This window comes from Acartia tonsa, chromosome 11, assembly GCF_053477335.1.
Source record: "Acartia tonsa isolate MP-2025a chromosome 11, ASM5347733v1, whole genome shotgun sequence".
Lineage (NCBI taxonomy): Eukaryota > Metazoa > Arthropoda > Copepoda > Calanoida > Acartiidae > Acartia > Acartia tonsa.
Window position 1 is genome coordinate 26,999,081 of NC_137270.1, and position 232,366 is coordinate 27,231,446.

Sequence of the window (232,366 nt, forward strand, 5' to 3'; positions counted from 1 at the left end):
TATATCATCATGCCCTTTCCTTAGAGTGTGCCCCAACCATCTCCATTTTCTCTGTTTTATTGTCAGCTTAATGTCTGACATATCACTGCGCTCTAGAAGCTCAGCATTTGTGATAATTTATGAGCTATGTGGTAGAATGTCCCAACTGACTTAAAACTCAAAAAAAAATTTCCACTTTTTTCACATTTATCAATACAGCTTCTAAACTAAAAATAGCACAAAAATCGTACTCATATTTTCAAAAAATAGAGCTTATGTCGGTTCTAACGATATAATTATACATAGCATTTTTCTACTATTCACACAAGCCAAGCAGTTTGAATATTTTTAATGTCAGCATTTTTGCACACCCTTTTTTATCTTTAATGATTTAATGCACATCCATAATGATGACGCACTAAATAACCCCTTCTGTAGATTAAAATTAGTGGTTCAAACGTTTATAAACACAATTTAATCAACCAATCAAAGCCAACGAATAAGAAAACGTTATTGTAAAACTTTGTGTACTATTGTAATAATCAGTCAATTGTCTCCTCCCTCTCTGGAAACAAATACTAACTAAGAAAGAATAAAATGCGATGGTACTCTACAATTCAGTTTTCTGCCTGTCCGTCATTCTGTCCATGATTTTTTATGATTTTCCAGTATGTCTACGAAACCAATTAATATTCGCTGGATCAGACCCGTCTAATCCATACTTGAAACCAAGTATTGTATTATATTATAGACATTTTTCTACAAATAGTAAAGTAAAAAGTAGTAATATGAACACCAGTTTTGTTAGACTGTGACTTTGCCCCTTCGGGACTAACAAAACTGGAAAACAGATGCAACTAACAATTAATCTTGTCTGTTTAGTTTTGACAATGCCAGTTTTCATCAACCAATTAAGATTAAATAAAAGTAAACAAATTTAAAAATTCAACAAATGTTTATAAAACTTTGGGTGCTACTGAAATTTAAACCCTCTCTTATTTGCTGAGAGTGAACATATTAAAAAGACATAGTTATAGAAACCTGCAAACCATAAGAGTGATTTTTTTAGACATACAGACTTCTACCAACCCTTTTGTAGAAAACGTCACTTAGAAGCAATAACATTTTGTATGTATCTTATCAATTTATATTGTTATAACTCTTAATATAAAAAACTTTGTAAAATGTTTTAAATGGACATTCAGGACTTTCTGATAAGGATTACAGGGTGCTACTGTCCTTCTCATTCTGTCTTATCATGTTATTATAGACAGAATTTATTTAATTTTTCGTCCATTTTTCCCTCCCTGTAGACAACTTTTATTGTACCCAGGGAGGTAGGGAACAATGGACTGAAATTACCTTCTTAGCTGGTCCAAAACCTCTAGGTTCTTTAATTCACGTTTATCGCCACCAGGGATTTAAAGGGATAAGACAATAGCCGATAAATGGATGTACATTCCCAAAAATACCCCTACTATAATTTGCCATCAGTGGTTGAAACGTTTCGCCACTATACTAAATAAACAAACCAATTAAAATTCAGTTAAAGTACCCAAAGATGTTAAGCAAACAAAAATGAAAACGTTATTATAAAACTTTGGGAACTAGCAGAAAGAGAGGTGGACAATGGACTGTTTATTACACTAGTCCCCAAAGTTTTCTTATTGGCTGGCTTAACAACTTTGGGGACTTTTATTTGATTTTGAATGGTTAGGTTTTTAAGTACTAGCGGCTTCGCCCCTAGCCTCTAGATTTAAAAAAAATCTGGTGCTGCGACCATAATTTATGGGCATCACCAGAATTTTTTTTGGGGGGGTGAGGAATTTTCATTTTTTTTTTGGGGGGGGGGGATTGTCCCACCCCCCAAGAAAATAGCTTAAAACCACAACAGGACCAATAGGTGGTATATACCCTGAAGAGTAGTATCCGTTCGGTTCAGTTGTTACCGAGATCTTAAGCAACACACGGATGGACAGATAGACAGACAGACATGGTTCTACTTTGTATTATAGATAGTAGTGGTTAACCAACCAATCAAAATTCAGTAAAAGTCCCCAAAGTTGTTAAGCCAACGAATAAGAAAATTTATGTTTTGAGATTTCTAATATAAAATTTACTTTAAGATAAACATTTTCTTAAAAAAATTGTTCTAGCTTCAAAAAAAGGAAATTACATCCATTTAACATTTTAATTAACCTTAAAAAATAAAGTTGTTAAATGAAAGGGTAAAGTAAGCGAAAAATGAATTTGTCTCACTTAAAGTCGGAAATTTAATATTAAACAGGGAACAGGCACAATTTTTTTTTGCCATCTAACTCTAATAGGAGCAGAGATGATATGTGGGGGGGGGGGGGAGCGTTGAACGATTAAGGTCCGGAAATGGGCCTGATTGTTAAGTGTTAGCAACCTTTATTTTTAGGTTTTTCTTAAAAACTTCAAACTAATAAAAATATAAAAAAAAAAATAACTAATATGTACCATTTCTACTATGTCGATTCAAAGATATGATATGTTATCTTGAATGTATTATTCCAGTTTTGGCTCTATTGAAAGTAGAATGATACATTACTATTATGTCGATATAAATAAGGAAATCAATGTTTATGAATACGCTGATATGTAAACATAAATGTATGATTTCAGTTTCGCCCCTATTGAAAGTGGAATCTTATATTTCAAAAATCGTATCAGCGTTGAAGATATCTTCACCAAGAGAGGGGAAAGTGGAAGGGTAGATTATAGTTTTAGAGGGTCCAAACCATAATCATAGATTATAGTTCTGCTTCTATAAAAATGGATTCAACTCCCTAACTGTATAATAATAAGTAAAAGAGGTTTAGACACGGTAAAAAAAAACAGATTACTATACAATGATGATTTCTGTAGGGATCTATAGAGATAAGACAATGACCGTTAAATTGATGTACATCCCCAATGATGGTACACAAAATTTGCATAGATTACAGCTATTGATTTAAACGTTTGGACACTTAACTTAATGAACCAACCAATCAAAGTTCAAGAAAAGTCCTTAAAGTTGTAAACGTAATTATAAAACTTTGGAGACTAGTGTAATAAACAGCACAATGTCTCCTACCTCCCTGTTAAACCTGCCGTAATAAATTGTTTGTGTATTGAAGAATCCATCTGCAAAATGTATAAATAAAAGGGCGTTTCCCTCAAAGTACCTTGTTAAGCATAGAACCCCCTCTCTTTACTTATGAAATAAATTGAAAATAAGATGGTGAGGGGAGTAGTTTTTCGTTTGTTTGTTTATTACTTTTGGTAAGGTTAGTTTAGGTTAGTAACCCGTGACCGTGGCACAACACGTAGCGCATCTGTCGTCGTCGGGAAGGTGATAGATTCGAATCTCGGTCCGACACCGCGTCATAACTAAAGACGTTAAAAATTCTTCCCACTGCTACTATGTCAGATGCGCGACGTAAATAGTTAGAGTGGGGGGAATGCCTTGGCCCAAAACAGGCGCAACTCGCTACCATGCACAGTTGGGACTTCTCAGACAAAGGTCGTGCATCTCAGAGAGTTGGTTGTCTGATGGGCGATTGGACGCTTTACACCGCATTCATAAGCGGAGTATGTTTCAAGGTGCGTGGAGAGAGGTCTAGTTAGTTAGTTTAGGTTATATCAGGTACTGGGTTGTCCCAATGGGTTAGGGCACCGCATAAATAAGCCCTGCAGTAATGGGGACCCCCGCTTTGGTAAGGCATAGGCATAAGAAAATAATATTAATTTGTACATAAAAAAGAAGAATTCTTAATAATTCTTGGAACTAAAGATTCTATTAATTAATAATTTTAGTATGTGTATTTCTACTCTCCCACTCCTTCCAAAAAAAATCCATTAAAGTGGAGCTCATAAATCAGATGGGCAAACAAAAATTAAGAAATTGAAAAAAAAATTTATGCAAAATTAGTCGTTAAGAATGAAAATATTTTTAACAGTGCATTTAATATGTATATGATGTACAGTTTTTTTTTCAGGTTTAAATATATTTCTTTAAATATTTTATACCTTTTTATTGATAAACAAAAGTGCTCTAAGTCAAAAATTAATAATATAGTAAAAATATTTTATTTCTTAATTATATATTAAATTTTTTTTATATTTTATTAGTTGCATTAAATAATTCGAATATGTAGGTTATAATAGTATCTTAGTAGATATTTTTTGCTTTCATATTTTTCTCTGTCAACAATAAGAAGCACTTTATGGTGCATGTAAAACATGACGTCATACTGGCCTACCAGTGGTATATATACTGGCCTGCCTTTGGTAATTTAGTGGCCTATCGTTAGTCATTTGTATTTGTCTTTTATAGGCACAATAAACAGCTTTCATTAATAACTATGTGTCGAAACCACGTCATAACTAAAGACGTTAAAAGTTCTACTTGCTGCTATGTCATAAGCGGAACATTATGGGTAGAAGGAATGCTTTGGTCCAAAACAGGCCCTACAAACCAAGCATACTTGTGTAAAAATGTTGTACAATCAAAGTGTTGGTTGTTTGCATTAGTTGGGATGTGAATGCCTTCTGGCCTACGAAGGTTAGGACTTTACTGGATCATCAAAGTAACGTTGATAGATTCTAAAAGAAAAAAAACTATTTAAAATGTATGTAACACACAGTGGGATCTTTTGCCAAAAAACGGGACATTAAGAGTAGACAAAAGTAAACTTCAATAAATAAGCTTGTATTTAAAGAAATGATGTAATTTTTTTTTGGTTTAGCTAGGAAATAACTTAAATTTTGCCTCTGTTAACTTCTAATGTGCATTTGGTAAGTACGTCTGGCGGTTTTGGAGGAGCGAAGCTACCCTATTTTTAGATTTTAACGATTTGAATATTTTAACAAAATCAACGTCTATGTAAATATTTCTTCAATGCAAACAATGTTTGTGAACATGAATATAGCGTCAGGTGCACCCAGTTCGAGTCCCGGCATTTTTAGGTAGGTCCAGTATAAGTAAAATAGGACACTTATAAGGCATGTTTTCAAATGTTTTTTTTACAGATATAAACAACAATAACATAATTTTCAAAACACTTTTGATTTTGTGTTAATACCTTTATTCTAAGTCTAGCTATCTTCATTCAAAGTGTGTTTAAGAATATTAACATAATTACTTATATTATATTCTCTCTCAAGCATATATTTCTCTCTCTCTCTCTCTCTGAAGCATATATAATGTTTTTGCAATATTATAATTAATCCCCAAATTTGAATTTCTGCTGGACCAAAACCAGTTAGAAATACAATTTTTTTTAGAACACATGAAATTTAGCAAATTTAAATGCTAAAATAAAAGTATTTATAAGTCATCTTTATTTAACGACTCCATTATCCCTTAAATGTCCATTAAAACCACGAGATCGGCAAAATTCGTTAAAAATCATGCCAACGGCGGCAAATAACGGCGAAACGGTTCGCCAGAGGCAAATGATGCATAAGTCAAGAAAGATCTGCCTTAAAAAGTTTGAAAATATTGCAGAGATGACTTTGGGCTCTAAAATGACTCCTTCCCCCTCTAACGAAGGAAAATTTGAAATTAACAAGAACGATGCAATGTAAAATGCTCAATTACTCAAAAACAGCCGGGAGGCCCTAGGTTGTGAAAACTGTTTTATACACAATACATGTTGCATATTAATATTATTATTGCAAAACCTGGGGCCTCCTGGCCGTTTTTGGGTAAAATGGAGAAAACTGATTTTTTGGGGTTAAAAATCTTAATATTTTTGGTGAAATTTTCTCACAAAATGTCAATGTACACCACCAAAAAAATATTTTTTTTTTAATTTTTTCTTTAATTAGACATTGGTACAGGTATCTGAAAAGTACCTCAATCAAAAATTATTTGCATAAGCTGAAAATAAATGTATTTTTTGTTGCTTTGAAAAAATTGTGTAAAAAAATCTGGAAAATCATCAAAACTGAAAAGAAACTTTTCACTACCTTTTCTAAAAATGGCATAAATCCGCCAAAAATTAATATTTAAAAAAAATTTCTTTTCTAGCTGTCTACTTACAGCCATTATTAATTCCTATGATAGATAAAAGTCGATTTTAAATTTTTTGGATGCCCCGATTTTTTTCAAAAGATCCCACTGTGTAACATTTTGACTGTATAAAAGCATTTAATAATCGTATAATAAGCGTAGCGACTCTATCATAGTTATCAGATAGTCCGTACGTCCCTTTAAAATATGTTTTTTGTTTTTTTTTTGACAACAAATGTTTGGTAGATATAAAAATCCTATTCATATTAACTTTTAGATACTGATTCCTATTACAAAAGGTACAATGTTATATCAAAGAATTTCTATAATCAAGTCCTAAAAATATTAGTATGTCCTTAAACAATATTCTAATTTACCTACAAATTTGCAAATTTTGTTTAGAATTATACATTTATATTCTGCTTATTCAGTTCTGAAACTCTACAAGTGTTAATAGTCGTTTGTCCTCCTGTTTCAAATCTTTGCTTTTATAGATGTTGTCATCCTTGTTACATTTCTTTTCAGATGCTAAATGTAACCTGATTTGAAAATCAGATTTAGGTAAAACATGTATAAGATATAACAATAATTCTTAGTTTAGCAATAATGAAATTTAAACTAATTTTAAAATTAAAACTTTGATTGATATTTAAAGATTAGAATGTCGTCTGTTTTTAACATATTTATGAAAATAATTAATAATATGAATTTTAACTTTATGTGAGTTTTGTTTTAAACAAATATAAACTGATTTGTTGAGATTCGCTTTTATGAATGTTGTCATCTTTTTTTAATATTTATCTAGAGTTTAGCTTTTTATAAACTAGTGGAAGCGCCCCTTGGATTAGGGCTCTGAATTCGAAGATTTAAAAAATGGCCTAAAACAATTATAATACTTTATAGTGCCTGTATAAAAATTTATCCCCTTTTATACAGGCACTATAAAGAGCTTCAAGTTAAAACAAAAATCTTTACTTGTGTTTAATAATTAGTTGTTAGAAATGGGTTGTGGAGTTATAAGCAAAGAGTTTTGTCTCTCAGGAAGACGGCTGGCTTTGACAAGGTATCTATCCATATATCTATCTATCTATATGTCTGTCTATCTATCTATCTATCTATCTATCTATCTATCTATCTATCTATCTATCTATCTATCTATCTATCTATCTATCTATCTATCTATCTATCTATCTATCTATCTATCTATCTATCTATCTATCTATCTATCTATCTATCTATCTATCTATCTATCTATCTATCTATCTATCTATCTATCTATCTATCTATCTATCTATCTATCTATCTATCTATCTATCTATCTATCTATCTATCTATCTATCTATCTATCTATCTATCTATATGTCTGTCTATCTATCTATCTATCTATCTATCTATCTATCTATCTATCTATCTATCTATCTATCTATCTATCTATATGTCTGTCTATCTATCTATCTATCTATCTATCTATCTATCTATCTATCTATCTATCTATCTATCTATCTATCTATCTATCTATCTATTTATCTATCTATCTATCTATCTATCTATCTATCTATCTATCTATCTATCTATCTATCTATCTATCTATCTTATCTATATATCTATCTATCTATCTATCTATCTATCTATATATCTATCTATCTATCTATCTATCTATCTATCTATCTATCTATCTATCTATCTATCTATCTATCTATCTATCTATCTATCTATCTATCTATCTATCTATCTATCTATCTATCTATCTATCTATCCATCTATCTATCTATCTATATATCTATCTATCTATCTATCTATCTATCTATCTATCTATCTATCTATCTATCTATCTATCTATCTATCTATCTATCTATCTATCTATCTATCTATCTATCTTATCTATCTTATCTATCTATCTATCTATCTATATATCTATCTATCTATCTATCTATCTATCTATCTATCTATCTATCTATCTATCTATCTATCTATCTATCTATCTATCTATCTATATATCTATCTATCTATCTATCTATCTATCTATCTATCTATCTATTTATCTATATGTCTGTCTATCTATCTATCTATCTATCTATCTATCTATCTATCTATCTATCTTTCTATCTATCTATCTATCTATCTATCTATCTATCTATCTATCTATCTATCTATCTATCTATCTATCTATCTATCTATCTATCTATCTATCTATCTATCTATCTATCTATCTATCTATCTATCTATCTATCTATCTATCTATCTATCTATCTATCTATCTATCTATCTATCTATCTATCTATCTATCAATCTATCTATCTATCTATCTATCTATCTATCTATCTATCTATCTATCTATCTATCTATCTATCTATCTATCTATCTATCCTATCTATTTATCTATCTATCTATCTATCTATCTATCTATCTATCTATCTATCTATCTATCTATCTATCTATCTATCTATCTATCTATCTATCTATCTATTTATCTATCTATCTATCTATCTATCTATCTATCTATCTATCTATCTACATTTCAATTTATAGAGTAGCTTCGCTGAAAATAACGAATTAATAGGTGTGAGTGGTAAAACAAGGATGACAACATCCATAAAAGCGAAGCTCTGAAACTGCATGAAAGACAAACATTAACTCCTGTGAGTGTCAGAACTGAATATAAAAAATGAGAATATGTAAGTTTTGACAAAATTATACGTAAACTTGTTGCAAAATTTCTTGAATGCAGAATTCTGTTTAAGGACATACTGACATTGTTAGGACTTGATTATAGAGATGCTGCGCTCATAATATTGTACCTTATTAAGTTATTGTGATTGGAATCAGTAATCCAAAAATCAGATCAATCGGATGATTTTATCACATAAAAAATTGTTGTTAAAAAAGTAAAAAAACAACATATTTAAAATTGACGTACGGACATTCTGGCAACGATTATAGAGTTGCTTCGCTTTCTAACTCGCACCTATCTACTACAGTAATCATCATGCAAAGTTTGAAATCGATAGAAAAATTCTAACATGCCTAAATTAACGAAAAAGCTATCGGTTACGGACTGACTGACGGACGGACTTACCGACCCTAATTATAGAAAAGCTTCGCTTTTAAAAATCAAAGGGAGTATGATTGAACAATGAGTGGGTAGGGTTATATCCTAATTTTGTATGAAATGTCCATAAAGTCCTTATTTGAAAGGGCTTTGAAAAAGGGGCCCAAAGGAACAATTTATGTTGGGTTTTATTGATTTGGGAGGAGTATTACCCCTACCGCTTGGATGTTTGTGATTAAAAAAATACAAATTTTCCGAAATTAAGGAAACAAACTTTATAAACTGACCAAAATAAAAGACTTTTTTTATTTTGTTTTATTGAATTATGTTGCAAGTTTTGCACAATTATTAAAATTAAATTATTTAACAATGGGCAAAATTCTATAAAAATTTCTATATAGTCTTACAATATAGATATAATCCTCATATATAAGTAACAGAATGTCAATCCGTCTAAGTGTGTGTTTTTTTCCGAAGGATCTTGCTAACCACTGGACCGATATCGCTTTCCTTTGCAATGTAGCTTCTCTTGGATACTAGGAAGGTTTATAACTATTTTAGGGGAAGGTACTACCAACCTCTGTATGTGTATGTATGTAGCCTTGATTCTCTGAAGTTAGGATTCAGATGTACGAGGAGATTGGAGGTGAGAATCCTTTGACCAATCCTAGATTGGTAAGCTTCGCGCACAGCTGAGTGTATGCTATGTTACATTACAAGCTGACCCGCAATTCTCGTGGAAGCTTCTCAATTATTACATCACCCTGGCCTAGAGTTTTGGCAGGTATTCCATATTAAGCCACCCTAATTAATGGCACTCTCATATGAATGTGGAGCATAGACGAGGGAAAGCACGATTACAGTTGCTTGATAGGTAGGATCCTAACTTTCTACAGATTTTCCTCCTTACAACCTAAGGGCATCACAGGGAAGGTTGCGTGATTATTTTCTGACAAATTGTAACAGCATTTGTCATCCAAGTGCAATATCTATGAGGGGCCTTGAACTCGGATTTTCCCAACCACAGCGTAGTGCGCTAACCATTACTTTATGGGACACCCTTACTACTACCAACCTAGAAAATCGCCCATGAAAATGAATTACATCCCACAAATTTTTATATGTTAAGACTTAAGAAATATAATTTCCTATGGCAGCCCTCCTACTAGATGAACGAACTGACCAATAAAGTTTAAAATCTATCTTAGTGGCCATGATGACGGGGACAGGAGAATTGGAAAAGATGGTATTTCTACAAGGGCTAATTAATTAACCTCAACTTTATCTTCAGTTTTTTTAACAAAACATAAAATGATCCATAGTCTCGAATACCTTATCATACTTAGGTGGCACTGTTGGTTTGCCAGAGCTTAGAAGGGTGCCCCCCTCTTTATTTTGAAAAAAAATTGGGAGGTAGTTTTTGTTTTACTTAGGTCAGGTTAAGTTAGGTTGGGTCAGGGTATCAGGCCACGCAGGATAATAAATATTTAGTTGAAACTCCCCACCCTCCTGTTTTTCTTTCTATTTTTAAAGAGCCCTGGGGGAGGGGGTGGGTTTCTGTGCTAGATAGGTACTTTGAGGGAAACATTGTTAAAAAAGAAAAAACTTGCCAAAACTCTGAGAAGAAATTGCACAAAATGTTGTTACGGCCAGACATAGATAATATTATATGGTTAATTGTTCAATCCTCTTGTTCAGCACGAATGATGATGGAGAGAAGATTATTGATAAAATTGGACTTACAAAACGACAAATGTAAGTATTCTATAATACAAATTAGCTTGATGTCTGTCCGTCTGTCCCTTAAGATCTCGGTAACCACTGAACCGATCGGATTCTACTCTTCAGTGTATATACCTACTGGTCCTGTGGAGGGTTTAAGCTATTTTCTTGGGGGATGGGACACCCCGACCCCCCAAAAAAAACAAAAAAATCCCCCAACCATTTTTTAAAAAGAATTTGCTAAAGATTTCCTTGGCCCTTTTACGAATTTCGCCTTAATTTTTTTTTAAAATGTCCTCTTGGGGCAAAGTCCCTAGAGGCTAGGGGCGAAGCCGCTAGTAGTTATTTATAGCATCAAATTATAGACAGCTTTCCGCGAATATTAAAATGAAAAACTAAGATTAAGACCAATTTTGTTAGCCCCGAAAGGTTAAAGGCTAACAAAACATTTTATTCTAATATTCATTGAAAACTGTATGTAATAAGATTCTACACATGATTTTGCAGTATGGCTGTAAACTGGTTCTAATCAAGTGGATATTTATAGGGTTAAAGCTGGAAATACTTTTCAATGTGTTTAGTAGCAAAAGCTACACTATAATCCACTGTGTTTGCCTGTTCTTTGTCTGTGTGTTAGTCCATAACACTATATGCTGAAACATTTATCGCATCCGCTTTTTGTTAAAGACAAGAAGTTAAAAATGCTTCCTACTGATGCTATGTCAGGAACATAGTAATAGTGTCTAACTTTTTATCTTTGTGACGTAACAAAAATCGAAGGATGAGAGGAAAGGTGGGAAAGGAAACCCCTAAAAAAGAGATAGATTTTTGTTACGTCAAAAAGATAAAAAGTTAGACACTATTACTAGGTGCCTTATGTCAGGTTTGCGACAGGAATGCCACGCAACCAGTGAAACTCAATACCATGCACTTCAAGACAAAGGTTGTGCAATGAAAGACATAAAGGTCATCTAGAGGATATCCATGATTCTATATATCTTTTTCAGGTTCCTACTTAGAGCATCTAGAGGATATCCATGATTCTATATATCTTTTTCAGGTTTCTACTTAGAACATCTAGAGGATATCCATGATTCTATATATATATCTTTTTCAGGTTCCTACTTGAGCATCTAGAGGATATCCATGATTCTATATATCTTTTTCAGGTTCCTACTTAGAGCATCTAGAGGATATCCATGATTCTGTATATTTTTTTTAAGTTCCTACTTAGAACATCTAGAGGATATCCATGATTCTATATATCTTTTTCAGGTTTCTACTTAGAGCATCTAGAGGATATCCATGATTCTATATATCTTTTTTAAGTTCCTACTTAGAGCATCTAGAGGATATCCATCATTCTATATATCTTTTTCAGGTTTCTACTTAGAACATCGTGGAGAACAATTAGTAATGAGATGACAATCCATGGTCTAACAATCTTTGTTGAGTAAGTATACATTTTCCCAGTAAGGCTTTGAATCCGCTGCATTAGAACCGGTTCTCGGTCATACTCAAAAATCGTATTACAGACAATATTCCACGGAAATTTTTAAAAAGTCAAGAGATTAATACTAGTTTTATTAGCCATTGCCTTCAGCCCATAGGGGCTAACAAAAGTGGTATTTATCCTAAAATTTTTCATTTGACATCCGCAGAAAGCTTTCGACAATACGATGCAATAAATAATTATTTTGGTAGATGTTGAATTTCTTATTATATTTGTAGTATGTTTAAGTCCCATCGGGAGGTGCATGATGTATTTCCAAGACTGAATCCTGTACTGGCAAGTCATTACACAGGTGGTATGTTTTATGCTAAATTTATACAATTCTATATTTTAAATTTATATTGTAAAAAAAAGTTTTTATCTTAATCATAACATTGTATCTATGTATAATAATCCTAATTATCAATTTATTGTTGCCTCCATTAAGATGATCAATCTACTAATTCACCAAAAACTAATTTCTATAATTCCTCTATTAATCAATCAATCAATCCATCAAGTAACTGAATTATGACCCAAATAGAAATGCACTTCTCAATCCAAAATTGATCAATCCATTGATTTATAAATTGATACATCCATTCTTCCATTAATATGATTGTTTATTTAGCAATTCATCTAGCAAACATTTAATGATCCATTGATCCATCCAAAACATTATTGGCAATTCATCTAGCATCCAAATTATGGATTATTCAATATTCATTCATATAACGTTTGTAAATATATTTGTAAATTATAGAATTTAGATAAGACAATAAATCTTTAAATATAGATGAATAACCAGACAACTACCTGGTTATCCTTGTTGGGGACCTTTTTTGTCTGCTACAAATTGCTTTCTGCTCTTTTGTAATGACTTGGCTGTAATATTCCTGATGCTTTTGATTGATTTTCAAAGACCCAAATAGAAGACGGCACAGGGACACAATACAATCTGTCCCGATTTTGTATTACTTTTGCGGAACATGATTGCAGTTACGTCATATTTTTCTTTCCCGAAAAAGGGAAGGGGGAAAGAAAAAAAGGGAAGGGGGGAAGAAAAAAGAGATGGGAGAAAATGGGGTTTTCCCCATCTCTTTTGAAGAGATTTTCTTCCCCCCTTCCCTTTTTCGGGAAAGAAAAATATGACGTAACTGCAATCATGTTCCGCAAAAGTAATACAAAATCGGGACAGATTGTATTGTGTCGGCACGGGGTCCTCAGGTTGGGGACATACAGTTATTTAAACCCATCCCCCTCTATTGTTTTACTCTAATGATAAGACTGACGTTCTGCATATGATCTAGGTATAAAGTGTCCATCAGATAAGATTGTCAATGATGCCTTCAGGATACATGGAGCTAAGGTGATCATCTTTTTAATTCATTAACTTAAATAGAATATCTATGACCATCAAGGAAACAAGGGCAATTGACTGTTTATAAAACTAGTCCCCAAAGTTTTATAATAACGTTTACTTATTCGTTTGCTTAACAACTTTTTGAACCTTAGTGAATTTTGATTGGTTTAATCATTAATTTAAGCGTTCAAAAGTTTCATTCACTTAGTTTTATCTACAGAAAGTGTAATTTTGTGTATCATCATTGGGGATTTACATCAATTTATCGACCATCGTCTTATCCCTTTAAATCCCTGAAATGTATATAGGTAATGAACAGAGTGGATGAAGCCCTAAGAAATTTTGACCAACTTGAGTTGGTAATTTCCCTGCTAAAACAAACAGGGGCATATCACAGAAGATTCACTGGATTCAAACCTCATTTTTTCAAGGTAGTATATTCTTTCCATTATAGCTTCGAAACCGATTAATATCCGATGGATTAGAACCATTTTATAGCTATGCTGAAATATTATATACTAGCGGCTTCGCCCCTAGCCTCTATTTTCATTTCTTGGGGGGGGGGGGGTTTGGGGTGTCCCACCCCCCAAGAAAATAGTTATAAACCTTCCCGGGACCTATGAGAAGCTACCCTGTAAAGGAGAACCCGATCGGTTCAGCGGTTAGCGAGATCCTTCGTTACAAACAAACAGACAAACAAACACACAAACAGACAGACATCGTTCTACTTTGTATTATAGATAGCATCCAATTACAGACAATTCTCCACGAATATGATAATCAAAATCATAAAATTAATAGCAGTTTTGTTAGACCAGGCCTTCGGACACGCGGAGCTAGGAAAACTGGTTTTGATCTTTTAATTTTTCATTTTGATATCCGCGGAAAGCTGTCTATAATACGATGTGATAAATAACTACTTTGAAATCATTGAAATCCATGAATATAAAAAATGGTTAATTTTATCTTTATATAAAAGTAATAGAATGTCTATCTGTCTGTTGGTACTGAAGGATATTGGTATGGTTCACCTTTACAAAGTAAATTCTCATAGGTTCTAAGAACTATTTTTAGGGAGGGTACCACCAACCTTCCAAGAGAAAAATTTAAATTTGCTTTATATAAGAATAAATCAATCATCAACTTTGAAGGATAAATACTAAACCTTTTTTAAAACAAATCTTTTATTATATTTTGTTTTCTGAAATATTTTTTTTTTGATATTTTCAGCATTTTGAGCAGCCTTTTCTTCATCTGATCAGATCTCTACTTGGTAAGTCACATTTTATTTCATGTGTCAAAACTAAAGGATCTAAAGGGATAAGAAAATAGCTGATAAATTTATGTACATTACAAAATATGTGTATTACAATAAGTGGTTGAAACTTTCAACACTTAACTTAATAAACCAACCAATCAAAAGTCCCCAAAATGTCTCATCTCTGGTCAAATCTCCTGATGCCAGTAAAATTCAGGCTCTTTTTTCGTACAATACATATTCTGAACATATGAATATATAAAAAGAATTTTATAAACATTTTTAAAGGTTTATTTACTTAGTTAAATGTAAAGATTTTTTATTTTTCCTTGTTTAAAGACTACTGGGTATCTTTCACATAATCTAAAATAAAATTCCTGCAAAAATATTTTTATTTTTCTACCAAATTTATTAAATTTAATTGCAATCTGTTATTAAATTTATTTAGTTTTCAAAATATGTTTTTAATTTGATTTATAATTGAATCGATTGATAAAAATTGTATTGTAATGAAAACTTTGTTTTCCTTTACATTTAATTGAAAAATATTATCTTTTGTGGTCTTATCGTAGTACGCTAGCTTACTTTATAAGCTAAATATTGTACCTATTGTAAGACAAACATTTGTCTTATTTTAAAAGCGAAGCTTTTCTATAATTGGGTCAGTCTGTCCGTCTGTATCGGATAGCTGTTATTGTTGATTTACTTTGCATAATAATTATTGTAACAATTAAATAGGTAAGATTTAAAGCGTAGTAACTCTGTTGCCAGAAATTCAGTACGTAATTCTGATTTTTAATTTTTACAATTTTTTGTATGATATAATTATCCTATCTGTTTGATTTTTGGAATAATGATTCCTTGGATAATAAAGTACAATATTATCTAACTCATCTCTGTAATAAAGTCCTCTTAATGTAAGTAATAAGTATGTCATGAAATTATGAAATTTTGCCTTATGATATATTTATTATTTACATTCAGTTTTGTTTAGAATTTATATTCTGCTTAATTATTTTGTCTAATTTAGTCATCCTTGTTTTATCTTTTAAAATATTTTTGACTTCATGTCTATGAATAATAATATACCAATCTATCTATCTAGGTACCAAGTATACCGACCAGGTGCATGAAGTTTACGTGGCAACAGCAAGGAGAAATATTTTCTAAAAATATCTAAAATTTAACGAAAATAACTGTTTAGACTTTTAAGTTTATATTCTGCTTAATCAGCTCTGACACTCTACAAATATTGATGTTCGTTTGTCCTACCGTTTCGGGGCTTCGTTTTCATGGATGTTTGTTGTCATCCTTGTTTCTTTATGTGTGATATTAAAGAAAATATTTTTAATAATTACAGAATGTTAATTCAAGCTCTTCAAGGTGATTTTTATTTTAAGATTCAGATCTTGTTAGAATTTTTAATAAATCAAGTTTATACTGCTTGACTTTACTTCAGTGTTTGATTCAAAATAGATATTCTATGTAAATCAGGAATCTAAAGTGATAAGAAAATGGCTGATAAATTGATGTACATCCCCACCAATGATATACAAAAGAAAACCTTCTATAGATTAAAATAAGTGGTTGAAACGTTTGGACACTCTTCTTCTTGAACCAACCAATCAAAATGCGATATTATTCCCCAAAGTTTTTTTAGCCAACGAATAAAAAACCAATATCCTAAAAGTTTTGGTCCACATCAACAAAATTACCCCTTCTGTAGATAACAATTTGTGGTGAAATCTAACTGGCATGCAAAGTTATCAAATATCAAGTTGCTAAAAAAATGGATCTAGTGCAGTTCACGATAAAATGTTCCTGGTAACGTTTTTCATCAAAAATCTATGAACTCTAAAAGTTGTTAGCTGCCAAACGGCTGAACGTGTGTGTTGTGCCTGCACACTGTTTTAACAAGCATAAGAAGGCCTATAATTCACAGAAGAAACAAGGATGACAACATCCATAAAAGCGAAGCACTGAAATGGTAGGACAAATGAACATTAACACTTGTATAGTGTCAGAACTTAATAATCAGAATATAAATGTATAAGAGTGAAAGCAAAATTGTAAGTAAATTTGTTGAAAAACTGCTTGATACATTATAATATTATAAACATATTACATTTTTAGGACTTATTTATAGAGTTGCTTCGCTTATAACATTATACTTTGTTGTCCCAGGAATCAATATACCAAAATTCAGATCAATCGGATGATTAGATCACATAAAAATTTGTTGTTAAAAAAGTAAAAAAATCCACATGTTTAAAATGGACGTACGGACATTTTGGTAATGATTATAGAGTTGCTACGCTAAATGAATCACCATGCAAAGTTTGAAATCGATAGGACAATTCTAACATGCCTAAATTAACGAAAAAAGCTATTCGTTACGGACGGACGGACCGACCCGAATTATAGAAAAGCTTCACTTTTAAAAATGCGAGTAATGACTATTCCAGATTATTAGTAGGCCTTCCTTTGTCGGTTAAAATTTTGTGCGGACATAAACTATTCGTTCTTCCGTTTAGTCGTTATAGTTCATAGTTCTGAAGATAATCGTTACCAGGAACATTTTTCCGTAAACTTCACTAGATCCAAAATAAAGTTGAAGTCATCTTGCCAATCATAAGCATTCTTATTAAAGATGAAACTTATTTTATTGGTAAAGAGGCTAATTTATAATTCATTTTGTGTGTACGTCAGTCCGTCCGTAACGATATGGGAAAAATTCGAATTTCTCGGCTGCTTTTGAAGATAGATAGCTGAAATTTTCTCTGTATCAATGAGCATCAAGTGTATAATTTACTTTGTCTGTCAGTTTGTCGGTCATGTATAAAAGAAAGGTTAAGAATTATTACTTATTTATCAACTGAATATCCTCTCTATAATTCATTTTGTCTGTTTGTAAATTAATTTCTAGTGCTTCGTTTCTTATTGATGTTACCATCCTTGTTTTATTTAGATGGATATAATGGAGAAAGCAGAGTTGCTTATATCATGCTGAAGGAGAATAAAGGTATTCATCTTTTTTTTAGTAGATAATCTTTTCTTTTATTAGGGTTGGTCCGTACGCCCTTAACGGTTAGGTAACGATTTAGGAAGCGTAGCAACTCTATAATCGTTACAAGAATGTTCGTACGTTCATATAAAAATGCTGATTTTAAATTTTTGGAAAACATTTTTTTATATGATATGATTATCCAATTCATCTGATTTTTGGAATAATGATTCCTAAAAAACAAGGTACAATAATATAAGCGATGAATATCTATAAGCAAAACTCCAATTTACGTTTAAGTTTTATAAAAGCTACCTTTAAAATGCTTTACTGGAAGACACAAACTTACAACATGTTAAATTATATACTTTACTTTATTCGTCTGTCTGTCTGTAACGCTACCAGGTAAATTTTATAAATCTGATTAACACTTAAGAAAGAAGGTTAAATTGCTTTAAAAAGATTAAAATCTACTCTTCAATTGGAGCGTTTTCTCTTCGGAGGGTGGTTAAACTCTCCCCAAAATAGTTATAAACCTTGCAAGGACACTTGGAAAAGGAGAACCATATTGGTTCAGTGGCTAGGAAGTTCCTTTGACACAAACACACTTACAGACATACATAGATCCTCTTACTTTTATATTCGGATTTAAAACTGCTTTTTTATAATTGCATTACAAAAGTACTTTTTATACCTATGCAATTTATTGTTATTTTATACTTTTCGTGCATTTTTTTTATAATTTTAGATTTTTGATGAATAGAAGATTGAAAAAAAATTATGATTGTTATATTTTTTAATATCTTCATATTTATTGTTAACAGAGATTTGATTAGTTGTCATTGTTGTAATGTCGGTAATAGTTTTTTACGCATCGTATTATTATAGACAGCTTTCCGCGGATAATGGAAAAATAAATCATAAGATTGATTCCAGTTTTATCGTCACCGAGGGGCCTAAGGCCCGGACTTTAAAAAATGGTATTAATGTTATGATTTTATTATAATATTTCTGCAAAATTGTCTGAATTACGATGCTATACATAATTTTTCAGTATGGCTGAGAACCGGTTCTTATCTACCGGATATGAATCGGTTTATAAGCCATACTGGAAAGAAAATTGGTTATGTTTTCTACTTATGATAAATGCATAAGTTTAGAGTAACATAAAATTTAACTTTTTAAAAATCTTGAATAAATGTTGTAAATATTTATCCAGTATGCCTTGAAAACCGATTGATATTCACTGGATTAGAACCGGTTCTCAGTCATACTGAAAAATCATGTATATTTAGCATCGCATTTCAGACAATTTTCCACAAATACTAAAGTAAAAATCCTAATAATAATCAGTTTTGTTAGCCCAGGCCTTCGTGGCCTTTCGTGGCTAACAAAACTTGTTTTAATCTTATAATTTTCTATTTTAATGTCCGCGGAAAGCTGTCTATAATACGATGCGATAAATAATTTGTATCAGAGATTTGATTGATAAATAAAGTTTTTATAAATATGTATTTATTTTATCTTACATATCATTTAGATGTAGTTGTGATAAAAACTTTGAATATCTACAATTAAGTTCATAATATATGCTTTAAATGGACAGATAAGAAATTTTGATACTGTACTTGCGTACTAGCTATTTTATTCATTTGCCTAAAAACTTTGAACATTGGTTTCTACGTCTAGGTAAGGTATTGCCGTCAGTGAGTAATAATTAATCTTGGTATGATGATTTCTGTAACATTTAGATATAATTATATAAATAACTATTCTATTTTCTATTAGATAAATATAGCGAAACATCTCTATCTATAATACAAAGTAGAACGATGTCTGTCTGTCCGTCCGTCCGTCTGTCTGTTCGTTCGTCCGTCCCTTAAGATATCGGTAACCATAGAACCGATCGGATTCTACTCTTCAGGGTATATACCTACTGGTCCTGTGGTGGTTTTAGGCTATTTTCTTGGAAGTGGGACACCCACAACCCCCCCAAAAACCAAAAATTATAAATCCCCCCCATTTTTTTAAATAGAAAGTAGTGGGGTCACCTTAGTGGGGGTACTTAATTTTTTTTTAACAGAAAGTAGTGGGGGTACTTAATTTTTTTAAATTACCTCTAGAGGCTAGGGGCGAAGCCGCTAGTAATACAATAATGTATCATGAATTTAGGGAATTTTTGAACGCATTCGAACGGAATTTTGTATGGCTTTGCTTTGATGGATGATGTCATTTACATTTGATGTGCCTTACGTAGCAGCAGCAGCAAAAAAGTGTATTTATAAAAGTCGGACATACTAACTTAGAGTTTCAGCAATTGAATACGCATAATATTAAAACTTGACTTAAGAGTTGCTTTGCTTATAACATAGTACTTTATTGTCCTAGGTATCACAACTTTTAAATTAAGATTAAGGTTAATATAAATTTTTAAAAAAATATTTTATATTATTATAATACGATTTATTAAGTGTACCTTAATGCTACAAGAATCATAAAGTAAAGTTTGAAAACAATAGGACAATTCTAACATACAAATCTTTGTCAAACGCGTTGTTAAAGTCAAATTGATTAAAATTACGTACGTTTCGTTTTATATAAATAGTGTTATGCATTGTTTAAATATCAAAAAAGTCTTTCATTTTGTCATATTTATGTCTATTGTCTGGTATCATATTTCTAATCCAGCGGATATTAATCGGTTTCAAAGCCAGACTGGAAATATTTTTACTAGCTATGTATTTACAATTGAGGAAACGAACGTTGAATTTCATCTAAATAAAGTTAGCAAGGTATTTAAAGGCGAAGCTTTTCTATTTCTATTTAGAATAGGTCCTTGCACAACTGATAGATCTTATCTATAATTTTATTTTTAACTTAGCATGGAGATTCCTGTGGTAGTTAGGTATGATTTTTATTAGAAAGTGTAGCATCTCTATTATAATTTCCATAAATTCCGTACGTCCATTTTCAACAAGCAGATCTTTAACTTTCTTGACAACATATTTTTTTGGTATGATATAAATGACCCTATTCGTCTGACTTGGAATAATGATTCCTGGGACAACAAGGTAAATGTTTTTAGTTAAATCATCTCCATAAAAAAAGACCTAAAAATATAAGTTTGCCCGTAATAGTATCCTGTATTTATGTTCAGTTTTGTTTAAACTCTACAACTGTTACAGTTCGTTTGCCATATCGTTGATTTTAGAACTTTGCTTTTATAGATGCTAACACCAGTTTCATTATTGGATTGCGGTTAATTGGAATTAATGTACATCCAATTTACTTGTATTCTAGTTATAAATAGCATACAGATACTTTTTTGTAATTTTCATATTTTTTTTGTACAAAATGAACAATAAAAAAATATATTTAGTTCATTTTTATTTGACTATTGTTAAATAATTTTTTAATAATAGTATTGTTCAGGTAAATTTTATTTAAATAAAAACAAGGATGACAACATCCATAAAAGCGAAGCACTGAAACGGTAGGACAAACGGACATTAACACTTGTATGGTATCTGAACTGAATAATCAGAATTTAAAAGTATTGTTGTTAAAAAAGTAGAAAAATCAACATTTTTAAAATTGACGTACGGACATTCTGGTAATGATTATAGAGTTGCTACGCTTTCTAAATCGTGCCCAACTACTACAGGAATCATCATGCAAAGTTTGAAATCGATAGGACAATTCTAACATGCCTAAATTAACGAATAAAAGCTATCTATCTCGGACGGACGGACGGACGGACGTACGGACTGACCTTAATTATAGAAAAGCTTCGCTTTAAAAAACCTAATATATTAATAGTATAACAATATAACCTAATTTACCTAAAGTGATTAACAAATAAACTAAAATTACATCCCCCTTACTTTTGATTATTTCAGGAAAAATTAAAAATCGATCATTTAATACCCTGGGATTTAAATATCCATTTATGCTAAATTTTGTTTGCTTAAATAACTCATTCAAAAAATAAATTGGGGATTTCAGTGATCTACGGGCAATTTCCAGGAAAGCCCCAAATATTATTTTAATGAATATCAACCGTAAAAAATGATATTTTTATACACATTCTAGGCCATATTTAAATATTTGATATTTTGATAAGAAAAATAATGTATACCGCATGTCTAACTGATGCCCACACAATGGCACACTGCTGCTGCACAGTTTCTCTATAACAAATCAAGGATATAAAATTAGTGGTTGAACCGTTTGGACATTCGACTTATCAAACCAACCAGAATTATATAAAAGTATCCAAAGTTGTTGAGCCAACGAATAATAAATCGTTATTATAAAACTTTGGGGACTAGTGTAAATCACAGCCCTCCCTCCCCTCTAATAACCAATACCAAACCAGCATAATAATCCATAATTTAAAATAAATAATCCATGTTTTACAGAGAGGAGGGGGACATTGAACTATTTAAAAACACTAGTCCTCAAAGTTTTATAATAACGTTTTCTTATTTGTTGGCGTAACAACTTTAGGGACGTTTATCGAATTTTGATTGGTTGGTTTATAAGGTTGAGTTACCAAACGTTTCATCCACTATTTTTAATTTAGAAAAAGGATAATTGTGTGTACCATCGTTGGGGTTGGACATTGTTTTATCCCTTGAGATCATTAATATTCAGTATCATAATAATCCTTTTTATCTATAATACAAAGTAGAACGATGTCTGTCTGTTTGTTTGTCTGTGTGTCTGTTTGTTTGTTTGTTGTTGTTGTTGTAGCCATGATTCTCTGAAGTTAGGACTCAGATGCACACGGAGACTGGAAGTGAGAATCCTTTGGTCAATCTTAGATTGGTAAGCTTTGCGCACAGCTGATTGTATTCTATGTTACATTACAAGCTGACCCGCAATTCTCGTGGAAGCTACTCAATTATTACATCACCCTGGCCTAGAGTTTTGGCAGGTGTTCCATATTAAGCCACCCTAATTAATGACACTCTCATACGAGGAGCATGGATGAGGGAAAGCATAGTTAGAGCTGCTTGATTTGTAGAATCCTAACTTCCTACAAATCTCCCCCCTTACAACCCTAGGGCATCTTAGGAAAGGTTGCGTGATCATAATCTGACAAATTGCGACAGCATTTGTCAATCAAGTGCAAAGTCTATGTGGGGACTTGAACTCGGTTTCTCCCAACCACAGCGTAGTGCACTAACCACTACACTATGGGACACCCTTTTTGTTTGTTTGTAGCAAGGGATCTCGCTAACTACTGGACCGATCAGGTTCTCCTTTACACGGTAGCTTCTCATAAATCCCAAGAAGGTTTATAACTATTTTCTAGGGGGGTGGAACACCCCCAACCCCCTCAAAAAAATTTTAAAAAAACCACAAAAGAAATAGTGTGGTCGACTAACCTCCCATAAAAAAAAAAAAATTTCCCCCCCCCCCAAAAAGAATTTTTTTTTTTTAAATGGGGCATTTAAAGACCTTTCTAAAGACACCTTAACAACGTTTCTAACTCTCAATCCTAGATGATTTGGCATTAATAAGAAATAAAAAAAATAACTACTAAAATTTTTACATTATAATCGCCATTCATGGACATAATAAATCCTGTTCAATCTAATGTATACTAAAAAAGCCACCTAAACATATATAAAAATTCTAAAACAAAAAGAACTCCCACAAATGCTGGAGATATTATTATTATATTTGTAGAAGCCATATCTAAAATTAAATATGTATAATATGATATAAAAATACATGAGTTTCATTGTATCACAGAATAGGAATGTTATAATTACAAACAGAGTATTTTAAGCAATAGTCGGTTTGGTCACATCGCCCTCTATCACCCCCTTACTTTACATCGCTAATCGAAGAGTCGATATTATGGCAAAGCCCCTGTTATAATAAGAGGCGATTATTTAAAGGGGGGCCACACCAAACCGACAATAGCGGAGTATTTTAACAAAGAAGGCATTTAGTAGAACAGGACGGAAAAAGCACACACAAAAGTAAAGCAATTAAACTGTAGATATTTGTTTTTAATAATAAGATAATACTTTAATATTGCCATAAATCTTTTTTTATTCAGAAAAAAAATATGATGATAGACAACATAATTTTTAGTGAATAAAGAAAATAAAAAAATTGTAAAATAATGAGATAATGAAATTTGTAAAATCTTACATAAAAAATAATCAAAATAAATTAGGTATAATAACTAAATATGGCAAGTAGATTGTTTGATTAGATAAATCTGGATTTTAAAATTATCAATAAAATAAAGCAAAAATCACTCTCAACCCTCAGGCATCTTTCAGGAAACTAATCACCCCCTCACCCTGATATCTCAGCTCTGATAGAACAAGAGGTTTCAAGGGTTTCAGGACAAACGCAGAAGGGACGAACGTGGGAGTGTCTTTCATATTACCTAGCTAATTAAGTTTTGTATACAGGTTAGGTTAGGTTGCCACCCGCAGGGGTTAGCATTTAAAAAACCTGTAATAAAAGTTTTAAAAAATTAGTTGCCCACTTCGACGTTTGTCACTCCTGCGTTTGTCATAGGACCGTTTCAAGGAGTTTTGATTGACCAAACATTGGCTTCTTCTGCTTGACATAATACAGTTGTCACTCTATTTTCCTAAACATAATATTAAGTTAAAATAAAACAATAGAGGGGGAAGGGGCTAAATAACTGTATGTTCTTACAACGTGGACCCTGGACTTTCATTTGGGTATTTCAATATCAGACAATAGCATCGTCAATATTAACTTCAAAATAAAAAAAAGAACAGAAAGCAATTTGCTCGCAGACAAAAAAGGTTCCCGGAACCGGGGCCAGGTAGTTGTCTGGGTTATACATCTATACTTATCAAATTTATTATATAGGGTGTGCAAAAAAAGGCAGAGCTTTTTAAAATTCGAATTGCGCAGCTTGTGTTAATAATAGAAAAGTGCTCTTCATATCGTTAAAACCGCCATAACCTCTATTTTTTTTTTTAAATCGATAGGACATTTCATATGTATGAATTAAGGAAAAAAACTTACGGACGGATCTACCCTAATCATAGAAAAGCTTGCTTTTAATAGTAAAATACATTAAAACCAGCTAAAGTTAACTTTAAAATCTCTAAATTGAAAGTAAATATTGGGACAAACTAATTTAAAATCTATCAAAAAATTTCTTATTTAAGAAGGTAATTCTCTTATTTAATTTATAATAAAATTAGAATTAATTTGATACAGAAATATGATACTAGAATATCATTTAAACTTGATACAATATGAAAATAAGGCTAAAAATATAAAACTATTAATCATCAAAACATAATAACTTTTTCATTTACATAATTGAATGACGTCCGTATTATAATAGTTCTGACTCATATTTGTGGGGGAGGGAGGGGACATAGGGTTGTTATTACACTGGTCCCCAAAGTTTTATAATACGTTTCTTATTCGTTGGCTTAACAACTTTTGAGACTTTTTGATTGGCTGTTTTGTTAGTTGAGTGTCCAAATGTTTCAACAACTAATTGTAAGACACATAAGGGATAAATTTATGTATCATCATTGGGGATGTACATTAATTTATCAGCCATAGTCTTATCCCTTTAGATTCTTGCTATCTTACCTTTACTCCTAGACAAAGGCCCAGAGCTGAGTTATAAATTTTAGAAGATTCTTCACTATTCCTAAAAAATATATTAATTTTAGAAAATCACAAAACCTCGATCTATCAAAATGAATTTTTATATTCGAAAAAATCACAAAACCTCGTTCAATCAAAATGATATTTAATCTACCAATCTATAATGTAAAGTATAATGTTTCTTGTTTGAAGCTTAAGATCTTCAGGTAAGCTATATAATGTGGTTTTATGTTATTATCTTACCTCCCCCGCCCATCCCTAGAGGCTAGGGACGAAGCAATTGGTAAACTATAAACTTGTTTTACCTTTCTGAGGGTAGATTCCAATTTTGAGGACCATCCAATTCTGTACATTTCTGTAACCTAAAATAAAGCAGTATGTTTGTATGTGTGTAGTTTTATATCTAAAATTGCATTAATTCCATGTCAGAGAGAAGGGACAATGGGCTGTTTATTACACTAGTCCCTAAAGTTTTATAATAATTCGTTTTCTTATTAGTTGGCTAAACAACTTTGGGGTGTTCTAACGATGTACATCAATTTATCGGTCATTGTCTTATCCCTTTAGATCCCTGATATTTAGACTTAAATATACAGAAGCTCCGCTTATTACATAGTGCATAATCTATCAAGGAATCACCAATCCCAAAATCAAGATAATATGACAATTACACCAATTAAAAGATACCTAAAGAGTCAAAATGTTTGAAATTAACGTACTACGGTACTGGTATTGGTTAAAATTATCTATTCTTTCTAAATTATACCTTTTTGTAACAGGAATCATCTTGTAAAGTTTTGAATAGTTTAGTTATTTATCGCATCGTATAAGCTTTCCGCGGATATAAAAATGTACAATTATAAGATAAAAGCAGTTTTGTTAGCCCCGAGATGCCGAAGTCACGGACTAGCTAAACTGGTTTTAAGGTAAAGATTGTAAATTTCAATATTCGTAGAAAATTGGATATAATACTACACGATACATGATTTTTCAGTATGGCTTAGAACCGGTTTTAATCCAGCGAATATTAATCGGTTTTTGAAGCCATACTGGATTAACCCTACCTGACAGATTTATTAGCATCCATGCACAGGTACCCTCCAGGCAACAACTGAAATAATTCAACAATTAATAAATGAACAGGAATCTAAAGGGATAAGACAGTGGCCGATAAATTGATGTACATCCCCAATAATGATAAACAAAATTACCCCTTCTGCAGATTACAATTAGCGGTTGAAACCTTAGAACAATTAACTTTAATAAACCAACCAATCATAATCAAATAAAGTCAATGGTTGTTACGCCAACAAATAAGAAACGTTATTATAAAACTTTAGGAACTAGTGTAATAAACAGCCCAATGTCCCCTTCCTCCCTGAGAGACAACTGTCATAATCTGTACAGTGTACAGTTACATTATATTTCAAGCAATTTTTAGAAAAGCTTTCATAAGTTATCAAAATACATTTGATTAAAAGTGTAAACTGAAGCCTTTTATCTAACATGTTTAAATTAAGGAATAGGGCTAAACGTTACCAGGGAGTAAGGGAGGGGACAATGGATCGAATATTCAATTTTTAGGAGTCTCAGATTTTGGGGACTGGCTTAAAGGGAATGTGCAAGAATTTAGCAGTTTCTGACTGAGTTTGGGGACTTGCGCATAGAATGCCGCTTTAATTGCTCATTGTCCCCTCCCTTACTCCCTGAAACGTTACAGACGGAAGAAACCTAAACATAGAAAATATTCGCTTCAAAATATATATATTACAGGATCGTTAGATATTTTTAGCAGTCGAAAAAGGCTAAAACCAGCTGTTTCATTATTTTTGTTTGTATTTATTTTTTCGGATGAAACAACTTTAAAGGTAATTTTGACGGTTTTTTGGAAGAAAAACTTTGTCTTTGAATAAGACATTATTATTTTTCTGAAGATCATTCTTGCAGGGTGGCCACAGACTTTTTTTCAAAATAGCATAAAATAGTATGCAGAAAAAAAGTGAATAGTATGCAATAGTATGTACAAATTCCATAAAATAGTATGAAATAGCATGCATTTAAAACAAAATAGTATAAAATAGCATGCATTTTAAACACAATAATGAGCATTTAAATCAACTTAATGACTTAAAATGCAGGCAGGGGAGGAAGGGGAGGGGGGGTCTTCAGCTGTTGATTCTTGCATAAACTATAGCTCATGCCTCTGACAGCTTTAGTCCAAAAAAACTGTTCTGATGATCGAATGGTTAAAGAGATACCTAACTAGGGTTAGGTTAATCTTAGGTCTTTTTGAGCCACGGAGGGCTAGGGGGGAGGGGGCATCAAATTGACTTCTAGACTAAAAGGTGATTGATAAAGTTGGTAAATTAAGGGATTCCAGGTCATTTTTAGGGTTTTATAAAGCCCTAAAAGGCTAGAGCATGGGGGGTGGGGGCAGGGGAATGACTTCTAAACTTAAAAGTTATTTTATACACATTGTTTAAGTTAAAAATATCTGCACGGTTCAAATGTGATCCAAGAGAAAACTAAGGTTTGGTCAATTTTTAGGGTTTCATAAAGTCCCAGAGTGCTAGGGGGATTGGGGCTAAGGTGTTGCTTCCTGCTAAAATTATAACACATGCCTCTGATAACTTGTATTGAAAAAAATATGCTTTTATGATTAAATGTTTAGGGATAATTAAGGTCAGGTTCATTTTAGGGTTTTATTGAGCCCCGGAGGGCTAGGGGGGAGAATGACTTTTAAACTAAAAGTTGGTCTGCACTAATAAAAGCTTAAGTCTAAAATATCTGCACGGTTTATATAGTGGAAAACTGAGGTTGCTTGAGTTGCTTCTTGCTTAAACTATACCTCTGATAGCTTAAGTCCAAAAAAATCTGCTCTCATGATCAAATCAAATGGTTTATAAGATAGGTTAGGTTCATTTAAAGGCTTTTTTTAACCCCCGCAGGGCTAGGTAGAGTGGAAGTGGGGTGACATCTAACTAAATGTTAATTTACCCATAAAAGCTTAAGTCCAAAAAATCTGCAAGGTTCATAATTTTGGTTCCTGAGAACCCCCCCCCCCTTGATCTAATAGGCACCTAGTGACTTAAATAATGGGTTTGGGTATGACACTTAAGTGAGAGTAAGAATTTTATGAATATCTCATTCCTAGCGGGCACAGGATGCCAGCAAACCTGGCAGGATCATTTAGGTAAAGAGTAAAAACATTTGAGTTTAAGAAAGCATTTATGTTACCAAAATACTAAAATTTCATATATATGTATATAGGCAACAATTTAAGGTTCCAGGTTTGATCCTGCACGTCCTGATCCTCCAGGTTTCCAGAAATGTTTAAAAGGATCCTTTGACCGAAATTTTTGACTTTAAATTTTAAACTTAAGCTTTTCCAACATGTCCACATGAGGTATTAAAATTTCATAAATATCCACCGTCGTTTTCCTGCCGAGCCCCGGCTGGCAGCTGCTAAGTACAGCTTCCGCTGCTGAAATTTATGTTTTGAGATTCCTAACATAAAATTTACACACACAAAAACATTTTCTGAAAAAATTGGTCTTCTAGCTTCAAAATTACAGCCGTTTAAAATTGTTATGTGAAAAAGGACCTTAAAACAGAGGATTTATATTAGTTAAGAGATCATAAACCTCAGTTACCTATAGGATCATTTAATAATAAAAGTACTCCTCAATGCTATTAAAATTCATAAGAAGATATCTTTACATTGAATGTGGAAATACCAATAACTTTCAAAAAAGGTACAACAATCTGAACTGAAGAACTACTTTCTTCTGGAAACATTTCTAAAAAAATTGAAAACAAAGTAGCGAGTTTGCCGTATTTTCACAGTAGCATTTGATAAGTGGTATTATCCTCTTAAAATTTTTTAAAACAGCGAACTATGAACTCTGGCCGCAGCGCACGGCTCCCTAGCCTAAAACCTAACCTGACCTAACCTAAAATAGTTGTTCGTCGATGTCAGGGGGGGGGGGGGAAACTCAAATTTTCAAAATTGAAAAAAAAAAATCCTAAGAGGATAATGCCTGATAAGTTATTTTAGGTTAGATAAGTGGTAATGATTGCCCCGCAGTGTTAGAGCCAGTGTTCTGGAGCCGGAGCCGGGAGCCGGGAGCAGCAACATTTTTGGTGGAGCCGGAGCCGTATTTTTCGTTAAAAACGGCTCCGGCTCCGGACTAGCTAAAAATGATTTTTTAAAGTAATATTATAATTTGGCAACGGTCTATTTTATATTATTTATTTTATTTTATCAAATTCAATAATGAAAAAAAATTGATATATTAATTTTAAGGTAGAAGCCGGAGCCGGAGCTGGAGCCGGAGCCGGGAGCCGTATTTCCAAATACGGCTCCGCGGAGCCGGAGCCGCATCAAAATTATACGGCTCCGGTACCCTGGTTAGAGCCCCCTACAAATAGGATAAAAGATACTGTGAAAATGTGATAAAACCTAATACTTCGTTTACTTTTCATGATCTAAAAAAGTCAGTTCATTTTAATCATCTAAAAATTGAAGATTTTTCTGACATACAAATAAATTGTGGCAAATAGTAGGTATGCAGTTTTTGGAAAATAGTGGAAATAGTATGCAGTTTTGGACAATAGTGGAAATAGCATAATTTTTTGGAATAGTATGCATAGCATGCAAAAATAGTGGAAATAGCGGAAATAGTGGAAATAGCATGTTTGTGGCCAGCCTGTTCTTGTTCTAATTCTAAAAATCCCACGCAAAGATATGACACAGTGCGTATGAAGGTGCTTTGACTTTTGAGTCAGAACCTAAATTGGGACATAGTGCATTTCATTACCCTAGGTTAGGTAACTTCATTTCACTTTTCAACAAAATCTAAAATGCAGTCGTTTTTGAGAAAATTAGATTTGAAAATTTCAAGTTCAATTTTCATCCACTAGTAGTTACCCCATAATCATGACAAGAAAAGCAAATATTATTTATTTAAAATTTTGAACAACTTTGCTTTTATAAAGTCTGTCATAAAACCTCTCTATATATGATTTATTTAAGGCTGAATTTCCGTGACCTTAGCAAAGAAACTGATAACAAGGATGACAACATCCATAAAAGCGAAGCACTGAAACGGTAGGACAAACGGACATTAACACTTGAATAGTGTCAGAACTGAATAATCATAATATAAATTCATAAGGGTCAAAGCAAAATTGTAAGTAAATATTTTAAAAAACTGCTTGATACAGGATAATGTTTATGGACATACTTACGTTTTAAGGACTTAATTATAGAGTTGCTTCGCTTATTACATTATACTTTGTTGTCCCAGGAATTAATATACCAAAAATCAGATCAATCAGATGATTAGTTCACATAAAAATTTGTTGTTAAAAAAGTAAAAAAAACAACATGTTTAAAATGGACGTACGGACATTTTGGTAATGATTATAGAGTTGCTACGCTTTCTAAATCGTACCTAACTACTAAAGGAATCACCATGCAAAATTTGAAATCGATAGGACAATTCTAACATGCCTAAATTAATGGAAAAAAGCTATCCGTTACGGACGGACGGACGTACGGACGGACCGACCCTAATTATAGAAAAGCTTCGCTTTTAAAAATAGCCATGAATCAACTCACTTAAGAAGTGGTTTTATGAAAAACTTTATAAAAGCAAACTTGTTCAAATTCTTGTCATGATTATGCGGTAACTCCTAGTGGATGAAAATTATACTTGAAATTTTATATTTTATTGAAAAGTGAAATGAAGTTACCTAACCTAGGGTAATGAAATGCACTATGTCCCAATTTAGGTTCTGACACAAAAGTCAAAGCACCTTAAAACGCACTGTAATGATACATGCTGGTTTTTTAAAGGCACTATAAAGAGCTTCTTTTAATTTAGCAAAAGTATTGTACAATTTAACCCACTTGCACTTGACAGAAATTAGTCATCAATATATCTAATTTTCTTTTTTGTCTCGGGGAGTTTACTATAAAAAAAAACTAGCAGCTGTGCAACTAGCATCTTGAGGCTGTTCAAACATTTCAACCACTAATTTTAGCCTACAGAAGTGGTAATTTTGTTTATAATCATTGAGGATGTACATCAATTTATCGGTCATAGTCTTATCCCTTTATATTCCTGTTGAAAGTTCCATAAAAATGAGAATAGTTAATTATTTAAAACTTGATTAAATAGAATTGTAATTGTAAGACTCTCTTCTGTCACCAGTAAGTGGGTTAAAATAGACAAAACTTTTGCCCCATCAAATACAAACACCCTGTACAATGTATAACAGGTTTTTTTGCAACCTTTTAGCTATAAATTTGCATTTTTATTACGAACATAACATCTGGATTATATACGTGATATTTTATAATTTTAAATAAATTCTACGATTTATATTTAAAATACAGGGAATCCATATAGGTGAACTTTTTAAAAGCCAAGCTTTTCTATAATTAGGGTCGGTCCGTCCGTCCGTAACGGATAGCTTTTTTCGCTAATTTAGGCATGTTAGAATTGTCCTATTGATTTCAAACTTTGCATGGTGATTCCTGTAGTAGTTAGGTACGATTTAGAAAGCGTAGCAACTCTATAATCATTACCAGAATGTCCGTACGTCCATTTTAAACTTGTTGATTTTTTTACTTTTTTAACAATTTTACTTACAATTTAGCTTCGACATTTTTACATTTATATTCTGATTATTCAGTTCTGACACTATACAAGTGTAAGTGTCCGTTTGTCCTACCGTTTCAGTGCTTCGCTTTTATGGATGTTGTCATCCTTGTTTATATTTATTTTGTTGTCAAAGCGTTGAATCTCTTCCAAATTTTAAGTGTGTCCTTCCAAGATAATTTATGCATGGTCCTGAAACACAGGGATAAGCCAATGGTCGACAAATTGATGTACAACCCCAATGTTAATACACAAAATTACCCCTTCTGTAGATTAAAATTTCGTGGTTGAAACTTCATGAAAAGTCCCAATAATTGTTAAAGCAACGAATAAGAAAACGTTATGATAAAAATTTGTCCCTTCTCTCTCTGCAATAATCAATATTCTTTGCATCGTTGGAACCCATAACCAGAAAGTCCACGGTGCCATTTAAACTTGTTTGAACTACATTTTTGAAATGTCTTATTTATGAGCCTCGCTTTAATGAATGCTATTTATCTTTGTTTATTTTATTTATAATTTTTTTTATTTGACGCTGTATATAAAATACAACCCTCTAACATAAAATGTTTAAAAAAGAAACTAATAATTTTTTTGTGGGTTTTCTATGTTAAAAATACTAAATAAAACTAGTCTTGAGTAAACTTGTATTCATACCTTTACTATTTTAAGTTACAAACAATATTGATTTTTCAAATAAACTTGAGTGACGTCATGGGAATGGGAGTAAAAGTATTTCCAGTCTATGGCTTCGAAATTGATTATTATCCAATGGATAAAAACGGGTTCTTAGCCATACTAAAAAATCATGAATAGTATAGTATTACAGACAGTTTTCTAAGAATATAAAAAATTTACAATCACAAGATTAAAACTAGTTTTGTTATTCCGGAATTTCGGCCCCTCGAGGCTAACAAAAACTGGCTTTAATTTCTAATTCAAATATCCAAGGAAAACCGTCTATAAATAACTATTCAAACTACTACCATACCAAAAAAATATATTTCTCACCTGGTTTTTATCTGTTCTGAAAATAGTTTGTTCTTTAATTCTCATACAACCCTGAAGATTCAACTCACCACCTAACATAGAAGACAATAATCAGAAAGGAAATGTATATTAAACTGTAAATAACACTGGTACCCAATGATTTATAACCAGGTTACCTATCCTGTCAGTGGCTTAAAAACTTTGGGTACTTTATTGAATTTTTTTGGGCGGTTTCAAACAAGTAGTGACAAAACTTTTCAACTGATAATTTTGTTTATTATTATTGAGGATTTAATTTTAAGTTATAGTTCATTGTCTTATTCATTTAGATCACTGGAGATAATAAAGTAGACTCGAATTATGTTGAGAGGTTTTGGGACACTTTAAAATCATTATATTAAAGTAATAGGATCTTTATTTGTCTGTCTGTCCTGAAGAATCTCGCTAATTGCTGAACCGATATGATTTCATTTTACAGTGTAGCTTCTCGTAGGGGGGTTATAAACCTTCACAGGACCATTGAGACAATACATTGTAAAGAAGAACCATAAAACACACTGAGATCCGTTAAATTTACATAAGGAATAGGTTAGAACTTTTGTTTATTTCATATTTTTGAGATGTACAAAATAAAATTAACAAATCATTAACAAATAACAACACGCAGTTAATAATCTGACCAAAAGTTGCAACAAATATTTTCTTGATAACATATTGCACACAGAATTTAATACCTTCAATTTATTTCATCTTTTTAAGAAAAAACAATTTCGTCAACAAATATTTTTCATCTAATATCAATCTTAAAGATAGAGAGGATTAAAACAACAGTTTCCAGTACGACTCAGCTTGGATATACTTTAGCTAGATTGAATCCGATTCTGATATAACACTACAGTAATCTCAATACAATGCAATTTATACTGAGTTTAAAAAAATATGATTTTGACTATGAAAATGGGTGTTTCATAATAAAAATGTATTCAGTTAGAGGAAACTTAACTTTCGGCTGAAAATAAGCTTTTAATTTGCCTTCTAGGCGACGTAATTTAATTTCTAAATTTCTTTTATTGTACGTGGAAAACTTTCATATACCTAAAAAGTCATTTAAAATGCTTATTCTCTTTTATCATTGAAGCCGGAGGATTCACATTTCAGATATTAAGTCTACTTGTGGCAGTTTTTCAGCATTTAGAGAGGTGTATTTCTTGCAGGCTTCCTTTAAGTGCATTGTTACTCTACAATTGTTAATATTCGTATGTCTGTCCGTCTGGTTTGTTGAGCTTCGGTATTATGGATGTTGCCACTCATTGTTTTTTAATTAAACCTTATTTGTTAAAATATCAACAATACCCTAGTTTTTAACAACTCAAAATATTATTTACTTTTAATTACAATTTCAATCTGGAATCACTCAAAACAAATCAACAATATTTTGATTGTCTTTATCACAATAATTTTATTTTGAAAGCAATTTTTGATTGTCCTTATCACAATAATTTTATTTTGAAAGCAATTTTTGATTGTCCTTATCACATTAATCTTATTTTGAAAGCAATTTTTCGTTGACAAAATAAAAATAAAATGAAGAAAACAAGAAGGTACAATACGTACCTGATATTGTTAAAAACAATAAAAATTACAAAGTACAATACAAACATTTTATCAGATGGACGAATAATCCCAATTTTTAGTTAATATTCTTACTATCAAGGATTTTTTAAGACAATTGTTTTTGAGGTCCTTAAGACCATACAAATGACGAAAAAAGCATCAAAAATTTTATTTGGAAAAAGTTAAAAATATACCACTTTTGTTAAAAGTATTAAAATATTATTAGTTGGTTGGTTGTAAAATTTTATTTTAATTAGATAATTTTTTCTATAAATTGCCCTTGCCAAATTGTTGTAATTACTTGGATAAATATGGAACCCTCGACCATTAGATGCCCAACATTAATTTACATAGTAGGGGGAATGCCTTTGCCAAAAACAGGCGCAACTCATTACATTGCAAAATTAGAACTTTCAGACAAAGGTCATGCAATCAGAGATGGTTGTCTGTTGGGTGTTACTTTACCTAATACCTCGGGTGTTTGGATAGAAAAGGATAGATTTGGCTCCCCTTAGATTTCCTAGGTAGTTAGACCTGACGTTAAAGTGTCGTGGACAGCAGCCTCGCACGTATAAGGTATTTGTTAGGTAGATAAAAATGTGTTTCCAAACTATTTAGTAAGTAATCGAAACATTTTTGGCTCTCCAATGTCCTATACCTTGTCAAAATCAGTACTTCATTATTTCAAAAATAATAATATTCAAAGATTAATTAAATTTTGTAAATTAAATAATCCAAGAATAATATAATACTAATCCTAAGCAAAATATGATTATATCATCATTAATAAGAAGGAAAGTATATATGTACTCCTTTTAAATGTGTTCTTTCTTTCTCTTTATAGAAATTTTTTTAAAAGCAAAGCTTTTTTGTAATTAGGGTCGTCCGTTCGTCCGTAACAGATAGTTTTTTTCGTTAAATTAGGCATGTTAGAATTGTTCTATCGATTTTAAACTTTGCATGATGATTTCTGTAGTAGTTAGGTTACGATTTAGAAAGCGTAGCAACTCTATAATAGTTACCAGAATGTCCGTACGTCCAATTTAAACATGTTAAAATTTAACTTTTTTAACAACAATTTTTATGTGATATAATCATCCGATTAGTCTGATTTTTGGAGTACTGATTCCTATTACAATAAGGTACAATACTATAAGCGAAGCATCTCTATAATCAAGTCCTAAGAAATGTCAGTATATCCCTAAAAAGTATTCTGTATGTAAGAAGTTTTGCAACAAATTTACGTATAATTTTGTCAAAACTTATATATTTATTATATTTTGTATATTCAGTTCAGATCGTTTATCCTACCGTTTCAGAGCTTCGCTTTAAAGTATGTTGTCATCCTTGTTAAATTTGTATTTTAAACAAGAATAGTTTTCATTAAAACTGATGCCTTTTTGAAAAGTTTTTGGGTATAGTCCCTCTCGTAACATCGCTCCTTATGGGGCGATTCTTCATATTTTTCACAGTAGCTTCTCTCCTATTTCTAGCCCCTGCGGGGGGCTCTAACCCTGCGGGGCCAATTACCTAACCCTGTAGGGCAATCACCTAACCCAATATAACCTAACCTAACCTAAAATAACCTATAAAAAGCCATTTTAAAAATACGACGAATCGCCCCTTATGGGGCGATGTTACGAAAGGGACTAATTCCAAGTTTTTTGCTAACATACTTAGACGGAAGGACAGACATACAAATTACAGAGCGGACTCCGTAGTATTCTAGATTGATTAGGATTGGTTACAGCTAAAGGAGTAATTCCCTACCTACCCCGCCCCCCCCCCCCAAAAAAAAAGTAAAAAATACTAGTATCTATCCACCTTGTACAAAATTAGTCATTTTCTAAATTATCAGTTGCACAGCTAACCTACAATTATTGCCAGAGAGCGAGGGTATAATGGGCTGTTTCTTACACAAGTCCCAAAACTTTTATAATAATGTTTTCTCGTATTCATTCGAATCCGGTGGATAGGAACCGGTTCTCATCCATACGAAAAAACTATGTCTAGCATCGTATTATACCCGGCTTTTTACGAATATAAAAACGGGTTTTAATCTTATAATTGTACATTCTATATCCGCAGATAGCTGTTTATAATACGATGCGATAAATAAATATTCTTATTCTTTGAACTAACTATATCGGGGACTTTAGATGAATTTCTATTGGTTAGTTCATTAAGTTGGATGCTCAATCTGTTAAACCACTAATTATTGGGGATGTACATCAATTTATCGGCCATTGTCTAATCTCTTTAGATCCCTGACCATTATTACCTTTATCCTTGACACTATGTTTAGTTTGTAGACAAAGTCCTGTTGGATTGTGAACTAGTTGAACACTTTCTACAAAGTTTCTCCTCTTTTCATCCCAACGTTGGAATTTCACCTTAAAATAGATCATTAACTTAGTAAGATAAAAAGATAAATAATGAAAAAAATTTATAAATAATTTATTTATCGCATAATATTATAAACAGCTTTCTGCATACAAAAATGAACAATTTTAAAATTCAAACCAGTTTTTGTTAGCCTTTAGTGGTTGAAGGACCGGGCTTACAAAACTTTATGATTTCCATTTTAAAATTCGTGGAATATTGTCTGTAATACAATGCTATACATGACTTTTTCAGAATCCCTGGACGTATAAAAGCTTTGCTGTAAATTAGAACCATATCGGTTCAGCGGTTAGCGAGATCTTAAGATATATACGAGACATGCATTCTGTTACTCTTCTACAAATTGAATAACTTGTCTAAATATTCTTTTATTCATCTTAGCTTTAACCCTGAGTAAATTTCAAAAATAAATAATTATCACATATTGATCTAAAAAATTACATAATTAGGTATTTTTTTCTCAATAAATTTTTCTTTATATTTAAAGTACCTACTCTTTCAAAATAATAAATAAATTCTTTTAATTTTCAAGAAGATGATCAAAATTTGACTGTGTGGATACTATCGAGGTCATAGGTAAAGTTGTTAAGTATCCTAGAAAATAAAAAATAAACCTTTTTAAAGTACAACACAATTTTGATTCGAATCAAGTCGAAGTTACAAAAAATATATTTTCAATAACTTTAAAGATTGTATTCTTAAGAACGGACAAAACCTAACATTCAGATTATGTTTGTAATCATGCAAAGGTAGATAACACCGTGCATTAATGCGCGTTTTATCTGTACGAGTACTTTTGTAAGCTTTTGGAATTTTTCGATTATTATTAGGTCTAAGTTATGCGAGCGTAAGCTGTGTGCCGGTTTGACGCTTGCAGCCTATGAAGTTGATAAAATTACACCTTTTATGCAGGGATCTAAAGGGATAAGACAATGACCGATAAAATTAAGAACATCCCGAATGATGGTGCAAAAAAATACCCCTTCCGCAGATTACAATCAGTGGATGAAATCCAAAGTCCTCATAGTTGTTAATCCAACGAATAAGAAAACGTTATTGTAAAACATTGGGGACTAGTGTAATAAACAGCCCATTGTCCCCTCTCTTTGGATAAAAGTACGCCATTTGTCAATCTAACATGATCTTATTATTTTCATTCATGAATAGTTCATAATTCCTTAATTCAAAGATTTAATTTTGAAAATAAATAGAAAATTTTACGCAAAACATATTAATTAGGCCATTCAAATCAAATGCAACTGAGTAAAACCAAGGAAGGGAGTGGGCATTGGGCTGTTTTGTTTCACTAGTCCACAAAGTTTTATAATAACTAGGTATGGCAATCCGTCAAATTTTTGGACCGGATTCGGCTTCTTACAAGAATCCGTCCAAAAAATGGCGGATTCTCGCGGATTCCGGATTCTTATTTTTGGCGGATTCGGGATTCTAGCAATATTTTAAAAGGCTTTTATTAAAAATTAAAAAATTTAAGTGCTACATATGTCCTAAAAATTAATGTTCTTGGTGTTCTCTATAATTCACTTCCGAGAATCGAACCAGATTTTAAAAGATATTAGGTATATATAATGATGATAATCTTTGCTTCAAAAAGGGGGAGTTTAAAGAAAAAACCCAAGACGCTTATTTTAGCATACCAATTAAGAATCCGAATCCGCTATTAAAAAACGGATTCCGGATTTGGATTGCCAACCCTAATAATAACGTTTAATTTTTCGTTAGCTTAACAACTTTAGGAACTTTTATTGCATTTGATTGGTTGGTTGATTAAGTTGAGTGTCCAAACGTTTTAACCATTTGTAATCTACAGAAAGCATAATATTGTGTATTATCATTGGGGATGTACATCAATTTATCGGCCATTGTCTTATCCCTTTATATCCCTACCTTTTGTGGGTTTCACAACTTGATCTTATTATTCTCATTCATAAATAGTTAAAAATAATTAGAAACTCTTGCAAAATATATTAATTAGGCCATTCAAATTAAATGTAATGAGTAAAATCCAGGGAGGGAGGGGATGTTAGGCTGTTTATTATTTACACTAGTTCGAAAAGTTTAGTAATAAAGTTTGATTTTCTGTTGGCTTGACAACTTTGGGAACACTAATTGATTTTTGAGTGGTTGGTTCAATAAGTTGAGTGTCGAAAAGTTTTAACCACCAATTGTCATCTACAGAGGGGGTAATTTTGTGTATTATCATTGAGGATGTATATCAATTTATCGTTCATTGTCTTATCCCTGGTTAGATCCCTGGTAAAAACTTAAAATTAGCTAAAAATAACATTTCTTGTATTAGAAGAAAAAGCATCGTAATCTGAATAGTTCCAATTAAATACTAAAGTGTTCTTCAGTATGGGGATACAATACTTATATAAAAGCAGGCCTAGCTATTCTAACAATTAATTCTATAAAAAAGCACGAAACCTTTGAAAGTAAGGTGGGGGTATATCTTGTTTTTTATGTAACTGAAGAGTGGTGGGTAAGAAGGGAAGGAAAAGGGGAAGGGGGTTGTGGGGAAATTTTCCTTAAGAGTTACTTTCTCTTTTCCCTGTATAAAAGTAACAGGATGTATCTTGCTTTGTCTGTCTGTGTGTACCGAAGGATTTCGCTAATCACTGTACCGATATGGTTTTCCTTTATAGTAAAACTTCTCATAGGCCCTGGGAAGGTTTGTAACCATTAAAAGGAAGGGTCCTACCTCCTCCAAACATAATTCGCCTTTGGAAAAAATAACCTTCACCCCAAAATTTTTCTTCTTCATTTTATCATAAAAGTCAAAAATATAAAATAACCTGAGACTCTGGCTTCGGTTCTTGACCAGGTAGTACAAGTTCTGGATAAATATTCTTGTGGAACCAAGAGAAATCTTTACATCCAAGCCTGCAAATATGGATTTAATATTACTTGGATCTTACACCAGATTTCCATATTCAACAGTAAAGTGAAACATGTAGCGGGCCAAAGTAACGATTTTCTCCATCACCACCCTTTACACTCATCTCCAGACTTACTACTGGATGAATGGCTCGACCAATAATCGACAGGGGAAATAGAAAGCTAAACTTACGATAAATTTTCCACTGTCATAATATACACGTATATTTTATATCCCTTCCTGCAAAAATATATGCACAAGTAAAAATGAGAAGATTTTTAAAATATATAAAAAATCACACAATCTCTCACAATCAATGTAATTACAAACTTTCCTAAAAAGTGAAATTAATCCGGACCAGCATTTTCCGAGATCTTTAGCTTACCCAAGTTTTAGAGGGAAATAACATCCCCTTTGACGTCCTTGATTATGTCTTATGAATAAATAAAATTTTATATGAAAAAGAGGTAAATTTTTTCGCCTATTTCCCGTAAAGTTGGGTGTAACTTTTAGTCAAATACTCTTATTAAGTCAAACTGTTCTTAATTATAACCATTTCATATATACATTATACATATGGTTATAATTAATAACAGTTTGACTTAATGAGAGCAGTTGGCTAAAGTTTCACCCGATTTTAAGGGGAAAAAATGACCCCTTTTTTCATAATTTTAGAGAATGACAGACAGAACACACAACGTACATCTTTCAATGCCAAAAATCAGTAATTTTTGTACGTGAAAAAAATCAAAGATTTGAAAAGTAATAATCTAGGTAATCTAACTTTTTACTTTAGAATTTTTTGAATTTTTAATCAGCGTGGCCACTCTATTATTTACAATCTTTGACTGTCCATTTGCCAGAAAATATTTGAGGAAACCTGATTTTTTCTAATGCTAATAAAGAAGGAAGAAAAAAGTCTTGTTACAATTTCCTTTATTTTGTATTTTCTTTTAACACCCACCATACCAAAAGAAAATTTAAAATTGTTTTTTTTTTCTAAGCCAGTCAAAAACTGCTAATGAATATTCTCACTAAAGAAAAGCATTAACTACAATTTTCAATTTATCAACCAGCATATAGTCTAAACACAATTTATCAACCAGCATATAGTCTAAAACACAATTTCGTTAGAGATTTAAAAAATAATCTTCTTTATTTCTCTGAAAGTTGACATTCTTGTACGTTTAATATTTGTAAATAAAAAAAGGAAATAAAACTTTACAGAATCTCATTCCAAGTTTTAGATAAAATAATTCAACTTTAATAAATAATACTTTTCTAATTTCAATGACTATTAAAACTACACCTACAGGGAAAAGCTAAATATTACCCTTACATAATCTTTAGAAAAATCTTTTATTTTGTGTTCAATAAAATCTCAAAACTATTTTTATTTAGTGGAAGTGAAGTATAACACAAATAGAGATATTAGCTCAAAGAAAAAAATAACTTCGCCAATTGTCCAATTTATACAGAGAAAAATGCTTGGGCATTCCCACTAAATGCCTCGCGAGCACAGAAACCGCCCTTTTCTAATTATTGCCTTTATGCCTAACTCTTGTGGGTTACCTTGTACCCATTGCATCTAACCAAATGTAAAGCGCTAACACACGAAAACTACTCTCTTTTATTTTCAATTTAATTCAAAATAAGTGTGGAGGTTTTCTGTGCTAAATTAGGCTTCGCCCCTCCCCCCCAAGACATTCCAGAAAAGCTTCCCTCAAAAAATTTCTAGCAATAGATAGCTTTCCGTGGATATTAAATGAAAATTATAAGATTAAAACCAGTAAAGGCTAAGCTATCAAAACAGGTATTACTTTTATGATTTTTAATTTTATATTCGTGGAAAATTGTCTGTATTACGATGCTATACATGATTCTTCAGTATGGCTGAGAACCGGTTCTAATCCAGTGGATATTGATCGTTTTTGAAGCCGCAAAGGAAAAAATCTTACTTTTGTTTTAGTTCCATCCTCTGAGAAATATCTCCAGAGCTGACTAACTTGGCATCTGGTAGAGCCTCGTAGAAATACTTCTCATAATCATCTAAGAAAATAAGAAGAAATTAGTAATCGAAAACATGATTTTTGAAGATTTTCTAAATGTTCAATTTAATCTACAGGGTGTCCCACGTAAACTGTTTTTTTTTAAACGCTTATTACTTAGTAAAATAAAAAGTATTTGGCAGCCTACTACTGACCATTTTATAGGATAATGATGAAAAATCAACAAAATAAACAGGAAAAAATATACGAGGTATTACATAAGAGGTTCATTTTATTGAATTTAGACTAACCCACAAGAAAATATTTGCTTTGTGAACTTTAAGATTAGTTTGGGTCCAAACTACTGGTCGCTCAGACTTTCTAAGCACAAAAATAGAACAATCTTGACATTGCAATTATCAATATTCAAGAATCTGAAGTGTAATATAAGTAAACAATATGTAAAAATAGGCATAATATTGATCTTCTTTGTTAATTTTTCATGTGAGCTCGCTTTCAATACACACAAGAACCTGAAATATACAAGATTTTATAATTAGACTACAATGCCAGTTCTTATAATGTCAGAGTAAGTCTTTGTGATCCACCGTTTGACCACTAGCTGCTTTAAAAGTTAACTAAGGCATATTTTTCTTGTGGATTAGTCTTATATTCACTATAATCAGCCTGTTATGTATTACCTTGTAGATTTTTTTCTGTTAACTTTGCGGATTTTTCATCACTATATCATTAAATGGTCAGTAGTTTGCTGACAAATACTTTTTATTTTACGAAGATAGCTCAAATATTAAGGGAGTAATAAGCGTTTAAAAAAAAACAGTTTACGTGGGACACCCTGTATATCCTACATTCATTTAATCATTATTTTCATAATAATGTTGCTAACAGTGGGGGGGGGGGGATATTGAGTGTTTACCACTAACCCTCCTCCCCCCACAAAAAAAACGTGAAAGTACAAACATTAGGTTACACAACCTCCCCTTTAAAACCTCCATTTTACCTCCCACATAATAAAAAGCTTGGACGTCCTTGTTTGCGTCCCTTGCATCTAGAAATGTGAGTGCAGTGAAATTGCCTAAAACTAACCATCACAAATTATAATAAAAAAAACTAAATAGACTAAAAATATCTTCAAAACTATGGGAAGTCAATCAATCGGTTCAGTGGTTAGCGAGATCTTAACGTACAAACCAGAGAATTTTTTTTTATGTAATAGGATTATTTTTTGTACAAAACGTATCTTTCAATGATGCAATGCAGTTCATATTTATAATAATAGAGTTCACAAAAATTAAGAAATAAAAAGTTTATAAGAAACACAATTGATGCGTCATTATGAGTCTTTTCCAAGGTTAACAATATCTATCAAGTCAAAAAAGGGATAATTTTGTGTATCATCATTGGCGAGGTACATCAATTTTTCGGCCATTGTCTTATCCCTATAGATCCCGTGTTCAAACGTTTCACCCACTAATTGTAATCTACAGAAGGGGTAATTTTAATCATTATGGACCGTAATACAATAGGGGTAATTTCGTGTATCATCATTGGGGATTACCATCAATTTATCGGCCATTGTCTTATCCCTTTAGATCCCTGAATCCATATGAAGCTTACCTAACCAAACCCTGGCGACTCTGGCAACATTTGTAATCTGAGTATCTTCTCCAGCTGAGTTCGTTGACGTGTATGGCCGCCTTTTCCTAAAAAACAAGAATGACGACATCCATAAAAGCGAAGAACATTGACGAATATTAATACTAATAGTGCCAGAACTAAATAAGCAGAATTTATCTAAACAAAGTTGTAAGTAAATTGGTTGTCAAAGTGCTGAAATACAGGATACTGTTTAGTGTTTATAGACCAACTTACTATTTTAGATTTTGATAATGGATATGATTCGCTTATATCATTGTAACTTGTTCTTATAGGAATCAGTATTCAAATGAGATGAATAGTATAATTATAACATACAAAAATGCGTTGTCCAGAAAGTAAAAAATCAGCACGTTTAAATGGATTATAGAGTTGACTAGCTTACTAAAGCGTACCTTATTGTTATAGGAATCACCAGGCAAAATTTTAAAAAAAAGTGTCATTGTATTGTACTTTCATTTTATTTTTCTTCTAAATTACTCAACAATGTAAATAACTTCTTTTATTTATTGCTTTAAAAGATTCATAACAAGTTATTTTTGCAAACCTTAATTAGTGTTATTAACCTACATGCGAAGATTTCAGAGAATGTTAGTTGATGTACGTAATGATATTTAACAGTGCAGGGATGGCACAAATAGCTTATGTTAAGAAAAAATAAAAGAAGGGGAGGAACACATTTATGTAATAAGTATAGATGTATAACCCAGACAAATACCTTGCCCCGTCTTTGGGACCTTTTTAATCTGCTAGCAAATTGCTTTCTTCTCCTTTGTTGGGGCTTGACTGTATTAAATTAATATTTACGTTGCTATTGGCTGATATTTAAAGACCCAATTGCAACACGGGGTGGGGACATACAGTGATTTAACCCCTTTACACTCTATTGTTATACTCTAGTGAACAACAAGAAAAATCACAATAAACATCACATGCCAGGGATCTAAAGGGATAAGACAATGGCCCCCTTTGTATATTACAATTAGTGGTTAAAACGTTTGAACACTCAACTTAATTAACAAACCAATCAAAATTCATTAAAAAAAAAACAAAGTAGTTAAGCCAACAAATAAGAAAACGATAATTTGAAACTAAGGGGACTAGTGTAATAAACAGCCCAATGTCCCCTCCCTCCCTGTAAAAACGGATCTTATCTGAGCAATATGTACAAATTAATCACTTCTACTACGTCAATATCAATACTAATATTCTTATAAAAATATATAATATATTCATACAATTGTTTACACTGGTTATAAGAAATATACTTATACCTAAATGAATAATAGAATGAATAACAAAAGGTTATATATAAAAATTTTTGGTAGGTATGAGGTAATTTTTTAGGGGCGATTTCTCTTAGGAGAGTGGTGGTACCCTTCCCCAAAATAGTTATAAACCTTCCCAGGACCTATGAGAAGCTACTTTATTGAGAAGAACCAGATTTGGATCATTGAAAGAAAACGAAGTAGCGGGTTACGTCGTATTTTCAGTAGCTTTGCTCGAATTTCTAACTCCCGTGTGGCCAATTTCCTAACCCTGAGGGGCAATCATTGACATTTACCTAACCTAACCTAAAGTAAAATAACATATCAACAGCTACTGTAAAAACACGACAAAATCCGATAGGTACAATTTTTTCTCTCCATGATTCAATATTTTTTTAAAATTTATATATCGGCATTATCATAATTTTTTTTATTGATTATAGCTAAATTTCTGACGTATATAACTTATATAAAATATGCTTATTTTTTTAACATCCTTTTAAAATTTCTTAAATTTTTATGATAGTAAGAATCTGACTAATTTTGTAGGTTGAAATAATGAGATAAAACTTGAAAATCAGAAATTTATATTCCATTATTCCATTCGTATTATATACAGCTTTCTGCCAAAGGCCCGTGCTAACCAAAATGAAATAAAGAGAGGGGTAGGTTTCTGGTAAAATCCATAAAGTTGTGTGTTTTAAGCTTTAAAAATAGTAGTAGAACGATGGTATTCACTATATATGTGTATTTCTTATTGACAAGAACTATAGACAAAAATTTTTTTTAAAGTTAACACAAACAGAAGGGTAGGTTTTTTGGTAGAATCCGTAAAGGTGTGTGTTTTAAGTCTTAAAAATAGTAGTAGAACGATAATATTCACTAAATATGTGTGTGTATTCCTTATTGAAAAGAACTATAGACAATTTTTTTTTAAGTTAACACAAATTTTTATCGTTCTACTACTGTCTTTAACTTATAACACATAACCTTTACGGATTCTACCAGAAACCTACCCCTCTCTTTTTATCGTTCTACTACTGTTTTTAACTTATAGCACATAACCTTTACGGATTTTACCAGAAACCTACCCCTCTCTTTTATGATTTATATTTTATTATTTGCAGTGATTTGTATTAAATACGATGCGATACATGATTTTTAGTATGGCTGAGAACCGGTTCTAATCCTGCGGAAATTAAGCGGTTTCGAAGCCATAATGGAAATAAAATTTTACCTGAAAATATGTCCAACTCTGGAGCAGGGAATTATTTCTAATCTTCCCCCACATAGCCAAATTCTAAACAAATTTTAATAGTTATTTATTGCATCGTATTAGAGACAACTATCCGCGGATATTAAAATAATAAATATAAAATTAAAACCAGGCCGGGGATATCAAAACTGGTATAAATACTATGATTTTTATTTAAATATTTGTGGAAAATTGTCTCTAATACGATGCTTTACATGTTTTTTCATTATGGCTTAGAACCAGCGGATATCAATCGGTTTTGAAGCAGTGCTGGAAATATAATTATAAAATTTTAAACTTGAAAAATTTATACCTCTTTAAATATAACAAGTTTAGAATCTAGACGAACAATAATTTAATTTGACAAATAGAAACACCGGAATATACATAACTAAGAACAGATTGACTTAATAAGCGCATTTGACTAGACGCTAACACACAACTTTATGGAGAATTCGCGAAAAATTTGACGCTCTTATTGGTGAAAAAAAGTAGGTACCTAAATATTTTTTTATTTCATTCATATAAAAAGTAAGCTATGAAGAGCTTAATTTAGGATGATAACGCTTTATATTACATAAAAAACGCGTGTATTGTAGGATTGAATACTCAACCATTTTTTAGGTTATTAGGTTTATTTTGTCTGATTGATCATATAATAAATGTATTCTCTAAATTATACTTTCTCTAACTTTAAATTTGTGTAATTAAACAAGTCATCTTTTGCAAATTATTATAATTCTATATTTTACCTTAAAGATATTTCAATATTTTCAGCGCCCCAAATTTGAAGACCGCTATCATATTCACCTAAAATATTCAAAATAGTTATATCATATTTACAAACGCCCCCAGAGACCTCTAAGGTTACTTCAGGAATGGGGGTGGGGGGGGGGGGGGGGGGGTAAAATTCAACAATCCGATTTTAGATTACACAATATTTTTTCCCCTTTAATTCAAAAGGAGCAAATGTGCCATTGCTAGTTACTGAATTAAATTAGGTGCCAGGATTCATATGAAGAGTACAACCTACCTATAAAACTAAGATATTTTCTACAAATTGCAAAGATGAAAGCTACCTTTGAAAATAAAACCATTTTCTTTAAATTGCGAAGACATTATTATACAAAGAGTATAACTTAACTATAAAACTAAAATATTTAATAAAATTGCAAAGAGTACAACCTTCCTATAAAACTAAATCCTTTTTCTGCAAATTGCAAAGAGTCCAACCGCAATTCTTGATGACGAAATTCATAAAAAAAATACAACTTACTTATGTAATCAATACAATATCCCTGAAATTAAAAAAGTGAGCCTACCACTATTTGTGGTTTAAAAATACAGGATCTTTCAAGAGAAAGGGATTTTTTAAAACTTTAATTTTGCACATTTTATATGGTTGAAAAATAAAATGTTATGTGGTTGTGAACATTTTAGCGAATTTTTAAAATAGTGTAAGTGGATTTTTGCATCCATTTATGTTTTTTTTAATTTCTCTTGAAAGACCTGTACAAAGAGTAAATATTACCTATATAAATAAAAATATTTTCTACTAATTACAATGAGTCCACCCGCCATTGTTGGTGACTGAATTAATATAAAGAGTACAACCTATCTATGAAACATACAAAGAGTAAATATTACCTAAGTAATTAAAATATTTTCTACTAATTGCAAAGAGTCCACCCGCCATTGTTGGGGACTGAATGGGCTCACTAAACTTTGATTCAGAATCTAAAACATAGATATAATTATAGTTCTTAAAACTTTGAAGGATAATAATTAAATAAGGACAATTTTAGTTTGTACAACCCAATCAAGATTTCAAAATGAAATCACAAAGTTTCGAAAATCAACAGAACAAGTAACATTTAATGTTTGTATAATTACGATGACCCACATCTCAGTACCTGGTAATTAGTAAAATGTAAATAAACAAGGATGACAACATTCATAAAAGCGAAGCTCCAGAATCAGAAGGAAGGACAAACGAACAGTAACTCTTTTAAGTGGCAGAACTTTAATTTGGAAGCCTGAATAAATGTGTAGCAAAATTTCGTAAAAAGAAGATACAGTTAAAAGGACATACTTTCATTTTTAGGGTTTGATTATAGAGGCGCCTCGCTTATAATATTGTACCTTGCTCATTTAGGAATCATTGTTTTAAAATCCGATGAATAGGATACTTATATCATATCAAAAATTGTACTTAAAATCAGCATGTTTTAAATGGACGTACGGATGATTAAAGAGTTGCTATGCTTCCTAAATCGTACCTGTTTTTAAAAATCAGTTTGAAATTGATAGAACAATTCTAATTGTTACGGACGGACGGGCCGACCCCAATTATAGAAAAGCTTCACTTTCAAAAATACATTGTTGATAAAAAAATTGAAATAGTTTACCAAAATATCCTTGAGGCACATTATCCCATTTATAGTTTAAAGCCCAAGTCATTCCACCGCGAACTAAACAAAAGATTATCTTTCTAAAGATTTTTCTCATTTTATTTGGAAGATTTTTTACCAAATAGGAAAATTTTCTAACTTTTAGAACTTATGTTGATTAATATACACATTTTTTGCACATATCTGTAAAGGGAAAAAGCCGTGGAGAAGTGAGAGGCTAACAAGTACTGTGAAATATTAAATATTTTGTTTAAGCCTAACTACAAGGAATAAATATCACGTACAAATTGAGAATTTCTTAGTTAAGATTTTCTCTAATTGGAGATTTTTTATAATACTGAGGTGAATTCTTTAAAAAAACCTTTGCCTCACTAAAATTTTAGTGAGGCATAATTATCCCCTCTAAATTTTTAGTGAGTCTCACTGATTTATGTGAGGCAATTTTTTAAAAAAGAATTCACCTCTGGTTATAGGTTAATTCATAGATTTTTTTCTGAGCTGCGTGCTTATAAAACGTATTACCATGACACTTTAACGTCAAGTCTAACAACCCAAGATAACTAAGAGTACCTAAATCTCTCTTTTTCCGTGCAAACACCCTGGGTATCAGGTTAAGAAACACCCATCAGACAACCAAATTGTACTTTTTAAACTTTCAAACATTCTTGGTCTACTGTGTCTCTATAATGAAAATAGTTACCTAATGGAGAAGCTTTATATTTAAAAGTATCTGGATCTATTGTATCAATAATAGGCACAGCAACATTACTTGCTGATTCTCTGTAAACATAAATAATCAGTTAGTGCCAGGGATCTAAAGGGATATGAACAATGGTCGATAAATTTATGTACATCCCCAATGATGATACACAAAATTAATCCTTCTGTACATTACAATTAGCGGTTGAAACGTTTGGCCCAAACCCCCCAAAAAATTTGTTTGTACTTTTTCTTTTCAAAACAAAAAAATAATGAAAATTGGAAGGAATGAAATTTTTTGTGCCCCCTGATGCCCCTTGGGGCGTAGGCGTTAGTATCGGATAAATATTTACTTACTTGATTCTTTGAAGCAAAGGTTCCACCCAGTTTATATTACACTCAATATGACTGTCCAGGAATACCAACACATCTCCTTAAAAATTGTCAGATAAGAATTAATACAAAGTTAATAGCTCAGAATTCTAGAAAATATGTGGATATTACGACAGGGGAATAATTGTCGTAATAAAATTTAGGTTGCTAACATGGAACTCAATCAGTAGGAAGGAAGATGGAAAGAGGAAGTCGTTGTTTTAGCCCGCTGCGAGTTGTACTATTAGAGAAAATGAAAATCTGGTGTAAATTACAAGTAATAATAAATCCATTAGGAGGTTTCTAATCCTTATATAAAAGTAAAAGGATGTCTGTCTGTACGAAGCTTAAGATCGGTTCCACGCCAAACGTAGGAGTCCCAAACGTAGGAGTGGAAAAACATCGGAGTGGACAAACGCAGGAGTCCCAAACGTGGACAAACGCAGGATTTTTGGGACAAACGTCGGAGTGTACAAACACTGGAGTCCAAATTTTTTTTTTTCAATTTTAACTTTTTTTATACAACCTAGCCCCCCCCCCCCCTCCCCTCGTTCCCGTTATTTTTCTTAGTTAGGTTAGGTTATAGGCCAGGGGGCCTATAACTGCGGCCAGGCAAGCTAGGAAGCCGAGCGCTGCGGCCATAGTCATTATTTTGTAGACAGGGGTATAAAAAAATTTCAAAATTGTCATATTATTAAAATAGCGGACACTCCTATGTTTTACTTAAGCAATGTCCACTCCGACGTTTGTCCCACTCCTACGTTTGTCCACTCCGACGTTTGGGACTCCTGCGTTTGTCCACTCCGACGTTTGGGACTCCTGCGTTTGTCCACTCCGACGTTTGGGACTCCTACGTTTGGGGTAGGACCATAAGATCACGCTAACTGATGGACTATTTCCACCACCTTCTCTCAAGAGCTATAGATGCCTCTAGGGGCGTAGCCACTTGTATTTCAAAGGGGGAAGGCGGATGTGCCACTTTTTGAAACCAAAAGTAAAACGCACAGCAGTTGCTTTTGTGAAGAACAATATGAAACTGTGAAGAAACGGCGGCGGAACCGCCGCTCCCGCCGAAAATCTCCGTTGCCTGCCGAATTTTTTTTTGCCTTTTTTCACCAAATTAGACAGTTCTCCATCCTCTGAAATAAACTTTTTTTCTCATAAAAATTTACCTTATATTTTCACGTGACACTATTATTTCAAACATGTCAATATTCAAAAAAATTACAAGTTCAAAATCTTACAAGTGTCAAGTGAAATATAAAGAAAATTTTTATGAAAAAAAGTTTATCTCAGATGATTGAAAATTATCTATTAAGGCGAGAAAAGGCAAAAAAAATTCGGCAGGAAACGGGGGCTTTGTCGGGAGCGGCGGTTTCGCCGCCGTTTCTTCGCAGTTTCATATTGATCTCCATAAAAGCAACTGATATGCCGAATTTTAGAGCTGTAACTCTTTTATGGAATGAGATCATGCGCATTTTACTTTTGGTTTCAAAAAGTGGCACATCCGCCTTCCCCCTACGTGATTTTTGACATTTAATTTCAGTACTTTTACCGAGTCTAGACAGTATTTCTACAAAATATATTTAATTTTAAATCATTATAATCTAAAATTTGAAGCGCAATTAAAATATGGTTTGAAATTTCATTAAAATAAGGTAAAATTTTAAGAGAGGTCGGAAAATTGACACTAAATGTTCCAACGCCTGTTTATGTTTATTTGTATTTTAACATTTAACCCATAACAAAAAGTCGGGCCCCTTTTCACACCTTAATCGGTCGGGGAGGGGCACCGGCACCCCCCACTATCAACTCAGCTCATATTAATTAGGATTGGGTTTTCAAAGCTAGAAGGCTAAAACAATTGGCATTTTCCCTGTTGGATAAAGAATTTAAGATGTAAGTCAGTCAAATTCATATTTTGCTTCATTCGCCCCTTTAACCTTTGTTTTTTAAGTTTTTTTTAAAGCTGTAATTTTTGTTTAAAACTAGATGAGATAATATTTTTTTCTCGAAAATTGTTTATTTCTTGTAAATTTTTTATTAGAATTCTCAAAATATAAATGTCAGCAGCGGCAGTACTTTGCATCAATCAGAGGGAAAAATTTTAAATAAGAAATATCCTAAATGTAAAAAATAAATTAAAATGTGGTGCAAGAATAACAGAGCATCCATTCGTTGTTGGGGAGGCGAAAGGTTCGAATCTCATACCGACGCCGCGTCATAACTAAAAACGTTAAAACTGGTTCCTACAGTTATTATGCCAGGTGCTTTTTATAGCTAAACCCCGAACCACTTCATTATGCAATCTATATTTTCCTGGATATTTTGTATATGGTAGTCCATAAGTATACAGTTTTACAGTACATTGTTTCTATTTGTTAAAGCAACACGTATGATAAAAGAAAAAGATTCTTTTTAAAGTAAAATGCTTATATATCAATTGAAATCTATATTTTTTGATTTTCTACTGATCCACTTCATTATGCAAATCAAAATAAAATCAATGGGAAAACGTTTGTTTTGCACTTTTCTCCACTTTTCAAAATTGATTATGATAAAATAACAATTTTTTAAGGGATTTATGCATTAATTATAATGAAAAACAGTTTAAGGTAGATTTTAATGATTTTTCTAACTAATAAATAATTTAAAAAATGAAATTCAATCCCTATCACTTTAGAGGACAGCTGGTGACCCCCAGTCTTATGGATGAAGCTAAATACATGTTAAAGATAAAAATAACCCTCAAATGTACACAAAAATGTTTTTTGATGTGTTAAAAAAATCCATTTTAAAATCTTTATATTGAGGATGATGGCCTTTAAGATGTTCTTACTGGTGGTGATGGTGAGCCAAATGTTATCTAAGTACATGACCATTACAACAACTTGTCTATTAACCTATGTACCAATTTTTGTAGTCATAGCAGCCTCCAATAGAGCCTCACGACATGAAACATAACCATTATCAAAAAACTACATTATTTACTTTATGAATTTTAGTAATTAAAATTGTATTTTTTTTCTTTTTTAATATTGCTTGGCTGGAGGCTGCTATGACTACAAAAATTGGACCATAGTTCAATATATAAGTATTCATTATGGGCATGCACTTTGATAACATTTAGCTCACCATCCCCACCAGTAAGAGCATCTTAAAGGCCATCGTCCTCAAAATCAATATTTTAAAATGAATTTTTTTAACACATCAAAAAACATTTTTGTATATTTTTGAGGGTTATTTTTATTTTTAACATGTATTTAGCTTCATCCATAAGACTGGGGGTCAGCAGCTGTCCTCTAAAGTGATAGGAATAGAATTTCTTTTTTTAAATTATTTATTAGTTAGAAAAATCATTAAAATCTACCTTAAACTGTTTTTCATTATAATTAATGCATAAATCCCTTAAAAAATTGTTATTTTATCATAATCAATTTTGAAAAGTGGAGAAAAGTGCAAAACAAACGTTTTCCCATTGATTTTATTTTGATTTGCATAATGAAGTGGATCAGTAAAAAATAAAAAAATATAGATTTCAATTGAAATATAAGCATTTTACTTTAAAAAGAATATTTTTCTTTTATCATACGTGTTGCTTTAACAAATAGAAACAATGTACTGTAAAGCTGTACACTTATGGACTACCATAGACAAAATATCCAGCAAAATATAGATTGCATAATGAAGTGGTTCGGGGTTTATATTTCTCTATAAACAAACTAGGGATTTGTCAAATGTAAATGCTAGAATAGCACAACATTTATAATGGCACAATCCATTAAAATTCTCATTCCCTATAAAAGTACCTTATGAAATTGCATTACATGTTATTTGATAAGTAAGTCGTAGGAGTTTTAATTAAAGTTCTTAACTTAAAAATCTGCAACTGTATACAATATGTATAACTAAATTTAAATACAGTTAATTTTTAAGATGCATAGCAACTCTATTTTAATCCGCTTCCCTCACTGAGTAAAAAGATGTTGTATACCACTATATAGTGTGGCCACAACCAAAAAATACTGATACTGAAGAAAAAAAAGGAAATACTGAAAATACTGAATCCTAAAATAAGAAAAAATACTGAAATACTGAACAAAAAAATACAAATACTGAATAAGTATTTTTTTTTATATGATTCCTCATTTCAAAATTTCATATCATCATAGCTTTGTTATTAGTGGGATATTTTAAAGATCTTTTAATTTTGCCTCTTACATTTTCTTGCACCAATTAAGCAGAAAATGACTGATAAATATTTTAAATGATTACAAAACTTAAATACTTTTTAGTTGAGTAAAGAGCATAGACGTCCAACCTTTTTTTTGGGGGGGGGGAAATTTTTTTAAGGGGGGGTTAATTCGCTTTTGGAGGGGGTAAAAAGGCGCACGAAGCGTGCCGCAAATTTTTTTTTACCCCCCCCAAAATTTTTACCCCGGGGGTAAAATTTGTTTGGGGGGGGGGGGTAATTACCCCCTATGAAATCTGTTGGCAGTGGTAAATTTTGTTTACCCCCCCACCCAAAATTTACCCCCGGGGTAAAATTTTTGGAGGGGTAATTTAAATTTTATTAAATATTTAGTATTAAAAATGCGCGCGAAGTGCGCAAAAATTTTCTTTGTTAAGAGATTTTTTATTTTTGGGGGGGGTATTTACCCCCCCAAAATTGTTTAGGGGGATGTAAATACCCCCCTCCTAAATGGTTGGGGGTGCCGTGGGCACCCCTCAGGGTAGGGGTAAATTATGAATGGGGGGGTTAAAATGAAAAAAATTTTGGGGGTGCAAAGTACTCACCTTAGATTATTCATTCTATTAATAGACAAAAAAAATACTGTATAAAAGCATCTCAAATATCTAAAAAATTTATATTTGAGATGAAATTGAAAACAAAATCTATATTACCATAAAAAAAAAAAATTAATGTACAAAGTCATAGGGTAATTCAAAGAAAAGTAAAGTGAGGCGCGAAGCGCCGAAAAAAATCTGACATCAACTACTTAAATAAACATCTTATTTAAGCAAATTTTTTTGGAATTTAAGAAATAATGAAAATACTGAATCATGAAAATTTCAAAAAACTGAAAAATACTGAATAAAATTTTCAAATACTGAATATTCAGTATTTACTGAAAATACTGAAGCCCCAATTTCCAAATACTGAAGATTTTCAGTATACTGAAGAATATGGCCACGCTGACTATACTATCTAAGTAAATGCTATTAGAGTGCCCTGCCCATGGGCCGTAGAGTAAAGGCTATTAGAGTATATTAATGCATAGGATAGATAACAATCCTTTTGATTTTTAATTCTATTTGTGATCGTGAGAAAATGTTATGGGGGGGGGGGGTTCTGGGCTCTCTAGATACTTTGAGGGAAAGCATAAAAATTTGTGTTTACTTCGCCTATTACATGGAGCCAAGTAGATCTAACAGCACAAGACAATATTGTGATCTTGTTTTACTTGTAGCATTCCTGGCATCTAGGATTCTGGATCAGTGACCTTATTTTACCTGTAGCGTTCCTGGCACCCAGGATTCTGGACCGAATTAAACCAAATCTTCCACCAGTCATCAGCTGACGAACCTGCATAAGATAGATACATTTATTGAATAGCTGGAACCACGAAATATAGATTTATATAAAATATACTTATGATTGTTCATTGTATATTATTAGTGGCTTCGCCAAAAGACTTAATGGAAAGCACCCCCCCCCCTCTTCCCAATTGATGTTCTATGCGTTTCAATATGCGTAGTTTTTATTTAATATCTACATTTGCTACAACTTTTGCATAACAGAAGATGTAAATTCAAGGGGTGCATTTTTTCCATTGAAAAAAGCTTTTTCCCCCTAGTAAAATAGCTTTAAACCATTGCAATACCAGTAGCTATATTCGCTGAAGAGTAGAGCCAAATAGGTTCAGCTGTTCTTAGGATCTTAAGCTTCAGACGGACTGACATCGTTCTACTTTGTATTATAGATATACCTTTTCCTGATATATTAAAATACTAGCAACTACTCCCCTAGAGGCCTCTAGTGGCGCTTTATATGTTTGTTTTTTTATTTCAAAAATCTAAATTAAAAAAAAAGGGGGGGGGGAAGGGCGGTGAACGGCGGGAGCGGCGGTTCCGCCGCCGTTTTTTTTTTTAAAGATACCAAAACTTGGGGTAATTAGTGACCCAGTCCAAAAGATTTTACCCAATTATCTCTAAAACTAAGGGAGTAGCACCCAAAATAAAATTGCTGGTATGTCGTGACACGAGTCACCACATTCCCCCCCTTTTTATATGTTGCGTTCAAGCCTCTACGCAAAGGCGAGACTATTTAAAAAATTTCTCTTGGGAAAGTGGTGGTAACCCCCCCCCCCAAAAAAAAAAATAGTTATAAAACTTTCCAGGTCCTATGAGAAGCTACCATATTAAGGAGAACCCGATCGGTTCAGCGGTTAGCGAGATCCTTCGGTACAAACATACAAACAAACCTGTTACTTTATTATAAGGATAAAATTAAATGGTTTTAAAATAACATAAGGAAAGTTTTGATTAGATAAACTTTATCAATGTGTGCAATTACTTGCAAAGAAAATACTATAATTTTATCAGGGATCTAAAGGGATAGGACAATTGCCGAAAAAATTATACAACTCCCCCAATAATAATATATAAAAGTACCACTTCGATAGATAAAAATTAATGGTTGAAAAGTTTAGACACTAACTTAAATAACTAACCCATCGAAATTCAATAAGTTTTTAAAAGTTGTTAGGCCAACGAATCAGTAAACGTTGTTATAAAACTCTGAGGACTAGTGTAAAAAACAGCCCTATGTCCCCTCCTTCCCTGAAATAAAATATACTGGAAAGTATCTTCTTTTTAAAGTACGTACTATTAAATAATATTACACACACAAAAAAATTATTTAGAAATAAATATTACCTATCATAAACATGAAAAAAGTAGATGCTCAAATGAGGTCCAAAGAACAGTAAATGTATAAATCTTTTTCTAATTGTAGTTAAGGGGCTACGTTGAAAAATGTGAGAAAGGTTGAAAAGTTTTTAGTCAGTTGGAACATATTACCACGTAGCTCCTATACTATTCGCATCGCAGCATAAAATTGGTTTACATATTACCAAAAACCAGAGTTTATGATGATTCTAACGGTATACATATGATCTAATTTTTTCTACTTTTAACACAAGCCGTGCAGTTTGAATTTTAAAAATATACGCATGAATGACTTGATATGATATTTCTTCCAAACTATGTGTTATATGTCCATTTTGTTACCAATGTGAAATATAAAACATTATTCCATTGTGGTATACTAATGCTATTTCATCAAAATAAGTGTTTTTTCCCATTTTTTATGTGTCCCGTTAATTACCATTGTGAAATATAAAAAAAAGTCCAACCTTATTCCATTGTGGAGTACTAACTTGTTGGGCTATTTTATCCAGACTATGGGTACTTCCATCATTTGTATATGTCCAGTTTATTACCATTGTGAAATATACAAAAAATGTCCAACCTTATTCCATTGTGGTCTACTAACTTGATAAGCTATTTTATCCAAACTATACCTAAGTACTTCCATCATTTGTAAATGTCCAGTTTATTACCATTGTGAAGTATAAAAAAAATGTTTAACCTTATTCCATTGTGGTCTACTAACTTGATAAGCTATTTTATCTAGACTATGGGTACTTCCATCATTTGTATATGTCCAGTTTATTACCATTGTGAAGTATAAAAAAAATGTCCAACCTTATTCCATTATGGTCTGCTAACTTGATAAGCTATTTTATCCAAACTATAAGTACTTCCATCATTTGTATATGTCCAGTTTATTATCATTGTGAAGTATAAAAAAAATGTCCAACCTTATTCCATTGTGGTCTACTAACTTGATAGGCTATTTCATCCAGACTATGGGTACTTCCATCATTAACTAAACAAGGATCACATTATTTACAGGGATCTAAAGGGATAAAACAATGGCCAATAAATTTATGTACATCCCGAATGATGATAAACAAAATTACCCCTTCTGTAGATTACAATTAGTAGTTGAAACGTTTGGACACTCAACTTAATTAACCAACCAATCAAAATTTACTGAAGTCCTTAAAGTTGTTAGGCCAATGAATAAGAAAACGTTATCATAAAACTTTGGGGACTAATGTAAACAGTCCATTGTCCCCTCTCTCTCTGTCAAATTATCTACATGCCCAAAGAAATCTAAAATTTAAAAATGAATCATATGCACTGTAAAAGAAAAAAATCTTTTTTTTCTGCATTTTTAGTAGTGAAGTTACTCTATAGTTTAAAATGTATGTCCTATATGCCCAAAGAAATCTAAAATTTAAAAATGAATCATATGCACTGTAAAAGAAAAAAATCTTTTTTTTCTGCATTTTTAGTAGTGAAGTTACTCTATAGTTTAAAATATATGTCTGTCAGTCTGTCCGTAACGCTATGGGGCAATTGTGATATAAATTTTCTTGGTCTGCCGTCATGTCGGATATTGATACATAATCACGTTACTCCCATACTGTTTCTTACTAACAGACGGACAATACAGTAGCTTTGCTACTAAAAAGAATTACCTAATATTATTTCATGGAGTAAATGCTCTGGCGTTCTTTTTAGTACACTCTCCACACTTCTAAACAGATAATCAAGGATGATAACATTCATAATAGCGAAGCCCTAAAACAAAAGGACAAACGATCATTAACACTTGTAGAGTGGGAGAACTGATTCCTGAATAAGCAGAATAAAAATATATAAGCTTTAAGAAAATTTTAAGTAAATTTGTTGCACTCAACTTAATAAACATACTATTCAATATTTAATAAAGTTATCAAAGTTGTTAGTCCAACAAATAAGAAAATGTTATCATAAAACTTTGGGGGCTAGTGTAATAATAAGCTTAATGTCCCCACCCTCACAAAAGATCTTAACCATAAAATGTACTAGGTTTAATTATTTTTCTGTAAAACTTTCTATTATTTTTTTCGCTTTAATGATTCAATAAAAACATTTAACAAAAGAACCGTCTCAAACTATTTTATAGCATTGGACTTTGGACTGTTTATTACACTAGTCCCCAAAGTTTTTAATAACGTTTTCTTATTCGTGTTGGCTTAACGACTTTGGGGACTTTTTAAAATTTTGATTGGTTGGTTAATTAAGTTAAGAGTCCAAACGTTTCAACAACTTATTTTGATCCATAGAATTTTGTATATAAATATTGGGGATGTACATTAATTTATCGGTAATTGTCTTATCCCTTTAAAAAGATCCCTGATTTTATAATGTTATATTCTAACGGAATTTATTCTATTTCTTTAAAAAGGAAAATTTGTATCTTCTGATTTTAAAAAATTAAGTTATATAAATTCCAGCCAATAAAACTGGAATTAATCCTATAATTATTCATTTTACTAACCGCGGAAAGCTGTCTATAATACGATGAGTTAAATAATTTTTCTAAGATTTGTAACGATTGCTATTATCTAAGAAAACAATTAGATTAAAACAATGCTAAATTCTTTAATAAAACACGTTAAGAAAAATTACTTCGTGTTAAACTAAAATTCTAGTTTCATCTAGGTAATTTTCAGGGATCGGAAGCCTCACGTAAGCCGCGTGTAAGCCTCAGTGAAATCGTGATTATATCACTATAAAATTCAGCTGGATGTATAAAACGGCTCTTTAGCAGACAATCCTTCTTTCTTAATTTTTTTTTTCTGCTCACAAGCAGGTTTAAAACTGAGGCTTATGCGCGGCTTACGTGAGGCTTCCGATCCCTGGTAATTTTTTTAAAGAAGATAAGTAGAATTTGATTCTTAAGTTAAAACAGAGGCGTGCATAGCAATTCACCAGTGCAGGGAGTAAAACTGTTAGGAAGTTAAAAAAGGGGAAAACAGGCATTTCCAATTTTAAATTTATGGAGGGTGTCGACTGTTGACACCCACTACCCCAAGTCACTGAAAAAAAACTTTGTATTATTAGATATCCTAGTTAGTAATTGTATTATAACATGATCATTTTTTTCTTTAAATATTAGAACCTACTATTATCCCTCTTACACTTACAAGTCTTATGAACTAGAGCATTTAGTTTTGTATGTGTGTGTGTGTGTGTTTGTCAAGTAAGATCTCGGAAACATTAGAACTAAACAGTCCAAAATTTTAGGACAAAGTTTTGTTAGTTCTGGGTCAGGTATATATTACATTTTACCCCCCTCATAAGAATTTAAACCCAAAAAAAATACCATTCTTTTTTTTAAAAAAAAGCTTAGACGTCCATGTAGCTAGGAGAGTTGGGTCTGGAGGGAGGGGCGTGGGTGAGAAGGTTACCACTCTCCAGTCATAAAACTATAAAGTCTTATCATTACTGTATGTACAGTACAATTGGTAAATAAATTACCTACTTCTCTGACATCAGAAGTTGTATGGGTTTCTTTTGTTGTGGCAAAATATTCCAATTTTATTCCAATAAATAAAATGTACAGAAATACAGGGAGGGAGGGGATATTGGGCTGATTATTACACCAGTCCCCAAAGTCTTAAAATAACGTATTCTTATTTGTTGGCTTAACAACCTGAAGAACTCTTATTAAATTGGTTGGTTCATTAAGTTGAGTGTCCAAACGCTTCAACCACAATTTGTAATCTACAAAATGGATAATTTTGTGTATCATCAAGGAGATGTACAAGTACATAAATGTATCGGTCATTGTCTTATCCCTTTAGATCCCTGACAGAAATACCATTTCAATCCATATTTTACGTAAAAAAAGATTATTCTTGATTGAAGCAAGGGATCGGCATTAGTGTAAATGATAGCGTGCCTTCTTGCTGTCGCGGAGGTTCTGGTTCTGGTTTGGCCCATACCGCGTTATAAAAGTGGCGTTAGAATCGCACAGTCTGCTGCTATGGTTGGTAGGTGACACTATAAGTGAGAGCGGAAGGAATGCCTGGGCCTTATAAACAGTCGCAACTCATTACCTTGCACAGTTAGGCCTTCCAGACAAAAGGTCTTACAATCAAAGGTTTGGTTGTCTGTTGGATGTTACTTAACATGTCCCATGAGCGTTACAAACATGATAATCTGGCTTCTCTAGATGATCACTTGAAATCGAAGGAAAATCCCGCCCCTAGGGGCGCAGCCAAATGTAAAATTAATATTCCAATTAAGTTTGGTCTAAATTGATGTTTATTTAATATTCTACATATAGAATTAAAGAAATCTCTATTTATAAGATAAAAATGTACATTTATACTAATAAAAAAATACAATCTTATGAATAATAAGGAAAAGCTTAGTATTTAATTACCAATAAAAACACCTAATTATTTTTTTTCTTGGAAAAATATGAAAAGATTTATTATATTGGCACATTTAAATTATGTTTTTATCTCAATAATATATTTTATACTAGCGGCGGCGTCCCTAACATCCAGTTTTGAATATCAAAATGTAGGGATGGCAATCGGTCAAATTTTTGGACCGGATTCGGATTCTTACAAGAATCCGTCCAAAAAAAGGCGGATTCCCGCGGATTTCGGATTGGATTAGGATTCCGGATTCTAGCAATATTTTAAATCCGAATCCGCTATTAAAAACGGATTCCGGATTCGGATTCCAAAATGGCTAAAAATTGGGCGGATTCCGGATTCGGATTGCCAACCCTATCCAAATGAATCATCATCCAAAGTTTGAAATCGGTGGTACAATTAGAACAATAAAAATTCTTACCTTACTAGAGTGTGAAAATGTTCATTATAAAAACACATTATCACAGAAACAGTTGGAAGATTTTCGGAATACGTTTTATTCAGGCAAGTCTAAATAAAAAAATAATAAACAAATAAATACAGGATACAGTAAAAAGACACACTTTCCCTTTAGGGATTAACTTATAGAGATGCCTCGCTTAAATAATACCTTATTGTCCTAGGAATTATTATTAAAAATCTGAGGAATATGATAATTATATCATACAAATATGTTAAAAATCACATTTTAATTGGATGTACAGACTATCTGGTAACAATTATAGAGTTAGTACGATTCCTTAATCGTACCAAATTGTCATAGGAATTATCATACAAAGTTTTTAATCGATAGGACAATTCTAACATGTCAAAATTAACGAAAAGAGCTAACTATTACGGACGGACATACCCTAATTATAGAAAAGCTTCCCTTTGGACAAATACCAACAGAGAGGACAATATCTATCAAAGCGAAACTGAACACACCTTGTGTCTTGTGTCAGGTATCTCTCTAGTTCTTCCCAATCTTCTACTCACAAGAACATTGAATGCATGGTCCTAAAATAAGGGTTGAAACGTTTGAACACTCATCTAAAACCAATAAATAAACCAACCAATCAAATTCAATTAAAGTCCACAAAGTAGTTGAGCCAAGTAATAAGAAAACGTTATCATAAAACTTTGGGGACTAACTAGAACATTGAATGCGTTGTCCTAAATATTTAAACTAATTCATAATTGTTTTAAAGCGTTTATTACTTTGTTGAATCTAAAAGGATAAGACAATGGCCGACAAATTAATGATAATCTCCAATGATGATGCACAAAATTACCTTTATTGTATAGGTATAACAATTAAACAAAACGTCCAAAATTCAATAGAAGTCCCAAAAGTTGTTAGGCCAGCGAATAAGAAAACGTTATTTGGGGACTAGAGTAATAAACAGCCCCATGTCCCCTTCCTCTCTGAAAGAATAGCCACAAACATTCCAGAAATTTAAATTTGCTAAATTGAAAAATAAATAAATGAATTGACATACCATTACTGTCATCATTCATTTATATTATTTTTAAAAATTTTATATAACATCAATTATAAACAAATTTAGCTCTAAAATGTTCCAGAAATATTTAATATAATTTTGTATGGCTGCTATTGTATTCCAACTATGAATCATGTATTTGCTCTATTTGTTGGTAAATTAAACTGTATGATATGTTATAGCGTAGTTACTCTATGACCACGACCAGGTTAAATATTCTGTCCATTATTATAATAATTTTTCATTTTCTTTTCATTTATTCATCAAACTTCTTTTAAATAAAGGGAGGGAGAGGACATTGGGCTGTTTGATAAACTAGTCCCCAAAGTTTTATAATAAAGTTTTCTTATTCGTTGGCCTAAATACCTTGGGTATTTTTATTAATGTCATTTGGTTCCATTGGTTGGTTCACAAAGTTGAGTGTCCTAACGTTTCAACCACAAAGTGTAATTTTAAGGTTAATTTTGTGTATCATCATTGTGGATGTATATCAATTTATCGACTATTGTCTTATCCATTTAATCCCTGGTCCAAAAAGTTTTACAAACATGTTCTCTCATTCGTTGGCCTAATTCTTGGTAGAAAGCAGTAGTGTTCAAACGTTTTCTCCAATGAATTTAATCTGCAGTAAGGGTAATTTTGTTTATAAGAATTTGTGGTGTTAAGACCAAAAAATTAAAGAGGTTAGATACTCCCCCCCCCCCTGAAACAATCAAGGGGGGTAGGGGGGTCGGAGTTGTAAAGTTGACAACCCTCCCCCCTTTAAATGTTAGGTTGGAGGGGTGTAAAAAAAAACTGACATTAATTTGCCAATGGAATGAATGTGGTTTTACTTTTGAGTTAATTATATATGGGTGAACACAGGGGGGGGAGACCCTGTGCCCGCCACTTCTAAAGACCCTTGGTTACTTGAAGTGCTACATATGTAAATAACTGTCCTTGTACTTATATTATTTGTGGGTAGATGTGTGTACGTCAATGGTTTTTATACAAGGATCCATGCAGAGAGAGAGAGAAAGACAGAAGGGACAATGGGCTGTTTATAACACTAGTCCCCAAAGTTTTATAATAACTTTGGGAACTTTAGTAAAATTTGATTGGTTGATTCATTAAGTTGAGTGTTCGATTGTTGCAACCATAACTTGAAATCTTCAGAATGGGTAATTTTGTGTATAATAATTGGGGATATACATCAATTAATTGGCCATTCCTTATTATTATTCCTTTAGATCCCTGAAATCCATGAGTAAAAACAACCATGATACGATAATTTGAGGGATCTTAAGCTAAAGGACAATGGATGATAAATTGATGCAAAATTACGCTTCCTTCATCCTATAAGGGTGACAGAGTGGTTTAATATGAAACACGACCTGCCATACTCAAAAAGGCCAATGCAATGAAATAATTAAGTAGCTTCTTCAACAAGAATTGCTGGTCGGCTTGTAATATTGTTCATTTATTGCTTCGTATTATAGACAATTTCCGAAAAATTATTAAAATATTAAAACCAGTTATGTTAGCTCCGAAGGCCCAGACCAGCAAAACTGGTACTAATTTTATGATTTTGTTTTAATATTCGTGGAAAATTGTCTGTAATACGTTGCTTTGCGTGATTTTTCAGAATTGGTGAGAACCTGTTCTAATCCAGTGGATATTAATCAGTTTCGAAGCCTTACTAGAAAATTAGTTTATTAATTTTATGTTTACCTTAAAGCCATTGTCTACTTCTGCCTGTTCCTACAATAAAATAAATATTAAGATAAGGGATCTAAACGGATAAGACAATAGCCCATAACTTGGCCCAGTGATGATATTTAAAATTACCCCCTCTGTAGATTACAAATAATGGTTGCAACGTTTGGACACTTAATTTAATAATTCAAACAATCAAATTTCAATAAAAGTCCCCAAAGTTGTTAAGTCAACGAATAAGAAACGTTTTTATAAAACATTGTGGTCTACTGAATAAACAGTCCATAGTTCCATCTCACTCTCTGTTTAAAAATAGACGAAATTTAATGATATTGGTAAACACTATAAAGTAATCGAAAAGATAAAATATTAACCAAATTTCAAGCCACATTGGAATATGTTTTACAACATCTTTAATTTAATAAGTAGCAGAAAATGCATTGTGTCTCTTAAAATCCATCTTAATACAGTCAGAAAAGTTGGAGGTGAAACAGTTTTTCTTCGAGAATAGTGATTTATCGCATTGAATTATAGACAGCTTTCTGCGGATATTGAAATAAAAAATTATTTTATGGTAGGAAATTTCTTTAATATTCGTGGAAAGTTGTCTGTAATACGACGTTATACAAGATTTTTCAGTATAGTATAGCTGAAAATCAGTTCTAATCCAACGGATATCAATCGGTTTGGAAGCCGTACTGGATGTAAATGTTACCTGTACGCTTTTTATTAATCCAATTTCTGAGGCATTAATTTTCTCGTTTGTTCCTCTAAAATATTAAAAGTTAATTTATATAGGGATATGTACAATATACCAGGAATCTTAAGGGATAAGACAATGGAAGATTTGAACCTACAATTTTGATAAAAAAAATTACCCCTTCTGTAGACTGAAAATGTTGGTTGAAAAGTTTGGGCAATAATAGTTTGGAACCAGCCAATTACAACTCAAGAAAAGTTTTTAAGTCATTCAACATAAAAATAAAATAAAAATATTGTGTACTGGGTTTAATTGACATTCAAATAAAATCCTCAAAATAAACAAGAATAAAAGTTCGGCTTTAAATAAAACTCCCCCAAAAATTGAAAAAGGGAAAAGTAACTCCCCCAAAAATTGAAAAAGGGAAAAGTAGGTTGCGGGTAAAATCCGTAAAGGTTGTGAGTTTTAAGTTAAAAACAGTAGTAAAACGATAAAAATTTATGTTAACTTCAAGAAAAAAAATTGTCTACAGTTCTTTTCAATAATAAATACACATAGTTAGTGAATGTTATCGTTCTACTACTATTTTTAAGCCTTAAAACACACACCTTTACGGATTTTACCCACAACCTACTTTTCTCTTATTATTTTCGAGGTTATAATACCATTGTCCTTTCCTTTTGAAAGTGACTTTTTCTTTTTATAAAGAGACTTAATTCTATACCTGTAAACTAGATTGGGTTTCAGATCCGGTCTTTTACGGTCTTGCTGAAACATAGACAAAAAACATGGATGACATCTATAAGTAGCAAAGCACAAAAAAATTATTGATAATAATACGGACAAGATATGGGTAAAAAATAGCCTAAAACCTGCGAAAAAAGCAGTCTGAACGCCATGGATGTTTTATAGTTAATAATGATGCTCCTTAATGATGGGAATGATGACAAGAAATTTCACCAGTCTTCCTTTTTTTGGAGCCGTGAAAATCACATTTCCTCAAAAACATTTCATACGGACATACTCAAATTATAGCGCAGCTCCGCTACTAAAAACATGGATGACAACATCTATAAGAAAACAAAGCACAAAAAAATCATGGGATGGACAAACGGAGTTAAGGAGTTATATATGTTCGGTTGTAATAATAAATAATAAAAAGACAAAATATAAAAACTCAAGCATGTCCGACAGACGGACGGACAAACTAATGTAAAGAGTAGATGCGCATATGCTGAAGGAATCTTCAAGGAAATTTTTTGGCTGTCTATCTTTTAAATCAGCCGAGGAAATCGCATTATTAATCTGGTTACCTGTACTCGATAGTTATTTGAGTTCTTATAAAAAGCAGCATAATCATGTTTACTCTAAAGAAATTAACATTCCTCTTCAATTAAACTTTGATAAAATAACAAGGATGACAACATTCAACATCTAAAATTAGCGAAGCACTAAAAATTCATGAAAGGACAAACAGAAAAAATGAATTATAAGATGTTTAGTTGATAAATGTGCAATAATTCATAGAAATCACAAAACCTTTCTGGAAGAAAAAAAATATTTTTGATGTCTTTTAATGCAAGACGGAAAGATTCATTGATATAAGTAATCTTCACCAAAAATTTCAGCCATCTATCTTCAACAGCAGCTGAGAAAAACTGCATTTCCCGCAGAGCGTAATGGACGGAATAAAACAGTGTATTATAGAGTAGCTTCGCTATTAAAAATGATAGGGAAAATTAATTAAAGATGCGCTTTGCTTTAACTAATGATAATAAAGAGGAATGTTTCCTTATATTTTGGTCTTCTCTGAAAGTACGAACTGTAAAACTGATAACAAACAATAAATAAACCTTAATTGGATTGAAGAAAAGTTAAATCTTCTATTTACATGTATTTTGAACACTAGGTAGTTTCTTCGGGTGTTTTTTTTTTTGGGGGGGGGGGTGAAAATATTTAAATATTGAGTAGAAAAAATGAACACACACATCTAATTGCTTCATTTGCAAATGCTTTGAGGGAGGTGATATTGAAATATCTATTAAACTTAATCCCCAAAGGTTTATAACGTTTTCTTATTCGTTTGGGGACTTTAATGAATTTTGATTTGTTGGTTAATTAAGTTGAGTGTCCATGCGTTTCAAATCAGTGGCGTGCGAAGCACTTTGTCTAGGGGGGGGCATTTTGAAGATTTTGTAAAATTTTGCCCCCCCCTAAATCAAAGTGCCCCGGGGGGGCACTTTGCTTTAGGGGGGGGCATTTTGATTATATATACTAATTTTAAATAAGGGCGTTTTAAGGGGTGGGATTATTTGATTATGGGCCTTCTAGTTCTTATCCCTTCTTCCCCATCCCTTCCCCCATCCCTTTTTCTATTTATATCCCACATATTTCCCCCCCCCATCTCTTCTTCCCCATCCCTTCTCCCCATCCCTTCTCCCCACCCTGCAATGACCGAAGGGAAGGGAGCTAGAAAGCTTCTTTGAAAAAAAAGTACAGAAGATAATTTAACCTCCCCCCCCCCCCCCCCACCACAAAACATTTATATGGGTGGAAGGGGATGTTATAAAATCTCAGCAGGAAGGATGAATAACCTCATTAAAAAAATTTTGGGGGAGGGGAAGATAAAAACACTCATTTTGGATAATTTACCAAAAATTAACCTAATATGTAAAACTGATTTTAAATATTTATTTATTGTATGACAACAAGGATGACAACATCTTTAAGTAGCAAAGCACAAAAAATCATGAATAAGAATACAGACAAGTAAATTTAAAGAGCATCTGTTGAAATAAATATATATTTTAGGTAGAAAAAGTCACAAATCCTTTTTCCTGTATGTTGTGTGATGACAGTCAAAGTGAATTACATACTGGATGCTCGAATCAGCGAGAAATTTTATTTTTTTAAATATTATAATCCACAAAAAAAATTACTTGTCCTTTCATCTACAGATATAAAAATCTCTTAAGGGGCATTTCGTCGTATTTTCATAGTAGCTTTTAAAAGGTTATTCTAGGTTAAGTTAGGTCAGGTGATTTCCCTGCAGGGTTAGGCAATTGGCCCCGCAGGAGCTATACATAGGTGAAAAGCTACTGTGAAAATACGACGAAATGCACCTTAAGAGGCAATGTCACAAAAGGGACTATACCCGAAATTTAAAAGATACAAAAATAGCCAAAAACGTCCTGAAAAGCAGTCCAACCTCCATTAATTTTTAATAGTTAATTATACTCCATAATGATGGGAATGTTAACATTAAGTTTTAGCCTTCTATCTTTAATTGCAGTTGAAAAAATCACATTTCCCCCTTAGCATTATGTACTGACAGCCATAGTGAATTATAGAGAAGCTAAAAAGTTATATCAACATATCCTACCCTCTTTAAATGGCACTTTAAAACTCTGTTAATTTTTGATTAAGTGGTGTTTCCAAGGATTTATAAGGGCGGTGCGTGAAGCGCACCTAAAATATTTACTCCCCCTTTGAACTAAAATCAATTAAAGACAACAAGAGTGGCGTATTTGATCAGGTTAGGAATATAGAGTGTAGTTAGTTTTAATGGTTTTTAATGAAAATTGCCATAAAAAAACATGTCTTTTTGTAAGGGTATGTACACAAAAAATGATAAACTTATCCTGAAAATAAAATGACATCATATACCTATAGTTATTCATTTAGACAGACATACAGTGTTGAGAAAAAGGCTTAGATAAATATCAACGCTGTTTCTTTTTTATATAAAATAACTTTTTGATTAAATATTTGTTGTTTACACATGTTTTTAAAGAAATAAAAACACAATATACATTATACAATGCAATGTGATAAAAAGCAGAAACCGTTTGGAAGGGCGCGAAGCGCAAATTTTTTTCTTCAAATATGCAGGGAGGGAGGGGTTTTTGGGCTATTTATTACACTAGTCCCCAATATTTCATATAAAATTTTCTTATTCGTTGGCTCAACAACTTTGCGGACTTTAATGGAATTTTGATTGGTTGGTTAATTAAGTCGAGTTTCTATACATTTCATCCACTAATTGTAATCTAAATAAGGGTTTGTGATTTTGTGTATCATCATTGGGGATGTACAAAATTTCTTTGGTAAAAAGTTTATATTATACAAAATAAAATACTTCCTATTACCTGGTTTGTTATGTTCAGTGAAAAAAGATTATAACCTAATTTCTACACTAATTAAAAAATTTGGTAAGGTTAAATGAATAGTAACTGTATGTTTTTTTGGAGTATTTCTTGATCTTTTTTTTTGAAACTGAGATAGTTTTGCTTTTTTTAGGGTAGGGGGCAAAAAGGGGCATTTTTATTGACCAGGGGGGGGCAAAATGGGGCATTTTTCAACATTTAGGGGGGGGACAGGGGGGGGCGGTGGCTAGGGGGGGGCAGGGGGGGGGGCGTTTTGGTCGCTAGGGGGGGGCGATTGCCCCAAATGCCCCCTTCGGTTCGCACGCCACTGTTTCAAATACTTATTTTTATCTACAGAAGGGGTGTATCTTTATTGGGGATGTATTTATTGGCTAACGTCTCATCCCTTTAGATCCTTGGTTGTAATTTTATCTAATACTACATATATACACGAGTTGAAGAAAATTTTGTACTTTTAGTCTTAATTTTTATACAAAAGAATTTGCTGTAATTTCATACGTACCTACCTAATTATCAAAAGAAGAAAATTAATTTAAGCGAGACTTTTCTACATCATGACTTACCAATATTTAAGCACTCATCGTGTAATAGAAAGAAAATAAGAACAAGAAACCAAAAATTTTGACCCTTATGATTTTGACACCTTCCTGAAACCAATAATATTGAAGTGGGGGGGGGGAGTGAATACACCCCCCTAGATATCAACCCACTTACATAAAAAAAAGTGTTCCTGTTAAATTGAAGCGCCCGCAAATTTTTGTTTAATACCCCACTTAAGTTTGAGGGATATGTAGCTGAATTAAGTAAGTGTAGACCCTTGTTAAGCAGTTATATCCACCCTATTAATTTTGCCTACTGCACGCCTGTTTTCCTTGTTTATTTTTTATCAATATTCAAAGCGAGAATGATTACATGGTAAATTCCTTGACAAAAAAATGACGTATATTTGAATATTCAGCTTAATTAAAATACGTATAGAAAGAAAATTTGAGTTTCGTTTAATCTGTATTGCAAGGATCTAAAGGATAAGACAATGGCCAAAAAAATTAGTGTACAACCCCAATTAAGAAATACAAAATTGCCCCTTTTAAAGATTTAAATTAGTAGAAGTCAGGGGTGTGTATATTCTGCACAAGATTTTTTTTCCCCGGCTACAAATTTTTTTATTTTTTCTCACCAAGTAGGGGGGAAAATGGAAAAATATTCAAAGAACTCTATATTTTATTTATTTTATTTTCTACCACACATTTTTTTAGTTTTTTTCACCAAGGAGGGGGGGAAATGGAAAAAATGTTTTTAGTTTTTTTAATTTATACATTTTTTTCCCCTCCAACCACTTATTTTTTATCCCCCCCCCCCCCCTGAGCAGGGGATCCCATGTAGAATATACACCCCTGGTAGAAGTTTAAACGTTTGGTGGACACTCAACTTAATCAATTTAAAAGTTAAATGAAAGTCCACTAAGATGTAAAGCCAACGAATAAAGGAACGTTGAAATAAAACTTTGGTCTAGTGTGGAAAATAACCCAATATCCCCACTCTTCCTGATAATAACCTCATTTCATTATTCCAAAGAAATTCGGAGAGAGATATCCTTAAATATCAGGGATCTAAAGTGATAAGACAAAAAACGACAAGTTTATATACAATCCCACGGATGATAAACAAAATCACCACTTCTATCATTCTGTGGATAAAAATGTTGATTGAAAAGTTTGGACACCGAGTACTTTAAAAATTGAGTAAAACTGTCTAAAAGGGTATGAATGCACGAACGAGAGCAAGAATAATAGTGGTACTAATACTATGATGTTGCATCAAATTTACATCTACTCTAAAAAAAAAAAGCGAAACTCGCAGATGGATAAAATAACACCACATTTCCTCCTACTGGACTGACCAATAAAGGAGATCTAAGTTAACGACCTAAATTAAAATTAAAGACTTATCTTCCCTCTGTCAATTTATGCACGTATATTCTTTTCCATTTGTGCAAGAAATGTTAAACACCTTCCAGCAAAAATATAGAACAGTTTTGGGGAGATAATAGTAGATTAATGGGTAAAAAATATTTTAACTTTTCTTTCCTATTAGGACAACAGCCCGTTTAAATAAAACAGCAAAGCTCGGCATTTTTCATACTTTACAATCTGAAATCATTACAAAGTGAACAAAAATTAACTTCATTTCAACAATTTATTTTCATATAAATACAACATGATGGTAGATAATGAAAATATATTGATGTTGATACAGCCAATGTTGAAATCTTGTATAGCAGGTTTTTAGTTCTTAATTTCCTTAACCTGAAAATAAATAAGTATTTAGCAAAATCAAAGGAATAAACAATATTTATGCTTTAAATTATTTCAGATATTATATTAAAACTTTAACCCCCGCCCCACTTAAAATTTTATTCCAAAGTTTGGGGTGATATACACACCCAGAAGTTTAAAAATAGTTGTCTTAATGCATTATCCTGTCTAGAATAGTTATTAATCACATAGTATTATAAATAGCTTTCCGCGGATATATAAATTTAATTTTTAAGATTGAAACGGTTTAGTAAGCTCCCGAGATGCAGAAGTTACGGCCTAACAAAACTGAATTTAATATTATGATTGATTTATATTAATAGAAAACTTGATATATTACGAGGATTTTTCAGTGTGGCTGAAAACCAACTCTTGTCTACTGGATATTGAACTGTTTCCAAGCCATACTGTAATATTTATTACCTGGAGGCCAGGGGGAAGGGACTGCTTCAGCTTGTCAGCCTTCTCTGTGTCGGTGATCTTCAGGGTGTACAAGAACCTGGAGCAACGAACCTAAAAAAAAGACCATGACAAAATTTATCTCATATATAAAATTATCATATTGTTAATCTTAATAAACTTAGTTTAAGAAAGGCAATAAAAAATACTTAATTTTCTCCATATCTAAGTATCCTTCAGGCTATCGATCATGTACTTATAATACTAGCAGCTGGCTAAAATTTCAACACAACCTATCCAATGCACCACCTTTACACCATCCCCTCCCCTACTACTAGATGAACGAACTGTCCTATAAAGAAGCTAATATTAAATCCACGTATATCCTATATCTCCTACTGGATGAACATACTGACCTTGAACTTGACATTCTCCTTGTTCTTCTTTATCCTGACACCCTTGGCGTCCTTCCTGCGGGCCAGCAGCAGAAACTGCTTGATCTCCTTGATTTCACGCGGCATTTGGCTTCTGGAATGCAAGATAGGTTTCAAAAGTTAATGTAAATAATATACGAAAGTAGGAAACAGTTTATACGTTGCGATAAATAAATATTAATGATAACTAATGAAAGCCTACAAAAAAAGGTTAATTTGAAGAAATTCTAGACGTAAAGAAAAAACAAAAAAGGCTAAACTTTTTTTATATCAATCAAAACACCTATTTTCCACAATATCTTGCATTAATTTTAAGATTTTATGAGGTATACAAGAATACGATAACAAAACAGCAAGTAACAAAATAAGTTATACAAAGATAAATAAAAGATTATATATTACAAAATTCAGGTACAAAACATGGTTTCACTGTACAATAGATCATGATGCTATAGAAGTTTCAATGGAGGATTTTAAGGCTTAATTAGAAAACTTCTGTAATTATTAAAGATATAAATCATTTTAATGAAAAGAAATATAACTTTTTTTTTATTAAAATGCAATGTTTCTTATAAAATTAAATACCGAGTAAAATATACTAATAATCGAATTTATTGAAGTCTTTTTAAATATTAATATAAGCATAATGTTTGCCTTTCCTAAAAATTGTTTTATGACATACCTAAATCAAAGGAAAATTAGAAGATTTTTTTACAATTTGAGGAATTTTGCCTTTTGTTAATTTCTTTAAAATATATAGAGGTTGTTATTACGTCTAAACAAAGTTCGCAAGAAAACCCGCAATTATAAAGATCAATAAAGTTTAATATTAGAAATAGGTTAATTAGATGGTGAGCTCAATATTAAAGAATTAATTTATTTATACTATACTTCCTATTAAGTGATCAATCTAAGAGATCTAAAGAGATAAGACAATGACAAGATTAATTGATGTACGTCCCCAGTGATAAACAAAATTACTCAGCTAAATTGACAAACCTATCAAAATGCATAAAGTCCTCAAAGTGGTTGAGCCAACGTGTCAGAAATAGTTCCTATACAGTATACAACTTTGGGAGACTAGTGTAATAAATAGCCCGATGTCCCCCCCTCCCTACATCCAAATACTCGCAAGCAACCTTCCATGATAAAATGTACTAATGTGTTCTCACAAATCCACGTAATATCTTCACATCATCAATAGGTCGGTCGTTGCTATCAGTTTCAACCTGAATAAAAAAAAAGTTTACTGAAAATTTGTGAAAATCACGAAAGATATTGAGAAATATTTATATAATCAGCAAAAAGCTACTTTTCTTCTCATTTACCTAACGACACAAAATTCTCTGAACAAAGGAGAATATTTTTTTTACAGCAGGGAAAAACTATTTCTTGTGCAGAATATACAATACAACCCAGCATAATTTAAAAAATCATTGTGTTAAAATCCGTCGTTTTATTGGTTAAAGATTTGCGTAAACGGTGTTAATTAACTTTGTTCTTGAAATTGGAAGATAGGTTATGAGCGATAAAAGTTTACTTTCCCAAGCTAAGGTAATTTAATAGAAGTCCTCAAAGTTGTTGGCTAATGCATATGGAAATGTCATTAATAACTTTTAGGAATAATGCAATAAAAAGCCCAATGTCCCCTCCCTTCCTTCCCATTGCTGTTACAAAAAGTGTAATTTAGTTAAGAAGCAACTATACTCCTAAAAGCTTAACATACGTATATGTTAATTCTATTTACGTAAATTAGAAAAATAAATTGTATAGATTAAACATTAATATAATAAGATATTAAATATGCTTATTGGAAATTTATCTTTTATACAAAGAATTTAATAGTCTAATCAAATAGAGTAATAACTTTCAGGGATCTAAAGAGATAAGACATTGGCCGATAAATTAAGGATACACAAAAATACCCCTTTCTGTAGATTACATTTAGTGTGGACATTCAACTTCATGAACCAACCAATTTAATTTTACTAAAAGTCAATAAAGTAGATAAACCAACGAATAAAATTATTTTGAAACTTTGGGGACTAGTGTAACAAACAGCCCAATTTCCTATCCCTCTTTGGTAAACTTACCATATAAATATGAAAAACATTAAGTTTAAATTAATATATTGAACACAAAAGTTAAAAATTTAGGTTAGTTATCGCTTTGTCCGTATTCTTATCCATGATTTATATGAAATTTGTGCTACTTATAGATGTTGTGAACCTTGTTACTATATATAAATTAGATATGGAAAAAAAGAACTTTAATCGATAACTGATTTCATAAATACATAAAAGCAGTCACATGTCCTAATTGTATGCATGTCACTATTAATTCTACCAAATGGAAACGAGTTTGCCAGAAGCTACCCTGTAAAGGAGAACCCATATCGGTTCAGTGGTTAGCGAGATCCTTCGTTACACGCACAGAGATCCTATTACTTCATTATCAGGAAAGATCTTATTTGCTTACCTGTCCTAATTGTTTAACTGTATGCATGCCACTATTGATCCTGCCAAAGACAGCGTGTTTCCCATCCAGCCACGAGGTTGGGGCCAGGGTGATAAAGAACTGGGAACCATTAGTGTCTGGTCCGGAGTTAGCCATACTGTAAAATTAAATACTACGTAAAGTACTAGGATTACGAAGGTAGGGTTTATTAAATTACAGGGGTGTATATTCTGCACAAGATTTATTTTTTTCCCCGGCTACAAAATTTTTATTTTTTCCCCCCCCTAGTTTTTTCTCACCAAGTAGGGGAGAAAATGGAAAAATATTTAAAGAACTCTATATTTTATTTATTTTATCCCTCCTACCACACATTTTTTTAGTTTTTTTCCCGGGTAAATGGAAAAAATGTTTTCAGTTCTTAATTTTTACATTTTTTTCCCCCCCCCCCCCTTAGCCGGGGATCCCATGTAGAATATAAACCCCTGTTAAATTATTATACTAGTCTCCAAAGTTTTCTTATTTATTGACTCAACAACTTTAGGGACTAGAGGCCATACAGCCAGGAGTTAGCCATGCTGAAAAATTAAATATTATGGGAAATCGAGGAATGAAGGAACAAAGGGCTATGAATTGCACTAACAGCCTTCTATCCTTTATGACAGCCGACAAAAGGACATTAATCAAATAACGTTACATACTAACATATAAATCTTAAACTTCGCTACGAACAAAGTAATTTCATCAAATGTTCGTCATAGTAAGGTCATTTCCAGCAAGGCTTCAAAAACTCAATATTCGCTGGATTACAACAGATTCTCAGCCATACTGTAAAATCATGTATAGCATCATATTACAGACAATTATCCAAGAAAATTAAAATAAAAACCATAAATAGATGCCATTTTTGTTAGCACAGGCCTTCGAACTCTCGAGGCAAAAAAGACTGGTTTTAATTTTCTATTTTTTAATTTCAATATCCGCGGAAAGCAGTATCTAATACGACGCAAACATTAATGTAATATTTACCTTAAAATTCCAGCACCAGTATGTTTGAGATCAGGATGAATTTCATCATCAAAAGTTTTTCCATAAATACTTGTCCCACCTCTCCCTGTCCCTGTAGGGTCTCCTCCTTGGATCATAAAGTCCTAAAACAAAATAAAGCTTAAAACCTGCCCTAATAAATACTTGTCCCGCCTCTCCCTGTCCCTGTGAGGTCTCCTCCTTGGATCATAGTCCTAAATCAAAATAAAGCTTAAAACCTGCCCTAATAAATACTTGTCCCACATCTCCCTGTCCCTGTGGGGTCTCTTCCTTGGATCATAGTCCTAAATCAAAATAAAGCTTAAAACCTGCCCTAATAAATACTTGTCCCGCCTCTCCCTGTCCCTGTGGGGTCTCCTCCTTAGATCTTAAAGTCCTAAATTATAACATAGCTTAAAACCTGACTTAACAACAGAGGCAAACAATATCAGTGATCAGGGCATGCGTTTATTAACAAAAAAAATGAACTTAACTTTTTGACCATAACACCTTTCTTAGCAGCCAAGATACTCTATAATCAGTCGTTTAAAATCTTAAGTAAAAACTATTTAATATAAAATTTGAGAAGCTTAACAAAGATGGACTGCCAAAATTCTCAGTAAAAATTAATAAAACTCTACTGTTTTTGCTCAATTACTATATAACTCACTAGGTCAGTATTTATAGTAAAATCTTTTTATAGAAGATGGAAATTTTTACGAGAATAGTTCTTTTAATCGTTGGAGGAAACTAAACATAAAAACTTAAGGATAAAAAGGCAATAATGCATAATCAAATCCTTTATTATTCTGCTAAACTGCAATTTAAGAAGATTTATAAAGGATAAGCCAGCTTTAAAAAAAGAACGATTAATTTTGTAAGTAGGAGAGAAAATGTAACATTAATTTTCATTAAAAAAATTATACTACTAGATTCGCATGTTAATTTAACTGATGAACGAACAGCTGGACCTAGTTAAAATAGATTCACTACTAATTATGAACAATTTATACAAAGATATTTTTATCCATTAACGATAAGAGTAAAAACTAGATTATCTGACAAAATGAACAGAGATTTTCCTTTAATGAATCAAACACACTTATATCTTACATTTTCTTAGTCTTACCATACCAATGGACTGGCAGACAAACCAAGTTGTATACAGCATACTCAATTAAATATTTGAGAAAAATAATCAATGTCAAGTACCGAAAAACGTTCAGCAACAATGAAATTGACAGTCCATTTCACCCTCCCTAGGTTGTCTTATTTCAAGAGGTTGTTCAAAATATCTTGATCGCACTAAGGCACGGTGGTACACAAATGCGTTAATATTTATTTACAGATATCAAAGAAGTGGATAATCCCCCAAATTGACAGAGTAATATTAGATTTTAAGAAAAAATATTTTCTATTTAACTGCGAGTGCATCTTTATTTATAGAGGCTTCTATAAATAGACATCAAATACATAAAATTCCAATCATATAATGATTTTTAATTGAACAAATGTATCTTAGGGTCAACGATAGAATTATACAATGGTATATAAATTCCCAATTATAAACAAAATTATATCTTCTGTAGATTAAGATTAGTGGTTGAAACGTTCAACTTAAAAACCAACCAATCAAAATTCAATTGAAGTCTCCAAAGATTTTAAGCCAACAATAAAGAAAAAGTTTATTAAAAAACTTAGGGGACTAGTATAATAACCAGCTCTTTGTCCCTTCCCCCACTGGCTTTACACATTCAACTGACTAACCTATTTCAATAAAAAATCTAGGAGTCTTACCGTGATTATTCTGTGGAACTTTGTGCCATTATAATATCCCCTTCTTGTAAGTTCAGCAAAATTTCTGCAGGTTTGTGGCGCGTGTTTCCAGTATAGTTCAATCTAAACAAAACAAAAAAAGATAAAATAATTGAACACCTAACCCATCGATAATTTCAGACAGATAGTTAAAAATCTTTAATCTGGAGAACACAAGAAAGACCTTTATCTAGAAGTTCTAACTGCATTTTAATAAGTTGCGTCAATTTAGGGGACAAGGCATTCCCAATACTATCACTATGTATTAAGAGCAAAAGGTATTATGTTTAACGTCTCTATTATAACGTGTTGTGGGTCAAACTCGAACCAGACACCTTACAGACAGCAAGCGAGCACGCTATCTTTTACGCGAATGCCAAAGGTAAGGAGATGGAAATTGTAAAATTCTGTCTAATAAATCAATACAATATTTGATACAAATCATCCAATAAAAAAAGGTACAAAAGGAGTCTTTAAAAAATTTGCACAATTTTTAAGAAATGAATTTTACCTGAATTTCTCCCATGGTGGTGTCAAAGTTGACATACGCCGGCTGCCAGTTTTTGTCTGGTATAGACATTTTGAACCTGAAATTTTATATTCCAGTATGGCTTTCAAACAGATTATAATCCGCTCTGTATTAGAACCGGTTCTAAGTCATACTAAACAATCATGCATCGTATCGTATTATCAGGGTTTCGGATCCGCATTGATTTTATGCGGATCCGGATCCGGATCCTCAAAATTTGGTCAGTGCGGATCCGGATCCGGATCCTACTGGATCCGGATCCGGATCTTTGACAATAAAAATAAAATCACCAAATTTTTCAAAAAAATTAATTCTTCAATTCGAAGTCAAAAATACTTTTAATTTTCAAGTCTGAACCTAAACCTTAAAGATTGGCTCTCATCAAGAGAATGTGTGAGATTTTATATAAATTTAGGTAGATTTTTCCATTTTTTCCGCATTTTTTGGAGTCTAAGGATCCGGATCCGGATCCGCATTTTTTTTGCGGATCTGGATCCGGATCCTTGGACTCAAAATATGCGGATCCTTGCGGATCCGAAACCCTGCGTATTATACCCAGTTTTCTAAGAATATAAATGTGTACAATAAAAAATACAGTTTTGATAACTCATGCCTTCGGCATCTCAAGGATAACAAAACAGGTTTTAATCTTATTATTGTTATTTTATATTCGCGGATAGCTGTTTATAATACGATGCGATAAATAAGAATTTCATATACATATATAATTTTTGTTATAAATATAATAAATTAAAGGTTATATATAATAATGGTTAAGCGTAATAGATAGTTTAAAGGTCTCAAATTTTAAAATACATTGGGAATAAATGAGATACAAGAATTCAATTTAGACAGTGAGTTAATACTACAAATCATAGACAGGTCAATAAGTGATGAATAGTTACTTATCCCCTAATTTAAAAAAATCCAGTTAGGCTCCGAAACCAATTAATGTCCGCTGGATTAGAACTGGTTCTCAGCCATACTAATAATATCGTACATAGCAGCGTAATAAGACAATTTCCCACGAATATTAATATACAGATCATAAAATTAATTCCAGTTATAACATCAGCCCCCGGGGGCTAAAAAACTGGTTTTGGTATTTAATTTTAATATTCGCATAAAGCAGTCTATATTACGATGTAATAAATAAGATTAAATTTTTGATTAAAAAAATACAAATCTTTCAAACGGGAAAGGCTCATTCCCTATTGGCCTGATCTTAACTAATAAACTAATACATATGATATATAAATTGTCAAATAATATAAATATTTTAAGCGTAATAGGTACATTTGGTTAGGTATTTAAAGTTACAATAAATAAATAGGTTTCTTGGGGGTTAGGACACCCCCCCACCCCCCCAAAAAAAGTAGGTTTCAACTTGAGTTTTACAATATAACAAATATTCAAAAAAGCGTAATTTTCTTTTTCAAAGTTTCTCATAGTACCAAAATATTTTCTCAAAAAGCTAGGCAAGAAAAGAGTTACCACAGTTGGCGTAAAACTTGTTTTGTTCTGTCACTAAAGGGAAGTGGGTAAAAAGGAAGTTTGTTGTATGAAATTGTTCGTCAGAATCCCAGTCCCTAGTCCTTGAGAAGAACTAAATCAGTATTTACAATAATATTAATTACCTACAAAAATAATTGGAGCGAAGCTGCTCTATAAGCCTAATTGCTTTTCGACACCAACTTTACTTGTTCTTCAACTAATGACAATCTTTTCTCCATATAAACAACGGTTTCCGTTAGTTTGTCCATCCGTCGTGACATATCCATCATGGTTTTACTAATTTTCCGCAGCTCTGACAAAACACCCGCATTTTCAGCAGGAACATTTTCTGAGGATTTTAGGATACCATCAGCTGACTTGTCTAGCTTGGTAGCGGATAACCTATCTGCTAGTTCGTCGTAGTTTTCTTTGGACATCTGATCGGCTAGATTTAATACTGGCGTTTCGTTCATCGTTGATTCCTAGACGAAAAATTAACAAAAACAATTAAAAAGAAAAGTTATTTTCGTATCATACTATAACAGCTTTCGAAAATATCAAAGGAAAAACAAGATTAAAACCAGTTTTGTAAGGCCCGAAAGCCCGGGCTAACTAAACTGCTGTTAGTTAAAACTTTTTCATTTCAATATTCGTAGAAAGTTGTATTTAATACGAAACTATACAAGATTTTTCAGTAAAGCTGAGAACCGGTTATATTTCTGCAGATACTAATCTGTTTCAAAGCCAAAACTTATTATGTATCTTCGAATGGCTTAGAAGTTAGAATGCGATCATTTACTGCTGAATTAATCCCGGTTCTGAGCCACTGAAAAATCATAAATCATCTTATTAAATAGAATTTTCCACTAACGATTATTCTAAAAATCTTAGGAAATTAACGTGAATCCTTAATCCTAACTATTAACAACAATAATTCAATAGGTAATTATAATATTCACTTAGATGGAATTACTGAAATGGGAAACAGAATTGATTGTGTAATTTTTATTAAACGTATATTAAAATTTTGGCAGTTTCCCTGAAAGTACATTGTTAAGCACAGAAAACCCCTACCAAAGTTTTAAAAAATTAAAAATAATAGAAGGAAGTAGATAGTTTTTTTAGTTTGTTTAATAATAAGATTTGGATATATATTGAGCAAAGGGAAGCCCCGCAGGATTACGACAACGCAGGAATAGAACACCCGCATGGTTACGCATATACCCCTTAAATTCAAAAAAATTAAATTTGGGGGTTTATGCTCGCTTGACACATTGTAGAAATTTTTTATATATAAATTGTGAAATGTACATAATGATATAGGGTTTAATAAAGCGTATGAAAATAATCAATATTTGTTGAGGATCTAAAAAGCATAGCTTTTCTTTAATTACGTCATTTTCCGTCCGTACTTCTGAATTTTATGACTCTTTCTATCTTATAAATCAAAAAGATGATTATTTGAACTATAGAGAACCATTGACCATACAAGTAAAATAAGATATTTGTTTTGTAAGACCAGACCTTCGGCACCTCGGGGCTAACAAGACTGGTTTTAATCTTAAAATTTTTCATTTAATAAAATATCCGCGAAAAGCTGTCTAAACGAACTAGACTAACATACATTCTTACCTTGGTCTTATTAGTCTGTTTGGAACCGGATCCCGAGGCCACCCAATCTTCAGTATCATCCAGGTTACTTTTCCATACGAATATTCGTCCATCCGCTCCACCAGAGGCGAAATATTCGCCATGGGGCGAGAATATTGCGCTGTTCACAGGCTAAAATAAAAATAATTCTTTAAATTCAAACTAGCTTGACTGAAGATAAAAATTATTGGGTGTAGTTTAAACTAGAGAACTAAAGTAATGAGACAATACGTGTCATGGATCTAAAGGGATAAAAAAAATCGCCGATAGATTAATTTATATCCCAAATGATGACATAAAATTAACTATCCTATGGATTACAATTGGTGATTGAACCGTTTGAACACTCAAATTTATGAACAAACATATCAAAATTCAATAATAGTCCCCAAATTATTGGGACAACGAATAAGAAACCGTTGCTATAAAGCTTTGGGGACTAGTGTAATAAACATTACAATGTCCCCGTCCTCCCTGAGTATAAACACTATAAGTTTGTGCTACCCAATTAAGTCCCAAAAATATTTAAGCCAATATATGTACCTATAGTAGAACGTATTTAAACATATCAGTATATGTTCCCTTCATCCATGAACTAGGAGCAGAAGCGAATTAGCTCTTCAATTAACGTAATGTTTACCTTATCATGTCCTTGAAGTGTACAAATAGGTTTAACAGTCAACAAATTGTGAAGTCGGACAGTTTCATCCTGAGAACAGGATACCAGGTAGTTGCCAGACGGATGGAAGCTCACCTGAAATATTTTGTTTTATAGACAGCTTTCAGCTCGAGATTAAAACCAATTTTGTTAGCCCAGAGACGCCGAAGGCACGGGTTAACATAACTGGTATTAATTTATCCTAATATTTTAATATTCGTGGAAATTTTTTTATAATGCTATACATTATATTTTCAATGTGGCTAAAAATTTTATAATTTTTGGCAGTAGGGTCGTATTTTCTGCAGGGGAAAATTTTTATGCAGAATTAACACCCCGGCAAATATTTGATAATGTCTTAAACCTGGGTTACGGCAGCTTCATGTGTAGCATACAGCTGTTGTAATTTCATGGCTCGGATATCAAAAACTTTAATTTTTCCATCGCTTGTTCCAACACCTAAGCAATAATAGCAATCAAACTTCTCATTCAGTCCAAACACGGATTAAAATAAGATAGATGTCAAAGTAGTATTTTATGTATAGCTTAAGATATTGATAACTGCACCACGATTCTAGAGAATCTTTTGCATAGGTCCTCTTAGTTTGTTGTCTTTTAGATCTAGACTAAGTATTTGGGTTTTTTTTGGGCTATTTTTGGAATACGGAGTCCCTAGTTCTAGGAGCTCAGCCGCTAGTCTATAAAAGTAAAAAGTTGTTTTATCTAAGACAAAAGATATCTGAAATTGCTGATCGAATGGGTTGCGTTTTTGAGAACAGCTTTGTCTTAAGGTGGTTTATGGCCATTTATTGGACACTTAGGCCTTATTTAGGAACAAAGTATCTTGTATATTGTAGAACTGCAAATTAGAATAGTTACCTAGACAAGAGCCACTAGGGTGAAATTCCAAGTGGTAACCAAATCCCTGCGCTTCTTTGAAGGTGTGGACACAATTTCCTGAAGACTCGTCCCAAAGTTTTATAGTCTAAATTTATAAAAAATTAAATCTGATCACACAAAAAATAAACAAATCCCATGAAGTAAAAGGGTTTCTGTGCGTGTGTACTGAAGGATTTTGATAACCACTGAACCGAAACGGTTCAATTTTGATTAGTCATCCTAAAAAAAATTTGAAAAACATGCCCATATCATAATAGAAATGAGAGAAAATGTGAATAAAAAATTGTCAAATGCCTTCATAAAAACAATCCGACCGTCATATGTTTATATTAAATTATAATGATAATGTTGACAATAAGTTTCAGTCATAAATATTAAATAGGAGCCGAAATGAACATGTTTCCTACACTTCATGTCTTATGGACACAAGGATGAACATTTGGTATTATAGAGTAGTTTCTCTACTTCACAGAAATATATTGTTTAGAATTATAGAACCCGCAATAAAATAAAAGCTTAATTTGTTTAAAAATGCAATGCTTACCTTGTCATCTGAACAGGATGCTATTAATTTTCCCGCGTCAGGGGACCATCTTGCACATCTCACCCAGTTGGTGTGTCCAGTTAGAGATTTTATCATTCGGGTTCTAAACAAAATAGTTTTTAAACTCCGGGATCTAAAGTGTTAAGACTATGGCCGATAAATTAATGTATATCCCTAATGATTTTACACAAAATTTCCCCTTTTGTAGCAGAGTTGGTAAAAAACAAGTTTAAAAAAAAAGAACAATCCAGTTTGTTTTTTTGGTTTAATTCAGTTTAAAAAAACCAGGTTTTTTAAATAATATCCAAATTATAGGCCTGCCACTCCCCTCTTTTTTTACCCTCCAATACAGGGGGTGCCTAAATCAGCCCAAAACCACCCGCCTGATTTGACAACCCTGGCTGATTCAGAAATTTAGGTTTGACACTTATTTACTGTATTATATAATAATACATTATTAAAAAGATTAACTGGAAAGCTGGGCCTTTGTATAAATATTTAAAAAAACCATCACACCTTGGTATTTTAAAGCTTTTTTTTGGTTTATACCACTTGGTTTAAACCAAGTGGTTTTTTTTAAATGCCAACTCTGTTCTGTAGATTACAATTGATTCTTAAAACATTTAGTCACTCAAATAAATGAACCAACAAATAAAAATTCAATTAAGTCTCTTAGGTTGTCACGCCAACGATTAAGACTTTGAGGACTAGTCCCCATCCCTTCCTTAGTGTATACTCAGGGATCTAAAGGGATAAGACAATGGCCGATAATTTGATGTACATTGTACGTACATCCCCAATAATAATACACAAAATTAGCTTTAGGAATTTTTATGGGGGGAGAAGGGGCGGGGGGGGGGAGCGGGAGAAGATTCATTGTTTTAAAGGTAGATTTCTCTTGTATTCTCATAAAGTTGACAAATCTTTCCAGGATCTATAAGAAGTTACAATGCAGAGGAAAACCATGTGGGTTTGACCATTAGTGAGATCCTTGAATACATACCTTTTTAATGCAAAGGCATAGTAGAATCTGCCTGTCAGCTAAGATAATAATTAAATTAGTTCTTACCTTTGGACGGCCCAGATTTTAACGGATTTATCATCCGAAGCGGACACAAGTCTAAGATTTTCCGGGGAAAACTCAACACTACGGACAGCGTTCTGATGGGCTTTGAATTCAGTATAATCACCTTAAAATAAGATTTATAATACCTAGGTAATCTAGATGTTATTCTAAACACAATAATCCGTTCAATTTGAGCAAAATTACTAACCAATGATGTCGACTTGTTCCTATAGGGAGTTTTTTTTGACTATTTTCATATTCGCAATAAAATCACGCAAATTTACAGTGGATGTATAGGAAGGGGATTACTTAGCAAGTTTGGATACTTAATAGTCATGTATATGATATCAATACAACACTTAAACCAAGCTCCTCTGCGAAGAGCGTAATACATAACGATGACTTAATTTGGGACACATGTCATTCTCTTATTACTCGGCGAGGGTCATGTAATAATGAAGAGCTCTCCTTAGATAAAGATTTTCATTTCTTCTCCCTTACACCCAAACTTAAACAGGGGATCTCATGCAAAATATACACTCCTGAATAATATTCCATTAATTTCTTACATTTAACATTTGGAACCCTTAATATATTATAGACCATCTCGGATACTTGATCAGATAATAATACATAGTTTACCAAGGATTTAAGTGCCCTTTGCTAGTTATTATGATTATCTTAGAGACACTCAATAAGGATGCATGGATAAGACAATGGACAGTAAATTAATATTATTACCTTTCACATTTGGAACCCATAATATGACAGATCCATCTCGGCTACAGGATGCCATCAAATGTCCAGACCTAAGATAAATCCACTATACAAATGCAGGTCCTTTGCTATTGGTTAAAACGGATTCTAGTAAGTAGTACTATCCGCAACTGTAGCTCAACACGTAGCCAATCCGCTCGATGTCGTGGAGGTGATAGGTTCGAATCTCGGTCCAACACCCCGTCAAAACTAACGAAAGACGTTAAAAATGGTTCCTACTGCACTGCTGTCAGCTGCATGATATAAATAGTGAGGAATGACTTGGTCCAAAACAGGCGAAAGTAGTTATCATGCACTGTAAGGATATCTCAGACAAAAATCATTCAAACAAAGGGTTGTTATCTTTTGACTGAGTGTCGCCGATTTCCAGACGCAAATTTTTTTTTACATTTTTCGCCGAATTAGGCGATTAGGAATCATTTGAGATCAGGATATATTTTTGGAGGAAATAGTCTGTTCAGTTGATTAAGTGACCCAAGAGACGTGATATCTTGAATTTGAATAAAGAGGTACCTACCTGGAAAAATTGACACCAAGAACTGCATCTGTATGGGCGGAAAATCTGAACGCTTTCTTTTCACTGTTCCAATTCAATAGTAATATACTGTTATCCAGAGAACTACTAGCTACCTATACAGATAAATAAAATAATACAATCCTTATAACGAAAGATCTCACATATCACTGAACTGATAGTTTTCCTTCCGTGGGTACTATCCCCGTCCTAAGAAATCTCAGGAAAAACCAACCCCCATCTAGAATCCTCCAGGAGCGTAAACACTAACCGCTAGTATTGAGATATACTAGCTGAACCATTGATATCTCCATTTTATGAAAGCTTCACAGAAGTCCCAGGATGGTTTGAAATTTATTTTAGTGGCGAAGCTACGCTATAGTTTACTATGCCTGTCTGTCAATCAAGCTATGGGGAAAATAAGATTTTCTCAGTCGCCATTAAAGCTAATTCTCTATTGTTCTATACAACATTTCCAACAACGTTGTAAAAGATTTTTGTGTATATAGCAAAGATGAAAAGATTTATAAAGGGAGTGTGAATGTAAAAATTTCTCATCATATTATCAAATCTTAAAAGGGGGGGGGGGGGGGGGGGGAATGTGGCGACTCGTCATACGACATACCAGCAATTTTATTTTGGATGCTACTCCCTTAGTTTTAGACAGGGTTTAGGATCCGCATTGATTTTTTGCGGATCCGGATCCTCAAAATTTGGTCAGTGCGGATCCGGTTCCGGATCAGGGGTGTATATTCTGCACAATATTTATTTTTGTTCCCTGCAACAAAATTTTTTATTTTTTTTCCCCCCTAGATTTTTCTTAAAAAGTAGGGGGGGAAATAGAAAAATATTTAAAGAACTCTATATTTTATTTATTTTATCCCTCCTACCACACATTTTTTTAGTTTTTTTAACCAAGGAGGGGGGCGAAATGGAAAAAATGTTTTTAGTTTTCTTAATTTTTACATTTTTTTTTCCCTCCAACCACTTATTTTTTATTTTTTTTCCCCCCCCCTGAGCAGGGGATCCCATGCAGAATATACACCCCTGCCTTGACAATAAAAATAAAATCACCAAACCTTTCAAAAAATATTTATTCTTTAATTCGAAGTCAAAAATACTTTTAATTTTCAAGTCTGACCCTAAACCTTAAAGATTGGCTCTCATCAAGAGAATGTCTGAGATTGTATGTAAATTTAGGTAGATTTTTCCATTTTTCCCGCATTTTTTTGAGTCCAAGGATCCGGATCCGGATCCTTGGACTCGAAAATATGCGGATCCTTGCGGATCCGGATCCAGATCCGGAACCCTGGTTTTAGAGATAATTTTCTAAGCACCTTTCAATAAACTGATCAACCAAATACGTCCTAGTAAAAATATCAAGGATTTAAGCCTCGTTTTTTTTGGTATTTAAACCTGAACGTATTATTAAAATATTTCTAGGGATAAAGGGGTGTATATTCTGCACAAGATTATTTTTTTCCCCCTGCTGCAATTTTTATATTTTTTTCCCCTCCTAGTTTTTTTCCAGCAAAGAAATAAAATTGAAAAATCTCTAGAGGTTATTTGAAATGATAATACCCTTTTTTTATTGTGTCCGTCAATAAATAACCCACTTAGGAGATTTAGATTACAATTTTACAAAACTGTTTATAAAGAAATATTGCACCTTTATTATTTACAAATTTTTAATTAAAGGTGGGCGATAGGTGGGCCAACTGAAGTTACTTGGTTAACTTTGAGATTATGTGAATGAGATACTGATAAGGTTTGATAATTTAAAGAGAAATTTTTTCCTTCACAGACCCTTTAAGATAACGGCAGAATAATTTACGAGAAGACCTTGTCCCGAAAAGACTTAACTTAATATTAGATTGAGGATTTACTTTGTCAATTTTACGCCGCTTATGGATGTTGTCATAAATATTTTATATAAGTCATGAGTTCATTTAAAGTTATTTTACGCTATACTTTCCATTCGAATACAAAACTTTTTTATACTAATATTAATGGTTACTTATCCCCATAGAGGCCTATCGGTGGAAATAAAGGAATTTTAATTTTTTTCTTCTGCGGGGAGGGAGACATAATTTTTTGACAAAGGCTGAAAATAAAAAATCTTCCCAGGACCTATAAAAAGCTTCAATATAATGGAAAACCCCAATATGTTAAACGGTTAGCCAAATCCTAAGTCGGACACACATCCAGTTACTTAATTAGAAAACGACCGAAAAACAAGAATGACAACTTCCTTAAACGCGAAGCTCTTTTATTTTAAGACAAAAAAACATCAACAAATGATGTTCTACAACTTAATTCTATTATTCAAAAAGGTTAGAATTAAAACAGGTTTTAATTGGACGCACAGACTTCCTGGTAATTATAAAAGTTCCTAAGCTTTCTAAATCGTATTTAACAGTTAAAGAAGTCTTAAAATGTTTGAAATAGATAGGACAATTCGATCATGTGTAATAATTGAAAAAAGTTGCGGACGGGCCAAACCTAATTTATAGAAAAGTTTCACTTTTGAATAAAACTTCCTAATTTTCTAACCTGTTTTTGTGAAGGGTTAAAATGCAGGCCAGTAATTACATCCTTGTGACCTTTAAAGTTGGTAACCAACTCGGGATCCCGCATTTTAAAACAAATATATCTGAAATAATCAGATTATAATTAAAACAAATAAAGAAAAAATTCCAATTATTTGTTTATTTCAATTCAAAGAGGTGTTTCAAGGACATATAATCTTAATATTGATGCAAGGATGGTTTACATAGCGGTGAGGATGCAGGCACCTCCACTCTTCTTGATCTTCTCCTCCGCTCTCTTTGAGAAGAAACGGGCCTTGACGATGACGGGCTGGGGAGGCAGACGACCCTTGCCGAGAACCTAAATTAAATCAAAGTTATCATAAAGAAGTAACGCAAAACTTGAAAGAATAGTTAATTCTCGTATCGTATTATAAACGGCTTTCCGCGGATATAGAATGTACAATTATAAGATTAAAACAAGTTTGTCATCAATTTAGGTTATTTCCCCCATAGTTCATTTGTCGGGTAGTTAATCCAATTGAAGGGAAAGGGATGCCGTAAATAGAGGGGAAGAGGGAGATAGTTTTTTTAGCCAGCTACTAAATACACTTATTACCCACCTTGAAGATTCCGTGCTTGGAGCAGTCAATAACTGGAGCCTTGGTAGTCTCATTCTTGTACTCCAGCCTAAAATTATTAGAATGGATATGGAATACGTGAATATTATGACTAAGGTAAAATTTTCGTCAATTTAGATTGCTGAAAGGGACATTAGGTTGATAACTATAAAAACAATCCCAAAATGCCAGGGCAAAATTTGATACTGAATTTAATTTCCTTTAAGTGTACAAACTCCCCCCCCCCCCCCACCCCTGTCTATCTTAATTATTTTATGTATTCTGGCCTGGAAACAACTAGAACATAAAAAATGCAAGCTGAATATAAAGCCAGAACAATTTTATCTACCATTCTTGTGTTACAGGCTATTACATACAGTTATAGTCTGTCTTTGAAGATGGACGTACAATAAGGAGGGGGGGGGGGGGGGGGGGGTTAATGCAAAAATCTCGTTATCAATGGTTAGACTCAAGGGGTCAAAGGCCTGGGCTACGAAAACTGGTATAGGTTTCATGATAAATATATTATTAGCGGCAAATTGTCTGCAATAAAATGATACAGGATTTTTCAGTATAGGTTTGAACCGGTCCTCTAACCCGGCGGAAATTAATAGGTTTCAAAGCAACACAAGAAAATATAAAAGTATTACCTCTTTGCCTCGGGGACGAGGGTCCAGATTTTATCGATATTGATGATGGGACAGTAGTTGTTGGCGGTGTTGTTATGCTTGTGGAAGTCCCTCATACCAACCTTGCCGAAGTAACCGGGATGGTACTTGTCGAAGTTGATTCTGAACACAGAAAAAAAAATATATTAAAGATTTTGATCCTACGATAACCCAATGACAGTTGCTTGAAAAGTAGCGCATTCACTCGTCTTTATAGAGGGAGGCAATTGGTTTGAATATTATCTTGGTTAATAATAGTTCACTGTAGTATAGGCTTTATCTTTGGACTGAGAGGATAGGTTATTAAAGATTGATCATTCTTATATGACGAAATACCCGGCCGCAACTTTAGGAATTTTTGGATAGGCCTCCAGGTTCCGGAGCTTCAGGCCTCCAGGTGGTCTCTGTATAGGTAAAAAAAAAAAAAAAAAGAGTTATAGGTTAACTATACATCTATTTAAATGTTATTCATTTATTTGATCAAAAAACATGCATATTTTGTTTCATAAGCTGACCTACAACTCAATTTTTTTTTTCATTTTTACCTGTACTGAGACCACCTGGAGGCCTATCCAAAAAATCTTAAATTTGCGGGTATTTCATCATATAAGACTGATTTTATCTTTAATAACCTATCCTCTCAGTCCAAAGATAAAGCCTATACTCCAGGTTTACGCAAATGCGTCAAAACTCCACCCCCCCCCCCCCCTGCCTAAACCAGTCAATTAATGTGTCATGAAAACCTCGCCCAAACGAGGTAATTCATGTAAAGATTGATAAATATTTAAAAGGATAATTAAAAAGAAAAATCTGTATTTCCAACTATATAAATGAGGAAAAGAAAATATACTAGGTTTTGTAACATATTTTGAAGACTACACAAAGTATAAACTGGGGGTCAACAAAGTAATGTTTATTTTATTATAGCAAAGCTGTTCGAGATTATAAATATTGATTATCTAATTTCATCTAGGTTTTGCATTTCATAAAATTAATAGGTTACAGTTTTTACAACAAAAACACATAATTCTCAATTCCAGGGGTGTATTTTCTACAAAATTTGTTTCTTTTTCCCAGCTACAAAAAAAATTACACCCCCCCCCCTCTATTTGGGAAAAATGTTTTAGCTCTATTTTTCATTCCCTTCCCTTCCATCCCAAGCAGATACGCCCCTGCAATATTTGTAACATATTTTGAAGACTACACAAAGTATAAACTGGGGGTCAACAATGTAAGGTTTATTATATTATAGCAAAGCAGCAGGAGATTCTAAATAATGATAATCTAAATTCATCCAAAAATTTGCAATTCAATTTATAACTTATAATTTACTGCAATAAGGAAATTCTGAATTCCAGGGGTGTATTTTGTGCACATAAGGTTATTTCCCGGCTGCAAGAAATTTTTTTCCATTTTTTCTACCTTTTTTAATTTTTCCCCTAACCGTTCTTTTTACTTTTTCATCCCCCCCCCCCCACACCACCTGCTTTTTTTTACAGAGGATCCCATGAAGAATATACACCCCTGCAATATTTGTAACATATTTTGAAGACTACACAAAGTATAAACTGGGGGTCAACAATGTAAGGTTTATTATATTATAGCAAAGCAGCAGGAGATTCTAAATAATGATAATCTAAATTCATCCAAAAATTTGCAATTTAATTTAGGTATAACTTATAATTTACTGCAATAAGGAAAGTCTGAATTCCAGGGGTGTATTTTGTGCACATAAGGTTTTTTTTCTCGGCTGCAAGAAATATTTGTTTCATTTCTTCTCCTTTCTTTAATTTTTCCCCCCAGCAGTTCTTTTTACTTTTTCATCCCCCCCCCCCCCACTTCCTGCTTTTTTTTATATAGAGGATCCCATGCAGAATATACACCCCTGCAATATTTGTAACATATTTTGAAGACTACACAAAGTATAAACTGGGGGTCAACAAAGTAATGTTTATTTTATTATAGCAAAGCTGGTCGAGATTATAAATATTGATTATCTAAATTCATCTAAGTTTTGCATTTCATTAAACTATTAGATTCGGTACAGTTTTTACAGCAAAAAAGTTAATTCCAAGGGTGTATTTTCTGCAAAAAAAAATTCTTTTTCAAACAGCAAATTTTTATAATTTAACCCCCCCCCCCCTCCATGTAGGAAAAAATGTTTTAGCTCTTTTTTTCAATTTCATTCCCCCCGACCCCCTTTTAGCAGGGGATCCCAACAAAACTTTTATAGCAAAGCAGCAGGAGATTATAAATATAAATTCATCCAAAAATTTGCAATCCAATAAGTGTAACTGTAACCTTTAGAAGTGGTATTTTTATGTGTAGTCAATGCGGATGAACATAAATGTATCGGCAATTCTTATCCCTGACTAAAATTATGGCCTAACCTGTGATGATGCTGACCACCGGCATTACCACGACCTCCGGGATGCTTCCTGTGCTTTCCAACACGACCATGTCCATGGGACACATGTCCTCTCAACTTCCTAGTCTTCTTCAATCTTGTGGCCATTTTCTACCTGAAATTTTTTCATAATACTTGAATTTTTATAGGATTTTTAACAGTTTTATGAAGAAAAATAGTTCATATTTCATTAACTTTTGACAGATTAAATACAGGGGTATACATTCTGCAGGAGATCCCCTGCTAAAGGTGGTAAGTGTGGAAAAGTGAAATATTTTACAGTCTGAGAATCTAATCTTGTACAGAATATACACCCCAGCAATAACTTGACAGATTATATATAATTTTAAATGTGCAAGAGATTACATATAAACGACATTTCACTTTCTCATTTAAGGATTTTAAAAATGATCAAAGCTTTTAAATTCAGCAAAGAATGGAGGGATGGGAGGTTAAAGATCAAATCGACGATATTAAATTTTCAGCATCTATGTTTAGCTACATCATATTTATCATAATCCTTAACACGTTCATCCGGAATAAACTGTAGTTTATCAACTGGCAACCCCCGACTGTTACAATACTCGGCAAAATATACTTTATGGTTAACAAATAAAACAATCTTCTTTCTGATCTGCCTTGGGGTTTCCTGATAATAATTTCTGTAATCTCTGGCCATAGCATTAAAATCTGACTTGTATTTGTCCAACATTTGTGCACAGAACAACCTCCAGTCCAATCCACAGTCATAAGCTATTTTGAGTTTCTCAGTTTCAGCCGCTTTCTTTTCCAAGAGATCAATAACCTTAGGACCATCCGAGGTTTTCTTTTTCTTTTTCAGTTTTCGCTTGGGAAGTTTGCCAGCTTTATCAAATGCCTCTTTCATAGTTTCATATATTACGTTCCTGGGTTGCTCTACAGCTTTGTTGGGGTCAGTGCTTAAACCGGCTTTAGCCATATTTCGATTTACTGAAAAAAAAAGATAAGATTAATTTTCCTAATATAAAGTATAACTAAGGTATATATTTTCTGAAGTTAAAGATATCAATAACTACCGGACTGATAGAAAAATCCTTTATTGAAAAGCTTTACTTTGGTCCCGGGATAGGTTAGGTTGGTATATTTTAAAATTTAATCATTTGGATTTGCTTATTTTAATTACCGAACCCCTAAATATATACTAGAGCGCAACCGCTAGTTATTCTTACTGACAACTTGTAGTTCAGAAATTATAAAAACATTACTTACTTCCTTTCTTTTTGTCCCAGTGAGCTTTGATGATATCTACATTTGGAATAAGACCGCCCGCCTTAAACTTGTACTTCTGCCTGCTCTTTTTCTTACATTCTCTAATGTAATCTAAATGTAATGTATATTAGAAATGTTGAAATACAAAAAAAAACTAATGGGTTCATATTCACATAAATTATCCAACACGCGCTCCCAGCCTCCTCCGGAATTTTATATTCGCCTATTTTTACTAGAGTAAGGAAGAAACAGATTTGGAGAGATTTTAATGCAACACCCCAGAGTATCCTTTAAGTTTAAACTTCATAAAACAATTGCATTCGTTCGGTTTCCGGGTTTATTATCTATGAGGCCGCCTTCATGAAACAAATATTGCTAGGATTATGTACTATGCATTTGAGAGCTAACCCCCCCACCACAATACATAAAACTAGTCTTTACCCCACCACTATTTCTTTCTCCAAATTATACCTAATATCTTATTATGAAATTAAGAAAATATCAGAGATCTGAAGATAGGAAAATGGCAAAAAATTGATAACCATCAGACACCTCCTCCCCCCCCCCCAAAAAAAAAAATCCTCCTCTATAGATTGCAAATAGTAGTTAGAACATCTAGACACTGAACTTAACCAAAAATCAAAATTCAATAAGAATATCCAAAGTTTGAAAGCTAAAGAATACTAAAACTTTAATGAATAGCATAATAATACAAAGTCCAATGTCCAACTGCAGTAACAAAACATACTTACCAGTTTTGCCATTTTTGGCTCTTCTAGTTTTCATATTTCTGACCATTTTGAAACCTTATTAATCTGAAATATACAAAACTAATTAATCACTAATATAACTAAACACTTTCCAGTGAGGCATAGAATCAGATTATTATCCGTTAAAAAAGAACCAGTTTTCAGCAAAAATGAAAACTCATATATCGTATTACAAAAGTTCTTCCACGAAAAATATAATAAAATCTAAAAATAAAACAAATTTTTGATGTGGCACTAGCCTAAACCCCTCGTGGCTAACCAAACTGGTTTCATTCGTATATTTTTCATTTTAATATCCATAATACGATGCGATAGGTAGCTTTTAACAGTTTATCTCTAGAGTAAAATTAGAGAAAAAACTTAAGAGGCGAAGGGGGGGGGGGAGGGGGTCAGGGGAGAAAAATTTATAAAATAACTAACTTAATCGACCTCAGATATTTCAAGATTTACAAAACCTAAATACAGAAAAAGGTAAAGAAAAACACTTAAAACTATAGGTTATAACATAATTCTTGCAAAGCCGAAAGGAAACTAATAAATTGTGATAAAAGTACATAAAAAGTTCACTTAACGGTCCAAAAGTTAAAACAATAATCCAAACTAACTTGTAATAATCACATTCATCCAACAGAACATGCACAGAAACTTATATTATTTCAATATTTGATTCACAATGTCAATAAATTTTAATAACATTTCAGTTTAAAATATTTCACTCCTTTATAAATTGTATTGTAATTGAATAAATAAAAGTTAAGCTGTGTGTGTTTCTTCAACACGTGCACCATGCGGGCTGAGCGCGTTTATCTATTCAAGAATGCCCCGTACAACTATCACACTTCAAGGTTCCCGCATTTTGTACTTAAAATTCATATTCCCGCATTTTGTTACTAAAAATTCTTATTCTTTTTACTAAAGTAATATAATGTTTAATTTTTGCTCTGTGCGCAAACGGCAGGACCTATCTTTTAAAAATCTTTAAAACGTATTTGTCATTAGCAGGTTTTAGGCTAGGGTATCATTCAATTTTCTCAGAAATTTGGTCCCTGTAAAAAAAACTCTGTAATGTCATTTACAGTAAAATGTTGCAAGAGATTAAATATTAGACAACCATTATACTAATCGGATAATCGATTTAACGTCTTTAAAAATATTTTTATTTTGGCAACTGCGTTTTTATGTAAATGTCGTATTTGCTATATATAAACTTTTAATGATAAGGAAAATCTTTATCTACGATATGAGTAGTTTAAATACTAAACATTTTAATAAAACTTTCTAGAAATTATGAATCCACCTGACATATGAGAAGTTGACCCCTATCACCTTCCCGACGACAACCGTATGCTATACGTGTTAAGCTACGGTCGTAGGTTTTCTTTTTTTTAGGTAAGTGTTACTCGGATCTAATATAATGTGCCAGCCGTTTGTCTATCAGCAACCTTGAAAATTATCTATTTAGTACCTTCCTTGGTATTACCAACTTATTCCGAATAGTCCTTTGATTTTAAAGAGTTTGGCATGCTTTAGCAAGCGTAGCAACACTATAAGCAATACTAGAAAGTATGTACGTTCATTTAAACATATTTAGCTTTATAGATATATTTTCATAATTTTTATATGATGTAATTATAAATTTTATCTTTATCTTTTGGAATGGAGATTCCCAGGAAGATTCTAAAGGGATATAGCAATGACCAATAAATTCAGAGAGGAAGGGAGGGGACAATGGATCCAATGTTCGATATTTTAGGGTCTCAAACCTTGGGTACCAGCTTAAAGTGTTCATGAAGTATTTGGACTTAATTTGGGGACTTTGGGTACTAGAGCACAATAGCCGCGGAATTTGTTATGAATCTAGTAGACAGAAATAAAAAAAATCAATTAACACAATTTCTAGCAGACAAAAAAATTATATGGTTTAAAATTATTTCGGCTGGTTCTAACAAATATTTTTTCCTAAGAAATGTGATTTCATGTCTAGAAACTCTACGGTGATATTTGTGTAATAAACAATCTTAGAACCATTCATGTTATCTTGAATTTTGGTGGAAGTAAAAAATATAGGAGAAGAGATGAAGAAGTTCTAAGAGCAATATTTCTCAGGGAGTAAGGGAGGGCACAATGGGCAATTGATTCAATTTAAGAGTTTTTGCTGAAAGGCCATGCAATCCAGATTTATCCAGAAAATTGTAAAGGGTGTGTTAATCAAATCTAGAAAACTATAAAAGAAGAAAAAAGTTCTAAGAAAAAAAAACAATTTGAAAATTAGATTACCAGTATATCAGACTGATGCCACAATCTGTAAGGACCCACGCCACAATCTGTAAGCTATGCCAAAACTTGTATCGATGGATTTTTATCGATACAAACTATAACCATTCTGTAATTAATTACTAGAAAAATCTTTTGGAACTTGTTCACTCCATATTTCTATATTTTAAAATGCCACTAAATACAAGAATTGAATTTAAGGGTTCATAGACTGTTTATTACACAAATATATCACAATAAAGTATTTATCTATGAAATGATATTTTTTGGAGAAAAATAACTGTTAGATAAGTGGGAGAGAGAGAGAAAATTCATGTTAAAACCATGAGCCATCTCATAACAAATTTTTCTGTCTCCTATATTAAAAACTAACTCAGTGAGTTAGTGGCATGATGCACTAGTACCCAAAACCTGCTAAATTCTTGCACATTCCCTTAAAGCAAGTACCCAAAGTCTGAGACTCCTAAAAATCGAATATTCAATGAATTGTCCCCTCCCTTACTCCCTAAATTTTTCTAGTTATTAATTACAGAATGTTTACTTCTTTGTGATGTACTAGTGACCTTATTTACAAGTAGATATTTTTTTTCTTAGAACTCTTTTTCATTTTGAGTTTTCTAATTTAGATGACCATTAACACTTTACAATTTTCTTCAAATTTTCTGGATAAATCTGGTTTTAATGGCCTTTCAGCGAAAACTCCTAAATTAAATTAATTGCACATTGTCCCCTCCCTTCCTCCCTGAATAAATTGATGTTCATCCCAAATGTTGATACACAAAATTACTAGATTACAATAAGTGGTTGCCCAGGACGGAATTAATACCATAAAAAAACCTAGTTTTTACCACTTTTACGGTAAAATTTTACCAGCCTATACGATTTAAAAGGTGGTAAAATTTTACCGTAATCGTGGTAAAAACACTTTTAGTGGTACTTTCTCACGCTTTTTACCATCGATTTTTACCACAATTATCGGTAAAATTTTACCAGATTTCCGGTAAAATATTACCATTTTAGGACGCAAATTTATACCAGATTTTGACCAATTTTTACCACTTTTTTGGTAAAATTTACCAGAAATTTGCGGTAAATTTTACCAAAAAAGTGGTAAAACTGTTCAACACCTGGTAATATTTTTGCCCTAAACTGGTAAAATTTTACCAGAAATAGGGTAAATATGGTAAAAATTTACCAATAATTGTGGTAAAAACGGGTGGTAAAAATCACGAGAAAGTGGTAAAAAACGACCTTAATTATAGAAAAACCTCGCTTGTACACAAAACGCAAAAATAAAAAAAAAATTGTTTTCATTATTAACTTTATTGATTGAAACACTTAAACATATTTTTTTACATAATGATTTACATAGGTACGATAGCGCGATACTATATAGGTATATATTCACAGAAATTTTCTTAATTAGTCTATAATTCTAGACGTGGTTTAAATGACCAAATATTACATAGTTTTACAGATAATATAACTGCATGTTTAATCGGTTTAAGCTGAGAAATTAACACAAATATACATAGGTTTTAATTGCTGAGATCTGGATTCTAATTGTACTTTATACTAGAACATTTTTATACAAGAAAAATATATTACTAAGTTACTTTCCATTATTAAATTTTCAAAAATTTTGCTATATAGGAATAGCGGTTTCAAATATAATATTATATGAATATTTTCATCGTCAGAACAAAACTGTCAAACTGTCATATAGATTAATGTACGTACAAATTAAAGGTGGTTAAACATATTTTTGACTCAAGATATCTTGATATATATCACTTTTTTATCACAAATAGTTTATATATGATCTGACTGGAAGGACTATTATACATCAGCTTACTTTTGTCCTTCTTTTCTTTGTTTTTGCCTCTTGTGAAAGAAGACGCGGCAGTCTGGGCACATATAGGTGCATTCGATGAGTCTCGTGTTCAATGGCAGCTCGCTTCGGGGACTGCGTCCATGGGCGCAGGTCTTGATTTTCCCCGGTGTTGCACTTCTTTTGCGCCTACTCAGTTTTGATGCTGGCGGGATTGTAGGAGGGGGTGGTTCAAACATCTCCTGCTCATCATCTGACACCCCATACACTGAAATTAAAATATTTTTTAAAATTACTTTTTTTTACAAAAAAATACTTCAATTTTACAATAGTTTTTTTTTCTAGGCTAACCTAACCTAGTGTATTAATAGAAAGAGTAATATTTCTAGTTTTAACCTAGCCTAGCCTAGCCTAGCCTATTCTAACCTAACCTAACCTAACCTAACCTAACCTAACCTAACCTAACCTAACCTAACCTAACCTAACCTAACCTAACCTAACCTAACCTAACCTAACCTAACCTAGTGTAATAATACAATGTAGTACAGAAATGTTTCACTATATGCTTTGGGCACAGTCGCTAGTATAAATATTGTACTATACCTGGGCTTTTTGGTCCTGGATTCTTTATGTTCTCATAAATTATATCAAAATCCGGTTGGTCTTTCATCCTGAAATTAAACAATCTATACTACAAAGTAAAACGATTTTTGTTTGTATGTAGCGAAGGATCTTGTTAACCGCTGAACCGATCGGGTTCTTCTCATAGGTACCGGCAAGGGAAGGGAGTGGCAAAAGAAACTTTAAGGATATACTTCATATTAGAGGGTTTAGCGTACAGAAAAATCATTTACAACACAGTCGCCAGGATAAAGTAGTAAAAACAATTTTAAAAAATCTTACTTTGCTGGTGTTTCCATAACAGTGACTTCCTTAACCTCGTTCTCATCCGAATTTTCTGGAGAGCCAGCTGCAGCTGTTTTGTTCCTGAATTAAACAATATATATATAATAATCTATTTAAATTAAGTAGTAAACTTTTTGGTTCCACATTTACCCCTTCCACCTTACCCAGCTAGAGGCGTACTTGCTAGTACTCGCTTTTAATAAATAAAGGAACACGTTGAATTTGTCTTTACAGAAAAATCATTTACAACACTGTCGCCCGGATAAAGTATGAAAAAATAATATTAAAAGAAATATCTTACTTTGCTTCTCCTTCCATAACAGAGGCTTGTCCGACCTTCTGGTCATCCTTTTGTGCCGCCGGACATTTCTCGGATTGCTCCCTGAATTAAGCAATCATATTATTATTAAATAGTAAACTTTTTATGGTCCACATTTACCACTCCCACCTTACCCCTAGAGGCATACTTGCTATAGTTTTGTAATATATAAAGGTGAATTTGTCTGTACCGAAAAATCATTTACAACACAGTCGCCCGGATAAAGTATGAAAAAAGATTATTAAAAGAAACTAGTGGCTACGCCCCTAGAAACCTCTAGGGGCACTTAAGGTTGGAAGGGGAAAAATCAACATCTTCCCATTTTCAATTTCAGTTTCAGAAGAGTAAAAATATTTTTTGGGGAAGGGGGTGAAGACACCCTGCACAAAAATAGTTTAAAACCTTTCCAGGACCTATAAGAAGCTTCACTTTAAAGGAGAACAATATCGGTTTAGCGGTTATCCTTCGGGACAGACAAAAAACGCTTACTACTTTATATAATAGGATATCTTACTTTGCTTCTCCTTCCATAACAGAGGCTTGTCCGACCTTCTGATCATCATTTTGTGCCGCCGGACATTTCTCGGATTGCTCCCTGAATTAAGCAATTATATTATTATTAAATAGTAAACTTTTTATGGTCCACATTTACCACTCCCACCTTACCCCTAGAGGCATACTTGCTATAGTTTTGTAATATATAAAGGTGAATTTGTCTGTACCGAAAAATCATTTACAACACAGTCGCCCGGATAAAGTATGAAAAAAGATTATTAAAAGAAACTAGTGGCTACGCCCCTAGAAACCTCTAGGGGCACTTAAGGTTGGAAGGGGAAAAATCTACATCTTCCCATTTTCAATTTCAGTTTCAGAAGAGTAAAAATATTTTTTGGGGGAGGGGGTGAAGACACCCTGCACAAAAATAGTTTAAAACCTTTCTAGGACCTATAAGAAGCTTCACTTTAAAGGAGAACAATATCGGTTTAGCGGTTATCCTTCGGGACAGACAAAAAACGCTTACTACTTTATATAACAGGATATCTTACTTTGCTTCTCCTTCCATAACAGAGGCTTGTCCGACCTTCTGATCATCATTTTGTGCCGCCGGACATTTCTCGGATTGCTCCCTGAATTAAGCAATCATATTATTATTAAATAGTAAACTTTTTATGGTCCACATTTACCACTCTCACCTTACCCCTAGAGGCATACTTGCTATAGTTTTGTAATATATAAAGGTGAATTTGTCTGTACCGAAAAATCATTTACAACACAGTCGCCCGGATAAAGTATGAAAAAAGATTATTAAAAGAAACTAGTGGCTACGCCCCTAGAAACCTCTAGGGGCACTTAAGGTTGGAAGGGGAAAAATCAACATCTTCCCATTTTCAATTTCAGTTTCAGAAGAGTAAAAATATTTTTTGGGGAAGGGGGTGAAGACACCCTGCACAAAAATAGTTTAAAACCTTTCCAGGACCTATAAGAAGCTTCACTTTAAAGGAGAACAATATCGGTTTAGCGGTTATCCTTCGGGACAGACAAAAAACGCTTACTACTTTATATAACAGGATATCTTACTTTGCTTCTCCTTCCATAACAGAGGCTTGTCCGACCTTCTGGTCATCCTTTTGTGCCGCCGGACATTTCTCGGATTGCTCCCTGAATTAAGCAATCATATTATTATTAAATAGTAAACTTTTTATGGTCCACATTTACCACTCCCACCTTACCCCTAGAGGCATACTTGCTATAGTTTTGTAATATATAAAGGTGAATTTGTCTGTACCGAAAAATCATTTACAACACAGTCGCCCGGATAAAGTATGAAAAAAGATTATTAAAAGAAACTAGTGGCTACGCCCCTAGAAACCTCTAGGGGCACTTAAGGTTGGAAGGGGAAAAATCAACATCTTCCCATTTTCAATTTCAGTTTCAGAAGAGTAAAAATATTTTTTGGGGAAGGGGGTGAAGACACCCTGCACAAAAATAGTTTAAAACCTTTCCAGGACCTATAAGAAGCTTCACTTTAAAGGAGAACAATATCGGTTTAGCGGTTATCCTTCGGGACAAACAAAAAACGCTTACTACTTTATATAATAGGATATCTTACTTTGCTTCTCCTTCCATAACAGAGGCTTGTCCGACCTTCTGGTCATCCTTTTGTGCCGCCGGACATCTCTTGGATTGCTCCCTGAATTAAGCAATCATATTATAATTAAATAGTAAACTTTTTTTTTGGTCCACATTTACCCCTCCCACCTTACCCCTAGAGGCATACTTGCTAGTTTTGTAATATATAAAGGTGAATTTGTCTGTACCGAAAAATCATTTACAACACAGTCGCCCGGATTAAATACCAAAAAAAGAAGTGAAAAAAATTTCTTACTTTGGTTGTGTTTCCAAACAAGCGATCTCCTCTTCCAAAGAAGCAATTTTTTGCTTTGCTGCCCTAAGGTCTTGTTTTATTTTCTGCATTGTCTCCCATCCATCGTCGTCCCTGAAAAATAAAAAAAAATAATACTAAAGTAACAGGATGTCCGTGTTTATGTACCGAAGGATCTCGATAACCACTGAACAGATCGGGTTCTTCTCATAGGTACCGGCAAGGGAAGGGAGTGGCAAAAGAAACTTTAAGAGATATACTTCATATTAGAGGGTTTAGCGTAGCTGCTAATTTGAAATATCAGGGGTGTATATCCTTTATGGGATCCCCTGTTCAGGTGGTGGGGGGAAAATAACTAAAATATGTGTGGTAGGACCAAAAATTTTAGTTCTTTCAATATTTCTCCATTTCCGTCCCTACTTGGTGAGATAAAAATAGGTGGGAAAAAAATACAAAATTTTGTACCACGGGAACAAAATAAATCTTGTGCGTAATGTACACCCCTGAATGAAACTATAATTATTCGCCATAACAATAATGTTTATCCTACTCTTTTCAATCCGGCTACTACCACCTTCCGAACAGAAATAGAATGGTAACAAAAATAAATAAACTTACGTAGTGCAATCCAAAGTTAGGTTCAAATCTTCTGTATCAGACGATTTAGGAGGGGTATCAGGCAGGTCATCCAGCTTAGCAGGCAGCTCAGGCTCAGACACACTCATTTCGTTCTTCTGTTTTTCGCTATCACTGAAATATATAAATATATATTATATATCCCAGGTAATCGGACCTTTGCCCAAAGAAGTAATTACCAAAAAATATGTAATATGTATTTATGTAATTATGTTGTGATGGATTGTCGAATCCGATTCGATGAATGGTTACCAAAATATAGCTAGGGACGGACGGACGGACAGACAGACAGACAGACATCATTCTACTTCGTTTTATACATATTAAAATATTACTCACCCACTTGTGGTTTCCGGCTTCTGTTCTTCGTGCTGTTCGTCTCTCTCTAAGTCGGCTGCTGCTGTGGCTGTCATGTCGGACATTCTATATTAAATTTGAAAAGAAACAAATTATCACTGGTATTAAATTTTCATTAATAAATGTCCAAAAAACTGACGTAGGGAATTTTAATATAATAGGGTGGCCAGCAAGATCACATATTGGTATATCTTATATTGTAAACAAGTATATAGACAAATTTAACATTTACAAAAAGTTTATACAAATTTGAAACGTTCTCTTTTTTAATTACAGCACATAAACATTACGCATTTTACCATGGAAATCTACCACCGTATTAATTAAAACATTCCCTACGATAACTGTCATATATATAATATTTTTATACAAAATTAAACAAATATATAAAATTAACAAAAGCTAGTTCTGAATACTTTTTTTCCTTAGTTTAGGGGGTAAACTACAACTGCTATATACTGAATTACAAAAAATGCGACAGATTATACAACAAAAAATTTTCAGTTTAAGCTCTTAACTTTAAGCTCATTAAACTTAATTGGTGGAAAGGGGTAGTTTCACAAAATGCATTTGAACTTAATTTTGTGAATTGCATATTTTTCTTTGTTAAGATGGTAAAAGTACGTGGTAGAAAATTTAACTTTCTTCAAATTTATGCCATATAAATAGAGTTTAAACACATTTAAACAGGTTCAAATATACGGTTCACTAAATTAACTTCAAATGCATTTTGGGAAAAGACTCCTTTCTAGATATTATAAAAAAAAATTGAAGATGAAACTTATGAAATCAAAAAAAATTACATATAAATATATATATACGTAAAGTCCTGGAATTATTGGGATTGACTGCGACCTATAATCAGGTCTTCGTCTTGTTCTTCGTCTTGTTCTTCGTCTTGTTCTTCGTCTTGTTCTTCGTCTTGTTCTTCGTTTTCAGACGAAAGTTCCGACGGATAATACTTGTCTCCATTCTGCCAGGGATGTATATTCTACATGGATCGGATGTATAATATTTTTTCCAAGTCTGCTCAGGGATGTATATTATATTTCATTAAATATAAATAGATGGAGGTAAGAAAAAAAGGTAATAATTAAGAAAACTGAAAACATTTGTAAATTTTAAAAATTTGTAGCCGTGGACAAACAATATTTCTTGTGCAGAATATACACCCCTTTCCCGAATCAGCTGTAATGTAGCTGCCAAAGATACCGTAATTGTTTATGTTTTGAGAACATTGTTGAGAACTTGCTCTCTGTGGTGGTCTGGAGCTTGATCTTTTCTTCTTCTCTAACTCATCATCTTCAGGCCTGTGTCCCTGTTCCCACAATCTTTGCTTCTTCATGTTGTCCTTTACTCGTTTGTTGGCATCTCTTCTTGTCCGAGCCTCACCACGCTGGCCGAAATCGGGCAAATGTGTATTTGTTCTGTTCAACATTTGCTGCAGCTTAATTTGGTTAGGTTGCTCACTGAGTTGACTATTACTACAACCTTGCTCTGGACTGAGTTGACTATAACTACAACCTGGTTCTGGGTTTACGTCTTCATCAGGATTTGATGTGCCTGCGCTTTCAGCATATTCCCGGCTTGAATTAATTTGTGCTGTGCTCGTGCTTGCTCTGCTCTGGTTTCTGTACAACACCGCATCAATTTGATTCGTTGATGGAAATGTTGTTTGTTTTCTGGGACGTTTAGGAGCTTCTTTGGTAGGCTTTGGCTTTTGGGCCACTTTTGCTTTTGGCCTGCGTTCTTCTTCTTCTTCTTCACTACTACTACTACTGCCAGTTCCAGTGTCTGGGTCTGATTGATGACCTTCATCTGTATCATCACTCTCTGGTGCTTCTTCTTTGATGTCAGAAAGTAATTCACCTTCTTCTCCATCTTTTTTCCACTTTGCTTTTTCTCCTACAAAGAAATAAAAAATGTTAAAGCAAATGTACATAATTGTAGCTTCAATATTATTTCCATACCTATATGAACATTAGTTACTATTAATCAGATTCAAATGAAAACAAGCAATATTTTTTACCCTATATTAATATGCCAATCAAAGATAAAAGGGGGAATTTTGCATTGGCAGTTGCTTTATAGGGGTACAATATGGAACTGTGAAGAAACGGCGTCGCCACCGCCGAGAACCGCCAATAAAAGCCCCAAAAAAGTGTCACTTTCGCCCACCCCCCCCCCCCCCCATTTATTACATTAAGACCTGTAACTTACCGTCAATGTTGATGAGTTCTAAAATTTCCATTTGGTTGTATATAGAAACATTTGAGCCTACTGCAACAACCTCATAATGACCCGTGTGGTTTTCAATTATAATGGCAAGTTTGGGTAATATTATTCCACATGGATGTATCCGAATTTCCTTACTTGCATTGCCGTCATTCTTGCCCTCATTGTCCTCAACCTCCACAATTTCGTCACTCTGGTTTCCGTCATCTTCGTTATCCACCTCGAATGATGGTTCATTGTCCAGCTGTAAACTTTTCTTGGTTTTTGCTTCGGCTTCCAATGCGGTTTGCCTTCGCTCCCGGTTCTTTGGAATGATCGCCACATCATCTAAATAATTATTATAGTCATTATTTCAAATAGTATAAATGTTACCCAACCCCCCCCCCCCCCTCCAAGGAAATAGCTTAAAATCACCGCAGGACCAATACACAGAAGAGTAGAATCCGATCTCCAGGATACAATTAATACCATAAAAAACCTAGTTTTTACCACTTTTATGGTAAAATTTTACCAGCCTATACGATTTAAAAGGTGGTAAAATTTTACCGTAACCTCGATCGATTCAGTGGTTACTGAGATCTTAAGCTTCTGACGGCCGGACAGACATTAAGCTACTTAGTATTATAGATAGCGGCTGCGCCCATACAAATTTTAGCCTAAAACCCTGTCAGGGCCTGTACGAAGTTTCCCTTAAAACAAAATTAATCCACAGGGTTTTTATCTAAGACTACTTCTCAACTAAAATATTAATAAACTTAAATTTAGGTGATACAGTTCCTACGTTTTTCAAACTATAAATAACAATACCTTCGGCATCCTCATCATTCTCATCACTGCTGCTTTCCTCCACGACACTTGTTGCCTTTCCAGTCACCTCTCTCTCGTTACTGTTGCCTGTAAATAATTAATTTATACATTAATTTTATACGTTTCCAAACAAAAAGCAAGTACTGAAAACATTTTTTCCACCCCCCCACCCCCCCTACTTGGTTGAAAAAAAAATTTTAAAAGGAAATGTGTTGTAGGAGGGATAGAATAAATAAATCATAGAGTTCTTTAAATATTTTTCAATTTTCCCCCTACTTGGTGAAAAAAAACTAGGGGGGGGGGGGAAGAAAAATTTAAAAAAAATTAGTAGCAGAGGAAAAAAAATCTTGTGCAGTATATACACAATACGAGGAAAGATAAAACTTATAAATAATAATTAATGTTCAACAAATATGTACCTGTGATTGAATTATTTCGTCCATAAAATTCTTTCTGTCTTTGCAGTGGTGGAAAGTTTGGTGGTTGTTCATCATCTTGCATTGGGACTGTATCATCAAGATTTCCCACATTTTGGCCCTCATCGTCTGTTTCAGAAATAATTATCTTCTTCGACTTTTTCGAGCCCTTTCCATGCTTCTTCCTTTTGGAGCTTGTGATGTTTTTAAATACATTTACTTTGGGTTTATTATTGGACTGGCTGTTGACAATTGGATCTTCATATAACCTACGTGGCTTTACTGGGTGCTTTACTGGTTCTGGAGTTACTGCTGGATTCTCCGCGGGTGGTATGCGTAAGTCATTCCCAATCTGATCATCATTTGAATTCATTTCAACGTCGTCGCCTCCGTCATCAATTACAAGCTCCTCACCATTGTTGCTTTCTTCATCAGCAATGTTTTCCATACCATTTTCTTCAACAGCATTGCCTTCAGCTTCATTGTCTTCAACAGCATTGCCTCCACCATCATTGTCTTCACCATCAGTGGATACATCAGCAGTGGAATCATCAGCAGTGGAATCATCAGCAGTGGAATCATCAGCAGTGGATTCATCAGCAGCATTCATCTTTCTATTTCTTGAAATTCTAGTTGCTTTCTCACTGGCATTGTGAATCTTTGTCTGTTCTTCACTCATTTCTGGTTTCAAATTGGTTGTGGCGTACGAATAATACATTACAGCTCTTTGTATAACCTTCTTATTACTATGGACTGTCTTGAAAAATTGCTTGGGGTTCTTTGCCATGTCTGCATAATTTTTGATCTGAAATGAATTTCTCGACCTGTCATTGTTTATTCTCAAGTAAATCGGGTTCTTTCCTTGAACTTCGTGGGGTAAGCAACCCATTGAGTGGGCACCTAACATGTGGTAAAATTTCTTGTCTTCGGCTGTAGCACCTGGTGTTGAAGTTGTGATTGTCTTCGGTTTAATACGCCGCTTAATTCTTTGTATCTCTGCAGGGGCCAGATAAAATTCACACATCTGTAAGGCTGATCGTTTCTGTGCCTTTTCCTTCTTGTCTTTCTTGTCTTTCTTGTCTTTCTTGTCTTTCTTGCCTTTCTTATTGCTTGTCTCCTTCCTTGGCTTGATTTCAAAAACCTGTTCATACTTGTAGTTTGGGGTTGACAATGCGCGTTCTTGTTTTCGCGTTACCATCCCTCGAAATAGCCTCCAGCAGACAGGATCCTCATTAGCAAGCATATAATCTTCGGCCCTCTTCTTATTTTCACAAAAACCAGTCGCGTCCTCTTTAAAAGTGTGTTCGAAATTGCGCAAGAACCTAGATAAAAAAAGGGTTTATATCAAAACAGTCTCAATATATAACATATAACATATATCAAGAAAAGATGAACTAAAAGTCTTGCCACATAAAAAAATACATGGTACAAAATTGAAATTCTTTGAAACATATGCCATAGAAATGTAGTTTAACAATTTAACAAGAATACAATATGCAGTTAACATTTCGTGAAACTACTTTTTTAACTAAAGAACATTGAAATGCATTTTGTAAAACTACCACTTTCACATTTAATAGACGCGGAATAGATGCGATAAATAATTGAATTACCTACAAGCTTGTATGTGGTTCCTCACTAGAAAAAGGTCGCTTGAAGACACATAGGTTCCTGTTCTCCACAAATTTGGTGGGATAGCTTCATGTAGGTACGTCTCGTTAAGCACTAACTTACAATGATCCAAGAAACGTTCCACTGAAATAATAATGAAATTTTCAATTAACTCTGCATAGGTACATGTTTATTATTGTACCAGGGGTGTATATTCTGCACAAGATTTATTTTCACAAATAAAATATATATATAAAAAGATTATTGTACATGGTCACCTGCTAGCAAGAATAGGAATGCCCCTTTTATTCGGTTTATTTCCCTTGCCCCCACCTCCCTTCTCCCTGTTTTAAACGTTTTCTCATCATGTCAAATTTACAAAATAATATTTACTTACCAGTTTCGTCATCAATAACTTCCGGAGCAGTCCAAAAGGCAGCTGTGATGCGGGCGTCAAAGGTGAACTGCTCGAACACGACATACAGGAAGGTTATGATGTCTCGGCATACTTTCAGTAAGGTTTGCCAGCCTATATCCACTTTCCGTGAGTCTTCGAAATTTTGGATGAAAAAGATAATTTCTTCTCTTCTCATATAACCATCTTTTTCCAAGGGGTCATGGTTCTTTATTCTTTCTTTGTAAAAATCTGGTGAGAAAATCTGGTCCACGACAACATCCTGATTCTCACTAGGCCCTTTATTCGCCTCCTCCTCATCAAGCTCATCCACATTGGTCAGTCTTCTTAGATCAGTCACCAAGGTTTCCACAATTTGGCCGGTTTTCTTCATTTCTGTTTTCAGGGTTTTAGTATTTTCAGCCATATCTCTTGATACACTGTCTTGCAGGTCTTTGATTTCATTCTTCACTAACTCATGGTTTGTGGACGTTTTGTTTACCAAGTTTCTGATGGACGCATTAATGGGCTCTAGTTGATTTTTCATTTGTGAGGTCAAGAAAGTACGTAGCTGCTGAAATTGGTTCTGAATTTGGTTCATAACGGCCCCGGTGAACAAATCCTTAAAATGAAACATATTAAACCACATATTTTCAAGTCTTGGTATTTTAAAAACTACGTGGTAGAAAAGAAGACTATCCACAAACAAGAGCAAGTGATCCTAAGCATCTTCCATCATTTTTGGACTTTGACAAACAAAAAAACTTGGTAAAATTTGACCAACTTTTTGGTAAAAATTGACAAGGTAAATTTTTAGGCTAAGTCCAGATTTTTGGACTTTGACCAAAAAATCAACTTGGTAAAATTTGACCAACTTGTTTGTAAAAATTTACAAGGTAAATTTTTATTGGTCAATGTTTACCAAAAATTTAGTCAAATCTTACAAGTTATTTTTTCCAGGCTAAGTCGATATATATCCTAAATAATTGTAATTTGTATCCTCTGGATGACAAAATGAAATAAAAATAATACCTCGCTTTCTTCCATCTCACCAGAAGGGCCAGATGATCCCTGGGGTCGTGATGACTGGGACTGGGATCGTGATGATGTTGCAGGAGGAACTACAACTCTCGCGGTCCGTTGACTCGCGGAGTGGTGCCGTGCCCGTGGAGATGGAGGTGGGGTAATATTTATTGGCCTCATTGGAGATGTTGTGGTTCTAGTTGTGTTCTAAAAATAATATAGATAATTATTGTAAAGCATTACTTACCGAGGATTATAGTTTTAAACAACACCGGCATTATCCTAATTTTTTTCTTCTATTTTTTAAAACTTTACCCTCCCCCCCCCCCTCTCCCGACAAAATGACTGTGTTAGGTTAGGCTAGGTTAAGTTATATGGTTAGAGGGACCCAATTTGTTCAACGGTTAACGAGATTTATTGGTACAAACCCACAAACAGACATCATGTTAGTAAGTTTAGTTTAACAACAAAACACCAACAAACCAAAAACCGATAACAATAAAACTTAAAACCCTACCTTTGCTGTTGTACCTTTGCCACCTCCAGTAGATTTGTTGCTTCCAGTTTTGGCACTTGGAGCTTTGGCACTTCGACCTCTGTCACTTCCATTAGGTTTGCCACCTCCAGTAGGCTTGTTGTTCTAAAACAAGAAATAATTGTTGTATTTACAATGCATAAAAAGATATTAGATAGCAGTGGCTACGCCCCTAGAATTTTAATTACTAACTAGCGGCTACGCACCTAGAAGCCTCTAGGGGCACTTATGGTAGAATGGGGAAAATTGACCTCCTCCCTTTTTTTTAAATTTGATTTTCAAAAGAGTTAAAAAAATAGTTTTTGGAGGGAGGGGGGTAAAGACACCCTCCCCAAAAAAAGTTTAAAACCTTCCCAGGACCTATAAGAAGCTTCACTGTAAAGAAGAACAATATCGGTTCAGCGGTTAGAGAGATCCTTCGGGACAGACAAAAAACGCTTACTACTTTATAAAATAGGATATCAAATGTTAAACACACTGTGGAAAATTAATAAATAATTATACTTGGTCAATAATCTTTTGTGGTCTGTTAAGCATGAACCGATAAGGTTTTCCTTTCGATCCGGTAACATGCGAATTTATAAGTTTTTTGAGCGAAGGGTAGCAGCAATTTGTACAATAGTAAATTAGGCCTTAAATATAATTTTTACCTTTACAGAACTAGCACTCTTTCCAGTCCTCGTCATTTTGGGATCTAGCTTGATCAATTGCCAGTCGAAATTACGCTGTTGGATCCAGGTCGTTGGCATGGGCAATTTGCATAGTTTTAAATCTGAAATGTGTAGACAGAAATTAAAATTTTATGTAAAATTAAATTAAATTGCAAACATGTACTCTTTCAAATTACAGACTAGACTTATAACACTTTAACTTCATACCCATCGATGGCCAAAAAGGTAGGGTTTTGCTAAATTTAGTTGAAATGCCTTTTTTAAAATTAGCTATAAAAAATAATTTTAATGAAAAAAATATTTTAAAGTACATTTCACATAAATTCCAAATAAAGAGGGAAGGGCCTTCAGTTGAATTTTACAACATTTTACATACATATTATAACAAAAGGGGGGGGGGGGGGGAAGTGACACTTTTTGAAACCAAAACTAAAAGTCAAAGGAACTGAACTAAAGAAACAGTTACAGATCTGTCATTTTGCATGGCAGTTGTTTTATAAGGGTACAATATGGAACTTTTAGTTTTGGTTTCAAAAAGTGTCATTTCCCCCCCCCCCCCCCCTTTCTCTGCTTTCAATGTACAAAATTAAATTCCGATAGGAATTACGATGGAGACATCTTGATGCAACAGGTGTACGGAGATATGTGCTACTCTGTACTTCAGTAGGTTGGAGGCTAGTTGTGTTGGAGGATGGCTATAGTCTTCGGGATCGTCAGTCTTGCCTACTCCTAATACCAGGGGTGTATATTTTCAGTGTTTAAAACCATAAAACTTAATTCATATTTCCTAGACCCCCCCTCCCCCCTTTACCACACTCTCCTCCTGGCATGATAAAGAATTACAAATAAATTGTGGTAGGTTAAAAAGGAATTAGATGAAATGTATAGTTCATGAAATATTTCTATACAACAATTAATCATGTGCAAAATATACACCCCTACCTATTATTCTGGAATCTTCAGGAAAGGTGTATGCCGGAAAAAATGTCCTCACTTTGTGGACCAACCATACTGTTTTATCACGACGGCAGTCTGGGACAAAGTAGAGGTCTTGGCAGTCTGTATAGAATTGATTTCTTTCGAACTTTCGTTTGTTGGCATTCCTTTTTCCCCTGACAGCCAGCTTTTCATTTATGTACGGTTTCACTGTGTGATATATCAACAATCTAAATATGTCATTTATGTCATTAATGGCTGTTAAACGGAAAGGTATGTTGCTGGTGAAATCGTTATAGCTTAAGTGTTTGATCAGCAATACACGGAAAGAAAGTTATGTTACATTTTTAAAAATTACATTAAAATTTGTAAAGAGTGGGGGGGGGGGGAGAAGTGACACTTCTTGAAACCAAAACTAAAAGTCAAAGGAACTCAACTAAAAAAAAATAGTATTACCTGTTTGAAACCTCTTTAAGGCCAAAATTATATCCTCGGATGTAAGTTGCAATCACATGATTGGCACTTTCGAAAGCATAACAACTGAACGCCATGGATGGTCCAAATCGGCGGACATGTTCCGGCATATGGTAAAGCATGTGAGTATTGTAACTCAAGCACGATTCGCCGTACATCTCCGCCAATTTTGAGTTCAGGACCATTATCATGGTCTTGAGCTCAGCCACACGTTCAGTTGTTATATGCTCTTCGAGACAGCGCAATATGTGGAATAAAAACTTGCATATCAGACGTTGTTCATCTTTAAGATTTGCCAACTGGAAAAAAAAACATTGTAATAATTTAAGGGAAAACTAGCTCTTTCGCCCCTAGCCTCTAGGGGCTTCGCCCTATATACTTATTGGAAGTCCACCCTCCTCAATAGAAATATATATATAATATAGCACACGTGCGCAAATTTAAAAAGAATGTTATTGCTATACAATATAATGAAACTGAAATAAGCTTTAAATTCTAAAAAGATTATAATATGGTAAAAACCTACCTCTGCATAAAATATCATATGGTAAAAGCCCAGTACTTTGAATTCAGAACTTTTCAAATTGAGGGCTAGCTTCTTCTCTGTCAGGCGCATGATGGACGTACGGGGAACGCGATCAAAATCGCCAACAAGCTTCAATTGATCGTTGATTTCATCTATAATTGGAGTTACTGCAGTTCATGGTAAAATATGGGTGATAAGGAGAAAATTTTCAAAATTTAAGTTCTTTAAACTTTTCAAACTAACACTCTTTTAAGCGGCATAACAAGGCGTACAAATAATGTGTAATAGACATAAATCTAAAAATGCAGAATTTTATCGCAGTGCCGAGAAATGCGCGAAGAAATCACCTATTTTACGCGTCATTTCTTTAGTCAAATGCAGTACATCCCTGTAATTCTCTCCATTTGAACTAAGTCTTCTTCTTCCAATTCTGGATAACTATTACGTCCTTTCTTCAGGTACGTCATCACTTTCTTTACATAGCCCAGGTGCAACGCGTGCATCGGATCACTGGGGGTATCTTGTATTAAATCCAAGCTCGGGTCAAGGTCAGAAAAACTGGTTTTCATGTTCTGATTATTTTCCTCTAACTTGCGGAATTTCTCGTCAGACCTCGGCGTACCCATATTTTGACTGTCACTGGGGTAAAATACATTCATTGATTCGAACAATACCAAGTTCTTTTGACGGAGATAAGTCTGTGAAAAAGCCATCCCTGGAAGGTCACAGTGTGGGCATCCATTTTTTGATCCATGGCCAAGAATGCCGAATACATCGGCTCTCGCAACGGCATCGTGGATGATGGTTCTACATTGAAAGGTATGTCCAGGTAATCCTTCTTGAATTAGTTTGTTGATGAATCGGGTAACATTATCCAGAAAGTTGTAACTGTAGGGACGCCTCCTCGTCTTCTCAAATATGCTGACTGGCAATATAACACTGAAATCCTTGTTGAAGAATAACCTGAAATAATAAAGAAGAATTAATAATAATAGCATTTAATAACTTAGACTTAAAATTGTAGTTACTGATTTATAAAACGTAAAGGCTGGTAAAATTTTACCGTAAAAGTGGTAAAAACTAGGTTTACTTATGGTATTAATTAAGTCCTGGTATACAGTAAGACAGATTTTTATATATGTATGCAATAGAAAAAAGTATCAATTGTAAACTTAGTTTTCTTTTTTATTTCTTTATTGAATGGTTTCCTAAACTTTGGCTTTAAAAATCTGGGCTGTCAATTGATGTAAAACAAATATTTTGATATCCTTTGAAATATAGGGTGCCATTCCTAAAAAATATTTTTTCGAGGGTCATGCTGTATATGAAAAGAACTTTATCCCAACCCAACCCTTTCAAATCCACAATATATTAATTACTTACCTAATCCAGACAGTATAATAGGAGATATGAGATCCCTGAGCTGCTTTCACTCCGTCGCCCGAGATGTCAAAAGTTATATGATCATCAACGGCCTGTTGTCCATTCAACCGTTTAAAGTCTGTGATGGCGTCTTGGAGGATCTCATAGGTAGGGAATCTGGAAAAAGAAATATATTTTTAACTAATAATAGCTTATAATATTGTTCTCAAGTTGTCGCAGGAAGCAATATACCAAAGAATGATCAAACTGATAATTAGAACACTTGAAAGTTTGTTGTTAAAAAAGGAGAAAAATCGACATGTTTAAAATGGACGTACGGAAATTCTGGTAATGATTATAGAAATGCTACGCTTTCTAAATCGTATATAAACATACCTGCACTCAATCAGTGAACCAGGAGCATTTGTAGGATTATATTTGTTTTCTTTGATTTCAACTTTGTATTTGGGTTTGAATAATGTATTATATGACGGAAATTTGAAAATACACGAGCGTTTCAGAATTGCCAGGATGATTCTAACTTTGTTGTGAGAGATGGGGTTGTCTAGAACACAAACGCTTCTGAAATCATTAACAATTTCTTTCTCAAGTTCTGTAAGATGTTTGAAGGGATCCCCGTCATGATCGCCATCAGGTTCGCCATCAGGTTCGCCATCAGGTTCGTCATCAGGGTCATCGTCATCATCTGGGTCAAAATCATCTTCAGGTATATCAAACAATTCGACGTGTTCCCAGTCCTCGGCATCTTGAATGCTGTCATTGTCTGCATCATTATTATCGTTGGTATTATTGTTGTTAATATTGTCTACAACAATATTAATGTAGTTTGTTTCTTCAGGATTGTTATTTAATCGCTCCAAAACTTGGTTTGCGTAGCATTGATAACATATACTTTCGGTTTCCTTTGTGAAGTTGGTATTGCAGCCTGTACAAACTTTACCTAAAAAAATACGATGTTAAACATGGTGTTTTATAGTTATAAACCTTCCCGGGACCTATGTGAAGGTACCCTGTAAAGGAGAACCCAATCGGTTCAGCGGTTAGCAAGATCCTTTTGAACAGACACACAGACATCCTGTTACTTTAGTATAAGGATAATGCCGTAAAGAAAAACTAGTCAAATTAGAAAGTTAAAAAATTAAAAATTCCAGAAAAAGTAGATAAATGTAGAGAGTGGGTGAAGGTGGGTTAGGTTAAGGGATCCCATGTAGAATATACACCCCTGGAACAAGGATATCTTGAGACAAACTTAACTAACGTTTGATCAAACCAATTGTTTGAAATTTAGATTGAAAGGAAAATAAAAAACAAAAATTGGGAGACAATGTTTGTGGGAATTTGGACAAACAAACAACAAACAGACAGACCGACATCGTTCTACTTTATATTACAGATATTGTAGGTTACCTTTTGACGATGCAGTTTCGTTCTCATATTCCACATCCATCAAATCCTCCTGCTGTTCTTCTTCTAGTAATGGCTGACTGTCTTCACTTTGTTGATGTTTCTTGCGCCAGTATTTACTTCTGGCTCTCGTTGCATTACAGAAGAGTTTTCTTATGGACCTCAGTTTATGCTGCAACTGGAAAAAGATTACATAATTAGTGAATTACTTATTTAAAATAATATAGGGGAGTTGTTATGGATCGTTATTTGGGCAAGCTACACGTGTCAATTGATTACAGTAAATATGACTATACTGGTGTAAGAGCAAGCATGTTTATAGTGCGCTGACTGCAAGTGAAAAATAGAAATTAAAGTCGAGCATAGATTATACTTTAAGTACAGTAATGAAAAGTAAGGTCTCATCTTAAATATGTAGAAATAATTAGTTGTAAAAAGTCACCTGTACATTTTTCGTCTTATCTCCACTTCTTATACGCTTCAGTAGAGCTTTAGAGAGTGTACCAATCAAATTGTCTCCCATTGCAATAACGTCTAACAGGGGTGTATAGGTAACTCCTGAAATAAGAAGTATATGTTATAATCAGGGATGTATATTCTGCATGGGATCCCCTGCTCAGGGGGGGGGGGGGGGGTGGAAATAAAAAATAAGTGGTTGGAGGAAAAAAAAATGTAAAAATTAAGAAAACTGAAAACATTTTTTCCATTTCCCCCCCCCCCCCTCCTTGGTGAAAAAAAACTAAAGAAATGTGTGGTAGGAGGGATAAAATAAATGAAGTATAGAGTTCTTTAAATATTTTTCTATTTCCCCCCCTACTTTTTCAGAAAAATCTAGGGGGGAAAAAAAATAAAAAAATTTGTAGCAGGGGAAAAAAAATAAATCTTGTGCAGAATATACACCCCTGGTTATAATAATAAGGTTATTACTTGTTTACATATAACGAAAGAAGGAGAAAGTAAAAAAGGGGGGGGGGGAGTGACACTTTTTGAAACCAAAATTAAATGTCAAAGGAACTCACAAAATAAAGAGTTAGAGTTACAAACAAGAAAATACCCTTATTTATTCTTTGATTGTCTATAAAATTAATTAAACTTACCTATCAAAATTGTGATCCAATTATACATACGTCATCCAGCGTTGGTCTGACATTTTTTTACTTTGAAAAAAATAACTATATACAATATATACATAAAATTTTGTTTGTTCCAGTCCTGACCTGGATAATACCTATATAAATTTCCTGCCTTCCCTGAAAAGCCGACGAACGCATATATAATCGAGCCCCACTGGTCGTGACTTTTGCAGAATTCTGCAGTTGCATGGAGTTTTATTATAACAACAATGTTGAACCCAGAAAATTTGTTAATTTGCTATAAAATAAATAATAATAAATAATAAAAAACAACATAACAAAAATATCAAAAAACAAAAACAAAAAATAAAACATATCAATTAAGATCTCCTAGAGAGCTATAGCCAGAAGCTTAAAAAACTGTACACGTGCATACGTAATCGTCGGCTTTAGGGGTAAATAATGTTTATTAATGTTTATATGCAGGAAATTATATATCTGCACGACCAGTGGGGCTCGATCACTGTCACCATGGGTACTTAATTATAAAATATATGGGCGCTGCAATCAAAGAGAGGTTAACGTAAATGTTCTGAAAGAACAAATTGATGTTATCCTCTTAGGAAATACCCCCCCCCCCCCTAGAAAAACGGCCCCTGGCCTCTACCTAGCCGTATAACTTAACCTAGCCTAACCTAACCCAGCAATTTAGTTTGGGGGGGGGGGGGGATGGGGAGTTAAATAATACAAACAAAATTTTCTAAGAGGATAACGCCACAAATTACAATTAAAATTCGCTTTCAGCATGGATATCCGGAGGCTGGATGAAATCGCCGGCGGCGAGCTCGGCTTCTCCTAGCTTCTCCTTTCTCTTCCCTGAAAGGAAAGAACATTGAATTAAAAATGAGAAAACTAAAGCGTTTTTTAATGAAGAAACTCAAAGAATTCTGAAACATTTTTTGGTTAAAAACAATTTTTTCCCCTGCTACAAAAGACAACTAGCCATGAACAAGAGCATGTGATTTGAAGCAACTTCCATCATTGATCCACTTATTTCTTTTTTCCCCCTCCCCTCCCCCCCCCCCGGAGCAGAATATACACCCCTGCAATAATTTCGTAGTTTTTACCTTGTTACTCTGGGTTTTATTTAGAAAAAAGGGCTGACGTTGGTGAGGAAAGGTGCACAGTCGGCTTCATGGTCAATGACACGTCTCTCGGTATCATCCAGGCGGGGTCTCTCGTTCTCGTAGAGATTCTCGGGCATAGGTTCAATCTTCTTTAAGTGTGTCTCTACCCAACCGTGATGGTATAAGAGTTTTACTATTTCAACAGCGTCATCAATGCCACATGATTCTTCTTGAACTCGAATATTTAGCTTGGAGAAGAGTCTCAACATCCTAACCATGAGGGCGTCCCATCTGTCATGCAGCTCGTGGTATTGGTATGGATCCATCCTAATTTGAGGAATGATTATTTTGTTTGTCTTGTTTATTTTTGGGAGGGGTGTGATTAATGTTTTTTAACTTTCCGGTATTTTATTTGTCCTTAAACAAGGGGGGGGGGGGGGAGAAGGCCTGGAGCTCCTGAACCTGGAGGCCTATCCAAAAAATATTAAAACTTGGGAAAATTCATCATATAAGAATGATTTTATCCCTAATAACCTATACTCTCAGTCCAAAGATAAAGCCTATACTCCCTGTTTACGCAAATGTGTCAAAACTTCCCCCCCCCCCCCCCCTATTTATTTAGAACAAATTTTGTAGCAGGAGAAAAAAAATAAATCTTATACAGCTAATATACACCCATACCTGTTATTATGATGTACGCGTACCCAGGTGATTAACTTGAATAGCCTGTTATTCAGAACTATCTGAAAAGGTAGAATATTTAAGAAATAAAAAATTACAAAATAAAAATAGCTCGTATTCATTCGAATCCGGTGGATAGGAACAGGTGTTCTCATTCATACGCCAAAAAACTAGGTAACTAGCATATCGTATTATATGCATGGTTTTCTACGAATATAAAAATCTAAAAGCATAAGATTAAAAACAGTTATTTTTAGCCAGTGCCTCCGGCACCTCTGGGCCAAAAAAGTAGTTTCATTCTTATAATTGTACTCCTATATTTGCGACAATCCGTTTATACTACGGTGCAAGACATATATTTATTAATTTTACATTTAAAAAAGTCCTGTATATTACGTAAGCTAAAAAGAGTCCCAAAAATGGGAGAAAAAACAAATACGAAGAATATTTTAGAAAGAATTTTCAATAATTAATGATAAAATTTGAATTATAAAACAGAATGATACATATTAACGTCTTAATTCACTGTAATTTCACTAAAAATGATTACTAAAATACAAAAATGCACCGTAGTCATATAGTCCAGTTGAATTATTGCGCCGATGGAAAGTTACGGTTGCCAACATACAGATTGAATAGGTGGCAAAACACTTTGCAAGACAGTTATATTTTTAATCGTAAAATTGCAACGAATAATAACATTTCATGAATTATATAAGTTATGCAGTTTTAATTAATTAACCGGTAAAATATTAAAATGATATTATATACATAAGGTGTTTTTTAAAGTTTGGCAACTTTGTCCAGCACGTTGATTTTATCATCTGAAAACAGGGTTACGAAAGTTAAATAAATGTAAATTTTTTTTAATGTGAATGTAATATATTTTTGGCAATGACTTAAATGAAATATCATCGATAAAATATAAAAAAATATATTGCAATGGATATAAAAGAAATATTTTTCAATATAAAGTTGTATACCTGTACAGAGCATGTGCATGAATGCCGCTATACCGATTGAAAACTATTGTAAACAATGAGTGTTATAGTTCAAGTCTCTTAGAGAAAATACGTGTTATATCCAAGTATGATTGACAGGAGATGGTCCATGTCACAAGATTTATATGAATGTCAGTTAAGAACTCCTAGAGAGCTATATATTCAGAAGTTTAAAAAAGTACTTGTCTACCAGTCTTGGCTGTTAGTGTTGATATATGGACCCTGCAATCAAAGAGATGATAGTCAGATGTTTAAAAAAGTACGTGTCCACCTTCAGTCTTGGCTGTTAGTATATGGACCCTGCAATCAAAGAGTGGTTTGCGTAAAAGTAAGTGTTTAAATAATTTTAATATAAAAACATTAATAATATAGGACCTTGAGCGTACGGTTTTAGGCTGCCTTCGATTAACGGTTTAAGTTTTACTAGCGGCTATGCCCCTTAGAAGCCTCTAGGGGCACTTAAAGTAGGAAGAGAAAAGTCGAGGCCTCATCCTATTTTTAATTTGAGTTTCAGCTATAGATTAAAATAAATAAAAAGCTTCGTTGTAAAAGAGAACAATATTAATATATATAATAGGATAATTGTTTTAAGCCTTTTTTAAACCTTTTTGATTTGATCTAAGAAACACTTTTTATCCTATTCTTAATATTAAATAATCCGGGTTTAATATATATGAATGTAAGAAATATTAATAAATTATATTTAAATTGAATATTGTTTTTCAGGTTCAGCAACACTGATTCATCAGAAATAACTATTTGGGCGCTGCAATTAAAGAAGGGCTCACTTAGTAGTAAGTTTTAAATAATGTAATAAAAAAATCAATATAATTTAGGACCTTACGCATGGTTTTAAGCTACTTCGATAAACTGTTTGTTTTATAATTTTTTAAACCTTTTTGATATATGATATAAGAACGACTTTTTATCCTATTCTTAATATTTAAAGTATTCTACTATTAATATATATAAATAATAATAGAAATATTAACAAATTATATTTCAATTAATATTGTTTTTCAGACTTAACCAGGAATCAGATTCGTGAGAAAATATATGGGCGCTGCAATTAGTGAATGGTTTACATAGAAGTAAGTGTTAAAATAATTTTAATAAGAACATGGATATTTTAGGCCATGTTATTAAGACTATCCTTTAACGAAACCTTTTTAATTCAACCTTGCTACGAAGCCTTGTGTGATACCGGTAGAGTGTTTGAGTTCTTAGGGAACCACACTAATTACATAATATTATCTTGAGTTAGACAGGTTTTATAAGCTGTAAACAGACTAATACAATTAGATATGTCATTATCTTTAAATTATTTATTATAATTTATATAATAGCACCTTTGAAATAAGCTCATATTATATCCAACCTATATTCGCCCTTTAAGGTTTATGATTGTTTTAAGCGTAACGAAGTTTTATACCCTTAATAGAAAGATATTATAAGATGTGTTTTATGTAAAATAATATTAAAAATATATATAAATTATATTTCAATTAATATTCTTTTTCAGGTTTAGCTTCGCACACAGCTGGGTGTATTCTCTGATTATAAGCTGACCGCAATTCGACCGTGGAACATTTCTTAAGCACCAACATGAAGCTGTTGCCATCAGAAATTCATCCGTTAAAAGTAAGTGTTTAATTATTTGTAATAAAAGATAGTTGGAATAATCCTACACGCAACTACGGCAACACCTCGGCCCCAAAAGGTAGTTTCCATGTATACAAGCATAACAAATATGAAGTTAATATACACAGACACACATCGAACTACCTTTATGAAACTGTATACTAAATTATATTAACAATTAAGCTATTATTAAATTTATTAGATAGATATTAAACTGGTTAGACAAAAGTTAATACATAAAAATAATGTACTAGATAGGTAGCTATTTAAAATTAGATTTTACTACTTTATATTATTGAAACAGTACATTCAGGATATTATTAAAATCTAAACAGCATTACATTCATCCTCGTGCATGTTTACTTCGTGAAGAACAGCTGCCAGTTCGGCAGCCTGGGCAGCGGCGGGCAGCAGAGGGGAAGGACGGCAGCGATTAAGATGTGTAGTAATCCATCCATGTTGATATAACCTCTTACAAACCTCCCTCTGGATCTCGACATTGTCAGTTCTGGCTCTAATCTCTAGACTCTCTCTTAGTACTAACATACGACTATTTAATTCATACCATAACTCCAAATTCCCGTTATAAGACATTCTTAGTTTCTCTCAGTCTGGTTATGTATTGATAACTGAATTAAACTTTCTCTAATAAGCAGGCACATACACAAGCTGTATCTACTTTCTCCATGAAATTTTCCAAAAACCGTTAACTTTCCTTTTTGTAAGGCCTTTTTGATTTGTTAATCCTTTAATTGCTTAATTTAAAAATGAATATTCTTTTTCAGGATTTTGGAGTTGAACCAGTTTTGAAGTACGTGGAGCTTTGCAGTTCCATGGAGAACAACGAGAGTTCCATCTCAACATGTAACAGTCACAAATTATACAAAAAATTTCATTATTTATTATAACGACAATGTTGAACCGAGAAAATATGTTAAAATATGTTAGTCAGTTAAAATTAACAAATAATTTACAGAACGATACTAATAAGTTTTATTATGACGATCAATGTTGAACAGAGAATATTCTGTTAGTCAGTTAAAATTAACTTAAATAAAGCGTATTGATTACAATCAGTGTTTATTATGACGACAATGTTGACACCTAACATTCCACAGCTAAAATTCTAAAAAATATTGACTTTAACATATAAAGCGTATTGATTACAATCCGCCCAATCGGTGTTTATTAATTAAGTTCTACTCGAGAGCTCCAAACATTCCACAAGCTAAAATTCTAAAAAATGTTATTTACAGAAACGATACTAGTAAGTTTTGTAGTTTCAGTATTGACCTGGATAATATCTATATGACCTGTTATGTTATAATATGAAATAAATTCTAAATAAAATCATTATCATCATTATATTTTATTTGCGATTTTTATCATTAAGTAGAAGGATGTTTGTTTGGAAAAATCTGGACTTAGCCTAAAAATTTACCTAAAAATATTGACAAGAATTTAATTAACAAGTAAGAATGGAAAAACCTACCTTAAATACTGGAGATCTTGAGGCAAGTATAAACTTGTGCACTTTTAATTTGGAGGTACTAGTTTCTATCAAACAATCAGTAAACTCTGGATCCTCAAAACAATTCTCCAGGTCACCAGAGAGACAGGATACTGCACTTTCAGGTCCAGGTTTTATAACTTCCAGCCAAATAGTCAGAGTACCTCCAGGTAGGAGACTTGCCTGATTGTTCTTCAGTACATTAATCTCCATAAAAGCAGCATTACAATTTACCTCTCCAGGTGGCACTGTTATCAATCGACATTTAGGCATCAGTAGTAGACTGTTGTTATCTTGGATGCCAATCTTTTGTAGTTTCAGTATTGACCTGGATAATATCTATATGACCTGTTATGTTATAATATGAAATAAATTCTAAATAAAATCATTATCATCATATTTTATTAATTTCATATTCCATATAACGAAAGCAAATAGTGCTGAGTAAAAGGATGCTTTGTTTGGAAAGTATTAGGTCTGAATATTTCCTCATTATATTTTATTTGCGATGTTTATCATTAAGTAGAAGGATGTTTGTTTGGAAAAATCTGGACTTAGCCAAAAAATTTACCTTGTCAATTTTTACCAAAAAGTTGGTCAAATTTTACCAAGTTTTTTTTTTTGGCAGAGTCCAAAAATCTGGACTTAGCCTAAAAATTTACCTTGTCAATTTTTACCAAAAAGTTGGTCAAATTTTACCAAGTTTTTTTTTTTGGCAAAGTCCAAAAATTTGGACTTAGCCTAAAAATTTACCTTGTCAATTTTTACCAAAAAGTTGGTCAAATTTTACCAAGTTTTTTTTTTTGGCAAAGTCCAAAAATTTGGACTTAGCCTAAAAATTTACCTTGTCAATTTTTACCAAAAAGTTGGTCAAATTTTACCAAGTTTTTTTTTTTGGCAAAGTCCAAAAATTTGGACTTAGCCTAAAAATTTACCTTGTCAATTTTTACCAAAAAGTTGGTCAAATTTTACCAAGTTTTTTTTTTTGGCAAAGTCCAAAAATTTGGACTTAGCCTAAAAATTTACCTTGTCAATTTTTACCAAAAAGTTGGTCAAATTTTACCAAGTTCATTTTTTTTGGCAAAGTCCAAAAATCTGGACTTAGCCTAAAAAAATACCTTGTCAAATTTTACCAACTTTTTGGTAAAAATTGACCAAATTGTGTTTTTTTGTCTAAGTCCGAAAATTCGGACTTAACCTGAAAAATAGAGTTGTAAAATTGACCACATTTTTGGTAAAACTTCCAAAAGTGGTAAAATTGAAAAAAAAAAAAAAAATTTAAATTTAGGCTTCATTGTATAAAAGTCATTATTTTAAAGTACTACAACTGATTATGAAGAGCTGTTTTTTATTTAAAACACAAAAAACGGGTTTTTTTGTTTCGTCAAATTTTACAAAAAAAATGGTAAAATTTGACTAATTTTTTGGCTAAAATTTTTGCTGGTAAAATTTACCACGAAACTGGTATATTATACCAGGTTGACCAGCTTTACCACTTTTCTGGTAAAACGAGTTTTTTTTCTGGTATTTCGTAGAACCTGGGTGAAACGGTTTGACAAAAAATACCCTGCTTTAACTGCTTAAAGCCTGCCATGAGTAGACCCAATACCCAAAAATTTGAAGCCTCCAGCTTCAATAACAAAAAAGTTACAGACATTTTAAAATGATTCTTTTAGTACAATGAAAATTTTGAAAGATTTTCATTATACTAAAAGAAAATTTCAATATTAAATTACATCATCTGGAAACAAAATTAAAAGCTTATCTTGGTCAGAAGCTTAGACTGCCAGTAACTGATAACATTTTTACAATAAAAACACCCCTTTTTATAGTCAAAAATGTCAAAATGTCTTTAAAAGATTCGGTTTAAATTGCGTTTGAAAGCGTAAAATCATAGCAGGAAAAAATTAAACTAATGTAAGTAATACAGATGCTCAGCTTTGATTAGTTGTTCAGCGGACTTAGCGCAGACTCAGGCTTCTGATTGGCTGGAAATCCTAGAGGCTGGTATTCTAGCACTACAGTACTCTCAATACATCGCAATTTAAACTGAATTTTTTTTAATAATTATGACTATAAAGAAGAGTGTTTTTATTGTAAAAATGTTATCAAGTTACTGGCATCCTAAGTTTCTGCCAAAAATAAGCTTATAATTTTCTTTCTAGGCGCCGTATTTTAATATTGAAAATTCTATTATTAGCAATGAAAAACTTTCAAAATTTTCATTGTACTAAAAATATGATTTTAAAATGTCTATAACTGTTTTTGATTTTGAAGCTGGAGGCTTCAAATTTTAGGTATTGGGTCTACTCGTGGCAGTCTTTCAGCAGTTAAAGCCGTATATTTCTTGCATGGTTCCTTTAATGAATCAACCAATCAAAATTCAATAAAGTTAATGTCCCCAAAGTTGTTGAGCCAATGAATAAGAAAATTTTATAAATTTTTTTGTGATTAGTGAAATAAACAGCCTAATATCCCTTTCATCCCTGAAAAATATATCTTATTTCAAGGCTATTCTGTTTTAAGTTAAGACTGTTAGATAAGTGGAAGAAAGAGAGAGAAAATTCATATAAAGTTATTTTTATTTCATTTAACAACGTAAGAACAAAGTTACAAAATTAAGTATAAAATTATTTCTATACATCATTAATTATATTTTTACTTCTATACATTTTGGTGATCATTAAATATAGTTTCAAGGGTATATAGGGATATCAATAAGGAAAAATAAATTGTGAAAAAAATAATAGTTATTTATTGCATCATATTATAGACAGCTTTCCGTGGATACTGACATAAAAATTTTTTGAATTGTCCCCTCAGTGTAACAAAACTGGTTATAATATTATTATTTTTCCTTATGAAATCCATTGAAATACCATGCAATAAATAACTAAACTTAGATTTATTTTTCTTAAATCAAATCCCTTTGGCTTACATCAGGTAACTAAATTTCTTATTGGTCCATAAGTTTAAATAGTCAGATAGATATGTTTCTTTTGATATGTTTTAAATAGAATAAATATGTTTTACAAATAATTTGATAAGGACAGAAATATATCTAAAATTACAGAGGTTTTTAATGAATTCCATTATAACCTATATTATAGAATAGAATTATGTTCAGCTATATTAACAATATCACATTTATGTTTTTTATTTGAGATCAAAATAATTGCAGGGTCTTTTTACAATAAAAGTTAAATCATAATAAATATACGTATCAGAGTTTGATAATATTAGGTAATTATGTATTCTATTATGTATTTCTACTTACAATACAATCATCAGAGTTAAAAACTAATTTCAATTCAAGTAAGGATACAGATGCCCCAACTTCAGATAACCAGCAATAGATTTCAAAATTAAAACTTCAAAATTCCCATCAATCGCAAGGTAGATAATTAGGTAAACTTAAACTTACAAAGAATTTTAAGCCGGGAAGAGAGGGGGAGGGCCCAGGGCAAGTGATATCTCACTCATCAATTCATATTTAAAAATTCATATGTTCAAATCACATATTTTATATTTTCTGATTCGATTCAAAGCAACTTTAGTTTTCAGCAATTGGATGCAATGATCATATAGATTTGAATTGATAAATCAAAGAGTTGTTATGCTTTTTGTAAAATTCTTACTTGTAAATTTTATTGATAGAAACTTTTAACAAGAAAGTTGGCATAAAATAACAGTTATTTCTCACATCGTATTATAAACAGCTTTCCGCGGATATAAAGTGTACAATTGTAAGATTAAAACCAGTTTTTTTAGCCCCGAGATGCCAAAGGCACAGGCTAAAAAAACTGGTTTTAATCTTATGATTGTACATTTTTATATTCATAGAAAACTGGATATAATACAATGCTAGACATAATTTTTTTGTATTGATGAGAACCGGTTCGAATCCACCGGTTTTGAATGAATACGAGAAATATAATTAAATTTATTTATAATTTGTCAGGTTTCATTTTTTATGCTAAATAATTTTGGAAAACCAATTTTTTTTTATATTTTTAGAAATTTTGTGTTTTTTAGGTTTCATTATAATTTTTTTTTGAAATTTTGGATAAATTGTAGATAAGATATAAAAATCTATGTTATAAAAATAATTTAAGTATAATCAACGAGAAATTAACTGTAACTAACATAGAATTGAGCATTTTAATGATAATATAATCAACAAATTAATACATAATAAAATACAACCTGAAATGGTTATCTTTGGTTTAAAACACATATATAATAAATAGTTTGACAATTATGACAGTGTTTAATAGAATTATTTTATTATTTCAGAAAATCACAAAAAGTTACTTTTATGCTTCAATAAAAAACATTGTTAGTTTCATTTATGGGTTTTTTATTGTGTCATCTTTTGACAGGTTATCAAGTTCAAGGGTTGATCACTAGATAAATATCGGTTTTTAAATAGGGTGAGTGAGTTTTCACTGAAATCAAAAATGTTTATACATAGTTCTTGAAGTTTTTATTAGGTGCTTTCATTATTATTTTGACATAGTCTCATAGTTCTTCAATCATGGTGCTGTTCGAATCTCCATTTAAAGACGTCATTTCGCTCTACCTATAAACTTTGCCTCATTAGCCATTTCTGTCAGAATAGTGCACTGGGTAAGACATCATTGCTATTTATTTCTTATTCTTTTATCCTTTTATCTCAAAGTTCTAGACATCAAATTCCATGCAAAATATGATAACACAAAATTGTCATCAAAAAACTGAAAGCTAAAAAGATTGGAAAATGTTAGAGTCAGCTTAACTGCAGCCACACTGTGTGACCAGCATGTCAGGTATTGTCACCTTTTCTATCTCCAGGTAGGTCATGCCAGCCTCGGGGCCAAAGGATGAAGCGGTTCGATTTATGAAGACAAGGTCAACAGGTGCATGAGCCCGGGGGGAGCAGCAGGGGGCACCCAGCTGGATGGAGGAGTGGCCCTGGTTTAGCCTCTGAAATTATCATCAAATGAAAACTAAATACTTCAATGTAATTCAAATTTCAACATGAAATTAAAATCTTAATTCCTTTCATAAAAAGATAGAATAAAGGTCTTATTGTAATGTCAGTAAGAGTTTAATAAAGACTGTTTGACACTATCAGTTTTAAACACTTGGAAAAACTCAAGCTTAACTATTGACGTTTATTTCCTATATAGGTTTGTCATGGATCTTGATGCAATAATGAAAGCTATTTTGTAAATGTTAAAAAACTTGTACGCTTCTGTGTAACAAATGTTCTTACAAATATAGGTATAATTATATAATATCCTTATGATGGCTTATGATATGCACTACTGGACTTAATAACTTAATAATTTAATGAAAAACTGAATGTAAAACTTACATAAAGCAGTTGTGCCGCAGCACTTGTAAATAGATGTGGATTCACAACTTCTGGACTACAAGATCCCCTGAAAAAAAAGAAATATGGGTATAGTCCTTTCCACGACATCCCTCCATAAGGAGCGATTCTTCGTATTTTTAAAATGGCTTTTTATAGGTTATTTTAGGTTAGGTTATATTGTGTTAGGTGATTGCCCCACAGGGTTAGGTAATTGGCCCCGCAGGGTTAGAGCCCCCCGCAGTGGCTAGAAATAGGAGAAAAGCTACTGTAAAAAATACGAAGAATCGCTCCTTATGGAGATATGTCGTGGAAAGGACTATACCCGAAATTAGTCAGGGTTCTTAAGGGATAAGACAATGGCCGATAAATTAATGTACATCCCAAATGATGATACACAAAATTACTCATTCTGTAGATTACTATTAGTGGTTGAGACGTTTGGACACTCAACTAAATGAACCAACTTATCAAAATTCAAAAGTCCCCAAAGTTGTAAGATTTTTGGGACTAGTGAAATAAACAGCCCAATAAACCCTCCTTTCCAGAATATCAGTTTTAAAAAAATCATTCTTTTTTGTTTGCATTCTATCATTTTTGTTCAGAATATCAATCTTTTTAATCACATTAGGATTTAAAACTTTACACTTTCCTGTTAAAGATAAAAAGTTGTGTAATAAAATTTTACAAGGCTGGAAGGGACAATGAGCTGTTTATTACACTATACCCCAAAGTTTTATAATAACGTTTTATTATTCGTTTGCTTTACAACCTTGGTGACTTTTATTGAATTTTGATTGGTTTGCTCATTTAGATGTGTGTCCAAACATTTCAACCACTATTTGTAATCTACAGAAGGAATAATTTTGTATATCATTATCGGAGATGTACAGCAATTTATAGGCCATTGTCTTATCCCTTTAGATCCCTGAAGATAATCAGTTATATAATAAAATTTTGTCAAAATATTTAAGAAAGAAGATTTATGTTTTAAACTTGTTTGAAAATGATCATTTTGTACAAAAGTTTCAGGAAATAATATATAGCAGCGACCCAGATATAAATTGTTAATTTGCTAGGAGACAGTTCTATTTCCAATAAATTTCAAGAGTTCATTGACACCTTTTAAGTTTTAGATTTATGAAAGATGTTTTTCATTAAGAGACCTATAAAGATATTTTGAGGCCTCTAGGGTCAATTGAGGGTGGGTAGGGAAAGTCAACCCCCCCCCCCCCCCCCTACTTTCTATTTTAGTTTTAAAAAAGGCCATTTTGGGAGGATTGTGGAACCTTTTCCAAAAATGATTATAAACCTTCCCAGGACCTACGATAACTTACACTGTAAAGGAGAACTGTATCAGTTCATCATTTAGCGAGATCCTTTGGTACAGACAAACACACACAGATCCTGTTACTTTTTTTCATGGATAAGGTACTTACTGACAAAATGTGTAATTGAGCTTAATTGGAGCTAATATATCTGTCCAACCAAGTTCTTGTAAATCTATTTCCACATGTTGCAGACAGCATGATCTAAATCATAAAAATTATTGATTGATTGATTTATGATTTCTAGCGCGGCATTGTAGAATTTTGTGCACTCATAAAACTGACATTGACTGAATTAGCCATATTTACAAAAACCTATATAATTGAACCTTAAAGCTTTTCTCTTTTCACCAAATTATTCAATAATGATTTATAAATTAAAAATTAAAAGAAAATGAATAATCATAGTGTGGGTGTAGTTGGTATATGTAATATAGCAAGGACACAACATCCATAAGTAGCAAAGCACAAAAAAATGGAGATTTAAATAGCATTTATTAAAACACTGGCTAACCACCATGAATGGTTCATATTGATGGGAATATTAACAAGAAGTCTCAATCATTTATCTTTTATAGGAGCTGAGAAAGTCATGTTTCCCTAAAACGTTTTAGACGTACATAAATATATATGGATATTTCAAATTATAGAAAAGCTTCACTTTTAATAATTTATAGTTATTACAACAATTTACATAAAGAAATAGAGGAAAACATAATTAACTATGACGTAAAATATAAAGTTTTAATTAGCTGCAAATGATTCAATATGCTCACAAAAGAATGTATTTGAAATCTTTATTAATACAAGTTCATTCTTAGCTAATTGAATGTAAAAGAAATACAAATAATTATTGAAAATTATTCAAAAGGTCAAATAATTGTATTTCTTTGTATAGAAATATATTTTTACTAATCAGCCACAAATTAAGTGCTAGTTGGAGGTCAAACAGCGCACATTTCACTTATACTAATCTTAGTACTTCTATTAATAACCTATTCATGTTACAGCAATAGTACATACTAGTTTGAAAACTAGATTCAAGCAGCTTTATGTACACTAGTTGCCGAAAGGTGGAGGTAGTTTTTTTAAACTGTCTATCTGGGATTATTTTAGATAATTCTTACATATAAGGGGTATTGAAAATGTTAAAGACTGTTCCTTCTTGGCAGAAAATGCGGGAAAATGTAATTTATAATATAATGGTACTTACTGCTGTGAATTTGAGCAGAGATTAAGATTGGTTTGTTGTTGATGTTGAGATGCTGTGGAATTATTATTATTGGTTGCTGATCTCTTTACAAGATGGTGCTCATATCTAAAATATTAGGATCCTATTATAAAAGATAATAAGGTTTTTGTGTCTGTAGCAAAAGATCTTGCTAACCGCTGTTCCAATATACCTCCTTTACAGAGTAGCTTTCCATAGGTTAAGGGAAGGTTTATAACTATTTCGGGGTGGAGTACCACATCCCTCCCAAGAGAAAAAATCCCCGCCTCCTACCAAAACAATACTTTTTTTAAAAACTACTAATGAAAATGGGGTAGTGAACACCACCGTCCACGCCTTAAAGGCCTCTAAAGGATTCAACTATCCATTTATATGCTAACCTGTGCTGAGATCTTCTAAAAGCAGATTTGTATGATTTAGGAGATTTAACTTTTAGATAACCAAGGCGAACTTTAGGACTATGGGACATCTTCTCTACTAGGCTTTGTAAAAAATATTCTTTCCTATAAAAAAAATTAAATTATAATACAGAGGAGATGAACAAAGAGAGAGAGAGAGAGAGAGAGAGAGATAGAGAGAGAGAGAGAGGGGGGGGGGGGGCAATTATGGGCTGTTTATTAAACTAGTCCACAAAGTTTTATAACAACGTTTTCTTATTCGATAGTTAACCAATTTTGGGGTCTTTTATTAATTTTTTATTGTTTGGTTTATAATTAATATGAGTGTACACACATTTCAACCATTAATAGTAATCTACAGAATGAGTAATTTTGTGTATTATCAATTCATCGGCCATTGTCTTATCCCTTTAGTCTATTCAGACATCAGAACGTATAAAATATAAAATAAAAACTTAGAAAATGAAAAAATTTTTGTTTAGTCAAATCATTGGAATCAATTTCTATATATTGAGCATTTTTCCATTTTTGACATTGAAAGATTTCATTGCAATCTTACTTTAAATACCAGGGATCTAAAGGGATAAGACAATGGCCGATAATTTCATGTACAACCCGAATGATACACAAAATCAGCTCTTCTGTAGATTACAATAAATAAAAGTCTGATGCCTTAAGTTTTTTTATTCTGAGGATTTTACATGTTGGGTCCGTAACCATTCCTCCAACTTGTAGATTACAATAAGTGGTTGAAACGCATGACTACTCAATTTAATTAACCTTCCAATAAAAGATTTAATATTTTAAAATTTTTGAAACTTTGGAGACTAGTGTAAACCAGGGAGGGAGGGGACTTTAGGCTGTTTATTACACTAGTCCCCAAAGTTTTATAATCATGTTTCTTATTCGTAGGCCCAGCAACGTTTATATAATTTTAATTGGGTGATTCATGTAGTTGAGTGTCGAAACGTTTCTTCAACCACTAATTGTAATAAACAAAAGGGATAATTTTATTTATTATCATTGGGTATGTACATCAATTCATAGAACATTGTCTTATCCCTTTAGATCCCTGGGAAAGGGATCAACTCAAGAAATGTGGAAATTATCTATTTCTGGAAATATGATGAAGAATGAATGAATGGAAGAAAATTTTCGTAATCCAATATAGAGATGTCAATAATATATATTATTCTAAACAATACACAATGTATAATATCTGAAATTAAGTAAAAAAAGAGATGGGATAAGAAAACAACCATTTTCCATTCATTAATAGTTCAAAATATAACAATACTGGTATTACTTTCATGATTTTTATTTAAAAATTCGTGAAAAATTGTTTATAATATATACTTTGCTATACATGATTGTTCAGTACAACTAAGAACCGGTTTTAATCAAGCGGATATTAATCGGTTTCGGAGCCATATTGAAATTTTTTTATATTTACCTTAAAATGAATAAATCATCTTGTGATAATGAATTTATTTGTGATTCTGATTTATGTGATTCTGTAGGAATATATTCTTCGGATCTCTAAAATAATTAAATAATAATATTTCTCGTATTCATTCGAATCCAGTGGATAGGAACCGGTTCTCATTCATACGAAAAAACTATATCTAGCATCGTATTATATCCAGCTTTCTACGAATATAGAAATGTACAATCATAAGATTAAAACCAGTTTTTTTAGCCGGTGCCTTTGGCACCTCGGGGCTAAAAAAACTGGTTTTAATCTTACAATTGTACATTCTATATCCGCGGAAAGCTGTCTATAATACGATGCGAGAAATAACTATTCATGTCCATCTTCTGTAATTATATAGCTGTATTATCTATAATACAAAGTAGAACGATGTCTGTCTGTCCGTCTGTCCGTCTGACCGTCTGTCCGTCCGTCTGTCTGTCTGTCCCTTAAGATCTCGGTAACCACTGAACCGATCGGATTCTACTCTTCAGGGTATCTACCTATTGGTCCTGTGGTGGTTTTAAGCTATTTTCTCGGGGGGTGGGACACCCCCAACCCCCCCAAAAACCAAAAAATCCCCCCCCATTTTTTTTTTTTTTTTTTTTTTTTTTTTTTGAAGGAGTTTCCATGGTCCTTTATGGTCTCTCGCAATAATTTTTTTTTATCACCTCTTGGGCAAAGCCCCTAGAGGCTAGGGGCGAAGCCGCTAGTGATATCTATAAAACAATCCAAGGATGTCCAAGCTCATATATCTATCTACGTAATAATTCATTTAACTAATTGTTTTGTTTTGTTTTTCCAGCCAATGAAAAAGCAACCTAAAACTTTTATTAACATATTAATCGATAGAATAGGTGGATCAAATTTATTTGTATAAAAAATAAGCATTTTTTTATTGTCAGGCTTTTTATACTTTTATCGTCCTCCCCCCCCCCCCTCTCCACACCTACCCCCCAAAAAATAACTTTTTGGGGTTGCCTATTGGGGGGATTAAGATCTACAATGTTTCTTCTTGGGTGTTACTCATTTACCCCCCACCCCCTTTGTGCAGAGACAAGTCAGTTTTTCTTCAAGTGTATTTTTCCCCCCGGATATCTTTATATCCAGGTAGGGAGGGGACAATGGGCTGTTTATTGAACTAGTACCCAAAGTCTTATTTGTTGTAACACTAAGAGGTTTTATTGTCAATGGCATTAGATAGATAGATAGATAGATGGTTTACTTTGTACAGAATGTTTCAAATGAACACCTACGCTATCAGGGAGGGAGTGGACACTGGGCTGTTTAGTACACTAGTCCCGAAAGTTTTATTATAACGTTTTCTTATTCGTTGTCTCAACTCAACAACCTTGGGGACTTTTGTTAAATTTTGATTGGTTGGCTTATTAAGTTGGGTGTCTATACTTTAGAGCCACTGATCTACAGAAGCGGTAATTTTGTATATTATCATTGGGGATGTACATCTATTAATTGGCCATTGACTTATCCCTTAAGATATCTGGTCTATATTTCTCTATATACATCCGTTTGTCTCTTCTTCTTATATCATTCTGATTAAATACAAAATTAAGTCCTTTTTCACTAATTTAATTAACCAATTTTTATAATTAAATTTCTTTATAATACCCTGTATAGATTAATTTAGGTTAAGAAAATTAGAATAACCATTCAGAAAAGATATCTTTGTCTTAAAAAAAAATTTAAAAATAAAATCTATCTATTATTCTTAAAATGGTGGGAGGAAGAACAATAAAAATTACTTTTTTTACTTTTAAAAATACTTGCTCTAATGAGGCCTCTAGTGACCCTTGAAGGTTGACCCACTCCACTTTATATTGTTTTAAAAATTTTTTTTTTTTATATGGGCGATTCCCCAAAATAGTTATAAACCTTCCCATGACCTATAAGAAGCTACGCTATAAAGGAGAACTATATCGGTTCATCGGTTAGCTGGATCCCTAGGTGCAGACAGACAAATAGAGATCCTTTAACTTTATTATAAGGATAATATAAAATCATTAAAATATTTTTTTTACAAGAATCACAGCATCCATAACAACAAATTAAAAATCTGACATAGGAACATCAACATTTATGGAGTTACAGCACTTTTATTTTAAAATAACGATATTCTTAGAGCTTTCCGTATTGGTGTACAGACGGATGGACGTAGCCTAATATAAGGTTTTGCTTTAAAGAGCTACACACTTTTTATTTAAAGATATGTAAATATTTTCTGTTTATAAAAGCTTAACAATGACGAAATTTCCTGTAAAAACAAATCTAATTTACCCTATTTACCTATCTAACCAACTATCTTTCTATAGTTATATCAATAAATGTAATAAGTATAGATGTTTAACCCTAAAAACTACCTAACCCTGTCTTGGGACCTTTTTAGTCTGCTAGCAAATTGCTTTCTGTTGGTTTGTAGCAACTTTGCTGTGTAAATATTTACGATGCTATTGGCTGATATTTAAATACTCAATTGAAAGTCGGCACAGTGTCCACGGGGCGGGGGCATACAGTTATTTATCCCTTTCCCCTTCTAATGTTTAACGTTTTATCTATCAATCTATATATATCTATCTATCTATCTATTTATGTATCTAACTATCTATGTATCTATTTATGTATCTATCTATCTATATATCTATCTATTTATGTATCTATCTATCTATCTATCTATCTATCTATCTATCTATCTATCTATCTATCTATCTATCTATCTATCTATCTATCTATCTATCTATCTATCTATCTATCTATCTATCTATCTATCTATCTATCTATCTATCTATCTATCTATCTATCTATCTATCTATCTATCTATCTATCTATCTATCTATCTATCTATCCATCTATCTATCTATCTATCTATCTATCTATCTATCTATCTATCTATCTATCTATCTATCTATCTATCTATCTATCTATTTATGTATCTATCTATCTATCTATCTATCTATCTATCTATCTATCTATCTATCTATCTATCTATCTATCTATCTATCTATCTATCTATCTATCTATCTATCTATCTATCTATCTATCTATCTATCTATCTATCTATCTATCTATCTATCTATCTATCTTTCTATCTATCTATCTATCTATCTATCTATCTATCTATCTATCTATCTATCTATCTATCTATCTATCTATCTATCTATCTATCTATCTATCTATCTATCTATCTATCTATCTATCTATCTATCTATCTATCTATCTATCTATCTATCTATCTATCTATCTATCTATCTATCTATCTATCTATCTATCTATCTATCTATCTATCTATCTATCTATCTATCTATCTATCTATCTATCTATCTATCTATTTATCTATGTATCTATGTATCTATCTATCTATCTATTACCTTCACAATATCCTCTGAAGCTGAATATAGATTAAACCAACTAAAATTATTTCAAACAGTCAACAACAATGATAGAAAGAAAGACGTATTTAATACTTTTTAATTTAAAAAAAATCAAGTATCAAGTTGTATATCACGCGGGGCTAACAAAACTGGTATAATATTATGATTTTTATTTTAGGATTCGTTGAAAATTGTCTATAATACGATGGTTGTATTATTTTTTCTAATAAGAGCAAGAACAATGTGTTTCATCTCACTAAAAATAATATCTAAAAGTGGAATTTCTCATCCCCCCCCACCCCCCAAATCAGTTCTATCCCCTTCAAAAGCTTGAACGTCCTTGGCCATATCTTTTGCTGATTCGTTGGCCTAACAACTTTTAGGACATTTATTGAATTTTTATTTGTTGATTCATTACGTTGAGTGTCCAAACGTTCCAACCACTAATTATGATCTACAGAAGGGGAAATTATGTGTGTAATCATTGGGAAAGTACATTAATTAATAGGCCATTATCTTATCTCTTTAGATCCAAACAATATTTTTGTAAATGAAAAATACTTGATGGCAACTATATTTATATGTGTGTCAACAAATTATTATTTTTAGATTTCTTTTCAAAATTGTAAGATGTATAAAAAGTATTATCGTATTTTTCTCCAAGTAGCGAAGCTATTCAATAACCAGGGTCTGTACGTCCGTACGTCCATCTATCTGTAGACTATCATCATAAATGATATTTTCTTCGGCTGCTATGACAGATTCATTCGTTTTTTTTATTTCCTGACTACATATAGATATAGAGCTGCTTGTACAATTAATTCACTTTCTCTTTTTTTTGTTTCTTTTTATTAAATCAAGACATTTTACAGAGAAAACATGAATTTAACTAAAGTCGGGAAAGGTGATTGACCGTTTACACGAAAAGGTGCAAATTCTTGTCTAGATAAATTTTGGTATTTTTTTACGATAATAATATTATTTTTTATTTTTTAGGATAAATTTAATTCATACACAAAAAAGACAAGTGTTTTTCCAAAAAAAAAATCGTAGTATAAGTTTTGAAGCTCTTTATAGTGCTGATAAAAGAACGACTTCATATATTGACCAAATGATAGGCCAACACACAGACTAAATTACCAATGTTAGGCCAGTATACATTTAAATTGACCAATGGTATGGCTGTATAGGCACTATAAAAAGCTTCAAAGTTTTTTTTCTTTTTTATTGAAGATACCAGGATTCAAAGTCATATTCTACACATAATTAACAATTTTTTAGTTTCTTATAATTGAAAATCTAGCGAAAAATTCACTGTTTCAGATGAAAAGAGTTTTTAGTCAACGCTGGTTTGAAACAGGGAGAGAGGGAACATTGGGTTGTTTATTACACTTGTCCCCAAAGTTTTAAAATAAGGTTTTCTTATTCGTTGGCTTAAAACCTTTGAAAACTTTTAATGAATTTTGATTGGTTGTTTTAGTAAGTTGAGTATCCAAACGTTGCAACCACGTATTGTAATATAAAAAGTGTATTAACATTGGGAATGTACATCAATTTATCAGCTATTGTCTTATCCCTTTAGATCCTTGGGTTTGAAATGAATGGGATTTTTGAAAACATGTTTATTAGTTTATCATTTCATTCATTTTACAAACATATAATTCATAAGAAAAACACACAAACTATATTTCTAAAGATCCATAGAAAATAATTTAGATAATGTTTCTACCACCCCGCGTTCAACTTAGATTACTTAGTTGACATAAAACTTCTAATAAAACAGATTATAAATCCAGGGATCTAAAGGGATAAGACAATGGCCGATAAATTGATTTACATCCCCAATAATAAAACACTAAATCATCCCTTCTGTGGATTGTAACTAGTAGTTGAAACCTTTGGACCATAAATTAATGAACCAAAGTTCATTAAAGTCACCAAAATTGTTAAGGCAATGAATAAGAAAACGTTTTTATAAAACTTTTGGAACTTTTGTGAAAAACAACCCAATGTTCCCTCCCTTCCTCACTGTAATAAATCTCATTTTATCGGGGAGGAAATCGACCTATGTCAATTATAAATTTTGTTTTAAAAAGAAAAATTTAAAAATTTTAGTGTGGTGACGGAGGGGTCATTTTTTCCAGGGGTGATTTCTCTTAGGATGGTGGTGGTACCCTTCCCCAAAATAGCTATAGCTATAAACCTTACTTGAACCTATGAGAAGCTAAAATGTAAAGGAGAAACCATATTGGTTTATCGGTTAGCGAGATCTTTCTTAATAGACAGATAGATTCCTTATTATTTTTATATAAGAATTTTATGCTGAAATGCACATATGTAAACATATTAAATTCATAAAATTTTATATAAACTATTCATTGAATTTGATTAAGTATGTCAAATGTTTCTTTTCAAAATTATAAACGTAGAAATATAGATGACGAAAGCATTTATAAATCTAAAATTATTTAATATTTTTATGCATCATACGATTGCAGTTATCTTCGTACTGGAAAATAAATAGTCCTATTTTAAATTTAGTTTTTAAAAATTATAAAAATGGAGGGGGGTTATAAATAAAGTAAAGTATGGAGCATGGAGGATGGAGGAGAAAATGATATTTAAATTGGTCTAAAACCCATTCTTTTTCAAAAAAAAAGAGAGGGGACAATATGCTGTTTATTGCACTGGTCCCAAAAGTTTTGTTTTAAATTAACGTTTTCTTATTCGTTGTCTTAAAAACTTTGCTGAATTTTGATTTGTTAGTTTATTTAGTTGAGTTTCAACCACTAAATGTAATCTACAGAAGGGGAAATTTTGAGTATCATAATTGTATGTATATCAATTTATCGGCCATTGTTTAATCCCTTTAGATCGCTGGTTAATAGTAATAAAACAGGTTATAAATTTATTGAATTTTAATTTGTTTGTTTATTAAGTTGAGTGTTCAAAAGTTTCAACCACTAATTTTAATCTACAGAAGGGGTGATTTTGTGTGTCGTATTGAGGATGTACATCAATTTATCGGCCATTGTCTTATCCCTTAAATTTGTCATACATTGTGTATCCCTGTAACCATGAACAATGAATGAGGAAAACGTAAATTTATAAATCATAGTGGCAAAAATTTGCATACATATACGTCCAAAAATAGCAAGTTAGGCAAAATGCACTTATTGTACTCAATTAGCCAGGGATCTAAAGGGATAAGACAATGGTCGATAAATTGTTGATCCATAAATTTACACCTTCTGTATAATACAATTAGTAGTTGAAACGTTTGAACACAAAACTTAATGAACCAGACAATCAAAATTCAACAAAGTTGATAAGCCAAAGAATAAGACAACATCATTATAAACTTATAATTACTTCTTGGACTGGTTTAATAAACAGCCCATTGTCCCCTCCCTTCTTGATTCAAGTACTTTTCAAGCATTTATCATGAAAGTACTTTTTACTTTTTTAACAAAAGGAAACTTACATCGATAAAAAAATGATTTGCCTTTAAATTAATATCAATTTTCTTATTCCAGGCCTTAGGCATCACGGGACTAACAAAACTGGTTTAATTCTTATAATTTTTATTTTAATTTCCATAGAAAGCTGACTAAAATACGATACAACAAATAACTTTTATCTTATTTCTTTTAACTTCATTTCTATTTTTAAAACTTAAATGCTTTGTTAATGTCAAAGTGATTAAAATTAAAATTTTATCTTTTGTAATAGTTATTTATCGCTTAGTATTATAAACAGCTTTCCGCGGATATAAAATTAAAAAAATATAAGACAAAACAAGTTTTGTTAGCCCCGAGGAGACGAAGGCCCGGGCTAACAAATGTGCTTTTAATTTTATGATTTTTCATTTTATTATTCTTATAAATTTGTCTATAATACGATATGATACATGATTTTTCAGTATGGTTATATTCCAGTGGATATTATCGGTTTCGAAGCCATTATGTAAAATAAAATCTGGTAGTTTCCTAGTAATATCTATCATCTATGAATAGGTTTGCATTAAATGCATTAAGGTCATATTAAATAGAATTATAAATGGTTATTATAATAAAAATAACCAAAAATTAGATTTTTTCCCGAAGTAGCACAGCAAAAGAACCCTACTCTAATTATCCATGTCACGCATATGACTAGCATCAGTAGAACGTCTTTTTAACGTCTCAAGCTATGACGCGGTGTTGGGCCGAGATTCGAACATACCACCTTCCCGACAACGAGCGGATGCGCTAAGTGTTACTCCACAGCGGCGGGTTAATTGTATTTTCATAATATTTTTTTGATTTATAGTTTCTTTTACGTGTATTTTGTATAAAAATGAGCTTTTTAAGATTAAAATCTTAAGGTTTTCTTTATGATTTTTATAGAACATTCGGGTATATAGTCCCTTTCTTGGCAACGCCTCTTAAGGGTCGTATTTTCCCAGTAGCTTTTCCCCTATTTCTAGTCCCTGCGGGGGCCTCTAACCCTGCGGGGCAATCACCTATGACCTATAAAAAAATAATGAAAATATGATGAAACCCCCCTTAAGGGCGTTACCACGAAAGGGACTATATACGAATATTTTGCTTACTTTTGAATGCCTTTTTGGTTGATTTTTTTTATGTATTGGTGACTGTTTAAAATTTCCTGATAAGCGCAAGAGCATACACTGTTCTGGTAATCATTCCTTTCTAATATCTTCACAACACAGAACATTATATCCATCATAACAAGTATTTATAATATTTGTCCCCCCCTCCCATTGCCCTAGCCCCCCACACACCTGTGGCTCTATCTCTCTATCATTCCAAAATTCTCCGTCGATTATTCACCGACCGAACATTTTAGATGCTAAACCCTTAATTGGGACATAAAACGCCGTTGCGTTAAAATCTCGTAGAATTTAAAATTAAGAGAAAAAAGAACGTATAAACGTAACACTGAGAGGTTTTTTGTTAATGGCATATACAGATAGATAGATGGTTGGGTTACTTTGTACAGAATGTTTCAAATGAACACCTACGCTACCAGGGAGGGAGGGGACACTGGGCTGTTTATTACACTAGTACTCAAAGTTTTATAATAACGTTTTCTTGTTCGTTGTCTCAACTCAACAACTTTCATTAAATTTTGATTGGTTGTTGCATTAAGTTGAGTGTCCAAATGTTTCAACCACTAATTATAATCTAATGAAGGGGCAATTTTGTGTATCATTATTAAGGATATACATAAATTTGTCGGCCATTGTCTAATCCCTTTAGATTCCTGTGCGATACAAACTATTCTCACGGAGGTATGTTTAGCTAGCGTAGCTCCGTTACAAATTATTCTCATGGAGGTATGTTTAGCTAGCGTAGCTCTGTTACAAATTATTATGGAGGTATGTTTAGCTAGCGTAGCTCCGTTACAAACTATTCTCACGGAGGTATGTTTAGCTAGCGTAGCTCCGTTACAAATTATTCTCATGGAGGTATGTTAAGCTAGCGTAGCTCCGTTACAAATTATCATGGAGGTATGTTTAGCTAGCGTAGCTCCGTTACAAATTATTCTCATGGAGGTATAATTAGCTAGCGTAGCTCCGTTACAAACTATTCTCATGGAGCTAGGTATGTTTAGCTAGCATAGCTCCGTTACAAATTATTCTCATGGAGGTATGTTTAGCTAGCGTAGCTCCGTTACAAATTATTATGGAGGTATGTTTAGCTAGCGTAGCTCCGTTACAAATTATTCTCATGGAGGTATAATTAGCTAGCGTAGCTCCGTTACAAATTATTCTCATGGAGGTATGTTTGGCTAGCGTAGCTCCGTTACAAACTGTTCTCATGGAGGTATGTTTAGCTAGCGTAGCTCCGTTACAAACTATTCTCATGGAGGTATGTTTAGCTAGCGTAGCTCCGTTACAAACTATTCTCATGGAGGTATGTTTAGCTAGCGTAGCTCCGTTACAAACTATTCTCATGGAGGTATGTTTAGCTAGCGTAGCTCCGTTACAAACTATTCTCATGGAGGTATCTTTAGCTAGCGTAGCTCCGTTACAAACTATTCTCATGGAGGTATGTGTAGCTAGCGTAGCTCCGTTACAAACTATTCTCACCAGAGATTTAAAGGGATAAGACAATAGACAATAAATTGATTACATCCCCAATGATGAAACACAAAATTACCAATTCTGTAGATTACATTTAAAGGTTGAAACGTTTGAACAATGAACTTTATGAACCAATCAATTAAAATTAATAATAAAGTCCCCAAAGTTGGTAAGACGTTTAATTTTAGAAACGTTGTTTGATTTAAAAAAAAACAATACATTTAAAAAAAGGATTCTATGGATGAAATAAGGAGTCTAAAATTATATTTTCTATGTTTCTATTACTTTGGGTATTAGTACTTTAAGGGGTAAACAAGGATGACATCATCCATAATTAGCGAAGCACAAAAATCATGGATGGGAATATGTACAAGTACAATGAAAGATTATCTTTAAAAATCAAGAATCGATTTATTGGAAAAAATAAACACAAAACCTTATTTTATTCTGTATTATGACTGACATACCAACGGTCAAAGTAAATTACATACTGGATGCTCAGACAGAATAATAGGAAAAAAAATATATGATACTGTGATCTCAAAAAAGTTTGAAATTCGGACATAAAACACCAAAGATATTAGAAAATATGTAAAAATATAAAAATAGCCTAAAACCTGCTAAAAAGCAGTCCGACCGACATAGATGTGTTAAAGTTAATTTTGCTCCTTAGTGATGTAAATGTTGTCAAAAAGTTTCAGTCTTATATCTGTCATAGTAGCCGAGAAAATCACATTTCCCCCACTTTGTCTCTGACAGACGGACATACGGACGGACGGACATTTCGAATTATAGAGTAGCTTCGCTACTATGGCTAGAGCGATTAAGAGTAAGCACCCCAACATTTTTGGGGGGATTGGGGGTTTGGGGGTTTGGGGGGTCGGGTAATCACCTGCATGCTGTAGTCCAGTTTAAATCAAGGATCTAAAGTAATAAAACAATGGCCCATAAATCTATGTACATCCCCAATGATGATATAAAAATTTGATCATTCTGTAGATAAAAATTAGTGATTGAAACGTTAGTACATTCAACTTAATGAACCAATCAATAAAAATTCACTAAAGTCCCCAAAGTTATTAAGCCAACGAATAAGAAAATGTTATTATAAACTTTGGGGGCTACCGTAATAAACCACCCATTGTCCTCTCTCTCTCTCTATGATCCTAATGTCCAGTTTGTACAATACTTTCCAATTTATACAGACAAAATATATTAGTAAATTTATTTTAATTTAAATATTGTCTGTCATTGTAATAACGTAATGTAATTGTAATGTAATGTTATTGAAATGTAACGTAATTGAAATGCAGAAATACAAATTATATTTGAAAGCCCGGGATATAGGTATGGGTTAATGAATCTAATTTTCATTTTTGGCTGTCCTGAACCTTAGGTACAAGAATTAATGTAACTTTTCTCAATTGAACTAATTTTAGGCACCTATTCTCTTAGACAAAAATACAAACAGATAATAAACCCTTCTTTATTTCTGATTATCTAAATCTAATATAGTTTCCTCTACCTAATAAGTTGTAATTTTCCTCAATATTGTTTTGAAGCTTATTGACAGGGCCCGGCAGCCGTGCCTCAGCCGCGCATAAGCTTTAAATTAAAACCCGATTGAAAAAATAAAATTCAGAAAAGATTGATTGACTGTCTAGGAAAAAGTTTAGACATACAGCTCACTTTTAAAGTTATAATATGACAATTTGCCGAGGATTTTTTGCGGCTGCCGAGACCTGGTTATTGAGGCAGAAATCTAAAATTTCCCATTATCCCATTCCTATTTCTCTGGCAAAACCAAATATGTCTGTCTGTTAGTTAAGCTTCTTCATAAATGCATAGATTGTGTACCAGGGGTAAAAGGGTAAGTTAATTTACTATCTGTTGACTAATAACTTTAGGGAAATTCTTGAATTTTGATTGGTTGTTTCATTTAGTTGAGTGTCCAAACGTTTTAACCACTAATTGTAATCTACAGAAGGGATAATTTAGTGTTTTATCTTGTGCAAAACTAATACTCGTTTTTGATAGATATAAAATCTTTTCTCGTATTCATTCGAATCCGGTGGATAGGAACCGGTTCTCATCCATACGAAAAAACTATGTCAAGCATCGTATTATATCCAGCTTTCTACGAATATAAAAATTTACAATCTTAAGATTAAAACCAGTTTTTTAGCCCGTGCCATCGGCACCTCGGGGCTAAAAACTGGCTTTAATCTTATAATTGTACATTCTATATCCGCGGAAAGCCGTTTATAATACGATGCGAGAAATAACTATTCCCGCATCGCTTCGAAACCGATTAATATTCGGTAGATTAGAACCGGTTCTCAGCCATAATGAAAAATTATGTCAAGCATCGTATTATATCCAGTTTTCTACAAATATAAAATTGTACAATCATAAGATCAAAACCAGTTTCAATCTTATAATTGTACATTTTATATCAGCGGAAAGCTGTTTATGATACAATGCGAGAAATAACTATTCTATTATGCCTTCGTAACCGATTAATCTTTCCGCTGGATTAGAACTGGTTATCAGCCATACTGAAAAATCATGTGTAGCATCGTATTACAGACAATTTTTTTATCTCATATTTTTTCATACGCAGAAAGCTGACTATAATACGATGCGATGAATAACTATACCGCCCCTCTTATTCCGTATAATGTGCAGTTTGATTAATTTGCACTCTTCTGTACAATTTAAAATTTTTGTGCAATTTTTAGTTAGGAATAGATACATATCTGTACCTTTATGACATCAAACAATTAATAGTTATTTCTCGCATCGTATTATAAACGGCTTTCCGCGGATATAGAATGTACAATTATAAGATAAAACTAGTGTTTTTAGCCCCGTGGTGCCGAAGGCACCGGCTAAAAAAACTGGTTTTAATCTTATGATTGTACATTTCTATATTCGTAGAAAACTGGATATAATACGATGCTAGACATAGTTTTTTCGTATGGATGAGAACCGGTTCCTATCCACCGGATTCGAATGAATACGAGAATAGTTATTTCTCGTATCGTATTATAAACGGCTTTCCGCGGATATAGAATGTACAATTATAAGATTAAAACTTGTTTTTTTAGCCCCGTGGTGCCGAAGGCACCGGCTAAAAAAACTAGTTTTAATCTTATGATTGTACATTTCTATATTCGTAGAAAACTGGATATAATACGATGCTAGACATAGTTTTTTCGTATTCATGAGAACCGGTTCCTATCCACCGGATTCAAATGAATACGAGAAAACTATTTATAGTACCAAAGTTCAGGAATCTAAAGGCATAAGACAATGGCCAATAAATTGATGTACATCCCCAAATATTACCATTTTTATAGATTACAATTAGTGGTTGAAACGTTTAGATACCTAACTTATCTAACTCTCAAAAGTTATTAAGCCAACGAATAAAAACATTATTGTTAACTATGGGGACTAATGTAATAAAGAGCCCAGTGTCAACTCGCTCCCTTTTATCCTTGTTTAACCTATATCATAAAGAATTTAAGAATCAGGATCTAGATTATTAGAATAGTTTGTACCAGATATGTTTCTCTTGAAACTTCGCAATTAATAGTGTTATTACGTCATAATTACATGTAAAACGTTTGAATTATTACAAAAAAATTTTAATTATTTTTTTTTAATTTAGACGTTTATCAAAATAAAAATAAACTTTACTAATAATTCATCTAGAGAATTCTAGTTTTAAAGTGGCTCCAAAAAAGTAGGAAGGGAATAATGGTCTGTTTATTACACTATTCCAGAAAGTTTATGATAACGATTATTTTAATTTTTATAATTAATTTTGGAGACATTTAAACTCCCATAAGAATTATTATATATGTGCTTTTAAAATCACCTTTAAAAGTAATTTTAAACTTAAAAACAGTTATTATCCTGATATAAAGTAACAGGATGTCTATCTGTCTGGCTATACCTAAGGAACTAGATAACCGCTGCAGCGAAATGGTTTCCTTTACAATGTAGCTTCTCATAGGTCCTAGGAAGGTTTATAACTATTTTGGGGAATTGATTTAAAACTTCAAAGCTTAAAAGTTATGTAAAAAAATTGTTACATGTAACAATATTTTAAAAGTAATGAAAGTTATTATATTAAAATGAACAATACAAAACGTATAACATACATAAAAATATAAAAAGATGAAGAAAATAAAAACAAAAAGTTAATTTATTAAGAATAGCAAAAGGTAGTCTATAGTGATAGAAGCTAAGGAGATCTTCAATGAGATACTTGAAATACAAAGTCATTTTAAAAATTTTTGTTAGTGAAGTATCGGATCTAATTGTGGCAATATTTGAGCAGTTACAGCAGAGTATTTCCTGCAGGCTTCCTTTAAATGGGCCTCTTTTTATAAGAAATCTAAAGGGAAAAATTATGAACATCCCCAATGATGATAAACAAAATTCCCCTTCTGTAAATTGGTTGAAACGTAATGATCAAACTAATCAAAATTCAAGAAAAGTCCCCAAGTTTGTTAAGAAAACGAAAACAAATAAGAAAACGTTATTATAGATTTTAGGGACTAGTGTAAAAGCAGCCCAATGTTCACTTCCCTCCCTGTCTGTGTATATTAAATATGGTTGATTCATTGATATCTATAATACAAAGTAGCTTGATGTCTGTCCGTCCGTCTGAAGCTTAAGATCTCAGTAACCACAGAACTAATTGAGCTCTACTCTTCAGGGAATATACCTACTGGTCCTGTGGTGATTTTAAGCTATTTTGTTGGGGAGTGGGACACCCCCCCCCCCCAAAAGAAATAATTCCCCCACATTTTTTTTTTCCTTTTTTCAAAGAAAAAACAAGTAAGGGGGATGGGAAAAACGCAACCACACGTTGGGGCGAAGCCCCAATGAAAAAATTTCACCCCCCCCCACAAAAAAAAAAATAAAAATTTTTTTGGGAGCCATTTTGTAATTGTTAAAAATTGACGTTTCTCTGTAACAAAAAGTTTTTATGAATTTTCATTGGTTGGTTCATTTAGTTCAGCGTCCATTCGTTTCAATCAATAATTGTAATCTACAATAGGGGTAATTTCGTGTATCATCGTTGGGGATGTAAATGGTTATTCATTGATATGTGATAATAATTCATCAACTTTCACTTATTTTCTCTGCAAATTTGTACTTCATTAATAACAGAATTTAACAAATGAAAAGAATGTATTAATAACAATCTATGACATGTATTTTTAGTAGCGGAGCTTTTCTATAATTCAAAATGTCCGTCTGAAATGCTTTGAGGAAGAAGTGGTTTAGTCAGCTTCTAGAAGAAATAGACGGCTAAAACTTCTTGGCGGTCAGACTGGTTTTAGGCAGGTCTTTTATTTAACTACTTTTTATTTTTCACATATTTGCCCATATCTTTGGTGTTTTAGTTCGATTTTGAAATATTTTTGGATGATATTATCAAAACAAAATTTACTGGTGATTCAAGTTTTTTTTGTACAAAAAAAATAAAAATATGTGATTAGGGTTTCGTGATGTTTTTCTTCACTAACTTTTGTCTTGACTTTAACAAATGCTCTTTAAATCTCTTGTCCGACGTGTCCGTATTCTTATTTTGTACTTCGCTATAAATGGGTATTATCATCCTTGTGTCTGTATATAAATTGCAACGTAATTTGCAATACATATATATTAGAGATATAAGTTTTCTGGAATTTTAATGTAGGGAGTAGATTTAAAATCTGCATCAAATTTTAAGGATTTTTTATAAAATTCGTTTTTTGTAAAATTCTTTATCTAAAAGCGAAAATACATTTTAAGTTAATTAATTTTGACCAATAGGATAGGTGGATTTTAAACTACCTGCGCTCTAATTGGTTGAATGATGTACGACATCCAATCAGAGCGCAGATTTTTTAAATCCACCAATCACAGATGCCAAAATCAATGAACTTAATTTGTATTTCCGCTTTTAGATAAAGAATTATACAAAAAACGAATTTTATAAAAAATCCTTAAAATTTGATGCAGATTTCAAATCTACTCCCTACATTAAAATTCTGGAAAACTTATATCTCTTAAATATACTGGATTTTTTGTATTTGTTTCTTATAAAAGAATGTAATTTTGTGTTAGGATATTTTATATTAAATTCCTTAATTTCATTGTTATATTGTATATGAAGTAATATTTATAAAGGGAAAATGTGAAGGAAAAGAACTTTAAAAAGTATTAAATTTAAGATTGAACAGAAAAACTGAAACCATGAGCAAAAATTATATGATCAGAATCATAAATTGAAAATTTATTAAAAAGTATTTTTTTATATTTTTCCACATGCTTTTATTTTATTGTTTTGTAACTTATAACAGAAAAGCAACTATATTTGTGGTATTCGGCAACTCTGGGCCATGCGGAAACCAAGATATTATAGTGATGCTACGCACCCAGCTAATTCTGTTATTCTACAATTGTAAAGCCACCTGCAAATATGTGAGATAACGGTATTGATTTCATCTCTCAGTTGTCCTGCAAGTGGAGGGAGGGGTGTGACCCCTCCCTCTCCCTTCTTAAGCACCGGAACCTTCCCCTTCAACCACCAAGTTATCAGCACCACCTCAGCCCTGAGGATAAAGGTTCTAAGCCTTCCTTCACCCGATAGATTCACCACCCACACAGACTGTTGTTGTCATAGTAATCATCAAACCTTCCCTTTTAGTACCCAGACCTACTACTCAACCCCTCTATTCTTATCTACCTATTGTGCTGTTCCATGGGCTATCCTGCCTCCCCCAGACAGGGATAGCCATCTACCTAACCATTGCAACTATCTATGTTTTACTTGTATGATTTACCTTTAACTATCTCTATTCCTAATCCATATGTATTTATATTATGTTGTACATCTTTAGTATACCTTAGACCCTGAATAAAGGAACATCTGAATAGACTCTGTTTATTATTTAGTGATTGCTAGAGAAGCGTAGCTTCTCTATAATATATGTGTCCACGTCTGTTCGCACTGCCGTAGTCATTTGAACTCGGGTGTCTGCCATTTAACCTAGGCGGATACCACAACTTTTGGTGACAGCTGTGTGAGATTACGGCAAACCACAAGTGTAGAGCAGACGCGCAGCTGAGGCTAAGGTACTCCCAGCAGTGAAACTGGCAAAACTGACACAAGCAACCTGAATTACCCACCCTGGATAGCAAGGTCTAACTCTGTATCCGGCAGTTGTGGAAGCGAAACCTAGCAAAAGACCACTAAGTGTGGCGGAACCCGAGCTGCGGAGAGTAGCAAAATTGGACGAGAGACTGCGGAGAGCAGCGAAACTTGACGGAGAACCGCGAAAAGCGCCGACATCTAACGGAGGATTGAGCGCTCAAGGGCTGAAACAGGCCTGCGGACGGGCTGAAACAGGCCAAACAAGTGCAAACGGCTGAAAATAGGCCAACATTTACTGCAAGAGATAGCAGGATCCGAACCCGCGGCGCTGCAGGAAGGGACATTCCCTGCCGCCACCAACCGGATTCGGACACACGGCGCTGCAGGACGGGACATTCCCTGCCGCCGACTGGCTGAAACAAGCCAAATAGCTGCGAGCTGTGAGCGAAAATACGAGTGTAGTGTACCAAGCAGAGAAAAACTACGTTAACTCCAAGTATCCTGAGAGGCTACAGCGCAGCCACCCATTGAGAAAAACAGATATTATATCAGATTTTATGGATTACCACCCTGGTGTGAAAGCTGAACAATAGATTTATGGGCAGGGCTTGGTAAACAAATTTGTTGTGTATTGTGATAAAGCCAAAAATAGAACCTAGATGTAGGATAACAATGCATTGGTAAACAATCTGACCCCAAGCCTCCAGCACAACAAATACACCCCCTTATCCCAACGGAAGGGGAGGGGCCCACCATAAATTGAAGCAAATACAATTGAGGTGACATAACAATAAGCCAAGGATTCAGGAAGAGGCACAATTACCTCACCACCCAGTCACTTCAAACCTGCAGCACCCCCCTCCCAATTTGGGGAAGGACGGATTTCACGCACACACACACACACAAGAGAGGAGCTAATCTATAGCATACAACAGAGATATTTTTTTAGAACAAAACTTGCAAGCTCCTCCCTCCCTATCTACAGTGTGATAAGGAAAACCAAATCAGTTCCTTAGACCAGCTCAGACCCTCAACATCTTCCTAGCTCTGCCAACCCTACTTCAAAGCTGAGTGGCTAGTGAACAAAATATATGTATATATAAATACATAAGTGTTAACAACTCAATACTAAGTTGTGCAGCAACCAAGTGATAAATAGTGTTGTTTTTTTGTGTCATGGTTGCAAGTAAGTGAATATTAACCTCACCATACAACACTGGAGACTGATATGGAAACTTAATGAAAGTACGCCCACCCTGTGGAAATAGCCTGACTTGATGCCCCACACTGGGCAGTGGTGGTGTGTACCTTGACCATAGACCCTCATAGTTGTGAACTATATACAGAGGAAGCGTGCATTTTTTGGAGCAAGGAGGAAAGCCAGCTAGCTCTGAGGATATTCCTATACACGTATATATATGGGAGTGTAGCCATATATAGATAGCCTACATATCCATATATCTACTAGCGGATACGCTCTTAGAGACATCTATGGACACCTAACATGTTCCCTTTTATCTCTAAGCTAAGATCCGCTGGTTATCACAGAAATTAAGAGCTATACTGGAAAGGAGAACAACTCAGGCTCAACAGTTAAATAAGCCGCTGGCACCAACAGACCAACCCCCTGCTACTTATCATGGGGACACTCCAGCCACCGAAAATCTTGAGCCAGGAGGACAGAGCCTACGGCAGGGACTACCACCCTAATTACACAGTAGACCGACTCAGAATTACCACTTTTTTTGAAATTCAATGGGCGCGCTATTTCAACCCATTCCTTTTATGATATAAAGACCAATGATACCAAAAAAAGTGTTCTGGTAGCTTTTTTTCAGCAATATGTCAAATTCGATTTTCATAAAAAAGGGGAAGGTTCCCCCCTGGGGGTGAAATTTTTTTTTCTTTCAAACCATGGCTTTATACACCTTCCTGAATTCGTCTTGAAGAGTACATTAAGGATCAAAAAATGATTTTAAAATATTTTGATCATAGCAAGAGCTATTCTCAAAAAACTAACAATTTTGGCCATTTTAGCAAAATCAGGTGATTTTGACGGTTATTTGAGGATAACTTTTCCTGGGATCAATATTTTTAAAAAACGTTTTTTGATTCTTAATGTACTCTTCAAGACGAATTCAGGAAGGTGTATAAAGCCATGGTTTGAAAGAAAAAAAAAATTCACCCCCAGGGGGGAACCTTCCCCTTTTTTATGAAATTCGAATTTGACATATTGCTGAAAAAATAGTCTGAGAACACTTTTAAAGGTATCAATAGTCTTATATTTATGAATAGAATGGGATAAAATAGCGCGCCAAAAAATTTTGCACCTTGAGTCGGCCTATTACACAGCTATAGTATCTATAATAGGGGTGAGCCGGCTCGAGCCTCTTTGCGGCGCGGCTACTCTACTCTGCTCCTATATCTACAAGATGAGAAATTGTCAGCCCCTAGCCCGACGTGCGGCAATAGAAGACATTCCTGATTGGGCATTAACTGTGTGCCTAGGCATACTGCTGGCACTGTGGTGGACAGAAGCCTTCATTTGGATCATAACCACCAACATCTGTACACCACCACTCTCTGCTTCTTCATACAAGGTGCTGCTTCTGTTATTACTTGGGCCTACTGTGTTGAGTACAGGGAACATAAAACACATGCAAGGCCACAGACCCCTGGTCCCTGAGATGCCCTTGTCTGGAAGGATGACTGAATGTCCGTTGCACAGCTCCTGTACAGTTGGTGCTCAACGCACGAGAAATGGAGATACTGGACTGGGGATTGTTGAACCTGTATGTGTCCTCCCTGGAGTGTTGAACGATGCGGCTGAGCCCAATGAGAAGGTGACAAGCTTCAGAGACTTAGTGGCCAGCCCCAATATGGACACTACCACCAGAACTGAGACTCCAAAGGGGCCCAGCCCTAGGGCCAGTACCACCTGTGTCTGGGGTGGAAAGGTCCTCCCTGGCGCTGGCCTCACCAACCTGGAGGATGGGGAGCTGTCCCAGGGGAATAGGCTCTTCACCAAGATGCCCGACGTGTACCTGGGGGTGGGGGAGCCGCCACCCAAGCCTCCCTGGGAGCCCCCAGGCATGGAACGACTGGGGACCGGCCTAAGGATGGAGAATGGTGACCTGCTGCAGTGGAAGGCCTTACCCAGCAAGGAGGGAGCAGGGTTGACCAGCAGCAGTGAGGCTGTTCCCCCACACTCCAAGACCAGATGCCTCTACTCTGTTGAACCACTGCACATGACCCAGCCAAGTCCCCCCATGCTGCTGAAGATGGAGGCCCACCAGGATGCAGAGCTCCAGCTAGGGAAGTCAATAAGAAGGCCACCCCCTGCCAAAACCAGAATCACTGCAGGGGCTCCCCACCAGCAGCTGACAGAGCCTGGCAGGGACGCAATACCAGCTGGCAACTCTGGCCTAACTCAGGCAGCTACCAACGTCCCGCTGGCAGTTCAGAACCCAGTTCAGGCTACCATCAGTATGGCATCCTCTGGGCCTTGCCGGTTCAACTGTGGGTACTTGTCCACACACTGGCCACAGATACCCCCCAGGGATCATAGCCCACCTTCCGACTGTCACCATCAACGGCCTTTGCTACCAACTACCTGGAGTAACTGGAGGCAGGATCCCTCATGTGGAGAAGCACCTGCAGAAGCTAAGGCCGAGGCTGGCCTCGCCACCCAGGAGAGGAGAGCCGCTGTTGTATGGAAGGGACCTGTGTGTATGGGGAGAAGGCTGAATGTAACCAAGGAGCCACCACAAGCAGCCCAGCACTGCCTGATCCCTAGTAGGGGAGACCCTGCTTGTCAGCTGGTGCCCCAACTGGAGGATGAGAGACCTGGCAGGTTGACACACCCTGTGGAAGCCGGACTGATGGGACCCAGCTGGACGAAGGAGCGCTGCTGCTTCAACGGCCACACAGCTGCCAAGTGTAGAACCGGTTGGGACCAGGCAGCAAAGGAACACCAGGCAGCCCAACAACCTGCATACAACCAGTCTGACACCCAGGTCTACCTGGAAGGAGATGCCCAGCCGTCACCCCAACCAGCTGCCGCCGCTGGGGCTGCGGCTACCCAGGAGTCTGTGTCTCAGGTTGGGACCATAGTGGCCAGGATCAACGTGCTGGGAGGAGCGGCTGAACCCAACTGGGTTGGCCTGGGCTTCAGCCTCAACCACATGGGACCGGAGTTCGTGCAGCCAACCAACATTGCGGAGCCAGAAGTCCTGCGGCCTCTGCCGTTCGGCCTCAACATGATGGTAATCGTCAGACCGCGTCCCCCGAAGGAGGAGGTAACCCCTGTCACCCCCAGCGAGAGCCGAGGGGCGCTACCCAGCACCACCGGGACGGTGTACGGGGAGGCCCTGGCGGCCGCCGAGCGGGAGAGGCAAGAGGCGCTAGCCAGCGAGTCTGAGTCGATGTATGGGACGCCAACCGGCGTCGCCACCTGGGAAGAACGAGAGGTGCTTCCCTGCACCACCAAGCTGATGTCTGGGGCGACAACCGTCGCCGCCACCTGTGAAGACTGGGGGGTGCTATCCAGCGCCCCACGCTGGTGCCTGGGGCGACAACCATCGCCGCCACCGAGAGACCTGGACCCCTGTGAAGACTGGGGGGTGCTATCCAGCGCCCCCACGCTGGTGCCTGGGGTGACAACCGTCGCCGCCACCGAGAGACCTGGACCCCGGAATGAGCCCGCAGCCCCAGAGGAAGGGGTGACACCCGTCACCCCCAGTCAGCCAGAGCCCCCAGCCAGCAGGGAGAGTCCAGCTGTCCCTCACCCTCAACTGCGTCCAGCTGTCTACCCCCCTCAACCGAGCCAGGGTAATTGTATTGCATTGGTGTACCAGGAAGTTTGTGCTGGGTCAAACTTGCCTGCGCCTCCTGCATCTGCCCCAGGAACCAGGATATCAGCCATTACCAGCCAACCTGAAGAAGCTTTGGCCGCTGCCTGGGGAGTAACTAAACTAGATGCATCAAGTGCCGAGCCTAATCATAGAAGCAGAGGATCCCCAACAATTATGCCTACCCAAGATGGAGACGATGTGCCTGGACACCTTCATGCTAGGGGAGGAAATCCGGGGCCTTGTGCCTCCGGTCCACCAGCAGCAGTGGCCGTGGATTGGCCTGTCCCCCAGCCAATTAGAGCGGAGCCAACCTTGCAGATCCAAGACAGCCTCTGGCACAGGGGATGGACTGTTACCTTCCCCTACCCTGCAGGTCTGACTGCCATGCACCACCCTGCCAATGTCCAGGATGAGCCTGAGGGAGGCAACGTTCCTACAGTATGGCAACCACCACCTGCCCGCGTTGACAGAGACCCTGGAAGCAGAAGGAACCTGACCAACCCCGAGGGCGAAGAAGCTGTGCCTGCATCCAGTAACCAGCCTGCCAGCAGCAAGGTGACCAACAAGATGGAGACCACCAGCCCAGTAGAGAAACCTGAAGAGATGTATACCATGCGGCTGTTGGTCCAAGCCCCCTCATGTGCTGTGCCACCCCTGGAGGTTGCCAGGGTGGCCTCAGAAGTACACATCCAACGGCCAGAACATCCCGCAGAACCAGCTACTCCAGCAGATATAGCAGATCCCGTTCGACCTGGGGAAGGCTGGAGTCTACCACCGTTCAGCAGCTGGTGTCCTGGCGGACCCATTCCACAAGGAAAACAAACTGAAGGCCTCAACCACTGTCGGAAGTCTGGCGGTGCAGACAACCCCTCCCAGCCTTCCGAGGGGAGAGTTGTGGTATTCGGCAACTCTGGGCCATGCGGAAACCAAGATATTATAGTGATTGCTACGCACCCAGCTAATTCTGTTATTCTACAATTGTAAAGCCACCTGCAAATATGTGAGATAACGGTATTGATTTCATCTCTCAGTTGTCCTGCAAGTGGAGGGAGGGGTGTGACCCCTCCCTCTCCCTTCTTAAGCACCGGAACCTTCCCCTTCAACCACCAAGTTATCAGCACCATCTCAGCCCTGAGGATAAAGGTTCTAAGCCTTCCTTCACCCGATAGATTCACCACCCACACAGACTGTTGTTGTCATAGTAATCATCAAACCTTCCCTTTTAGTACCCAGACCTACTACTCAATCCCTCTATTCTTATCTACCTATTGTGCTGTTCCATGGGCTATCCTGCCTCCCCCGGACAGGGATAGCCTTCTGCCTAACCATTGCAACTATCTATGTTTTACTTGTATGATTTACCTTTAACTATCTCTATTCCTAATCCATATGTATTTATATTATGTTGTACATCTTTAGTAAACCTTAGACCCTGAATAAAGGAACATCTGAATAGACTCTGTTTATTATTTAGTGATTGCTAGAGAAGCGTAGCTTCTCTATAATATATGTGTCCACGTCTGTTCGCACTGCCGTAGTCATTTGAACTCGGGTGTCTGCCATTTAACCTAGGCGGATACCACATATTATCATAAATTTATGTCTGTTCATATGCTCTTGCATTAGTATGTCTAAAACAAAGAAAAACATGAAAAGCTAATAGAACCCATAAAAAAAGAGTTTTAGTTGAACAAGTATATTTTTAATTTTTTGTTATTGTTACAACTTATAATCCTTTTGTCATTACAAATCTGATGAAGTTTTTACTTTTCATACACCAAAATAAGGGGTTGACCTTCCTAAAAAGTTTACTTGTTTCTTTATTATGAGGCTTGAATGGCAGATAATTGTTTTTAACAAAACAGTTCTCTGAAATTTTAGACAGATTATAGACTAAAATATAGTATTTTTAGTGTTCATGTAGAATGGTATTTTTAGATATGTCATTTTCAAAAATTTGGAGTTGCAATATGTTCACTACAGTAACAATCCACCTACACCAAGAGAAATATGTTCACTACAGTAACAATCCACCTACACCAAGAGAAATATGTTCACTACAGTAACAATCCACCTACACCAAGAGAATATGTTCACTACAGTAACAATCCACCTACACCAAGAGAATATGTTCACTACAGTAACAATCCACATACACCAAGAGAATATGTTCACTACAGTAACAATCCACCTACACCAAGAGAATATGTTCACTACAGTAACAATCCACATACACCAAGAGAATATGTTCACTACAGTAACAATCCACCTACACCAAGAGAAGAATATGTTCACTACAGTAACAATCCACATATACCAAGAGAAACGAAGCCACTCTATAACAGTCAGGAGGGAATTTGGGTCACACTTGCACTTCCAACTGATTTTTAATATTGTCAAAGGCTCTCGAGCCTTTTTTTAGAACCATGCTTATTGATATTAAAATATTATAGTTGCATCATTTTTAATGCGCTACTTATTTGCATAATTTGTTTTTGATACATTTTCTTTTTAAAAGCGAAGCTATCTGTAATTTGGGTTATCCGACCGTCCATAACGGTTAGCTTTTTTTCGTTTAACGGTTATCTCTTTTCGTCCTATCGATTTGATGATGATTTCTATAACAGTTCAGCACGATTTAGGAAGCGACGCAACTCTATAAGCGTTATCAGAAAGTCCATACGTAAATGTAAAACTTGTTGATTTTTAATCTTTTTAACTACAGTGTTATAATTATCCTATTCATCTAATTTTTGGAATAATGATTCCTATTACATCAAGGTATAATGTTCCAAGAGAAGTATCTCTATATATACTCAATGCAAAAATGTAAGTATGTCCTTTACTTGCAATCTTCTTTAGACTTTTATATTCTGATTATTCATTTTTGACACTCTACAAGTGTTAATGTTCACTTGTCCTACCGTTTCATAGCTTCGCTTTTATATATGTTTCCAAACTTATTTTTATAACTAATTACAGGGTCGAGGTAAGGATTTGGATTATAGTTTCATTTAGAAAAAACAACTTTTTTATGAGAGATTAGAATATATATTTAAGTTTGTACATCAAGAACGTTAATACAATAAATATACATTATTAAACTTTTTAATGGCATTTTAGGCAAAGTTAATTGCCATAAAATTATCATAGAAAGAAATAAAAACAAGAAATTTTGAAAGCACAAAGTATGGGGTTTGTTTTTAAAAGAATTTTTGTTTAAAACCAAAATTTTAAAACAAAGCTTAATCCTAATACAGAAAAGACAAAAACAAGGAAAATGAATTATTTACACAATGCCAATAATTACTATTCGACATTTTGGGAGAAATTGGCCGCCATATTGTTTTCGCGCCATTTTCATTTTCCCGCCATTTTAATTGTTAACGGCTACATCCAAATCCTCAGCCGCGCCCGGGTTGGCTGTAGGTCACGTCGGCCTAAGAAAAACATGGAATTAGTCCTTTGGAAACTCTATTAGCGCAGCTTTTGAAATAATAGGAAAAACACTAAAATCAAAAACAACATTTTATTGACTTACGTAAACTTAACAAATTATATACATTTACATAAGACAATCAAAAATTAAAAATCTTAAACTTTATTCATTATTTTGTACTTTGATTTATAAGATTTTTAATTTTAGAGGAATTATAACAATACATAGGATATAAAAATACATTAATACTAGAAAAGTTGATTTTTTTTATAATCTAAGATTCATAGGAAAGACTAGGAATAAGATACAATTTGTTTGGCGATTTTGATGAAGGGGATAAAATGAATGCTAAAGTTACATTGAATAAAGAATTATTAATATTCTTCTTTCAGGTGGTCATTTTTTTACGTATTTTCTGTGCAACCGTTTAATCAAATACGCTTATTAAGTCAAACTGTTCTTAATTTTAACCATTTAAGTTTGACTTAATAAGCGCGTTTGACTTAACAGTTGCAACCAACTTTTCGGAAAATACACAAAAAATGACCCTCCTTTATCATTGTACACTATATACAATAATAAGTAAAGGTTATATTAGTAAATAATAAAGGTTACCTATATTTAGATATTGTTTTTAATGAGTTTTTACCTATTTCTTTAATAAAAATGAAACTAAATTTGATTATAGGTTTTGATTAATTGGATATTTAGGTATAAATATTAAATAGGAAATAATGACAGTGGCTTAAAATTAACGAAAGGTTTTCATTTACAGGTTTTAAGAATACTCATTTTAAATCATAGGTAGAGGTTAATGGTAGGATTTTAGGATTTTGACTAATGGGAATTGAGGATAGATGACTAGAACTTCACCAATAGGGGGTTACATATTGGACAACAGGAATTAAGGAATTGGTTGGTTATTTATAAATTGACCAATGGGAATAGAGGATAGGATGACTAGAACATCACCAATACAGAGTGTCCAATTTTACATATTGACCAATAGGATTCAAGGATTTGCTTAACTTTACCAATTGAGGAGGATCATGTCTACATATTAGCCAATAGGATTTAAGGATTTGCATTATAATTGTGCTTGGCTAATAGGATTAGAACTTCACCAATAGTAGGTTACAAATTCGCCAATAAGATAATTGATCTTGCCAATAGGATTTCATTTTTAGAATTTCACCAATAGGAGGTCTTCAAAATGTATTTCAATTTTTCTTTCCAGGAGACTATGGTCACTGGTATTGGTCATTAAGGTAAGGATGAGTAACTGTTAGGATTCAGGATACTTGTAGGTAAATAAGGATCGAAGAAGTTGATTTTGTGTAAGAAAAGGATCAGTGGTTAGGATTGACATTGAGGATATTTTCAGTTTGACTAGACTACAACCATTGGAGCTAGAAAATTATTTTCCCGGGGCTCCATAGCTGGCCTGTGCCCCACCACCACCGCCATTCACCCGGTTTCCTCCCCGATTGCCGCCACGGTTTCCGCCATTTCCACCGCCGAATCCTCCGCCATTGCCTCCAGCTGCTGCGCCCCCTGCACCACCGCCAAAAGCACCTCCCGGAGCTTGGGTGTACGAGATGTCAGCCTAGACACAAATATAAAAAAGTTGTTCCTAACAGGGATCTAAAGGGATAGATAATGGACGATAAATTGACGTACACCAAAAATGGTGATTCACAAAATTACCCCTTATGTAGATTAGTTGTTTGAACGTTTGAACTTAATGAAGCAGCTAATAAAAATTTACTTAAGTCCCCATAGCTTTTAAGTCAATGAACAAGAAAACGTTATTATAAAACTTTGAGGACTTGCGTAAAAGACTGCCCCTTAAAATGTGAAATTACTTTTTTTTCTTTTTCTTTTTTAAAACTAAAGTTGGGACCCTCAAGGACCATTATCTATCTATCTATCTATCTATCTATCTATCTATCTATCTATCTATCTATCTATCTATCTATCTATCTATCTATCTATCTTTCTTTCTATCTTTCTATCTTTCTATTTATCTAACTTACCACAAATCCTGTATCAGGAGCCACACTGTAGGTAACAGTCTGGATTCTACCATCGGGTAGAAGAACGCTGTATTGTCCAGTGATCTGAAGAGCGAAAAAACAATAGTTATGTATTGCAATGTATTGTAGACAGCTTTCCACGGATATAAAAATGAAAAATTATGAGATTAAAACTATTTTTGTCAGCCCCGAGTTTTGACGAGATCTTTTATTGCGGTATCTCTGAAAAAAATCTTGCTTCATAATTTCTATGATTAACCACCTTCAAAAAATCAACACATTGATTGCATTACAGTAAGTTCTAATTTTAAATGGTGATGAGTTTTGCCCTTTTTAGACTAAGGCCTTCCCTCTACTCTTTTTATTCATGTCGCACACCTGACATAGCAGCAGGAGGAAGCATTTTTAACGGTTTTTAGTTGTGATCCGGTGTTTGGCCGAGATTCGAACCTATCACCTTTCCGACAACGAGCGGACACGCTGCGAGTAACACCACAGTCGCGGGTTGGTACTAACCTTCTCATTCGTTTGCTAAACAACTTTGGGGACTTTTATTTAATTTTGATTGGTTGGTACTAACCTTAGTTCCATCAGATTGTTCCTGTTGGTTGTAATCATTTCCCTCGTCGTCTTTCACGGCATAACCAAATCTGTATGGGGCCAGGCGATTCTAAAATAATAGATAAATCAAACATTATAGTATATAGAGAGGAAGGGGTTGAAGAAATGTATTTCCTGCCCAATGGACCCTGTGCCGACTTTCAATTTGGTCTTTGAATAAGGGTTATCTGGGTTAAACATCTACATTTACTTATTAAAAAACTATGGCAACATCATTTATGTAGATTAATTATAAAATAAAATGAAAAATTGTAAGATAAATTCTAGTTCTTTTTTACCAATACATGATTTTTTAGTATGTCTCATAACATGTTCTAATCCACAGCGGCTTCGGAGCCATACGGAAAAGTGTAAAATAATATTTGCTCTCCAAAATTAATTAATTAATTGTTAAAAATAAAATAAAATTTTCAAAAAATATGTAAATTAAAGAATTTAACTAAATCTGACATAAAACTGGATATAGACTACGTGAATATTTTACCAAGAAAGAATTTTTGTTGTCAATTTATGTTGCTAATATAGTTCCAAGACTTTGGCCAATACATTCTTCCATGGGAGGGGATGGGGTAAATTAATAAGTGAGAGATCCGGGGAGTGTCATCGTTTTATTAGCCAGCTGAGATAAACATGGTATACGAGAATCTCTCACAATAACATCCACGTATTCTATATCCATTTACATAAAATGTTTGCAAAATTTAAAGGTACGGAGCAAATAATTATTCAACTATTGGGGGTTCCAAAATTTTGTTTTAAATCCTTTTTTAAAACAAATATCTTTCCATCTTAAATTCATGTTATACTTTGTCATTTATGGGAAGGAGTGTAGTAAAATGGCCTAAAACCATCACATGACCTGAAGAAGCTTTTTTAAAATTGAGAACTCAATCGGTTCAGTGAGATCTTAAAGAAGAACCAAAACTACGTTATTTAATATGGAAAGCCCCCAAAATTTGCATAATTTTCAATATGCTGAACAAATAGATAAAATAAATCTAGATGGTACACTTGACCCAAAAATTCATCAAACTTAAAAAGATATTTATATAGCAGACAAACACCTTTGTTTATGAAAGCTTTGTATTAAGAAATGCGAATATTTTTAGCTGGCTCATTGTGCGATAAAAATAGAAAAATTACGCCCATTCCTATCATTAATTATGACCAACTTCCACAATATCCTACTGGCTGATTTAGAGAATTTATCTCTAGATTATCCCTATTGCTGAATATCAGTTATGTATATTCAGCAAATATAAAATTTTTGGAAAACCTTGAAACATTGGGATGTTTATTACACTAGTCCCTTAAGTTTTATGAACGTTTTCATGTTCGTTGGCTCAACAACTTTAGGGATTTTTATTGAATTTAATTGGTTATTTCATTAAGTTGAGTTTCCATTTTTACCACTTTTTATTATCTGCAGAAGGGATATTTTTGTGTATCATAATTGGGAATGTCTTTTCCCTTTAGATTCCTAAAATCAACCCACTTAATTTCAATTTCCAATATAAAATTTTTTATAGAATTAGGTCAATTTTTGATAACAACATCTAAAATAAACTGTATAAATCATAATAAGATGTGTTTGCAAAATTGTTGGGTACTTTTTATTCCCCCAAATTCTTTCAAACGGAAAAAAACATGATAGGTTAGGCTATTTAACATCTTTCCTATAGAAAAATAGGATCATGGAAAGAAAACAAAGTCATTCCTAATTAGGACAGAAGTCACTGGAAATTGGTCTAAGGAAGGCTACCTATGTCCTTCATCTAACAAAATCTAACTTAAGGGAGGTGACTTATGTCCTTTGTCTAACAAATTCTTACATTAGGAAGGCTGCTTATGTCCTTCATCTTGCAAAACATAGCTTCTCTTTCCTTCACATAGCAAAACCTCACAAAACATAGCATTTTTGTCCTTCACATAGCAAATTCTTGCAAAACATAGCAAATTCTTGCAAAACATAGCAAATTCTTGGAAAACTTAGCTTTTTTGTCCTTCACATAGCAAATTCTTGCAAAACATAGCAAATTCTTGCAAAACATAGCAAATTCTTGGAAAACTTAGCTTTTCTGTCCTTCACATAGCAAATTCTTGCAAAACATAGCAAATTCTTGCAAAACATAGCAAATTCTTGGAAAACTTAGCTTTTTTGTCCTTCACATAGCAAATTCTTGCAAAACATAGCAAATTCTTGCAAAACATAGCAAATTCTTGCAAAACATAGCAAATTCTTGCAAAACATAGCAAATTCTTGCAAAACATAGCAAATTCTTGCAAAACATAGCAAATTCTTGGAAAACTTAGCTTTTCTGTCCTTCACATAGCAAATTCTTGCAAAACATAGCAAATTCTTGCAAAACATAGCAAATTCTTGCAAAACATAGCAAATTCTTGGAAAACTTAGCTTTTCTGTCCTTCACATAGCAAATTCTTGCAAAACATAGCAAATTCTTGGAAAACTTAGCTTTTCTGTCCTTCACATAGCAAATTCTTGCAAAACATAGCAAATTCTTGCAAAACATAGCAAATTCTTGCAAAACATAGCAATTTCTTACAAAACATAGCAAATTATTGCAAAACATAGCAAATTCTTGCAAAACATAGCAAATTATTGGAAAACTTAGCTTTTCTGTCCTTCACATAGCAAATTCTTGCAAAACATAGCATTTATGTCCTTTACATAGCTAAATCTTTCAAAATGCAGCTTTTCTGTCCTAAACATAGCTAAATGTTGCAAAATGTAGCATATTCTTGCTATTTAGACCACCCATTCCTGGGATCTTAAGCTTCAGACAGGAAAACCTTTCTGTTTGGTTATTGAATTGATAGGATTTCAGAACAATGATATTAATTTTGATGTTTTATAACTCTGAATTTTTTCATCCATTTAAAATAGCCAGCTTTTTGTTAATAAATGTAAAAACTAAAAATGCTTTTAAATTTAATGATCAACTAACTGCTATGCTAGAGACATATTAATGGAAAGAGGGGAAAGTCTACCCACCCTAATTTTTATTTCATTTTTCTAGGGCAATTTCTCTTAAGAATGTGGTAGTACTATTCCCCCAAATAGCTTTAAACCTTTATTGGTCTCATATAAAGATAAATTGTAAAAGAACCATACAATTACTATAATAGCATAGTAAAAAAATATATTTTTTTAAAAGATAGCTTTTTATAATAAAGAAATAAGTAAAAAAAAACTGTTTGACTAGGTGGCTAGTTGGGCGTTTACGGCATGGGTCGGAACACACACAAAGACCATAGACTATGTATGCTTAGATTTGTAAGAATTTTGATTTATTGTTGCCTGTTGGTGTTTTATTTTAAACTATCGGCTACGCTCCTAGAGGTCTCCAGGGGTACTTGAGGTGGATGTGGTTTGGATTTAACCCTTCCATTTTTATATTATTTTTAAAATGAAAAAGTAAAAAACAAATTACTCCTCCCCTATTTTTCATTCGATTTTTTAAAGGGTTATTTTTTCAAGGAACGGTTTATCTTAGGAGGACGGTGGTACCCTTCCCTAGAATAGCAATAAACCTACCCATGTCCTGTAAGAAGCTACACTATGAAAGTGAACCATGTCGGTTCAGCGGTCCCTGATTATTTTTTATTCTTAAAATCTTTTATATTACACTAGCGGCTTCGCCCCTAGCCTCTAGGGGCTTGGGCACCAAGAGGTTTGATCAAACCAAAATTTCGTATTTAAGATTTAAAAAAAGAATGTAAAAAAAATTTTCTTGGGGGGGTAGTCCAGCCCACTATTTCAATTTTAGTTTTAAAAAGAAAAAAAAATTAGGGGGGTTGGGGATGTCCCACCCCCTAAGAAAATAGTTATATACCTTCCCGGGACCTATGAGAAGCTACCCTGTAAAGGAGAACCCAATCAGTTCAGCGGTTAGCGAGATATTTCGCTACAAACAAACAGACGGACATCGTTCTACTTTGTATCATAGATATTCTATATTTATATATTGTCTTTGATGTTAAACATTTTTGACCCATGCCGTCACATAAAAATCACGCCAAAATCAGGAATTAAAAGGGATAACACAATGGATGAAAAATCAATTTACATAATTAATTAAATAAAAAGTCTCCAAAATGTTGAGCCCATAAATGAGAAATTGTTAAGATAAAACTTTGGGTACTGTGTAATAATCCAAGGAGTGAGTGTACATTGAGCTGCTTATTACACTGGTCTCCAAAGTTTTATAGTAACGTTTTCTTATTCGTTGGCTTAATCTTAGGGAAATATAATTGAATTTTTATTGGTTGGTACATTAAAATGAGTGTTTTGTCCGTTAACGATTCAATCACTAATCATAACTTATAGAAGGTATAACTTTATGTTTAATCATTGAGGATTTACATCAACTTATTGGCAATTGAATATCATTTTAGATCCCTGTTAATAGTAAACGATTCAACCACTAATTATAACTTACAGAAGGGATGATTTTATGTTTACCCAGCTAGAAACGTCGTAAGGAAACTCGCATCCGATATGTAGTATATTATCGCCAAAATCTTTTTTAAGATTTTATAGCAAAAATCGAAAAAAATCGCTAGGGATTAATTCGATTTTGTAGTAAAAATCGCGGCAACCACGATTTCCCTAAGATATCGTAAACAATAGCATTTTATATGTGTCAACACACACTTACAAACAGACACACAACCAACATATAATCAACATCAATCTGTGAGAAATATAGTTTATAAATTGGCCGCTAGAAGTTCACATTATTTTAAAAAATATATTGCATTTTTTCTGTTGTCAAACAAAATAAATATAAAACTGATAACTAAAATTGTCATAATGTGTTTATGTTTAATATTGCAAATAAAAGTATTTTTAAAAAGTTTTTTTTCTAAATGGCAACATTTTTAAATGTGTGTCTTAATATTCCTTAAATCATTGCCTTTTAGTATGATAAACATAAAAATATTCTACCTAAGTTAACTAAAAACTTTTGAGAGTATACATGAAGTAGAAGGGTACAGAGAATGGGGTCTCTTTATACCACATCTCTTTCTGTCTCCCACTCTCTATATCTCTGTCTGCATACACAGTATGAAATGGATTCTTTATGCAAACTCTTACTTACAAACAATATTTACAAAGAAAACTACATGATGTTAAATATTTTTTAAATGTACTTTTTAATCACGATTTTGGCACGATATCGCTTACGAGCCTTACGATATCGCTTACGATTTTGTGGGTGTATCGCGCAGCTCTAAGTACCTTTTCGACCATTTATCGTAACATATCGTCGATGTGCATTGGACGACTATTTAGCGATATCGTAAGAACTCGTGCTCGATTGCTACACGATATCGTGCGCTATAGTAGCGCGATAGTGACGCTACTTTCTGGCTGGGTAATCATTGAGGATTTACATCAACTTATCGGCAATTGTCTTATCCCTTTAGATCCCTGTAAATAGTACGTTTTGCGAAATGGACATTATTATAATACTATATGGGGGGATGACCAATAACAGAGCTAAAGAAATGTTAATTTTCGGAATTTTTTACAATGAAATATATATGTTGAAAAGTTATAAGGGATTATAAATTTTCTTAGTATTCATATTAATTAATACCAAAAAAATAAATTAGAATATTTCTTAATTTCAAAACTTTGTGTGATTAGATTTTAGTATTGGTAATTAACCAACCCCAGGTCGTGTTGGGTCAAAAGTCATAAGGATGGCTCAATTTTGGAATTGATAAGCACGCTATCTTATTGACATAGAATTACATAGAAAAGTTGTCGCCAAATTAAGTTGCTAAGTTCTGCATTATTAATAATTACGTTGATATTATAACAGGAGAAAATTTTGGTTGCAATTTCTCTTCGATTTTATTTTGTGGGCCATTTATCCAGTAAGAGAAGAGGGAATAGGTTAAAAGAATTGGGTGGGGGAGATCGTTATTTTAGCCCACTAGAGAGTTCACTTTATTATAGAACATGCAAATCTCGTGTAAGATCCAAGTAATAATAAATCCATTGTGATGAATTAAAAATTAAAAAAAAACTTTGAAAATTGACCCACTCTAATCTTCATAGACCATACTTCGCGACAGAGGTGGATACTTAAAACATTGTCGACGTCTTGAAGTCTTTTAGTCTTCAAGTATTTTGGCAAAAAGTAATTCTTAAAAACTTTTTCTTGAAGAGCTACTCTTTGAAGACAAGTCTTCAAGTAGGTAGTTGAAGACGTCTTCGAAGTGTTCTCAATTTAGATCGAACAGTGTGTGTATGTTAGTCTGTAAAATAGGCACTTTCCTTCAGTAGGAGGTCATAGAAGGACAAACAAGTATTTTTACAATTTTTTTTATTTAAATATTTATTTAATATTTCCATGGATAGTAAAATTAAATATCATAAGTTTATTATCAATTGCTATTTTCCGAGGGACCGAAGCTTTATTTTCTTATTCATTGAAAATTGTTTGTTATACAATACAATATCCAATTATAAATGGTTTTATGCTATTTTCTACCCTTCAAATATAGAGTTTCTAAATGCTAGGTGCGAAATCGCTTGTGATTTTCATTTTGAAAAAATATAAAAAAAACTTAAGAAAAAAAGTTGTGAACTCTTATTAATGACAGAATACTAGGTGGGAAAGCAGTAGGATTTTTTAACGGAAAATTACGCGAAACTACACAAAACTTGACGTCTCTTCAAACGTGTCTTGAAGTGTTTTTAAGAAGAGGTAAAAATATAACCTCGACTCGTGGAAGACTGAGTCGTCGAACGTGTCTTCAAGTGTTTTTGATGTTTTTAAGTATCCACCTCAGCGGACGGCATGATGTGTCAAGTTTTTTCTTCTTATTTTGAAAAGCTAGCTTTTACACAAGAACATATATTTTACTATCCTTATAATAAAAGTAACAGGATCTGTGTCTGTCTATCTGTATGTATATCTTGTTAACTTCTGAACTAATAGGGTTCTGTACTTAGTTCAGCTTCTTATTAGTTCTGGGATAGGAATTATAGGTATAGGTACCACCCTCCCAGGAGAATTCACCCCTAGTAAAAATTAACCCCCCCCCCCAAAAAAAAGGTCTCTAGGGGCAGAGCAGCTAGTAGATCATTAAATTTAAAAGCATTTTTAGTTTTCACATTTATTAACAAAAAGCTGGCTATTTTAAATGGATGAAAAAATTCAGAGTTATAAAACATCAAAATTAATATCATTGTTCTGAAATCCTATCAATTCAATAACCAAACAGAAAGGTTTTCCTGTCTGAAGCTTAAGATCCCAGGAATGGGTGGTCTAAATAGCAAGAATATGCTACATTTTGCAACATTTAGCTATGTTTAGGACAGAAAAGCTGCATTTTGAAAGATTTAGCTATGTAAAGGACATAAATGCTATGTTTTGCAAGAATTTGCTATGTGAAGGACAAAAAAGCTAAGTTTTCCAATAATTTGGTATGTTTTGCAAGAATTTGCTATGTTTTGCAAGAATTTGCTATGTTTTGTAAGAATTTGCTATGTTTTGCAAGAATTTGCTATGTTTTGCAAGAATTTGCTATGTTTTGCAAGAATTTGCTATGTTTTGCAAGAATTTGCTATGTGAAGGACAGAAAAGCTAAGTTTTCCAAGAATTTGCTATGTTTTGCAAGAATTTGCTATGTTTTGCAAGAATTTGCTATGTTTTGCAAGAATTTGCTATGTTTTGCAAGAATTTGCTATGTTTTGCAAGAATTTGCTATGTTTTGTAAGAATTTGCTATGTTTTGCAAGAATTTGCTATGTTTTGCAAGAATTTGCTATGTTTTGCAAGAATTTGCTATGTTTTGCAAGAATTTGCTATGTGAAGGACAGAAAAGCTAAGTTTTCCAAGAATTTGCTATGTTTTGCAAGAATTTGCTATGTTTTGCAAGAATTTGCTATGTTTTGCAAGAATTTGCTATGTAAAGGACAGAAAAGCTAAGTTTACCAAGAATTTGCTATGTTTTGCAAGAATTTGCTATGTTTTGCAAGAATTTGCTATGTTTTGCAAGAATTTGCTAAGTTTTGCAAGAATTTGCTATGTTTTGCAAGAATTTGCTATGTTTTGCAAGAATTTGCTATGTGAAGGACAGAAAAGCTAAGTTTACCAAGAATTTGCTATGTTTTGCAAGAATTTGCTATGTTTTGCAAGAATTTGCTATGTTTTGCAAGAATTTGCTAAGTTTTGCAAGAATTTGCTATGTTTTGCAAGAATTTGCTATGTTTTGCAAGAATTTGCTATGTTTTGCAAGAATTTGCTATGTGAAGGACAGAATAGCTAAGTTTTCCAAGAATTTGCTATGTTTTGCAAGATTTTGCTATGTTTTGCAAGAATTTGCTATGTGAAGGACAGAAAAGCTAAGTTTTGCAATGTTTTGCTATGTGATGGACCAAAAAGCTATTTTATGCAAGATTTTGCTATGTGAAGGACCAAAAAGCTATGTTTTGCAATATTTTGCTATAATAAGGACAGAAAAGCTAAGTTTTGCAATATTTTGCTATGTGATGGACCAAAAACCAATTTTATGCAAGATTTTGCTATGTGAAGGACCAAAAAGCTAGGTTTTGTTAGGTGAAGGGAGGCTACTTATGTCCTCAATCTTGCAAAATCTTTGTTAAGGGAGGCAATTTATGCCCTTCATCTAACAAATTCTCACTTAAGGAAGGCTACTTATGTCCTTCCTAGGAAGGTGACTTCTGTCCTAATTAAGGAATGACTTTGTTTTCTTTCCATGGAAAAATAACTTTCAGTGAAAAATTTAGTATGTTCTGTTCTTTTTCAGCGATTTAAAAACCCTCTCATCCTCTAAAAAAACATTTCAGGGAAGGTATTTATTTCCAAAATTTGTTATCTAAGGGATTCATACCCCCCCCCCCCCCCTAGAAAGTCCTTGATCCTTATTATTTATTAAACTTGTGTAATATCTTTACTTAATACATAATGTTTAAATTATAAATATAAATAAAATGAAAAATATAAATTAGGCTTAATTACTCCTTGCTTTGCAATTTTTAATATAATTATTAATTATGTTTACTTTGTAATTAAATGTATTGCATTAGTTAATAAATACTATTTTAAGAATCAAATTGTCGTTATGATGTCAAATTATTTATACACTAGTCCCCAAAGTTTTATTACAACGTTTTTTATATTCATTGACTTAACAACTTTGGGGAATTATACTGAATTCTGGTTCATTAATGTGAGTGTCCAAACGTTTCAATTACTAATTGTAATCTACAGAAGGGATAATTTTTTGAATCATCATTGGGAATGTACATCAATTTATCAACTATTAGTTCCCTGGACTTTTGTACTTTACAAAGAGCCCATAAATATTAGTTATTTAAAAATATTGCACTTTTATTGTACATTTATCTTTACAAGATTTTGTACAGTATTGATACATATTTTCGTCATATTCTAACTTGTATTAAATCGTTTGATCCTTATTTAAAAGTAACAGGATGTCTCTGTGTACTCAGGGATCTAAAGGTATAATCAATGGTCAATAAATGGATGCACATCTCCAATGATGATACACAAAATTACCCCTTCTTAAGATTACAATTAGTGCTTGGACATTAAACTAAATGAACCAATCAATTAAAATTATTATGAAAGTTAAGCAAATTAATAAGAAAACATTATTTTAAGACTTTGGGGACTAGTGTAATAAATAGCCCAATGTCCCTTCCCTCCGTTAGCGTCTCTACTTCATAATGATTAATTACTTACCGGTTGTTGAGCTTGTCTTGGGGGGCGGATGTTCCTCTCAATGGGCGAATCAAAATCTGAGTCTATTGCCCTGAAAAAAATTATATTCTTTTAATAAAGTAACATGATCTGTGTGTGTGTGTGTGTACCGAAGGATATCGCTAACCACTGAACCAATATGGTTCTGATTTATAGTTTAGGTTTTCATATGTCCTGGGAACAGTTATAACTATTTTGGGGGAGAAATTGCCCCTTAGAAAAAAAATCGAGTTTAAGGACTAGAGGTTAAAACCTGGCATTAGCCGACTTTTCCCCAAGATTTCTGATAGTAAAATGTTCTCGTTTTTCTTAAAATCCTATTGATTTTTTAAATTAAAGCTTTCCTACAATTAGGGTAGGTCCGTCTGTCCGTAACGATTGGCTCTTTTCGCTTTCGATTCCAAACTTTGCATGATGAATTATATTACAGTTAGGTACGATTTCAACATGCTTATTTTGCTTAGACTTACAAATTAATGCTCTGCTAATTAAAGGGTGTTAAAACAAACCGACCGCTTCACTCTTTTCCATATAAACCCTACAGTTTTGGTCAAAAACTAACAAAAAATGACCCAAATCATGTCCAAGCAATGACAATTAGAAAACATTATTGATTTTGATTTCTACTTACCTCTCCTGAGCACTACAGCTCGAGTCCTAGCCCTTGTGGAGAATTTTTCCGTACTTGGAGATTAAAAATCAACAAATCGTCTTAAATACTAGAAATCTTGTAGATAGACCCCATAATGTTCAGAGTTTTTGATGGGGCATGTAAAGACCTTTCTATAGACACCTTAACCAGGTTTATAACTCAATCCTAGCCAATTTGGCATAAATAAGACAAACCTTGAGACATGACGGGTCTCTATAGTTCTTGATCTTTGACAGAGTAGAAATAAAAATTCAATAGTGTTTTCTCATTATCATTGCTTGGACATGAATTGGGTCATTTTTTGTTATTTTTTGACCAAAACTGTAGGGTTTATATTGAAAAGAGTGAAGCGATCGGTTTTTTAAACACCCTTTAAGTTCTGACACTGTACAAGAATTATTGTTTAGAGATTCACATTTATAAATATTGTCATCATTTTTAAGATAAAATTATGCAATATTAAGGGTTTATGTTACTACATGACTTTTATAAAAAGTAATCTTTGATGTTTTTTTTGACGGGTAGATTTATACGGAAAGTACAGATGCTAAATGCACAAAAAACAGACAGTAATTTCATATGGAAAACTTATAACTACGAAGTTCAAACTAATCAGAGTATTTTAAAATAATCAAGGATGATAACATCAATAAGTAGCGAAGCACTCAAAAAAAACATGGAAGGACAAAGTTGTGAGATGTCTTTAAAAAGAAATATATATAGAGCATTCAAGACACATAGATGGGGAAAACAATCTAAAGACTAGATGCCATAGAAATTTTCACAGAAAAAATTCAATCCTAAATATCTTAAATAGCAGACAAGAAAATCACATTTCAATTTGAAAGTACAGAGTAGTTTGAACTTGTAATTTCCTGTTAAAAATAGATTCTAAAAGTCATCGTTTTTTAAGGAAAAGATTATGAATCGACGTCTAGATGAATTTATCTATAATACAAAGTAGAATGGTGTCTGTCTGTCCGTCCGCCTGTCTGTCCGTCTGTCTGTCCGTCCCTTAAGATCTCGGTAACCACTGAACCGATCGGATTCTACTCTTCAGGGAATATACCTACTGGTCCTGTGGTAGTTTTAGGCTATTTTTTTGGAAGGTGGGACACCCCCAACCCCCCCAAAAATGAAAAAATCCCCCCTTTTTTTATTATTTAAAATTAGTGGTGGAGTAGGAGCTTCTCATCAGGTACTTAATTTATATTTTTATTATTTAAAATTTGTGGGGGCATCTCCAGGTGTAATTATTTGGCAAAGCCTTAGAGGCTAGGGGCGAAGCCGCTAGTGTATTAATAAGATAATACAAGGCATAACATAAGTCGCCAGAGAATATGAATAAAATTTCAGGAAAGCTTTAGAATGAACTGATTTTTTTGTTCCTTTTCTTGTAAGTATGAAAAAACGAAGCTCTTTATATTGCCTATAAAAAAGGGGATGAAATTAAAAACTTTTGGCGGTAAAATCCCGAATAACGTCATACTAGAATAATGGACTATTCTAATATGACGTCATTCGGGATACTTTGGCCAGAAGTTTTTAAATTAATCCGCCTTTTTTTATAAAAACTATAAAAAGCTACTAAAAAACTACCCCCCACCACCCAAACAATCATTTCCATTTACTAGCGAATCAACCTAAAATAACCTCTCAAAAACTTCCGTGAAAATACGACTAAACCCGATACTTCGTTTTCTTTCCATGATCCAAATTTTTAAAAGCGAAGCTTTTCTATAATTAGGGTCGGTCCGTATGTACGTCCGTTCGTACGTCACAGTTAGCTATTTTCGTTAATTTAAACAGGTTAGAATTGTCCTATCGATTCCAAACGTTGCATGGTGATTTCTGTAGTAGCTTGGTACGATTTAGAATCGTTACCAGAATGTCCGTACGTCCATTTTAAACATGATGATTTTTAACTTTTTAACAACAATTTTTTATATGATAAAATTATCCGATTGATCTGATTTTTGAAATACTGATTCCTAGGACAACAAAGTACAATATTATAAGCGAAGCATCTCTATAATTAAGTCCTAAAAATGTAAGTATGTCCTTTAACAATATCCTGTATTTTAGCAGTTTTTCAACAGATTCAACAGAGCTTCGCTTTTATGGATTTTGTCATCCTTGTTACATGATATTTTATGCATTTATACGGTTAACATAATTTAAAAATATTATGTATAATTTTTATTATGTTGATGTTAAAACAGTAAACCATTATTCCAGTTTCGTCTCTTTTGAAAGTGGAATGGTACATTACAAAAACTGTATCGGCTTTATTAATATCATTACCAAAACAGGGCAAATGGAATGGTGGATTACAAACATCATATTATTCACAAATAATTCACCCAAGCATGACATGATTAAAATGGCAGAAAACCTGTCGTAAACCACTAAGATTTTGCAGGGAGGGTGGGGACATTTGTCTGTTTAATTATACATTAGTACCAGAAGTTTTATAATAAAGCTTTCTTATTCGTTGACTTAACAACTTTTGGAAGTTTTATTGAATTTTGATTAGTTGGTGTTAAGTTGAGTGTTTAAACTTTACAACCACTGATTGTAATCTAAAGAATGGAGTGATTTTGTGTATTATCATCGGGGATGAACATACATTGTCTTATGATCTTATCCCTGTAGATCCCTGCTGAAATTTAGTTATTTACACCGGAAGAAAGATTTTTTTTGGCACATGCATAAAATTTACCACTTTGAAACCATTAGCGCGGAAAATATCGGAGATAGACACCAAGTAGACCATGAATGTACTCACGTTTTAAAGGTACAAAAGCAAATAAGCTAAAATAATATTTAAACACTTTAATATATAAAAAAATATCTTTACGTTAATAAAAATAAAGAAACCTTTCTAAAAATATTTGAAAGTACAAAAATGCACTGTACAAAATCAGATCCTGAAATAACCACCATATATCATAAATATTTACTAGTATGATTATGTCCATAGGTAGGCCAAAAAAGCCTTTTTTTTGACAAAAAATCGTAAAGAAATCTTAAATATAGTTTCATAGAATAAATTAACATATTGAGTAAAAGAGAAGCTGTAATATTAAAAAGAAAAGGATTATTTATTAAGTTTTATGTTAAATAAAAGGTTGATTATCAATATATGAAATTTACCTTTTTCAAACTAACCGTATGTACCCACCCCGTGGACCCTGTGTTGACTCTCAATTGGGTCTTTGATTATTAGCCAATAGCATTGTAAATATTAACACTGCACAGGAAACTTGTTACGAAAGAGCGGAAAAAAATTTGCTAGCAGACGAAAATTTGACTTTTAAAGTCTTAATTTATAATCACTTGGCTATAAAAATATTAATCAAATATTTAAATTTTTTGATAATAATTATAATTGACTTTATTTCCAGATTATTTGCATGTTTTTAATCATTTTTTATACAAATTATAAAACCGCTAGGTTTGTTTAATTATAGTGTCATTAATCTGTATCTAACTATATCTGCATGAATAATTAATAATTATACAGGGAGGAAGGGATATTGTACTGTAAATTACACCAGTACCCAAAGTTTTAGAAGCAAGTTATCTTATCAGTTAGCTTAACAACTTAGGGGACTTCTATTGAGTTTTTGGTTGGTTCATTTAGTTGAGTGTCCAAACATTTCAACGGCTAATTCTAATCTAAAAAGAGTTAATTTTGTGTATTGCCATTGGTTATATTCATAAATTAATCGGCCATTGTCTTATCCCTTTAGATCCCTGATAATTATGCATCTAACTATTTGGACTAATCTACATATAATACAAAGTAAAAGGGTGGTAGGACACACCCAACCCCCGCAAAAAAATTCCCCCTTAATTTTTAAGAAAAATATGTTCGAAATTAGCGGTTGCATCTCCAATAATCTTTTTATTTTTTAATTAATTCTTGGGGCAAAGCCCCTAGAAGCTAGCGAAGCCGCTAGTTATATCATTAGCCAATAAGCTGGAATCAAAATTATAAAAAATATCTGATTTTAATTGCTTCAGTATTAAAAGTGTTAAATAAGCCTAATTTTCCACTGCTATTATTTATTTTAGATGCTTTATTTTGATTATTTGGAAGTAAAAACATTATATAGGTAAAATTGTGCTTTCCCACAAAGTGTATGTCGAGCACTGAAACCCATTTTCCTTTTCATTTCTTATTTAGCATAAAACTCCTCTCATTTTCAATCTATTTTTTAAAAAATAGATGGAGAGTTCTACACGGTTATTTAAGGGAAAGCGCTGGTAAAATTTATGTACCTATGTTCAAACTTCAAATAACTCTGTTTCATAGTATTTAAAATGTAAGTTGCAATATTTTTTTACTATTTACATTTCTCTTAAACCCTTCTGTAAAAAATAGGAAACGGAAGTAGGAAGATTTTATGCATTGATTGTAATGGATTTATCATGTTTAATTAGGATTTTTTCGTCCATATTTATGCATCTATTTGAAGTATAGCGTCATTGACAATAACTTATTAGTTTTTGAAAGCGAAGCTTTTCTATAAATAGGGTCGGTCTGCCCATTAGTACGTCCTTCCGTATCGGTTAGATCTTTTTGTTAATTAAGACATGTTAGAATTGTTCAATCGATTTCAAATTTTGCATGATGGTTCCTAAAACAGTTAGAATTAGAAAGCGTAGCATCTCTATAATCGTCACCAGAAAGTCCGTACGTCTATTTAAAACATGTTGATTCTGCATTAATTATCAGTTCTGACACTGATATAAGTTTGAATGTTCGTTTGTCGTGCCATTTCAGAGCTTCGCTTTTATGGATGCTTGTAATAAGTTGCAATTTTGGTAGCAAAACTATTCTATAATTTTTTGGTCCTTCGAAAGCAATATCTTCACAAAAAAATCTGCAATCTATTTTAAATAGCTTTCGAGAAAATTAAAACTTAATTAAAAACTAGTAGCTTCGCCCCTAGCATCTAGGGGATTTGCCTCAAGAGGTTTGATCAAACCAATTTTTCGTAGGTATTTTAGATTTAAAAGAAAAATTAAAAAAGAAAATTTTTGTGGGGGGGGGGGGGCAAATTTTTTTTTTTTTTGGGGGGGGTCGACCCTACTATTTAAATTTTGTTTTTAAAAAGAAAAAAAAAAATTGGGGGGTTCATTTTCATTTTTTGGGGGGTTGGGGGTGTCCCACCCCCCAAAGAGAATAGTTATAAACCTTCCCAGGACCTATGAGAAGCTAACCTGTAAAGGAGAACCTGATCGGTTCAGCGGTTAGCGAGATCCTTCGCTACAAACAAACAGACAAACAAACATACAAACAAACAGACAGACATCGTTCTACTTTGTATTATAGATAATGAAAATCCCTAAAGACAACAGGGTATCTAATTTTTTATACCGATACCAACGAAAATCTGACCAAAAACACCAAAGATATGTTATAATCGGTCAAAGATAAAAACGGCTAAACTGTTTAAAGACAACCAGAACGCCATGATCTACTTGAAAATTCTACATACTGATGAGTATATTAACAAGAAAAATCAAAAGCCTAGCTTTATTAGCAGCCAAGTATAACTCCCCAATAGCGTCAATACGAACGGACGGACAGACAAAGTGAATTATAGAGTAGCTTCTCTTATTTATAGTTAAAGATGAAATTTAAATGAAAATTATTAGGAATAAAAATTTAATAGAAAACTTAGCTAGAAAAGACAGCAAATTTAAATATATCTTTTAAAGATATTTTAATAAAAAATTATTTATAATTAACATATTAATAAAGTACTAAAGGCAATTGAACCTTTTAAAAGATACGGATTAACTATTCAATTGTGTATATTATGAACACACATTTTTATAATCTTAATCCAGATAATTTTGGAGAAAACATATTTAGACCATTTTTAAGCGAATATTTTCTTGATTTAGGCTTTTCTGTCTGCTAATACAAGGTGATTGGCTATCAATTATTACCCAAAAATATTTCCATTTAACAAGTTAAATTTCGAAGCTATTTTTATAAGATATTATAGAATGGAATTATCATATTACCACATTTTGGTAAGGTAATTCCTAAGACAATGAGGAATAAAGTCTCTTGTATTATAAGCAAAATTTTAAAAACTTTTTTCTTCAATGTCAAATCATTTTGAATCAATGATTTATACAGCTTCGATTAACGATGTCATCCTTGTTAACAATTACATATAAAATATAGAGCTTTTATTCAGTAAATCTATTTATAAACTTTAAGTAGCGTAGATTATAAAGAAAAATATCCAATTTAAGATTCCGTAAAAGTATATGATATTTTTAATTTAAATGACAGAAATTGAAATAATTTTTTCTCTGATAGTTTTTATTTTGATAAATAGATAGATATATTATACAACCCAAAAGCCCTAACTACGCATGGTAATATGTTGCACCTGTTTTTGGTCAAGGCATTCCCCCTAATATGACTATACATTTCGAGCACCTGACAAGGCAGAAGTAAGAATCTCAGAAACGTCTCATAGCAGATATTGGATCGAGATTCGAACCTAAAACTTTTCTAAGAACGTACGGATGCACTACATGTTACGACACACTCACGGAATATACCTTGAGGTTCTTGCGCTCATACCATCTACTAGATGCTGAACCTCTCCCACAAAATCATGCTGAAAATAGATAGATAGTTAGTCATGTTTAATGGAGGCTGAAAATAGATAGATATTTAGTCATGTTTAATGGAGGCTGAAAATACATAGATAGTTAGTCATGTTTAATGGAGGCTGAAAATAGGTAGATAGTCAGTCAAGTTTAGTGGATGCTAAAAATAGATAGAGAGTTAGACAAGTTTAGTGGATGCTGAAAATAGATAGAGAGTTAGACAAGTTTAGTGGATGCTGAAAATAGTCAGTCAAGTTTAGTGGATGCTAAAAATAGATAGATAGTTAGTCAAGTTTAGTGGATGCTGAAAATAGATAGATAGTTAGACTAGTTTAGTGGATGCTTAAAATAGGTAGAGAGTTAGACAAGTTTAGTGAATGCTTAAAATAGATAGATAGTCAGTTAAGTTTAGTGGATGCTAAAAATAGATATAGAGTTAGACAAGTTTAGTGGATGCTGAAAATAGATAGATATAGTTAGTCATGTTTAATGGAGGCTGAAAATAGATAGATAGTCAGTCAAGTTTAGTGGATGCTAAAAATAGATAGAGAGTTAGACAAGTTTAGTGGATGCTGAAAATAGTCAGTCAAGTTTAGTGGATGCTAAAAATAGATAGATAGTTAGACAAGTTTAGTGGATGCTGAAAATAGATAGAGAGTTAGACAAGTTTAGTGGATGCTAAAAATAGATAGAGAGTTAGACAAGTTTAGTGGATGCTGAAAATAGATAGAGAGTTAGACAAGTTTAGTGGATGCTGAAAATAGATAGAGAGTTAGACAAGTTTAGTGGATGCTGAAAATAGTCAGTCAAGTTTAGTGGATGCTAAAAATAGATGGAGAGTTAGTCAAGTTTAGTGGATGCTGAAAATAGATAGATAGTTAGACAAGTTTAGTGGATGCTGAAAATAGAAAGATATAGTAAGTCAAGTTTAGTGGATGCTGAAAATAGATAGAGAGTTAGACAAGTTTAGTGGATGCTGAAAATAGATAGAGTTAGACAAGTTTAGTGGATGCTGAAAATAGTCAGTCAAGTTTAGTGGATGCTAAAAATAGATGGAGAGTTAATCAAGTTTAGTGGATGCTGAAAATAGATAGATAGTTGGTCAAGTTTAGTGGATGCTGAAAATAGATAGATAGTTAGACAAGTTTAGTGGATGCTGAAAATATGTAGATATAGTTATTATAGTTTGCAATAAATCCTTATAATAAAGTAACAGAATGTCTATCTGTCTGTCTTGCTAGCCGCCGAACCAATATAGTTCTCCTTTACATGTGGATTAGAGATATATAAATAGATAGAAAAATATAAATATAGATCATAGATAGATAAATTATTACTGCTTGTCTGTTTTTGGGGGGATGTCTGCCTGTATTCTGAAGGTATGGTTGACCCATATGTAGCAGTAGCCAGCATATAGATAGATAGATAAATAGATAGATACTTACTGCTTGTCTGTATTCTGGGGGTGTCTGTCTGTATTCGGCAGGAATGGTTGACCCATAGGTAGCTGTTGCCATCATCATACAGCTCAGTAGTCCAACAGAAAGCCACATTGTGTTGAGGTAGGGTAGGCAGGTAGTCACGGGTTCTGGTAACACAGTGTTATTTATTTAAAAAGATAAATGAAGTGTAATGCAAGTTTAATAACATAGACCGAAAACGGTCATAGATGCGTATAATAACATATAATAATTAGAGAGGTATATGGATTGAATTTACGTTGTTATCCCAGTCCTTACAAAATTCAAAATATTTTAGTGTACAATCTAATAAATAGGAATATAAACAAATGAGAAGCAGCTTATAGTCCTCATAAAAATATAACGCCATACAATACAAATAGGCCAGTATATATTTTGATTGACCAATGGTAAAATGTATACTGGCCTATGATTGGTCATTTGTACAATATGACGTCATTTTTTTAGGCTTCGAAAACATTTAAAAGAAATTGAAAGGGGTGTTGTCTACTATATTTACACGTATACTTACAGATATGCTAAAAATCTTAGAGCATAAAATAGGATGGGGGGGGGGGGGTGATGAAAAGGTTTACTAACAGTTTGGAGGAATATTTCCCAGGGAGGAGACATTGGACTGTTTATTACAAAAGTCTCCAAAGTTTTATAATAATGTTTCCTTATTCGTTGGCTTGACAACTTTGGGGACCTTTATTGTCTTTTATTCAGTTGAGTGTCCAAAAGTTTCAACTACTAATTATAATTTACATAAGGAGCAATTTTGTGTATCATCGTCAGGGATATACATCAATTTATCGGCTATTGACTTTTCTCTGTATATTCCTGAACATTTCTGAACAATTATAAACGGAAACGCATACTTAAAAATGATCGTATTAATCTTTTTTACTCTGACGTCAAAATAAATGATAATAACATAGCGTGTTCGGTAAGTTAAGATAAATAAATTATTTTTACCAATGATATATGAAGCAGCTTATATATGTAGTGTCTATAAAAAACGACGTCATACAATACAAATGACGAATGATAGGCCAGTAAACATTTTAATTGGCCAATAGTTAAATGTATGCTGGCCTATTATTGGTCATTTGTATTGTATGATGTCATTTTTGAGGCACTTTAAGTTGCTTCATAATATCTTATTTAAATAAATATTGATTTGATAATATCATAGATTGACAAAACAAGTTTTTGAAACAAAAATTGATCGAAAATTGTGAAATGCAATTAAAATACTAAAAAACTTCCAAAGCCAATATTTTTTTTCTATTAAAAAACATACTTTTTAAAATAAAAGATATTGATTTCTATGTTAATTTTGATCCAATAAAATAGAACAAAATTATAAAAGTATATCTTAACAGGGATCTAAAGGAATAAGACAATTGCCGATAAAATAATGTATATACCCTAATAAAGATTTCAATTAGTTGTTGAAACGTTTAGACACTCAACTAAATGAAACAACCAATCAAAAATAAATAAAAGTTCCCAAGGTGGTTAAGCCAACGAATAAGAAAAAAAGTTATTTTAAGACTTTGGGGACTAGTGTTATAAACAGCCTCCATGATACTTTATATTTAATTTGATGCATTTTAGGGGGTGTCAACATCCCCCTTAAATACCTTTCTCGCCTGCTTTCTTCTTGTTTCACCCTTAATGGTTTCACCACCGAAGCCCCCCCCCCCCCCCTGGAATACTATATTGATCAAATTGTTTTTGAGATCTTACTGGCCAAACACACAAAAATTTTAAATTAAAATTTAATAAATATTTCACTTTTTTTGTAACATTTAACAAAAGTTTATAAAAATGTATTTTTAAACCAATTATTATTAATTCATTATACGTAGTAATCATTTTATCTTTAGAGTCTCGGCAGCCGTGCATTTCAGTTTTTCAAATTTCTAGAAAAGATGATGAATATCCCCAATGATGATACATAAAATTAACCCTATAAACCCCTAAAATTACTATTAGGGGTTGAAACGTTTGGACACTGAATTTAATGCACCAACTATTCAAAATCAATAAAAGTCCCAAAAGTTTTGAAGCCAACTAATAAGAAAATTTTATTATAAAACTTTGGAGACTAGTATTATAAACAGCACACTGTTTCTTCTCTCTCTGTCTAAGTTTAGGGTTTTAAAAGTTAGTAGTTTGGTAGTTGGATAAGCGTCTGAACATTTGTTGAAATAAAAAAAAATATTGCAGACCATTTTTGTTTTTTTTGGCGGCTGATATAACGAAGTTAAAAGCGGCTGCCGCCGCCTTAAATCTATTAATAAAATTCCACATATTAATAATAAATTAAGATCATGTATAATATCTTAAATATCACCCTTAAAAGGAAACAATTTTATTTGTTTTATAATTCTCTATTATGGCTTCACATAAGAATGCCACGGATGCAAAAATGAAAAATCAATTTGTTGAAAAATTTCATTAGACTTTAACTAAACTTAAACATCATACTTGTTAAGTTCATTAAGTCGAGTGTCCAAACGTTTAAACCATTCATTGTGATTTACAGAAGGGATAATTTCGTATATCTAATTGTGGTTGGACATAAATTTATCAGCCATTGTCTTATTCCTTTAGATTGCTGGTTGTACAGTCCAAAATGATTAAATTCTGTAAGCCAAAGCTTAGACAATCACAAAAATCAATGTAAAGAAGTTTTCCTTTAAAAAGGTATAAAAAGTATATAAGTCTGATATAAAAAATGCGTACAAAAGTTTTAAATTGGATTGTGTCGGTTTCTCTCAAAATGCCTGTTGAACACTGAAACCTTTCGACATCTTATTTCTAAATTAATTAAAAATATAAATAAGGGGGGGGGGGGAGAGTGGCAGTAGGTAGTTCGTTTGCTTATAGAAGAGTAGTTGTTAGCCCAACTTAGGATTAGGCATAAGATAAAAATCATTCCGCCCTTATTTGCAATTTATATAACAGAAACTTTAAGGTAGAACATCATTCTTTTAAAACAAAAATAACAACATCTTTAAATCAGACGAAATGTTTAGTTTATTTTAAGACAAGTCAAAAGTATCAGTAATTAAGGAGCCTCGAGATGCTGCTAGGGGCGGAGCCACTCGTTATCCTTATAAAAAAAGTAAAAGTATCTATGTATGTTTGTCGCTTTTTACTTTTTCCTTTTAAAATTACAAAAAATGGGGAGGTCGACTTTCCCCCTCTTCTTCAAATGCCCCTAGAGGACTCAAGGTGCGTAGCCAGTAGTTAATATATCAATTATAGAGAACTTATAAATAAAACCAGAAAGAAATTATCAACATAAATCATTTGAAACCACATCATATAAATTTAACAAAACTATTTCATGGTTTTTTTAACGAGGATAATACTTTTTAACGGTTAACATTTATAAATAAAAGCATGAGTTATACTTTAATAAAAGAAAAAGTAAAATTTTTACGTTGGTATTGTAAATAAATGACAAAACACAACTTATTTGTTGAGCAATTCCTGGGTTAATTTTTAGTTTTTTTGTGCTATGCACCTCCATACAGATGTTACAAATATAAAAAAAATATATTCCTCCATATTTCAATTCATTAAGAAATGGGGGTGTTAAGTGCTCGATAGCACTCTGAGTGAAAATTCCTTGGTTATTAATGTTTATTTTCTTATTCGTTGGCTTAACAACTTTGGAGATTTAAAAAAAAATTTGCTTTATTATTGAGTGTCCAAACGCATTAACGACTAACTATAATCTACAGAAGGGGTAATTTTGTGTTTCATCATTGAGAGTGTACATAAATTTATCGGCCACTGTCTTATCCCTGTAGATCCCTGGGCTCTTGACAGACTTTTAGATTAGCTTTGTTTATCTAAAAATTTGTCTAACAATTTAGGTTAACCGAACATCAATTAATAATAACTACTTTGTCAAATAAAATCTGTATAATCATGGCTATCTAATAGTATTAAAATTATATCCTTTATTTCACACTGCGCCCCTAGTATCTAAGGGCACTGTATTAGAAGATTGAAACATAGCCTATAACCATACTAGGAACTAAATATGTAAAGATTTTCTGAAATGGAGAACTTAATCGGTTTAGTTATTTTTTAATCTTAAGCTTGAGACAAAATAATCTTATTATTGATAGACAAAAAGATATAGTAAGTTGAAACTTGAAAAGCAAATAAGTGGACCTATTGGTTGTATATCATTATCCAGTTGTCGAAATACACCCCCCCCCCCCATTTTCTGCACGCCCCTGATTCCTAAATTACAGAGGGATCTAAAGGGATAAGTCAATGGCCGATAAATTAAAGCATATTTACCCCTTTTGTAGATTACAATTAGTGGTAGACACGTTTGGACACTCAACTTAATAAATTAACTAATCAATATTCCATTTAAGTCCCCAGAGTTGTCGAACCATTGAATAAAAACTTTGGGGACTAGTGTAATAAACAGCCCAATATCCCCTCCCTCCCTGTATAATACAGGTCAATAACCTAGTTTAGTTGTTTTAAAATGTTCATTAATATTTAAACAAACTAATTGTTTCCTTCCAAAAAACTTTTTCTCTAATATTTCCTTTTCGTTACGTCATCAATGGAAATATCAGGAAGGAAGGAAACATTGGGCTCTTTATTACACCAGTCCCCAAAGTTTTATTGTAACATTTTCTCATTCATTGACTCAACCACTTTGGGGACTTTAAATTTTGATTAGCTGGTTCATTAAGATAAGTGTCCAAACGTTTTACTCCAAAATTGTAATGTACAGAAGGGGTAATTTTGTGTATCATCAATGGGGATGAACATCAATTTATCGGCCATTGTCTTATCCCTTCAGATCCCTGCTAAATGTACAAAACAATATTAAAAAGAAAATTATACTCTGAACTAAACAAGATCGAGCACAGTATAAAAAGGAAAAGATGAAAAAACCCAGAACATGATGCACAAAAATTTCTAGATAAGCTTCACATTGGTTCTGGGATATTTGTTATTCTATTTGTTTTAGATTTAAATCTTGTAGTTTATAGACTATTTCTTACCTATTAAATACAGATCTCCGCAATTTATACTAAAAAAGCTTTTGGACAAATATAAAAATATATCTGTTATTTCATTGCTTCATTTTATGACCCCGCGAATTTTATTAATTAACCAACTAATCAAAATTGAAAGTCCCCACATAATTAGGGTAAGAAATAGCTTAGAAACCCTTCCTCCCTAGGTTTAGCAGTGTATGGATTGAGGATGAGATTAATGTATCTTTCTTTGTCCTATCTCTCTCTGGATAGCTAGATTCAAGGACAAACGCAGGAGTGGCAAACGCAGGAGTGTCTAAAATATTAGGTTAAATCAATATTTTTATACAGGTCAGATTAGGTTAAGATATGAATATTCAAATAAGCCCTCCGCAGGGGTTCGACATTTAAAAAACCTATAAGATGGTTTGAAATAGGTTCGGTGTCCACTCTGACGTTTGTCACTCCTGCATTTGTCCTAGGACCGATGATTCACATTATATATTACTTTGTTAATAAAATAAACACACTATATTCCTGGATCAAAAGGATGAGTAGACGGATAGAGGATTGATTAAGTGGGAGAAGGTTTCTATTTCAGCACTTCAGGAGGAACGTCTGACCAATGTCAGAGTCAAACAGAAACTGACGCATTTCTCCGTGTCTCCGTCCTTTTATCTGTTTCTCCTCCTCACACACACGCACACACACCTCTCCTCTGGTTAAATTTGTCATGCGTGTAACGTAAGTTGGCAAAAATTATGTCGCGTTTGTTACAACTCACCTTTTTTTCCTTTTTTGATTATGTTCGTTAAAACTAGCAATTTTTATCATTATGTATACTAATTAAATTTAATTTTTGTTTGCAGAAGCTTTACTCGAGCGTAAATGCTTTAGGATTTTACAAGTGGCTGCGCTCCTAGTAACTAGGAACTATGTATTCGAAGGAGTAAGAAAAGTAAAAAAAATGCATATAACCAAACTTAGATATTGTCTAAAACCATACAGGGACCTATAAATGAAGCTTCCATAAATTCAAGAACTCAATCAGTTCAGTAGTTAAAATCTTAAGCTAGAGACAAAAACCTTACTACTTGATATATGAGTAGAAACACTTTTACTACATACAAAAAAAAAGATTAGATTAAGGAACACCCTTATAATAAAGTAACAGGATGTCTATCTGTCTGTCTGTTTGTACCAAAGGATCTCCGTAACCGCTGAACCGATATGGTTCTCCTTTACAGGGTAGCTTCTCGTATATATACGTCCTGGTAAGGTTTATAACTATTTTAAGGGAGGGTACCACCTCCATCCCAAGAGAAATCTCCCCTAGAAATAAATTAATGCACATTTATCAACTGAACATTTTCTCTATAATTTTATTTTGTCTGTTTGTCCTTCGTTTAATTTTTAATGCTTCGCTACTTATGGATATTGACATCTTCGTTGTTTTGTATGGTACACATGCGCATCTCTGCATTCCAATCAGGGAGGGAGGGCACATTGGACTGTAAATTACATTGGTACCCAAAGCAAGTCTTCTTTCTTGGCTTAAAAACTTTGGGTACTTTTATGTAATTTTTATTGGTTGATTCTGATTTAGAAGTGAACAAACTTTTTAACAAATAAATTTAATATAACTTTGTTTCTCATCATTGGGGATGCAAATGTATTTCATATATTTTCTAGTCTCTTCAAGATCTCTGATTTGAACCAAGCACCAAATATAAAATAGTATATGTACAGATATAGGGACTTAAGACATGTAGTCTAAATTGTTTAAACTAAAACTTAAAAATCAAAAAAATAAAAATGGCTACGGCTGATTATCTGTCACTAAAATCTTGAACAGCTGAAAAGCAGGGATCTAAAGGATAAGACGATGATCGATAAATTGATGTACATCTCCTATGATGATACACAAAATTACCCCTTCTGTAGAATATAATTAGTGGTCAAAACGTCTGGACACCCAACATAATTAACCAACCAATAAAAATTCAATAAAAGTCACCAAAGTTGATAAGCTAAGACATAAGATACATTATTATAAGACTTTGGGTACTACTGTAATAAACAGCCCAATGTCATCTCCCTCCCTGGCCAAATAGCCATTATTAGAAGCATACAACATAAAATGTGTCCCTGATCCTGGAGTGCATTGTTGTTATTTTGTGTTGTTGATTATGTTCAAATATTCGTACATCATTTGATATTTCTGCGCGAAATATTAACATACCTACCTTATCCCACTATGGCGAAATAGCAGGGCAGCCTCAGCCGCAAGAAAGCCTCAAATTTAAACCTGCTTGTGTGTATTTAAAAATCAGAAAAGATGGATTGTCTATTAAAGAACAGACATCCAGCTACATTTCAAATTTATAATACTACGATTTTACTGAGGCTAACATGCGGCTTATGCGCGGCTGCAGAGACCTGCGACTTAGAAACATTTATAAAAAAAACATGATATGACAGAGATAGAGAGAGAGAGAGAGAGGAAGAGAGATAGAGAGCGATTTAGAAACATATTAGGATATTAGCATTATTCATAGTGCCAGGCATAAAATATATCACAAAACAATTTATTACTTAATCAATATGATAATGTATTGTGATGCTCTACATTAGCAATCAAAAGTTCTCTCAGAGGTGTTGTGCAAGTAGATCTCAATATTTAACTTTGTTGGACAAAACCCACAGTTAAAATTTCTTAAAAATTGGAAATTGCCCAAGAAGATAAGCAAACTATTAATATTTCCATTCAAAACAAACAAAAAAGAAACTTTGAAATCAATAATTGTAAGGAAAATCTGAGAAATTAAAATAAATGTTATTTATAATTACCTATGCTTTTCAGTATGCATCATCATTGCCATTCTATTGTTAAAATAGCAATGTGTCCTGTTAAGGGTTTTACCATGATCACCTTTATTGAGCTTCATTTGTAATTTTACACATTTTAATATATTTTATTTAATCATTTATGAATTTCAATTTGACATTTAGTAATTTATTTTGATAAATTAATGCTCAAAAATGTTTAAACTGTTTTTTTTTGTATTTAATGCATTTGGTGAGCAATATGTTAAAACTTATACATAAGAAAACCTTAATATTTAAGACTTTTAGACATAGATTTTATTGTCAAAGTTTATGTTGCCCCAAGATTCCAGTGTATAATATTGGTTCAATCATATTCCAAACATACCATTTAATTTACATAATATTAAGAAATTATTCACATTTTGAAAAACATTTATTTTTAGAAAACAAATATAAGGTGTTAAATTACTCAGCGAAAAGAAAATAATGAATGCAACAAAATCCTATCTTAAAGAAAACTGATTATTAGCTAAATTGTTTTTATCTCATAGACAAAATATTTCTCTGTATTTAGAAAGGTAGAATAACAATCGCAGGTTTGTTGAGTCGATACTTATTAATCATGATGATCTTATTAAGGAATTACATCATTCCATCACCAATAGAAGCAGAGTAAATAATACTCTTTTTAATGAAAAACCATATTCTCTTTTAGAGCATTACTGACAGAATGATGGAACATGTGATGCTCAGCAATTGGAAGATTTTTGTCCTTAAGTTTGAGACAATGTATTTTCAAGTTATAATTCAAATGTAAAAAAAATGTCAAATTACCTGGATTTTTATAATTATTGGGAATATCTACTAAATATTTCATTCAACGATCTTGAAAAGCTTCTGGGATTACTTGTCTTTTTAATACACATCCATACAGATTGACAAATGGATTGTCAGATGAGCAGACTAAGTGAATTGTAAAGAAGCTGTGATTATACAATTACATAATATAATCAAATATATACTATTTGATTTAAAAAGATCAAATTTCTTCAAATGTGTTAAATTTCTTTTATGTTATTTTTAGAAATAAAATAATCTAAAACTCTTATATCATGAGTGTCACTTGAAGTCAAAGAGGGGATATGAAATATATCATGCACAATAAATAACCCAATAAAAATGGCACTTAAAGAGGTACAGGACTTGAAAAAAATTAGAGCCAAATAATTTTTAATAACATTTTTCTTGAAAATTCATGAAATTGGTACTTCTTCCAAGGTCAAACTTTAGTTTGCTAAAATGTACAAAATCAAGTGAACCACTTTTAATTTTCTAGTATTTTTGCAAACCTTGAATCAAACAAATGCAATTCTATACCTTTTTTCTTTAAAATACTATAGTCTTTAACATTAAAAGATAGGGCCTCAGCTGGACCTTAATAGATTGTACGGAGAAGGGGTGGAGGGTTGAAAACACAAAATCTTATAATCTCAACTTGAAATTATGAAAATAAACCAAAAAAGAGCAAGGAAACAAACAAGAGATGCTGTGTTAACTTCTATTATGTTGATAGATTAGTGTTGACACAAGCATACTCATCCCAAGTAAATTAACATGTTATTTTGGAATGTATATTAAGAGATATAAGTTTTCCGGAATTTTAATGTAGGGAGGAGATTTGAAATCTGCGTCAAATTTTAAGGATTTTTTATAAAATTCGTTTTTTGTATAATTCTTTATCTAAAAGCGGAAATACATTTTAAGTTAATTAATTTTGACCAATAGGATAGGTGGATTTTAAACTACCTGCGCTCTAATTGGTTGAATGATGTACGACATCCAATCAGAGGGCAGATTTTTTAAATCCACCAATCACGGATGCCAAAATTAATTAACTTAATTTGTATTTCTGCTTTTAGATAAAGAATTATACAAAAAACAAATTTTATAAAAAATCCTTAAAATTTGATGCAGATTTCAAATCTCCTCCCTACATTAAAATTCCGGAAAACTTATATCTCTTAATGTATATCAAAAAAAATTGATCTATTGAGTTACCATAGAATTTACGGTTATTTATTAATCATCCTTCCAAGGGTATTAAAATAAACAATTATAAGATTAAAACCAGTTTTATGATTTTATTTTAATATTTGTGGAAAATTGTCTGTAATACAAATCTATACTTGTTTTTTTTTCATTATGGCGGATATTTTTAAATTGAAAATTAATAAAAAAAATATTTGTGGGATATTTTTGTGTGGACATTTGTCCTATGATTTAAAACAAACGAAGCGCACAAAGAGAAAAAGGATTTGTCTACATGTTTAACCATCATCATTATACAATAATATACAAACATAATTATATATGCATGCATAACCGATCAGGGATCTAAAGGGATATGACAATAGGCAATAAATTAATGTACATCCTCAATAATAATATACAAAATTACCCCTTCTGTAGATTACAATTAGTGGTTGAAACGCTTGGACACTCAATTTAATGAACTATCCAATCAAAATTCAAAAGTTCCCAATGTTGTTGAGCCTAGGACTAAGAAACATGATTATAAAACTTTGGGGACTAGTGTTATAAACAGCTCAAAATCCCCTCCCTCCTAAATATATACATATGTATGCATACAGTATACTATATACAATATACATATACATACATATACAAGGATGAAAACATTCATTAAAGCAAAGTGTTTGAATATAAGTTTTGTAGGGAAATCTAAACATAATAAAACACTTGTAGAGTGTCAGAATTAAAAAAAAGCAAAATATTGTACCTAATTGTAATAGGAATCAGTATTCCAAATTTCAGATGAATAGGAAAATTATTGTTAAAAGGATTAAAAATCAACATATTACATTCTGGTAACGATTTGACAATTCAAGCATGCCTAAATTAACGCTAACGGCTATCCGTTACGGACGGACGGACCGACCCTAATTACAGAAAAGCCTTGCTTTAAAAAGATTGATATAATTATACGGTCATGTAACAGTTGATTAAAATGTGAAGTAATGTTGCCAATATTAAAATAACGTTACCGTTTTTGTGGCAAATAAATTATTGTAAATCATGATATAAAATTATTTTAAGCATCAAAATAAATTGCATTTTAATTAAATTTAAATGATTTTACATTTAGAACTGCGCCCCCCTAGCCCCGTAGGGAAATAACCCCTATCATGAAAAATGTATAAGTTATTTATCGCATCTTATTATAGACTGGTTTCAGCGGATATTATAATGAAAAATTGAGAGATAAAAACCAGTTTAGTTAGCCCCGATGGTCCGAAGTCCCGGACTAACAACACTGGTAATAATTTCATGACTTTTATTTTGATATTTGTGGAATATTGTCTGTAATACAACATTGTACAAGTTTTTTAGTATGACTGAGATCCGGTTTTAATATAGCGGATAATAATCGGTTTCGAAGCCTTACTGGAAAAATATTATACTGGAAAAATATTATAATACAAGTAATATATAAAAACATATATCTTAATTCAGATTTATAACCCATACAATATGTTGTAGTTTAGCCCCTAAAGACTTTAGAAATATGGACAGAAAAATAGCCTTAAACCACCAATTAACAAGAAAGATAACAAAGTTACTAAAATCTGTTTGACAAACGAACGAGTACATTCCCTTAAAGTGCCTAGCGAGCTCGGAACTCGCCCATCATGTTTTAAAATAAATGAGAATTAAGAATGAATTTTTTTTATGTGCCTCACCTCTGTGTGGGGCTCTAATACTGCAACGCTACCCTGTACCCAAACAAATCGATATGGTTCTCCTTTACTGTAAAACTTCGTAAAGGTCCAGGATAGTTTTTAAACAATTTTTGGGGATAGTAAATTACCCTAATTGAAATAGCCTCTAGAACAAATGCCCCCCGCCCCCCCCCCATAAAAACATTCACACATATTCTCCTTTCTATTTTTAAAACTAAATTTGAATCTCTAGGGGCGTGACCGCTAGTTTTTATAAAGCCATAAAGGATAGGGGCGCGGTCGCTGTTAATTTAGAAAATATTTGACAAGGAAATTTTAAAAAAATATGATAAAAACCTAACCAATATTATTGACAATGTGCATCTATTATAAATCAGCCAAAATTTTTAAATAGAATAATTAAAATTATTTATGTAAATTGACATACGGAATACTTCCGGCCAAGTCCCATATAATGCCAATTAATCGTCATACTTACATAAAAGTACTAGGATATCTTTCTTTCTGTGTGTTTTTCTGTTTGTACTGAAGCATCTCGCTGAACTGATTTGGTTATCTTTAACAATGTAGCTGCTTAAAATTCCTAAGTAGGTTTACAACTATATTTTGCTTTTCATTTAAAAACTAAAATTAAAAATGGGAGGTGGGTGTCACCTCCCTCCCCCGCGCCACTACAAGTGCCCCAGATGCCCTAGGGACGTATCCGCTAATCCTATTTTAAAAAAAAGTATTTTTTTTGTCTGTTGCTTAAGGTTTTAATTAAATATTTAACTATTGAACCAATTAGTTCAATTAAGGGATGCTTCACATAGGTCTCAGGATGGTTTTAGGCTATTTTATTTTTTCTATTCTAGGCTATTTTAAGATTTAAGTCTAAGGATGGTATTAGACTATTATTATGTCCTTCCTTTTCGAATACAGAGTACCTTGATGCTAGGGGCGCAGCCGCTAGTAACTAAAAAAATTACGCTGATGGGTAGTAGTTGTTCTACTTGCAATATAAGCGAGTCTTCCATACTTCCGTTTTTATGCGCCAAACAGAGGTTAAATTATTAAATATTGCAGCTTCGAATTTTTAATTTTAAAATGGTTGTAGGTAGAGTGCTCAACAACGGTTTGTCATTTGATATATAAATTCCAATGTAAACCAAAAATAATTATTGATGTTTTTCTTCGCTTAGGTTAAGTTAGGTTTTGAGAGGTCTGCAGGGTTTGAGTTCTCCGTTAAAGGTTATTTTTTTGTTTATTAAGGGGAGGGGGGAGTTTTTGTAGTTAACTCATTACTTCTTGGCATAGTAATATACAATAGGATCGGCCTTACATCATAATTAAATTAATTCATTTGATATATCTTCGAAACGGATTAATATCCACTGAATTAGAACCAGTTCTCATTAATACTTAAAAATCATGTATAGCATCGTATTACAGATTACTTTTCCACGAGTAGTAAAATAAATCATAAATTTAAAATCAGTTTTGGAAGCTTAAGCCTTTTTGGCCCTCGGGTTTAACATAACTGGTTTTAATCTTTTTATTTTTCATTTTTGTATCCTCAGAAAGGTGTCCATAATATGATGCGATAAAAAACTAATTATTATATTTCTAGTATTTTTAAGTCTAATATTAATATGTAATTAAAGTAATATTTATGTAGCGTTTTTTTAAAACTTTATATGAGACAATGACCCCTAACGAGTGTAGACATTTTGAACAGAGAGAGGGAATGGGTCGTTTTTTTACACATGTCCCCAAAGTATAATAACATTTTCTTTTTCGTTGACTTAACAACTTTGGGTACTTGAATTTTGATTGGTTGATTTATTAAGTTGAATATCTAAACGTTCTAACCACTAATTGTAATCTACTGAAGATTTTGTGTATTAAACATTTGGTATGTAAATACATCAATTAATTGGTCAATTTATCCTGCATTTTTTAACCGTAGATTTTAAGTTTTTAATATTTTTTTGTAATGCTTTCTCGTCATTTCTATAGCCCTTGGGACCTCAGAAACAGAGGTCTCTAAGAAGTTTGTATTTCTATCTGTCTTTTTATTTGTCTGTGGGTCACAGATTGTTACAGGGATGTTGGATCTTGGACAAAGTAGCTTCGGACAAAGTAGTTTCAGACAAAGTAGCTTCGGACATAGTAGCTTCAGGACAAAGTAGCTTCAGGACAAAGTAGCCTCCTAAGGAAAGTAGCCTCCATTGTTAATAAAGGTCATGGCCGCAGCGCTCGGCCCCCTGGCCTGCCTAGCCGCAGACGCTCGGCCATCTAGCCTATAACCTGACCTAACCTAACCAAAAAATTGTAAAAAACATTATCAAAACTTGTAAAAACAATATTAAAAATTGTAAAAATCTATCAACCACTTTTAGCAAAATCCACGAAATTCTAAACCACCTATGTATTATCAGTTGATGATATTTTTCTTAACTAAATGTTCTGAGGCTAACCTAGGTTAGGTTAGGTTAGGTTATAGGCTAGGTAGCCGAGCGCCCGCGTTTAGGCAGGCCAGGGGGCCGAGCGCTGCGGCCATGTTGGAGACTATTATTCTTAGGAAGCTACTTTTCTTAAGTAAATGCCCTGAAGCTACTTTGTCCTGAAGCTACTTTGTCCTGAAGCTACTTTGTCCGAAGCTACTTTGTCCGAAGCTACTTTGTCTGAAGCTACTTTGTCTGACGCTACTTTGGGGACTATTTTGAATCTTTATTAGTAAGTTCATTTTTAGTGTCTAAACGTTTTAACCACTAATTGTTTCTAAAGTGGTAATTTTGTGTATTATTATTGGGGATGTACATCAATTTAACGGCTATTGTCTCATCCCTTTAGATACCTGAGCAAACTTAGTATAGGACATATAATTAGATATGCTTGACCGACTTTTTCAGAGCTTGCCATGAATTTGTTTTGTTCTTACTTGGTGCTTATCTGTCTGATTTTTTTGTTGTCAATTTTTGGAAGTTTGGCTACTCTATAATTAGGTTGTGACAACCCGGTCCGTATGTACTTTAGCTAAAATTTTTTTGTATTTTTATAAACAGCTTATTTAATTTATGATTTCTTAATAGCTTCCTAAAAAACATTTTCATACAAGTTTTTATTGGCATTTCTCTAATCGTTACCAGAAAGTCCATACGTTCATTTAAAAATTACTTATATTAAAATTTTTTCTCTGACAAAGTGATATGATTAACCGGTATTATCCTCTTAGGATTTTTTTCCAATTTTAACAATTTTAGTACTCCCCCAACAGAACTATGACTCTGGCCGCGGCGCTCGGACCCTTGACCTGCCTAGCCGCAGCGCTCGGCCCCCTAGACTGCCTATTATGTTAAAGCATTTTCCTTTACAGTACCTTTTTTAAGCAGTTTTGCAACTTTACATACATTTTGTTTAGAAATTGTTTTTTAATTGCTGACACACTAGCTCTTCATTGTTTAAATGTTTAATGTTTCATGACTACGTCTTTATTGATGTTGTTATCCTTGTATGCCTTTTAATTGATATTGCAGCAAAATACTTATGGATATAATTGTCATCTTTTCAAGCAAAGCTTTCCTTCAAAGTTAAGTCTCACTTTAATGCATAGGGCTTTAATTTTAGATCTAAAGGGATAAGACAACGTTCGATAAAAAATAATATACATCCCCAATCATGGTACACAAAATTACCTCTTATGTAGAATACAATTAGTGGTTGAAACCAACCAATTAAAATTCAAAAAGCTCTCAAAGTTGTTAAACTGTTTTTAAACTGATTTTGAATGGGGGGCCAAAAATATACTAGGACACCTATAGAATCAGACTGCAGAGCCCAAATTTGAATTAAGTCCCCAATAAACTTTTTTGGGGGGATTTAAAAATTGATTTTTACTGTTGCTCTGGTCATTTATACCAGATCAAAAGGTCTTTTTTTTTTTACTTTGTGTAATATTGTAATTTAGTGAACAATTTTATATAATTCACTTTATACTGATACAATAAAAAAAACATTACTCTGCTCAATGGAAATAATTTTTTTTTCTAAAACAATAAATTTCATTGAAATACAATAAAAAACACAATGCTGAATTTAAACCAATAAGAAATCTTCTTTCATTTCAATTCTTTATAATTTCCAAAAGAGTGTTTTCACAAAGTGACTTATTTCAAACGTAGTTAAATAATTTTATTTAATAAAAATGAAAAGAATGAAAACCCTACTCATAAAAGATACATACTTTTTAAAAATATTTTAAAAAATATGTTTGAATAATCTTATTTTATATCATATTTGTATATGTGACAAAAATAAATTTGTTGTATTGCATAAACATTTGTTGTCATCTTAATTTATTTAACCCTTTACAGCCAATTTTTATGTGTTTTAATGTATAATAGACATGAAACATTTTTATGTTAATTCATTGATATATTGTAAAGAATTGATTTTTAATTAGTATTGATAGATAAAATCAAAAGACCTAACTTTACTGTATTTTAGCATACAATATTTACGAAGCTGAGTATTTTACCTACAAAGGAAATGAAACATCACAATTCAGTAAAAATTATTTAATCCATAGTAAAAAATAAACTTTAAAATCCTAATAAAAATTGATGTGGGCAATTGTTCTCATTTTTGGCTTTGCAGTATGATTCTACAGGTGTCGAAGTATATTTTTTATATACCTTTCAAAAATAGTTTAAAAACAGTTTTAGACAACAAAGTAGAAAACGTTATCATACGTTTTTATGCCAACGTATAAGAAAACGATATTATAAAACTTTGGGGGCAAGTGTAATAAACACCCCAATGGCCCTTTCATCCTTGACTTTTAGGGTCATCATAGTGGAAATTTACACATCCTGTTTCATCTAAAATAAAATTAGAAGCTGAAAACATGTTAGACATAATAATATTTTAATTCTAACTGAATCAAGTTTGCTTTTGCAGTTTTGAAACTTCTTTTCACTTGAAATGTCAATTGACCATAATATTTTTGTACTTTTTAAAAACGAGATAAATTTTAGTGTAAAAGTACATACAGTACATTAAAGGGTTACAGCCCGTGCCTTCGGCACCTCGGGGCTAAAAAACTGGTTTTAATCTTATAATTGTACATTCTATATCCGCGGAAAGCCGTTTATAATACAATACGAGAAATAACTATTCTTTCCTTGTTTATTAATAAATGAATATTAAAGAAACGTATTTTTAAAAGCGAATCTTTTCTATAATTAGGGTAGGTCCGTCACAAACGGATAGCTTTTTTCGTAAATTTAGGCATGTTTGAATTGTCCTATCGATTTCAAACTTTGCATGGCGATTCCTTTAGAAGTTGGTACGATTTAGAAAGCGTAGCAACTGTATAAACATAACAAGAGTGTCCGTATGTCCATTTTAAACATGTTGATTTTTTATGTGATTTAATCATCCGATTGATCTGATTTTTGGTATGTTGATTCCTGGGACAATAAAGTATAATGCTATAAGCAAAGCAACTCTATAATCAAGTCCTAAATATGTAAGTATGTCCATAAACGTTATCCTGCATCAAGCAGTTTTTAAACAAATTTACTTACAATTTTGCTCCGATTCTTATACATTTATATTCTGATTATTCAGTTCTGACACTATATAAGTGTTAATGTCCGTTTGTTCCACCGTTTCAGTGCTTCGCTTTTATGAATGTTGTCATCCTTGTTTGATAAGAAATGAGGTCAACAGAAAATAAAAGATATCTAACTTGCAAAAATTAAGACATGAATTAAAAAGCAAAGTTTTTTTATAATAAGGCCGGGTCGGTCTTTCTGTAGGTCTGTAATGGATGCTGTGAGTATTGGTGCAAAAAATGGGGACATGATTCCAGTGACGTCATATTTTTCTTTCCCGAAAAAGGGAAGGGGGGAAGAAAATATCTTCAAAAGAGATGGGAAAAAACCCCTTTTCTCCCATCTCTTTTTTTCTTCCCCCCTTCCTTTTTTCGTGAAAGAAAAATATGACGTCACTGGAATCATGTCCCCATTTTTTGCACCAATACTCACAGCATCCTGTAATTTATAGCTCCTTTCATTAATTTATGCATGTCAGAATTGTCCAATCCAAACTTGGCATGATGATTCTAATAACAGGTACTATTTAAAAATCGAAGCAAGTCTAATTTGATTTATAGAATAATTCTAGAACAACAAGGTAAAGTGTTAATTTTTTTGTTTCTTATTAAGTTCTGACACTTTACAAGAGTTAATATTCATTTGTCCCACCGTATGATTTTAAAGCTTCGCTTTTATGGATTTTGTCATCCTTGTCTTTTTTTATAAGACCATATATGTACGTCAAAAGACAATTTTTTTATTTAAAATGAATCCTTTTTAAAAGCGAAGCTTTTCTATAATTAGGGTCGGTCCGTACGTCCGTCCGCCACAAACAGATAGCTTTTTCCCGTTAATTTAGGCATGTTAAAATTGTCCTATTGATTTAAAACTTTGCATGGTGATTCCTTTTGTAGTTAGGTACAATTTAGAAAGCGTAGCAACTCTATAATCATTACAAGAATACCCGTATGTCCATTTTAAACATGTTATTTTTTTACTTTTTTAACAAAAAAAAATTTTATGTAATCTAATCATCCGATTGATCTGATTTTTGGTATGTTGATTCCTGGGACAACAAAGTATAATGTTATAAGCGAAGCAACTCTAAATTCAAGTCCTAAAAATGTAAGTATGTCCATATACATCTCTTTTGTTCTTAGGTTATATTTTATCATTAACTGAAAGTTTGTAGAACATACATGGATATAATGACAGGGGGAGGGGGAAATTGTAATCAATTTAGTTATTAACACAGACATCACTTATTGGTCAGTTTGTTTATGCAGTAAGAGAAGAGTATTCCAAGAATCAAATCAATCGGATAATTTTATCACATTCAAATTTGTTGTTAAAAAAGTTAAAATCAAAATGATTAAAATGGACGTACGGACATTCTGGTAAAGATTATAGAGTTGCTACGCTTTCTAAATCGTACCTAACTACTACAGGAATCACCATGCAAAGTTTGAAATCGATAGGACAATTCTAACATGCTTAAATTAACGAAAAAAGCTATCCCTTCCAGACGTACAGACGGACCCTAATTATAGAAAAGCTTCGCATTTATCAAAATAAACATATAATAGAATCTGATATTTTGTACCTGTAGTATCAATATCCCTTGTGGATATTGTGCAGGGATCTAAAGGATACTGCCCCAAAGTTGATGTTCATCCCCAATTATGATACACAAAATTAATCCTTTTGTAGATTACAATCAGTAGTTGAAACCTTATGATACTCAACTAAGAACAGTTTACTAAAGTCCCCAAAGTTGTTGAACCAAAGAATAAGAAAACGTTATTATAAAAATTTGGGGACTAATGTTATACAGAGCCGCATGTCCTCTCCCTCCTGGAAACACTCACAAAATAAGTATATTAAAGTAAAAGAATAGTTGGTTCAACACCAATATGTAGCTTGTACATTCAATGGGATAAGACAATGGCCGATATTGATGTACATTAGGGTGGGTTGATTTTGGACATTTTTTTCTGAGGCCAAAGTGGGGATCTGCACTCAATTTACATAGATATAATACACCTCTGGATGATTTAAAATTTATCCTAAGTCTTAAAACCGCTGACGACCAGACATTCAATTGTATAGCTGAGTAGAAATCAACCTTATTCGACATTCACTCAAAGCCCCAAAAATAATGGACTTAAAAGTGTATTAAACTGTATATAAGACATTTGCGAATATATTGGTACCATTAATTTGCCTCTGAGATAAAAAAAGTATGTTTTTTTGATATTTTTCTCTTGCAACAAATCAAATTTCAAAATTGAGTCACCAAAAATGTTAAACTAATTTTTGCTCTAAAACAATCATTTTTTGGAGTTAGAAAGTGCTTAATACCTCATTTTAATCGCTTGGCATTGCTTTATAATGTACAGGTAATTACTTGGTTGTTTTTAGAACAGTTGACTAAAAAATCGAGGTTTTGTGATTAACCCACTTTTGTTGTTACTCCATAAATGATATTTTTTTTTCCAAAATTTTTGGCCGTAAAGAAGCTTTATATATCCATATAACATCCACCAAAATTTGACTTTTGATATTTTATTTATAACATCACCAGAAGGAATTGAATTTTGGAAAAAAAATATCAATTTATATTTTGCACTGCTATGCATTGTTCTCGTTCTTGTTTCTAAAAAATATTTATATAATTAAAAAGAGAATTATTTAACGCTTCTATAGGTATGTTTATCATTTTTCTAGCTTAAATATAACTATAATTTCAGCATTTTTAAACATGATCATATTCAAGTTATTTCAACAACTATTAAAACAATTTTTACCATGCAAAACAAGGTGTTATAAAGTGTAGGATCCCTCACAATATCTATCTGTCTGTATATAATGCATTACACATGTAATGCTAATAAAGAGTATGCTATAAGAGTGATCTTTTATTCAAAGCTATAAAAGTGTTTAGAGTATATGCTATTATCCAATCATTGCTGGGAGCCATCAAAGAGGAAGTAGATAATAGAATAGGAAGAGTTATTTACTTTAGTGATGGCTGTGGAGGACAATACAAAAACAGGAACATATAAAAATATCATGATATTATTATAGTATTATGTTTTAAGTTCATTGATCCTAGAAATTGGGTCAACTTTGGTGTGCAACAAAATTTTTTCATAAATATCCAGGTAAAGAGCAAAAATATTTTTTGACTTAAACAAAGCATATTATCTTACCAAAATACTAAAATATACTGTAGTAGTACATCCTCATATTAAATACAGGTATTCAAGTAAATTTCAGGTTACAGGACCTGATCCTCCAGGTCTCCAGAAATATTTAAAAGGTTTCTGTGGCTGCAATTTTTGACTTAGAGACTTCAAATTTTAAACATAATCTTTCTTACATGTCTACATAACATATTAAAATTTCATTAAGATCCATCCCTCCTATTATCTCAGCCCCCATTAGAGCTAAAGGGCTTAAAAATTTTGTGCATGTCCCTGGTTTGATAATGAATTTCGGACTTTAAGTGAGTAATAGTAATCTTTTCACTTCCCTTACTCTTTTATTTAACAACCTTTTTAGAGCCTTGTTTACTTAAAGATTTTAAAAACATCTGTATTTTTCTTATTTTTGAAGCTAGAAGAACATAAAATAATGATTAGCTTTATCTAAATTTTATTATATGGTTAATAAGATACATAATATTTTCTAAAAATGATATTTTATTAAACATTTAACAGATACAATTTTCTGAATCTGGCTCTCCACGAAAAGGATAATGGATTTCCTGCAGAGTGGCATTTTTTTGCCACTTTGCATGGAAAATCCGAGTGTGATGGGCTAGGGGGTGTTGTGAAAAGACAAGTTGCCAACTATTCACTCCGCCAATCAGCTGACAATCAAATTTTAACTCCCAAACAACTCTATGACTATGGGGTAACAGCAATTAAAAACATTAAATTTTTGTATATAAATAGTGAACAAGTTGCCAATACTAAACTGTTTTTATTCCCAAGGCGTCAGGCAGCTAAGGCCATAGAGAATACACAGAAATACCATTGTTTTATGCCTGATAAAAATGATCTAAATGTTATGCATGTTAAAGAATATTCAAAAGATAAGAAAATTTTAAAATTCATTATATAACTTTTTTCAGAAAAAAATGAAATGGTTTGCTTTCCTTTAGAAGTTAGAAAAATACAAGTATAATTTTTTAAAGCAAAGGTTTGAATTATTATAAGGGTCTGACCTTCTGTACAATCAAAACATATAACTCTTACTGATAGAATTGCTCTTTTGATTTTAAACTCAAAGTTAGGAGAAACCATTGCAACTCTATAATTGTTACCAGAATTGTTACTTACAAATATAAGTATGCCCTTAAACAGTATTCTGTTTTTAAGTAGTTTTGCAACAAATACTCTTATATTACTCTGATATTTAGGAATTTAAGTTACATCTAATATCCTTGACTCTTGGAATTATCTAATAGCATATACTCTAATAAACACGTTATAGCTTTGAATAAAAGATCACTCTTATAACATACTCTTTATTAGCATTACATGTGTAATGCATTATATACAGACAGATAGATATTGTGAGGGATCCTACACTTTATAACACCTTGTTTTGCATGGTAAAAATTGTTTCTCCTAACTTTGAGTTTAAAATCAAAAGAGTAATTCTATCAGTAAGAGTTATATGTTTTGATTGTACAGAAGGTCAGACCCTTATAATAATTCAAACCTTTGCTTTAAAAAATTATACTTGTATTTTTCTAACTTCTAAAGGAAAGCAAACCATTTCATTTTTTTCTGAAAAAAGGGAAGTGAAAAGATTACTATTACTCACTTAAAGTCCGAAATTCATTATCAAACCAGGGACATGCACAAAATTTTTAAGCCCTTTAGCTCTAATGGGGGCTGAGATAATAGGAGGGATGGATCTTAATGAAATTTTAATATGTTATGTAGACATGTAAGAAAGATTATGTTTAAAATTTGAAGTCTCTAAGTCAAAAATTGCAGCCACAGAAACCTTTTAAATATTTCTGGAGACCTGGAGGATCAGGTCCTGTAACCTGAAATTTACTTGAATACCTGTATTTAATATGAGGATGTACTACTACAGTATATTTTAGTATTTTGGTAAGATAATATGCTTTGTTTAAGTCAAAAAATATTTTTGCTCTTTACCTGGATATTTATGAAAAAATTTTGTTGCACACCAAAGTTGACCCAATTTCTAGGATCAATGAACTTAAAACATAATACTATAATAATATCATGATATTTTTATATGTTCCTGTTTTTGTATTGTCCTCCACAGCCATCACTAAATTAAATAACTCTTCCTATTCTATTATCTACTTCCTCTTTGATGGCTCCCAGCAATGATTGGATAATAGCATATACTCTAAACACTTTTATAGCTTTGAATAAAAGATCACTCTTATAGCATACTCTTTATTAGCATTACATGTGTAATGCATTATATACAGACAGATAGATATTGTGAGGGATCCTACACTTTATAACACCTTGTTTTGCATGGTAAAAATTGTTTTAATAGTTGTTGAAATAACTTGAATATGATCATGTTTAAAAATGCTGAAATTATAGTAATATTTAAGCTAGAAAAATGATAAACATACCTATAGAAGCGTTAAATAATTCTCTTTTTAATTATATAAATATTTTTTAGAAACAAGAACGAGAACAATGCATAGCAGTGCAAAATATAAATTGATATTTTTTTTCCAAAATTCAATTCCTTCTGGTGATGTTATAAATAAAATATCAAAAGTCAAATTTTGGTGGATGTTATATGGATATATAAAGCTTCTTTACGGCCAAAAATTTTGGAAAAAAAAATATCATTTATGGAGTAACAACAAAAGTGGGTTAATCACAAAACCTTGATTTTTTAGTCAACTGTTCTAAAAACAACCAAGTAATTACCTGTACATTATAAAGCAATGCCAGGCGATTAAAATGAGGTATTAAGCACTTTCTAACTCCAAAAAATGATTGTTTTAGAGCAAAAATTAGTTTAACATTTTTGGTGACTCAATTTTGAAATTTGATTTGTTGCAAGAGAAAAATATCAAAAAAACATACTTTTTTTTATCTCAGAGGCAAATTAATGGTACCAATATATTCGCAAATGTCTTATATACAGTTTAATACACTTTTAAGTCCATTATTTTTGGGGCTTTGAGTGAATGTCGAATAAGGTTGATTTCTACTCAGCTATTTGTAAATGGGAGTCAAAAATTTATTGAATCAGAACTATGGCTTCATGGTGCTCCCTGGAAATGTCTTGAGGAGCTGAGTCAGGAACTTTTGTCCGTTTCAAAAAATCTCGTTCCTAGCCTGAGAAAATCTAAAAAACCTCTACAAATTGGACAATTCTCAATAAACCTTAAAATTTTTTGTTTTTTTTTAGTGATTTCTAAGGCTAGGAACGAGATATTTTGAAACGGACAAAAGTTCCTGATTCAGCTCCTCAAGGCCTTTCCAGGGAGCACCATGAAGCCATAGTTCTGATTCAAAAATTTTTTTGAATGTCGTCTTTGCATACTAATAAGTAATGAATTATATTTTTAAGTGGTCGTGTTCTAAAACTCAATTTTTTAAAATTCTTTTTCGGTCAGAAATGTTTTTAAGGTTAATTTTATCTGTTGCATATCCCCGCTTATTCTAATTCCGATATGAACCCACCCTAATGTACATCCCCAATGATGATACACAAAATCAACCCTCCTGTAGATTACAATTAGTTGTTGAAACGTTTAAGCACTCAATTTAATAAACCAACCAATCAATATTCAATAATAGTTCCTAAAGTTATTGAGCCTACTAATAATAAAACGTGAATATAATTTGGAATTTGGAGACTAGTGTAATAAACAGCTCAATGTCCACTCTCTGAATATTAATATTAATACGTCTGGTTTTGTACTATTCAACAAATATATCTATCAATATTTCTAACCATCTATCTATTTATCTATCTGCATATCTATCTATCTATCTATCTAATAATAACGGATATGATAGATGTTTTTGCATATAAAAAGATTAATAAAATTTTTACAGTTTTTGGAATATTCAGTGTTAATGATAAAAAAGTTGTGTAAACGTTCATTAATTTACTAATATCAAAAAAGGCTAATATAAAACTTTTTTGTCGACCCGTTCGTCCATTGCTAATTTCTTATGTGCATCTATTTGTGTCATTTTGAGAAAAAATAAAATTATTGAGTGGCTACACTCTTTAGAATGTACTTTCCTGTCTCATTAATCATCACGTACATTTTTAATTTGATAGGGCAACTCTAACAAGCCCAAATCAGCGATTAGTTTCGGACAGAATGACGGACCCTTATTATAGAAAAGCTTCTATTCCCTATATGATAAGATCTAGGGATTTATTGGGATAAGACAATGGCCGATAAATTAATGCAAATCTACTGTGACGATACACAAAATAACCACTTCTGTAGTTTAAATTTAGTGTTTTAAACGTTTAAACACTCAAATTAAGAAACCAGCCAATCAAAATCCCAAGTCCCAGAAGTTGTTGAGGCTACGAATAAGAAAATGTTATAAAACTTTGAGGACTAATGTAATAAAAAGCCCAATGTCTCCTCCCTCCCTGGATGAGATCAGTTAACTTTTTGGCACTTGCCATTTTTTTATTTGATTAATTATGTTTGGACTGAAACTATCTTTCTATCTATTTTTAAAGCAAAGTCATTCTACATATTTTTAAAAGCGAAGCTTTTCTATAATTAGGGTCGGTCCTTCCGTCCGTCCGTCCGTCCGTCCGAGATAGATAGCTTTTATTCGTTAATTTAGGCATGTTAAAATTGTCCTATCGATTTCAAACTTTGCATGATAATTCCTGTAGTAGTTAGGTACGATTTAGAAAGCGTAGCAACTCTATAATCATTACCAGAATGTCCGTATGTCCATTTTAAACATGTTGATTTTTCTACTTTTTTAATAACAAATTTTTATATGATCTAATTATCCGTTTGATCTGATTTTTGGTATATTGATTCCTGGGACAACAAAGAACAATAGTATAAGCAAAGCAACTCTATAATCAAGTCCTAAAAATGTAAGTATGTCCAAAACATTATCCTGTATCAAGCAGTTTTTTAACAAATTTACTTACAATTTTGATTCGACTCTTTCGATACTTTTATATTCTGATTATTCAGTACAGACACTAGACAAGTGTTAATATCCGTTTGTCCTACCGTTTCAGTGCTTCGCTTTTATGGATGTTGTCATCCTTGTTTTAGTTATTTTATCCGTCAACCCATTTCAAACTATGTATTATAATATTTTTAACTGGCGTCGATACCCCTAGAGGCGAGTAAGGGCACTTGAGATAGGGGATGTTTAGTCGACCAACCTTTATTCTAAATCTTAGTTTGATAATGAAGAATTTAAAAAAATGGGAGGGGAATGGGCATTTTTTTCTTAGGGTGATTTCTCTTGGGAGGTTGGTGGTACCCTACACCAAAATAATTATAAACCTTCCCAGGACCTATGAAAGCTATACTATAAAGGAGAACCACATCGGTTCAGCGGTAAGTGAGATTCTTTGGTACAAACAAACAAACATAAAAACATCTTATTACATTATTATTATGGATTAGTACACTAATCTTTAATTTCTCAGAAAAGATATTTATTAAGTGCTAATTCAAAGTTTTGAGCAGTTATGTAAAAAAACAGAAAAATAATCGTTGAAAAGTTAAACGAAACATACTTTGCTTTTATGTATGTTACCATCCTTGGTTATCTATCTTTTTATTTTGATTAATTTAGCTTGGCGACAGCGTATCTATCAAGCTGATAATTACATTTAAATTTGTACTTTAGAAGCCATTATGTATAACATGATTTTGTCATTTAAAATCCGCAAATTTAGCTCATCAATTACAAACTTTTTTTTCTGCAACACAAGTAGACTGCTTTTTCTTTGAAATATTTCTTTTATTGTGGAGAGGATTTTTATCTAAGGAGTGAGGTTGGGGGAGAGGTTAAACTGCCACTGTAAACTAGCCTTAAACTTGCCATAAATCAAAACCAAGCTTTTAAAAAAATTCTAGACAATTTAATTTCGCCATTTATTACTTTTTCTTTTAAATGTTTCATTTTATGGAGAAGATTTTTATCTAAGGTAGGAGGGGGGGGGGGGGGGGAGAGATAAATTTCCACTATAAACTAGCCATTTAAAAAATAATTTTATTGGGTTTATTTTTTCTTTTATTGGCGATCCCGAGTATATTTACAAACCTTCTCCGGAACTATTTGAAGCTTCATTGTAAAGGAATACCGTGAGCGATTAGCAACACCCTTCGGTACAGACAGACAGACAAACATAAAAAGGGATTAAAAATGATAATTAAATTCAAATGATATTTTGTTAATAATTGACTAAAATTGGCATATAACACCAACCTGCTTGAATATACACAAATTACATAAAAAAAAAAACAATTAAAGTGTCTAAATAAAATATGTAATGATTATCGCATATTTAATTATTGTTTATACGAATATTATGTAAAAATTTAAGCATAATTATTTTAATATGGCTACACGTAATTTAAACAAGGATGCGACATCCATAAAAAAAGGAAGATCAACTAATCAGAAGAAAATTGACATGCAAAAAGTAGCTGCACTTTTATCCTTATAATAAATTAAAAGAATTTCTGTCTGTCTGTGTGTGTACCGAAATATCCCGCAGAACCGATATGAATCTCCTTTACAGTGTAGCTTTATAGGTCCTTGGAAGGTTTATAACTGTTTTTTTTTGAGGGGGGGGGGGATTGTACCACGACCCTCCCAAGAGAAATCGCCCCTAGAAAAAAATTATCCTAAAAAAAACTTTTTCAACTTTGTTTTAAAATCTAAAAAAACATTGGGTTGTTGAATTTAACCCCTTTTCCCCTATAATTATTACAAAACAGAATATTACTTTGAAAGCTGGTTTTTTTTATATCAACGAAGTAACGCTTTTAGATAAATGCCTGAATATTCATCTCAAAATATTCACTGTATTGGACAACTGAACAAAATTTATTGAAGAAATCGTCATGAAAAGTATTTCTAACTCACCTTAATAAACTAACAAAGCTAACCGTTATGGACGGACAGTGCGGCCCTAGGCCTAGGTGTAAAAAAGCTTTGCTTTAAAAACTGATTTTAACTTTTTTAATTTGTTACTATAACTCGCGAATTAATTTGATTAAAATTTACAAGTTGGATATTATTTGTGTTTTTTTTTTACTGCAATCGCTAATATCAAAGTTTGCTGCTTTCCCTCAAACTGCTTATCGAGCTCACAACTTCACCTCCCTCCACTATTTTTTAAATAAAGTTAGAGTTATGGATGATTTTTTAGAGAAGTAATACACCTTTTTTTTTGGAGCGTATTGACTTGGGGGGGGGGGGGGGAGGTCATTACCCCAAATAATTTTGGGAAGTGGGGTTGCGTGGTAACCTGAATTTTAAAAACTTTTCAGGTGTAGCGGGACAAAGTGTCTCAAAAATCAGCCATGTGAAGTCATAAAAATGATTGAGATGAGAGGAGAAGTAGGAAAGAAAACACATAAAAAAGAGATGGCGCGAAACTTTTCTGGGGACTATGGCATCCCTGAACCTTTTTGTGGATGCTGTGAGTATTGGTGCAAAAAATATGACGTAACAAAAAAAATTAGCCAATGAGAGGCCACTATAAATTTTACCATTGGTCAATAACGGCCTCTCATTGGCTAATTTTTTTTGTTACGTCATATTTTTTGCACCAATACTCACAGCATCCTTTTTGTGTAACATTTTTTTTGGGGATGGGGGATTAGTCCTGATATTTCCAAAACACACCCAATTTCTTTATCTGACCACCCTGTAGTTTAATTGTTACAAATTGGAGCTTAATTGAAAATTCCAAAATTGGCAGAGGTTAAAAATTGAAACCAGATAGCAGTTGCATGTCAGGGATATAGGCAGAGTTAAATAGATAAAATAAGGTAATAATAACCAGGGATCTCAAGGAATTAGACAATGGCCAATAAATTGATGTACGTCCCCAATGATGATACACTAAATTAATCATTCTGTAGATTAGAATCAATTGTTAAAACGCTTAGAAACTTCACTTATGAACAACCAATCAAAATTAAAATAAAGTCCCCAAAGTTGCTATTATGATACTTTGGGACTAGTTTATTGAACATCCCTATATCCCAACCCTCTCTGGTGGAATAATACAAAATAATATCATTATTATCATCAAAAGGTGGAAAATCTTTTTGTATGAATTTTAAATCGATAAATATCCCCTGGATCATAACCGATTCTCAGCCATACTGAAAAATTATGTATAGCATCTTATTACAAACAATTTTCCACAAATATCAAAATAAAAATCGAGGCTAACCGAACTGGTTTTAATCTTATAATTTTTTCATTTTTATATCCGCGTAAAGCTGTCTATAAAACGATGCAATACTTGCATCGAAAGCCATAATAACGTAGAATTTTATATTCGATTTTTAGTGTCTTTTTTTTATAGATTTTTTATATTATTTTTCTTACCCTTTTAATCCTGATATTGTCGTTTATAGTTTGTATAATATGTCATTATTCATTTTAAATCATGCACTTCCGATATTTACATTTTTAAACATTTCAAAAAATATAGTTATGGCGAGTTCGTTTGTCCCAAAAAGTTATAAGATTCAGCAACTCGCGGCTAACAAAAACGTTATTAAATTTATGAAAAATTGTCTGAATAACGATGCGATACATGATTTTTCAGTAAAACCGGTTCTAATACTGCGAATATTAATCGGTTTTAAAGCCATTCTGAAATTTTTTCCTAAGGATTGAAAGCATAACAACTCTACAGAAATTGTCTTCCAATTTGATAATAAAACCATCCATAAGTTTGCTAGGTACTTTAGAAGGTACACAGGTTATTTATTCATACTTAGTTTTAAACATTCTGTGAAATTTTAAGCTTAGCCTTTATGGATTATGTTGTCATCCTTGTTTTAGAATATGAACATTGAACATGAGTTATGGCCATATAATGCATAGATTTTGGTAATATAAATAAGGATTGCCAAAATTTCAGGGCTCGGCAGCTGCACGTCAGCTGCGACTGAGCCTTAAAATCAAACCTGTATTGGATATTTAAAAAAAAGGTTTGCCATACGGGGGAAAAGGTTTAGACATCCATCTATTTTTTTTTTATAATGTAAAAGGTTGATTTCCCTGAGGCTTACAGGCAGCTGACACGCAGCTGCCGAGCCCGAAAAAATACCAACAAAATAAAAATTCAATACCAAAATACATTGACATTGCAAGTCAGGCTATATTGTATCTTTTTTGTTTTGTTTATTCTCCTGGCCAAGAGATATGTTTCACAGGGATCTAAAGGGATAAGACAATGCCCGATAAATGGATGTAAATCCCCAATGATAATACAAAAAATTACCCCATCTGTAGATTGCAAATAGTGGTTGAAACGCTAGGACACTTAACTAAATGATCTAACTAATCAAAATCAATAAAAGTCCAAAAAGTTGATATGGCAACGAATAAAAAATCGTTATTATAAAACTTTCGGGACTAGTGTAATAAACAGTCCAATGTCCCCTTCCACCCTATATTTTAAGATAGGTTGTTTGAAATTTAACAATAAACGGCAAATTTATATAAATAGGTTTCGTGCTTTTTTTGCAAACTTTGTTTTCAAGCGTGCAAATTTTTTTTTTATATTTTAGTTACAACTTACAGTTAGGATAAGGGATATACGTGGATAAATTGGCAGAGATAATTTGTCTTCGAATTAGCTTGCTAATATGGACCTCATTTATTGGTCAGTTCGTTCACCCAATATGGGAGGGGATGGGTTAAAGGGGGATTGGTGGAGGGTATCGTTATTTTATCACCTGTGGCATCAAACATCCACGTAATAAAATATCGATACTACAGTACATACATTGATATTTTAAATTGTAATTAACTTTTTTGCATATAATTTAATTTGTTATATATCACAAATACATCAGTTACACAGTGGCGTGCACTGAGTTTTGCCAGGGGGGTGCGCACGAAAATTTTGACACCCTTAAACCAAAATTAAAAGAAAACTTTTACGTCTATATTACGATGCGATAAATAACAATTCTTGAGTCACTTCTTTATATTGTTTTTAGATCTTGTTTGGTTGATTTTATCAGGTAGGAAGGGGACAATGGGCTGTTTATTACACTAGTCCCCAAGATTTCATAATAACTTTTTTTATTCGCTGTCATAACAACTTTGGATACTTTTATTGAATTGTGATTGGTTGATTCATAAAGTTGAGTGTCTAAACATTACAACCACTAATTGTAATCTACAAAAGGGGTAATTTTGTGTATAATTAGTTATTTATCAGCTTTTGTCTTATCCCTTTAGATCCTTGTGAATGTGTACTAATTATTCTAGTTTTGACATATCAATGATTAAATATGCTAAACAAAATAATTTTTTTTGTGAAGTTTTTGTAAATCAAGGATGACAACTGACGTAAGTAGCTAAGTTCATGACCACGAACAAACTAAAATACCAATATTGACAATGGACAATCTATAATACAAAGTAGAACGATGTTTGTCTGTCTGTCTGTTTGTTTGTCTGTTTGTTGTCTGTTTGTTTGTAGCGAATGATCTCGCTAACCGCAGAACCGATCGGGTTCTCCTTTACAAGGTAGCTTCTCATAGGTCCTGGGAAGGTTTATAACTATTTTCTTGGGGGGTGGGACACCTCCAACTGCCCCACCCCAAAAAAAAATTGTTTCCGTTAAATCTAAAATACGAAAAATTAGTTTGATCAAACCTCTTTGGGCAAGGCCCCTAGAGGCTAGGGGCGAATCCGCTAGTCTATATATATATATAGTAGAAAATCATGACTCTAATTAACACAAAAATTTGCAATCTGTATCAAGATCTAAAAAATCTAAATTTTTCTGAACTAAAACGTTCTAGAAGGTTTAACGGACAAACATAGTAACGCTTTCACTCAAAGTACCTTATTGAGCACTGAAGTAATTAAAAAAAAGGGGCGAGATAGCTTTATGTTAGGTTGTTTATTACTTAAAGTCTTGATAGGTTTCGTTATATTGGGTACTAGGTAGACTGTAGGTGTATACACCGCAGGGTTAGGTCGTCCTACAAGGGGTAAGGCATAATAAAACAACCTTCCTTTGTTTTTAATTCATTTAAGAAATTATGGGGAAGGCTTATCGTTAAAAAACTTTACAAAACCCATAAGAAGCTTCAATGCCATATCGGTTCAGCGGTTATCGAGATCCTTCGAAACACACAAAGACAGATACACCACATCCTGTTACTTTCGCATCCTATCATATAAAGTAGGAAGTTTTTTTGTCTGTAGCTTATTATTTCGATAATTACTGGACCAATTAGGTTGTCCATTTTAGGGTGGATTTATATAGGTCCTACGATAGTTTTAGGGTATTTTATTTCAATTGGTGGGGTGGTTTTAAGATATTTATCTAGCCCCTTTTAATACGGATGTTAAGGACCTAGCCGCTAATAATGATTATAAAGCAGCTTTGTCAAAAAAAATATACTTATAATTACATCTTAAATGACGGCTGCTTTCAAAAAACAAATAAGCAAATTAAGTATTTCATGTAACAATATATTTTTAGATAGTAATTAGTACCAACATTCTTTCTTATAAATATTTTCAGAGATCTAAAGGGTTATGAAAATGGCCGATGAATTCATGTATATCCCCAATAATGTTACAAAAATAACCCTTTCTGCATATTAAAATTAGTGGTTGAAACGTTTGGGCACTTAACTTAATGAAACAACCAATGAAAATTCAATAAAAGTTGTTGAGCCAAAACGGATCAAAAAACGTTATTACAAAACGTTGGGGACTAGTGTAATAAACAGCCCAATGTCCCCTCACTCCGTGAATTAGTAATAAATTCTTTCATGAAAATATTTATGATTAATATTACACGGTTAGACCCTCAGATGTCAAAACTTTATTTTAGTGTTTGGCCAAAATGACTTAGCAATTGTATCTGTAAGTACGTCTAATAACACCCTTTGCTATTTTCAAAATCCTAGAAAATTTTTTTTGCAAGAAAATTGCATAAATTCGCAACCTTTTTAGAACCACTACATAACTCGAGTTTTAAAACTTTTTATTTAAAATCCTTTTTACAAAAAATATCAATAATTACTTAAAATTAAACCTGAAAGAAAAAAAATCTCATTACACGTGTTAATTTGCATGTTTTAGGTCTTTTTTTGAGGAAAGTATAACTTCCACATTTTTGACAATAATATATTTTTTTAACATTTCAAAGTAAATTATAATAAAACTTAAACGATTTTTCTTGAATTATCAGTTGAAAATTTCATCAAACATGCAATTTAAGTGATGAAAATTTAATAAAATCATTTTTTGAATGTTTAGTATTACCAATTTTCTACATTTAAAACAAAATGTTAACAAAATTTAAAAACATTCTAATATATAACTTTAAAAATCAATAACATTTTATAAAATGATGTTTTAAAAAATAAATCATTAAAAGGTATTAAAATGCATTTTAAGTTGCTTAAAATTAAAACGAGAATATCTTTTTACACTTTATTCTTTGTAATAGAGATTAATCGTCATTTGCTGAAAATGAAACATTTAATAAACTAATTGAATCTTTTTGTGACCATGTTTAAACTTTTTAATTTTTACACTAAGGTGTTTTTTAATGAAAATCTTTGTTGAATTCTCTTTTGCGACAAAAAAAGAAAGGGAATTTTTTACTATTTCTAGGTTATCTTATGTAATTTAAACTATATAATATGAAATAATTTTTAATTGTCTTTCTTTTGAGCCACAAAACACTGTAAAATGTAACATATATGCAAAAATAACAATTTTTTTAATGAATATTATAATATCCTTATATGACATTGCGTCAGAGCTTATTCTTTACATCATATGTTCATGAAAAGTAGTCATAAACTTGGAGGGTTGCGCTATTTATTAGAATATTAAATAAACTTGAATAGTAAAAATATTAGCATAGCCTTTGTCAATTCAAATGCTTTAGGTATATTATTCGGAAAGTTAGTTAAAAAAGAGAGAATTTGCTGTGTATACTGTGGAAAGACTTTCAAAAATGTAAATTACAAAGCAATCGTCGTAGGCGAGTCTTAGTCGGGGGTTTTCTGATAGCAAATATTGCGTTATTGGTATACAATGTAAAGAAATTCTTTAAATAAAACCCAACGTGTATTGGCAGTACAAACATCTTAATGCTAGCAGACATATGTTTATCAACATTTGCAGAAAACTATTTCCACAAGAAAAATTATTCAGGTTTCTACTTCACAATTTTAAATATTTCTTTCTGATAAAATGTTTGACATATATCGTATAATCATTTACCAAAAAAAATATTTTGATAATTTAGATTTCAGAGAAGATTAATCCTTTCAAAAAACTAAGACGACATTTTGCATCTTCTGTCATGACATTTTAGAAAAAATATAAAAAACCAAAATTTAGTATGAAAACTATTTTCATCGATTTTTCTGAAGGTATTATCGTATTCTGTGGCTTTGTTATTATCATTTACTTATATCGAAAGTGCCAAACATTGTACCCTAACTTATTCATTTAATAAAAAACTAACCGTGATTAGATAATATAAGTACAAATAATACGCGCCTTTTTATTAATAATGAAGCTACTCTTTAATTCACTTTGTCCTTCAGTCTGACGTAACGTTATATTGGATATGCGATTTTCTTAGATGCTATTGAAGATAGACGGCTAAAATTTTTGGCGAAGATTCCATGAATGAATTCGAATCAAGTATATGATTTACGTTGTCCGTTATTCTGTCGGTCATACTTAAAATATTAAAAATATTTTTTTTTATAATTATTCAAAAAAGGTTTCGTGATTTCTAAGAATTATTTCATATTTATCGACTAAACATCTTCTCTAAAATTCATTTTTTCCGGATTTTCAGCCATAATTTTTGAGCTTCGCTTCTTATCGATGATGTCATCCTTGTTTTTTTATATAACAAGAATGACAAAATCAATATAAGCGGAGCTTAGCAAATCAGACATACAAACATAATCTTACATAATCTTACAATCATAGAAACAGAATATTTTATCAAAAAGTATAGATTTATTTTGTTATCTATAATACAAAGTAGAATTATATGTGTCTGTCTAAAGCTTAAGATCTCAGTAACCACTAAACCGATTGGGCTCTACTCCTCAGAGAATATACCTACTGGTCATGTGATGGTTTAAAGTTATTTTCTGGGGGGATGGGACCCCCGCCCCAATCCCCAATAAATATTTTTTTAAAACTAAGATTAAAAAAGGCAGGAAGTCGCTAGTTACTCTATAAAGTGGTAGGGTTTATTTGTCTAAAGTTTAATATTTCGGTAATTACTGAATAGTTTGGGTTCTGTTTTTAAGGGCAGCTTTAGATAGGTCTCAGAGTGGTTTAAGACTATATTATTTTTTGATGTAAGCGTTGGGATGGTTTTAGGCCATTTTTATGCCACCTTCTAGACCAATTGAACACAGGGTCCAAAAGTGGTAAGGGTGCATCCGTTAGTTTATTCATAAAAATAACCCAAGACACACATATGTGTTGCCCCCAAACGACATCTGAAGAACACGTATAGGTTTCGTGATTTTTTCCCGAATTAATTTCGTTATTGGTATAAGCTGGAAAAGAGTGCTTGCTTTTTAGTCAGGGTATTATATGGAGAATCCTATTTTTTTATACCAAAATCCTTCTTTGGACAGGAAGAAACAAATCCACAAATCTTTAAAAAAAACTCTTTGAAATTAGCCTTTTTATCATTTTTTTTTATAATGACGTTTTCTTATTTGTTGACCTTATTTTGATTGGTTAGTTCATTAAGTTGACTGCCAAACGTTACAAACACTAATTGTATTCAAGAGAAGGGTTAATTTTGTGTATAATCATTGGGGATGTACACCAATTTATCTGTTATTGTCTTGTCCCTTTAAAATTTGTTTGTAAATATATTTCTCAAAAGTTGTCCCTGTAGCATTTCGTGCACTTACTTTTTGGGGTCGTACATCAATTTATCGGCCATTGTCTTATCCCTTTAGATTCCTGTATTTAAATACATTTTCCTAAAAGTTGTCCCTGTCTCATTATTCCAGGAATATTTGACCAATTAAATCTTTAATTGATCAGAATTTTATGCTGGGGTGACCATTTTAACAGAATCCGTGCTTAGAGTTGAATACTTGACCAATATATTGTAGGTGTAAAGTGTCACACACCCAACATAGTAATAAATCAGAATTTTATGCTCGGGTGACCATTTTAACAGAATCCGTGCTTAGAGTTGAATACTTGACCAATATTTTGTTGGTGTAAAGTGTCACACACCCAACATAGTAATAAATCAGAATTTTATGCAGGCGTGACCATTTTAACAGAATCTGTGCTTAGAGTTGAATACTTGACCAATATATTGTTGGTGTAAAGTGTCCCACATCCAACATAGTAATAAATTATGATTTTATGCTATGGTGACTATTTTAACAGAATCTGTGCTTAGAGTTGAATACTTGAACAATATGTACATTGTTGGTGTAAAGTGTCCCACATCCAACATAGTAATAGATTATAATGCCAGGGTCACCTTTTTTAACAAAATTGAAAAAATATATGATCAATATTTTGTTGGTGAAAAGTAAAGAAGCGCCATAGAAATTCTTACTCCAGGGTGCTAGCCAACAATTTAACCTTATTCTGAGGGGACTATCGAAATTGAAAAAATATGGGGCGGTTGGTTTATTTTGGAAATCTTAAGAAATATCAAAACAAACTATAGAAATCAAAGTAGAAAGAAATTTAAAAAATCAGGTAGATTTAAATTAATTTTACCACCAAGGCCCTATTGACATTTAAAAAGTTTAAAGGGGGATTTATATGACCCCCCCCCTGCCCAGATCCCTGTAAGAGGGTTAAATGTTTAATCTAGTCAGGGAGAAAGGGGACATTGGGCTGTTTATTACACTAGTCCCAAAAGTCTTATTATAACATTTTCTTATTCGTTGTCTTATCTACCTTGGGGACTTTTATTGAATTGTAATTGTTTGTTTCTTTGAGTTGAGTACAAACATTTCAACCAATAACTGTGATCTACATTCATTTTATATGCTAATGTCTTATCCCTTTAGATCCCTAATTTTTATAATCATTATACAAAATGTTGATTAGTCAGGATACCCCTATCTATTTAAGGGTTAGTCTTTATAATGTCTTTTATATTTAGTTAGTGATTGGATATAAACTTAATTATACAACAAACTAATTTAAAGTGATTTATCCTTGAAAAGACTTCTGTTTAAGGTAATGATGGTTAGATCATTTAAAACCCTAGGATGATAAATCAGGGATCTTAAAGGATAAGAAAATGGCCAATAAATTGATGCACATCCCCAATGATAATGCACAATTTTGCTTACAATGGATTCGAAATATTTTTCTGATTCTAAAGGTATATATGAACCCATATTTTTTTACCTGTGAAATGATAAAATTAAGTTCAACGTTTTTATTCTCGTGGGTTTAAAAAAATCGATTTTTTCAATAATTACCTGACAGAATTGAAAAAGTAAGGTGTCAAATTAAAGATCTTACTATTTTTGTTCATAATGGCCATTTTCTTTCTTTTTTTTGTTGCATTTTAGTACCTTAAAATCGACTTAATTTTTTTAAAAAACTTAAATTACTTAAAAAATAAGAGGTCTACAAAAAAACCGATTGCATATCTGAATTCTATGAAAAACTTTACATCTACTACTTACTAAAAGAACCGACTAGCTATAAAAAAAAGTTGATACACCTTCTTTAGAAAATATCTAGTGGTGCAAATTTTCTATAGCTGTGGTATGTAAAAAAGTTCGTGAGGTCTTTCGTGAATAAAATTAATTAATAGTCCCTAGTAATTGATTAAGTAGGTAGTATTTTTTTGTCTGAAGCTTTAATTCTCAATAACAACAGAACCGATAAGGTTCTCTTTTTTTAGATAAGCTTCAATAGGTTAATTTTAGGTTAATTTATACTTTTGCTTTTGGGTAAGGTTGCGTGTTTTTAATAAAAATAAAAATAAACTTGTTTAAAAAATAGAAATAAGAGAATAGAAGCATATTCTGAACCCCTTTTTCGTCAAATCTAAGAAGGAACATTTCTAGCAGACTAAAGTATTGTTTACTTTCGACTCAAGCTGATGTGGATTCTTTAAAAAATTATAGACTCGCTACTCGATAGTGAGGCAAAATTATTTTTGTGAAAAATCATCCAAAAGCACATTAAAAATCTACAAAAATTAAACAAAATCATATGTTAATAACCCTTTAATATTTTATTTAATTTTTGTAAATTTTTTTATTCGATTTTGGAGGATTTTTCACAAAAATAATTTTGCCTCACCAGCGAGTTGCCAGCCTAACTTGTTTTTTAAGAATCCACCTCGTTTCGAAGCTTTCAAATTTAAACGAAATTTTTGGGCAATTAATTCTGATTCCGCAAAGCTTTCTACTAAGAAAATATACTGTTTACAGCTGACTTTTAACTATGTATGAAATGAAAAAAAACATGCATTCGTAACAAGATGTGTACAAAATTTCAACCAATGAAATTAAATGTATGTACCGATGCGATTCTCCTATTGGCTCAATCAGACATTCCCTCTCTTTCTTAGTACCTTTAATGTTTAAAATAACCTTAGGGTGATGAAATTTAAGGTCTGGTTTTATAAAGAACATATTATTGTGATTTTTTTCGCCTTTTACAATTGAAGAGAAGGATGACAACATCCATAAGTAGCGAAGCTCAAAAATTATGAATGGATATCATGAAAAAATTACTATCGAGAAAACCATGAAAACCTAAAAATCTAGGAATCGATCCAGCACTCAATTAATGAACAAATCTTAATAATTAACTTGGGGAAAATATGTAGGAATATAAAATTAATTATTTCCTGAAAGTGATTTAACCTAAAACCGAGATTTAAAATTTAATAGCCTTAAACTATTCCAGGACTATATTCGAGCTCCCTAATCATAGAATTTTATTCAGGTCAGTTAATATCGGTTTAGCGGTTACTAAGATTTTAAGCTTCAGACAGACAAACAGACGGACAGATATCCTTCTACTTTGTAATATAGATAACAAAAATCAAGCAATTGAATATAATATCTCAAATATTGCCCTTTTTCCTGAAAAAATATGGTTTTCCTCAATCAAAATTTTTATGTTGCATAATTTTGATTATTGCTTGGACATTACATTTTTTTGGACCACTTACATAAATCTCAACTTGTCGCATCCTTCTGATTATTATGATTAAAGGGGACCTCCGTTTACTTTTATTTATCCTTATTCCAAAAAATATAATGATGGACAAAAAATACTAGAATTTGAGATAGTTATAAAGATGCTGAGCCTAAAAAATCATGTTCACTCGTCGTAAGAATCATTATCTCAAATGACAAAAATGGAAAGGATCATTTTTCATTATCCAAAATAAGTTTAAAGTATAGAATAGTCGTCTGAGGGTGGGGGCAAAGGGGTGTTTACCCCTCTCAAACTTTAAAACCTTCTAAAAATAAACCTTAATTATACCCCCCTCAAAATAAAAAGCTTGGACGTCCCTGAAAGCATGTGTAAAGAATATTCCTTATGATAATTTAGTTATTAGTTCAGCTACTTCTTAATGTCCACCTAATTGTTACATGAATCTTCATACAAAGTTTTAAATCACCAAGATACCTCTTCGATGTCAAAATATAAAACAAACTTAATAAGAAAATACAAATCTTATAATTTTCAGAGATTATCTTCAATTTTTGATCAATTTGCCCATTTCCATAATTTTTTGTACTTAAAAATGTAAAATAGTTGAGAAAGAATGAGAAATCAGCCAAGTGTAACAAGTTACTCTGGATTAGGGGAAGACGATTATTCCATATTTTGTAAATATTAAGAGTTCAATCAAGGAGTATTTATTTATCGCATTTTTTATAGACAGCTTCTCGCGGAAAATAAAAGGAAAGATTAAAACCAGTTATGTTAGTAAAGACTGACAAAACTGGCAATAATTTTGTGATTTTTATTTTAATATTTGTAGAAAATTGTCTGTAATATGATGCTATACATGATTTTCAGTATGACTGAGAACCGTTCATAATCCAGCAGATATTAATTGATTCTGAAGCCATACTATAATAGTTATTTCTCGCACCGTATTATAAACGGCTTTCCGCGGATTATAAGCGGCACTCGGGGCTTAAAAACTAGTTTTAATCTTATGATTGTACATTCTATATCCGCGGAAAGCCGTTTATAATACGATACGAGTTATAACTATTCTTACCTTTTAATAGCCACAAACGATAAAATAACTAATAACAGTCTTATGTTTGTTGATTAAAGTAGAATCAATTCAAAGAAACAAGCATAGAATATATAAAAGTTTAAAATTTGAAAAATGGAATAGAAAAAACCTTTTTTATTATCTTTAATTGATATTTCAAACGAATAATCTAAACAATAACATTTAAGAAAACCGTTTTTTTCCCTATGATATAAAGTAAACAGTCATTTTTGTCTGTAGCTTAAGATTTTAGATAACTACTGAACCAATTTTGTTCTTTGTTTTATGGAAGTTTTGTATAGCTTTCTGGATGATTTTAAGCCATTTAATTTTTATATCTTTGGTCTTAGGCTATTTTTCTATTATTTTTCTAATACAAAGCTCTTAGATACTAGAAGCGCATCAGCTAGTTTCATTGACATTTTAAAAAATTTCTTAGCCTAGCTAAAAAAAAAATTATAGTGTAAGTAGCTGCAAAACTAAAAAAAAAAAAATCGCAGCCTCCTATTATATTGCTGTGGTGAGTGTTGCATATTTCCTGCAAGTTTGTTGCAAAAGGTGTGTCTCAAAAACAGCAATATTTTAAAAAAATAACAACAAGATAATCTTAATCTTTAGTAAATTGTTGTTTCCACAATAAATGTATAAGCATAGATATATAATACAGACAACAACCTGTCCAAAGTGGCAGATATCCTTTTTGTCTGATTGCGAATTGTAGGGACTCGACTGTGTCTATATTTCCGATGCTATTTCAATTCTATTCTTTGACTTTAATGTTTCCACAAGGCAAAAATAGAATTATATTTTGAATATTATATGTATCATATTCAATTATAGGTACCCAACAAAATAAAATAAATGTGTAGTCATTTGCCATATTGCTCATTATTTATAATAAATAGTACTTTGTAATTATGAATTTAAAGCAATTTAAAAATTTTTTTTAGAGGGATTTTGAGAACATTTTTGCATGTCGTTTATTTTTTCAACTCACTCTCAAATTTTTTCTATCTTTCTCTCTCTATGAACTATTCAAATCACTTTCTTTTCTTTACATTTATTAAAGGCAGGGAGAAGACAATTGACATTAAACTGGTCCCCAAAGATTCTCTTATTCCTTTGCTAAACAACTTTGGTGCACTGTATTGAATTTTTATTGGTTCATCAAGTTGAGTTTAAACGTTTAAACTACTAATTGTAATCAACAGAAAGGGTAATCATTTACATCATCATTGGGGATGTAATCATTTTATCGGCCATTATCTTATCCCTGTAGATCCTTGATTTCTTTTCTTTCTACTTTGTATTTTAAGAATGCATGACTTTCATATACTGACATTCCAGACGAACAAATATTGAAAACTTTTCCGGGAAGCTTTTTGTGGATCTTTTCACTTTCTTAAAATCAGTGAGGGAAGAGACAAAAAATTGCCTTCACTGTGTTATCTTATTCGCTGGCTTCAAAACTTCGTGTACTTGCATTAAAGTTTGATAGGTTCCAAACTTGTATTGTCTAAACTTTTCAACCCATAATTTTATTCCTCAAGAGGGGAATATTATCATAATTAATGGGCAATAATTGTCCCTTTAGATCCCTAAAAAATACTGTTAAGTACGTTGTAGGCTTCGGATGGGATTTTACCCACCCCCTTACTACACTGAAGCCCTTAGCTCTTTTAGGGGGCCTAAAACTATAAGTAGCTGGACAACTGTTTAGAATTACACATAATTAACTACACCTGACCCAACCCATGTAGAAGAAAAAGGTCCAATTACAAATTCACTGTTTTTAAATCAATATACGTTAGATCAAAATCTATCTTTTATTTACATATCCTTGTTTTCTTAACACTTATCTGGCATTCATTTACCTATCCTTGTTTTGCTGACACCTATCTGTCTTACGCCCATTTATTTCCGCCCATCAAACCATCCAGCCATTATACACTACTTACTTTTTTTTTCACCATAAAAATTTTACTTTTGCTAAATTTCAAAGAAATAAAAAATTGTATTATTTAGCAAAAAAAATCTTATGTATGGGTTAATATTTCTATATTTTATATTAAAGAATAAGGATGTGTGTGTGTGTGTGTGTGTGTAGCATAGCATCTGGCTAACCGCTGAACCAATGCAGTTCTCCTTTACAGTGAAGATTCTATTTGTCCAGGGAAAGTTTATTGAGGGGTGGGATACCACCACCCTTTTAATAGAAATCTGTACTAGGAAAAATTATCGTCATAAAATTATTTTTCTTTTTAAAACAGAATTAAAATTTTAGGAACCACTCCCCCCCGCCCCCTACCTTCTTCACTCAAGTACTCCTAGAGGCTTCTAGGGGGCGTAATAGTTGGTAACATAATATTATCTAATTACATCTTTGAACTGTACAATATTGTGAGAGATTTAATTTCATTCATAGTAACAAAAAATTAGTTCTTCAAATATAAAAATAAATATTTAAAATTTGAACAAATTTATTTCTAAAAACAAAAAAGGTTTATTGGTAAAGGGATAGTTTCACGAAGTGCATTTAAAAAAAAATATTGAACTGTAAGTTTTTTCTATTTTAAATAACGTAGTAGTGCATAATATAAAGTTATTGATTAAAATTAAGAGATTTTACCAGGGATTTTCCTTAAAAAATGAGTTTTTCATTTTCATTTTCAACTTCGTTGCGTGTTATATATGGCAAAAACTTTTTGTCATAAATACAACTTTAGATAGCATTTACTAGTTAATAGAACTTTAAACTTTTTATACAACAAAATACACATAACAACAAAGAATGACCAATAAAATATTCAGTATGGTACTTAGAGTAGTGATCTTTTTATATGTCTTAGTAGAATATATTAGGCATTTGATAGATACGATTGTGATAAAGAATTTTAACATTGACCTGACCAAACTTTTTTTATTTGACAATATCTAAAAGAGTTAGTGATTTGCAACATAAATTACATGAGAATGGTCTTTATATATATATATATATATATATGTTGTATGGTTAGTTGGTATTTCCGCGTGAGATAATGTGTATATTGTAAGTAAACCGGACGGCTTTCTTTATTTTTTAAAAAAGAATCTATAGAAAACCTGTCCTATAGTGAACCGGACGTTATTTTTTATGTTTTTTAAGTAACTTGTCCCAAGGGGAACCCCTGTTCAATTTTTTTATAACTCTTGTGAAATATGTGGAAAAAGATTATCTGTGTTTTGGCTATACATATTTGGAAAAAAATAGACCATTCTCATGTAATTTATGTTGCAAATCTCTTAAACTTTTTTCGATATTGTCAAATAAAAAAAGTTTGGTCTGGTCAATGTTAAAAATTCTTTAACATATAATCATATCTATCCAATGCCTAATATATTCTACTAAGACATATAAAAGTTCACTACTCTAAGTACCTTAACTCTTTAAATACACTTCATAGAACTATCCCTTTGGTTTTATTTGAAATTAAGATAAATAATGAAGATTTTAGGATTTTACTTTTAATTTGTTATACAAGCTTCTCTATAATAGGGCCATGTCTCAACCTTAATTCATATCTCCGTCTGTACCCAGAGAGAGAGGGGACAAGGAACTGTTTATCAAATTAGTCCCCAAAGTTTTATAATAACATTTTCTTATTCATTGGCTTAATAACTTTGGGGACTTCAGTAAATTTTGATTGATTCATTCATTAAGTTGAGTGTTCAAACGTTTCAACCACTATTTATAATCTACAGAAGGAGTATTTATGTTTATCGTCTTATATGTATCTACTAATGAACATAAGAATATTTATTCATTGTTATTTATGTAAGAAGATGAATTTTAAAAAATCTAAATTTTTAATAATCTGAGGTGAATTCTTTAAAAAAAACTTTTGCCTCACTAAAATCAGTTTGCCTGCTCACTAAAATTTTAGTGAGGTAAAATTATCCCCTCTAAATTTTTAGAGGCATTTTTAGAAAAGAATTCACCTCTGTTTGTTTATGCACGTATATCTGACTATTAAGTTCTCATAAATGGCTAGACGAAAATTTCCACAGTTTACAAAAGTTTATCATTATTATTGGGCAGGTTTACTGCTTTTTTTGTGTGGATGGTGGTAAGATAATATGACAGAGAACCGGCGGATATTAATCGGTTGCGAATACTGGAAAAGTTAAGTTGTTTATAGATCATAAATTGAAATGCTGCTTTGATAACAAGAGTTTGGCTTTGTTCCTTTGACATCGCCTATGTAAAAACAGACATTGTTTTACTTTCATAAAATTTTTACCTTTTTTTTGATTTTTTTTTCTCTCTAGATATACAAATGTTGACTGTTGTTAGCTTTATTACTTTGGCTTTAGACTATCCTTAGTAAAATATTTAGGGTAGAAGGTTGTTTATTAAACTAGTCCCAAAATTTATATATAGTCAATTTATAGGCCATTGTCTTATCCCTTAGATCCCTGATTCTTGGTAAGATATTTAACAAACCTAGAATTACAAATTGTGCATTTATTAGAAACAATTGTAGGTAGTTAAGCATTTGTAGATGTACCATAGAAACCAACTTTCACTTTCAGAAGAGCAAATTTGCAGATATTTTTGGTAGCGAAGCTTCTCTGTATAGATTTGTCTGAAATGGTTTAGGTTATAATTTTTTTCTCTATATATATTCTTCTTACAGTTGCTATTACATATGTATACTAGTTGCTGCGCCCCTAGCGTATATGAGCTACAAATTCAAAGGGAAAGAGATCGACAGAAAATAGCCAAAACCTTTACAATACTAATAAATCTAATTATAAAATAACCTAAAACCTTCCTAGGACCTAGTTTAAAATATTATTATTGTTTATTTTATAAGAGGTGAATGAATGGACACTCTGTTTAAATGACAACACCTTTGGTACACACGTGTTTAGAACAGATTAAAACACATATATACATTTTTTCATTGAGTGCTAAAATTTTCTGTGTCTGGAGTTTGTCAGCTGTTTATTATACTAGTCTCCAAAGTTTTATAATTACCATTTTCTTATTTGACGGTTTAACAACTTTGGACACACTTACTGTATTGTGATTGGTTGGTTTATTAAGTTGAGTATTTCAACAAATGATTGTAATCTACAGATGGGGTAATTTTGTGTGTCATCATTGGGGATGTACATCAATTTATTGGCCCTTGTCTTATCCCTTTAGATCTCTGAGTTTGTCTACCCGTGGGGTTTGATGGATTGCTCTGATGGTAAATTTTGATTTGAAAAGTTTTAAAAATGATTCACTTTAAAACACTTTATTATTGCCAAAAAGCCATTACGTTGCCTTAGTTGAAAAGCTTTGCTTTCTAGAGATGTTGTTATCCTTGTTATACAAAACATACATTACATATATGTTTACAAATATACATGCATTTTTACAACAAGTTTCATACAATTCTGCTATATACTTGTAAGCAGCAAAATTTATACTTTTTTTGAGACCTAAATCAATTATAATCCATTAATCAAAGTAACAAGATGTATGTTTGTGTGTTTGTACCAAAGAATCAACGAAAATGGGTCTCCTTTTTTTTTTAATTTTTATAGATCTCTTTACCGCTCTATTGGCGCAGCTGCTATTCCATAAAAAAAACTTGGAATAACAAAAAAAAATAAGAAAATATAAATAAATCTAGGGTAATATTTTTTTGATCCTTTTCTTATTGGGTCTATCCTCTCCCTTCTATTAAAGTAAAACCCATTTAAAAATTCCCCAACGAAAAATTTAATAATTCCTGATTGTCCTGCCATCTGATTTCAAAGCTTTGCTTTAAAAGATGTTGGCATCCTCGTTTCTTCTAAAATTTCTGTTTAATATTTTCTGTTGTATTGAAAGAGTTTAAAAATGCAATTTTGCGCATTTTACAAATGCTTTTTTCCCACACATATCAATGTACTTGTAAGCATGCAAGGATATGACAATGGCCGATAATTAATGCTCATCCCCAATGATGATATACAAAATTACCACTTCTGTACATTACAATAAGTGGACGAAACGTTTGGACAATCAACTTAATGAACAAACAAATCAAAATTTGATAAAAGTCCTCAAAACTGTAGAAAAACGTGATTTTAAAACTTTGGGGACTAGTGTAATAAACAGCCCAATGTCCCCTCTCTTCCTGTATCAATGTACTTGTATTGACGCAGGGATCGGACAATGGAACTATAAATATATCTTCTGGAAGTTTTGAAGGTTCAACTATCGTCCCAAACCTCGGCTTCAAAAAGAAGTTAAAAGGGATTTCACATGTGTGGGGAATGTCTTGATGCGGATAGACGCAAATAATTACTATAAAAGGCCTTTTGACCTTAAAAAAATGTCTTCAGCTATATTTTTACAAAGTTTTACTTTTGAAATTCCTTGAAAAACAATTCTACTGTTGCTATGTCAGATGCTCGAAATAAGTAGTTTGAGTAGGGAGGAATGCATTGATACAACAAAGGCTTAACTCGTTACCTTACTATGCAAGTTAGAACTTCATAATAAAGGTTGTGTCTTTGGACCATTTAAAGCTGGTAATGAAAATTTTAGTATCTAATGTCCAATATAACTTCAAATTGTACATAACGTACGTGGAAATGTACATTTTAAAAACAAGGATGACAGCATCCATAAAAGTGAAGTTCTGAAATAGGAACATAGGGAAATAAACACTTGTAAAGTGTCAGAACTAAATAGGCAAAATAAAAATGTATAGTCTGAGCAAAAGTTGTTGCAAAACTGCTTAAATACAGGATACTGTTTAAGGACATACTTACATTTTTAGGACTCGATTACATTGAAGCATCGCTTATAACAGTATACTTTTTTATCCTAGGAATCAGTATTCTAAAAATCAGATGAAAAGGATAATCAAAAACATGAAAAATTTTTGTCATAAAAGCTAAAAATCAACATAAATGGATCTACGTATGGAGTGGCTGCGCTGTCTAAATCGTACCTAACTACAACAAGAATCACCATGAAAGTTGAAATCGATTGGACAACATGCGTAATTTAGAGCTATTCTTTTACGGACGGACGGGCGGATTGACCGACCCTAATTACAGAAAAGCTTCGCTTTGAAATAAAATGGACAGTTATGTTTTTTGGAAAGAAAAGCATTCATTGCTTTTCATATGTATATTAAGAAATATATATGAAGTATTTTCCAAAAGTAGATCTTAATTGCTCAAGCCGTTAGCAAGATCTTTAGCACATACAGACAGACAGGCGGGCATCCTAACTATTTCATATAAAGAAAATATACATATATTGTCCTTAAATTAATAAAGATCTATATTAAGCGTTTTATATAAAGAAAGTTTGAATGAATAAGTAATAGATGTATTACGCTAGATGACAATAACAATATTCCATCCAAATTAAAAAGGAATTTCTAGCAGACGAATATATTTATTTAGATTTAGTCAGATATGATTCAATTGAATAATGCGAGCGATATAATTTTTGGTCGATATAATTTTAAAAGCAAAGTAAGATAAAAATTTAGACTTATTTTATTGTAGAGATGAAAAAAAAACTGCATTTTAATTCCAAAATGACTATGGTCAAATTGTTCATATACCATGCTCCTCTCGGATCTAAAGGAATGTACATCTATTTTACAAGAAAATGCCACTTTTGTATATTACAATTAGTGGTTGAAACGTTTGGACACTCAACTTAAAGAACCAACGAATCAAAATTCAATTAAAGTCCCCAATGTTATTAAGCCAATGAATAAGAAAACGTTATCATTAAACTTTAGAGTCTAGTATAATAAACACTTCATTGTCCCCTCTCTCATTGTTGCTCCTATTGGCCCAACTATGAATTGAGGATCTAGACTTTTAATATTTATTGAATAAGCCCTTAAAATGAATATTCTGATCAAAATATACAAATTGCTAAATAACATGTACAAACACAAGGATGGCAATATCCATAAAGCGAAGCTCTAAAACGGCAGTACAAACGAACATTAACACTTGAAGAGTGTCAGAACTAAATATCTTATTATTCTCATTTATGATAATAACACAATAAAGTTAATACTCAAAAGTGCAGAAAGCAATTTGCCAGCAGATGAAAAAGGTCGCTAACACTGGAACTAGGCAGATGTTTGGGTTATGCATCTATACATTTATTGTCATGAAATACAAGTAAGAGATGTTGTGAGTATTGGTGCAAAAAATATGACGTAACAAAAAAAATTAGCCAATGAAAGGCCACTATAAATTTTACCATTGGTCAATAACGGCCTCTCATTGGCTATTTTTTTTGTTACGTCATATTTTTTGCACCAATACTCACAGCATCCAAGTAAGGTTTATACATTTAGTCTAATCAATGGGACTGATGGACAATTACATTTACAGCTTAGCCTTGCAGCTAAAAATAATATTGTGTCATGAATATTTTTTTTGTAAAAAAAAACATTCTGTATAATATTTATTTTAAAGGATTCATGTACTATACAAATTGAACAAATAGATTAATTTCTAGTAATGCTAGTCTGGGATCTAAAGGGATAAGACAATGGCCGATAAATTGATGTACATCCCTAATGAATACACAAAATTACCAATTCTAAAGATTAAAACTAGTGGTTGAAACGTGTGGACACTCAACTTAATGAATCAACCAACCAAAACTCAATAAAAGTCTCCAAAGTTGTTAGGAAAAAAAAAATAAAATTGAGGACTGGTCCACTCTTTTTCTGGCTTCACCTCTAGCATCTAGAGGCTTTGTATTACACCATCCCAAGACTTCAAAAAAAATATAAAATCTAAAATTATTCAAAGAGTTATGCGAATCTTCCCCTAAAATGAAAACTTAATCGGTTCAGTAGCTACTGAAATCCTAACAGAGAGACAAAATAACTTATTATTTGTTTTAAAATATGACGAGCTGCTTTGCTACAAATTATAATTATAATCTTTTTTACACTTTCTTGCCCTTTAAAAATAAATATTAATGAACAATCTCAGTATTCTCAATAAGAAAATAAAGATAAATACTAAATTAGTCATTACAAACATTTCTATGGTAAAAATTTTAACAACATTTTTAAATGTAATTTATATCAGAGGGAACATTTGGCTGTTTTATTACACTAGTCCCAAAAGTTTTGTAATAACATTTTCTTTTTCCTTGGCCTAACTTTTTTGAATTTTTATTGGTTGGTTCATTATGTTGAGTGAACATACCTTGTACTTCTAATTGTAATATACAAAGGGGTTATTTTGTGTATATCAGTGGATATGTACATCAATTTATTGGCAATTGTCTTATCCCTTTAGATCCCTGACCTAATAATATACACTTTTGACATTCCTATTCTCTATCTTTGAACACATTAAGGCTAAACCAGATTAAAAAGGTACATGCTTTTTTTCATCATTAGGATTTTTCCATGCATTATAATGAGGAATTTCATCTCATGATGGGAGAGGGGAGAGAGGGGGGGGGGCGGTTAGTTCAAATGTACAGGAGGAAGTCTGGTTGGCTGCTAGCTAGGAAAATTGAAATAAGGAGAAGGAGATAAAAAGAGGGGTAACCGCGCTAAAATTTATTACCATAGTAAAATTAAAAGGTAGAATACTTGGAATGTAGATTTTGGTTTTGATTTGTAATGAAGCTTTCTATGGTGCCTTTAAAATGAAGTCATACTGGCCTACCGTTCGTCAATTAAAATTTATTCTGGACTGCCATTGGTAATTTAGTGGCCTATCATTGGTCATTTGTTTGTATGATGTCATGTTCTTAAAGGCGCCATAAAAAAATTCCCAGTTTTATTTGATAATTTTTTTATTGTTTTCTAATTATATTTGCAATCAATCAATGCCTTCTGTATACAATTATACATCCCATTATAAACAATAGTAAGATCTTTTGTCTTTAGAACAAATTCTCGCTAACAACTAAACTGATTTAGTTCTCCATCTCTGAGAAGCTCTATTATTTTTCAACTTAGGTCTTGGGATAATTTTGGGCTATTTTTCAGTTTTACCATCTTCGAATACAGAGCCTCTGAAAATCTCTAAATTAGCTGTGCCTTGGAACAATTCTAATGTAAACTATTCTATGTTTGTACCATGGTTACCAAACAGGGAGGAAGGAGACATTGGGCTGTTTATTAAACTAGTACCCAAAGTTTTATAATAATGTTTTCTTATTCGTTGTCTCAATAACTACAAGGACTTTGATTTGTTGGTTCATTAAGTTAAATGTCCAAACGTTTCAACCAGTTTTTGTAATTTACTTGAGTAGTAATTTTGTGTATCATCATTGGGGATGTACATCAATATATCGACCATGCCTTAACCCATGCCATCCCTGAAAAAACTACAACCAGGCAGTGTCCATCTTTTTTTCCATTCGTTCATAAAGTCAATTAATTACAGATTAATTTGTGGCAAGCTATTGTTGAATTTTACTGCAAAAATGAGTGCAGAAATGTGTAGAAACCATCTTCAGAGTATGCACCATCAGGGATCTTAAGGGATAAGACAATGGCCAATAAATTGTTGCACATCCCCATTAATTATACACACAATTAACCCCTTATATAGATTACAACCGTTTGGACACTGAACCTAATGAACCAACCAATCAAATTCAATAAAAGTCCTCACAGTTGGTGAGCAAACGAATAAGAAAACCTTATTATAAAACTTTGGGGACTAGTGTAATAAACAGGCCAATGTCCCCTCCCTCCCTGATGCAGCATGGTGGTGGCGGGTATTGATGAGTTTCTAGAAAAGGCCAACACAACACTTCAGGGATATAGAGACTAGGATTAAATTTTTAACACAATTTAGTTTCATTGAGGACTTCTATTGAATTTTGATTGGTTGGTGTCCAAATGTTTCAATCACTAATTGTAATCTACAGAAAGGGTAATTATATGTATCATCATTGGAAACATAAAAGGCCAACACAACATCGAGTCCACCTCAGGGACAAGAGACAGGGGTCTAAATTTTAACTTATGTAAAAAATTAAAATCACTGTTCTCCCAAGGATCAAAGGGATAAGACAATGAAGGGGGTGTCCCATAGAGTAGTGGTTAGCGCACTACGCTGTGGTTGGGAAAATCCGAGTTCAAGTCCCCTCATAGATATTGCACTTGGATGACAAATGCTGTTGCAATTTGTCAGAATATAATAACGCAACCTTCCCTGTGATGCCCTTAGGTTGTAAGGAGGGAGATTTGTAGGAAGTTAGGATCCTACCTATCAAGCAACTGTAATCGTGCTTTCCCTCGCCCATGCTCCTCATTCATATGAGAGTGCCATTAATTAGGGTGGCTTAATATGGAACACCTGCCAAAACTCTAGGCCAGGGTGATGTAATAATTGAGTAGCTTCCACGATAATTGCGGGTCAGCTTGTAATGTAACATAGAATACACTCAGCTGTGCGCGAAGCTTACCAATCTAGGATTGGTCAAAAGATTCTCACCTCCAATCTCCTCGTGCATCTGAATCCTAACTTCAGAGAATCAAGGCTACATACATACATAAGACAATGAACACAATAAATGGTGTACACCTACAATGAAAATAAACAAAACTACCAATTCAAGAGATTAATATATTTGGTTGGAAACTACTAGTTTGGAACCAACCAATCAAAATTCAATAAAAGTACCCAAGGTTTTTAAGTAAATAAATGGTAATCAGTAATATCAAAACTTTTGATTCTACTGATGTTTACAAACTATATCTTCAGAACAATTAGAAATGTTAATTTTTTGTTTTTGGTAACAGAATGACAAATGATATACCTGTTCTTCAGAACAATAATGTTAATGATTGGGATGTTTACTACACTAGTCCACAAAGTTTTGTAATAAATTTTTCGTACTCGGGCTTAACAATTTTGGGACTTATTGAATTTTGATTTGCTGGTTCATTAAGTTGAGTATTCTACCACTAATTGTAATCTCGAAAAAGAGTAATTGTTGTGTATCCTTTTTGGGCATGAACATTGACCATAAATTTATTGGCTTATCCCTTTAGATCCCTGTGGAGAGAATCAGATTGCCCTCCCGAAAATTTTTACTCATAACATCCATTGAGAATTAGAAAGAGAGAGAGAGAGAAAGAAACAGACAGAGAGAGAGAGAGAGAGAGAGAGAGAGAGAGAGAGAGAGAGAGAGAGAGAGAGAGAGAGAGAGAGAGAGAGAGAGAGAGAGAGAGAGAGAGAGAGAGAGAGAGAGAGAGAGAGAGAGAGAGAGAAGAGAAGGATGGAGAGAGAGGGAACTAGGGAATGATTGCAAGAGATGGAAGAAAATGAAAGCCGGGTCCCATTGCACTTAAATGAAAGAGAAAGGGCTGCATTGCATGCAAAAAGAGAGGGAAAGTGATGTTTTAGGTGATAAGGAGGGAATAAAAAAAAGGGGGGGGGGGAGGTGGAAGTGCGTCGCCGCGCAAGACTGCTTTCACTTGATTCCAGTACAAATTGATAGATAGATAGATAAAAGTCTCATGAGCGTATCAGAGGGTAGCTAAGATAGAGAATGGTTATTTATCGCATCGTATTATGGTCTCAAGTCTAAAAAGAATGGTTTTAAATTTATGATTGTAAATTTTTATATTCGTAGAAAACTGGATATGTTGCTATAAATATTCTTGCTTAGAGCCAGTTCTGATCTATCGGACATTAATCAGTGTTGAAGCAATACTCGAAAATCTCTGTTGTATTTTACAAGGGCCACCAATTTAACAACAAACTATAATATTGGACTTTAATTGACTGAGTGTCTATTCTAGGTGCGGTAATGATTGCCACCGTTTGATGGCCCAGCATTCTCTCTACTCTTACTATTGAGATCATAACTTGATTGATTGATTGACTGTGTATCTTCAGTTCTTTTAGGGTTTATATCTTGGTAGTCATGGAGTTAGATGACACACTTTTTTCTACTGGGGTTGGTTCAAGCTTAATATGACTTGACACACTGTCTCATTAGAGCTTTTCTTTTTTACCTCATCTTGTCAAGTATGGCATGTGTCCCATTTTAATGAATAACATGTACTACAGAAAAGCTTTAGAAAAATGAAATAACAAAAAAAAAAAAACCTGTAACCAGAACTAATATCTACAAGATGCTTATAGATGGGATTATTTCTTTATGTAAAGTAATGGTCATATATTTTAAATTTAATTCTTTATTGTAAAAAAGCAATAAAATTGGTATTCAACAATAATAAAACTTTGGATTCTAGTGAAATTTTTGATCCAATGTCCCCCAATCTCTTTCTGCTTTTCTCCAGAACTAAAATATACAAAATATTTGTTTACTCAAAATTAATCACAGACAAATGTTTTATTCCTCATAATTATTTTTTTGTCTGAATAAATTGCAAACTCACTTTTAGTCATAAGAATAATATTTCAAAACAAACCGTCTGATGGATTTGACTAAAAAAATATATCTTTTGACTCTATTAAAAAGCAATATATCCAGTTAGAAAGAAATTATTTTTATACAGATTAAGTTTATTTTAGTTTATAGAGAAATAATCCTCTATTATTATGTCTGAATAAATTGCAAAGTCAATTTTAGTCCTAAGTATAATATTTCAAAACATAACGTCTCATTTCATAAATTTTTCCGTAATTTTGTCTGTTTGTATAGAATTGATTTGGCAAAAAATATATTTTTTGACTGTTAGAAAAAAATTATTTTATTTTATTAGGTTTTATTTTAGATTCGAAAAAAATAATCCTCTACGCCAATTTTCCTTGCAGCTCTATTTATTGAATTTAGGGAAAAACATATGTTTTTTTTTCATAAGATTTGTTTTTTTCATAAAGGATAAACTAATCAGATTAAAGAAAAAAAAACTTGTACATATAACTTAAAATAATAAACTTTTCTTTAGCCCTTGAAAATTTATCTTATTTTTTGACAATAATTTACCCTCTACAGGCCTCAAGAGGCACTGAAAGAAGAGTGGTAATTGGACCCTTAATTTCCATTTTAGTTTTACAAAAAAAGAGAAAATTTTTTTGGGGAGGTCATATTTTTCCAGATGCAAATTCTCTTGGAAGGGTTTAGGGTATTGTATTGGAAAATATTTGTTAACCACGCCTGGACCCATAGAACACTTAAGTGTAAAGGAGAACCATAACAGTCTGTTATATAAGTAGCATTATCTATGCTCTGGAGGCCTTTAGGGAAACTTGAGTAGGAAGGGTGGGGGGGGGAACAATCCTCCCATTTAAAATTTTAGTTTTAAAAAGGATAAGTCAAGAAAGGTTTAAAAACCATCTATTAAGAAGATTTTAGAAATTTTATTTTTAATAATATTTTCTTGTGATAAAAATACTTTCAATCTATGTAGTATTTTGAAGTATTTGCTTAATATTGCAAATTACGCCCTGTTTTCGTTTCTTCCCCAAAAACTTCTCTTTCCCCTTGTTGTTGATACTTCTGAAGCTGCTAGACAGCTGCGCTTTGGACCTTCCATTTTTTTGCTTCTTTATTCTTTCCCCATGACTAACCATTTCCCCTTTTTCTGATGAGTGACTAGTGCCCACACACACACACGCACACACTTTTGTT

At 32.7% G+C, this 232,366-nt stretch overlaps 14 protein-coding genes and 1 long non-coding RNA gene across 21 annotated transcripts; 2 read left to right on the plus strand and 13 right to left on the minus strand.

The window, feature by feature from the left end:
* The first annotated feature begins 6,524 nt into the window (after window positions 1–6,524).
* On the plus strand, window positions 6,525–19,401 carry LOC145331425 (neuroglobin-like). Of its 3 annotated transcripts, none has more exons than XM_080176059.1 (13): window positions 6,525–6,562; window positions 6,994–7,064; window positions 10,259–10,307; window positions 10,747–10,805; window positions 12,154–12,225; window positions 12,504–12,580; window positions 13,575–13,633; window positions 13,936–14,058; window positions 14,858–14,900; window positions 15,991–16,037; window positions 16,244–16,268; window positions 17,854–17,907; window positions 18,638–19,401. In XM_080176059.1, the coding sequence occupies exons 2-13, from the start codon at window positions 7,003–7,005 to the stop codon at window positions 18,643–18,645; spliced, it is 678 nt and encodes a 225-aa protein (XP_080032185.1). In that variant the 5' UTR covers window positions 6,525–6,562; window positions 6,994–7,002; the 3' UTR covers window positions 18,646–19,401. The 3 variants fall into 3 exon arrangements, with proteins under 3 accessions (XP_080032185.1, XP_080032187.1, XP_080032188.1); XM_080176061.1 differs by having other exon boundaries at window positions 12,504–12,577; XM_080176062.1 differs by lacking the exon at window positions 10,259–10,307 and having other exon boundaries at window positions 6,534–6,562; window positions 10,749–10,805.
* Window positions 19,402–23,560: 4,159 nt separating this feature from the next.
* Window positions 23,561–71,319, minus strand: LOC145332570 (polypeptide N-acetylgalactosaminyltransferase 35A-like). Of its 3 annotated transcripts, none has more exons than XR_013884215.1 (27): window positions 71,248–71,319; window positions 66,787–66,847; window positions 66,309–66,362; window positions 65,720–65,763; window positions 65,011–65,065; window positions 64,311–64,340; window positions 62,044–62,115; window positions 61,538–61,626; window positions 58,378–58,436; window positions 57,652–57,719; window positions 55,280–55,352; window positions 49,751–49,826; window positions 49,395–49,474; window positions 48,692–48,754; window positions 47,931–48,020; window positions 47,036–47,093; window positions 46,266–46,328; window positions 43,722–43,807; window positions 42,054–42,144; window positions 40,013–40,100; window positions 37,078–37,189; window positions 33,204–33,274; window positions 26,589–26,635; window positions 25,830–25,886; window positions 25,507–25,567; window positions 24,061–24,514; window positions 23,561–23,932 (listed from the first exon to the last, which is right to left on the minus strand). XR_013884215.1 is itself a non-coding variant. In XM_080177579.1 (27 exons), exons 1-26 carry the CDS (start codon window positions 71,292–71,294, stop codon window positions 24,446–24,448), a joined length of 1,764 nt encoding a protein of 587 aa, XP_080033705.1. In that variant the 5' UTR covers window positions 71,295–71,319; the 3' UTR covers window positions 23,561–24,229; window positions 24,424–24,445. The 3 variants fall into 3 exon arrangements, 2 of the variants coding, with proteins under 2 accessions (XP_080033705.1, XP_080033704.1); XM_080177579.1 differs by having other exon boundaries at window positions 23,561–24,229; window positions 24,424–24,514; XM_080177578.1 differs by having other exon boundaries at window positions 23,561–24,514.
* A 24-nt stretch (window positions 71,320–71,343) lies between these two features.
* On the minus strand, window positions 71,344–72,414 carry LOC145332572 (large ribosomal subunit protein eL38-like). Its single transcript, XM_080177581.1, has 3 exons — window positions 72,292–72,414; window positions 71,900–71,989; window positions 71,344–71,467 (listed from the first exon to the last, which is right to left on the minus strand). The coding sequence occupies exons 1-3, from the start codon at window positions 72,394–72,396 to the stop codon at window positions 71,447–71,449; spliced, it is 216 nt and encodes a 71-aa protein (XP_080033707.1). The 5' UTR covers window positions 72,397–72,414; the 3' UTR covers window positions 71,344–71,446.
* Window positions 72,415–72,988: 574 nt separating this feature from the next.
* Window positions 72,989–78,260, minus strand: Cypl (peptidyl-prolyl cis-trans isomerase-like 1 Cypl). The gene is made up of 5 exons (XM_080177580.1): window positions 78,116–78,260; window positions 77,587–77,688; window positions 75,793–75,914; window positions 74,788–74,923; window positions 72,989–73,538 (listed from the first exon to the last, which is right to left on the minus strand). The coding sequence occupies exons 1-5, from the start codon at window positions 78,182–78,184 to the stop codon at window positions 73,467–73,469; spliced, it is 501 nt and encodes a 166-aa protein (XP_080033706.1). The 5' UTR covers window positions 78,185–78,260; the 3' UTR covers window positions 72,989–73,466.
* A 414-nt stretch (window positions 78,261–78,674) lies between these two features.
* On the minus strand, window positions 78,675–88,388 carry LOC145332573 (uncharacterized). Its single transcript, XM_080177582.1, has 10 exons — window positions 88,290–88,388; window positions 85,740–85,852; window positions 85,187–85,254; window positions 84,449–84,569; window positions 83,380–83,482; window positions 82,815–82,920; window positions 82,300–82,394; window positions 81,918–82,031; window positions 81,260–81,409; window positions 78,675–80,109 (listed from the first exon to the last, which is right to left on the minus strand). Exons 1-10 carry the CDS (start codon window positions 88,371–88,373, stop codon window positions 79,807–79,809), a joined length of 1,257 nt encoding a protein of 418 aa, XP_080033708.1. The 5' UTR covers window positions 88,374–88,388; the 3' UTR covers window positions 78,675–79,806.
* Window positions 88,389–92,081, minus strand: RpL27A (ribosomal protein L27A). Its single transcript, XM_080177584.1, has 4 exons — window positions 91,943–92,081; window positions 89,535–89,675; window positions 88,888–88,954; window positions 88,389–88,625 (listed from the first exon to the last, which is right to left on the minus strand). The coding sequence occupies exons 1-4, from the start codon at window positions 92,065–92,067 to the stop codon at window positions 88,506–88,508; spliced, it is 453 nt and encodes a 150-aa protein (XP_080033710.1). The 5' UTR covers window positions 92,068–92,081; the 3' UTR covers window positions 88,389–88,505.
* LOC145332574 (nucleolar protein 16-like) lies at window positions 92,075–94,691 on the minus strand. Its single transcript, XM_080177583.1, has 3 exons — window positions 93,960–94,691; window positions 93,208–93,318; window positions 92,075–92,928 (listed from the first exon to the last, which is right to left on the minus strand). Exons 1-3 carry the CDS (start codon window positions 94,003–94,005, stop codon window positions 92,441–92,443), a joined length of 645 nt encoding a protein of 214 aa, XP_080033709.1. The 5' UTR covers window positions 94,006–94,691; the 3' UTR covers window positions 92,075–92,440.
* A 3,181-nt stretch (window positions 94,692–97,872) lies between these two features.
* On the minus strand, window positions 97,873–99,339 carry LOC145332576 (uncharacterized). Its single transcript, XM_080177585.1, has 3 exons — window positions 98,986–99,339; window positions 98,686–98,753; window positions 97,873–98,350 (listed from the first exon to the last, which is right to left on the minus strand). Exons 1-3 carry the CDS (start codon window positions 99,000–99,002, stop codon window positions 98,103–98,105), a joined length of 333 nt encoding a protein of 110 aa, XP_080033711.1. The 5' UTR covers window positions 99,003–99,339; the 3' UTR covers window positions 97,873–98,102.
* Window positions 99,340–101,674: 2,335 nt separating this feature from the next.
* LOC145332577 (uncharacterized) lies at window positions 101,675–103,800 on the minus strand. Its single transcript, XM_080177586.1, has 3 exons — window positions 102,666–103,800; window positions 102,309–102,440; window positions 101,675–101,804 (listed from the first exon to the last, which is right to left on the minus strand). The coding sequence occupies exons 1-3, from the start codon at window positions 102,746–102,748 to the stop codon at window positions 101,690–101,692; spliced, it is 330 nt and encodes a 109-aa protein (XP_080033712.1). The 5' UTR covers window positions 102,749–103,800; the 3' UTR covers window positions 101,675–101,689.
* On the minus strand, window positions 103,777–110,453 carry LOC145331215 (uncharacterized). Its single transcript, XM_080175832.1, has 10 exons — window positions 110,355–110,453; window positions 109,687–109,809; window positions 109,179–109,376; window positions 108,150–108,768; window positions 107,755–107,896; window positions 106,787–107,463; window positions 106,145–106,657; window positions 105,726–105,812; window positions 105,057–105,245; window positions 103,777–104,588 (listed from the first exon to the last, which is right to left on the minus strand). Exons 1-10 carry the CDS (start codon window positions 110,451–110,453, stop codon window positions 103,777–103,779), a joined length of 3,459 nt encoding a protein of 1,152 aa, XP_080031958.1.
* Window positions 110,454–111,573: 1,120 nt separating this feature from the next.
* On the minus strand, window positions 111,574–112,489 carry LOC145332578 (uncharacterized). The gene is made up of 2 exons (XM_080177587.1): window positions 112,312–112,489; window positions 111,574–112,084 (listed from the first exon to the last, which is right to left on the minus strand). The coding sequence occupies exons 1-2, from the start codon at window positions 112,399–112,401 to the stop codon at window positions 111,764–111,766; spliced, it is 411 nt and encodes a 136-aa protein (XP_080033713.1). The 5' UTR covers window positions 112,402–112,489; the 3' UTR covers window positions 111,574–111,763.
* A 186-nt stretch (window positions 112,490–112,675) lies between these two features.
* On the minus strand, window positions 112,676–118,362 carry LOC145332579 (uncharacterized). Its single transcript, XM_080177588.1, has 8 exons — window positions 117,980–118,362; window positions 117,299–117,625; window positions 116,196–117,047; window positions 115,541–115,656; window positions 115,102–115,276; window positions 114,070–114,634; window positions 113,695–113,850; window positions 112,676–113,274 (listed from the first exon to the last, which is right to left on the minus strand). The coding sequence occupies exons 3-8, from the start codon at window positions 116,221–116,223 to the stop codon at window positions 112,683–112,685; spliced, it is 1,632 nt and encodes a 543-aa protein (XP_080033714.1). The 5' UTR covers window positions 116,224–117,047; window positions 117,299–117,625; window positions 117,980–118,362; the 3' UTR covers window positions 112,676–112,682.
* Window positions 118,363–118,435: 73 nt separating this feature from the next.
* LOC145332007 (uncharacterized) lies at window positions 118,436–122,807 on the plus strand. 3 transcript variants are annotated; one of them, XR_013884001.1, is made up of 4 exons: window positions 118,436–119,774; window positions 120,004–120,071; window positions 120,503–120,621; window positions 121,407–122,807. It is a non-coding gene; the product is annotated as an uncharacterized LOC145332007 (long non-coding RNA). The 3 variants fall into 3 exon arrangements; XR_013884000.1 differs by lacking the exon at window positions 121,407–122,807 and having other exon boundaries at window positions 118,436–119,308; window positions 119,707–119,774; window positions 120,503–120,945; XR_013883999.1 differs by lacking the exon at window positions 121,407–122,807 and having other exon boundaries at window positions 120,503–120,945.
* A 3,322-nt stretch (window positions 122,808–126,129) lies between these two features.
* LOC145332581 (inhibin beta E chain-like) lies at window positions 126,130–132,008 on the minus strand. The gene is made up of 6 exons (XM_080177589.1): window positions 131,898–132,008; window positions 130,427–130,549; window positions 130,029–130,133; window positions 128,927–129,019; window positions 127,491–127,557; window positions 126,130–127,096 (listed from the first exon to the last, which is right to left on the minus strand). The coding sequence occupies exons 2-6, from the start codon at window positions 130,513–130,515 to the stop codon at window positions 126,905–126,907; spliced, it is 546 nt and encodes a 181-aa protein (XP_080033715.1). The 5' UTR covers window positions 130,516–130,549; window positions 131,898–132,008; the 3' UTR covers window positions 126,130–126,904.
* Window positions 132,009–157,363: 25,355 nt separating this feature from the next.
* Window positions 157,364–183,726, minus strand: LOC145332004 (uncharacterized). Its single transcript, XM_080176911.1, has 7 exons — window positions 183,624–183,726; window positions 178,036–178,178; window positions 176,540–176,598; window positions 169,273–169,342; window positions 159,463–159,552; window positions 158,883–158,966; window positions 157,364–158,452 (listed from the first exon to the last, which is right to left on the minus strand). The coding sequence occupies exons 2-7, from the start codon at window positions 178,141–178,143 to the stop codon at window positions 158,264–158,266; spliced, it is 600 nt and encodes a 199-aa protein (XP_080033037.1). The 5' UTR covers window positions 178,144–178,178; window positions 183,624–183,726; the 3' UTR covers window positions 157,364–158,263.
* Window positions 183,727–232,366: the final 48,640 nt, after the last annotated feature.

What these genes read in the sequence shown, in the direction of transcription:
- LOC145331425 (XM_080176059.1), top strand. Translation starts at nt 7,003, where the DNA reads ATGGGTTGTGGAGTTATAAGCAAAGAGTTTTGTCTCTCAGGAAGACGG. An exon ending in GGTCTAACAATCTTTGTTGA is followed by an intron (nt 12,226 to 12,503) that starts GTAAGTATACAT and finishes TTATATTTGTAG; the next exon opens with TATGTTTAAGTCCCATCGGG. An exon ending in TCAAACCTCATTTTTTCAAG is followed by an intron (nt 14,059 to 14,857) that starts GTAGTATATTCT and finishes TGATATTTTCAG; the next exon opens with CATTTTGAGCAGCCTTTTCT.
- LOC145332570 (XM_080177579.1), bottom strand. Translation starts at nt 71,294, where the DNA reads ATGCCGAGCTTTGCTGTTTTATTTAAACGGGCTGTTGTCCTAATAGG. An exon ending in CAAATAACTATCGAGTACAG is followed by an intron (nt 65,764 to 66,308) that starts GTAACCAGATTA and finishes TCTATGTTTCAG; the next exon opens with CAAGACCGTAAAAGACCGGA. An exon ending in AATATTGAAATATCTTTAAG is followed by an intron (nt 46,329 to 47,035) that starts GTAAAATATAGA and finishes AAATTTGTTTAG; the next exon opens with AATTTGGCTATGTGGGGGAA.
- LOC145332572 (XM_080177581.1), bottom strand. Translation starts at nt 72,396, where the DNA reads ATGCCGCGTGAAATCAAGGAGATCAAGCAGTTTCTGCTGCTGGCCCGC. An exon ending in AGGAGAATGTCAAGTTCAAG is followed by an intron (nt 71,990 to 72,291) that starts GTCAGTATGTTC and finishes TCTTTTTTTTAG; the next exon opens with GTTCGTTGCTCCAGGTTCTT. An exon ending in CCCTTCCCCCTGGCCTCCAG is followed by an intron (nt 71,468 to 71,899) that starts GTAATAAATATT and finishes ATTTATTTTCAG; the next exon opens with GTTAAGGAAATTAAGAACTA.
- Cypl (XM_080177580.1), bottom strand. Translation starts at nt 78,184, where the DNA reads ATGTCTATACCAGACAAAAACTGGCAGCCGGCGTATGTCAACTTTGAC. An exon ending in CCACCATGGGAGAAATTCAG is followed by an intron (nt 77,689 to 78,115) that starts GTAAAATTCATT and finishes TGTTTTGTTTAG; the next exon opens with ATTGAACTATACTGGAAACA. An exon ending in ACTGGTGCTGGAATTTTAAG is followed by an intron (nt 74,924 to 75,792) that starts GTAAATATTACA and finishes TTAATTTTACAG; the next exon opens with TATGGCTAACTCCGGACCAG.
- LOC145332573 (XM_080177582.1), bottom strand. Translation starts at nt 88,373, where the DNA reads ATGCGGGATCCCGAGTTGGTTACCAACTTTAAAGGTCACAAGGATGTA. An exon ending in ATGGGTTCCAAATGTGAAAG is followed by an intron (nt 84,570 to 85,186) that starts GTAATAATATTA and finishes TCTTATTTTAAG; the next exon opens with GTGATTATACTGAATTCAAA. An exon ending in AACAGACTAATAAGACCAAG is followed by an intron (nt 80,110 to 81,259) that starts GTAAGAATGTAT and finishes TTTTTCGTCTAG; the next exon opens with GAATCAACGATGAACGAAAC.
- RpL27A (XM_080177584.1), bottom strand. Translation starts at nt 92,067, where the DNA reads ATGGCCACAAGATTGAAGAAGACTAGGAAGTTGAGAGGACATGTGTCC. An exon ending in GGTGGTCAGCATCATCACAG is followed by an intron (nt 89,676 to 91,942) that starts GTTAGGCCATAA and finishes TTCTGTGTTCAG; the next exon opens with AATCAACTTCGACAAGTACC. An exon ending in CTCGTCCCCGAGGCAAAGAG is followed by an intron (nt 88,955 to 89,534) that starts GTAATACTTTTA and finishes TAATAATTTTAG; the next exon opens with GCTGGAGTACAAGAATGAGA.
- LOC145332574 (XM_080177583.1), bottom strand. Translation starts at nt 94,005, where the DNA reads ATGGTCAGAAATATGAAAACTAGAAGAGCCAAAAATGGCAAAACTG. An exon ending in AGCCAAAAATGGCAAAACTG is followed by an intron (nt 93,319 to 93,959) that starts GTAAGTATGTTT and finishes CATTACATTTAG; the next exon opens with ATTACATTAGAGAATGTAAG. An exon ending in CTGGGACAAAAAGAAAGGAA is followed by an intron (nt 92,929 to 93,207) that starts GTAAGTAATGTT and finishes TTTTTTTTTCAG; the next exon opens with TAAATCGAAATATGGCTAAA.
- LOC145332576 (XM_080177585.1), bottom strand. An exon ending in TCCAGGACCAAAAAGCCCAG is followed by an intron (nt 98,351 to 98,685) that starts GTATAGTACAAT and finishes TTTTAATTTCAG; the next exon opens with TGTATGGGGTGTCAGATGAT.
- LOC145332577 (XM_080177586.1), bottom strand. Translation starts at nt 102,748, where the DNA reads ATGTCCGACATGACAGCCACAGCAGCAGCCGACTTAGAGAGAGACGAA. An exon ending in AAGCCGGAAACCACAAGTGG is followed by an intron (nt 102,441 to 102,665) that starts GTGAGTAATATT and finishes TATATATTTCAG; the next exon opens with TGATAGCGAAAAACAGAAGA. An exon ending in CTAACTTTGGATTGCACTAC is followed by an intron (nt 101,805 to 102,308) that starts GTAAGTTTATTT and finishes TTTATTTTTCAG; the next exon opens with GGACGACGATGGATGGGAGA.
- LOC145331215 (XM_080175832.1), bottom strand. Translation starts at nt 110,453, where the DNA reads ATGCCAACGACCTGGATCCAACAGCGTAATTTCGACTGGCAATTGATC. An exon ending in AGTTATTGATGACGAAACTG is followed by an intron (nt 107,897 to 108,149) that starts GTAAGTAAATAT and finishes TTATTATTTCAG; the next exon opens with TGGAACGTTTCTTGGATCAT. An exon ending in AACCACATACAAGCTTGTAG is followed by an intron (nt 107,464 to 107,754) that starts GTAATTCAATTA and finishes TTTTTTATCTAG; the next exon opens with GTTCTTGCGCAATTTCGAAC.
- LOC145332578 (XM_080177587.1), bottom strand. Translation starts at nt 112,401, where the DNA reads ATGCGCCTGACAGAGAAGAAGCTAGCCCTCAATTTGAAAAGTTCTGAA. An exon ending in ATATGATATTTTATGCAGAG is followed by an intron (nt 112,085 to 112,311) that starts GTAGGTTTTTAC and finishes TTTTTTTTCCAG; the next exon opens with TTGGCAAATCTTAAAGATGA.
- LOC145332579 (XM_080177588.1), bottom strand. Translation starts at nt 116,223, where the DNA reads ATGTATAATTGGATCACAATTTTGATAG. An exon ending in CGAAACTGCATCGTCAAAAG is followed by an intron (nt 114,635 to 115,101) that starts GTAACCTACAAT and finishes GTATTTTTTTAG; the next exon opens with GTAAAGTTTGTACAGGCTGC. An exon ending in TATTATACTGTCTGGATTAG is followed by an intron (nt 113,275 to 113,694) that starts GTAAGTAATTAA and finishes TTATTATTTCAG; the next exon opens with GTTATTCTTCAACAAGGATT.
- LOC145332581 (XM_080177589.1), bottom strand. Translation starts at nt 130,515, where the DNA reads ATGTCCCATAGTCCTAAAGTTCGCCTTGGTTATCTAAAAGTTAAATCT. An exon ending in CTCAATTACACATTTTGTCA is followed by an intron (nt 127,558 to 128,926) that starts GTAAGTACCTTA and finishes CTTTTTTTTCAG; the next exon opens with GGGATCTTGTAGTCCAGAAG. An exon ending in CTGCGGCACAACTGCTTTAT is followed by an intron (nt 127,097 to 127,490) that starts GTAAGTTTTACA and finishes TGATAATTTCAG; the next exon opens with AGGCTAAACCAGGGCCACTC.
- LOC145332004 (XM_080176911.1), bottom strand. Translation starts at nt 178,143, where the DNA reads ATGTGGCTTTCTGTTGGACTACTGAGCTGTATGATGATGGCAACAGCT. An exon ending in CCCCAGAATACAGACAAGCA is followed by an intron (nt 176,599 to 178,035) that starts GTAAGTATCTAT and finishes ATCTATTTTCAG; the next exon opens with CATGATTTTGTGGGAGAGGT. An exon ending in CAAGACAAGCTCAACAACCG is followed by an intron (nt 159,553 to 169,272) that starts GTAAGTAATTAA and finishes CTATTATTTTAG; the next exon opens with AATCGCCTGGCCCCATACAG.